This window comes from Cetorhinus maximus, chromosome 6, assembly GCF_964194155.1.
Source record: "Cetorhinus maximus chromosome 6, sCetMax3.hap1.1, whole genome shotgun sequence".
In the NCBI taxonomy this organism is placed as follows: domain Eukaryota; kingdom Metazoa; phylum Chordata; class Chondrichthyes; order Lamniformes; family Cetorhinidae; genus Cetorhinus; species Cetorhinus maximus.
In genome coordinates, this window is record NC_135884.1 from 146,311,870 (window position 1) to 146,600,227 (window position 288,358).

Sequence of the window (288,358 nt, forward strand, 5' to 3'; positions counted from 1 at the left end):
CAATAATGTAACGCAGTGCCCCTTTAGCCCCTGAGGGCAAGGTCCTGTACAGATATACAACCCTATTACTGAACCGCAGGAAGCAATAGTTTACCCTGAAGGTTCAACATTGTGAACCGCCCCGATCATTTGTTATTGAAGGATGGGGAGATGAAATACTTGAGGCGTGATGTTCAGTGGGCTTTCTGAAGGAAAGACTCTCATAGATCTGTAGTGGAAATGGAGTACATATGGCTCCTGCTGTCTCAGATTGGGGAATATGCCGCAGCTGTTCTTTTTTATGTGTGTCTCATTAATCAACAACCTTGTCTAATGTCCTGTCTTTTCAGTGAAAAATGTTGCATGCTATTATGTCTGAATATACAATGATGAGCAGTTTTCTGTGATCGCTTTCGTTGGCATAATAGGCATCGAGAGGATGGGGGTCCCTTTTTGCATTAACTTACAAGTTAGATAAGCAAATTGTTTGAATCTAACACTTTTGCAAGAGCAAGCCTTTTGGTTGTCACATGTCATACTGTTGGGGTTTCCTTTACCCACATCAGCACTTTCCTCTCTGGTTATCAGTGGCAAGTGATTGATTGGCTCTGTGGGCTTTATTCGACTGGATGACTTATTTCCCATGTAAGCTAAGCTTCATCCTCGCTTGCACACTGCTCCTCTCCCAGGCCCAGTTAAATGCCATTGTTCCTGCAGGCAGCAACCACAACCACAACTTGCCTTTAACACATCAAACCATAGGCGCTTTAAGGGAGCAAAAGTTGACTCTAAGAAACTACGATGCTCATGACCGACTTAATTGTACTTTAAGTGAAATTTGTATTTGAGGTTTGTGAAAGCTATTTGACCCAGGAGGGCATCAATGGTTCAGGTAAAAGGCAAAGGGTGGGATTTTTCCAGTCTCACCAGCGGCGGACACCGTGTCAGGTAGGTCCGGAAAATTCGGAACGCAGCCAAACTTCAGATTCCTGCCGGCTTAAAAGTGGATTGCAATCTTCAGCTCCCAACTTTCCCGGCAGGTTGGTTTGCCCGCCCCCCCCCACCCCACCACCACCCATGTTGGGAACTGCGTTTGCATGGTTTCGCATCTCATGAATGCTCATTAAAAACCCAGCCTGCCAGAATCACGCCACCCCCACCCAACTCCCCCCCAACCCCCTCCCCACCCCCCACTCTAAATCAAATGACCGCACTGGCGGCTAATTAGAGCGGCGTGACTCACGACCGGACATAACTGACATGGACCCTGCAAACTGCATTTCACTCGCGACTGTGAGTTTTGTGCCCGCAGAGCTTGCCTACTTTTCACTGCTCTCTGCCCACGGCTGCCCCGACTCCATGCCAAGGCATGGGTGATGAACGGAAGTGGGAGCAGAAGTTGGAGGTAGCCCTGGGACAGTGAGCACCCTATAATCGGGGCCAGAAAGCAAACGCAGTCCTGGGGCTTTGTGCACCATGCTACAAGGCTGTGCCTACAGGCACGCATGTCCTGGTCCCAGTCCAGGGAGGGGGAACGGCCTGTCTGTCCTGTGTCAGTTGTGCACAGCATGGTGCGCAGGGCACGGTCAGTCCCTCACACATTTCGGTCCTGGGCATTGGTGGCATTGAATTGGGCTGCAGATGGCACAGCCAAGGGGGTGGCATCTACAGCCTGTAAATGGGGAACTGATAACAAAGAGGGGGACACTCAATGGTCTCATGGGGATGGTCTCAGTAAGCCACTGTAGATAGGGCCTCAAGATAGGAAGGGGTCAGGTCAACATGGAGCATCAGGATATCAACAGAAAACGGTTTGGGGGAGGACAGGGCTACCTACAAGAATTACGAGGGACTCTGAGAATAGAAGGGGTGGCAGGAGAATGATCAGAGGGAGGGAAACTTGCACGTGATGCTCTTCCAGGGCAATAGGAGGGACTCGGATGGTGACGGGGGATGGTTGAATGCTGGTCTCATAGTAGAAGCAGAGCAACACCATTTCGACAGCCAATGGTATGGCGCAGTCGAAGAATAGCCTCAGAAAAAATCTGGGGGTGGGGGATGTCTGAGGGCTTGTGGGAGGAGTTGACTACTGCACTTTTGTGCTGATTGAAGGGGCACCCTAATAATTATCGCTTCAGGACATGGAGAGCTTGGATCAACTGAGATATGTTAGGGAGACTCAAATATCAGTTGAAGGGTTTGGGCACCTTAACTCATGGTACACGTTCATGCAAGAATCCATTATGGCTTGGGGCCAAATGTTGATTGGGTTTGAATAACCATTTCTCCCTCTCATAGGAATGCACAGAGGTCAGAAGGATCCAACTGTAAAGGGGCACAGCTTTTTTTTTTTACTCATTCTTGGGATGTGGGCCTCGCTGGCTAGGCCAGCATTTATTGCCCTTCTTCAGAGGGCATTTAAGAGTCAACCATACTGCAGTGGGTCTGGAGTCATATGTAGGCCAGGTAAGGACAGCAGATTTCCTTCCCTAAAGGACTTTAGAGAAGCAGATGGGTTTTAACAACAATGGTTTCATATTCATCATTAGACTTTAATCCCAGATTTTTATTGAATTCATCTGCTGTGATGGGATTTGAACCCAGGTCCCCAGAGCTTTGCCCTGGGGCTCTGAATTACCAATCTAGTGACAATACCACTACTCCACCGCCTCCCTAGACATGCCTCTGTTCAATTTTTCCACAGATGTGAGGAGGAGTGCAGAATGAAGGCAGCAGGCAATGCTGACTTTTTCATGGCTCTCATGCAACTGAGGAGGAGCAGAAGGGCCCATCGCTGTCAGGCAGGGCAAAGGGAAGAGCCTCACCCTGAGGAACATGGGCTAGTGGGGCCCCATGAAGACCCAGAAGCTGAGGCAAAGAGACCAATTCCACAGGGGCATTTTGCGTGACCCAGGGTGTACTGAAGACACCTCTCATACTTGCAGATGAGTGACAAACGGTGCCACAGCCGCCTTTGCTTGTCAAGGGATGTGGTGGCTCACATCTGCCAAATTCTTCAGGAGGATCTGACGACGCATGGAGGCCATCCATTGCCAGTGGCTCTGAAGGTGACCACCACACTCAGCTTCTTTGCGAGTGGCTTGATCCAGGGCTCCACTGTGGAATATCACAATCCTCCGCTTATAAATCTATCCGAGCGGCTATCAAAGCCCCATTCAGTGAGGCACACAATTACATCCAGTTCCCCCAGGCTGCCAGAGCAGTGGGGGTTTTCAGCAATCTCCAGCTTCCCATAGGTGCCATTGGCTGCACACACATGGCTTTAAGAGCTTCCTGGCAGCATCCACTACCATTCATCAACAGAAAAGGCTTCCGCTGTCTCAACGCTCAGTTGATCTGTAACCACCAAAAGCAGATTATGCAGGTTTGTGCGAAGTACCCGTGGGAGCTCGCACGACTCATATACCTTGAGTCACTCGCATGTGCCACAGATTTTCAAAGGCCCTCAGTGCATTCGGGGTTGGCTCACCGTAACAAAGACTTACCCAAAAATGACGTGGCTAATGACGCCCATCTGGCAATCATAAAGTCTCTAAGAGGAGGAATACAAAGCGGCTCATTCTGCAACGCTCTCCTATGGGCATGGCTCCGCCGCAAAGCAGCTCACGGAAGGTGGAAGGTGGAAGGTCACCGTTCATGGCTGGGGTCTGCTTCGGGGCATCAGGGTCTTGGCCATGGGTTGCTATGGATGATCGTTGAGGGGATGGAGAGGAAGGTCTAGGCTTGATTGGGAGAGGAAGGTGTAGCGTTTGGTGTTGAGGTTGGAAGGAGGGGAACAATGGTTTCGAGGTGAGTGAGGGTGTGAAGAGGGGAACCATGGTGTTGGGGATGGTGAGGTTGAGAGGGGGGAGCCATGGTGTCAGGGGTGTGAGGTTTGCTGGGGGGAGGGAGTACATGGGAAGAGGGTGTAATGGGAAAAACATGGCAATTGTGGAGGTAGGTGAAAGAGGGGGGAAGGTGTAAGGGAAGGAGATCAGAGGGGGGAAGGAGTTTGGAGTGGGGCAGGAGTCCAGGGTGGGGGAAGGACTCCGGTTGGGAGGAAGGAGTCCAGGGCGGGAATAGGAAAGAAGCCTGGGTTGGGCGGAAGGGTTAAGGTGGAGGAAGGGTTAAAGGGAGGGGGTTATCCAGGTAAATGTGCAAGAGGGGGATCTGTGGATTCAATGACTGCCTCCTAGGGAGCGAAATGAGGGTGGGCATGGTAGGGGGGAATGGTGAGTATGAGAGAAGGTAGAGTGAGCCGGGAGGGTGAGGGTGCAATGGTAGTGCCAGAAGGAATGACGAGGGTGGTTGGTGGGGATTTGAAGGCAATCACAGACCCGAGGGTGGGAAGGAAGAGGTCAATGTGGATGGGTGTGGGATTCTCAGGAAGATACGGAACATGTACATTCACCTGAACACCCTGAAAAGAAAGAGTTCTAGTTGGTAGGTGATGGTGGGGATGTGGAACGTGATGCCGGGGTGTCAACAGTGATGGGGGAAAGGACATGGGTGTCTGCAAGAGGGGAAAGGGCAGGAGAACTGAAAATATACTTAACAGCTACCATGCTACCATGCTTGTGAGATCGAAAGTGAGCGGAGACTCGTGTTGGATTGGCACAGGTGCTGCATGGGAGTGTGATCAGTGCATAGGCGGAGATGCAGGTCAGGCTCAGATGGACAACAGAAAGGGAACCCCAGCAGTCAGCTTTGAAAATGCTCGGGACAGTGAGATGAGTGTGATGGAGGAAGGCTGCGTGTGCATGGGAGAAATACATGCACGTGGCTCCAAAAGACCCTGCCACATGCACACTTCTCTCTCCAGAATCACTCATGGTCCAGCTGCGTGCAGGGGGAGGACTCGCGAAACCTGTAAATGAAGCTGAAAGACACCATTACCCACTATTCAGTGAAAGTGAATATATTTTCAGATTATAAAGTGACAAAATGTGCTCACCCATGCAACCACTCATGATCAAAATTTCTTAACTTTTCTAGGCCTACAACTTCTTCCAGGTGCTGCCCTGACATCCGCAGCAGGGGTGGAGACAGCCTGTGCAATGGTTGGCCCTGTTGCCTCTGATGATTTCGGCATGGGTCCTCTGGAGATCTGAGGCTTTGAGCGTCGGGGCTTGCTTTGGCGGTCCTCCTGTGGGTCAGCTGCTCCCGCTGCGAGGACAAGGTTGAGGGGGGTCACAGGCAAAGGGGGCTTGGAGGGAGAAGACAGCCTCTGAGATTCCTGAGTGGATGACCCAGGAGCATGTAGCTGGCACTCGTCCTCCCTTCGGGTGCCCGAGGACCCTGGCCTGACTCCTTGAGGGGAGGTAGCACTTGGCAGGACGTCGATGTGCCCTGTTTCCCTCCCACTTTGCCACTGCAGAAATTCATGGCTACTGCGATAGAGTGCAGGTCTGCGCGTACCTCCACGTTCTGCTGGACCAGGGTCTCCATGGCGTCCGCCATCCTTCCCACAGAGACCTCCAAACATGCACATGTGGACACCACTTCATCAGAGAGCAGGCGGATGCACTCCTGCAACTCACATGCCACTCTGTTAAGGGCTTCCAACAGCTCTGTTTGATGCTCCCCCACCTTCTACTGACTCTCCACTCTGAGATGGAAGGTCAAATCCAGAGGCTCGTCACCTGACTCGGACCTCCTGCTGTGGACACGTGTCCATGCGGTGAACACCAGATTGTGAACCTGAGCCTGCTCTAGATCTAGGTCCCACTGAGGTGAGCATCTTTGTGCTGGTGGAGGGTGTGGGTAAGCGCTGTGACAGGTCTTCCAGGCTGCTTATTTCCAGCTCTTCGATGAAGGAGGTGTCCTCTTGGCTGGAGGTGTGGACCTGGATGGAGCTGAGGGACTGGCTGGCTGAGGGTGTCGGCAGAGCTCCCTGTGAACCAAAGTAGAGATAATTAGTGCATGACAGCAGAGTCAAAAACAGGAGCGAAAGCACTCACAGTTGCATTGAGGGAGAGATGATGTGGTACAGGATCCTCACTTGGGTATTCGCCACCGACCTCACCAGTCAGCACGATGGCACGCTCCTCAAAGTGAATGAGGAGGCTAATGTGGGCCACTCTATCCTCGGTCTTGGACCTCTCTCTGCTGCTGTGAGCCAGCTTCTCCTGCATGAAAACAGATGGAGAGAATGTGAGCAGGACACATGGCGCTGCGTGGGATGTTTGTGTGGTGAGCAGAGCCATGGACAGGATGAGGACGTGAGTTTGATGGAGATGTGAGGGTATGTGCGAGAGTTAGTGGTGCTGTCCCTTGAGGTGTGAGATCAGTTTGTGAGTTGAGAGTGATGAGAAGAGTGACTTACCCTGGTGGATCAGCTGAGACCATTCAGCCTCTTTCTGCACTTGATGGCTGTCCTCTTTTGCAGGGCATCGGTGCTGACCACTGCCTCCTCCCACATAGGATTTGTAGCCTTGCTTGCTTGCCTTCACCCAGAGCAGGGGTGGGGGGAGCAGAGGACTTCACAGAAGGCATTCACCGCCTCTAGTAGGCGCTGCTAAATCTGGGGGCAGCCATGACTTTGCAGCAGCTTCTTATCCTTTGAAGGGTGCTAGCCCTTTTCAGGGGCGGCCTTTAAATATGGTGCCCGGTTTACTGAAGTCCTGAGGTGATGGCATGATGGGTGAACCAGTGGCCACTGCCAGTGAAACAACATGTTTCCTGGGAATCCATGATGGATGAGATGGGATTGGAACAACACGACATGAAAAGCCACCATTGTTTGAATTTGTTTATGGGATGTGGGCATCACTGCCTAGGCCAGCATTTATTGCCCAACCCTAATTTCCCTTGTTCAGAGGGCATTTTTAAGAGTCAGTCACATTGCTGTGGGTCTGGAGTCACATGTAGGCCAGACCAGGTAAGAACAGCAGATTTCACTTCCCTAAAGGGCATTAGTGATCCAGATAGGTTTTTATAGCAATTGGCATGGTTTCATGGTCATCATTAAACTTTTAATTCTAGATTTTTATTGGATTCAAATTTCACCATCTGCCATGATGGGATTTGAACCCAGAGCATTACCCTGGGTCTCTGGAATACCAATCCAGTGATAATGCCATTATGCCACCATCTCCCCACAGCCTGTTGGTAAAACATCTTTTTTCCCTCCTGCTCCCACACTTAGTGCAAATCTGGAACAATTCCACCCTTTGTCTCCAAAGTGGAAAATTCCACCCAATCTGTTTTTAGGCCGTTGTCAGTCTGTTTTATGTTACAGATAAACAGGATCACTGGTCTGTGATGGAGAATAATGTTCTCAGCCTAAAAATGTGCGTAGCAAGAGGTCCAAAGGTCATAAAATCAGGTTGAAACTAATAACCAGACTAAAAAGCTGTGTTGCTTAATGAATAATTTTCGATAAGTACACAAAAAAGCTGGTGATGTATCTGTCCTGAAGAGCATGTATAACTCCTTGTATTGTATTTGTGAAAAATGGGTGTATTGCTAATGGGTACGTTGTATTGTCAACTGGATTCCTACCAAAGCTTGTAAAGACATTAGTTGGGCTTTGAATGACCATAAGACCATAAGACATAGGAGCAGAAATTAGGCCATTCGGCCCATCGAGTCTGCTCCGCCATTCAATCATGGCTGATAAGTTTCTCAACCCCATTCTCCTGCCTTCTCCCCGTAACCTTTGATCTCCTTACCAATCAAGAACCTATCTATCTCGGTTTTAAATACACTCAATGACCTGGCCTCCACAGCCTTCTGTGGCAATGAATTCCATACATTCACCACTCTCTGGCTAAAGAAGTTTCTCCTCATCTCTGTTCTAAAAGGTCTTCCCTTTACTCTGAGGCAGTGCCCTCGGGTCCTAGTCTCTCCTACTAATGGAAACATCTTCCCCACGTCCACTCTATCCAGGCCTTTCAGTATTCTGTAAGTTTCAATCAGATCCCCCCTCATCCTTCTAAACTCCATCGAGTATAGACCCAGAGTCCTCAAACATTCCTCATGTGGTAAGCCTCTCATTCCTGGGATCGTTCTCGTGAACCTCCTCTGGACCCTCTCCAAGGCCAGCACATCCTTCCTGAGATACGGGGCCCAAAATTGCTCACAATATTCTAAATGTGGTCTGACCAGAGCCTTATAAAGCCTCAGCAGCACATCCCTGCTTTTATATTCTAGTCCTCTCGAAATAAATGCCAACATTGCATTTGCCTTCCTAACTACCGACTCAACCTGCAAGTTAACCTTAAGAGAATCCTGGAATAGGACTCCCAAGTCTCTTTGCTCTCCAGATTTCTGAATTCTCTCCCCATTTAGAAAATAGTCTATGCCTCTATTCTTCCTACCAAAGTACATGACCTCACACTTCCTCACGTTGTATTCCATCTGCCACTTCTTTGCCCATTCTCCTAACCTGTCCAAATCCTTCTGCAGCCTCCCCGCCTCCTCAATACTACCTATCTTTCTACCTATCTTTGTATCACCTGCAAACTTAGCCAGGATGCCCTCAGTTCCTTCATCTAGATCATTAATGTATAGAGTGAAAAGTTGTGGTCCCAACACTGACCCCTGCGGAACTACACTAGTCACCGGCTGCCACCCTGAGAAGGACCCCCTTATCCCCACTCTCTGCCTCCTGCCAGACAGCCAATCTTCTATCCATGCTAGTACCTTGCCTCTAACACCATGGGCTCTTATCTTACTGAGCAGCCTCCTGTGCGGCACCTTGTCAAAGGCCTTCTGGAAGTCCAACTAGATAACATCCATTGGCTCTCCTTTGTCTAACCTACTCGTTACCTCCTCAAAGAATTCTAACAGATTTGTCAGGCATGACCTCCCCTTGATGAAACCATGCTGACTTTGCCCGATTTTATCATGCACTTCCAAGTATTCTGAAATCTTATCCTTAATAATGGACTCTAAAATCTTACCAACGACTGAGGTCAGGCTAATCGGCCCGTAATTTCCCGTCTTTTGCCTCACTCCCTTCTTAAACAGAGGGGTTACATTAGCGATTTTCCAGTCCTCTGGGACCCTCCCTCACTCCAGTGATGCCTGAAAGATCACCACTAACGCCTGCACTATCTCTTCAGCTATCTCCTTCAGAACTCTGGGGTGTAATCCATCTGGTCCAGGTGATTTATCCACCTTCAGACCTTTCAGTTTTCCTAGCACCTTCTCCTTGGTAATGGCCACCATACTCAACTCTGCCCCCCGACTCTCTTGAACTTTGGGGATGTTACTCGTGTCTTCCACTGTGAAGACTGACGCAAAGTACCTATTCAGTTCCTCCGCCATTTCTTTGTTCCCCACTACTACTTCTCCAGCGTCATTTTCCAGTGGCCCAATCTCCACTTTTGCCTCTCTCTTACCCTTTATATATCTAAAAAAAACTCTTGCAATCTTCTTTTATATTACTGGCTAGTTTACCCTCATATTTAATCTTCTCCCTCCTTATTTCTTTTTTAGTTCTCCTCTGTTGGTCTTTGTAGGCTTCCCAATCCCCTGGTTTCCCACTGCTCTTCGCCGCATTGTATGCTTTCTCTTTAGCTTTTATGCAGTCCCTGACTTCCCTTGTCAGCCATGGTTGCCTCGTCCTCCCTTTAGTATGCTTCTTCTTCCTAGGGATGAATTTTTGCTGTGCCTCCCAAATTACTCCCAGAAACTCCTGCCATTGCTGTTCCACTGTCTTTCCAGCTAGGCTCATATCCCAGTCAATTCTGGCCAGCTCCTCCCTCATGCCTCTGTAGTTGCCTTTATTCAACTGTAATACCGTTACATCTGATTCCAGCTTTTTCCTCTCAAATTGCTGGGTAAATTCTATCATATTATGGTCACTTCCTCCTAAGGGTTCCTTCACCTGAAGCTCCTTTATCAAATCTGCCTCATTACACATCACTAAATCTAGAATTGCCTGTTCCCTAGTGGGCTCCACCACAAGCTGCTCCAAAAAGCCATCTCGTAGACATTCCACAAATTCCTTTTCTTGGGATCCACTACCAACCTGATTTTCCCAGTCTACCTGCAAATTGAAATCCCCCATGATCACTGTAACCTTGCCTTTCTTACATGCCTTTTTTATCTCCTGGTGTATCTTGTGCCCCACATCCTGACCACTGTTCAGAGGCCTGTACATAACTCCCATTATGGTTTTTTCACCTTTGCGGTTTCTCAACTCTACCCACACAGATTCTACATCATCTGACCCTATGCCATTTCTTGCTATCGATTTAATTTCATTTCTTACTAACAAAGCAACCCCACCCCCTCTGCCAATGTTGTCTCATATCTTCTCTTAATTATTATATCTGAACAGTTAGGTAACCTAGCAAGAGTGGAGGGTTACGTCTTACACCTTGAACCATATAAGGAGATATCAGGACAGATGACTATAACAGCGTCCTAAAGAAGGAGAGAGGTGAAGAGCTTTAAAAGGCTTAGGGCCCGAGTAGCTAAAGGAACGGCCTTCACTGGCAGAGTGATGAAAATCAGAGATGTGAGAGGGGTCAGAATTGGAGTAGTGTACAGATGGCAAAGTGTTGTAGAGTTGGAGGAGGTGGCAGAGATGTGGCATGGAGGTGGGAGGAAATGGGTATGATGCAGGAGACCATGGAGGGATTTGAAAACAAGGATGAGAGTTTTAAAACTGAGGCATCGCTGGGCCGAAAGCCAATGTACGACACGGAGCACAGGAATGATAGCTTGGCGGGACTTGATGTGAATTAAAATGTGAAAGCAGAGATTTGAATTGCATTCTACTGAGCTACTACCTGTTGAGTGACACATGTCTTCTGTGTGCCCTGCAGTCCTGGTCCGCTTTCTCCAGCCTTCTGGTGCTACATCTGGCGATGGCTGCTATGCCAGTGCTTTTGGGCAATTAACTCTCAAAAGTTGCACATTCTGGGATGGCTAAATGCCTGCTTCATTCTGTCAAAGGCTCTTTTCAGTTCAAAAGCCGCAGGTTCAAGCTCACTTTAGACTTGACATGGAAATCTATGTTGACATTTCAGTGTGATGCTGAGGGAGAGCAGCATTGCCTGAGGTACCATGTTTCAGTTAAGATATTTTTTATTATTATTTGTTCTTAGGATGTGTGCATCGCTGGCTGGGCCAGCATTTATTGCCCATCCCATGTTGTCCTTGAGAAGGTGGTTGTGAGCCACCTTCTTGAACCGCTGCAGTCCATGTGGTGTGGTTACACCCACAGTGCTGTTAGGAAGGGAGTTCCAGGATTTTGACCCAGCGACAGGGAAGGAATGACAATATAGCTCCAACTCAGGATGGTGTGTGACTTGGAGGGGAACTTGCAGGTGGTGGCGTTCCCAGGTGTCTGCTGCCCTTATCCTTCTAGGTGGTAGGGGTCGCAGGCTTGGAAGATGCTGCCAAAGGAGCCTTGGTGAGTTGTTGCAGTGCATCTTGTAGATGGTGCACACTGCTGCTACTGTGCAAAGGTGATGAAGGTTGTGAATGTTAAAGGTGGTGGATAAGGTGCTTGATCAAGCGGGCTGCTTTGTCCTGGATGGTGTCAAGCTTCTTGAGTATTTTTGGAGCTGAAGCACACTTGGGCAGAAATAGAGGATTTTATAGTGATGGTAAGAAAAGAGCAAGAAGATACTCTGGCGTTCTGACAGATAGTTCCCTCTACATCAACAGCATCAAAATAAATGAACTTTTCATTTGAAGAGCAAAGATAGGCACTAACTTAACAACTTTCTCCAGTGCTGATGAAAGGTCGCGACCTGAAAGGTTCGATCTATTTTCATTCCTCTCGGGCTGGTTCCCAACCTGCTGAGCATTTCCAGCATCTGAAGGAATTTAACTTTGACCTTTTCATTCATTCATTTGTTGTTTGTAGGATCTTGCTGTGCAAAAAATAGCAGCTGCATTTACACTTTCAGAAGGAACTTGTTGATGGTGAAGCACTTTGGCATGTCCCAAGGACACAAATACAGAGCACTGCACACATTTCTTACAAAAAAACTTTAATGAGTACAAAAGGGACTTTCCTCCTCACTTCCTATGAAGTGTTTTACTTGGCAGCCATTGCTCAGTCGGTCACCTCTGAGTCAGGCGATCGGGGGTTCAAGTCTCATTACAGAGACATGAGAACAAAAACCCAAGCTGACATTCCACGGACTACTGAGAGAGCACCGAATTCTCGGGGGTGCCATCTTTTGGAGGAGACATCAAACCATAGCTCTTGCTGTCTGCCACCTCAAGTGAGTGTAAAAGATCCATTGGAACTACTTCAAAGAGGAACATTCTCCTGGTGGCCTGACCAATATTTAACCTCATAGCCAACATCACAGGTCATTATCACATTGCTGTTTGTGGGAGCTTGCTGTGTGAATTGGTTGCCACGTTTCCTGCATTACAACAGTGGCTCATGTTCTGAAGTACTGCATTGGCTGGAAAGTGCTTTTTGGAAGTCCTCGGATCATGAAAGATTCTATAGAAATACATAGATAAAAGCAAAATACTGCGGATGCTGGAAATTTAGAACAAAAACAAAAATACCTGGAAAAACTCAGCAGGTCCGACAGCATCTGCGGAGAGGGATACAGTTGACGTTTCGAGCCGGTATGACTCTTCATCAGAACTAAGGCATACAGAAATGAGATGAAATATAAGCTGGTAGAGGGGTTGGTGGGACAGGTAGAGCTCGATAGGGGGCCAGTGATAGGTGGAGGCCAAGAAGGGATTGCCAAAGATGTCATAGACAATAGGACAAAGGGGTGTTGACGGTGGTGATATTGTCTAAAGGATGTGCTAATGGGGACATTAAGGGTGGAAAGCAGGACGAGCAAGTGGCAGATGGCCCTAGTGGGGGTGGGGTGGGGAGAAGGGATCGAAATGAGCTAAAAGGTGGAGATTAAACTATAGATCGAAATAAATATAAAATAGGAGGGAAAAGAAAAATATATTTGTAATCTCTAGTTTAATCTCCACTTTTTAGCCCATTTCCATCCCTTCCCCCCACCCCACCCCCACTAGGGCCATCTGCCACTTGCTCGTCCTGCTTTCTACCCTTAATGGCCCCATTAGCACATCCTTTAGATAATATCACCACCGTCAACACCCCTTTGTCCTTTTGTCTATGACATCTTTGGCAATCTCTTCTTGGCCTCCACCTATCACTGGCCCCCTATCGAGCTCTACCTGTCCCACCCAGCCCTTTACCAGCTTATATTTCATCTAATTTCTATATGTCTTAGTTCTGATGAAGGGTCATAGGGACTCGAAACATCAACTGTATCCCTCTCCGCAGATTCTGTCAGACCTGCCGAGTTTTTCCAGGTATTTTTGTTTTTGCTATAGAAATACATGTTTGCTTTATGTCCTTTTCCTGAAAGACTGAGCAACAATTAACACTGTTACCTTTCACATAAATTCCACAATTCTTTTGCTTTCTCGGTCCAGATTTTTTTGTCATTTGATTGTTTCTTTATTTTTTTTTTCCTGAGTGTTGTGTGAATGGTTCCATTTTCCATTATTTTCTCTTATGGTTGACTACACTCCGAATCTGTGCCGCTGCCTTCATGCTCTCCTGAGACAGCCAATTTCTTTCAGAAATTATCTGATTTTTGCACTGGTCATTCAATTTCTTGTTAGCTTACCAAATTCACATGCATTTAATTCAGTTCCATATTGATCAATGCTTTTTCTGTGGACGTATGAGAAATAGCATACACCCAATTCATTTAAAGGTACAAAATGCTGCCCATATTCTGTGTCATTCACCCATCACCGCTGTGCCACTGACTTACATTAGTCCTCGTTCCAAAAACACCTCAATTTTAAAGTTCTCATTGTTGTCTTCAAATCCCTCCATGATCTTACCCCAGCCTACCTTTGAAAAAACTCCCTCCAACCCTACAACTCACCAAGTTCTCCTCCAATTTTGGCTTCTTCCGCACCCCCGATTTGGGGAGGTGGCTGTGTGGTGGTAATGTCGCTGGACTAGTAATCCAGAGCCCCATGATAATGCTCTGGGAACACGGGTTCAAATCCCACCATGGCAGCTGATGGAATTTAAATTCAATTAATAAATCTGGAATAAAGCTAATCTTAGTAATGGTGACCATGAGACTATCTGGAAACCCACCTGGTTCCCTTGAGGGAAGGAAATCTGCCATCATTGCCCAGTCTGGCCTACATATGACTACAGACCTATTAGCAATGTAGTTGACTCTTAACTGCCCTCTGAAATGGCCGAGTAAGCCACTCAGTTCAAGGGTATTTAGGGATCAGCAACATTGCCTTGTCAGCGATGCCCACATCCCATGAAAGAATAAGGAGAAAAAAACTTTGGATATCTGACTGTAGGTTAATGATCTGGAGCATTAACTATGTTTCTCTGTCCACAGATGCTACCTGACCTTCTCTGTGTTTCTGGCATTTTCTCTTTTTATTCCCAGTTTTAATCACTCCACTATCGGCGGCTGTATCTTCAGCTTCCACAGCCCTCAGCTCTGGAATTCCGTCCCTACATCTCTCTGCCACTCTTTCCTCCTTTAAGACATACAAACATATGAAAATATGACGGAAGCAGAAATAGGCCATTCGGTCCATCGAGCCTGCTCCGCCATTTTATAAGATCATGGCTGATCTGTTTGTGTTTCGAGTTCCACATTCCCATCTACCCCGAAAACCTTTGATTCCCTTGCCTAACAAGAATCCATCTACCTCCACCTTAAAAATATTCAATGACCCCGCCTCCACTGCCTTCTGAGGCAGAGTTCCAAGTTCGCACAACCCTCTGAGAGAAAACATTTCTCCTCAACTTTGTCCTAAAAGGGCAATCCCTAATTTTAAAACAGTGCCCCTTAGTTCTGTATTCACTCACAAGAGGAAACAACCTTTCCACATCCACCTTTGTCAATACTTCAATCAAGTCCCCCTCACTCTGGAAACAAGCCCAGTCTGTCAAACCTTTCCTCACAAGATAACCCACTCACTCCAGGATTCCAAGACCCCCCCTTAAAAGCTACATCTATGACCAAGCTGTTGGTCACCTGGCCTAATATCTCCTGTTGTCACTCGGTGTCAAATTGTGATTGATTATACTCCTGTGATGCGCCTCAAGACATTTTACTAACTTAAAAGCAGGCTATATAAATGAAAATTATTGTTGTGTCTCTCCAATGAATACACCGATATATCCAGCATGAGATTCTTGCCTTTCTAAAAGATGATTGTTTCTAAATCCTCTGTTATAATTTTCAATAATACGTAAAAAGGGAATTTTAATTGCTCTTTTTTTACAAACTAAATTCATCCTAGGAGCTGCTAGAATAACTTCACACTGATGTTTAGAATTTGCTGACAGATTTTCAATCTCATTGGGGTGCAGTGTGGATATGTCACTGGTCTGCTACGCCAGAGAATGGACATTCCAATCTCACAATGATAATTCGAGAAATTTAAAATCAGTTTTAAAAAATCTGGAAATAAGTAGCTCACATCAGTGTAAAGTGACTATGAAGCTGTCAGGTTGCCATTAAAATGGTTCACAAATGCTCTATACAGGAAGCAAATCTTCCCTCTATACCCAGTCTGGCCTACATTTGACTCCAGAGCCATAACAAAGTACCTGACACTTAATTGCCTCTTGTTACGATCCCAGCTGCTGTTTATACTGCTCAGACTTCAAAGTGAAATCTGGCTTGATAGATCCTACCCTTTCTTTAAGAAACTGTGGAGGAAAGTTACTGACCAAATTCACGGGAGTCTCTCAAAGAGTAATGTATTTACCAAACAAGAAAAATTAACTGTATTACACCAGACAAAAAGGTTGGAAAGAATCTGAACACAAACACAAGAAGGTGCTTCAAATTCACACCATTCCTTTACCCCTACAATATCTTTACACGCACACTTAGATCAGTGAAGAGTTACCACCAGCTTGATACAAAGGCTTCTCGGTTGGGACTGCCACAGTGGCAATTCTTTTTTTATTCGTTCATGGGATGTGGGCTTCGCTGGCTGGGCCAGCATTTATTGCCCATCCCTAATTGCCCTTGAGAAGGTGGTGGTGAGCTGCCTTCTTGAACCACTGCAGAACCACATGGTGTAGGCACATCTACAGTACTGTTAGGGAGGGAGTTTCAGGATTTTGACCCAGTGACAGTGAAGGAACGGCGATATATTTCTAAGTCAGGATGCTGAGTGACTTGGAGGGGAACTTCCAGATGGTGGTGTTCCCATTTATCAGCTGCCCTTGTCCTTCTAGATGGTAGTGGTTGTGGGTTTGGAAGGTGCCGTCAAAGGAGCCTTGGTGAGTTTCTGCAGTGCGCCTTGTAGATGGTACACACTGCTGCTGCTGTGCATTGGTGATGGAGGGAGTGAATATTTGTGAATGTGGAGCCAGTCAAGCAGGCTGCTTTGTTCTGGATGGTGTCAAGGTTCTTGAGTGTTGTTGGAGCTGCACTCATCCAGGCAATTGGGCAATATTCCATCACACTCCTGATTTATGCCTTGTAGATGGTGGACAGGCTTTGGGAAGTCAAGAGATAAGTTACTCACCACATGATTCCTAGCCTCTGATCTTGTCTTGTAGCCAAAGCATTTATATGATTAGTCCAATTCAGTTTCTGGTCAATGGTAATCCCTAGGATATTGATAGTGGGGGATTCAGTGATGGTAATGCCATTGAACATCAAGGGGTTAGATTCCCTCTTGTTGGAGATGGTCAATGCCTGTCACTTGTGTGGTGCGAATGGTACTTGCTGCTTGTCAGCCCAAGCCTGGGTATTGTCCATGTCTTGGACATGAACTGCTTCAGTACCTGAGGAGTCACGAATGGGGCTGAACATTGAGCAATCATCAGCGAACATCCCCACTTCTGACTTTCTGATGGAAGGAAGGTCTTTGATAAAGCAGCTGAAGATGGTTGGGGCTTAGGACACTACCCTGAGGAACTCCTGCAGTGATGTGCTGGAGCTGAGATGACTGACCTCCAACAACCACAACCATTTTCCTTTTGTGCAAATGCCGCTCGATAGCACTGTTGATGACCTCTTCCATTACTTTACTGATGATCAAGAATAGACTGATGGGGCGGTAATTGGTCGGGTTGGATTTGTCCTGATTTTTGTGTACAGGACATTGTACACAATTTTCCACATAGCCGGGTAGATGCCAGTATTGTAATTGTACTGGAACAGCTTGGCTCGGGGCGCAGCAAGTTCTGGAGCACAAGTCTTCAGTACTATTGCCGGAATATTGTCAGGGTCCATAGCCTTGGCACTAGCCAATGCCTTCAGCTGTTTCTTGATACCACGTGGAGTGAATCAAATCGCCTGAAGACTGGTATCTGTGATGCTGGGGACCTCCAGAGCAGACTGAGATGAATCATCCACTCAGCACTTCTGGCTGAAGACTGTAGCAAATCCTTATCTTTTGCACTGATGTGCTGGGCTTCCCTATTGTTGAGGATGGGGATATTTGTGCAGCCTTCACCCCCAGTGAGTTGTTTTATTGTCCACCACCATGCACACCTGGATGTGGCAGGACTGCAGAGCTTAGATCGGATCCGTTGTTTGTGGGATCGCTTAGCTCTGTCTATCACCTGCTGTTTGGCATGCATGTAGTCCTGTGTTCTAGCTTCCCAAGGTTGACACCTAATTTTTAGGTATGCACTTTTCATTGAACTAGGGTTTATCCCCTGGCTCGATGGTAATGGTAGATGCGGTCCATGAGGTTACAGATTGTGCTACTGATGCCTTGAGTTGCTAGATCTGTATCCCATTTAGCATGGTGGTAGTACCACACAACATGATGGAGGGTATCCTTAATGGAAGGCAGGATTTCATCTCTGCAAGGACTGTGTGGCAGGGAGATACCGTTATGGACAGGTGCATCTTCAGCAGGCAGATTGGTGAGGATGAGGATGAATATGTTTTTCCCTCTTGTTCGTTCCCTCACCGCCTGCTGTGGACCTAGTCTAGCAGCTATATCCTTTAGGACTTGGCCAGCTCAGTCAGTAGTAGTTCTATGAAGCCACTCTTGGTGATGGACATTGAAGTCTCCCACCCTGAGTACATTCTGCACCCTTGCCGCCCTCAGTGTTTCCTCCAAGTGGTGTTCAACATGGGGGAAGCACTGATTCATCAGCTGAGGGAGGGTAATAACCAGCAGGAGGTTTCCTTGCCCATTTTTGGGCTGATGCCATGAGACTTCATGGGTTCTGGAGTCAATGTTGAGGACTCCAAGGACAGCTCCCTCCCGACTGTATACCACTGTGCCTCCATCTCTGCTGGGTCTGTCCTGTTGGTGGGATTCAAACCCAGGTCCCCAAAACGTTACCCTGGGTCTCTGGATTACTAGTCCAGTGACAATACCACTACGCTATCGCATCCCCGTGAAATCCTGAGCAATCACTGGATGCTTTTCACCCAACTCATATCACTCCCTGAAACACCCAAACCACAATCCAAACTCACTGCTTCCTCAACTGCAATGCAAACAAGTTATTTCCTTAAATTCAGTCTTCCAGTAGCACCTCTGCTAAACTGATCACTTTACTGAGTTCCATAACTGACTATTCTGTCAATTACTGTCCCCAATAGCTTTGTGGTCTTTTTTATCAGAGATCTTAGAATTCCTGTTCCCTCTCCCTGGCACACAATGGACCCTCTCCCCTGTCTTTACTCTGTGTCTGTGTCATTTGACCACTGTCGCTGGACAACAGTGATGTTTTTTCCTACTTTGTGTTTTTCTCCCCACAATCACTAAACTTTTAACCCATCGCTTTAACTTCAGGAGTTGTAAAACCTCATTAAAAATGTATACATACAAACAAACCAAAAAGACCTGACTTCTCGGTCAGGAGTCTATCCAGGCTCCCAGACGCCAAGGTTCACAAACAACTGACATGTAACTGAAACTATTGTATCTTTCTCGACACACAAATATATATATTCAACTTAAAAATTATACATTGTTCATAACATTCTGAGACGATCTAGCAAGCTACTCACTTCCTGTCACCCGAAGGCAGCTTACATCCCGCCTCCCCACCTTCTCAGGGCAACTAAGGTTGGGCAATAAAGGCCAGTCTTGGCAGCAATGCCCACAACTGCAGGATGAATTTTTTTTACAGTAGCATGACAGCTTGGTCGTGTTAAAAATTTTAAAACAAAGAACTGAAGGAAGAATATTATCACGCTGGGTTTTGGAAATCTTTATTGCAAACCACGTAGGAGCACATAGGATAAATTAGACAGACAAAGAGGCATACTAAAAGGCATGGGAAGCCAGCAGGAAAGCACAACTAATGCAGGAGGGTCTTATGAGGAATAAAAGCATTGACTCAGACTTGCTGGCTCATTGCTCTACTACAATATTTATGACTCAGTGACTTTAGCCTCTTATCTTGGTGCACAAGGCTATTTTTTTTTACTTACTGTGACTCTGCTTTCAGGATATTTTTCTCTTCCCTTACCATCCAATCACTCTTGGTATCATGCAATGTTCTGATTTAGAAGTGTTTTGAAGATCGTTGGAAGACAAAACTCGTTGAAAAAAAGGAATGAATTGATTAATATATAAAACATTGAATTCGGTAGCTCACCCTTTGCTCATGCAACTACATCTTGTAGATAAAAGCAAAAAACTGCGGATGCTGAAAATCCAAAACAAAAATAAAAATAAAAATGCCTGGAAAAACTCAGCAGGTATGGCAGCATCTGCGGAGAGGAACATAGTTAACATTTTGAGTCCGTACAACTCTTCAACAGAACATACGGACTCGAAACGTTAACTGTGTTCCTCTCCGCAGATGCTGCCAGACCTGCTGAGTTTTTCCAGGTATTTTTATTTTTATTTTTGTTTTACATCTTGTAGATGCCTGGCATATTTAGCCCAGGTTAAACCAGTTGGTTGAACACTATATTGTCAGGTTCTGATTGTGGAGGGATTGTTTCAAAATTACGGGCTCAAAATGTGATGAAACATTGTCACTTGTTGAACTAAGGGAATGTCTATAAATCTTCAAACCTTGGTTAGGTCGCACTTAGATTGCTATGTGCAGTTCTGATCGCCACTGAAGAGCATGCAAAACTTGTAAGGGTGGCACCAGATATGGGTGGGTAGACATGTCAGGAAAGGATTAACAGGCTGGGTCTCCCTTCCCTTGAACAAAGATGGCTGAGAGGTGACTTCATGGAGGTCTTTGAAATTATGAAAGGTTTTGATAGAGTGGATGGAGACAGAACATCCTGGGTTTTATGCAGCCTGTAGTCGTGAGAACCATGGTGGTCAGGCCCAGAGAATCATGGGAGAGGCCCCATCCCAGTCTCCCTGCAGTGGGAAAACCTTCCCTGGTTAAGTCGGAGGGTGGAAGGGACTGCCGCGGGATTCTCAGCCAGCGACAGCATCCAGTCAATTAGGCTCATTGATGAGCCACTTGACACCCATTCCCCCTGAGCCCATCGCAATTTAGTGACGCCCAAGGGATTAAATGGAGGCCACACACGTCTTCTGTGTCCTCGAAAGGCAGCCCCAGTGAAACCTCCTGGAGGGCGCCCCTCGCTATTTGGCACCCTGTGCCCGATCAATGGACCCAGTATTGGGTGGGGTGGGGGGGGGAGGGCACTGAAAGCTAACCCCTACCCTTGCCTTTGAGAACCCTCCCCTCCCCCAACCTCCTTCCCACCTTCACTCACCTGTGGCCTGGGTCTTTCCCAGATCCTGGGCCTCAGGTGTGTGCAGTGCTGCCAGCAGCCACTGCTCCCACTGGGCACTGGCAGCAATGACTAGTTGCCAGCCTTTGATTGGCTGACAGCTCTTTGCTGGCAGGACATCCGCCTCCAGGGACCTCAATTGCAGGGAAGGTTCGACGACAGCCAATCAAGTGTCTGAAGGTCACTCGATTCCCTCAGGCCTCCCCCATGAATTTGAAGGGGGTTCCCCACCGGCTCTCTGATTGGTGTGTGAGACCCCCTGTCGGCCTGACAAAATCCAGGCCAATGTTTCCTCTGGTGGAGAAGAGCATAATTAGAGGCCATCAATATAAGGTAATCATCAAGAAATCTAATAGGGAATTCAGAAGAAACTTCTTCACTCAAACAACGTTGAGAATGTGCAACTCACTACTGCAGAGGTGGTTGAAGTGAATAGTTTACATGCATTTAAGAGAAAACTAGACAAGCATTTGACAGAGATGGGAACAGGGAGATATGATGGCAGATTTAGATGAGAAAAGATGAGAGGAGGCTCCAGTGGAGCATTGTTATGGCACAGCCGATGATAAATGCTGAGCTGCTCAAACCCTAAAGGGAAACTTGAAACAGCTGCTATAACTGTTTTGCAATTTGTATTAAGTTCGAGACGCGTGCCTTGAAGTCAGTAGTGATAAGATCAGTAAGGCTTATAGGTTTCTTACAAAACAAAATTAAACCTTTATTAATAGAAGAAATTATTTTAAGCACACACATAGGAATTTTGCCTGGCGGGGGCGGGCAGGGGGCGGTCGGGAAGCTGACCACTGCTGGCGATCGGCACTGCACCGCACCGCGATTTTACGCGGGAGGGCCAATTAAGGCCCACCCAGCGTGGAACGCGAGCAGCAGCGCTCAGCGGTGCCTGTGCAGGTGGGGAGAGGAGGCCGAACGGGCCTAGCGCACATTTCGGGCATGCACGCGAAAGAGTGCTTCAATCTCCCTGAGACAGCTCCGTGCCTCAGGGAGATGAAGCGCTGTTTAAAAAAAAATAAAGAAAATAAAAATGTCATAAAACATGTCCCCTCATGTCACTCTTTCACATGAGCAGGGACATGTTTTTAATTCAAGTGTTAAATTTTTTTTAAAATTTGCTTTATGAAACCTCATCCCGCCCATGAATGTCCTAAAAATGCAAAGGCCGCTTGGTTTTCTCGCCCGCCCGTCAACTGTTAGGTTGAATGGGCAGTGAAAAATTTAGGACAATTGTTTACTTAATGTCCTTAACAGGCCTTTTCATTGTCAGCAGGCGCGTTTCGGCTCCAGCGCGCACCTGCCGACCTATCGCGAGACTGTGCGTTGACATCGGCATGCTCAGCCGACGTCAACGCGCTTTATTTCATGCTCGGGCGTGTCGGGTGGGTGTCCGCACGCCAAGCGTAATTTTCTGCCCATAGATCTCTAAATTACTATTATTATAACTTCTAAATCCCCTAGTTAATCTAACTCCCAGTTACACTTTTGTTAAGGCAACAGTAAGACACATAGATTTTAAGAGACTCCAGGCAAAGAAAAACAATGCCCTGAACAATCCAATTCGAAATGAGTTTTCTCAACTTCAGTTCCTTGCAGACAGCAGCTTGAGGATTAGATGCTGGAGGTTTTTTCACACTTGTTTTGGATCTTAGAATGCCTACCCTTACACACTGCCTTCTCTCCTTTATACAAATTTTCCCCTTTGAATGCAAATACCTCTCTAATAGTAAAAAATCTATCATCGTACTGATTTTACCAGTAATCTTTGGAAAAAATAAATACACTGTTGCTTAGCTTCTCCTGGCTAGGTGAAACATTTCACCCCTACTTTGAATTCAAGCTAGTCTAGTTTATTTAAAATGCAAATGTTCCCTTTACACCTATGTTTACCTACTTAACATTTCAAACCTAGTTTATCTTCTGTTACATCAAAGCCTTCAGACGAGCTGCCTTTAATTCCATTAAGTCACACACACATACACACACATACACACACACACACAGACATAGACACAGACCCCACTAATACTTTACAATAAATTCCAATAACATTATGAAAATTATTATATCTTCCTGACAAGCATAAACACTGGCATGGACTGGTAGGGCTGAATGGCCTGTTTCTGTGCTGTATAACCTATGTAATCATCGTCTTGTGACTCCTAATGGAAAGCATGTTTGTGTTTGTGTGGGCATACATGCGTGTTTGTGCATGTATATGCATGTGTGTGTGCATGTATATGCATGTGTGTGTGCATGTGTGTGTTTGTGTGAGCGTACAACTAAGTGTGTGGGTGTTTGTGTGTCTGAATGCGAGTACGCACATGTGCGTGTGCGCAATTCTGTACAGTCAGACTCTCCTTAATCAAATAGTCCCCCAGTTAAAATGATGAACGGGTTTGATAGAGAAGACACAGAAATTATATTTCCATTTCTCAGGGAGACCAAATCTAGGGGCCATAAAAATAAGTCCAGAAGGGAATTCAAGATGCACTTTTTTACTCAGTGGTTAAAATGTGGAACTTTCCACCAGATGGAGTAGTTTTTCTTTATTCATTCGTGGGATCTGGGTGTCACTGACTGATCCAGTATTTATTGCCCATCCCTAATTGTCCTTAAGAAGGTGATGGTGAGCTGCCTTCTTGAACTGCTGCAGTCCATGTGGTGTAGGTACACCCACAGTGTTGTTAGGGAAAGAGTGCCAGGATTTTAACTCAGCAACAGTGAAGGAATAGCAATATAGTTCTAAATCAGGATGGTGAGTGGCTTGGAGGAGAGCCTACAGTTGATGGTATTCCCATCTATCTGCTGCCCTTGCCCTTCTAGATGGTAGCAGTCGTGGGTTTGGAAGATGCTGTTTAAAGGGCCCTGCTGTGTTCCTGCAGTGCATCTTGTAGATGGTACACACTGCTGCCACTGTGTGTCGGTGGTGGAGGGAGTGAATGTTTGTGGATGGGGTGCCAATCAAGCGGGCTGCTTTGTCCTGGATGGTGTCAAACTTCTTAAATGTATTGGAGTTGCACCCATCCAGGCAAGTGGAGGGTATTCCATCACACTCCTGACTTGTGCCTTGTAGGTGGTGGAGAGTCTTTGGGGGAGTCAAGAAGTGAGTTACTCGCCGCAGGGTTCCTAACCTCTGACCAGCTCTTGTAGCCAAAGTATTTGTATGGCTAGTCCAGGTCATTTGAGGTAAATAGCATAGATGTATTTAAGGGGAAACCAGAAAATAAATGAGGGAGAAAGGAATAGAAGGTTACGCTGATGATGTAACGTGGTAATGAAGCAGAGTGGGTGGTGGGTTCTTTTGTGGGGTAGAAACACCAACATAGAACTACTGGGCTGAGCAGCCTTTTTCTTTGCTGTTTAATTCTATCACCCAGATTTTTCAGTCAGTAGTGAAAGAACGAATCTCTCTGTTCAATAAGCTGACAGCTAGCCCCAGATTTTTTTGCAGACTTTTGAGTGGCAAATAGCTGTCATCGGGCGTGTAATCCAGTGTGGTGTCCTGTGTGAGCAGGGAAAGAAGTAGCATACCCCTTCAACCAATGAAATTGAAGAATCCTCACCAGGGTTCACAGGCTGGAATTTTCCATCGCTACCGCAGCTGCTTCCCCTGTGACGGGGCCAGAGAGCCATTGAAATCTCCATTCACATCGGCGGGACCGGAAGATCCCGCTAGCGTGAGGGGCTGGAAAATTCCGACGCAGACGTGTAAATTAGGTGTACTTAATGTAAAGTCAAGTACATCATATGACATAAAGAGGGGGGAAAGAAAGATGAGCTAAGAGAGAGAGAGAGACAGGAGAGACAGAAAGAAAATCTCCAACGCCAATTAAACTCTGAAAGAATGAGACTCCATACTTGTAAAGTTAAATTTTCTGTTTCAGATTGTTTGGTTGGCAATAATTCTGAGTCATCGCACCATTAAAAAAATCACTTATACATAAATAAACACACTCTAACATTTTCTGGCATGTTTAGTGGGTGAGTACAGCAACTTTGTACCTTTAGATGGATTTGAATGCCGAGTCTATCAGCAACATACCATTACACCACAGCCTGTGGAGGCTCGGGTAGCTCAGAGTGCAACATCTGAATTTTTGCAATAATGTGTGCATGTGCAAACTCTGGAAGTTGCTGTCTGACTTTTATCATAACAGAGAGCGCTGACAGCCTCACTATTATTCTCATGCAAAATATGTAAAAGTTCTATGCAATAAATGTTAGATAATTCCAACTGAAAATATCCATTTAAGCATTTTGTCACAGGTAAATACAGAGTACTGAAGGCTTATTGTTAGAGGAGCACTTCATTTGCTCGACAATTGTCAGATGACAGGAGTTGAAACTAAGCCAGCAGTAGATGCCTGTAATAATCATAGGAGCAAATAACACACAACAGGCTCCTAAACCAGGATCTTCATTGTTTATTCTCTTGGTTTTTGTTCTGCATAAAATGAGTTGTCACCACTCAATCTGCTTTTCTTGAATGAGTATAGGTTTAAACTGCCTCTATAGTTCAGTGATCCAAGATCTCTCATCCCCTTATGGTATTGTACCTTTCACATTCCCTTTATATCGTTCCACACTAGAGTGACCAAAATTTCACTTGATACTCCAAGCATAGCCTGCACCATTACTTTCTATTGTATCACAGTCAAGACCTTGAAGATTATTCTATGGTTCTACCCATGCACCCAACATGTTGTTAACTCTTTAATCGCCAATATAACACATGATGATGCCAGGATTGAGATCATTTCAATCCAGTGCCTAGTTGACAACTGTCCAACACCCAGAAATAGATCATGCTTGCAAATGGAATTGATATGCTCTACAAAGTAGTCATGCAGGCAGTAAGTGGTATTTGATTTCCTCAATCCCAATGTAATAAGGCAAACACAAAGGGAGTGAATAAGATAACAACCACATGCAATGATATAGCATCTTAAAAACAATAAAACATCCCATGATGCCACACAGGAGTGACTATCAAACAATATTTGACATCAAGACACAGAAGCAGATTGCGTATTAGGACAGGGAATGGTAGCATAGTAGTAATGTTACTGGACTAGTAATCCAAAGGCTTGAATTAACACTCTGAACAAGTGTTCAAATCCCACCACAGTAGCTAGTGGAATTTAAATTCAACTAATTAATAAATCTGGAATAAGAAACTATCTCAGATCATAAAACCACCAGATTGTTGTAAAACCCATCTGGCTCACTAATGCTCTTCAGGGAAGGATATTCTGCCTTCCTCACCCAGTCTTCCCTACACATGACTCCAGACCCACAGCAATGTGGTTGGTTCTTAGCTGCCCTCTGAAGTGGCCCAGCAAGCTATTCAGTTGTATCAAGCTGCAACAGAAGATTGTAAAAACAATAAAACCTCAGCCTTGACTAAGGCATCGGAAATGACAAAGGCACATCCTGCTCAGCTGATAAACATCCGCTGATGATTGCAAAGTGTGTACCATATGTGACTCCTCAGATACTGAAGCAGTCTGTGTCTGCATGTGGCAAGATCTGGACAACATTCAGGCTTAGGCTGATAAGTGGCAAGTAACATGCATGCCACACAAAAGCCAGACATTGATCATCTCCAACAAGAGAGAGCCTAATCATCTCCTCTTGACATTCAACATTACCATCAGTGAATCCTCCACCATCAACATCAAGGGATCACCATTGACCATAAAATTAATTGGACCAGCCATAGAAATACTGTGGCTACAAGAGCAGGTCAGAGGACGGGAATTCTGTGGTGAATAACTCACCTTCTGACTCCCCAAAGCCTGTCCACTATCTACAAGACACAAGTCAGGAGTATGATGGAATACTCCCCACTTGCCTGAATGAGTGAAGGTCCAACAACACTCAATGAACTTGCCACCATCCAGGCAAAGCAGCCCTCTTGATTGGCACCCTGTCCACCACCTTAAACGTTCACTCCCTCCACCATTGGTGGACAGTGGCAGCAATATATACCTTCTACAAGGGGCACTGCAGCAACGTGCAAAGGCTCCTTCAACAGCACCTTCCAAACTTGTGACCTCTACCACCTAGAAGAAAAAAGGCAGCAGGCAAATGGGAACACCACCACCTTCGTGTTCCACTCCAAGTCAGACACCATCCTGACTTGGAAATATATCGCTATTCCTTCACCGTCTCTGGGTTAAAATCCCGGTACTCTCTCCCTAACAGAACTGTGGATGTGCCTACACCAGGTGGACTGCAGAATTTCAAGAGGCAGCTCACCACCACCTTCTCAAAGACAATTAGGGATGGACATTAAATATTGGACTCACCAGCGATGCTCATATATCATGAATTAATTTTTTAAACGTTGGCAAAAGCTTCACCAGAGAATTAGGAATTAAGGAACATCTTAACAAAGGCAGGAGAGGTGGAGGTATTGGATCAATTTTCCAATGGGTGGGTTAGTTTAAAAATTACCCCATTTGGAAAAGTACATGAGGGTGGGGGCTGCACTATTGTATGGGAAGCTTTTTCCAAGTCTGACAGCAAGTTATACATCTTCCCTCCCATGTGTCAGTCCTATAATAGAAGTCTCTGGCCTTGTTTATCCAGGTCTGATGTAGGATCTTGACCCCAATATTAATCTAGTCCATTTTTATTTTTTGGATACTGATGGACATTTTGTACATTTTCAACAGTTTGCTGCTTTCAATAACATCCCTCATCTAGAGGGAGCGAAGGCTATTGAAATGCAGGAAGTAGATAAAGGCAAAGTGCTGCAGATGCTGGAAATCTGAAACAAAAACAAAAAATGCTGGAAAAGCTCAGCAGGTCTGACAGCATCTGTGGAGAGACAGAGTTAACGTTTCAAGTCCGTATGACTCTTCTTCATAGTATTTCAGACTCATACGGACTTGAAACGTTAACTCTGTCTTTCTCTCCACAGATGCTGTCAGACCTGCTGAGTTTTTCCAGCATTTTTTGTTTTTGTGTTAGGAAGTAGCCTTAATGGGTTTTACACTTAGTTAACTATCGGGTGCAAACATGTTTCCCGCTGCACTTTATTAACTATAAAATCACTCACTTCACATTCTTTTTAAGGCTAGCATTGTGAAGTTAATTTTATGATTCCCAAGCAAGGTTTCCAATAACAATGGACAAAACGAGTTGACTCAATCTATCTTAGTAAAGTACATCACACAAAATTTTACTTGGGAGGTTGAGCAACAACACAATGGGCAGAGTTTTCCCAGATTTGCACTAAGTGTGGTAGTAGGCAGGTAAAAGACCGCTTTACCTGTCGGCCGCGATGGCGGGTTTTCACGCCGTACCATCTCAAACCCGCTACGTTATTTATGCACTCCAGGGAAACATGCCATTTCCATGGTGGGCGGGCTCCTCATTCACCCTCCCGCCATCACCCTGCCGTTGCATCACGCTGGCCGCCATGTTTAAAAGGCATACCGTTCATCGCTACCAGCTCACCGCCGCTGCCCAGGAGACTTGGCCAGCAAAGGAAAAAAGAACGCAGCCCCTCCTCCACCCTGGTTTAATGACAGGTCCCTCGAGCGACTGGTGGATACCGTGGAGGACCGCCGGGATGTCCCGTACCCCCGCTCTGGCCACAGGATGGGCAGCAATGTGACCAGTCCGGCTTGGGAGGCGGTAGCAATGGTGATCAGCGCCAACGCCCTTCAGAAGAGGACAAGCCACCCAGTGCCGCAAGAGGATGAATGATCGCCTCTGTTCTGCCAAGGTAAGTCACTCGTTTCATCACTCTCAACTCACACACTCACAAACCCAGGACACATCCACAGAGCCCTCACTCAATGCCAGTTCAAGGGACATCACCATTCACTCCCTCACACACACCTTCATTGTCTCAATCTGTCCATGGGACCACTCACCACATGCACAGACCAGGCACATTTATCATCTGGCCCGGCAGGCATCCTGTTTACACTTTCTCCATCTCTATCCATGCAGGGTAAGCTGGCGCACAACAAGAGGGAGAGGTCGCAAGACCAGTAACGGAATGCCCGAAATCAAGGTCCCCACGGATTTTGAAAGCAGAGCCATCCAGCTGGCCAGCGATGATCTGGACCAGTCCTGTGCTGATGGTGAGGTCGGCACCGCTCTACCAAGTGAGGCTCCAGCAGTGCAAACATCCATCAGACAACCATTGCAGTGAGTGATGTGTCCTCTTTCTCGGGCCAGTGCCGTGCACTAATTATCTCTCCTTGCTTTCGCAGGCACGTCTGCCAAATCTTGAGTACAATAATTGCTTACAAAAGTGCTCCTTAAAACCAGCTTGTCTCCTATCTTGATTTCTCCTTATGTGGCTCAACGTCCAATTGAGAATTCTCCTGTAAAATGCCTGGGGCGGAACCAAATGTTAAAAGCACTATTGAAATGCAAATTGTTGTTGTTGATTTACAGCTCTTCTCCCTCCCCAATTAAAAGTTTGCCAAACATGCTTTGATGAATAAATGTCCTTTTAATGCAATTTGCATGTAGTTTCTTTTAGATTTTGGTGTCTTATCGCTGCTCAAGTGCTTGGATTTCTCCGCCATCTTCAATCCTTGTCACAAACACCATCAATCATCAGGGAAGGCCTGAAGCGTGTCTGAAATTCACTTCGCAATTCATTCCAAAATAAACTTCGCACGTTAGCACCTTCCCTGTTTGTGACATCCGCTATACGAACATACGAATTAGGAGCAGTAGGCCACTCGGCCCCTCGAGCCTGCTCTCCCATTCAATAAGACCACGGTTAACCTGAAATAAAAACACAAGCATGATAGAAAAACTCAGCAGGTACGGCAACATCTGTGGAGAGAGAAACAAGAGTTAATGTTCCGAGTCCGCATGACCCTTCTTCAGAGCTAAAGAGAAGTGGAAATGTGGTGGATTTTATACCGTTAAGGAGTGGGTGGAGCAAAATAGATGGCCGGTCATATATGGCCAACCCCTTATTCTGAGACTGTGACATCTATGCTAGACTCCCCAGCATAAGCAAGCATCCTCCCAACATCTAGCCTGTCAAGCCTCCTGAGAAATTAACATGTTTCAATTAGATAACCTCTTAATTCTTCCAAACTCCAGTGAATATAGGCCTAGTCTACTCAATCTCTCCACATAGGACAAACCTCAGGAATAAATCTAGTGAACCTACATTACATTCTGCCTAGGGCAAGCATATCCTTCCTTAGGTGAAGGAGACCAGAACTATATAAAGTGCTCCAGGTGTGCCCTCAGCATACCCTTCAATAATTGAGCACAAGATGTGTCCTAAGGCGCAGTAAATGTGAAAAGCAGAAATCTCACCTACAGCTGCTGTCCGAAAAAATAGGGATAGAGCTTCCCATCTGAAATTGTTGAACTCAGTACAAAAACAGAATTAGCTGGAAAAACTCAGCAGGTCTGGCAGCATCGGTGGAGAAGAAATCAGTTAACGTTTCGAGTTTTCATGACCCTTCAGCAGTACTGAGTATAGTTAGGAGAAAGGTGAAATATAAGCTGGTCTAAGGTGGGGGGGTGGGGGGAGAGAGAAGTTGAGGGTGTGGTGAACTCAGTGTTGAGTCTAGAAAGCTGTGAAGTATTTAGCCAAAAGATGAGTGCTGTTCCTCAAATTTACATTGAGTTTCATTTGCACTCTGCAGGAATTAAGGGCAGCAAGGTCCAGAGTGGGAATGGAGGGGGGGATTAAAAAGGCAGATGACTGGGAGCTTGGTGGGTGGTGGTGGGGTGGGGGGGGGGGGGGGGGGGGTGCGCAGTAAGGCGGGGGGTGGTGGGGGGGGGTGCAGTAAGGGGGGGTGGGGTGGGGGTGGTGTTTCGCTTGTTGACTGAAAGGAGTGTTCGGCAAAAACAAGCACAGGTTCAACTCCCCAGTGTAGAGTGGCCCACATTGTGCACAGCGAATGCAGTATACAAAATTGAAAGGAATACAAGGAAATTGCTGTTTCACTGGAAGTAGCGCTTAAGGCCTTGGATGGTGAGAATGGAGAAGATAAAAGGGCAGGTGTTGCATCTCCTGCCCTTCCATGGAAAGGTGCCGTGGCAAGAGGAGTGGGTGTTCGGTGTGATTGAGGAGTGGACCAGGGTGTGGCAAAGGTCTCTTTGGAATGCTGAAAGGTGAGGGCAGGGGTAGATATGTTTGACGGTCGTATTAGGTGGAGGTGGTGAAAATGGCAGAGGATAATGTTTGGAAGGTGAGGAGGAATCCTATCATGGTTCAGGGAGTGAGTCGAAGACGCGAGAACAGATGAGGGAAATGGAATTGAACTGATTGAGGACCCTGTTAACCACAGTGTTGGGAGGAGTCATTGGCTCAGGGAAAAGGAAGCCATATTGGACGTACTGGTATGAAAGGTGCCAGCGTCAGAAGTGATGCAGTGGAGACAGAGAAACTGCAAAAATGGATAGTGGGTGTAGGGAATAGTAGCCAAGTGGATTAAAGTGAATGTTGGCTGATAGCCTATACCCAGGGGCTGAGAAGAGTCAGAGATGGAAAGGTTTAAATTGGAAGCAATGTTTATGACATTTTCCAGTTCTGGCCAAGAGTGAAAATGGGACACATACAGTCATCAGTGTACTGGAAAAAGAGATGAGGGAGGGGGCCTGAGCAGGAGTGTTTAGTCACACAGTATTTGGTTCAGAGGTGTTCCAGCTGTCATAGAATGGTTATAGCACAGAAGGAGGCCATTCAGCCAAGCATGTTCATGCTGGCTCTCTAAAAGAGCTAGATCCACTCCCCTGCCTTTGCCCTGTAGTCCTGAAAATGTTTTCTCTTAATTATCCCAATTCCCTTTTGAAAACCATGACTGAACCTGCCTCCACCACATTCTCAGGCAGTGTGTTCCAGGTCCTAAACACTCACTGCCTAAAAGAACCTTTTCCTCACATCTCCATTGCTTCATTTGCCAATCACTTTAAATCTGTGCCCTCTGGTTCTCGGCCCTTCCACCAATGGGAACAGTTTCTCCCTATCTACTCTGTCCAGGCCCCTCGTGATTTTGAACACTTCGATCAAATCTCCTCTCAACCTTTGCTTCTCTAAGGAGGACAACTCCAGATTCTCCAATCCATCTACATAACTAAAATCCCTTGTCCTTGGAACCATTCTCGTGGTCTATCACTATCCCCCTCACAGTTTACAATACCTCCAATTTTTATGATACCAGGGGACAGAATCTTCTGCCCTCTCTCGTGGCGTGTTTGGAGTTGGGGAGGGCAGGATGGTGGTGGATGAGGACCCCAACCCCCTTTCTGCCTCCACCCCAATTAAATCCATGGCCAGGAAGGCCCATTGATGGCCTTCCTGCCCTGCCACCAATTGAAGCCCATAAGTGGGCAAAAAAATGGCCCCATGGTGCTACTATTAACCCAGTGGTGGGGTGGTCTGTTGCCACTTGGGGAGGGCGACAAGCAAACCTGTGTCAGTTCTATGTGGTCTCCTAGGGTGGAGGTGGGGGGGTGCGAATGGTGGGGTGGGGGTCCGTCATTCAAAGGCACTCAGCGCCTGATCAAGCGGCTTGATACTGGGAAGGGTGGGGAGAAGCCATTGAGATCTACAACTCTGCCCTTGCAGCCAACCCCTCTCCCCGACGACCCCCACCCTGTGAATCCCCTCCCGTCTTTACTTACTTCTGGCCTTGGTTGCTCCACGAGTCTGGGCCTCCAGTGGGTGTTATTCCAGCAGCAGCCACCACCTTGCCGATGGTGCTGCTGAGCAAAAGAGCTGTGGAGCTCAGATTGGCTGGCAGCTTTCGGTTGGCAGGGGTCCTGATCCTGCGGAAGACCCGCTGCTGGTCTCTCAACTGCCTAACTTGACTTGTGATTGAACAGGTCGTCTGCAAAGGAGGCAATGCGGGTCTCCACCTCCATCGCTTCCGCAAGATTCCATCCCTGGCGTGGGACAGGCTTAATAGAATCGCAAAATTATTACAGTGTGGATGGAGGCCATTCAGCCCATCATGTCTACACCAGCTCTCTGAACACTTTAACTTAGTGCCAATCTTCTGCCTTTTCCCTGTAACGCTGCACATTGTTTCGATTTAAATAATCATCCAATGCCCTCTGGAATGCCTTCATTGAACCTGCCTCCAAAATTCTTCCATAATAGACCCTCAAGTCTTTTCCTGCACTCCAGTCCTTGAATGATTGCATTGCTCTTCTGAATAATTAAATAAACACTTGACGAGAGATCAATTGCTAATGGTTTTTTTAATTTTTTTTAACTTTTATGTAAACATTGTTTGATAGGCACAAAATAACAAAAGCACTAATGCAACCAATGCAACAAGTAAACAAATCGAGATCTCCATTTACATTATTCATGCTTTTGAGCTGATAAATAGGCCTATGCATTTTTCTTTTCCTCAGTAAGGCAAGTTCAGAAGCAGTTCCTGTCACTTGTACTGGTGAAAGATGCATGTCTTGAATACTTAACGTTGACTTATCGAATGGCCGCTGGTCAGTGATGTATATCGGAATAAATACAGGCACTAACAGGTTAACAGAACCATGCACAAGAAATCAATAGAAAGAGAGAAAAAAAACATATTTGAATGGTACATGGAGACATACTGAAAATTGCAATAAATCTGCAGAAGGAGGACTGTGCCCACTTTAAAAACAAGAAGAAGCAGAACACTATGAATCTCTTTTTCAAATGATCTTAACACAGAATGTTGGGCATAATACTGCACTGAAAAGGATATGGCACTTTAGCAGTTCAGGTCACTAAGATTCAAACAGCTTGTAGCTTGGCTGACTGCAGACAGACACAAATACGCACAGTACGACAGCATTTGTTCACTTGCGCACTGGGGAGATCTCCTCAAATCGTTCTTTGCTCCAGCGACTAACAAAAAGAAAATTCAAACACGTAGGTTTTTTTTTCTCTCTTTACTCTCCCCTTGCTGTGGCAGTTATTGGATGAAGGGCATGCGCTCCTTGTTCCCGTTGTCTCCCTCGTGATCTTCCTCTTCCTCGCCCGCTTCACTGGTCTCCGTGCTGTCATTCGCCATCTGGAAGCAATGAAGAGATTGATGACTCCATGCGCAGTACAGTTTTGACGCGTTACAGATGAGAGCAATTACCACAATTATGGGTGTGGGTGTGTGCATACATATTTACATACCGATCGAGGTGAGAGGTGATTCTCAATAATTATTGTGAGTGGGGCCAACCTTGGCCTCTGACCCCAGCTAGTAACAAAATATGGAGCTATCCATACTCTGTGTCACCGCTGCGATATCAACACAGATAAATGTGAGACTGGACATTTTGGTAGGAAAAATAGGGAGGTCACTTATTATTTGGAAGTTGTGAGTCCAGGTGGGGTAGGGGAGCAAAGGGTTCTTGGAGTATAAATACAGCAATCACTAAAAGTTATGTCACAGATTAACAGGACCATATATATATATATATATATATATATATATAATAAAACAAGCACTAGCTTTATTTCCAGAGGGATAGAATAGGAAAGCAGGCAAAACATGCTGAGCCTGCATCTTGGTTAGACCATATTCAGAATACTGTGTGCAGTTCTGGTCACCACATTACAAAAAGGATATGGAGGCACTGGAGAGGGCGCAGAGATAATTTACAAGGATAATACCAGAAACGTGTGGGTGTACATATCAGGAAAGTATTGGCAAGCTGGGGTTCTTTACTTTTGCAAAAAGAAGGCTGAGGGGGGGTGACCTAACAGAGATTTTTAAAACTATGAGAGGTTATGATAGAGTGGATACAGAGAGAAGGTTCTGGATTTTCATGGGGCAGAATTTTGCGTTCGGTGTGCGGGCACGTGCTCAACACGCCCGAGCGTATTATGACGCATGATTATGTCGGGCATGCGTCCTGATGTCATCGCGCACTCACACGATATTTTGTTTGGCGGGCGCGTGCCAGAGTTGGCTGTGCGCCGCCGATAATTAAAAGGCCTATTAAGGCCATTAACAAGCTAATTAAAATCAAATTAATGCTGCCCGTCCAACCTTATGGTTGGCGGGCAGGCTAAAAGATCAAGTGGCCTTTACATTTTTTTAGGAAACCTCATCCACGGGCGGGATGAGGTTTCCTAAAGCAAATAAACATTAACTAAAAACTTTATTTTTGAATTAAAAACATGTCCCAGCTAGAGTCACATGAGAGGACATGTTTTTAAAAATTTTTAGTGTCTTTAGTCATTTTTTTAAAAGGCCGCTTCAATCTCCCTGAGGCAGCTCTGCACCTCAGGAAGATTGAAGCGCTCTTCCGCGCGCATGCGTGAACTGTGCGCCAGGCCCGCTCTCGCTCCTCCCCCCCGCCCGCACAGGTAGCGCTGAGCGCTGAGCGCTGCCACTCGTGATCCACGCAGGGGGGGCCTTAATTGGACTGCCTGCGTGAAATCGCGGAGTGGAGCTTCCCGACTGCCCCCGCCTGCTCTTGCCCCACCCGACGAGGGGAAAATTCTGGCCATGGAGTCAAGGGGGAGTCCGTGGAGGGTTGAAGATGGCGGCCGGGACCCGGCTCTGGAAGCCCCGCCCCCCCATCCTCGACATTTACAATATAGACAGTTATGTGAAAAGGGGCATGGCATAAATTGCACATGTGGCAGTTACAAACAAGCCGGCCATTTACTGAGGCAGGGCAAAACAAGAAGTCGTGATTTTCACCCTGAAAACTTCCAGAACTCGGAGTGTGTGTTACATGACATGGCGCTAGAGACGTGAACAGATCTGAAGGACAGAGGTAAAGGGTTCTAAGCTTTATACAGTGCAGCTGCAATGCTGAACCTCCCTCTGAGATAGAGACTGGTGTGTACCCTCAGAGTAGAGGGGTTGGGGTGGGGGTGACCATAGGCTCATCCATGTGGGCTCCAGCTCATTACCCCCTTGTCTCGCCAGCCAAGAGGGTGACAGTACAGACTGCCAGTCTCGCTGGGTTAGGAGTGTGTAGTCTACAAAGAAGGGAAGTTTGCTGAAACGGGCACAGCACATGTGCCACTTTGAGAAAAGGCTAGAGTATGAGGTGGCAGAGATCCCAGGCAGACCAGCAGGAAGGAGGAGGGTGAGATATTACCCTGAAGGAAGGGTCTACAGGAACAGGTTCAGCTTCCTGGACACGAAGGAGAGGCATTGTAGGCAAAGGCTTAGGATGACTCGGGATACAGTAAGAGAAAATTTCTGCCAAGTTGGAGGCAGACCTTGTGCTCGAAAAACTGGTGCGCTCACCCTTCCAATAGCAGTCAAAGGCACAAAGGCCCTCAACTTTTATGCAGCTGGATCCTTCCAGGGCTCTCCTGCAGATCTCTGCGGCATCTCACAGGTGCATCGCAGCAGTCACCGATGCCCTCTTTGCCAGGGGAGGGGAGCCCATTAAGTTCCCTACAGATGTGGAGCCTCAGAGCCAAAGAACATTGGGGTTGGTATCAATAGCTGGCTTTTCACAAGTGCACGGTGTAATAGGTTATTCACATATCGTCATCAAAGCACCATCACAGGAAGCACACAGATATATAAATAGAAAGTCTTTTTACTCCATTAAAATCCAGCTTGTGTGCAGCCACAATAAGGTTTTCCCCCATGTCTGTGCAAGATTCCCTGGAAGCTACCACGACTCATTACATCCTGAGGGAGTCCAACCTGCCACACCTTTCTGAGCCGATGCCCCAAGTCCATAGCTGGCTACTGGGCGAGAAAGGTTACCCATTGAAGAGGTGGCTGCTTACTCCATTTACTCCATTGGAAACGATGCCAGAACAGCATTATAACACCAGTCATCATCAGACCAGGGCAACCACTGAGCAGGCTACTGGCATTTAATAAAATGTGTTTCCAGTGTCTAGGCTGCTCAGGAGGGGGACTGAAATACTCACCTGCAAGGGTATCAAGAACAGTGGATGCCTGCTGCATAATATGGCGCAGCGGAGGGGTCTACACAGGTAGGATCTAGAGCCTGGTGAAGAAGACCAGTCATCAGGGGAATAGAGGGAGGAGGCGCCATTTACCTCTGGCAGAGATGGAACCACGGAAGAGGAGGGTGAGGAGGGGGATATTAGTGGAAATGTCGAGGGGCCTGCCCAGGTACCCAGGGTTGGCTCTGTCATGATGTCAACAGTGAGGACCTAATACAGAGACGCTTCTCATAAGCAACACTGAGGAAATAGATGCATCATCTGAAGCATTAGGCTGTCAAGCCAGAGATATATAAGAGCCCTTGAGACCGTAGGTGCCTCACCTCTTCCTGGAGATGCCCATTCCCCGACAGGAAAGAAAATCTGTAACTGTCCTTGAGACTCTCTGGTACCACAATGACTGAAGTCTTCACCAGATTAAGTCTGCATCCAGCTGCATTGAGGGATTGACCTAGAGGTAACAGGGTACCTTGTGACAGAGGGGCTGGCAGGTGTACTTTGCATGCTGTGAAATGCAGGGCATTCAAGTCACCAACAGACTATCCAAAGCCTGGCCCTTATGTCAAGAGTGCACCTGGGCAGTGTCAGGTGAGGCTCAGCACATGATGATGTGATTGATGGGCCAACGCTTGAAATCAGGATTATGCAACATAACTTAACATTCGTGCCACACAAGTGCCAGACAATGTGAGAATCTAACCATCTCCTCTTGATATTCAATGGCATTACCATCGCTGAATCCCCCACTATCAACATCCTGGGGGTTACCATTGACCGAAAACCGAACTGGACTAGCCATAAATACTATGGCTACAAGAGCAGGTCACAGGCTGGGAATTCTGGGGACAGTAACTCACCTCCTGACTCCCCAAAGCCTGTCCACCATCTGCATGACACAAGTCAGGAGTGTGATGGAATACTCCACACTTGCCTGGATAAGTGCAGCTCCAACAACACTTAAGAAGCTTAACACATCCAGGACAAAGCAGCCCCCTTGATGGGCACCCCATTCACCATGTTCAACATTCACTCCCTCCACCACTGACGCACAGTAGCAGCAGTGTGTACCATCTACAAGATGCTCTGTTGCAACTCACCAAAGCTCCTTCAACAGCACCTTCCAAACCCACAACCTCTACCACCTAGGAGGCCAAGGGCAGCTGATGTATGGGGACACCACCATCTGCAAGAGCATTCCAGGCCACACACCATGGAGACTTCGAGCAAAAATGCTGTTGTTGGGTCAAAGTCCTTGAGCTCCATTCCTGAATGCATGTGGGTGTACCTACATCAATGGACTGCAGCGGCTCCTGAAGGGGTCTCACCACCATTACCTTCTCAACAGCAGTTAGGAATGGTCATCAAATGCTAACTTAGGCAGTGGTGCACACAGCCCATGGTTGGCTATTATCAGCAGTGAAAGTGTTACAGAGGCCCTGACTTAACAATGATGGGTTTGCATGGACATACCCTCCACATCCATCAGGTGACTGAGGGATGGATTTCTGGCTCCAATCTTCACTGGTGCTGTAGGAACATGTAGATTTATGTTATTGCATGCACCATTCAACAATTATGGACTGATACATCAATCATTCGATATCTATGGTGTATTTACAAACATTGGGAAAGGCACATCAGAGAGATATAACACCACATGGGAACCTGTTAGTGACCGAGTCGCTGCAGTGCCCTCCGCTCAGGAACACTCCTACTTGGTGGCCCCCTCTGGTTGTCTCGGAGGTAGAGGCAGGCTGCTCACTTGTCTGTCTGCAAGGACTGGCATACCACTGCAGTGGCATGAGACTGCAGGATCTGCAATTCTGCAGGGGCAGCCATTGTCACTGGAGCATGTACTACAGATGAGGGCTCTAGTGGAGGGGTTGAAGAGGCCATGGAAGATCAGTGTGCAGAACTGCTCACAGCGCCCTCATCCTCCTCTGCAACCTTCTCAGTTCCGGATTGGTTTTCTGGTGGGTTGGGTGAGGTGGCCTGCAGGGGCACAGCAGCCATCCATCCCATCATCGATTGTGCCACCATCAAGAAGGTCCTGTTATGGGTACGCAGCTCCTCATGTATTCCATGGATTTCACTGCTGAAACTCTGAACTGACTGCTCCAGGCTACTGAATAAGCCTTGTTCCCTTTGCAGGGATTCATGCAGCTCTTACATCCACTTGGAGTGATACTGCATGTGGCTCGATATGAGATGGATAGTCTGTCATGGCAGCAGCCCATGACAGCTCATGCGGTCAAGCCCCTGACACAAGGTTGAACCCATCACCGCGATGGACTCCTCTAATCGCAGTGCATGAGCGTACATTGCCTCTGGGAAATCTGCCAAATGTCCGCACACTTGGTGTTGCTGATCCAAATGATGCTCCCATATAAGGTCACTCCTGAGGCCGAAGCTCAATGCCAACAGAGGGATCATCGTCACTGCCTTCCCTTCTCTGTCACCTCCTCCCACACTCTGGATTGGTGTCCTTCCCCATGAGCAACCAACTCTAAACGTGCTAGTATCTGTGCAGGTGGATTGTGAGCTGGTTAGGTAGGACTGTGCTTCCTTGGATATCTCTTCCTCCTCCGTCTCCTAATGCCTGAGAGGTGTTCCAGCTCTGGGAGTTCTGTGTGCAACAATGGGATCTATAGGAGACACGACAGGATATAATTAGTGTAATCTTTGATCAGTGCGAGAGGGCATGTAGTTACAGGAGAATATCAGAAACCATATGAGCTGCACCATTGACCCGACACCATTGTTTCATGCTCTACCATGCGCCAGCTGCTCATTGTGTCAAGTCCACGTCCCTGTGTTGAATAACTATCACCCCAACTATTGAAGCCATGCTGTAATGAGCCAATAAAGCCACCTTTAGTGTCTGTAACAGTGAATCACCATCTCCAATACCGGCCTGAGAGGGCACATGTGCAGCTTGCATGGCCCTCCCCTCTACTGCACGAATCACTCTCAGCTTCACACTCACACCCAACCCCCGCTGTTCCGGCCAACTCCTTTGCAATTTGTGTTCTCTTCTCCTGCAAGTAATCCATAAAGGTAAGCTTAAGGACATTGACCCCTGCATCCAAGTACCAGCCTAATCTATTTGGGAGTGTGTCAAAACGGGCATTCCTTTGCTTGGTCAAATAAGAGTGCCATGTCCATTCAGACATCCTTGGCAATGGGGAAACAGAGGGTGATTGTGTCCCATCTGAGGTCTCATTCACATGGCACCCAAAGTGGACAGAAATGTCTGCTTCAGTAAAACAACTCACCTTGCCTGAGCACAGCAGCTCCTGGACCTGCCTGTGGCAGCGTGCCCAAGATCTTTGCTATTCACCTGATGCGCTCACTGCCCCTGCTGTTGCTTGCCAGGCTCCCTTTGTTACAGCAGGAGGGTTCTTTTTACCCGCTGGGTACAGTTTTTCCCTCCAGCCTTCAACTTCCTGCACCAGGTTCTCCGATTGCTGGTTGCAGAACCTGGGTGTATTTAATCCATGAGATGCGCTCACGGCACTCCTCAGGGACATTCTGCATTCACAATGAATAAAGCACATGGATGAACCAGGATTCTTGCTGTATCTATTCATAAATTGGTGCACGATTACCAGCTGCAGCAGGACATCTTCCTGAAAGTTCCACTGTACGAACGCCAGTATCCAAGCAGCCTATCCACCCATTGCTGGAGGATCCAGGGCAATCCTGAACAGTTGGCAGCCCTTGTTGGGTGCACTGTGCTTGTGCGTGAGCACCCCAAAATGGCGCGGTGTGCTCTGAAGTTTATGGGGCCCCGCTGGATTTCTCCCTTTGAGCCACAAGGGCCAGCGCAGACAGTGCTGATGTGACGGTTGTGGGCAAGGCAATTTTGGGTGCCACACTCGAAATTATGAGATGTAAAGGACATGTGGCAGAGCATGAGGGATCTGCGTGTAGGGTCCTGAGACCAGCCCCTGAGTTACCATGCTCATTTCACTTACGGCACAGCGTTGTGACCTGCTGAAGCTGCAAAGATGCAGACATTTGCATGGATGTGGAGGAACATTGGCGACAGTGAATGGCTGCTGTGTGGACACTCCTTACACATTTCCATCGGCCAGGCTTCACAATCTAAAGTTCCCTATGGAAGGTCACCTCCTACAACATTTTTTACTTTCACTCACCTGACAGCTTCCGAAGTGTTTTCCCCACAGAGCCTTGTGGACCCTTGACAATTTCCTTCCTCTCGCAGTGACTGTGTTCCCAGCCGGCATTTTATATAGGGCTTGAGTAGTGTGAAGCCCGCTTCCTAGTTCACATGTCGCCTCTGCCTAAGGCGTGTTTCTGAGATCGTCCGTCCCAACCGCTGCCAGCACCTGCTCCCCCCCAGCAAAGAAGATCGGGCCTCTGGAGCCATTTTTTTCCCCCCCGAGGCCTGCGTGTGAAGCCAGGGATTTTCCCGACTCCCACTACCCGCCTCGAGGATGAAAATCCAGGCCAATGTTTCCTCTTGTGCGGAAGAGCATAACCAGAAGCCATCAGTATAAATAGTCACCAGGAAATCCAATACGTAATTCAGAAGAAACTTCTACACCCAAAGAGTGTTCGGAATGTGGAACTCGCTTCTGGGTTCTTTTCCTAATTCCATTAAAATCTGTGTCCTCTGATTCCCGATTCTCCTGCCATTGGACAGTTTACCATTTCCCCACGATCTCCCTTGTTTTGTATCAGTGCTGCTTTCTGTCATGAGCCTTTGACCAGGAATATGTCCTATAATCTTTAGCTTATAGCTGACAAAGAGACATGCTGTCTAGGCTTTTTGTCTTGCACTCATCGCGAACATGCCTTGACCAATCAGAGTCGACTTGCCTGGTTTGAAATTTGAACCAAAAGCTTGACCGTTTACTGTTCGTGGTCATCCAATCCTGGAGCGGGACTTGGACCCGGAGCTTCTGGTTCAGAGACAGGGAGTCTATCCACTGTGCTTCAAGACCTCCTTTTGTGACCTCTTACTCATGCCCACTTTTGTTGTTTCCCCATTGCTGGCTGCCTGGCCATGCCTTCAGCTGCCTGATCCCCAACCCCCGGGCATTCCCTCCCTAAGCCCCTCCTCCTCCTCTCTCCCTCATCTCTTTTAAGACACTCCTTAAAACCTGCAACTTCACAAAACCTTCGGTCATCTGTCCTAATATCTCTTTATTTTGTTTATTCATTTACAGGGTGTGGGTGTCGCTGGCTAGGCCAGCATTTATTGCCCATCCCTAGTTGCCCTTGAGAAGGTGGCGATGAGCTGCCTTCTTGAACCGCTGCAGTCCATGTGGTGTAGGTATACACACAGTGCTGTTAGGGAGGGAGTTCCAGGATTTTGACCCAGCGACACTGAATGAAAGACAATATATTTCCAAGTCAGGATGGTGAGTTGCTTGGAGGGGAACTTCCAGATGGTGGTGTTCCCATCTATCAGCTGCCCTTGTCCTTCTGGATGGTAGCGGTTGTGGGTTCAGAAGGTGCTTCCTAAGGAGCCTTAGTGAATTCCTGCAGTGCATCTTGTAGATGGTACACACTGCTGCCACTGTGCGTCAGTGATGGAGGGTGTGAATGTTTGTGGAAGGGGTGCCAATCAAGCAGGTTGATTTGTCTTGGATGGTGTCAAGTTTCTTGAGTGTTGTTGGAGCTGCACTCATCCAGGCAAGTGGGGAGTATTCCATCGCACTCCTGACTTGTGCCTTGTAGATGGTGGACAGGCTTTGGGGAGTCAGGAGGTGAGTTATTTGCTGCAGGATTCCTAGCCTCTGACCTCTAATGTTTTTTGATAATGGTCCTTGAAGTGCTTTGGGGCAGCTTACTACTTTAAAAGGCACTACATGAAATGCAAGTTGTTATAAAAATAAATCTAATGGGAAGCTGGATGTATCAGTGAAACATCTTCTACAATTGTCATATTGTCTTGCCATAAATTGCTATTAGTACCTGGCAGGAACGTAGTCACACATGTCATTTACTGTGCTAACATCCCAACATATCAGAGCCCAATAGATTGGCTTTAGCTATCTATAACTCTAGGTCCCAAGCTGTTTGAAAAATGCTGATGCTCAATTGCTAATTCTAGTTACCACGGCACCAGCTGCTATTGTGAGCCACATCATCTGGTCATCCTGTGAGCCAGGCAGCTATCGTCTTCTGGCTCTTCAGCATTGTTGAAATGAACTGTAACAGGTAACACATGGAAACTTAAGATTGATCAATGAGGCACTTAAGCCCCGGGAGCTATTGACTTTATTTGGTTTCAATTTACCACTGATATTCCAACAGCTGGACCTGGTTCCCATGCAGTCAGTCAGGATATGCATAGGAATTGCTAGATGTTAGAAAGGATGATACCCAACTAGTTCACCTCTACTGTCCAAGTATGAATAATCATGCAATTAATCTCAATCAATTGGTTTTAATAGGCCCAGGCACGAGGAAAGGCACAAAGTCCAATGGTGGAGAGCTTTGGGAACCATCAGGTTTTCAATCATCTGCTCATCCCAGACATGCTACACTTACCTCACTGTGTAAAGTTCACTTGAAGCTATAGTGCAAAAAAATGGTGGAAGTTTGAAAGAAAGATATTATTTGTTGAAGAGCATTCAAATCCAGCTTTTATTTCAATACAATCTAGATTCATGGTTTTCACTAGAGAACAGGTGACCGAGGGGAAATTTTACTGAAGCATTCATCATTCTTACCGGCACAGATAAACTGAACCATGAACATGTTTGATTTAATCTCAAAATTCTACAAAAAAAAAATCCCGCTCCAGAGATGTGACATAATTCAGGCGGACATTTCAGAGGGGACGACCTTTGGTTGAAACATCAAATTGAGGCCCTGTCCACCCTCTCAGGCGGACATAAAAGATCCCTTGGCGAAATTTTAAAGAATAACAGGTGAGCCTTCTCCAGTTCCCGATCAATATTTATCGCTCAAACATCATCATTATGTCGTTGTTTGTTGTTTTTTGGACCTTGTTGAGCGTAAATTGGTTGCCACGTCCTCCGTCAAAGTGGCTACACATTACTAGAACTACATTGGCTGTAATGTTCTTTGGAACATCCTGAGGTTGTGAAAGGTGCTATATAAATGCAATTCTCTCTTTTCAGATTCAGTATAGTCCAGGTTAAAGCATTTAACCACTGAACTTTCTTTTTAAACAGTCAATTAATTTCCAATGTTTTTTTTTGCACACTTGGCTCTTTTACCTCTTTTATAAAAGGATTCATGTTTGGTGCTCATTTTGATAAACTGACTGAGAGCTAACCAAAACATTAGAGTCCACTTGTCAGATAGTTCTCCAACCCTACAGCTTTCTCCATCTGTAATCAAGAGCTTGTGTTTCCTTCTGCTCAAAAGATTTTATTTCCGGGGGGGGCACTGAAATCACTGGGGACCTGGGCAGCAACTTCAATTCTTCAGAAGGGGCATTTTAACCCTCTGCACGTAGGTGCCTTCTTAAACGAAAAGGGAAAGCTCATTTTTATTGACTGTGAGCAGAGCTAGGCCAGTTTACATTTCTACATATTAATATATTAATCATCGATAATAGCCTCAGCGCTAGTCACTTTCAGGTTTAGCTGGAGCACAGATATTATTTCAAAATCAATATAAAAAATTCATAAGATAATGACGGCTAGGAAGGGAAATGAAAGTCTGAAAAGCTGGAGGCTCCAGATAGGATTATATGAAGTAAGCGTTGTGAGTGACAGGTGAAGGCGCCCTGCCAAGTATGCAGGCTTCATGTACAATAAGGATGGGAAGGATTTATAATGAAACTTGTGAGCTAATGATCTCACATTTTGGTTGGCAGAGCTTGTTAGAAATAAAAAGCCAAGAGTTACAAGAGTTAAACGAAAAGGGAAAACTCATTTTCATTGACTGTGAGCAGAGCTAGGCCAGTTTACATTTCTACATATTAATATATTAATCATTGATAATAGCCTCAGCGCTAGTCCAGGAAACTCTTGTACCAGGAAACATTGGAAATACACAGCACCCGAAGGCACTTCACAGGAACGTAATCAGAAAAAAATGACACTGAGCTAAAGAGAGAGATGCTAGGACAGGTAACTAAAAGGCTGGAAAAACTCAGCAGGTCTGACAGCGTCTGTGAAGAGAAAGACAGAGTTAACGTTTCGAGTCCGTATGATTCTTCTTCAGAACTAAACAGAAGTATAAATGCGGTGAAATATATACTGTTTATGGGGGGTGGAACAGGTGAAGCTGGGTAGAGGGCCAGTGATAGGTGGAGGGAAAGGAGAGATTGCAAAAGATGTCATAAACAGAAGGTCAAAGGGGTGTTGATGGTGGTGATACTGGCTAAAGGAGGTGCTCATGGTGACATTAAGAGTAGAAAGCAGGATGAGCAAGTGACAGATGGCCCTAGTGGGGCTGGGGTGGGGGGAGGGGATGGTGTGGGAGAAAAGATCGAAATAGGATAAAAGGTGAGGATAAAACAATGAATGGAAATAAATTTTAAAAATAATAATAAAAATAGGTGGGAAAAATATATAGATAAAAAAATTTAAAAATAAATATTTTTAAAAAGGGGATCAAAAAGGGGTGAGGATGGAGGAGAGAGTTCATGATCTGAAGTTGTTGAACTCAATATTCAGTCCGGAAGGCTGTAAAGTGCCTAGTCGGAAGATGAGGTGCTGTTCCTCCAGTTTGCGTTGAGCTTCACTGGAATAATGCAGCAAGCCAAGGACGGACATGTGGGCATGAGAGCAGGGTGGAGTGTTGAAATGGCAAGCGACAGGGAGGTCTGGGTCATGCTTGCGGACAGACCGAAGGTGTTTCACAAAGTGGTCACCCAGTCTGCGTTTGGTCTCTCCAATGTAGAGGAAACCGCATTGGGAGCAATGAATGCAGTAGACTAAATTGAGGGAAGTGCAAGTGAAATGCTGCTTTACTTGAAAGGAGTGTTTGGGCCCTTGGACGGTGAGGAGTGGGGAAGTGAAGGGGCAGGTGTTGCACCTTCTGCGGTTGCATGGGAAGGTGCCATGGGAGGGGGTTGAGGTGTTGTGGGTGATGGAGGAGTGGACCAAGGTGTCCTGGAGGGAATGGTCCATACAGAATGCTGATGGGGGGTGGGGGGATCAGGGGCGGCGGGGGGAAGGGAAGATGTCTTTGCTGGTGGCATCATGCTGGAGTTGGCGGGAATGGCGGAGGATGATCCTTTGAATGCGGAGGCTGGTGGGGTGAAAAGTGAGGACAAGCGGAGGGCCAGCGGGTGAGGGGGGGGTGCGGGGGGGAGGTGGTGAAGGGAAGATGTGAAGGGCACTTTACAGCCTTCCGGACTGAATATTGAGTTCAACAACTTCAGACCATGAACCCTCTCCTCCATCCTCACCCCTTTTTGATCCCCTTTTTAAAAATATTTATTTTTAAATTTTTATATATATATTTTTCCCACCTATTTTTATTATTATTTTTAAAATTTATTCCTTATTTTATCCCCATCTTTTAGCCTATTTCGATATTTTTTTCCCCACATCGTCCCCTCCCCCCACCCCAGCCCCACTAGGGCCATCTGTTTACTTGCTCATCCTGCTTTCTACTCTTAATGTCACCATTAGCACCTCCTTTAGCCAGTATCACCACCATTAACACCCCTTCGACCTTCTGTCTATGACATCTTTTGCAATCTCTCCTTTGCCTCCACCTATCACTGGCCTTCTATCCAGCTTCACCTGCCCCACCCTCCCTTAAACAATATACACTTCACGACATTTTTACTTCTGTTTAGTTCTGAAGAAGAGTCATACGGACTCGAAACGTCAGCTCTGTCTTTCTCTCCACAGATGCTGTCAGGCCTGCTGAGTTTTTCCAGCAATTTTTGCTTTTGTTTCAGATTTCCAGCATCCGCAGTATTTTGCTTTTAACTAAAAGACTGGTCAAATTACGCAGTGTCTTAAAGGAGGACAGAGAAGTCGAGGTTTAGGAACAGAATTCTTAAGTTTAAGCCTAAACAGCTGAAGTCATGGCTACCCTAAATGCTCATTATATTTTGAATCCTTAGAGTAGAGAGAGAGCAAAAGAGCAAGAAAAGAGAAAAAAATTAAAGGAAAGTTAGAGGAATAAAGGAATAAAGATAGGCTGACAACGAGAAACAGAAAAAGAGAGAGGAGAAAGGGATGGTCAAGACTGAGGACTGCCACAAATTACAAGAATACGACTAGATTGTAGAATGGGCAAATAATTGCCAAAATAGGTTGGGCAGATAAATGTGAGATACAAGCAAAATATTAGGTCACATTATTAAAATAAGAATCCAATTGGGGAGCAAAATGGAGTACAAATAGACAAATCACTCAAAGTAGTGGAACAGGTTAAAAAGGCCATTAAAAAGCAAACCAAGCAGTAGGGTTCTTTTCTAGAGGGATACAATTGAAAAGGCAGGAAGTAATGCTGAATTTGTATTGAATCTTGGGCTACACTGGGAGTACTGTGTACAATTCTGGTTGCCCTATCATAAAAAGGATAAAGAGGCACTAGAGAGTGTGCAAAAGATATTTACAAGGATGTTACCAGAAATGCGAGGACATACCTATTAGGAGAGAATGAACAGGTTGGCTTTTTTTCCTCTTGGAAAGAAAAGGCTGAGGGGTGACCTAATGCAGTTCTTTTAAATTAAGAAAGGTTTCGATAGAGTTGATATGGAAAGAATGTTTCCTCTTGTGGGACAGAGCATAACTAGAAGTCATGAATGTAGGATGGTCACCAAGGATTCCAATAGAGAATTCAGAAGAAACTATTTCATCCAAACAGCGGTGAGAATGTGGAACTTGCTACTACAGGGAGCGGTTGAAGTGAATAGTGAGGTGCATTTCAGGGGAAGCTAGAGAAGCACATGAGGGAGAAGGGAATTGAGGGTTACAATGATAGTTCGATGAAGAAAAATAGGAGGAGGCTTGAGTGGAGCATAAATGCCTGCAAGGCGTGGTTGGGTTGTATGCCCAGATTTTCTACTGTTTATTTTATGTAGTTCTAAGTGAAAAAGAAAGGAAAAGGCAGCAAGGAAGGAAAGGCACAGAGACATTTCCCCATACTCACCTGTACTGGATTTAATATTGCCAACAGTGGTTGAGTGTGTACCTAGAGATTTCATCACATAACCCCCCCAACTCAAATAACCTGCCCCCTACAGTCACACCATTGGTTCATCTCCAGCCACCCTGACTATTCAAGGCCGACTGGAGATGGCTCTTGCTTACCCAACTGGTGTGTTCGTCAAACAGACTTCCCCTGTTCCCTCCCCCCGCCACACTCAATCGCTAATGTTTTTATAATTACCTAATGAAGGCTGTCATGAAATCATTATTTTTTTGTCCCTGTGTGTTTTGTAAGCTAGCGCCTGTGGAGACTGTAACATTCAGGGCACAGGATATTCCTATACTCATTATATTTCATCCTGCCTAGTAACGAGGGTGGGACTCTCTTGGAGTGCTTTAATAGGTCAGCCAGATGAGTTCAAAGGTCAGTGAAGATCAGTTCAAGGGTCAGTCAGTTTTAGTCAGAGAGAGAGAGAGTCAGGAGCAGGAGAAGAAGCTCTATGCAGCAAAAGTGCTGTTGTTAGCTCTGAAGAGCTAGGTTGGCAGGCTACAGGTAGTGAGGGCTCGGGAGAAGCCCTGGAGAGCTGAAAAGCCAGTGAAAGGGTGGTGACTCTGTGCTGTGGGCCGTTGGGGCAAAGGTAACACTTTGCAGCAGGTGGTGTCCTGCTCGGTCTGGCTGAAGAGCTGGAGTTTTGTCCCTGAGTTGGTGCTGGAGTGCAGGCTCGGGAATCCGGGGGAACGTAGTCTTGAGAGATGAGGTTGAAACTCTCGGAGGTGAGCAATTTTAAGGCAGTCTGAGTCGGGGCGACTTTAAGGGAATTCAGAGACTTGATCTTCAAAAGTGAAAATTTGGAATCCCTCATGAGGGAGACAGAGTTTTAATGAGATTGTGTAGCTCACAGTGGATACTGATGTCTGGGTGGGTTGCGGAGAAATCTGTGGGATCTATCTTAGTCACATTTGCCATTTATTGTGCAGTGTGGAGTGTTTGACCACAATTTTCCTGTTAGTTCCCTTGTACCTCATGTTGATTGTGAATGTTAGAGTATAAGATAGATATTGTAAATTGTTTTGCTTCTCTGACTGTGTATAGTAAAGCTTATTTTGTTTGTTTAAAAAATGTGAAATCTTGTGCCTTTATTCTCTTAGTAAATACCTTGGACCTCAAACTTTGTCTACTTTAAACAAAAAATTACTGGTCCCTAACCAGATTGTGCCAAAGATTTGGGGGTCTGGTCCAGGACTGTAATAAGATATTCAAAGAAAATGAAAATAAAACTCAATTTATTTCAATACTCCTGGAGTTTTTCTCCGGGGTTGCTTGTGGCACCATCCTGGAGATTAATCTCCAATTCCTGGAGACTCCACAGCGTTCCTGAAGGGTTGGAAACCCTAGTTGAATCCAACCAAGATCACAGAGGTGAACAGGCTATTCCACAACAGCATTCAAACCTTTAACTGCCCAGGGATCTTCACTGAAGAACTCCAGATATTACTGACACGCTAACATTTTTCTACAGGCTTCATTATCTAATGAGCTTTCAGTCGGAGACTCCATTTTTTATCAACAGTGGAACTAATCATTTCCACCAGCAACATGAACCCAGAACACACACATTGATTTTTCTCCTGGGCATCATAACTTCTGGCATATTTCCTTCCATATTTCATGGGCCTGGACTCACTTACCAAGGGAGTTGGGGATTTTTCAACATCCAGTATAAGTTTTCCTATGTTCCCTCTGTCATGGATTCTCTGCATGGCTTCCTTCACCTGCAAATAATAGACAGAGACATGAGTTCCTTTAGGAAGAGAGCCTAAATGAATCCTTAGGAATAGCAGACCTATAATGATTCTTGAATATAAATTCCAGGTCAGTAACAAGCAAATCCTACGACCTGCTCAATATTTACGTAATGGGTGGACATTTCCAGATCATTAATGTTCCATAATACAGAAGTAGTCCATATGTATCCTTGGTTTCCATGAAGGTCACATCGCTACATTATCAATTCAGAAAAAAAAAAATCCCATCAATGAAAACTTATGCAACATTACATAGCAGAGAAACAGGCCATTCAGTCCAACCAGACCATGATGGTGGTTATGCACTATTTGAGCCTTCTCCAATCTTTTTTCATCTAAATCTATCATCATAGCCCTTAATTTCCTTCTCCCTCATATACTTATCGAGCTTCCTCTTAAATGCAGCCAAACTATTTGCTTCAAACAATTCCCTGTGGTATTGAGTTCCACACTCTCACCACTCTTTGGGTAAAGAGTTTCTGGTAAAGAATCAGATGTCTGACCATCTGTTTCTGTTGAAACAGTTCCCAGATGGGTTAATTATCAATGCTTGGCTGAGTTTCAAGACTCACTAATGGATTAGCTCAGTGGGGGTCCGTTTTTACAGGTGGAAGTGGGGTGTTTGCTTTGCTTGATTAACACTGTTATGAGATTATACCAAGCTATTCTTTCTGTGATCTCTCTTGTCAGTGTCTGTATGTTTGTCTGGACAAGATTAAGAGGTGTGAAGTGGGTAAAGCTGCTGTTACTGATATTATAATGGCACTGTTTGATTAACACATTCCTAGGTTTGTAGCTAAAGTAATTTATTTTCAAAGCAGATTTAGAAATGTGTTTTTTTTTTGTTCAGCACTTCCACACATGTCATTGGTAATATATGTCTCATTGGTTCTGTACATAGTGCATACTGGATAAGTGGGCATGGAAGGGCCATGGAGTGCATCAAGGTGGCATGGTGGACATAGAAGGGACATGAAACGGGTATGCATAAGACCTTTCAAACTTACCTTTTCAAAGATTCCAGAACCCAGGCTAAGGTTCTCAACTTCCCCCGAGCAGACATGAACAATGAGTCATCGAGAAGCAAGTCTGCCGTAACGAAAATTGGAGGGAGGGGGTTGGCTATGAGATGCCTACCCCCATTGGAGCCAGGCAGGTTGGGAGCGCATGGTGCAGGCTTACTATCCGCACCCTGAGCCTGCAACGATGAAAATATGCAGTGCTAGAAACAGGGCTAGGACTGCTGCATCTGCATCCCTTCCACCATTTTTTCCTTTGGCCCGCCTCCATTCTGACACGGATGGTGGCCTGAAATTCAGGCCCATATATCAAGACCAAGCATATACTTGATGAGGGAGAGAAATTGCTGGGCTACAGGGGAATGGGACTAACTGGATAGCACTTTCAAAAAGCTGGAATGCACAAAACAGGCTGATTGGCCTCCTTCTGTGCTGTGTGATTTGATTCAATATTTGTCAGTTTTCACTTTGCCAATGCCCTCCTATTTCCCTCACCACAACTCGATGTAAAGTACTACTTCAGCTGAAAACTGAGGAAGCAGGGATTAGGTCAGTTTGAAGGGGATGAAAAGCAGCAATGGAAGCCCACATCAGCTATTATTAAAAATAACTCAAAACCTTAAATGAGCAAATTCCTTTCAGAAGCCAGGTTTCACCATTCTGATGAGGACAGCTAGATCGCTACCATGTGTAATGTAGGAATCGCTATAAATGTATACCAATGCCCTTTTTAACTTTTGACCAGAAACTGATCTGGACTAACCATGTAAATACTGTGGCTACAAGAGCAGGTCAGAAGCTAGGAGTCCTGCGATGAGTAACTCACTTCTTGACTCCCCAAAGCTTGTTCACCTACAAGGCTCAAGTCAGGAGTGTGATGGAATACTCTCCACTTGCCTGGATGAGTGCAGCTGCAACAACACTCAAGAAGCTTGACACCATCCAGGACAAAGCAGCCTGCTTGATTAGCACATTATCCACAAACATTCACACCCTCTACCACTGATGCATTGTGGTAGCAGTGTGCACCATCTACAAGATGCACGACAGAAACTCACCAAGGTTCCTTAGGCAGCACCTTCCGAACCCACCACCACTATCATCTAGAAGGACAAGGGTAGCAGATAGATGGGAACACCACCACCCGGAAGTTCCCCTCCAAGTCACTCACCATTCTGACTTGGAAATATATCACTGTTCCTTCACTGTCGCTGGGTCAAAATCCTGGAACTCCCTCCCTAACAGCACTGTGGATGTGCCTACACACAGGGGCTGCAGCGGTTCAAGAAGGCAGCTCACTACCACCTTCTCAAGGGCAATTAGGGCAACTGGAGTGAGGCAGTGGCATCGTGGTATTGTTACTGGACTGGTATTCCAGAGTCCCAGTGTAACGCCCTGGGTCTATGGTAATGCACGGCAGATGGTGAAATTTGAGTTCAATAAAAATCTGGACTTAAAAGTCTGAAACCATTATCGATTGTTGTAAAAGCCCATCTGGTTCACTAATGCCCTTTAGGGAAGGAAATCTGCTGTCCTTACCTGGTCTGGCCTACCTGTGGCCCCAGGCATACAGCAAATACAATTAGGGATGGGCAATAAATGCTGGCCTAGCCAGCAACGCCCACATCCCGTAAATGAATAGTGAAAAAAAAACATTTTTTAGCTGTGTGCAGCCTGATCATTTGAATGCAAGGTACCTTTAAATTGTTTTCTGCATGCCATGCAGGTGCCATATCTTAAAGGGGACAACATGGGTGGTAATTCTTGGTTGTTGCACAGTCCCATGCAGAGCTGGCTAGGAACTTGCTGCTTCGTTGCAGCGTAATTTTAACTAAACTGACCAGATGGGGTGAGGGGTTGGATTGTCACCGTCCTTAATATTATTCTCCATTGCACTTGACCCTATCAGCTTCTTGATGGATAGGTTGGGTTAAAATTTTCGCATTTAAAATTTCTCTCCTCCGGTGGGTCACCATGAAGGTGATCAATTGTCCGATTTTTGAACAATTCGGGTTTACTTTTTTTTGAACCAGGTAGCAACATTCTGGGATAAGTTTTCATCTTCAGTACAATGGATAGACAACCTGTTCAGCCAGAATCCACCCATGCCTCGAAGGTGAAAATGTACTGAATCCCTCCACCTGTTTCATTATGATTTCCCAGGCTGCGACCTGGGATTGTTTGACCTCTCAGAGAATCAAGGGATCTGGTGAGCGGCAGGGAAAGCGGCGTTGAAGGCCCAAGAGCATGTACCATCATACTGAAAGGCAGAGCTGGATTGACCGCCCATATACTCCTGCTCCTATTTCTCGTGTTGTGCTCCATTGCAGAGACTGGTCTGGTTCCACTTTACCTTCACCATGGGAACCGGAGAGTTCCCCTTACTTTACCCGTTCGAAGTCTCACACTTGCATGCCATTTGGTTTTTGGCAGGCACGGCCTCGGCTGCCTGATTTTGCCATTAGTCGCAGCCTGTCGAGATCATTAATGAAAGAGCGGGGACCTCACTTTACAGTAAGGCAGTATCCCCCTCAAGTGATGAGCTCGTTGCAGAGGTTTCACTACCATGTGCAACCAAACAGGCAAGGTGGGCTGGATGGCCTTCTTCTGCGCTGCATCATTCACATGATGATAATGATCATTCATAAGACCATGAGGAGCAATTTTAGATTTACCACTACAATTGTACAATCTTCAAAAAACTGCCCTACCGTCCAGGTCTGTCAAAATTGCATTTAGTTTATACTGCCTCTCAACATCCGTCCTTCCAAAATGCATTTTATCTTTCTCTATACTGAGTGTATTCTTGCGTAGATCTGTTTATCTCCCCATTCCGTCAAGGACTTCTTGACGTCTGGTACTATTCTCCACTGCTTACTGATCTCTGTGCCATCTGCAAACTTTGAAATGATGCCCCTATGCCCAAGTCTAGGTCATTAATATATATCAAAAAGAGCAGTGCTTCTAATACCAACCTCTGTATACATACTCCACTGTAAAAAGTGCAAAATTCACAACAAAATAAGTAATTGTGCTATAACTGCAGTTGGGTATGAGGTTCCTGGTCCGTGTGATGATGAGTGCAGGAAGTCTCAAGAGAAAGTTCAAGGATGCCACTTGTAGTAATTATGGTGTTATTTAGTGTGTAATGTACCTTTAAGAATAATACATGTTAAGGAAGATCACATGATCTGTAGTAACCAATAGGAGAGTAGCGTGGGCTACCTCAGGCAGTCAGTGTAGAGTTAGAGTTGGAGTTGAAAGCAAACGTGTAGTTGCTGCTGAGTACATTGTAAATAAACTTAATGTTCCCACCCAAGAAGTGTCTGCAGATCAACTCTATCATTAACAGTATAACTCGGCCACCCTACAACAAACTGGCGATGAGGATAAAACAGGATTGAACAGAAGAAATCAAATAAGAAAGAAATCAGCACTGTACCTTGCCCAGTGATTGTAAGTAGCAATCTCTGTTAGAATTGAAGAAGTTATCCCCTCTCAAAATGCCACAATTTGGGAGAATTGTTCCCTTTGAACAAGGCACAAACAATTGGTCTCAATACACAGAATGCCTCACATTCTTTTTCCAAGCAAATGAGATTATGGGGGAAGAGAAGAGGTAAGCGATCCTGTTGAGTACTAGTGGGAGCAAAACCTACAGTTTGATTCAAAGTTTGACAGCACCCAGTGCCCCAGATATAAAGAATTTCGATGAATTGGTGGACCTCGTGAAGGGTCATTTTCAACGAAAACCCTCAGTCACAATGCAGAGGTTCAGATTTAATTCGTGCATTAGAGACCCAGGTGAGACAATTACATGCTACATGGCAAATTTGAAGCAGCTAACGGAACATTGTGAGTTCAGTACGGCTCTGAATGGCATGCTCGGAGATCGTTTAGTATGTGGCATGAAAGAGGACACTATTCAGAAAAGATTATTGTCCGAAGTGAATCTGGATTTCAAGAAGGCGCTAGACATAACGCTGGCCATGGAAAGTGCAGGTTCCATTATGGAAGCCAGTTGGCAAAGCTACCCTTGATGGTGGTAGCAGGTGAAGGGCCGAGCTCCTGGGCGAAATTGGTTAAAGGATATTAAGTTAGAATTGGCTGAAATTTTCCAGTTGAGAGCAAATGGACTACCAGAGCTACTTAGAAAGTACACCACTGTCTTTAAGGACAAACTGGGGAAAATCCAGGCCCTGCAGGCCAAGGTTCAAGTGGATCTGGAAGCAACCCCTCGCTTCATGAAGGCGAGTCCAGCCATATGGCCTGCGAGAAAAGGTCAATATTGAACTGAACAGACTAGAGAAACTGGGCGTTATACAACCTGTTCACTTCTCAGAATGGGCAGCGCACATAGTCCCCGTCCTTAAACCTGACCAAAGCATCCGAATTTGTGGAGACTACAAACTGACAGTTAATAAAGTAGCTAAGCTAGATGGGCACCCCATTCCCAAAACCGAAGACCTGTATGCCAAGCTGGCAGGAGGGACAATGTACACAAAGCTTGACATGAGTCATGCTTATCAGCAACTAGAGTTGCATAATTCCTACCAGGAATTTGTGACAATTAATACCCACAAAGGGTTTTTACCAATATACACGATTGCCTTTCAATGTCTCCTCAGCTTGTGCCATCTTTCAGAGAACAATGGAAAGCTTCCTGCAGGGACTGCCCCAGGTTGCAGTCTATTTAGATGATGTACTGGTGACAGGATTCACTGAAAAAGAGCATTTGGCAAACTTAGAAGAAATCTTAAAACGTTTCTTGCAGGCTGGAGCGCTTTTAAAAAAAAAGAAAAGTGCACGTTCCAAGCGAGGAAGGTAATCTATTTGGGTCACCAGGTAGATTCACAGGGCCTCCACCCAGTTGAGGAGGAAGTGAGAGCCATAGGAGAGGCACCTGTGCCAAAGAACACCTCAGAGCTCAAATCATTCCGAGGAATGATCAACTATTATGGGCGATTCTTATCCAATTTGTCTACAGTGCTGGCCCTCTGCATTATCTATTCAAAAAGAACCAACATTGGTCTTGGGAGGCACCCCAGAAAGGAGCTTTCATAAAGGTGAAACACTCGTCCAATCTATTAGTGCATTATGGCCAGACGAAAGAATTGGTGCTGACGTGTGATGCATCTCCCTACGGAGAGGGAGCAATACTCTCTCATCAGATGCACAACAGCACGGACTGGCCAATAGGTTACTTATCAAGAACGCTCACCACAATGGAAAGGGGATACTCGCAGATGGAAAAAGAAGGCCTATCCATCATCTTTGGTGTCAAGAATTTTAATCAGTACGTACACGGCCGCCATTGCTAGGATTGTTTAGTGAGGACAAGGGTTTACCACCAATAGTCTCAGCAAGAATACAATGATGGGCTTTAATTCTGGCAGCAGATGAATACATTTTCATACATAGGCCTGGCAATCAAATCGCAAACGCTGATGCCCTTGGTCATTTGCCTTAAAGAAAATGATGATGAGCACATCCCAGTTCCACAGGAACTTGTTTTACTGTTAAATTTCTTAGACTCCTTAGATGCCGGTATGTGCTCGACAGATCTGAGACTGGACAACTCGGGACCCAGTCCTATCTCAAGTATGGGAACAAGTGCTGCATGCTTGGTCGCAGGAGCCCGTATCTGATGAAATGAAACCGTACTTCAACAGAAGACATGAAATAACCAGCCAGGATGCCATCTTATTGTGGGGAACATGAGTGATAGTTCCTCCAAAGGGAAGGGAAGCCACTTTTAATTAAATTAATGTGCCCATCCAGGAATTTCCCGAATGAAGACCATAGCATGCAGCTATCTATGGTGGCCTGGGATGGATGGTGAAATAGAGAGTTTAGTAAAGCACTGTGTGCAATGTCAGCAACTGCAACAGTTGCCAGTGACAGTTCCATTACACCCATGGGAGTGGCCAGGTAGACCCTGGGTGTGGTTACACATTGACTATGGTGGACCTTTCTGGGGAACAATGTTTCTGCTCATTGTCAATGCCCATTCAAAATTGTTGGACATATATGAGGTGAAGTCACCAACGTCAGCCACTACAATTGAGAAACTACGTCAAGAGTTTTGCCATTCACAGACTACCAGAAGTAGTTGTTTCTGATAATGGCATGGAATTTATGAGTGCTGAGTTTGAATGGTTTATCAGCCTCAACGTTATCACTCATGTGAAAACTGCACCGTACCCACCCTTCCTCAAACCGACTGGCCGAAAGTGTGGTTCAAACGTTCAAGGTAGGCATGAGAAAACTGATAATTCCTTGGCAACCAAGCTAGCACGCATCTTTTTCATTACAGGACTACCCCTCACACAACAACAGGTGTCGCACCTGCAGAGTTAATGTTGAAACACCGTCTCAGGGTGAGGTTGAGCTTAATGGTGCCGAATTTAGAGGGGAAGGTGGTAAGGAGTCAGGGAAACCAGAAAATTAGATACGCCTGGCATAGTCACGAGAGGAAATTTCCCGTGGGAGAGCCAGTATATGTGAAGAACTTTGGGGAAGGACCAAAGTGGTTACCGGGTGAAATAAGTGCAGTGACTGGACCTCTATCTTACTACGTGCAGGTGGAAGGCCGGATCATTCATAAACATGTGGACCATTTAAGGAAGAGAGAGAGAAATCACCAAGATTTGGTTCCACCAGTGACCATGACCAGGTCTGCGTTTCCTGTTGAGGATACTCAACCCAGGACAGACATGTCTGATGTTCCTGTAAGAGTTGAGGATACAGAAATGCAAGGGCCCACTGAAGCACCTGATGTTCAGGCAACTCCGGAAAAGGAGGTTCCTGACAAGGAATCTGAGGTTGTGGAGCTGCGATGTTCCACACATACCAGGAAATCACCTGAAAGACTGAACTCGTAAATTCCTTACCCAGTGTAAATATTATGTCTTGAAAAATATATACTCGTAAATATATGTATAACCAAGTTAAAGGAGGAGGAATGTAGTAATTATGGTTTTATTTAGTGTGTAATGTACCTTTAAGAATAATACTTGTTAAGGAAGATCACATGATCTGTAGTAACCAGTAGGAGAGTAGCGTGGGCTACCTCAGGCAGTCAGTGCAGAGCTAGAGTTGGAGTTGAAACCACACATGTCGTTGCTGCTGAGTATATTGTAAATAAACTTAATGGGTAGAATTTTCCCCCCGTCGGGGGGGAAGTGCAGGAGCGGGCGCGAGCAAGCACGCCTCTGATCGGCGCCCCCACGCTGCCATTTTAAGTGGGCGGGCCAATTAAGGCCCGCACAGTGTGACATCTGCCAGGAAACGCTATGCGCTCCCAATGCGGGCAGGTGAGTGGAGGGGATTCCTCAGGGATGTGCTGCCTCAGGGAGATCGGCTCAGAATTAAAACTTTTATTAAACATGTTAAAAAAAATTCTCTGACATGTCCCCACTCATGTGACACTGTCACATGAGTGGGGACGTGTCCATCACTTTAACTCGAACCATTATTAAATATTTAAAAGCCCTCATGAAACCTCATCCCGCTCCATGGATGAGGTTTCGTGCTTTTCCTGAAGTCCGCCAGGGCCTCCGGCCTGCCCGCCAACCTTAAGGTTGGACGGGCAGCCCTGTCAATGACCTAAATTGTTTTATTAATGGCCTCAATGGTCCGTTGACAGATCGGCGAGCGCACAGCTGACTGGGCTGCGCCCCCGCTGACCTGGAAATGGAAATGACGCAGGGTGACATCGGGAGTTCCTCCCAGCGTCATTTTACCCATCGGCGAGCGGGCCCCACCCCCATTCGCCGACCTAAAGATCTTGCCCAACGTTTCCACCCAAGAAGTGTCTGCAGATCAACTCGATCGTTAATAGCACAACTCGGCCACCCTACAACACCACTACTTGGAAATCATTACTAATGCAAAAATCTCCTTGTTTTGTTCCTGGCATCTGTGGGTGTGTGTGTGTGTTTGCCGATAATGTCCTACTTAATATTCAGGCAAAGGGTTTAATTAGCGAGCAATGTGACTGTACAAGATTAAATGAAGTTGGGATGGTCTTTGATTAATTCATTAATTATGAGGCTCTAATTCAGCATCTAATTATCTCAGCTCTAGACAGAACAGAAACACATTCAAATGGGTGGCTAAGAAACCTGTTTACTTCACCTTCAATTAAGCAAATTGTTGTGGTACCCAGTGCGTGCTAAATACAACACAAGGCTCCATTAACCTGGACAATTGGCCTACTGTTCCCAAGCTGTAATTAGGGAATGTTCTGGATGTGACCGCCTTAAGTTGCTAGACTATGAAATATTATTGCAAGAAGAAAATTTGATATGTAAATGAGGGCCTATGCAAAGGGATGGCAAGAAGAGTGAACTACAGTGATCTCTGCAGCTAATCAATTCTCACATGGGGTGTGAAGCATTATTCAGCCCAGTCCTGTCGAATTTTGCCAAGGAAGGTAACTATTGCATCAGGAACCCTCAGTCTTCCCTTCCGTCTAAAACCTGAAGGTTTTTAGAACCTAAATTTGGCGTGGCCTAGCTGCTGTGACTTATCTTTCTGTCCTACATCACAGTTAATGTTCCTTTAAATGGAGTTAGAGAGGTTAAGTGAAGTTTTTTTTTAATATAACAGAGAAGTGTTTGGACATGAACGGCCCATCAAAAAACAGAGGCAGGAGGCTTGATGGATTTTTTTTAAAGGGAAGTTTGAAACGTTCAAGGAAAGTGAAGAGGAACAGGAACTGAATTCTTTCACTGTGATGTAGGACAGAAAAATAAGTAACAGCAGCTAGGCCACGCCAAATTTAGGTTATAAAAACCTTCAGGTTTTAGACGGAAGGGAAGACTGAGGGTTCCTGATGCAATAGTTACCTTCCTTGGCAAAACTCGACAGGACTGGACTGGATGATGCTTCACACCCCTGTGGGAATTGATTAACTGCAGAGATCACTGTAGTTCTCTCTTCTTGCCCTCCCTTTGCATAGGCCTGCAGAGCCTACAGATATGTGATGGGCCAAATGGACTCCTTGTGTATTTAAAATTCTACAATTTGACTGGGCATGTTGGCTGGACTGGGGTAAGTGAATATTGGAAAAATCGGACTGGTTGGAGCACGCACCTGCAACACCCAGACCCACTTTTCACCCATTAATCTAAAGAGACAGAAAATCGACAGGTTCCTTGATATCTATAAACTCTAAAGCCACCCAATGCTCCACGATTCACTGTGTCAGCGCGTGATGTGCACTTGTGGGCAAACTCAGGGAAATCTCCCCAAATGAACATTGAAAAGTAGTGACACAAAATAATTAATTTGTAAATCTTTGCATTGCAGTTCAGTTAAATCACTCACACAGCAATTTAATCCACACAGGGACACGCGACAGTTAACTTAGTGTGGCTGGATTTCTAAAACGTGCTAAAATCGAGGTAAAACTTGGTGGGTATTGCTGAGCAGGGTGAAGGGCAAAGACCAATGGGCAGGATTCGGCAGCCAAGCCAAAAGTCCATTGACTTTCGGTGCAACCAGAAGATCCCGGTCACGATGGGGTCAGAAAATCCTGGCCCCATAGTGTAGGACACCCCCGAGTTGAGAAACGTAAGAGAGGAGCAAAAATTAGGTAAATGAATTCAAGGACTGATCTGACGATCCAAAGTTTGACCTGACCTGGTCAGGAGAGGGTGAACACTAGGAGGGAGGGAGATTGGGAGTTCCAAAGCTTTGAGGTTAAACAAGGTGTTAAAGGTAGGAGTCAGTGAGAACATAGATAGGAGGTAGAAATATGTCTTTGCAGCTCAGAGGGAACAACAGAAGAAGATTCAGAGAAATACCAACAATAAGTACATAAGAAATAGAAGCAGGAGTAGACCATTCAGCCCCTCGAGTCTGCTTTACCATTCAATACGATCATGGCTGATCTCTCGCGTGAACTCCAATTTCTTGCCTGCTCTCCATATCCCTTGATTCCCTGAGAGGCCAAAAATCTGTCTGTCTCAGCAGTAAACATGCTCAACGATGGAGCATCCACAACCCTCCAAGATTCACTGTTCATCGAGTGAAGAAATTTCTCCTCATCTCTGTCCTAAATAATAGACCCCTTAGCCTGAGACTCTGCCCCTGAAAAGAAGCCTCAGTATCTATACTACCAAGCCCCTTCAGAATCGTGCATGACTCAATGGGATCACCTCTCGTCTTCCAAACTCCAAAGAATATGGACTCAGCCTCTCATCATAAGGCACCTCCCACATTCCAAGATACAATTGAGCAAATATTCACTGTACCACCTGCAAAGCAAGTATATCCTTCCTTCCTCAGGTACGGACACCAAAACTGCACACAGTGCTCAAACAACAACAAAAACCACAATTTAAATTTATATAGCACCTTTTAAGTAATGAAACATCCCAAGGTGCTTCACAGGAACAAAATGTGACACCAAGCTACACAGATCAGATGACCCCAAAGCTTGGTCAAAGAGGTAGGTTTTAAGAAACGTCTTAAGGGAAGAAAACGAGATGGAGTGATGGAGAGGTTCAGGGAGGGTTTTCCTGAGCTCAGGGCCTAGGCAGCTGAAAGCGTGGCAAGCAATGATGGAGGAATTAAAATCAGGGATGGTTAAGAGGCCAGAATTAGAACAACAGAGATATCTTGGAGGGTTCTTGGGGTGGAAGAGATTACAGAGATAAAGAAAGGCGAGGCCATGGAGGGATTTGAAAACAAGGATGAGAATTTTAAAGTCAAGACATTGCTTGACAGGGAGCCAGCAAGCACAGGGGGAAATAGGGGATTGGGAGCTGTTGGTCTTTATTGCAAAGGAATTGGAGTACAAGAATAAAGAAGCCTTGCTACAAGTGTACAGGGTTTTGATGAGGCCACATCTGGAATAGTGTGTGCAGTTTTGGTCTCCACATTTAAGAAAGGAAAAACTGGAGATGCTACAGCGAAGGTTCACTAGATTGGTCCCTGGGATGAGAAGGTTGTCCTATGAACATATGAATTAGAAGCAGGAGTAGGCCAATCGGCCCCTCGAGCCCTCTCTGTCATTTTGGAAGATTATGGATGATCTGATTGTAACCTCCCACCTACTCCCAATGACCTTCCACCCCTTCTTATCAAGAATCTTTCTACCTCTGCCTTTAAAAATATTCAAAGACTCTGCTCCCACTGCATTTTGAGGAAGAGTTCCAAAGACCCACGACCCTCTGAGAGAAAAAAATTCTCATCTCTGATTTAAATGAGCGACCCCTTATTTTTAAACAGTGATCCACAGTTCTAGATTCTCCCACAAAAGGAAACATCCTCTCCACATCCATCCTGTCAAGACCCCTCAGAAACTTAATGGTTTCAATCAGTTGTTACTCTTCTAAACTCCAGTGGATACAAGCCTAGCTTGTCCAACCTTTCCTCATAAGACATATAATCGTAAGATGGGAGGCTAAGTCAATTGGCTTATATTCTCTAGAGTTTAGAAGAATGAGAGGTGATCTCATTGGAACCCACACAATTCCGAAGTGGCTTGATAGGGTGGACCTTAAGGGATTGTTTCCACTGGTTGTGGAGTCTGAAACATGGGGGAACAGTCTCAAGATAAAGGGTCAATCATTTAAGGCTGAGATGAGGAGAAATTACTTCACTCAAAGAGTTGTGAATCTTTGTAATTCTCCACTCCACAGGTTGTGGATACTGCATCATTGAATACATTTAAGGCTGGGATAGACAGATTTTTGATGTCTCAGGGAATTAAGGGAAATTGGGAGCAGGTGGGAAAATGGGGCTGAAGCCCAAGATCACCCATGATCATATTGAACGGTGGAACGATGGGCCACATGGTCTACTCCTGCTCCCATTTCTTTTGTTATTATGTCTTGCTGTGAGTTAAGGACGGGCTGCAGAGTTTTGGATGACCTCAGGTTTATGGAGGGTAGAATGTGGTAGCCTAGCCAGAAGTGTTCAAGTCTGAAGGTAACCATAAGGTGTCTGTCCCTGTCACAGTACTGAAACAGCTCTTATCAAAGTCACAAATTATATTGCATATGTGATGGTGACAAAAGTAAACTTACCCTCCTCTCCTGACCATTCTGCAGCCTTTGACATAGTTCACCACACCATCCTCCTGCAATGCCTCTCCATTGTTGTCCAGCTGGGTGAAACTGCTCACATCTGGTTCCATTCTTATCTGTCTAATCGTAGTCAGAGAATCACTTGCAATGTTTTGTTTACCAGCTCCTGCACCATTACTTCTGGTGTCCCTCAAGGATCCATTCTTGGCCTCCTTGTCTTTTTCATCTACCTGCTGCCCCTTGGCAACATCACCCAAAAGCACAGGGTAGTGTATATACACTGACCACATCCAGCCCTAACTCACCACCACCTCACCCGACTCCTCCACTGTTGCTAAATTATCAGGCTGCTTATCCGACATCCAGTTCTGGATGGGCAGAAATTTCGTCCAGTTGAACATTGGGAAGTCTGAAATCATTATTTCAGTCCCCACTCCAAACTCCATTCCCTAAGTACCAGTTCCATCCCTCTCAGTGACAACAGTCTGGGATTAAACCAGTCTGCTCACAACTTTCGTGTCACATTGATCCGAAAATAAGCTTCTGACCTCATACTCATGCCATCACTAAGACTGCCTATTTCCACCTCCCTAACAGTGCACGTTTCGGTCCTACCGCAGCTGATCTGCTGCTGAAACCTTCATTCAACCTTCGTATAGTTCCCTGGCCAAAGTTCAGATCATAATGAGCCACACGTTTGGACACCAAGAAAACTCCCCAGTTCACTCAGCCATGGCTCGATTATCAGCACTTTCACCTCGAGTCAGAAAGCTGTGGGTTCAAACCACAAAAAAAAATTTGCCTGATGGAGGTTGTGGCGGCGATTGAAGGTGTAGTCCCACCACAGCCCTATATAATTGTAGCAAGATTTCTTTACTCACCTACTCCAATTCCATTATAATAAAGACCAATATGCCATTTGCCTTTCTGATTGCTTGTTGCGTCTGCATGTTAACTTGCTGTGTTCCTTGGATGAGTGCACTCAAGTATTTCTGAACATTAGCATTGAAAAGTTTCAGCCCTTTTAAAAACATTCTGCTTTTCTATGACTACCCAAGTGAATAACCTGACACTTCCCTACAACATAATTAGAATGATAAATTAAAGAACCTAGCAAAGTTACAATGAGAATAGAGAGAGATTAGAGACTAGAGGTAGGAAGCAGCTTCAGCAATGAAGGATATATTGGATAAAAGCAAAATACTGCGGATGCTGGAAATCTGAAACAAAAGCAGAAAAAACTGGAAAAACTCAGCAGGTCTAAGAGCATCTGTGGAGAGAAAAAAACAGACTTAACATTTCAACTCCATATGACTCTTCTTCAGAGCTAAAGAGAAGTAAAAGTGTGATGAAATTTGTATTGTTTAAGGGGGGGGGTGGAACAGGTGAAGCAGGATAGAAGGCCAGCGATAGGTGGGGGCAAAGGAGTTATTGACAAAAGGACAAAGGAGGTGTTAATGGCAGTGGTAAGGGCTAAAGGAGGTGCTGATAGTGGCTTTAAGGTAAGAAGGCAGAATGTGATAATAGCAGAACAAGGTTTTGGAAAGTGGCATCATCGGAAAAGATTTCAAAATGGCGTTTCTGACATGTTTTCCTTTTTTCTTAAGCGAGGTTTCTCACCCACTGTGTTTGAGAGCCCTCAACTGTGCCCGACCCATCTCCTAGCGCCTCTGCCCTCACAACCTCCATTCCCTCCCAGAGCCATGATAGAGTCCCACTTGTCCTCACTTTTCACCACACCAGCCTCCACATTCAAAGGATCATCTTCCACCATTCCCGCCAACTCCAGCATGATGCCACCACCAAAGACATCTTCCCCTCACACCACCGCCCCCTCCACCCCCCCGTCAGCATTCTGTATGGACTATTCCCTCAGGGACACCCTGGTCCATTCCTTCATTGCCCCCAACACCTCATCCCCCTCCCACGGCACCTTCCTATGCAATCGCAGAAGGTGTAACACCTGCCCCTTTACCTTCTCCCTCCTCACCGTCCAAGGGCCCAAACACTCCTTTCAGGTGAAGCAGCATTTCACTTGCAACTCCTTCAATTTAGTCTACTGCATTCGCTGCTCCCAATGCGGTCTCCAATACATTGGAGAGACCAAATACAGACTGGGTGACAGCTCTGCGGAACACCTTCGGTCTGTCCGCAAGCATTACCCGGACTTTCCTGTCGCTTGCCATTTCAACACACCGCCCTGCTCTCATGCCCACATGTCCATCCTTGGCCTGCTGCAATGTTCCAGTGAAGCTCAACACAAACTGGAGGAACAGCACCTCACCTTCCGATTAGGCACTTTACAGCCTTCCAGACTTAACATTGAATTCAACAACTTCAGACCATGAACTCTCTCTTCTATCCTCACCACATTTTTACCCCCTTTTTTCAAAATTCATTTTTATTTTTTATCCACTTATTTTTATTTGTTTTCATTTTTATTCATTGTTTTATCCCCACCTTTTGTCGTATTTTTGATCTTTTTCCCCACCAATGTCCCCTCCCCCCACCCCGCCCCACAAGGGCCATCTGTCCCTTGTTCATGTTGTTCTTTTCAGAGTGTTTACCCTTGTCCTGCTACTTTCACATTCTGTTTTCTTACCTTAATGTGACTATCAGCACCACATTTAGCCCTTACCACTGCCATTAACACCCCCTTTGTCCTTTTGTCCATGACATCTTTGTCAATCTCTCCTTTGCCCCCACCTATCTCTGGCCTTTTATCCAGCTTCACCCCCTTTAAACAGCACAAATTTCATCACAATTTTACTTCTCTTTTGCTCTGAAGAAGAGCCATACAGACTCGAAACGTTAACTCTGTTTTTCTCTCCACAGGTGCCATTAGATCTGCCAAGGGTATATCGGAGTCCCCTATGAATGTACTATGAGAACTAATGAACAGCTGCTTATTCTATATATATTATTCATAAGAACTTAAGAAATAGGAGCAGGAGTAGGCCCCTCAAGCCTGCTTTGCCATTCAACAAGATCATGGTTAATTGGTACCAGACCTCAACTCTTCTTTCGTGCCAGCTCCTCATAGCCCTCAACTCCCTGAGATTTCAAAAATCTATCTACCCCCTCTTTAAATACTTTCAGTGATCTAGCCTCCGCAACTCTCTGGGGTAGAGAATTCCAGACATTCACTACCCTCTGAGAGAAGAAATTCCTTCACAGTTCAGTTCTAAATGAGTGTCCCCTTATTCTGTAACTATGTCCCCTATGATTCCCCCACCAGTGGAAACATCTTCTCAACATCTACCCTCAGAATCTTGTACATTTCAATAAGATCACCTCTCATTCTTCTAAACTCTAATGAATAAAGGCCTAACCTGTTTAGCTGTTCTTCATAAGTCAACCCCTTCATCCCAGGAATCAGCCCAGTGAATCTCTTTTGAACTGCCTCCAATGCCAGCATATCCTTTCTTAAATATGCGAACCAAAACTGTACACAGTACTCCAGAAGCGGCCTCACCAACAATATCCTGTACAGTTGGAGCAAGTTGCACTCTCCCTATACTGGGTGACTACCACTCACCAATTCGTCAGTTCAGTTTTGCCAGGCTGGACAAAGCACTGCTGTAGCTCATAAATAATGAGCTTGAATTTCCAACAGGAGCTCTATCAACCAAGTCCACACCGACCCCACCATAACATCGACAGCGGAAACACTGGAGAAATGGTGTAATCTCTGTTTATATCAATTCTCCAGGGTTTCTGTGGATCTTCCACCAAAGTTACAGCATACAATCAGGAGAACCCCTGAGCAAATTCTCTCCTTAACCCATTTGTCCCACTACCTTCAATCCCAAGTTGTTTAGTTCTCTGCTGTGGTTGAATCTTACTGGCAGCTCAATGCTTTTCCCTACCCTGCTGTCTGACTTTTTATTTATGGAGCATTTTGTTCCCAAGGTAGGACTGAAGATGAGGTAAAATAGAACAGATAAGGCTTGGGGGTCAACTGGAAGCTTTAAGTGGGAGCTGGATGCATTTGTGTTGAGAAAGTGGATTGAAGGCTTTAATGGTATGAACAACATCCCTTGATTTTTTTTGATGGGGAACTGGTGGAGGGAAATCAATGTCCCTTAAAGGCAGAGATGCACTCACAACACAGCAATAAAAAGACCAGCAGTACTTGGTGTTATTCGCTGTGGGAGGAACATTGAGCAGAAGTTTTATGCTCTTATTTGAGTCGCATCCTGGATCTTTAACCTCTACCTGAACCAACAGACTAAACCACAGATAAACATCACCTCTAAAAACTCAGTCCTCTTTCAGTCCTGCACTGGAGAACCAGCCAAGGACTGATGTAGCGTTTGAAATCACAACCTTCTGATGTGGAGGCAAAAATGTTCCATTTTGAGCTAAGCTGACACGTGACAGGCCACTAATGGTCTTTAGGCCGTATTTATGAGTGTTATTGTGGGAGCCAACAAATCATCACACAATTCCTTTATTCTATTTGCTTCTTAAAAAATACAATATCAGAATTAGCTTGGCTGCATACTAAGTGAATATTTCTCTTCCATCCAGAGGAACTCCACCATTCTGCTAATCTTGTAAATGATGCCAAACTTCTTAAATCCACATTCCTTTATAGGTCTCTCAGGCAACACAATTCTGAGTGTTATGTTTTGCTTCAGGCAATTATAGATGAAAGAATCACTGATAGAAGTACATTCAGCAAATTAAATTGCTGTTGGCACAGCACTGAATACTTGCTTTGCATCTCCACTTGTGTTGCTAAGGATCTTCACAGCATGTGGACAGCTAAGGATGTATTTTTGGGTTTTTTCAGTTATGCAAATACAGCCTGGTTGTAAGGAAATCCGCATGACCAGAGAAAAAAATATAGCTATCATCCTGTTTTTCCAAGAGTGATTTCAGTCATTTTCACTTAACAAATGTCGCTAACTGGATTGTTCCTTTCTGTAGTTTGCAGCGATGTAAATTGCTGCCTACTTCACCTTGAGGCCAATCATGTCATGAAATGTTGCGCCCAGGAGAACAGAAAGACTTGCACTTCTATTGTCCCCTTCATGACTTCGGGGCGTACCAACGTGCTTTTACACTCAATGAAGTACTTCTGAAGTGTCGTCGCTTGTAATATAGGAAACATGTTCGCCAATCTCCATGCAGCAAACTCCCAAAAGCAGCAGTGTGATATTGACCAGATAAATCTGTTTTTGTGATTTTGATTGAGGGATAAATATTGGCTTAGGGCACCAAGGATAACTCTCTTGCTCTTCTTTGAAATAGTGACATGGGATCTTTTATGACTACTTGAAAGGGCGAACGGGGCCTCGGTTTGACCGACAGGCCAGTTGCATTAATATCACCTCTGACAGCTTCAGCTTTTTTGTTACTGTTGTCTCTTTTGATGGTGCAGCAACTATTCCTATTTTTGATTATCTTACCTAATGTCACCTTTTGTAACGTGGAATCAAATTCTTATTTGATTCATTTCATTTGACGATGCTCCCGTGAAACCACTTGGGATGTTTTGCTACATTGAAAGCACAATATCACTGCTGCTCTTAAATAAGCCTCTGGTGCCCAAGCTTCACCGCCCCCAGGCCAGGAGGGGCCATTTTAGACTTCGTCCTGGTCCACTGGGGTGGCATGAGCATTAGTAATAGGACACTAGCAGAAGCAGTGACGTAAGGAACATTGGCAATACCGCTATCTCTCCACAGAGTGTGCCAGGCTAACAGCCACCTCCTGTTTCCAGAACCTTCTCCCTCTGTGGCCAGGGTCCTCCCTGCTCCTCCCCACCCAGCTCCGCCTCAGGAATCTACCTCACTGGAGACTGAAAGGTAGAGGAGTGCTGCTGGTAGCACTAATTCAGCATGTGCTCTGGGCAATCCAAATAAGCAAGCAGGCAGTGCATTCTATTTTATCCATCAGCAGGGCAATGAATGCTATTTGCAAGTTTTTCATAGGTGACTCCTTTTCATTATGGGTAAAGCAAGCAAATTTTTTATCTATGTATATTTTTTATCCTTTTTCTCCTACCCTACCCCCCCGCACAGAGCCATCTGTCACATGTTACTACGATATGGTTTCACGGAACGCAGATCCTTGTTCGGCTTTCGGCTATCTTACCTTTATGCCGCAATCAGCACCTTCTTTAGTCTTTAACGCTACCATTAACGCTCCTTTTGTCTTGTGTCCATGACACAATCTCTCCTCAGCTCCCACCCATCCCTGACCTTCTATTTTGCTCCACTTGCTCCGCCTCCTTCTTAAACGGTATGAAATCCGTCACATTTCTACTTCTCTTTCGCTCTGAAGAAGAGTCATACAGACTCGAAACGTTAACTCTGTTTCCCTCTCCACAGATCTGCTGTTTTTCCAGCATTTTCTGCTTTTATACGTTGCATATATATATGTTGGCCTTTATTGCAAGGGGATTGGAGTATAAAAGTAAGAAAGCCTTGCTGTAATCATCCAGGGTTTTCACACCCGGAGTACTGTGTACAATTTTGGTCTCCTGTTTTTAAGAAGGATAGAGGCGGTGCAACAAAGATTGATTCCTGGGATGAGAGGGTTAGCCTATGAGGAGACATTTCGTAGAATGGGCCTTTACGCCATGAAGTTTTGAAGAATAAGAAGTGATCTCATTGAAACATATAAAATTCTTAAAGGGATTGACGGGGCTGTGGATGCTTACTCACTGAGGATGTTTCAGGTTGCAATCGATGTTTGGATACAAAAGGAAGCAGGAGGTATGGAGATAGGGCGGGAAAGGGAATTTGAGGTTGAGGATTAGCCGTGATCTTACTGAATGGCGGAGCAGGCTGCAGGGACTGAATGGCCCACTCCTGCTCCGAGTTCTCGTGCCCTTATTATGAATGCTTCTCAATTCATTAATCTCTGGTGATATGCTGGGAGCAGGAGGCAGGGTTGCTGCTAGGACTGAACCAAGACACTTTGGAGCAACACCCCCTCAAAGGCCTCACAAGGTAGGAAATTCCCAGATACCCGCATCCAGCAGATTCCTGCCTACCTTCCCGCCAAACCTTAAATCCACTGGCCAGAGATAGTGCTGCCTCTAATTCTCCTGCCTGAGGCTCAGGCTACTGTCTCCCCCGTAGGAGAGAGGCACCAGCAGAAGAGAAAAAAGGGAACGTGAAAAAAAAAAGGAAGGGAAAATTGAAGAAGACAGAGAAGCGACGGGGAAGAGAGGCAGAGTGCCAGAAGAGATGGAAAGGAAAACAGAAGTAAGGAGAAGGGATAGTGATGGAGGAAAGACAGAAGTGACTGAGAAGGGGAAAGAGTGAGAGAAAGAGAGAGAGAGAGAACTGTCAGAGAAAGTTAAAAAAAAATCAGAAGTTAAGTGGGGAGAGGGAGAAAGAGAAAGAATGAGACACTGAAAGAGGGCAGAAGAAACAAAAGGCAGATTTAGTTTGGTTTCCATGGCTTTTATGATAATTTCCATGCCTTCTGACATTGTTACTACGGCTAATCCATGAACCACCTGAATATTTATCAGAATAAATGAAGGCTCCAGGATGTAGAGTTTGCTTTTTGTTGCCCTCGGCACTGGAGGCTGGGAGGTGAGATAAGGCTACAGGACGACAGAGGAACTGAAGATAACAGATTCCTGAGGAACATGGTACAGAAGCAATGCAGGAATCTCGCTGGCTCTCCAGCCTCAGTGTGCGTCACAATCAGAAACTCACGACCAGGCCAGAATGACACCTCAGTTCTTATTTTCACAGACAGCTCTCTCAGTAGTACAGTGTAAATGGGGTAAGCATAATGTAAGAGAGGTCAGTTGTAGCCATCAGGTATGCTGTAGAGCTGGGTGGATCTTTAGCATCTTTTCAGCGTTGACTGACAGAGCCCATATCCACACCTAAAAAAATCAGAGCAGGACAATGCTTTCCCAAGTAGCACATGAAGGTCTAAAGGCCTTTCTTTAGGTAGCTGCTGGAGGTGCCTGATAAATGGTCCGACCCAATTTTGGGTTTGCATGTTAGTTCTGGGGTTGCAGAACATTCATTCGTAAACTGGGCCTCAATGCATCTGACTTACACCCAGAAATTGGATGCAATAAGGTCTGATTCTACGCCAAGCAACCCCAATCCAACTTTCATCCAGTGGGAAGATGACACCATAGTGAGGGTCAGCCTTTGTTCCTAGCACGGGACCCTGTCAATATTTTTCAAAACCATGTGCCAGATCATCATGACCGAAAAGGTTATCATCAAAGCTCGATTTCACCATAAGTAACTCAATTCCCTAACAAAGAAACAAAAATTAAGTTTTTGCTTAAATGACTATTGGAACCAGAAAGAATTTAACTTCAGTCCCAATAAGAGGAAGTCAAATGAAGATGCATTTCAGTGTAATATGCTTCACACAGCAAGATCTCCCCTGAAGTGACATTTCACTGGACAAGAGCAGCATGGTGAATCAGAGCATTATAGCCTTATTTTCGACTTGAGCTTCCAGCTAACTAGTCCTCCTGCTCTGTGCCTTGTTGATTTTGGCCTCGTGTTGTTTTTTGATGTGAACAACAGAAGGTTTGCCATACTCTCTCTTTATAACAGGCAGTAAACGACCGACATGGGGTACAATTAAAGGGAGAAGTATTGAAGGGTTTGGATTTATGTGATACCTTCTAATTTAACTGTAAGTATATTTAGCTTCAAGAAATTTGGATGCCTGCTTCACAATAGCATAATCTGATGCAAACCAACCCAAATAATGATTTCGCTTCAAACAGCAGCGGTAATCATCCCAGTAATTTCAGCATTTTCAATCTGCCTCAGGCGCTCTACATCACTGCGATCGACAAGTGGAACTCCTACTATCCTGATAGGGCAGTAAGTTTGAATCTTTGCGGGTTGAGCGAGTGAAATTCTTGCGTTGGTACACTTCTCAAGGGAAGGCCTGCATGGCCGGAAGAAGGACCTGGAGGCCACCACTGGGGTCCAGAAGGAACAGTCCCCGACACTCAGGAAGTAGTCCCGAGGGAAGTCGGGAGGTAAGTCAGGGGAGAGGTTGGGAAATGCCAGGACAGGGGAGGCTCAAAGTGCTGTCACTGTCCCCGAGGAACACTGAGTAAAACAGACTTATATTGTCTGGAGCTTAGAACAATGAGAAGTGAACTCATCGAAATGTATAATATTTCTTAAGAGGATTCAGGGGCTGTTTCCCCTGGATAGAGACAGTGGAACTTGGGGTCACAGCCTCAAGATAAGGGATTGGCTATTTAACACTGAGCTGAGAAATTTGTCCACTCAGAGGGTTCTCCTCCTTCACACTGTGGATGCTCAAAGACCACATTTAAAACAGAATTTTTTAGGCACTTGGGATAACCAAGGGTTATGGGGATAGGATAGGAAGGTAAAGTGGTGGTCAAAGATCAGCCATGAAGTTACTGAATGGCAGAGTAGCCTACTCCTATTTCTTTTCTTATCATATCCCTGCTCCTCCTCCCCAACAAGGAAATGAAAATAACCCCATAAAATGAACCTACCTGTCTGCGGAGAGGTCAGGTTCCTTTTCTTGACATTTTGGGTAAGCAGGAATAGCGTGATGGCCTTCCCAAGCCGGGCTCGGGTCAAAATTACAGTTAGACTGCACCCCCACCCCCCCGCCAACAATTTAACACGATATGTATATTTAACGAAGAACCACACTACCAATTTACCTGCTCAAAGCAGCAAGTTAAAATGACAAGCCACAGGAAGGCAGAGAGATTGGAGGGTGGAGAGGGGTCGGGGTGGTGAATTGTAATGGATCTTACTTGCCAACAGGTAGGCGCTGATTCCAGTTTTTCATATTCCCGGCTTCCAGGAGTCTCGCTTGTCTTCTTTTTATTTAATGTATGCTGTCTTTTTTTATATATTCATTCATGAGATGTGGGCCAGCATTTATTGCCCATCCCTAGTTGCCCTTGAGAAGGTGGTGGTGAGCTTCCTTCTTCAACCGCTGCAGTCCATGTGGTGTAGGTACACCCACAGTGCTATTAGGGAGGGAGTTGCAGGATTTTGACCCAGCGACAGTGAAGGAATGGCGATATATTTCCAAGTCAGGATGATGAGTGACTTGGAGGAGGACTTCCAGGTGGTGGTGTTCCCATCTATCTGCTACCCTTGTCCTTCTAGGTGGTAGTGGTCGTGGGTTTGGAAGGTGCTGTCAAAGGAGCCTTGGTGAATTCCTGCATTGCATGGTACACACTGCTGCTATTTTGCATTGGTGTGGAGGGAGTGAATGTTTGTGGATGTGGTGCCAATCAAGCAGGCTGATTTGTCCTGGAGGGTGTCAAGCTTTTTGAGTGCTGTGGGAGTTATACTCATCCAGGCAAGTGGGGAGTATTCCATCATACTCATGACTCGTGCCTTGAAGATGGTGGACCAGCTTTGGGGAGTCAGGAGGTGAGTTACTCATCGCAGCACTCCTAGCCTCTGACCTGCTATTGTAGCAACAGTACATATATGGCTAGGCCAGTTCAGTTTCTGGTCAATGGTAACCACCAAGATGTTGCTAGTGGGGGATTCAGTGGTGGTAATGCCATTTAACGTCAAGGGGCGATGGTTAAATTCTCTCTTGTTGGAAATGGTCACTTGTGTGGCGCGAATGTTACTTGCCACTTGTCAGCCCAAGCCTGGTCTTGCTGCATTTGGATATGGACTGCTTCAGTATCTGAGGAGTCGTGAATGGTGCTGAACATTGTGCAATCATCAGCGAACAACAAACATTCCCACTTCGGACCTTATGATGGAAGGAAGGTCATTGATGAAGCAACTGAAGATGGTTGGGCTTATGACACTACCCTGAGGAACTCCTGCAGTGATGCCCTGGAGCTGAGATGATTGACCTCCAATAACCACAACCATCTTCTTTTGTGCTAGGTATGACTCCAACCAGTGGAGATTTTTCCCCCTGATTCCCATTGACTCCAGTTTTGCTAAGGCTCCTTGATACCACACTCAGTGTGTCTTGATGTCAAGGGCAGTCACTCGCACCTCACCTCTGGAGTTCAGCTCTTTTGTCCATGTTTGAACCAAAGCTGTAATGAGGTTAGGAGCTGAGTGGCCCTGTTGGAACCCAAACTGGGCATCAGTGAGCAGGTTATTGCTAAGCAAGTGCTGCTTGATTGCATTGTTGATGTGTCCCTCCGTTACTTTACTGATGATGGAGAGTAGACTGATGGGCAGTAATTGGCCAGGTTGGATTTTTCCAGCTTTTTGTGTACAGGACATACCTGGGCAATTTTCCACATAGCCGGGTAGATGCCAGTGTTGTAGCTGTACTGGAACAGCTTGGCTAGGGGTGTGGCAAGTTCTGGAGCACAAGTCTTCAGTACTATTGTCAGAATATTGTCAGGGTCCATAGCCTTTGCATTATCTAGTGCCTTCAGCCGTTTCTTGATATCATGTGGAGTGAATTAAATTGGCTGAAGACTGGCATCTGTGATGCTGGGGAGCTCTGGAGGGGACCGAGATGGATCATCCACTCAGCACTTCTGGCTGAAGATTGTAGCAAATGCTTCAGCCTTATGTGCTGCACTATGTGCTGGGCTCCCACATTATTGAGGATGGGAATATTTGTGGAGTCTCCTCCGCCAGTGAGTTTTTTTTTAATTCGTTCATGAAATATGGGCATCGCTGGCTAGGCCATCGCTAATTGCCCTTGTTCAGAGGGCATTTTAAGAGTCAACCAAATTGCTGTGGGTCTGGAGTCACATGTAGGCCAGACCAGGCAAGGACAGCAGATTTCCTTCCCTAAAGGACATTAGTGAATCAGATGGGTTTTTGTGACAATCGGCAATGGTTTCATCCTCAGACTGTTTAATTTCAGATTTTTATTGGATTCACATTTCACCATCTGTCAGAATGGGATTCATACCCGGGTGCCCAGAGATTTACCCTGGGGCTCTGGAATACTAGTCCAGTGATAATACCACGATGCCACTGCCTCCTCTAGTTGTTTAATTGTTCACCGCCATTCACGGCTGGATGTGGCAGGACTGCAGTGCTTAGACCTGATCTGTTGGTTATGGGATCACTTAGCAAGTAGTCCTGTGTTATAGTATCGTCAGATTGACACACACATTTTTAGGTGTGCCTGGTGCTGCTCCTGGCATACCCTCCTGCAATCTTCATTGAACCAGAATTGATCCCCTGGCTTGATGGTAATGGTAGAGTGGGGGATATGCTGGGCCATGTGGTTACAGATTATGTTCGAGTACAATTCTGCTGCTGCTGATGGCCCACAGCACCTCATGGATGCCCAGTCTTGACCTACTAGATCTGTTCAAAATCTATCCCATTTAGCACGGTGGTAATGCCACACAACACAATGGAGGGTATCCTCAATGTGAAGGTGGGACTTCATCTGCACAATGACTGTGCCGTGGTCACTCCTACTGATACCGTCATGAACAGATGCATCTGCGGTAGGTAGGTTGGTGAGGATGAGGTCAAGTATGTTTTTCCCTCTTGTTGGTTCCCTCACCACCTGCCACAGACCCAGTCTAGCAGCTATGTTATTTGGGACTCAGCCAGCTCGGTTAGTAGTGGTGCTACTGAGCCACTCTTAGTGATGGACATTGAAGTCCTCCACCCAGAGCACATTCTGTGCCCTTGTCACCCTCAGTGCTTCCTCCAAGTGGTGTTCAACATGGAGGAGCACTGATTCATTAGCTGAGGGAGGGCGGTACGTGGTAATCAGCAGGAGGTTTCCTTGCCCATGTTTGACCTGATGCCATGAGACTTCATAGGGTCCAGGGCCGATGTTGACGTCTCCCAGGGCTTCTCCCTCTCGCCTGTACACCACTGTGCCGCCACCTCTGCTGGGCCTGCCCTGCCACTGGGACAGGAGATACTGCAGAGATGAGTAAAACTTTGCTTTGAGAGCCAGGCTGGCCATGTGACTGGGCGCCGGGCAAAAAGCAGATCCAAATAATGTCATGTAATGGTGGGGCTTGATTTTCACTTGCCCATGAGGGTGAGGTCAGGTGTGGGCAATCTTTGAAGATAGCACTCCCGAATGGCCTGTCACTGTCCTGACGCCTCCAATCATGGCTGCTATCTGCCTTTGAGGATTGTACATTGGAGCCAGCTCCCGCCTCCTGGCAGAGCTTGGCACCAGCCCAAACAAGGCCTCTACACTTCACAATGGCATCGCATGAACAACGCAAACGTAGCACGAAGTCAGCACCAGAAAATTATCCGGTTGCTGGGTTCCCAAACCCCGGGTTGAAAACCAAGCTCTAGGTGCTGGCGCTAAGTTGGACAAGGGCTTCCACCGCCCCCATGCTCTTTGGTCATTTACAGACTCCAGCTACTCCCACCGCCTCCTCCATAAATATCAAAGCCCTTGTTTTTGCAGATCACAGTAAGTATTCACTTAACGTTGTAACTGCATTCCTGAAATGTGTGACTTTAAGTGAAACGATGTTAAGCGAATCAGATTTTCCCATTAGAACCAACGTAAAAACTGTAGTTAGTTTCTGAATGATCTTTCTCCTCAGAACAAAAACATTAAAACATTAAATGTAAGTTGAAGTACAGTGCATTGCTAAATTCCTATATTCGTAAATTAGATAACTTATAAAAAAATATTAAAAATATAAAAATATGCTCTTTCTACTTACCTCCCATTCACTGGCCCTCATGCACCCTGACTCACCTGGTTGCTGACTGACCTTCCCGCTCCCAGCCTCTCCCACTCACCGTATCCCACTCCCGAACCCTTGCTGTGAGCGAGGGCTTGGTGGATGAGTGGTGAGAGGTCAGAAGAGTAGCTTCAGAGTGAGAGCAGCTTCAAGTTGCAGGGGCTAAGCCACAAGCTGGAGGAAGGGCGAAAGTGAGGGTCGACCAGGGACCTGGAGAGTCAGTCAGAGGGTGGGAGGGCTGTGAGCGGGAGAGGCCGATGCAAGATGGCACTGATTGGGTCATGCAACCCTACCTCACCACCCAGCGCGAAGCAACATCAAAATGAAACTCCCGAGGCTAAACACAAAAACCCACCCTGTTAACTGACCGACTTTAAATCAGAATGACTTAAAATGGGGCAATGTCAAGCGAGGACTCTTCAAGCGAGTAGTTTTCAATTTAGTCCCGCCACCATCGCCTCTTCAAGTGATCAGGGTTTGAACGGTTGGGATAAGACTGAGTAATTCTGGGCACCACACCTTAGGAAAGATGGAATGGCCTTGGAGGAATTGTATAGTGGATTTACCAGAATAATGCCTGGGCTTCAATGGGTAAGCTACGAGGAGAGATTAAGCACATCCTTGTACACCTTGGAGTTTGGAAAGTTAAGGGGTGATTTGATCCAAGTTTTCAAGATATTATGGAGAACCAATAGGGCAGATTGGGAGAAACTATTTCCAGGACTAACGGGAATAGTCAAAGAATTAGCGCCTGACCTTTCAAGAGTGAAATGAGGAAGCATTTCTACTGACAAAGGGCGGTAGAAGTTTGGAACTCTTATCCATGAATCGCAGTTGATGCTAGATCAATTGTTAATTTTAGACCGAGCTTGGTAGATTTTTGTTAAACAGGTGGGATATGGGGCAATGGCTGGTATATGGACTTAGGTCACAGATCTCTCATGATCTCATTTGATGGAAGAACAGGCTTGAGGGGCTAAATGGCCTTCTCCAATTCTGATTTCTCCTGAACAGCTTTGTCATGGTTGACATTAGAGTCCCTTTAGAATCCTAAAAATATATCACCTCTCCACCTTCCCTTTACTAATGAGACATGTACAATTTATATAATTACACAGCAGCATAACATAGGGCCAGCCCGATTTTCATTGCCTTGCAATCAAATTTGGGGGAGGTTTTCCTTGGTTTGTGGTGCACTGGACACTCTGCAGTGCAAGAAATGTCAGGAGATCTTGCGGGTTTGGACTTCATGCCCGATCGTCTTTCCATTTATTTAAATTGTAGAAAATAGCACAGGTTTCTTCACAGTGCTCCTGCGCACAGAGTCAAAAAAAATCTCCCTTTAAATTTAAACACACATCGTAGGCAAATCCACCAAGGACCCATGTTACTGGTGTCGCTACAGTCAAAAGGATTGGGAGGGAGATCAGCAACTGCAACTTACATTTATGTACCTTTAACGTAGTAAAAATGTCCAAGGAGTGTTATGAAACAAAATTCGAGGCACATAAGGAGAAGCGAAGACAAGTAGCCAAAAACGTAGTCAAAGAGGCAGGTTTTAAAAAGCATCTTGAAGGAGTACAGGGTGATGGAGAGGCTTGGGGAGCAAATTCCAGATCTTGGGGCCTAGGCAGCTGAAGGCATGTCTGCCAATGGTGGGATAAAGCACATGAGGGACATGCTGGAGGCCAGAAATGGAAGAGGGTAGAGATCCCAGAGGGTTGCGTGGCTGGTGAAATATCTGGAAATCAAATTGAGCAGGGGAGAAGGGGGTATATGGTCCAACTCATGAAAGAAAACACTGGGGACAGGAAAGACATGTCCCTCTCATGCCATCCCTTCTCCCTCACATCCCCACCCATCCAACCTCCCTCAGTCTATGACAGAAGTTGTGCACCTGCAGCCACTGTGTCTCAGTAATAGAAAATAAACAGTCAAGTCCTGTTGTCCTTAAAAGTTTGTGACATTGTCCCCAAATCTTTTAAATGGAACTAGCAATGTTCCAATGCTCTGAATTATGAGAGGTATCATGTACTGGGGTGAGTGGGGAGAAGGCCTATAAGGTAAAAGGACAAAAGCATGACATTTCATTCAATCACCCAAGAACAAAAAATAATTAATATGTTAATTTTAATTAATATGTTAATTTTAATTAGTGATAGGGTTAGATGAAATAGGGTGTGAGGAGGCTCGTGTGGAGCATAAACTCTGACATGGATCTGTTAGACCAAGTGGCCTGTTTCGGTGTTGTAAATTCTGTGTTAACTTTTCACGAAATAGGACACAAACCAGGAAATAAATAGAAACTCAGTGATCTTCCAATTGGTGATCAGAATTTACACAGGGACAGTTGGTATCTCTGTGTTAGAAAGGTGCGCAATGGCCACTTCAATCTATGTCAGAGAAATCTCAGGTGCCGTGGAAACAGTAGTCATGGAACCGCTGTGATGCTAGTGCACTGAGCTCATCTGTGTGCAAAAGAAGAACATTAAACTGTAAAGGTAGACTTTTTAAATCGGCCTGAATTTTGAGATCATTCACAATCACAAACAAAAACTCACATAAAATTAATTTTAAAATCAAAGCCTTGGGCTTGAATTTGGGCTCTCTCTAAATCTCTCCATCTCTCCTCCTATCTTCCTTCCTTTAAGCCTCTCTTTCTTTCTTTGACCAAGATTTACATCTCCTCTCCGAATACCTCCTTCATTAGTTGAGTGTTATTGTCTGTTTATGATTTTGTGAAGCACACTAAGGGTATTTTTCTAGTGAAAGGTGCTTTATAAATGCAAGTGTTGTTGTTGGAAACTAGAGTTGTAACCAAATTAGTAAAAGGTGTTGGCAAAACCACCAAATATTTCCTTACATTTTCTTCCTCTTCTGTTATGAAGGTATTGGCTCCCATTGGGGGATGGTTCAATAATCTATTCTTTACGTATGAGACTTGGGCTGGATTTTCCATCTGGGGCCAGGAACCTGATGTCGGGAAAACCTCTGGGTCCCAACCCTGCACTGCATCGGATGTAGACAAGTGCCAAACCAATTACTGGCCAGAGGGCACGCTTGCTGCCCAATTCAGGATGGTGGGTGAGCTCCTGAGACTGGGTGGTCAGTAGGAGGCCGTCCAGCACTGAGGGAGCAGTGGCCCCACTGACTGAGGTGGGAGCTGTAGATGTAGGTGTAGGTATGTAAGAGAGATAGAGAGAGGGGGGATTCCATCTTGAAGGGCCCTTTGAACACCTTTCAAGGATAGAAAAATGAAAAGAGGCTACGGTTGCTAGACCCACCCCATGCAATGGGAGCCCCCCCTCCCAACCCAGTGGAATGGAAGAACCCCTCTCCCCCGTACCCCACCGCACCACCCCTCCTCCCCACCCAACACACACAACAGAGTGGCCTGCAGCCACAACTGTGGCCATCTTGGGTTTGCTGCTGAGAGGCCATCTCCTCTCAATGTTCGTGCTTTGGACACCACAAGGGACCTGCCTGTTGATTGGAAAAGACAGTCAGCACAGGAGAGGGGCCTCATTGTCTTCATTGGCCACCTGCTGCTTGTAGTTAGGTAACCATTCCTCCCCGATCCAGCTTTTTCAAAAATGGCTCAGGTGTGGAACCGTGCTGGCAAACCAGCACGCTGGCCGGCAACGGGGAACTCTGGACCTGCCTTGTCTCCGATCCTGTCCCCAATCAAGCTTCAAAATTGAGTCCTTGATTGTTAGCTGGTAGCATTCTCACCTCTGAGTCTGAAAACTGCGGGTTCAAGTCCCACTCCAGAGACCTATGCACAACATTTCGGCTGACACTCTTGTGCAGTCCTGAGGGAATGCTGCACTGTCAGAGGTGCCACCTTTCAAAGGAGACCATAAACTAAGGCTCTGTGTGGACACAAACAATCCCATGGCATTATTTAAATGAAACACAGAGTAATTATCCCCAGCATCCTCATGTAGCTTCCCTAAGCCAGATAGTCTGCTCATTGTCATATCGCTGTGTGTGGAGTTCGCTGTGTGCAAATTGGCTTTCACATTTCCAGCACTGCAACAGTGAGTACCCTTCAAAAGGACTTCATTGGCTATAAAGAACTTTAGTACATTGTAAGGTTGTGTAAGGTGCTAAAGAAGTGCAAGTGTTTTCTTTTTGTTCAGCAGTAAGTGGTATCTGTCTTCTTTACACGTAGACTTTGAAAACAGGAGTTACTGGACCGTGATCAGGAATTCGTTCAGAATCCTTCTGCCTTTCCCAGGATTGTTAAGCAATCCCAATTGCCAGAGTAGCTGAGATCAGCCAGCTTATTTTGGAGTAGGGCATGAACCAAGAACTGTGTGTAAGTTTTAATTCGAGGTGAAGGACAAAGTGCTTCATTATCGGCCTTGCCAAGGGCTGGGGAAAGCGAGGGTTTCTGCTCCTGACCACTGTACAGCAAGAGACAGTTAAGGATCGGATTATACTGGATCTGTTTAATGTCTAACAAGCCTCTCTAGGCTCACACATAAAAAGTAGCCAATTGAGTGAGCTGCCAAGAGTTGCAAATGCCTATTCAATTTTACCCCCTCATCAATCATCTCCCAAAACTTGGTGTTTAGCTGGTTGTGAAACAGAATAAAGAGTTACTGACTGTTCCTGACTCTCCAAGGCAAGAAGAAAATGGACTGTAAAACTCACAGAGCCAGCGGATAGTCTTGTAAGTAACTGAACACCATGAGATGATGGTGCATGCCAAGTAAAGAACTCCCAGGAGTGATAAATGTCGCTCACAAGTAGATGGCAAGCATTCAACTATGAAAAAATTTTATTCACTTTGCAACCAAACGGAATAAAAATTGAACGATTAGCTGGAACTCAAATTCTCTTTATCAAATACGAATTGCCATTGTGTAGCATTTCCCTTCCGGCAAAAGTGAGGGCGAGATGAATGTGAGTTGAAACTCTGGGTGCGATTGCTGTGTTATGGTGATGAAGGAGAGCTGGAAGGCAAAGAACTGGAGTGATTGATGAGGCCTCACAAACTCATCGTGTCGCTCCTGACCGCTGAGCACCAGTGACCTCTGCTGAAGGAACACACAGGTCCTTGGGTCGAACTGCAGAATCTGCAAACAGAGCACGTTATTCCTCTCCTGAAGCAACAAAAACACCTCGTAGCCTAGCAACCACAAACGCTGTGCTGCTGACGTTACATCCAGCCAGCTAGTCTGAAGCTGTGAAGTGTTGGGATGTCACACTGTGTACGGCTGATCATGAGGGAGGTGGGAAGATATTGCCGAAAACTAAAATATTTAACGAGGATTTTTTTTTCAAGAAAAGCTCACAAAAAAGAATTGGCTTCATTTCCTCTCACTTTTCTCTCCTCATCTCCTCTTCTCTCACTGTCGCTGGGTCAAAATCCTGGAACTCTCTCCCTAACAGCAGTGTAGGTGTACCTACACCACATGGACTGCAGCAGTTCAAGAAGGCAGCTCACTGCCACCTTCTCAAGGGCAATTAGGGATGGGCAATAAATGATGGCCCAGTCAGCAAAAGCCACATCCCGCGGAATGAATGAAAAAAAAAGTAGGGTTGCCAACCCTTCAGGATTAATCCTGGAGTCTTCAGCAATCCAGGTTAATCTCCTGTGTGAAGAATCTAGGAGGAAAAGCATTGGGGCATTAAGAAAGGTTGTGCACTTTAGCAACTTTCCTTTGCACACTTTGTTTATTGCTCATGGGAGTATTGACAAAGGGGAAGGAAAGGTTGTTTGAGTGGGTGAGATGGTTGTCATGTGATGAAATCTCCAGGAAAGTGTCTGACCAGAGTTGGCAACCCAGTCAACTAAAGGTTCTGGATTTTTGTTTGTGAATAGCTCCATTTGCATGATCTTTCCTCCAGTGCCTCTACCAAGTAGCCATCCTTCATGTGTGGGCCCACTTGAGTGTTAGGCTTCACTTGATGCCCACACTTATGACCCTTCCAACACTGAGTAATTGAATGCTCAGGACCAGGAAGCAAGGGGTAGTGTTTTGCTCCCCTTCCTAACTCAGGGAGCCTATGGGCAACTGTAGCCACCCAATCTCACCAGCCTGAGAAGGTACAACTGAGAAGGCACAAAGTGCCACTGTATGTGCTAGCATAGTGGTAATGTTACTGCACTACTGAGCCAGAGGCGTGGACTAATTCTCAAGCAGAGCTGAGTTCAAATCCCACCACGGCAGTGGGTGGGGGGAATTCGAATTCAGCTAATTACTAAACCTGGAATAAAATGCTAGTCTCATTAATAATCACCATGAAACTACCAGATTGTCATAAAAAAAGCCCACTTGCCATCCTTACCCGGTCTGGCCTACATGTGACACCAGGTCCGCAGCAATATGGTCAACTCCTAACTGCCCTCTGAAATCACTTAGCAAACCACTTAGTTGTATTAAGCTGCTACAGGTAAAAAAGCACTGTGGGTGTACCTACACCATGTGGGCTGCTGAAGTTCAAGAAGGCAGCTCACCAACACCTTAAGGGCAATTAAGGATGGACAATAAATATTGACTTTGCCAGCAACACTCACAACCCAAAACCAAATATAAAAAAAGTCCTGGGTCACAAAATCACTGGTGAGTCATCAGCATCCACCTTTGCTCCTTCAAGTTGGAAGTTATATAAAATGTTATTAAATTCACTGACCAACACAGCATAAATACGTTCCACATAATATTGTCATTTATTAACCATATGACAGATAATTGAAGTCACAGCTGGTTCTGCTACAGACACTGCAAAGATTAAAGGCTCTGATTTTCTTTGTTGTTATTTTTACCTCCGAGCTTCATCACCTCAGTAGATGTTCTCCTTAATTACAACAATGGCTGCAAAATACTTAAGCTGTAGCTGGCTCTCCTTTAGAAAGTGACATTAAAGCGAGGCCTTGTCTGTCCTGTCAGGTAAATGCAAACTCTTGAAGGTCCTCCTTAAATGTACTTTGCCGAGTCTTCTTTGACCGCAGTGGTGGTCTTCTTCGGTCTGGTGGTGTCCATTTTACCGCCACTCTGGTGGGGTGTACGTGCAGCAGGTGAAATATATGTTCCTCTAGCCTCAGTCGTCTCTCCATCACGATGTCTCGCAGGCACCCCTGACCAGTTCTCTGTAGCGCTTCTTCGTTGGTGATGCTGCCTCTCCATGTGATGCCCAGGATCTTACATAGGCAGCGTCATTCACCAGCGCTGTCTGCTGCTGCTACTCAAAGTGTGCGAGATAAAGACAAACTGTACCTACTGGTACAGGAAGAGTAATTCCCTCAATATTTTGCCTTGCTTCCAACTTCAGGAACCACACCCACTTCTGTTAACCTGCCATCCTTGTGGTCACTTCAAATGAGACAATTCAGGGCTGTTATAGCTGAATTCTAGATAATAACACTGTAACCTCTCCAGTCCAAAAATCTATTGTTCAGAAACACCAGTTGTCCGGAAGTTTTGTGAGCAGACCCAAGCAACTATCGAACTCACCTCTTGACTGTTCGGGCAATAGTTTGGCAGCGGAAACATTGATGATATAGTATTTGGGAAAAATAAAAAAAAATTTATTTCAGTTTTATAATGTTTTATAACTGTTTATTTCAAAATCCAGAAATGACTTTTTAAAAATTCATTCATGGGACTTGGGCATCACTGGCTGGGCCAGCATTTATTGTTGCCCCTAATTGGCCTTGAGAAGGTGGTGGTGAGCTGCCTTTTTGAACCCCTGCAGTCCCTGTGGTGTAGGTACACCCACAGTGCTGTTAGGAAGGGAGTTCCAGGATTTTGATCCAGGGACAGTGAAGGAACAGCAATATAGTTCTGAGTCAGGATGGTGAGTGACTTGGAGGGGAACTTCCAGGTGGAGGTGTTCCCATGCATCTACTGCCCTTGTCCTTCTAGGTGGTAGAGATTGTGGATTTGGAAGGTGCTGTTTAATGAACCTTGATGCATTACTGCAGTGCATCTGTAGGTGGTTCACACTGCTGCCACTGTGCCTCGGTGATGGAGAGAGTGAATGTTTATTGTGGAGTATGTGGTGCCAATCAAGCAGGCTGCTCCGTCCTGGATGGTGTCAAGCTTCTTGAGTGTTGCTGGAGTTGCACTCATCCAGGCAATGGAGAGTATTCCATTACATCCTTGACTTGTGCCTTGCAGCTGGTGGACAAGCTTTGGGGAGTCAGGAGGTGAGTTACTCACCATATAATTCCCAGACTCTGGCTTACTCTTGTACCCACAGTATTTATAAGGCTGATCCAGTTCAGTTTCTGGTTAATGGTAACCCCAGAATGCAGATAGTGGGGGATTCAGTGATGGTAATGCCTTTGGATGTCAAGGGCAGATGATTAGATTCTCTCTTGTTGAAAATGGTAATTTCCTGACACTTGTGTGGCTCATATGTTACTTGCCACTTGTCAGCCCAAGCCTGGATATTGTCCAGGTCTTGCTGCGTATGGACATGGACTGCTTCAGCATCTGAGGAGTCAAGAATGGTGTTGAACATTGTGCAATCATCAGCGAACATCCCCACTTCTGATGGAGTGAAGGCCATTGATGAAACAGTCAAAGATGGTTGGGTCAAGAACACTACCCTGAGGAATTCCTCCAGTGATATTTCAGCCTGAAATGATTGTCCTCCAACAACCACAACCATCGTCCTTTGTGCTAGGTATGACTCCAACCAGAGGAGAGTTTTCCCCCTGATTCCCACTGACTTCAGTTTTGCTGGGGCTCCTTGATGCCACCCTCGGCCAAACGTGGTCTTGATGTCAAGGGCAGTCACTCTCACCTCACCTGGGGAGTTCAGCTCTTTTGTCCATGTTTGGAGCAAGCATTCCGACTAGAGAAGTTACAGTGTATTTTGCCATGAGTTACCTTACCATTGAGAGCCCAGCTGAAAGGCTGTCTCTTTTTTCTTCTATTTCTATCCTGGTTTCTAGCCTATTTCTTTCTTTTTAGCGATCTTTCAGGCAGCAGGGAGAGAGAGAGTAAGGATTTCATCTCATCAGTCAGGCTTGAATATGAACAAGGAGTAAAAACAAAATTTTCCCAGCTGTGCCACCCCGTTCCCCCGATGGGTTTGCCTTCTCAGTATCAAGACTTCTGTGATAAAGAGGGGAAATAAACGGCTAGACAAGAGACAATTGTGTTGACCTTCCATATTTCAATTTGGCAGCCTGCTGGGAATTCACCATGACCTTTCCAATGCAAGTTAGGACGTCCAACAAGAGGCTAGCATTTTGGCCCCATCTCCAACTGTTCCTGCACTGACAGGGTTTGAAACTTTACAGAGCCAATGCCGTTGTATTCTCACAGTTCGACATACTGTTCTGTATTCTTTGATGCTTGGTTTTAAATTCGGTCCCGGAATCAGGAAAGGTGAAATGAACACAGGAAATGCAGGAAGGGCACAGCAGGTCCCCAACAAAGATCTCACAACTCAAAGTCTTTAAATCATCTTTCTTCCTTTATCAGGTACTGACAGACCTGCTGTGTGTTTTCAGCTTTTTAAGCATTTATTTCAAAGTTCTGGCTGTTTGCAGTTCTCCTTTCACCCCCACTGGGAGATGAAGGTCACAGCTCAGGGACGAGTGCTAAACATTACAGGAAAAAAACACTTCCTGAAGTCTCTACCTAGTTTAAGGGTGAGACTGTGGCACAGAATTAATTCTGTCGCCACTGTTCTATGTGGACTCTGCAGTGAATTGTATATCATAGTTATAAGCAATATGCACCCTCAAAAAAAATTACAACACATTTAAGAACATTATCCTCCTTGCAACTGTAATGTTTCAGAAACTAAAGTGTTTTTTTTTAATTCATTTATGGGATCTGGGCGTCACTGGCTAGGCCAGCATTTATTGCCTGTCCCTAATTGTCCTTGAGCTGCCTTCTTGAGCCACTGCAGTCCATGTGATCTATTCATACAATTAGAGCCCACAATTTTTCATTGGTGTAACGTCACACAAATTTCGATGTGCGTGGTACGATTTCTATGGGGCGCTGCAATTTCCCGATGGTTATATTCCAGTTTATGAATGCATTCCAGCATTAACATATCTACACAGGTAAATGTAGCCATGCTTTGCAAGGATTCTCAGTTAGCCATAACATCAGCTTCCCCTCATACACCTGTCATAAAACATGACACCCTTCCCATATGGTTTCGTTATCTTTCTGTATTCCTATAAGTTTGTAATCTACAATTCACTATTATGTCTCGATGATTTTGGAATTAATCATTTTTTCCACTATCGTAGAAAGGATTGCCCTAGTCTAAGCATAGTGCCGACAACACAAACCCTCGCTCTTCTGATGCCAGGTTACTTGGTCCCCTCTAACTTTTAGAATTAATTCTCAAGATGTGACTGTCCCTGCCAAAATCTGCATTTATTCTCCATGCTTACATCTCCCATCTCCCCCTAAGCCCCTTTTCAGCATTCCATAGGGACCGTTCCCTCTGTGACATCCTGGTCCACTCCTCCATCACCCCCAACTCCTCAGCCTGCTGCATTGTTCCAGTGAAGCCCAACGCAAACTGGAGGAACAGCACCTCATCTTCCGATTAGGCACTTTACAGCCTTCCGGACTTAACATTGAGTTCAACAACTTCAGACCATGAACTCTCTCCTCCATCTTGACACCCTATTTTAATCAATTACCCCCCCCCCCCAACCCCCAGTACAGGGCCACCTCTCACTTGTTTCTATGCTTTGCTTTCACAGAGCATTGACCCTTGTTCTGCTATTAACACATTCTGCTATCTTACCTTTATGCCACTATCAGCACCTTCTTTAGTCTTTAACACTACTATTAACACTCACTTTGTCTTGTGTTCATGACATCTTTGTCAATCTCTCCTCTGCTCCCACCTATCCCTGATCTTCTATTTTGCTCCACCCCTTCTTAAACAGTATAAAATCCATCACATTTCTACTCCTCTTTGGCTCTGAAGAAGAGTCGTACGGGCTTGAAAAGTTAACTCTGTTTCTCTCCGCAGATGCTGCTAGACCTGCTGAGTTCTTCTAGCATTTTCTGTTTTTATTTCAGATTTCCAGCAGCCGCAGTATTTTGCTTTACTCTCCATCCTTAGCTGCAGAGTAACTGGATGACCTTGCCTGGCGATATCAGAGAGCAGTTGAGAGTGAACCACGTTGGCGTGGGACTGCAGTCATGTATAGGGTCAGACTGGGTAAGGGCAGCAGGCTTCCTTCACTGAATTGGCACTAATTTCAGTTAGGTTTATACAGCAACCCAGCATTCAGAGTTACCTTTACTTATGCCAGCTTTTTATCTCCGTATTTAAATTGAATTCAGTTCTTCAAACTGCCAAGACGCGATTTGAACTCAGGACCAGCCCACAGGGTTACTATTTCAGCAACGTAAACAAGAAAGACTTGCATTTATATTGCACCTTTCACCTCTCCAGGAGATCTCAGAGTGGTTTACGGCCAAGTAAGCACTTTTGAAGTTGTTGTAGGGTGGCCGAGTTGCAATGTTGATGATAGAGTTGATCTGCAGACATTTCTTGGGTGGAAACATTAAGTTTATTTACAATATTTTCAGCAACAACTACATGTGTGCTTTCAACTCCAACTCTAGCTCTACACTGACTGCTGAGGTAGCCCACACTACTCTCCCATTGGTTACTACAGATCATGTGATCCTGCCTAACAAGTATTATTCGTAAAAGTACATTACACACTAAATAAAACTATAATTGCTACAGAAGTATAGTCACTTTGGAATGTAGGAAATGCAACAGCCAGTTTGCATGCAGGAAGTTCTTACATGCAGCAATGTGATCATGACCAGATAACTTTCCTGCTATTCTTCAAAATAGTACCAGCAGATCTTTTAGGTCCACCTGGACCTGAGATATGTCTCATCTGATAGACAGTACCTCCAACCATCTAGCACTCCCTCAGTACTACACTGGAGTGTCAGCCCAAATTTTTGTGCTCAAGTCCTGGAGTAGGGCTTGAACCCAGAACTTTCCTGGCTCACAAATAAGAATGCTACTAACTGAGCCACACCTAACACTATTGTATCCTCAGCTTCTTGGTCAAGGTTACCCTTTTAGTCACTGGAATTTTCTACCTAAATGGCTTCACATCACAGTATTGCTACCTCATACCTTCTCTTCGGCCGTTTCCTCTTCCTTGACCCAAATTCCCAAAAATCTCTCCTTCCCTTCTTCCTGCTTTCTGCACATTTTGTCTCCTGTGTCAAGTGTCACTGTGGCTTAATGTATTTCGCAAAAGAGCAGGGGAGCTAACCCCGGTGTCCTGTTCAATATTTATCCCTCAGTTAGCATGAGAAAAAACAGGTTATCTACTCATTATTACTATGCTGTTTGTGGGAGTTTGCTGTGTGAAAATTGGTTGTTTTGCTTTCTACATTACAGCAGTGACTACAAGCTAGATTATACGCTAAGGGCAAGCTAACTGCACCCCAGCGTAGATGTCAGGGGCGAGCCCACCTCTGTTTAGCCAGCTCTCCCCCGCTTTAATTTTTCGGGCGATAGCTCTTTAATCAGTATGAGACGGTACTTCCATCCATCTCCAAGAGGAGGTCCCGTCTCATAGAGTTGCCAGCCAACTGGAGGTGAGCAGCCCTGCACACAGCAATGCACATCACTTACTTACATGAATATTTACTAAGACATTTAAAAAGTCTTAATCTTTTAGGCTGTTCCCTCTCTCCAGTCTTTCGGTATCCATTGGCTCCAAGAGCACTGGACACTGATCACTGACCCGGCAGTTTTGTTTTCTGGGGTTGATGCCCGGAAGATGTTCCCAGGATAGGCTGATGTTGACTTGCTTCCAAAAGTACCTCCTCACAAGTACTCACCGGGCAGAATTTTACATCCCGAGGTGGGTGGGCAAGCGCCCGACCTGATTGGGCGTAAAATCGCACAAGACGACGTCGGGCGAGCGCCCTGACGTCATCGCGCACTCGCGCGATATTTCGCTTGGTGGGCGTGCCCGGAAGTCGGAAGCTCACCCCACCGACAATTAAGGGGACAATTAAGCCCATTAATGGCTCAACTGACTACGATTTGTTTTGTTACCTGTCCAACCTTACATTTGGCAGACGGGCGAATCGGCCAGGCGGCCTTTGCATTTCTCGTCAAACCTCATCCAAGGGCGGGATGAAACTTCCGTGATGAAATAAAAAATAAATACATTTCTGCGGACAGCATTTTTATCAGCTATATTTTCAGGCGATTTATTATGACGCACGGGCACTTTTTTTCCCCAGCTTTTAAAAGCTTTATTTTAGCTTTTTCGCAGGTTCGCAGCTCCCTGAGTCAGCTGTCTGCCTTCAGCGAGCTTTCTCGCAGCGCTTACCCGCGCCCGCAGAAACGTCATCGCCCGCCCTCTTCTCCCAGCCACACCCCAGCAGTGCTGAGCGTTTCAGTGTGTGTTTCATGCTGGCCGGTCGTTAATTAGCCAGCCAGTGTGAAATCGCGCTCGGGCCTGCAGTCCGTTTCCTGACCACTCCCTGATCGTGTGCACCCGCTAAAGGTAAAATTCAGGCCACTGAGTTTGCCCAACTGCCAAGTTCCTGTGTTGCTTTAATGGAGATACGTTTCACCTCAGTGATGGCCGGTTACATGGATATTGGAGCAATAATCCACTCTTTCATTCAAAATAGTTTAACTACTTATCTCATTCCTCTTCTTTAATGTTGGACATAGCCAAATTCTTTATTTAGCTTTATACCATATGTCAAGTCTTACTGGGGAGGTGATGGCGTAGTGGTATTGTTGCTGGGCCAGAGACCCAGGGTAATGCTCTGGGGACCATGGTTTGAATCCCACCATGGTAAATGGTGGAGTTTGAATTCAATAAAAATCTGGAATTGAAATGAAACCCTTGTTGATTGATGTAAAAACCCATCTGGTTCACTAATGCCCTTTAGGGAAGGAAATCTGCTGTCATTGCCTGGTCTGGCCTTCATGTGACTCAAGACCCCACAGCAATGTGCTTGACTCTTAAATGCCCTCTGAAGAAGGGCAATTAGGGATGGGCAATAAATGCTGGCCTAGCCAGAGGTTCCCACATCCCATGAATGAATTTTAAAAAAAACACTGGTGGTGCTGTAATATTGCCCCTGGAACCATCTTTGTCAAAATGGTGAGAGGTGCTCAGTTGGCCCTTTGGGAAGCAGCACCGATCCTTTCCATACCCTGTGCTTGTCCACACAGCTGGCACACAACAATCTTATTGATCCCTTTAAAAGATAAGCAGCCTTAAACAAAGAAATAGCTTTACCTCCCATGTTCTCAGACCGACCATGATGTTGAGACAACATGTTTCAATGGAAAAAACAGAGAGGTAGATTGGACAAGGGTTTGTCAGACAGCAGGCCTGGGAGTATTCCAGGTCATCTAATTAGACTTGAGCTCAAAGGCATTTGTGGGAACAGAAGGAGGCCATTCAGCCCATGGAATCTATGCCAGCTCTCCGTGCAGCAATCCTGTCAGTTCCATTTTGCCATTGCTTCACTTGGTAAGTCAAATGTTAAAGCAAGGAAGCTCATTAGGAAGAAAGTTCCATTTGTACTGTGACTCTGAGCCATTTTGATGACCAGAAAATTCAAGATTTCAGCGAACAACTGTTAATGTTAATTTCCTCATAAAGATGGGGAAAACATTTCAGGAATATAGGTTGATATGTCACAGAAAGATGCGCCCATGCTGGCTCTTTGGTCGAGCCACCCAATTGGTCCCCCTGCCCTGCTCTTGTTCTCCAGCCTTGTTGGCAGGGCATAAAATATGAAGAGCCCAACAGCGACATAAAATAACATTAAACCACTAGTCAATCTAAATGTTAATGGTCATTGAGTTAATTGTAAAGTGACTTGCTTAAAGTCATCTTCAATTTGAGTTAGAGAGACCAAGGAGAATCCAAAGTGTCTCAGTGAAAAACAGCACCAAGGTTAGACTGAGTGGGAATAATAAGGTCAATCAAAGGGTAATTAAGGTGAAATTCATTTAACTGAAATTTGACAAAGCCCATTATTCTCCATCAATGAAATTTCATTCTCAGAAAGGCCCTGTGTTCCCAAGACCTCATTAGTGGGTCATTAATTGCAGAGAAATACAGTCAGTCTTCTGTGTTTTGTTAAACAAGGAAGGTTGTTTTTTTGAAAAGCCAAAGAAATAAAAAAAATTAAGATTGCCGGGTAAGGAGAGACTGATTGAGGTGCAGAATTCCAAACTTCAAGATCGTGGGAAAAAAAGTTAGTTAAATGGGAGGAGATACAGGAAATTTTGGTCTTAACATCATGATGATGCAGAGAAAGGGATAGAAAGTGAGAACATAAGGAAAGACTGGGGGTTTTATGGAGCCCGAAAGAGCGGGAAAAGCGTGGCGTGCTTAAAAGTGGCTCAATTAGGCGGGATGCAAAATCTCGGTGTCCTAACAGCGGTTTGAGATGCAGAGATACAGTCAGCGGTGTGTTTGCGGTGCATTGAGCCTCACACCAGCCTGTGGTGGGCTTGCACTTGTGATACATTTTCATGCCATGTACACTCTTTAGCATAAATTGTTTTTAATTACATGCTACCTTGGAAGGGCCAATAAGATGGTGATAATGTCAATGGGCTAGTAATCCAGAGGTCCAGGATAATGCTCTGGGGACAAGGGTTCAAATCCCACCACTGGTGGAATTTAATTTCAAGTAACAAATCTAGAACTAAAAGCTAGTCTCAGTGACGGTGACCATGGAACTATTATCGATTGCCATAAAATCCCACCCGGTTCATGAATGCCCTTTAGGGAAGGAAATCTGCCGATCTTACCTGGCCTGGCCTACATGTGACTCCAGGCCCACAACAAATGGTTGACTCTTAAATGCTCTGAGATGGCCTAGCAAGCAGCTCAGTATCAGACCGCTACAAAGTCAAAAAGGAATGAAACCGGATGGACCACCTGGCATCGATCTAGGCACCAGAAATGACAACGGCAAACCAAGCCCTGTCGACCCTGCAGAATCCTCCTCACTAACATCTGGGGGCTTGTGTCAAAACTGGGACAGCTGTCTTACAAACAAGCCAAGCAACAGCCTGACGTAGACATGCTCATGGAATCATACCCCACAGACAATGTCCCAGATACCACCATTACCATCCCAGAGGTGGCAGCATAAAGTTGGGAGGGAGTTGCCCTGGGAGTCCTCAACATTGACTCCAGACCTCATGAAGCCTCATGGCATTCTCCTCCAAATGGAGGACTATGTGCCTCTTGGAAGAATCTCTGAGAGTGGCACGGGCACAGAATGCACTCTGGGTGGAGAATTCAATGTCCATCAACAAGAGTGGCTCAGTCGCACCACTACTGACCGAGCTGGCTGAGTGCGAAAGGACATAGCTGCTAGACTGGGTCTGCATGAGGTGGTGAAGGTACCAGCAAGAGGGAAAAACATACTTGACCTTGTTTTCACCAATCCATCTACTGCAGATGCAACTGTCCACAACAGTATTGGAAAGCGTGACCACCACACAGTCCTTGTGGAGAAAAAAATCCCATCTTCACATTGAGGATACCCTCCATCTTGTGGTGTGGCACTACCACTGTGCTAAATGGGATAGATTTCAAACAGATCTAGCAATTCAAAACTGGGCACCCATGAGGTGCTGTTGGACCATCAGCAGCAGCAGAATTGTATAGAAACACAATCTGTAACTTCATGGCCCAGCATATCCCTCACTCTACCATTACCATCAAGCCAGGGGATCAACCCTGGTTCAATGAAGAGTGCAGGAGGACGTGCCAGGAGCAGCACTAGGCATACCTAAAAATGAGGTGTCAACCTGGTGAAGCTGTAACACTGGACTATTTGTGTGCTAAACAGCGGAAGCAGCAAGTGATAGACAGAGCTAAGCAAGTCCACAACCAATGGATCAGATCTAAGCTCTGCAGTCCTGCCACATCCAGTCATAAACGGTGATGGACAATTAAAAAACTCACTAGAGGAGGAGGCTCCACAAATATCCCCAGCACATCAGTGCAAAAGACAAGGCTGAAGCACTTGCAACCATCTTCAGGTGGAAGTGCTGAGTGGATGATCCATCACAACCTCCCCCTGAGCTCCCCAGCATCACAGATATCAGTCTTCAGCCAATTCGATTCAAGAAGACACTGGATACTGAAAAGGCTATGGGCCCTGATAACATTCCAGCAATAGTAGTGAAGACTTGTGCTCCAGTAGCCACGTCCTAAACCAAGTTGTTCCAGCGCATTACAACACTGGCACCTACCCGGCAATATGGAAACTTTCCCAGGTATGTCCTGTACTCAAAACGCAGAACAAATCCACCCCAGCCAATATTACTGCCCCATCAGTCTACTCTCGATCATCAGCAAAGTGATGGAAGGGGTCATCAACAGGGTTATCAAGCAGCACTTACTCAGCAATAACCTGCTCACTGATGCCTAGTTTGGGTTCCACCAGGGCCACTCAGCTCCTGACCTCATTATAAACTTGGTCCAAACACGGACAAAAGAGCTGAACTCGAGATGAGGTGAGAGTGACTGCCCTTGACATCAAGGCAGCATTTGACCAAATGTAGCATTAAGGAGCCCTAGCAAAACTTAAGTCAATGGGAATCAGGGGAAAAACTCTCCTTTAGTTTGAGTCATACCTAGCACAAAGGAAGATGGCTGCAGTTATTGGAGGTCAATCTTCTCAGGACCGGGACATCACTGCAGGAGTTCTTCAGGGTAGTTTCCTCGGCCCAACCATCTTCAGCTGCTTCATCAAAGGCCTTCCTTCCATCATAAAGTCAGGAGTGGGGATGTTTGCTGATGATTGCACAATGTTCGGCACCATTCACGACTCCTCAGAACTGAAGCAGTCCCGTGTCCATATGCAGCAAGACCTGGTCAATATCCAGGCTTGGGCTGACAAGTGGCAAGTAAAATTCACACCACACAAGTGCCAGGCAATGACCATCTCCAACAAGAGAGAGTCTAACCATCGCCCCTTGACATTCAATGGCATTAACATTGCTGAATCCTCCATTATGGGTTACCATTGACCAGAAACTGAACAGGACCAGTCATATAAATACTGTGGCTACAAGAGCAGGTCAGAGGCTGGGAATTCTGCAGAGAGTAACTCACCTCCTGATCCCCAAAGCTTGTCCACTAACTACAAGGTCAGGAGTGTGATGGAATACACTCCGTTTGCCTGCATGAGTGAAGCTCCAAAAGCACTCAGCTCGACACCATTCAGGACAAAGCAGCCCATTTGATTGGCATCCCATCCATCACCTTAAACATTCACTTCCTCCAATGCACAGTGGCAGCAGTGTGTACCATCTACAAGATGCACAGCAATTCACCGAGGCTTCTTTGGCAGCACCTTCCAAACCTGCAACTTCTATCATCTAGAAGGACAAAGGCAGAAAATGCAGGGGAATACCACCATCTGCAAGTTCCCCTCCAGGCCATTCACCATCATGACTTGGAACTATTTCGCTGTTCCTTCGCTGTCGCTGGGTCAAAATCCTGGAACTCCCTCTCTAGCAGCACTGTGGGTATATCTACACCACAGGGACTGCAGCGGTTCAAGAAGGCTGCTCACCACCACCTTCTCAAGGGCAACTATGGATGGGTAATAAATGCTGGCCTAGCCAGCAACATGAGAATCTCATGGCACCTGGTTCACGTTTGTTTAAAGGTGGCATGCACCAGTCGAGTTTGTGCAGTTGTGTGTAAGGTCAGCAGTTTTCCTTGTTTAACTCTACAGCATAAGAGAGGGGAGCAGGAGAATGGCAGCTTGCAGGAGGCTTGGGACCAGTAAGGAGGAGTCAGTAATGGGGGAGAGGGGTGGTGTGGAATGTGGGCAGGGCATGAGGAAGTGAAGTGGGCAGGGCCTGGTATCCTGGATGTGATAGGAGTAGGGGTGGTGGGAACAGTCAGTCAAGGTAAGAAAATGAGGGGCCTAAATGGCGGAGTCTGTCCAAATGTCTGTCCATCTCACGGTGTTGGCTGGCAGAGCCCTCGCAGGGCTTTGAAAAAACTTACATTTCAGTTATCTCCGCTGACAGTAATCTCGGACCATGTCCCTTACAATGGGGGGGCCAGCTGAGCTTTCCAATTTAGCCATGTCTCACAGAGTACAACTCTGGACGCTAACATGAACGTTCAAAAAAAGAGTGAACAAGGAAACACAACATTGTTTCTTCCACAATGAAGGAAACACCCCTAACTCCCCTGTAGCCATCACTGAGTGCCAACCACGGGGCGTGCCGGTACAGTTAACGCTCTGACTAAGCCAGTCTCAACAAATAATTCCAATGCACATATGAATAAAATGAAACCAATGTAACGTGAAATATTTACAAATGAAATTTAATTCTGAAAAACACCTTTGTGTTCTCAAGCCTTATGATAATGGACAATGGAGTTGGGCAGCAGTGTTTTGGCTGTGATGGAGAGCCTCCCTGTTTGACCAGGGGGCTATTTTATAGCCCGCCCGTGGCTCCAGCATCGTCAGCTGACAGCTGGTTTCACCAATGAGAAGCTTCCCCGGCCGAGTGACCGTTCACGCCTGCTGGGCTCGCCGCCTCCACTTCAAATTTTAATGGTAAAAGCGGGAGAAAGGAAGAGAGCGGAGGTTTCGCATGCTTCCGGCTATGCCGTCAGGAATCACACGCTGTTGAAAAATTCCCGTCCCGCAGAGCGCCTTTCAGCGCATGTCTCTAAGTACTTTACAACCATCGAATTCTAGTAACTCTATTGTAATGTAGGAATTACAGAAGCCAATTTGCACACAGCAAGGGCCCACAGACAATAAGGTGCTAATGACTGGGGAATCTGTTTTTAGATGCTGGTTGACGGATGAACGTTGGCCAGGGCACCGCGGAAAACTCCCCACGAATCCTTCGAAATAATGCCATGGGGTCTTTTACAAGCACCTCAGAGGCAGACAGGATTTGTCGGCATCTCCAACACCGCAGCACTTCTTTGGTGCTGCCCTCGATTGCCGGTTTAGATTTTGTGCTTAAATCCCTAGAGCGGGATCGCGAGTCTACGACCATCTGACTCAAAGATGAAAGTCCTACCAACTGTGTCACAGCTGACACTGTGGTTGCTAACAAAATGTAAAGAAAGGTTGTGACAAGACAGAGAAAAAGAAAGAGAGTGAGCTGACAGAATATAATTTATCAAATAACAAGCTTCTGCTGTGTGAGTCAACACACTGAGTAATATTTTATAATGTTTTTTAAATTTATCCCTCTGTGCACAGGGGAAGATTGAAAGCTGCGATACCAGGATTGCGTCAGCATTTTACTCAGGATGGCGTCAATTACAGGAGCTTGTCAGTGAATGCTAATTTTTGACATCCTAGCCGCTGATGAAAATTTATTAACTCAGTGAGATTTAACAGTGTTCTCAAAGAGAAACGTAGAATTTATTAATATATAAATCTTGTAACTGGCCCAGAGTGTTCTCTATGCAGTTGAAAGCCTATTCATATATCTGGGATGAAATTGGGCTGTGTAATTTTAGTGGGATTAGATTAAGCATTATTTGTGTGAATATGAAGATTAATATTATCATTATTAGTATTGATATTAGTAAGCACACTGAAAGTGACACATTTGGACAGTGTTTCTTCGAACATGACCTAGCTCATGATAAGAGGGTGGCCATTTTTGCTTAATCAGGAGTTCTCCCACCAAGACTTAAACGATTAAACAGCTGATGATGTCAGGACATCTGTAGATTGCTACAAATACCCTTAAATGGATGGGACAGAGAAAGACAAAGGGACCAAGAGATAAACACAGGTCCCCTCTCTGACTGTTCATCTGTGAACTCAGTTAGAAAGTGTGCATGTGTGTGTGTGTGTTTGTACGTGTTTGTACAGCTCTGTGATACCCACCCCAGGACTGAATAGTTCACCAATACTAACTTTCCACAACAAAACATCCTCTTGAATAAAGGATCATGACATGTGGGGTCCGTACCAGCTTTGTCAGGGTGGCCTGGAAGGAAGGCTGGCTGCATTGATGCAATTTTTGCTTATGAATTTAAAATCAGTTTACAAAGGACTGACTTTCTCAGAGATAAAGGGGACAGGCAGTGGTGTAGTGGTAACATCACTAGACTAATAATCCAGAGACCCAGGTGAATGCTCTGGGGATGTGGGTTCAAATCCCACCATGATAGTTGGTGGAATTTAAATTCAATTACTTAAAAAAAAAATCTGTAATTGAAAGCTAGTTTCAGTAATGGTGATCACAGCAACTATTACTGATCATTGTTAAAAAAAAACAGCACACTAAGGAAATCTGCCTGGTCTGGTGACTCCTGACCCACAGCAATGTGGTTGACTCTTCACTGTGCTCTGAAATGGCCTAGCAAGTTGCTCAGTTCACAGGCAATTAGGGATGGTCAACAAACGCTGACTCTGTCAGTGATGCCCACATCCCATGAAAGAATAAAGGAAAAAAAAAATCTGACTCAACTGTTGATTAAAACATGTAGTTGGAATACCTAATTCAACAATCATCAAAAATTCTCATGACTCTTCTGTGGAACTCATATTGGACACAAAACATTAACTCTCTCTCTCTCCACAGATGCTGCCAGACGTGCTGAGTTTTTCCAGCACTTTGTTTTTATTTCAGATCTCCAACATCTGCAATATTTTGCTTTTATTATTCATTTCCAAACAATTTTATTGCATGTGTTGTGATAAAAATATATATCGTCTAGGAAGCATATGTAAATATTCTTGTTTACTCCTAGATATTTATCATCAAAAGTTAATAGACATGTTGCTGAAATTACTGACATTGACAGTAAAGATGTGAGGTTTATCCAGAGCCTATAGTGGGATCAAATGGTGAGCATCAGACTGGAAGACAGACATTCAGAGAGGTTTCAAGTCAAGAGAGGAGTACAACAAATCTGTGTACTGTCACCAAAATGATTCAATCTGTATACAGAACAAATATTCAGAGAATTAGAGGTATTTCCAGATGTAAGGAGCGGAGAACATAACAAACTTGCAGTATGCTAATGACTCAGCGCTACTTGCAGAATCAGAAAGGGCCCTACAAAATATCATCGATAAAGTCAAATATAGAAGTTTAGAATGTGGATTGATATGAACACCAACAAGACAAACACAATGGGACATTTAGAGAAACTAGAAATGAGAATTGAAGAGTGGATGGTGTCACACTGGAACAAGTAGATACGTTTGTCTATTTGGAACAAATGATAACAGAAGATGGCAGATGTGATGCAGAAGTTAGAAGAAGGATAGAGATAGACCAGAAGTAATTTTGTGAAGACGATGGATGTGTTAACAAGAAAAGTCGTTCTTGTACCAAGGAAAAAATATCATAAGATGCTACATTCTATCCATTTTCCTGTAGGCCTCAGAAACCTGGGCCAGGATTTTTAGGATGACAGGGTTTCCCTTCCCACCATCCGAGGAGTTGGCAGAGAACACATCCCCACCAACACCTCCTGCCCTGCCTGCAGCCCTTTAACGCTCCAACAACTGTTAATTGGCTGGATGCGGGACTTCCGCACTTACTTGGGAAGAAGTCCCACCACAGAGAGGTACCAGCCAATCTGATTGGCCGGCAGCTCTCTAGTCTCTGCAACACCAGAAGCTGCGGTGGACCAGACTGGGGCTGCAAACAGTCTCCAGAGCCCAAGTCCCAGGGGTCCATGACCAGGTAAGTTTTGGGGGGTCTCAGGGAGGGGAGGGGAGATGAGGCCCAGGGGGATGGGCAGAGGGTGGTGGGGGTGTTGGTGAAGAAGCCAGAGGGGGAGGAGGGAGCACTGGAAGGGCCAGGCCTTTATCGGGGGGTGCCTGGCGTTAAAAGGCAGCTGATGGAGGTGCCCCCCTTCCCACCCCTAAACTCTGAAATTCTCTATGCAGTGGCGTAGTGGTATTGTCACTGGACTAGTAACCCAGGGACCCAGGGTAATGCTCTGGGGCCCTGGGTTTGAATCCCACCACGGCAGATTTGAATCCAACAAAAATCTGGAATTAAAAGTCTGATGATGACCATGGCTGGGCAATTGTTGATTGTTGTAAAAACCCATCTGGTTCACTAATGCCAATTAGTAGAGGAAATCTGCCGTCCTTACCTGGTCTGCCCTATACGTGACTCCAGGCCCACAGCAATGTGGTTGACTCTTAAGTGCCCTCTGAGCAAGGGCAATTAGGGATGGGCAATAAATGCTGGGCCAGCCAGAGACACCCACATCCCATGAACGAATAAAAAAAAAAATCTCTTCCTTTGCCTTCCCTCCTCTGGCATGCACTTTAAATTCTTATCTCTTGGACCAAGTCTTTGGTCACCTGCTTTGGGGTGCTTTACTATGTAAAAGGCACTATATAAATACAAGTTGTTGTTGTTGTTGTTGTCCTCCTCCGTCCTGAGAATGTATTCAATCCACCATTCCGAAAAAACGGAGAATGCATATGAGAGTGCGCGCAATATCACACAGCATCCAATGCACAATGCCAGCTCTTATTGTCACAATCTCTGGATCATGCTATTATCTGTCTAGACATCGAGGAGTGTGGGAAGTGAAGGCACTCTCCAGATCATAGGAAATGTGAGGCCAAATCACAGGAGTGACAGACGATACTGAGCATGAGAGAATATCTACCGTGGAAAAACATCAGGAGGAGAAAAATAACTTCAGAATTATGTTTCTGCCGAGCTTTCGCAAGCCACTTTGCGAGCAGTGAGTGCAGACATCAGGGCCGATTTTAACTGTTTCTCCTTTATCAGGTAGCAGGCGGTTCCCTGTTTTGCCTCCACCTGATTTTCCTGACTCAACAGCCCACTGCAACCCAATGAGAACAATTACACTTGACAACTGCCCCATTGGGATTCAGTCTGATTTAGGGAGTATTAAGGGCAGATCAGTTTTACTTACTTTTTCTTTTGCCAGTGGTTAGAATCATTGATTTAGCATGTTGTCAGACTGAGAAGATAGTTGCAGCTACATGAGAAGCTTCTACATCTGTGAAAGTTGTTGGTTATTTCATCAGCAAAGTAGCCATTCTGGACTCTAATTAAAGTCCAAGGAAAAAGTGAAATGGCTGAGGAGTCAAGGCCCAGCATATTCACGCTGGCCCCAGTTTTAGATCATTCCAAGGAGTTGTCCATGCTATTTCTTGAGCCTTTCCACCATCCAAGATCATGGCTGATCTCTCTTAACTGCATCCACATGCCTGGGCTCCAGGTCCCTTAATACCCTTGTCTGGAAAAATCTATCGAGCTCAGATTTTAAATTATTAATTGAAATGGCATCGATTACTTTTGTGGGAAAGAGTTCCACACTTTTACCATCTATTTCATGAAGTAGTGCTTCCTAATATCTCTCTTGAATGGCCTGGCTCTAATTTAAAGTTATGTCCCCTTATGCCAAACTCTCCCAAGAGTGGAAAATGTTTACTTCTCTCTACCCTATCAATTCCTCTCAAAATCCTAAATACCTCATTCAATTCATCCCTTAACCTTCCATATTCCAGGGAATACAAGCTTAGTTTATGTAATATCTCCTCATACTCTAACCCTTGGAGCCCTGGGTACATTTTGGGGAAGTTGTGGTTGTGCCTCTTCCAAGGTCAATACATCCTAAGGTGCGGTGCCGAGTATTGCACACAATATCACAAGTGTGGTCTAACCAAGGCTGAGTGTAACTGCAGCAAAGCTTCCTACCCTTTATATTCTAGTCCTGTAGTTATACTCACTAGTCCTGTTTTTTTTTGTTGCACCTATTACATTTTAGTGATCTGTACACATACCCCTAAATCTCAACAAAAACTTATATTTGCATAGCTCCTTAAACACAATGAAAGGTGTTGCTGAAAAAAGACATTTTGTCGAAGCTTTTTGTCTTGCACTCATCAGGACAATCGCAAGTATACCAATGTCAGGGGAAGCAACAACTTTTTACTGTATAAGAGAGTGCTAATTGGTCGGCAAGTGGACTCTGATTGGTAGAGGCATTGCCATGGAGAATGCGCCCGTTAATGGTGACTGACAGTTAACTGCCAAACCTTGTTTGAAATTTAAACCAGGCAGCTTGACACTGTCTGGTCAAGGCATTGTCCTGAGGAATGAACAAGCGAAAGGCTAGCACTTATTTTGTTTAGCTGACAACCAATTTAAGGTTGTCAGTTGGGATCACACCATGACACATTTGCACATACTGGAAGCTACACATATTAGTACACAGGGCCCTGTTGCTTGCAGACACAAAGAACATGTATACACATTGCGCCTATTTCAGCTAAACAAAATAAGTGATAGCCATTCGCTGGTTCATTCCTCAGGGCAATGCCTTGACCAGAGTCAAGCTGCTTGGTTTAAATTTCATTCAAGGCTTGGCAGTTGCCTGTCAGTCATCATTGACTGGTGCATTATCCATGGCAATGCCTCTACCAATCAGAGTCCACTTGTCAACCAATTAGCACTCTCTTCTCATACAGTATAAAGTTGTTGCTTCCCCTGACATTAGTATTCTTGCGATTGTCCTGATGAGTGCAAGACGAAAAGCTTTGACAAAATGTCTTTTTTCAGCAATACTCAAGTCCTGTGCTACCAAACATCTATAATGAAAGGTCCCAAGGCGCTTCACAGGAGCATTATAAAACAAAGTATGACACCGAGCCACTTAAGGAGATATTATTTGGTCAAGGAGTTAAGTTTGAAGGAATGTCTTATAAGGAGGAATGCGAGGCAGAGAGGAGGAGAGGTGTCGGAAGGGAATTCCAAAGCTTGGGGGCTAACCAACTGAATCTCTTTGGACTTTCACTGTTCACACATTTTTACCATTTACATTAGATTTGGATCTTTCCTTTTTATAGCCCGAAAGCAATGACCTGTGCTGAAATCCATCCGCTTTGCTTTTGTCCGCTCACTTTAGGTATCAATGTCTCTGTGCATTTTTACACTCCCATCTTACTTATCATCAATCTTGTGTCATCGGCAAATTTGGATATAGAGCTCCCTCTGCGTTATCTATACCATTAACAAATATAGTGAATAGTTGAGGCCTCAGCACAGATTCTTATGAGCGTCATGCATCGCTTCCACCCAATTCGAGTAAAAAGAAACCTAGCATCTATGTAGTGCCTTTCACAGCATTCCAAGCATTTACAGCCAATAATTTTGAAGTGGTATCATTGTTGTGGAAATGCAGCAGCCAATTTGCGCACAGCATGCCCTCAAAAACTGCAATGTGATAATGACCTGATAATCTGTTTTTGTGATGTTGACTGAGGGGTAATTTTTTTTTCTTTATTCTTTCATGCAATGTCGGCATCGCTGGCAAGGCCAGCATTTGTTGCCCATCACTAATTTCCCTTGAACTGAGTGACTTGCTTGGCCATTTCAAAGGGCAGTTAAGAGTCAACCACATTATTGTGGGTCCGGAGTCACATGTAGGCCAGAACCAAGTAAGGATGGCAGGTTCCCTTCCCTAAAGTACATTAGTGAACCAGATGGGTTTTTACAACAATCAATGATAGCTGCCATGGTCACCATTACTGAGACTAGGTTTATATTCCAGATTTATTAATTGAATTTAAATTCCACCAGTTGCGGTGCTGGGATTTGAGCCTATGTCCCCAGGGTGTTAGCCTGGGCCTCTGGATTACTAGTTCAGTGGCACTCCCAAAGGGAGGCCTGTGATAGGACCACTGCTATTCTTCAAAATAGTGCTGTAGGGTATTTTATCTCCACCTTAAAGAGAGCCTGGTTTCATTCTCATACAAAAGTGCAGCACCTCCAAAAGTGCAGCACACCCTCAGTACTGCGCAGAAACATCAGTCTAGATTTTTGTGCTCAGGTCTCAGGAGTGGAACTTGAACCTACAACCTTCTGACTCAGATGGGAGAGTGCTAATGACTGAACCACTTGATCTCAACTCTGATGATCGTGGGGGTGGGGGAGGGGAGGTGGGTCACTGTGAGTTCCACTACTCCAGACATACCCTCAACAAAAACAACCAAGATTCAGTCAACTTACTGCTCCAGCAAAGGAGTTGGATAAATGGCTGTCATGCTGGCGGTGATCTTTCAGGTTAGATATTAACGCAGAACTCTGTATGTCTGTTCAATCAGGTATAAAAGATCCAATACCATTGTTTAGGGTGCGGCGCCTTGGACAACATTCCTCCCTCAACCAGCAACACCAAAAGAAAAACTTATTAACTGGTTATTCATCTAATTTGCTATTTGTGGGACCTTAAGGTGCACAAATTGGCTCTGACATTTGAATGCAAAACAACAGTAACAGCATTTAAAAAGTAATTTAGTGACTGTACAGTATTACAGAATGTCCTGAGGTGCCGACTCAAATATTCCTCCTCACTTGTGTGTCAGCCCCGGGTCAGTGGTAGGGTTCTCACCTCTGAGGTAGAAGGAGAGGGAACAACATAACCTAGGCTAACACTCCAGGTGCTGCACTGTCAGAGGTATCACCTTTGTGATGAGATGTTATACCAATGCCCCATCTGCCCTCTTAAGTGATTCTAAAAGATCCTGTGGCACTATTTCAAAGAAGAGCGGGGCAGTTATCCCTGGTCATAGGCCTGAAACGGTGAACCCTGTTTCTCTCCACGGATGCTGCCTGACTTGGTGAGGATTTCCAGCATTTCCTCTTTTTATTTTGGATTTCCAGCATCTTCAGTATTTCACTTTTGTGTCTGGGTTATTCAGATTTCCTGGGCCAATACTTATTCCTCAATCAACATCGCAAAAAGAGGTAATCTGGTCATTATCACATTACTGTCTGTAGGAGTTTGGTATGCACAAAACTGGTTTCTACTTTTTCAACATTACAACAGTAACTGCACTTCAAATAGACTTCACTTGCTGTCAAGGGTTTTATGGCACCCATAGGATATGAAAGGCACCAAATAAATGCAAGTGCTTCTTTCTTTCCTACTCTTTTCTACCTTGATTGTGTCCTGTGCTATGTTCCTGAGTCTTTCACCTAAATTTGTCAACAGAACAAATTCATGAAACAATTTCTATAATTTAGGAACATAGGAACAGGGGTAGGCCATTCAGCCCATCAGGCTTGCTCTGCAATTCAATTAAATCACGGCTGACCATCTACCTCAACTTTCCTGTATTATCCCCATATCCCTTGATGTCATTAGTCTCCAGAAATCTATCAATTTCTGTCTTGAACATACTTAATGATTGAGCTTCCACAGTCCCTGGGATAGAGAATTCTAAAGGTTCACCACCCTCTGAGTGAAGAAATTCCTCCTCATCTCAGTCTTAAATGGCCTACTCCTTATTCTAAGATTATGCCCCCTGGTTTTGGACTCACTTGCCAGGGGAAATATCTTATCTACATCCACCTTGTCACGCCCTGTAATTTGTAAGTTTCAGTAAGGTCACCCTCATTCTTCGAAACTCTAGGAAACACAGTCTGCTCAAGCTCTCCTCATAAGGTAATCCCACCATCCCAGGGATTAATCTGATGAGCCTCCATTGCACTCCCTCTATGGCAATGGGATAAGGTGGCCAAAACTGTGCATAATACTCCAGGTGAGGTCTCACCAACGCTCTATATAACTACAAGAAGACATATTTACTCCTGTACGCAAATACACTCGCGATGAAGGGCAACATACCGTGTGTCTTCCTAATTGCTTGCTGCACCAGCATGCTAGATTTTGGTGACTCATGGACAAGGATACCAAGGTCTCTTTGGACACTGGCACTCCCCAACCTCTCGCCATTTAAGAAATTATCTGCCTTTCGTTTTTTTTATATCAAAGTGAATAACTTCATATTTATTCATATTATATTCCATTTGCCATGTTCTAGCCCATTCACTTAGCCTGTCCAAGTCCTCTTGAAGCCTCCTTGCATCCTCCACACAACTCACATTCCGACCCAATTTGGTAACATCAGCAAAGCTGGAAATATTACAATGGGACCCCACATCAAAATCATTTATATAGATTGTGAACAGCTGTGGAGCTGGCACTGACCCTTACAGTACCCGACTAGTAACAGCCTGCCATCCTGAGAATGATCCATTTATTCCTACTCTTTTTCTGTCTGTTAACCAATTCTCAATCATAACTAGTACGTTTCTCCCAACCTCATGCTATCTAATTTTATTTACTAACCTCCTGTGTGGAACCTTATCAAAAGCCTTCTGAAATTCCAAATACACCACATCTACTGGTTCTCCTTTATCTATGCTACAAATAACATCATCAAAAAACCCCAACAAGTTTGTCAAACATGATTTTCCTTTCATAAATCCATGTTGACTCGGCCCAATGTTATCATACTTTTCTAAATGTCCAGTTATCACACCCTTTCTATTAGATTCTAACATTTTCTCTACTACTGACGTCAAACTAACAGGTCTGTAGTTCTCCATTTTTGTGCTCCCCCCCCTTCTTAAATGGTGAGGTTACATTTGTTAATTTCCAGTTCACAGGGACCTTTCCAGAATCTATGGAATTTCGAAAGATAACCAGCAATGCATCCACTATCTCTCAATCCACCTCCTTTAACACTCTGGCATGAAACTCATTTGGTCCAGGGGATTTATCAACCTTCAACCCAATTAGCTTTTCAAGTACTACCTCTTTACTAATACTAATTTCTTTTAGTTCCTCAGTTTTGTAAGTTGGGAGATTTTCTGTATCTTCTTCCGTGAAGGCAGACACAAAGTAATTATTTAGTTTCTCCGCCATTTCCCTATTCTCTATTATTCTCCTGCCCCACCTGTAATGGGCCCACATTTGTCCTAGCTAATCATTTCCTTTTCACATACCTTAAAAAAATCTTTTACAGCCTGCTTTTATGTTCCTTGCTAGTTTACATTCATGTTCTCTTTCCCTTTTTTAATCAGATTCTTGGTCCTCCTTTGCTGGGGTCTAAATTGCTCCCAATCCTCAGGCTTACCACTTTTTCTGGCATCCTTATATGCCACTTCCTTTGATCTAATGCAATCTTTAACTTCTTTCATTAACCATGGTTGATCTACCTTACCCTTTGGGTAAACTGGGTAAATTTAAAGCTGCTCGTATGAACGAATTGATTCTCCTGATGTCAGATGGTTTTGTATTTAATAACCACTGTAATGTTAATTGCTGATCTCTTTGTCATGAATGTAAAATAATGGTAATTCCAATTTGTGCAGTCAGGGAGTTTATAATTTTTTTCAGTGTTATGACAATTACCAATGGAATCTGAGCGCATCAACTTAGCAAAATTTTATCCATGCTGTGTTTTTAGGCAAAGAATACAGCAATTTTTTCAAAGTGCTGCTACACATCATATGATCATATAGTGTCAACATGGTTTCACAAAAGGGAAATCGTGCTTGACAAATTTGTTAGTGCTTTCTCAAGATACAACTAGCAGGGCTAAGTAGAGGTAGTATACTTGGATTTCCAAAAGGGTTTCGATAAGGTGCCACATAAAAGGTTATTGCATAAGACCATAAGATGTAGGAGCAGAAGTAGACTATTCGGCCCATTGAGTCTGTTCAGCCATTCAATGAGATCATAACTGATCTGATAATCCTCAATTCCACTTTCCTGCCTTTTCCCCATAACTCTTGATTCCCTTACTGATTAAAACTCTGTCTATATCAGCCTTGAACATACTTAATGACCCAGCCTCTACAGCCCTCTGCAGTAGAGAATTCCACAAAATAATAACCCTCTGAGAGAAGAAATTCCATGTCATCGCCGTCTTAAATGGGCGATCCCTTACTCTGAGATTATGCCCTCTGGTCCTAGGCTCTCCTACAAGGGAAAACAACCTCTCAGTGTCTACCCAGTAAAGCCCCCTAAGAATCTTATATGTTTCAATAAGGTCGACTCTAATTCTTCTAAACTGCAATGAGTACATGTCCAACCTACTCAACCTCTCCTCATAAAATAATCCTTCCATACCCAAGATCAACCTAGTGAACCCTCTCTGGATATGCATCCAATCCCAGTATATCTTTCCTTAGATAAGGGGACCAAAACAGTACACAGTATTCTACGTGTGGTCTAACTAGTGCCTTGTATAGTTTCAGCAAGGCTTCCCTATTTTTATTCTCCATTTCCTTTGAAATAAAGGCCAACATTCCATTTGCCTTCCCTATTACCTGCTGAACTTGTATGCTAGCTTTTTGGGATTCATGCACGAGGACCCCCAAATGTGCTGCAACTTTCTTCAGTCTTTCTCCATTTAAATAATATTCAGCTTCTCTATTCTCCTTGCCAAAGTGCATAACCTCACATTTTCCCACATTATATTCCATCTTCCAAGTTTTTGCCCATTCACTTAACCCGTCTATATCCCTCTGTAGACTCTTTGTGTTATCCTCACCACTTGCCTTCCCACCTATTTTTGTGTCATCCGCAAACTTGGCGATAGTACATTCACTTCCCTCATCCAAGTCATTAATATATATTGTAAATAATTGTGACCCCCAGCACTGAACCCTGCACCACTCCACTAGTTACAGGTTGTCATCCTGAAAATGCCCCCCTTATCCCAACCCTCTGTCTTCTATTCGTTAGCCAATCCTCTATCCACATTAATATACTACCCCCAACACCATGGGCTCTTATCTTATTAAGTAGCCTTACGTGCAGCACCTTATCGAACGCCTTTTGGAAATCCAAATATATTACATCTACTGGTTCCCCATTTTCTATCCTGCTTGTTACCTCCTCAAAGAACTCTAATAAATTTGTCAGGCATGATTTCCCCTTCATAAAGCAATGCTGACTCTGCTTGACTTTATTATGTATCTCTAAGTGCTCTGCCATTACATCCTTTATAATAGACTGCAACATTTTTCCAATGACGGATGTTAAGCTAACTGGCCTATAGTTACCTGTTTTTTTGTCTCCCTCCCTTTTTGAATAAGGGAGTTACATTGGCAGTTTTCCAATCCTCTGGGACTTTTCCAGAATCTAAGGATTCTTGGAAGATTACTACCAGTGCATCCACTATCTGTGTAGCTATGTGCTTTAATATCCTAGGATGCAACCCATCAGGTCCAGGGGACTTTAACCCCAATTATATTTTCCCTAGTACTTTTTCTCTAGTGATAGTTACTGTATTTATTTCCTCCCGCCCCCCCCACCTTTTGCCCCTGATTATTTGGTTTTTTGGAATGCCATTAGTGTCTTCTACCGTGAAGGCTGATGTAAAATATTTATCCAACTCCTTTGCCATTTCCTGGCTTCCCATTATTATTTCCCCAGCCTCATTTGCTAAAGTGCCTCTGTACACTTTGACTTCTCTCTTCCTTTTTATATATTTAAAAAAGCTCTTACTGTCTGTTTTTATATTACCTGCTAGTTTCACCCTGGGAAAAAGCTTCTGACTATCTACTCTATCCATGCCACTCATAATTTTGTAAGTGGCATGGACAGAGTAGATAGTCAGAAGCTTTTTCCCAGGGTAGAAGAGTCAATTACTAGGGGACATAGATTTAAGGTGAGAGGAGAAAAACTATAAAGGTGATGTGCGGGGCAAGTTTTTTACGCAGAGGGTAGTGAGTGTCTGGAATTCGCTGACAGAGGAGGTGGTGGAAGCAGGTACGATAGTGGTGTTTAAGAGGCAGCTTGACAAATACATGAATAGGATGGGAATAGAGGGATATGGACCCCGGAAGTGCAAAATGTTTTAGTTGACGGGCTATATGATCGGTGCAGGCTTGGAGGGCCGAAGGGCCTGTTCCTGTGCTGTACTTTTCTTTGTTCTTTGTTCTTAGTTAACCTTCAAAGTTTATTTCCTCCCTCTTTATTATTTTTTTGGTCATCCTTTGTTGGTTTTTAAAGCTTTCCCAATCTTCTGACTTACCACTAATCTTTGCCACATTGTATGTTTTTTCTTTCAATTTGATACTATCCCTAATTCCTTGGTTAACCATGGTTAGTTTATCCCCTTCCTACAATCCTTCTTCCTCACTGGGATATATCTTTGTTTGAGTCATGAACTATTTTCTTAAACATATGCCATTATTCATCAACTGCCTTTTCTTCTAAACTCCTTTCCCAGTCCACTCCAGCCAACTCTGCCCTCATTCCTTTGTAATTACCCTTATTTAAGTTTAGCACAACTGTTTCCGACCCAAGTTTCTCACTCTCAAACTGAATGCTAAATTCTACCATGTTATGGTCACTGTTTCTTCGAGGATCTTTTACTCTGAGACCATTTATTGAACTTACCTCATTACACATTACCAGATCCAAAACAGCCTGATCCCTGATTGGATCCACAATGTATTGTTCTAGGAAACTGTCCCGAATATATTCTATGAATTCTAACTCTGCCAATTTGATTTTCCCAATCTACATGAAGATTAAAGTCATCCATGATTAATGTCCTGCCTTTTTTACATGCCCTCATTATCTCCTGATTTATTCTCTGTCCAAAAGTATAGCTACTGTTAGGGGGCCTATTGACTACTCCCACCAGTGTCTTCTTCCCATTGTTATTTCTTACCTCCACCTATGTGGATTCTACATCTCTCAATCCAAGATCATTTCTTGCTATTGTACTTATTCCATCTCATACTAACAAAGCTACCCCACTACCTTCCTGCCTGTCCTTTCGAAAAGTCATATACCCTTGAATATTTAGTTCCCAGCTTTGATCTCCTTGTAATCATGTCTCTGTAATGGCTATAAGATCATACCTATTAACCTCTATTTGTGCCGTTAATTCATTTATTTTGTTCCAAAAACTATGTGCATATAAGTAAAGAGCCATTAATTTAGCCTATTTACATTTGCTTGTACACTCTGTCCCTTCCTGTCCCACTCTGGATAACATGACCTAAATAGCTGCCCTGCAATGCTGCCATATCCTTTTGCTTTGTAAGCCTACATATCCCCTCTCCAGATCCTTCCCCTCCTTGATTTAGTTTAAAGCCCTCTCTACAGCCCACTTATTTGATTTGCCAGGACACTGGTTCCAGCATAGTTCAAGTGAAGCCTGTCCCTCTGGAAAAGCTGCTTTCTATCCCAGTACTGGTGCCAGTGCCCCATGAGCTGAAACCCATCCCTCCCACACCATCTTTGAGCCACACAGTTAACTCCTTGACTTTATTTACCCAATGCCAGTTTGCCTGTGGCTCCTGAGATTATTGCCTTGGAGGTTCTGCTTTTTAATTTAGCTCCTAACTGTTAAAATTCTTTCAACAGAATCTCCTTTCTAGTTCTATCAACGTCGTTGTTACCAACATGGATGACAACAACTGGATCCCTCCCCTCCCACTCCAAGTTCCTCTCCAGCCCTGAGGAGATGTCCTTAATCCTGGTCCCAGGCAGGTAACACAGCCTTCAGAACTCACACTCACGGCTGCAAAGAACAATATCTATCCTCCTAATTATATAGTCCCCTACAACTACTACATTCCCATATCCTCCCCCCACTTGAATGGCTCCCTGTACCATGGTGCCATGGTCATTTTGCTCATCCTCCCTGCAGTCCCCGCTCTCGTCCACACAGCTTGCAAGAACCTCATAACTGTTGGACAAATGTAGAGTCCGAGGCTCCTCGACTGCTATCCCCTGGGTCCCCTTACCTGCCTCACCTGCAGATCACAGACCAAATTTGAATTACTTAATCTGAGTTGCGTGACTGCCTCCTGGAACAAAATGCCTAAGTAATTTTCTCTGATGCGGTGCAATATCTGCAGCTCGGACTCCAGCTCCTCAGCTTGGATCCAAAGTTCCTCGAGCTGCAAACACTTACCACAGATGTGTTCACTCTGAATCACCTTGGTGTCCAGCAAACCCCACATGCTGCAGCAGCAACACAACACCCATCCTGCCATCACTTTCTTCTTTCATTTAATTAATTACTCTGTATCCCTGCTCTTTACACTGTACTGTAATTAATTTTTTAAACCAGTATCAATCTTATACTTGACAAGCTATTTTTAACAAAAAGAGAGAAAAAAAGGCTAGAGACCTAGACACAAACTTACTTTTACTTTAAAGACGAGAAATACTCACCAATTCTATTCACCAATCAGCTACTTTCCCTGTACTCACGTCACGGTGTGGTTCGTAACGTCACTGCGTGAGATAATGATAGTGAGGGATTCAATGGCATTACCATCACTGGATCTCCCACTATCAATACCCTGGGGGTTACCATTGACCAGAAACTGAACTGGACTAGCCATATAAATACTGTGGCTACAAGACAAGGTCAGGGGCTAGGAATCCTGTGGCAAGTAACCCATCTCCTGACTCCCCAGTGCCTGACCACCATCTATGAGGCACAAGTCAGGAGTGTGATGGAATACTCTCCACTTGCCTGGATGGGTGCAGCTCCCACAACACTCAAGAAACTTGACACTGTCCAGGACAAAGCAGCCCACTTGATTGGCACCACATCTACAAATATTCACTTCCTCCACCCCCGATGCACATTGGCAGCAGTGTGTACCATCTACAAGATGCATTGCAGGAATTCACCAAGGACCCTTAGAAAGCACCTTCCAAACACACGACCACTACCATCTAGAAAGACAAGGGCAGCAGATAGATGGGAACTCTACCACCTGGAAGTTCCCCTCCAAATCACTCACCATCCTGACTTGGAAATATATCACTGTTCCTTCACTGTCACTGGGTCAAAATCCTGGAACTCCCTTCCTAACAGCACTGACCGACCACTTGTGCAGGAAGCGCCATCAGCTGCAGCTACTTGAGCTCCAAGTTTCAGAGCTTGAGCAACAGCTGGAGGCACTGAGGTGCATCCGCGAGGCTGAGAGTTTCATGGATAGCACGTTTCTAGATGTAGTCACCCCACAGCTTACGGAAGTGCAGACAGAGAGGGAATAGGTGACCATCAGTCGGAAGAAAGGTGTCAGGCAGGTAATCAGGAAATCCCCAGGGTGCATCTCGTTCGAGAACCGTTTTTCTGTGTTCGAAAACAGTGAGAGTGACGGTTCCTCAGGGGAGTGCGGCCACGCTCATGGCACTGTGAGTGGCTCAGCTGCACAGTGGGGGAGGAAAAAGAGGGAAAGAGCAATCATGGTAGGAGATTCGATAGTAAGGAGAAAAGGCAGATGTTTCTGTGGCCGTAGATGTGACTCCAGGATGGTATGTTGCCTCCCTGGAGCCAGGGTCAAAGATGTTACTAAACGGCTGCAGGGAATTCTAAAGGGGGAGGGCAAACACACAGAGATCATGGTACATATTGGTACAAATGACACAGGTAGAAAGAGGGATGAGGTCCTGCAAGCAGAATTTAGGGAGCTCGGAAGAAGATTAAAAAACGGGACCGCAAAGGTAGTAATCTCTGGATTACTTCCGGTGCCACGCGCTAGTGAGAATAGAAATAGGAGGTTAGTCCAGATGAATGCGTGGCTGGAGAGATGGTGCAGGAGGGAGGGCTTTAGATTTCTGGGACATTGGGACTGTTTCTAGGGGTGGTGGGACCTGTACAAGGCGTACGGGTTGCACCTGAACCGGAATGGGACCAACATCCTTGCGGGTAGGTTTGCTTGTGCTGTTGGAGAGGGTTTAACCTAACTTGGCAGGGGAATGGGATACTGAGAGGAGGTTCAGCAGGGGGAGATGCATAGCCAAAATTAGAAGAGAGAGCAAGTGAGTCTGGAAGGCATAGAAATTATAGGCCAGTTAGGGCACAAGGGAGTTTGGCAAGGTTGGATGGTATTTATTTTAATGCAAGGAGTCTGATGAATAAGGCAGATGAGTTGAGGGCACAAATTGACAAATGGAAGTATGATGTCATTGCTGTCACAGAGACATGGTTGAGAGAGGGGCAGGATTGGCAGCTCAATATTCCAGGATATAGGGTCTTCAGGCTAGACAGGGAAGGAGGTAAAAGAGGAGGGGGTATCACAATATTGATCAAGGAATCAATTACAGCAGCAAGGAGGGATGACATCTTAGAAGTCTCCTCAAATGAAGTCATATGGGTAGAACTGAAAAACAAAAAAGGAGCAATCACATTGCTGGGAGTGTACTATAGACCCCCAAAGAGCCAGAGAGAAATAGAAGAGCAGATATGTAGGTAAATTTCAGAGAAGTGTAAAAATAGTAGGGTAGAAATAATGGGGGATTTCAACTTCCCCAACGTTAACTGGGTTAGTCATAGTGTGATAGGGTAAGAGGAAGTGGAATTCTTAAAATGCATCCAGGAGAGCTTTTTAAGCCAGAACGTAGAAGGTCCTACAAGAGAGGGGGCCATCCTGGACTTAATTTTAGGGAATGAAGCCGGGCAAGTGGTAGAGGTATCAACGGGGGAGTATTTTGCAGATAGTGATCATAACTCCGGTAGATTCAAGGTTGTTATGGAAAAGGACAAGGATGGGCCAGAAATTAGAGTTCTAAATTGGATTTTAATAAGATCAGATATGATTTGGCCTGAGTGGAATGGGAGCAGCTACTTTTAGGTAGATCTGCGTCAGAGCAGTGGGACTCATTCAAGAAGGAAATAGCAAGAGTACAGGGCCGACATATTCCAGTAAAGACAAAGGGTGGGACCAACAAATCCAGAGAACCCTGGATGTCGAGGGATATACAGGATTGGATAAAGAGAACAAGGGAAGGTTATGGCAGATACCGAGGGCTCAAAACAGCTGAAGCCCTAGAGAGGTATAGAATGTGTAGGGGTCGGGGCGGGGCGGGGCGGGGGGGGAGTTAAAAAGAAAATTAGGAGAGCAATAAAGGGCATGAAAGAACTTTGGCAGGTAAAATAAAGAAAAATACAAAGTTATTTTACAAGTACATTATGAGTGAGAGGATAACTAGGGAAAGAGTAAGGCCCATTAAGGACCATAGTGTTAATGTGTGTGTGGAGCCGGAAGACATAGGTAGGGTTCTAAATGAATGCTTTGTGTCGGTGTTCACAAGTGAACGGGACGACGTGGGTATGGAAATCAGGCAGAAGGACTGTGGTATAATTAAAGAAATTAGCATAGAAAGGGAGGAGGTTCTAACTGGTCTGGCAGGCTTAAAAGTAGATAAATCTCCAGGCCCGGGTGAAGTGTATCCCAGGCTGCTGAGTGAGGCAAGGGAGGAGATAGCAGGGGGGCTGACAATAATTTTCAATACCTCTCCGGCCACAGGAGAGGTGCCAGAGGACTGGAGAATAGCCAATGTGGTACCGTTATTCAAGAAGGGAGAAAGAATAAACCAGGGAACTACAGGCCAGTCAGTCTAACCTCAGTGGTGGGGAAACTATTGGAAGCAATCCTGAGGGACAGAATTAATCTACACTTGGAGAGGCAGGGATTAATCAAGGACAGTCAGCATGGTTTTGTTAAGGGGAGGTCACGTCTGACCAATTTGATTGAATTTTTCGAAGAGGTGACCAGGTGTGTAGATGAGGGCAATGCATTTGATGTAGTCTACTTGGACTTCAGCAAGGCTTTTGATAAGGTCCCACATGGGAGACTGATAATGAAGGTAAGAGCCCATGGGATCCAACGCAATTTGGAAAATTGGATCCAGAATTGGCTGAGTGGCAGGAAGCAGAGGGTGATGGTCGAGGGGTGTTTTTGTGACTGGATGCCTGTGTCCAGTGGGGTTCCACAGGGATCGGTGTTGGGCCCCTTGCTGTTTGTGGTATATATAAATGATTTTGACTTGAATGTATGAAGGTTGATCAGTAAGTTCGTGGATGACACGAAAATTGGTGGGGTGGTAAATAGTGAGGAGGATAGCCTTAGATTACAGGAGTGTGTAGATGGGCTGGTCAGATGGGCCGATCAGTGGCAAATGGAATTTAATCCGGATAAGTGTGAGGTGACGCACTTGGGCAGGACAAACAAGGCACAGGAATACACGATGAATGGTGGGACCCTGGGAAGTACCGAGGATCAGAGGGACCTTGGTGTGCATGTCCACCGGTCCCTTAAGGTAGCAGGACAGGTAGATAAAGTGGTTAAGAAGAAATATGCCTTTATTAGCCGAGGCATAGAATATAAGAGGAGAGATTATGCTGGAACAGTTTAAAATGCTGGTTAGGCCACAGCCAGAGTATTGTGTACAGTTCTGGAATCCGCATTATAGGAAGGGTATGATTGCACTAGAGAGAGTGCAGAGGACATTTACCAGGATATTGCCTGGGCTGCAGAGCTTTAGTTATGAGGAGAGATTGGATAGACTGGGGTTATTTTCCCTGGAGCAGAGGAGATTGACGGGGGACATGATTGAGGTGAATAAAATTATGAGGGGCATAGATAGGGTAGACAGGAACTTTTCCCCTTGGTGGAGGGATCAATAACCAGGAGGCATAGATTTAAGGTAAGGGGCAGGAGGTTTAGAGGGGATGTGAGGAAGATTTTTTTTACCCAGAGGGTGGTGGGGGATCTGGAACTCACTGCCTGAAAGGGTGGTAGAGGCCGAAACCCTCATCGCATTTAAGAAGTATTTGGATGTGCACTTGCGATGCCATGGCCTACAAGACTATGGGTCTAATGTTGGAAAATGGGATTAGAATAGTTAGGCACTTGTTTGACCGGCACAGGCTCAATGGGCCGAAGGGCCTTTTTCTGTGCTGTAGATCTCTATGACTCTATGACTGAGCACAGTGGGTGTACCTACACCACACGGACTGCAGCAGTTCAAAAAGGCTGCTCACCACCACCTTCTCAAGGGCAACTAGGGATGGGCAATAAATGCTGGCCCAGCCAGTGAAGCCCACATCCCATGAATGAATGAATAAATAAATAACAAAGAAAGAAACAAACAAACAAACAAATAAGGGGTCACCAAGTTGGGCGTGACATATTAGCATAGATGGAAGATTAATTAACGGACAGGAAGCATTCAGATGGGATAAATAGGCCATTTTCAAGTTGACAGGCTGTAGCTCGTGGAGTGCCACAGGTATCAGTGTTGAGGCCTCAGCTATGTAAAATTTATATTAAAGATTTATATTGGGCAAAGAGTTTGAGAGTAAGTACCCAAGTTCCCCGACTTCAGAGAAATATAGACGGGTTAAGTAATTGGGCAACAGGTGGCAGATAGACTATAATGCGGGTAAGTATGAGGTTATTCATTTTGATAATCAGAATAGAAAAGCAGAATATCTTTAAAAGGCATGAAACTTTTAAACGGCGATGGTCAGAGAAATTGGGGTGCATTCTTACAAGAAGCACAAAAAGTTAGCATTCAGGTACAGCAATCAATTAGGATGGCAATTGACATGTTGGACTTTAGGAGAACTGGAGTACAAGAACAAGGAAGTCTTGCTCCAGTTGTACAGGGTTTTGGTGAGACCACACCTGGAGTACTGCTTACAGCTTTGGTCTTCATATCTAAGGAAGGATATACTCGCATTGTAGGCAGTACAGCAAAGGTGCACCAGATTGTTCCTTGGGATGACAGGGTTGTCCTACGATGAGAGGCTGAGTAAATTGGCCTGCACACTGAGTTTGGAAGAATGAGGGACGGACTCATTGCAACGTGCAAGATTCTGAAAGGTCTTAACAGGCTATATGTTGAGAGGTTGTTTTCTCTGGCTGGGGAATCTAGAACATGGGCACATAATCTCAGTATAAGGAGCCAATCATTTAGGACTGAGATGAGGAGAGATTTCTTCTCTCAGAGGTCTGTGAATCTTTGGAATTCACAACCCCAGTGGGCTGTGGATGGTCCATTGCTGAATATGGTTAAGGCTGGGATAGCCAGGTTTTTAATCTCCCAAGGATTCGAGGGCCTAGGGGAGCAGGCAGGAAAATGGAATGAGGCAAAACATGAGCCATGATTGAACTGAATGGTGGAGCAGGCTCAAGGGGCTATATGGTCTATTCCTGTTCCTAACTCGTTTGTTTTTACACCGGAGCTAGACGACTCATTTCCTTATGAACATGGATTTAGGATAGTCATATTGAAGAATATCAATGTTAAATTCAATCTGATTGGAGCTTAGGCTGAAAATTTAACTGTGAATCATTGAGACTAATTAACATGTGCTTAAAACGTAAGGGTGATTCAGGATGACTCACATGGAGAGCATCTGTGAGCACACAACAATGATTCAATATATATTCCAGATATTAACTGGATGGAAAAATCAGAAGCTGCACATTCAGTTTTCCAATTTTTTAAAATTCATTCGTGGGATGTGGGTGTCACTGGCTGGGCCAACATTTATTGCCCACCCCTAATTTCCCTGGAGAATATGCTTGCTAGGCCATTTAAGAATCAACCACATTGATGTGGGTCTGAAGTCACAGGTAAGGACAACAGATTTTCTTCCCTAAAGGGGACCAGGTGGGTTTTTACAACAGTTTCATGGTCATCATTAGACTTTTAATTGCAGAATTTTTATTGAATTCAAATTTCATTGAACCCAAGTCCCCAGAGCATTACCCTGGGCCTCGGGAGTGCTCATCCAGTGACAACACCACCACCTCCCCATGAAAATAGGCTCCCTAAAGACATCACTCCTGTCAGCTGTGCATCAGTGGGTAGCACTCTCAGGTTTAAGGTTGTGGTTTCAAGCCCCGCCCCAGGGACTTGAAGACAAATCTAGGTCGGCTCTCCCCCAGTACTGAGGGAGTCCTGCACTGCCAGGGGTGCTGTCTTTCAGGTGTGACCTTAAACTCGACTGCCCTAGCTCTCAGGTGGATATAAAAGATCTGAATTTGAAGAAATCTCCCCACTATCCTGGTCAACATTAATCTTCAGTCAACACCTAAAATAGATTACCTGGTCGTTCTCTCATTACTGCTTGTAGGAGCTTGCTGTGCACAAATTGGCTGCCGTGTTTCCTACAACAGTGACTACTTTTCAAAAAGTACTTCATTGGCTGTAAAACATAATGGGATGTTCTGAGGTTGTGAAAGATACTATTTAAACGCAAGTCTTTATTTCTTATCCGAAAGTCAGATAATGGAGTTGCTCTGCAGTCGTCCATCCCCCAATTTGTAGCAGACCCAAATCGCCGCAATAACATCGAAAGCACGCGCAGGGAGCAACTGCTTCTCCTACATGTTAACATTTGCACCAGAATCTCATCACGGAGATAATTACATTTTAATGAGGTGCAAACAGCTATCTGCAGATCCTTGAAGGCCTGATGTTGCAGGAAAGCAGCAGAGCCTTTTTAAATGGGTAAAGTGAAAGACAGGTACTTATTGACATGCCCAAAATAGCCAGCATGCTTAATATGTTATTAGCAACACCGCTGTCATTGACCCCCATGGTAACGGCGAATGGTTGGTGCCATTTTCCCATCGTAGTGAGCTGCCTGCGATAAACAGGGGTTGAATTGTATATATGTAGCTATATATGTAATTATAACTGTATAACAGATGGGGAACTACATATGTCAAATAACCATCCAAAAATCCACTCACTTTGTCAAGTGTCAGCTGTCATTTAGTGGTTAGCAGTTCTGCCTCTCGAGTCAGAAGGTCGTGGGTTCAAGTCTCTAGAGCTCAAACACAAAACTCAAGGTTGGCATCTCAGTTCAATGTGGAGGGAGTGCTGCACTGTCAGAGGTGCCATCTTTAAGATGAGACATCAAACTGAAGCCCCATCTGCCCTTTCAGGTGGATATAAATGATCCCTTGGAACTATTTTGAAGGAGAGCCAGGGAGTTATAACCAGTGTCCAGACCAATATTTATCCCTCAATCGACATCACAAAGGAACAGGTTATCTGGTCATTATCACACTGCTGTTTGTGGGGGGTTGTGCAAACAGGCTGTCCTACTTCCAAAATCACAACAGTGACTCCACTTCATAAGTAGTTGGTTGGCTGTAAAGCACATTGGGATACCCTGAGGTCGGGAAAGGCACCATTTGATAGGAGATGATGGCACAGTGGTATTGTCACTGGGCAAGTAATCCTAGTGACTCTGGGCTGAGGCTATGGGTCAGGGGTTCAATTCCCACCATGTCAGCTGGTAGAATTTAAATTCAATTAATTTAAAAAATCTGTCATTAAAGGTGACATTCAGTCATGGCGACTATAAAACTATCACTGACTGTTGCAAAAACTGATCTGGTTCATTAATGTCCTTAAGGGAAGGAAATCTGCTCTCCTTACCTGGTCTGGCCTACATGTGACTTGAGACCCACAACAATGTGGTTGACTCTTAACTGCCCTCTGAAATGGCCTAGCAAGCTGCTCAGTTCAAGGGCAATTAGGGATGGGCAACAAATGCTGGCGATGCCCACAACCCATGAAAGAATTAAAAATAACGCAAGTCTTTCTAAATTGTGCCCTAATCTCTGTGGGCCTCTACGTAAAGAATGTGGTCAATAACCTTATTCCAACAGGAGGGCTACATAGGAGCAGCAATTTTTCCCTATTTTTATGGGCTGAATCTTCCGGTCGGTGTGCAGGGGAGGGCCCAACGGGCCAATGCGTAAAATGATGCGCAGCGATGTTGGGCGTGCGTCCCGACGTCATCGTGCGCCATCGTGATATTTCGTTCCAGCGCGCCCGCCGAAATATCAACGGCCTATTAAGACCATTAAGAAAGTAATTAAGCTAGTTAAGAACTCTGCCCGTCCAACCTTAAGGCTAGCGGTGGGGGGGGCAGCCGAAAAGCCCAAGCGGCCTTCACATTTTTCAGGAAACCTCAACCACGGGCGGGATGAGGTTTCCCGAAGCTTTTATACAATCAATAAATTAATTTTCCCACCTTCACAAACATGTCCCAGCTCATCTGACACTGTCACTTGAGGGGACATGTTTAAATCAATTTTCACATCATCTATTAAAATGTTTTACTCTCTATTCAATCTCCCTGAGGCAGCTCCATGCCTTAGGGAGATTGCTGCACTCTTTCGTGCATGCGAACGAGCGCAGGCCCCGACTCTCCCTCCTCCCATTGCCCGCACAGATAGCGCTGATCGCTACCGGCTGCGCATTACGCTGGGCGGGCCTTAATCGTCACGCCCATGTAAAATGGCACAGGGCAGACGATCGCGGGCGGCGATTGGCTCCACGCCCGCCCTTGCCTGGTCCTGCCCAGCCCGCCCGCCTTAGGAAAAATCCAGGCCTATGTTCATCAATGTACGGAATGTTTGGACTATGGAATGGGATTGCTTCTGTTACAACCACCAGTAATGTAAGATCTACAAAGTGCACCACAGCAACGTAACAAGATGACTTCAACAGCACCTTCCAATTGACAGTGGAGAAGGAAAAATGCAGCAGATGCCTGGGACCACCATCAACTAAAGTTCTCGTTCAAGTCACAGACCATCCTGTCTCGGGCAACGAGACATAACCTTAAAATCAAAGCCAGGCCATTCAGGAGAGAAGTGAGCAAACACTTCACACAAAACAAGTGTGAAATTCTCACCCACAAAGCACAGTAGATGCTAGCTCAATTAATCACGTCAAATCGAAGATAGATTTTTGCCAGGCAAGACTATGAAAGGGTACGGAGACAAGGCAGGTGGATGGAGTTCAGTTGCAGATCAGCCAAGATCCCACTAAAGGGCAGCATAGGCTGGAGGGGTGGAATCCCCTATTCCCATTGCTATGTTTCTACGTGGACATATATCACCATCCCTTCATCATAACTTGGTTGAATGCTTGGATTTACCAGTGTAACATCAGCACACAAGGGCAAGCGATTGAAGGCAAAGATGCACCAGCAACTTCTCAAGGAAAGCCTTGAGGTGCCAGTGAATACATTGTCCACATTCCAAAGACAAAGCTTTTATATAAGTAGATTTTATTGAAGGAGGTTGGCATTTTTGCACATTAATTATCTGAAACAGGTATTTGTTGTCATTAAATCTTTGACATGAAGATTCCATTCTCTGGGTGTTAAATTGAAAGTGGGTTTGCATAATTTAATTCTCATTTGCTAAGTAAGGTATGAGGTATAAATGTTCTTCAAATTAAATTAGCTACTTGCCCTTATGATGAGCTAGTCCGTTCCAGGGTAGATGAAAAAGATCAAAGATTAAATCCCTGCAAAGTGCTGAAATTAGTTGACTTCAGCCAGGCAGGGGATATCAATGTCATTCTCCATCACTTCCCTTCCCCCCACCCACCCCCATACCTCCCTCCCTCACCCATTCCCCCCGCCCATCAGCGTGCAGATAAGAAAAATGTTGACAAGCAATTTTATTTTTATTCTTTGGAGGGATGTGGGCATTGTTGGCAAAGCCCGTATTTGTTGCCCATCCTTAATTGCCCTTGAAGTGAGTGGTTTGCTCGGCCATTTCAGGCGGCAAACCACATTGCCGTGGGTCTGAAGTCAAATGTAGGCCATGCCAGGTAAGATGGCAGATTTCCTTCCCTAAAGGTCATTAGTGAACCAGGTGGGTTTTTATGACAATTGGTGATAGTCCCATGGTCACCATTACTGAAATTAGCTTTCAATTCCAGATTTTTTTACTTAAATTTAATCTCACTAATTACCACCTTGGGATTTCAACCTTTGTCCCCCAAAGCATTAGCCCGGGCCTCTGGATTACTAGTCCAGTGACAGTATCACTAGGCTACCGTCTATCCTGTTTGTTTGTCTACCCCTGCAGCCTGCTTCCCCCACCACCACTTGTGTGGATAATGTGCAAAGGCAGAATAAAGGTTTTCATGGTGCCTCCCATAGCCAAATAGCTCACCAACATTAATGAAAAGATATGCTTATAAGAGTCAGCAATTTCAATGCCTGAGGTTGGTCACGTGTGTGTTGGGAGGGGCAAGGGGAAGCAGTGCAAAAACTATACCAGGAACAACTTCACATTTCTCTTTGAATACATCTGTGGGTAAACAGACAACACTTCCACAGTGTTTTAACCTTCTATGATTCCAAAAGAATCTCCAGAGTAGACACTTGGTGGTCAGACAAAAGTCCAAGAGCCTTCCGTGACAGCAGTTAGCATGAAGCAATTTTCCATTTTCTGCATCTGGAGCTATGAGATTGATCATCTTTCCTGACAGGTTCTCAGTGATATAACATTCATCTCAGGGAGAAGGTCTATCCAGCACCATTTCTGTGACATGCTCTGTATGTTCAACTTCAGCTACCTGGAACTGTTTTCACAATTTAACAACAGGAAGATGTCATTCGAGTTTATGAATTTTCATCATAACCTGTGATTATCTCATTTCATCCCTTGATCTTTACTTAAGTACCCTAAGGTGAAGAGTTGATTATTGGATAGTAGGCTAAATATTATCTGTGCATCTAGTGGAAAGCTAATTATGAGCCAAACCACAGGAAATCTATTGGTACTTGAAACAAATATAGAGCATTGGAGAATTAAGGATCTTGTTTCTTTTTAATTTATTTATTTATGGGATGTGAGTGTTGCTGGCTAGGCCAGCATTTATTACCCATCCCTAATTACCCTTGAAAAGATGGTGATGAGCCACCTTCTTGAACCTTTGCAATCTGTGCAGTGGAGGTACACCCACAGTGCTCTTAGGTGGAATGTTCCAGAACTTTGACAAAGTGACAGTGAAGGAACAGCGATATATTTCCAAGTCAACATGGTGTGCCTCATGACAGCAAAAATGAGATGGGTTGTTAACCAGTCAAGATCTGTTTTGCTTAATTGTTCCCACCTTCAAATTGAATAGGAAGAGTTTGAAATTAAATTTGCAAGCCTTTGAGAAAATGCAGGGAATGGGGCTAATTGGAAACTCTTTTCATGAGCCAACACAAACATGGTGAACTAAATGGTCACCTTCTGTGCTGTATCACTATTATTTTACAAAAGAGCCTGGAGGCAAGATAAGAATTTTCCATTTACACAGGATATCCCAATGCATGTCATGGTCAACAAACAGCCTTCAGGGTACAGTAACAGCTGTTATATAGGCAAAGGCAGCTGTCAAATTGGACCCATTGGGTGACACAGCCACAAATGAGACTAATCGAGTTAATCTGAGACAATACACTTTGTGAGAAGATGGTAGAGGCAGATTCAGTAGTAACTTTCAAAATTGGAACTGAATATAGGAACTTGGATACATATTTTAAAAGGAAAAGCATTGCAGAGCTCTGCGGAAAGAGCGAGCGGGTATTATGAATTGAAGAGCTCTTTCAAAGAGCTGGTACAGACACATTGGACTGAATGTTCTCCTCCTAGGCTGTAATATCCTATGAAGATTGTTAGCAAGAACTCCCTGTACCTCTTCAAATATAACTATGCAATATTTAACATCTACCTGAACAGGCAGAGAAAATGGGAAGGAAAAGAAAGTGGTGGAAAGGGCGACAGGGCAAAAAAGATAAGAACTTTGCATTTATATAGCGCATTTAAAGACATCCCAAAGTGCATAAGCAGCAATGGTCACTTTTGTAATGTGGGATACAAAGCTGCCAGTTTACACACAGCGAGCTTGTCATGAGGTGTGATAATTTGCATAATATTTTTCTGGCTTAGTGCAAAAGTGGGTTTATGGCGGGGTTGCGTTGTTCTGTCTTGTGTATGTGATTTAATCACAGCTTAGGGCCAAGCAGACTGCAGGTTGAAGTTATCAAAAGAAGTAAGGTGTAGAAGTGTCTTTAATATGTTAATGAGTAAACATGGTTGGGGTCTTAGCATGTAAGGTGCAAAGGGAATTTTGTATTTGTCGATAGATGAAGGGGGATTTGGTTTTCAAAGGGATCTCAGTCTGTTTACAAACAGCCAGACAAGCAAGTTAAGGAATATGTTTATTTTCCTCAACGGTTATTGACAATATATAGTGGCAACATGAAAAAATTTATATTATGAGAGAGGTAAAGTTCCAAAGACATATGGGAATAATGGAATTTACATTGAAAGGGGAGAAACATGCATAAAGGAGAATGAGGCTATGTGTCAGGGAAGGCATTGTAAGATCTAACAGAAGTGTGAGAAGCCTCTGGTATTTGTGCAATAAGCCCCTGCTGTCTACAGAAACCAAAGCTGGGAAAAGCCACTTTGAATTCCACTGTTCAGGGTATTGTGTTGAATTGCTGGATCTGTTTAAAATATTTTATTTTAAACCGTTGCCTTTAAGGGGTTGTAACTGGAAGCCAGATTAATTAGGGACTTTAGGAGTTATTATAGTAGTAATTTGTAGACCTATGTGTGGGCTTGAAATCTTTTCCTTTGTTAATAAATGTTCAATTTAGGTTTTTTTAAAAAATCTCTTAAGTCTTGGCGGACTTAATTCTTCTGAATTCAGGGCACATATCTCGAAATAACTACAGATTGCAAAACCATTGTGATAGCGTGATCAAGTTTCCCTTGTGGGATTGATCCAACTGGCACACATCATCTGCTGCATCATAACACAAGGTCAAGAAACAAACAATTTGATCATCTGTTTTTGTGATGTTGATTGAGGAATAAATGTTGGGCAGGATAACAGGGAGAACTCCCCGGTTCTTCTAACAGTGCACTGGAATCTTTTAGAGCAAGCAGAATAAATGTTTAGTTTTAATGAAATAGATCTAATAGTGTTTTTGAGATATTGAAGTAGCTTTATTACTGTGAGATTTGTATTTATTTCAATACAGCCAGTGCACAGCGATCAATGGACTGGGCTTCAAGTTCCACAGTGGCAGGTTACGAAAGTGAATTCAATAAATATGATCATTTGAGGGCCAGCACCATCGAATGACATTGGAAGCTGTTGGATTCTGCTTAGGAAATGAACTGGTTCACTACTGTTCTTCAGGGAAGGGAACCCGTCATCCCTGACCCACTCTGCCCCATATCTGACTCCAGCCTCAAAGTCTACATGGCCCTCGGGTCAACGAGGAACTGGCAGTCAATCTTGCCTTGAAAGCAAATAAAAAAGACACCGTTACTGAAGTGAAATCACGGTAAACCACTGGCCCAGCAATACAGAAACCTACCCTATGGCTTACCCTAAAGATTAATGAAATTATGGCATCTCACAATAAACTGTTGTTTGTCTCATTGTTCTAACTGCAGGGATATATAGTGCGATTGTAGTGTGTTGCCCAACTGAAAGCTTCTGATTGCACCATCAACCAAGCAAAGTACAAGTGATTCACAAGCTCACTGGGTATCTAAGACTATAGATTTAGTTATAAGAATTCAAGTTATGATTTTACATAATTGCTTATTTCCAAAGCGGTACGTGTAAATAAACTACAGATCCTGGCCTGTTCTGTGCTTTCAGAACTCTTGAGTGTATTTACACTGACACCATGCTGTTTGAAGTTGACAATTTTGGGGTTTTTTTTAAATCATTGGATGTGGGCATCATTGGCTAGGCCAGCAGTTATTGCCCTTGTTCAGAGGGCATTTAAGAGTCAACCACATTACTGTGCACCTGTAGTCACACATAGGCTAAGCCAGGTAAGGACAGCAGATTTCCTTCCCTAAAGAATATTAGTGAACCAGATGGGTTTTTACAACAATGGACAATATCATTATTAGACTTTTAATTCCAGATTTTTTTTGTTGAATTCAAACTCCACCATCTGCCATGGTAGGATTAGATCTCTGGTCCCCAGAACATTACCCCAGGCTCTTAACTACTAGCCCAGCAACAGTACCACTACACCATTGCATTATTAGTACATCAGGGAGATAGGAATGGAAGGATATGTTGATAGGATGAGGCAGCGCACATGGAGCATAAACATTGGGCTTGACAGGGTTGGCCTGAATGGCCTGTTCCTGCGCTGTAAACTCTATGTAATTCTAAGTCATGGCAGGGATAAGGGTAGATCGTAGCGTCATGGGAGATGTACTTTTGGTTACAAGAACATGAAACTGGAAGTGGAAATTCTTACTGGGAAATAGTGTCATCATTGTTATGAATTACCTTTTTTCAGCAGTTGAAGTGATTAAGTAATCTGGTTTAAAGTAAGAAAAAAGAAGCTTGTTATTTTCCTCAGCTTCAGGAAATTGCCATAATTCCTTTCTGATAATCCAGTTGATCAATCAAGGTCTTCCAGAGTATAATTTTCTTTTGCACAATGCTCACATCAGTGCCAAATTGAGGAAAGTGCTTACATGACAAGTTTGTGCCTGCAAATTAGTACCGAAAGTTCATTTCCACAGATTGCATTAAATCCTTGGGTAATAGTAAGGCTGGATAGATAGCAGTGAGAGAATCCTTGGGTAACAGTAAGGCTGAATAGATAGCAGTGAGAGAGTCCTTGGGTAACAGTAAGGCTGAATAGATAGCAGTGAGAGAGTCCTTGGGTAACAGTAAGGCTGGATAGATAGCAGTGAGAGGGTCCTTGGGTAACAGTAAGGCTGGATAGATAGCAGTAAGAGAGTCCTTGGGTAACAGTAAGGCTGGATAGATAGCAGTGAGAGATTCTGGGACAGTAAGGCTGGATAGATAGCAGTGAGAGATTCTGGGACAGTAAGGCTGGATAGATAGCAGTGAGAGAATCCTTGGGTAACAGTAAGGCTGGATAGATAGCAGTGAGAGATTCTGGGACAGTGAGGCTGGATAGATAGCAGTGAGAGAATCCTTGGGTAACAGTAAGGCTGGATAGATAGCAGTGAGAGAGCCCTTGGGTAACAGTAAGGCTGGATAGATAGCAGTGAGGGAGTCCTTGGGTAACAGTAAGGCTGGATAGATAGCAGTGAGAGATTCTGGGACAGTAAGGCTGGATAGATAGCAGAGAGAGATTCTGGGAATCCAGTGGCATCAATTAATACATCAAGTTAGATTCAGGCCTCAATTTTCGCTCCTGGGTCGGGAACACAGAGTCGGGAGGGATTCCCAGCACCGCAAACCCGATTCCTGAAATACTGCCCCGTAAGTTCCAATTTTCATTCCGGAGGTGGTGCTGTGTCATGGCAGCCATGCCCGCTGACTCTGGAAACAGTTCGGAGGCAGCACAGGGGCTGCAGGGTGAGGAGGCGGGCTAAGCAAGAGGCCAGCTTTAAAAAACAAGAAGCCAAAAGACAGCCCTCTAACCCTCGCCCCCTCATACTCCCCCACCCCCTCCCCACATTCCCCATGTCCCATCTATGCCAACTCATGCCTCCTCATGCCCTCCTCCACCACACCTCATGGCCCCTCATACTCTCCAAACTAAACTATGCCCCTCCACCCAGCACCCTCAGCTCTTTATAGTTCCTATGCCAACTTAACTCATGCCAACCTATGCCCCCACCCACTAACCCTTTCTCTTACATCCTCCATGCCAATTCACCCAGTATCCACCATGAACAGACCTCAGGACCCATGCTGAGAGGAAAAAAATAGAGTGTCTATTGATTAATTCTCTATTTAAAAAACTCTCATTGATAAAACCCATTCGCGATATTTAAATTTCTTCAAACACTCAATCTCTTATAACAACAAGCATTTGTATTCATAGTCCCCTTTCAATGACTTTATAAGCACTTGGATCTGTCAAGCAAACTGTGAAGTGACAGGCACCCCACTGTGATAATGGGGGGTTGTGAAATCAGTCACAGCATCAGTTCATCCAAAACTCCACTGCCTTTAACTCGCTGCAAGTACTGTTCACCAAACACCCACTGGGTAAATAAGGGTCTCCTGAATTTCCTAATAGACTTATCAATCGCTACCTTATATTTAAGAACTCCAAATTTGGTCTCACCCACAAGTGAAACGTCTTTTCCATATATACTCCAACAAACACTTGCTGTCAGGTTGACGTTCAGTGGGGTGCTCATTACAGAAAGGGGTGGTCCTCACCAGAAGTCTTTTATATAGTAAGAGGTCAGAAACTCTGATTTTCTGCCATCTGGATTGAGCTCAAACCCATTATTATCCATCACTCAGTGGCGGGAATGCTAGCACCGAGCTCGGGTTCACTCCTACAAGCCCACTGAGTAATACAAAACTTATCACCTGATTTTTGGGTCTTACTCATCAAGAGTTAACGTTGGTTCTGATGAAGGCTAGCTACGGTTTTAGCTGGGTTTGTGTAATGGACACAATGAGGGGAACATACTTACCTACTGTCTTTCGGATGAGACTTTAAACCAAGGCCCTCATCAGTTCATTGAGGCCTTTGCTCTGTCTCACAAGGAGAAAATTCCTAAATGATTCCAAGGGGAAGCAGTAGCATAGTGGTATTGTCACTGGCCTAGTATTCCAGTGTACACTCTAGAGACCTGGGTTCAAATCCCATCATAGCAGATGGTGAAATGTGAATCCAATAAAAATCTAGAATGATAACCATGAAAGCCAACATCCATCTGATTCATTAATGCCCTTCAGAGAAGGAAATTTGCTGCCTTTACCTGGTCTGGCTACATGTGACGATGAATAAGGAAAAATACTTTTAAAAGGATGTAATGACAGTCCAGGGATTGTGGAGTGACTTCTGGTAGAAGTGGGAATGGCAGGCTAGTCATAAATTGGCTTACCAATATTATTTCCCCACACCCCAACCCCCCTCCATGTTATTTAGTCCCCACATTCCATGTTATCTTGTCTTCATAAGCAATGTTATCTAGGCTGCACTGTTAAATGTTATACTGACTTGGTGGAAAAGGTGAACTCCTCAGCTCCTGTATTCATCTCACTGCATTGGAAGTTGCCAAGACTGGAGCCCAGGAACCTCCTTAACAGGGGCTACGTATCAGCAAGCAGAAGGAGATTTTCACACAGTCCACTCACAAACCACCTAGCAGTTTATTCACCAAGGCAGAGGAATTTGCCACCTCTTATTTTCACACATCTTTTGCAACAAGATACTTAAGCTGGAGCGATCCTTGGTCCAAATGATAGCTCGGGGTATATATAAATATGTTTTGGCCAGTAGCATGCAATGGTGATAGCAAGTTGGCAGGCTAATTAACACCACGCCTGATGGAGGGGAAAAAATCGGGCAGTGTGAAACAGGCAGCTATCGCTGTTCCAGTTTCACTTTACCATCCGAGACAAGTTTACACTCAAATATTCCTCACTGCATAAGTTTGTTGTTTTGTTTGTTATACTAACGTGTTCACTCCTCTGACAGCTCAGTGGACACATGCATCAATAAGGGCGATACCAAGGTATACAAGTTCCCTTGTCATTAGTTCTTAGTCAGGGCAACAGTGCTGGGGGCTACAATTAGCTTGGCTGTCCCTGGGATATCTTGGGCAAAACATGGGCCAGCATTTCTGCTCATTCTAACTATCCAGTTATCTTGCCAGAGATGCAGTGGGCAACAGTGGGCAACAACTGAGAACAAGATTTGGAATTTCATAAAGCTACAGCACAGAAACAGGCCTTTTGGCCTAGCTGGTATGTGCCGTTGATTATGCTCTACCCCTTCCACCCTAATTCATCACACCCTATCAGCATATCCTTCTATTCCTTTGCCCCTCACGTGTTCATTTAGCTTCCACTTAACCACAACCACCTCAACCACTTCATGTGGTAGCAAGTCCTATGTTGTCAGTTCTTTCAGTAAAGACGTTTCTCCTGAATTCCTTATTGGTCATAGAAGTGACTATGGCCCCTAGCTTTGGATTCTCCCGCAAGACAAAACGTCTACCCTATCAAACCCCTTCAGGCCACTTCTCAGCCTTCACGATCCTAGACAACAGAGCCCAAAGACAGAATCAAGTAGCTCTGCAAACACCCATTGTTGTATCAATGGCATCCAAACATTTTCTGTTCATTGGCCGTTAAGGCATGTAACAAGAAGTCTCGATGCTACAAAGACGACAGGAAATGGACTGCACTGAATGTAATTTGTGCTTCACATGCTGCAATCTTTCGTATAGGCTATACTGATCTCAGGTGAATTGTGGTGAAAAAAATAACACAACTGGGTGGAAACACATTCCCAACATGTCTAAGTCCATAGGCCCATTAATTTGCATGAATCTTAAATTACTGGTACAAACAGATTCTGAGCTGCTGATTGAGGATTTATCCACCAATGTGCCCACTGCGCAGCCCTTTTCAAACTTGCAGGCCCACACAATTCCAACAATGGAAATGCAAGTGCAAGTAACACAGATGGTTTGGGTTGCAATGGTTGAAGTTCTACAGCCAAAGGCTCAATGTGATCTGCAGTCTGGACACTTACATTCTACTCTCACACAGGGATGTTTAATTAGGAATACAACAGCACTCCATGAAACCACACTGTTGCCACAGGGTTCCCAACTCTCCAAGTTTAAACTGGAGTCTCCAGTAATTGAAGATTAATCTCTGGGACAAAGCGGCGAGCAACCCCAGGGAAAACCATAGGGGCACGAAAGAATTCATTTACTTTTTATCTCATTTTCCTTGAACATTTTCCACGATTAGTTATAAAAATAGCCAAGAATCATTCAGTCGGGTAACGAAGTGTCTGCTCACCCTCTCTCTCTCTCTCTCTGTTGTGGCGACATACAAACATAGCAATTCAGAGCAGGAGTCGGCCATTCGGCCCCTCGGGCTGCTCCAACATTTGGTAAGATCATGGCTGGTCTACTTTCCTATCAAGGACGCTCAGATCCCTCTGCACTGCAGAGTTCTGCGACTTTTTTCATTCAGATAACACTGTTCTTCGTGCCAACGTGGGCAAGTTCACATTTTCCCACGTTATACCTCATCTGCCAATTTTTTTGCCCACTCACTTGACCGAGGTGCATCCCCTTGGAGGTTCCTGGGCCGGAATTTTCCAGCCTCCCCCGCCCCCCGCGGCGGGGCCGACGAGCCACTGGAACCTCCGTTCACATCGGCGGGACCGGAAGATCCCGCGCGGCGTGAGGGGCTCAGTAGTAAGCCTATCAGCAGCAAACAGGCTGTGGCTGGAACGAGCTGCCCCCTGCAGAAATCTCCAAACTCACTGACCCGTTTTTCCGGAGTTTTCGCAATGGATCCGGGAGCCACAGGCGGCCCACGGGCCATGGGACAGACAGCCTGGTGCCAGGCCTTTGGCCACCTCCCGCTGCAGCACATTACAATTTAATAGATTACATGCACATGTACAGTCACTGGAGGTGTGTGGGCATTTTTCTCATGGTTGAAGGAAATGCTGGGAGAACCCCCCCTGCTCTATTTTGAATGGTAACGTTAGATCTTGCAGCTCCAGCCAGGCAGGCAGTTGGGGCCTTGGTTTAACATCTCATCAGGCGGCACTTCTGACAGTGCAGCACTCCCTCAGTAATGCGCAACAGTGTCAGCCCTGGCCCCACAGCGGGGCTTGTACACACCCCCTTCTGACTCAGAGGTAAGACTGTTAATAACTAATCCGAGCTGATAATTGCATGGCGTATGTAAATGAGATGGAAGTTATTCAGTAAACATTGTAGCAAAATGACAAAAATACTTAATTAGCAGATCGTATTAGACAGCTCGCCCCTTAGGCTGTTCATAATAGGCAGAGCACTCAACCAGCCTGTGCTTGCAAAACTTGGAACATAATCTCTAAAGTCAGATGTGACTCTGCGATTGGACAGCACTTGCTAAACAATCCTAAGTGTGCTAAGAATTACACTAACAACCAATTTAAGATTATCAGTCGGGCTCACAATGTGACTCACTTGCACTTGCTAGAAACCACATATATTTATACGCGGGATAAAAGCAAAAAACTGCAGATGCTGGAAATCCAAAACAAAATTAAAAATACCTGGAAAAACTCAGCAGGTCTGACAGCATCTGTAGAGAGGAACACAGTTAACGTTTCGAGTCCGTATGACTCTTCACCAGAACTAAGTAAAAATAGAAAAGAGGTGAAATATAAGCTGGTTTAAGGGTGGGGGGGGAGGGCGGGGGGACAGGTAGAGCTGGATAGAGGGCCAGTGATAGGTGGAGATAACCAAAAGATGTCATAGACAAAAGGACAAAGAGGTGTTGAAGGTGGTGATATTATCTAAGGAATGTTATAATAGGTGACATTAAGGGTAGAAAGCAGGACAAGCAAGGTACAGATAGCCCAGGTGGGGGTGGGGTGGGGAGGGGAGGGGTGGGGGAAGGGATCAAAATAGGCTAAAAGGTAGAGATAAAACAATGGATGGAAATACATTTTAAAAATAATGGAAATAGGTGGGAAAAGAAAAATCTATATAAATTATTGGAAAAAAGGGGGGTGGGGATGGAGGCGAGAGTTCATAATCTAAAATTGTTGAACTCAATATTCAGTCTGGAAGGCTGTAAAGTGCCTAGTTGGAAGATGAGGTGCTGTTCCTCCAGTTTGCATTGAACTTCACTGGAACATTGCAGCAGGCCAAGGACGGACATGTGGGCATGAGAACAGGGTGGTGTGTTGAAATGACAAACGACAGGGAGGTCTGGGTCATGCTTGCGGACAGACCGAAGGAACATGCACAGGGACCTGCCCTCTGAAGGCAAAAGGAACATGTCCAGGCCTTGAGGCATTTTTGAATTAAACAAAAGTGTGTGGGTCAATCATTCTCTGGCGCATTCTCCATGGCAACGCCTCGACCTGCCAACCAATCAGCGCCATTTTCTTATGCGGTATAAATTGTTGCTCCCTTTGAAATTTGCCATTCTTGTTTCTGTCTTGATGAGTGCGAGACAAAAATCTTCGACAGCATGTCTCCTTTTTCAGCAATACTCATATTCTGTACTACCAAACGACGATTAAAATAATGAATACAGGCATTTATTATGAGAGAATCTGCAGATAAGGAAACTGGTTCAGCGCGAGGGTTCATTCCTGTTAATATGCCTCGTGACATATAAGGGGAGTGCACAGAAACTGCTCAAGTTTTCAAAGGGGTCAATATAACAGTCCACTTACTACCACTGCCGACCTGGTTCCAGCATTATTCTGATCCACATCTGTAAACTCATTTATTGAAATCTTTGAGGTCTGTATTCAACCTCAAGTGCAGTATTTCAAATTCCCCTGATGCATTTCAAATTTCCCTGATGCCGGTAATGCACTGGGTACAGCTGATTGACTCCTCTCCCCACACCGTGAGGCATTAGCAGTCGCTTGCAAACAAAATCTCAAGTCTGTTTAAATTAAGTAAATTCTGCTCATTTTTGTCATTTCAATAGGTTGCAAGTTTATAAGAAATGTGCCAATCAGCTGATTTGCGCAGGGTTCACAGAAAGCTTGATCCCAGCTCAATTCTAATTCAAGCATAACAAGCCTTGGCAAAATGCTTGATACAGTAATGAGGAGACTGCATTGTTGATGCATTTGCTGGCGACTTCAAGCAGCCATTTCTTTTGGTCCCCCGACTAATTAAATGCAAGAAATGGCTTGTTTCTCTACTGCGCCTTTCACAACCTCAGTACTTCATTGAAGTACCTTTGAAGAGCTCCTGCAGCGTAGGAAGTCTGGCAGCTAAATTGAACACAGTAAAGTCCCACAAACAGTCATGAGGTGACCAGCTCATCTTTAGTTTCCTTTGGTGATCTTGGCTGAGGGATAAACATTGGCCAAAACACCGGGCATAATTCCCCAGCTCTTTTTTGAAATAGTGACCGTGTGATAATTTAGGCGGGGTTTCCCGGTCCCGACATTGCCGCAGCCAAGACGGAAAAACCTGGAGAGCCATTAAAAGTCAAGGGCTCTCCAAATTTTCCCATCCTGCCCGCAATGATGCCCATCAGCGTACGGCTGGAAAATCCCAGCCTTTATGTCCATCAGCAAGCTCAGGGGGGGCCTCAATTTAACATTTCACCCAAGAAACAAAATTTAGCCAAAGATTTGAGTATTTGACCTGACAGCATTTTACTTTAGCCATCGAGGAAGCTGCTGTGATCCACGTAAATCTAAGACCTGGTTAATCCTCCATTTTTGTTCAACGAGAGTTGCAATCAAGGCCATGGCTTTCCGATGATGCGACGGGTATTTGTCTCATTGCTGAGCCAATCAGGTCACACTGACGATGGAGTGGTTCTAGAACATTCTCCTCTCCTGACTGGACTGCAGTGTGGTGTTGCTACTGGGAGAGGGCTACTTGCGGATTTAGGCCTCCTTATTGCTTGCTTAAGAGGTAGAAAGAGAGAGAGAGACAGAGAGAGAGGCCCCAATATTAATGGGGAAGTGGGGCAGTGAATCCTGATGGTGCAAGGAAAACACAGCAAGGGGAGGAAATGTGGAAGTCCTCCCGATCTTAATGGCAAGGCCTTATTTAACTGCTCCGACTCTCCGCTAAGACCTCAATCTGTCAGTTTGGGGCAGTTAAAATCAGGGCCAGAATTACAAAAGTGTTTGCACTCTCTTCAGGAGAGACCATCTGGGCTGTGGACAGGCAGAAAATGAGAAGATCGACGCATTTTTGCTTTTAATTAAACTTTCAGTTGAAGTCCTGTCAAAAATACCAGTGACCCCCTTTTCTTCTAGAAGGTTTTTCACCAGAATCTCCGAAAGCAAAATCCTCCAGTTCAGCAAAGAGGATTAACGAGAGGGTTTTAAACTCATTATCCATTATGCCTGCGTGCTGATTAAATGGCTGAGTACGGGTTTGACTGATCTAAAATGAGAAGGTCACTTATTCTATCTTTGCTAATAGGACAGAAATGAAGGTGGAAGGAAAACTAAAACTAAATTATTTCTATAATACCTCAATGCTGTTTTGATAGGGTGGATAAGGAGAAACCCTTTCTGCTAGTAGGAGGGTTGATAACCAGAGAAAAGATTTAAGATAATAAGTAAAAAAACACCAGCGGGGAGATGTGGAGAATTTTTTTTTTTACACAAGCAAGCTGTTATGCAATAGAAACAGATTAAATAGTAACTCACAAAAGGGTACTGGATATATAAATGTAGAACAGAACTTGAATATTGCAGAAAAAAGAGACATGTCAGAGCTTTTCACCTTGCACTTATCAGGACACTTGAAAGAATACCAATATAAGGAGAAAAGAACAATTTATACTGTCCGAGAAGAGAGTGCTGATTGGTTGGCAAGTGGACTCTGATTGGTAGAGGTGTTGCCATGGAGAATGCACCAGTGATGGTGACTGACAGTTAACTTTTTAATTAAACAACATAAGTGACAGCCATTCACCGACTTATTCCTTAGGGCCATGCCTTGACCAATCAGGGTCAAGCTGCCTGGTTCAAATTTCAAACAATGCTTGGCAGTTAACTGTCAGTCACCATCACTGGTGCATTCTCCATGGAAACACCTCTATCAGAGTCCATTTGTCAACCAATCAGCGCTCTCATCCAATACAGTATAAATTGTTGTTTTCCCCTTATATTAGTATTCTTGCAGTGTCCTGATGAGTGCAAGACAAAAAGCTTCAACAAGTCTCTTTTTTCAGCAATACTCAACTGGACATGTACTTAAAAAGGAAAAATTTTCAGGGCTACGGGTAAAGAGCAAGGAGTGGGGCCATCTGAATAGCTCTTTCAAAGGGCTGATACAGGGATGATGGGCTGAAATGCATGCTTCTTTATGTAAGATCCGATCATATTTACTGCATGTGCAAGTTGCCTTGAGGGTACACATTCTAAGGCTAGGGCAGTAATAGAACTTTGTCAGCCGTTTATATTTGACTCCCATAGAACAATATCAAAACAACCATTTATATTGAATTCACCAAACCTGGAAAATTATATTTTTGCTGCAAGTTAGTGCTTTAGGAAATTTAAGGTGGTCTTTCAGTGTGTTTTGACACCAATTGTTACGTCCTGGGTGCACTTACCTCGACCTTTTGGGACAGCAGTCTGTCAAAGGTCGATAGGGTGGACAGGGCCGATAAGTGAAGGTCAGTGACCTCCCCATCTGTTGGGGAGAAAAAGTATTTGGAGCACGAGGGACACTGACAGAGGTCTGGGGACAGGCCTGGTTATCAACTTAGCTGGGGAAGGTTGTGTGCTCAAAAAACAAAATATCCATAAAACCAGTGCAGGACAGGAAAGGGGACATGAGGTAAAACCACTGAATGAAACCATCAAGGCCAAAGGAGTGAACTTACTCAAGGCTTCTGCTATCGTGCTGTCATTGGAGTTTACCCCACTTCGTATGCACAAATACTTTGCCACTCGTAAACGTTGCTCAACCGAGGTCATCTAACTTAGCACAACCTGAACATAACAGCTGGACGGAACTGATCTCTTGGACCCAGTTCTGCATTGGGCAGTTCAATTATCAAGTGAGAACCAAAGGGCGGGGTGGAGGCCAAAATGTATTTTCCTGGCCAGAAGAAACAGGCCGGGTAAAGCAGACAGTAACAAGCTGCCGAACTGGGTCCAGAACAGTAGAACCAGAGAACAGGATCTGCACTTCAAGGAGAGAAAATGCAATATTAATCTGTGAGAACATTATTTCAAGTAAGGGAGTGCTCAATTTGTGGAACAAGCTCCCTAGAGAGACTGTGAAATCACTGTGTATTGATTCATTCAAATTGGGCAGTTTTCTTTCAGAAAATAATATTTTGCAAAGCAGTAGATGGATACAGATGGTAAGTGTAATATGCTTGGGAGAAGCAGGTGACTTTGATCCTATAGTTCCCAAATCTCTCCACCACTTGGGCTTTCCTCATGTTTTATCTATGTCTGTTGTAAACTAATTGATAGTGATTGATCGCTGTGATTAGTTAACAACTCCATTATCATTGTACCATGCGGCAACCAAGATGGTAGAAACTCTTTTGAGTTATCAACAGTCACAGGTTGCAACTCTGTCGAGTACAATCACAGTTCTTGGTTTCCGGGAGTGGGACATGAACCCACAACCCTCTGATTCAAAGGCGAGGGTGCTATGAACTGAGCCACAGCTGACACCTCCACCAAGATGGTAGAAGGTGAACTAGATGGACCTTGGTCTTCCTTTGTCTTGCAATTCCTACATTACTATCTCAGCAGAAGTTCAGTGGAAGGCCCACATATGCACATAAGCACGGTTTCCACCAGAGTTATAAGGGTGGAGTAAGAGAAGCCATGAGGCAACTCATCCCATCTAATACAGCCGAAGTAATACGCATGTAATAAAGGAACATCTGTAATTATGGGTGACTTTAATTATGCATATAGATTGGGCAAATCAAATTAGTAACAATGCTGTAGAGGAGGAATTCCTGGAGTGTATACGGGATGTTTTTATGGACTAATACATTGAGGAACCAACGAGAGAACAGGCCATCCTCAACTGGGTATTGTGTAATGAGAAAGGAATAATTAGCAATCTAGTTGTGCGAGTCCCCTTGGGGATGAGCGACCATAATATGATAGAATTCTTCATCAAGATAGAGAGTGACGTTGTTGATTCTGAGACTTGGGTCCTGAATCTTAATAAAGGAAACTACGATGGTATGAGGCGCGAGTTGGCTAGGATGGGTTGGGAAACATTACTTAAAGGGATGATGGTGGATAGGCAATAGCAAACATTCAAAGAGCGCATGGGTGAACTGGAACAATTGTTTATACCTGTCTGGCGCAAAAGTAAAACAGGAAAGGTGGCCAAACCATGTCTTACAAGGGAAATTAGAGATAGCATTAGATGCAAGGAAGAGGCATACAAATTGGCCAGAAAAAACAACAGACCCGAGGATTGGGAGCAGTTTAGAATTCAGCAAAGGAGGACCAAGGGATTGATTAAGAAAGGGAAAATAGAGTACAAGAGTAAGCTTGCAGTGAACATAAAAACTGACTGTAAAAGTTTCTATAGGTATGTGAAGACAAAAAGATTGGTGAAGACAAATGTAGGTCCTTTACAGTCAGAAATAGGGGAATTTATTATGGGGAACAAAGAAATGGCTGATCAACTAAATACATACTTTGGTTCTGTCTTCACAAAGGAGGGCACAAATAACATACCAGAAATGTTAGGGAACACAGGGTTTGGTGAGAGGGAGGAACTGAAAGAAATCAGTATTAGTAGGGAAATGGCATCGAGGAAATTGATGGGATTGAAGGCCGATAAATCCCCGGGGCCTGATAATCTACATCCCAGAGTACTTAAGGAAGTGGCCCTAGAAATAATTGATGCATTGGTGGTCATCTCCCGAGATTCTATAGACTCTGGAACAGTTCACACAGATTGGAGGGTAGCTAATGTAACCCCACTATTTAAAAAGGGAGGCAGAGAGAAAACAGGAAATTATAGACCAATCAGCCTGACATCAGTAGTAGGGAAAATTCTAGAGTCCATTATAAAAGATTTAATAGCTGAGCACGTGGAAAACAGTGGCAGAATCGGACAGAGTCAGCATGGATTTATGAAAGGGAAATCATGCTTGACAAATTTACTGGAGTTTTTCGAGGATGTATCTAGTAGAGTTGATGAGGGGGAGCCAGTGGATGTGGTTTATTTGGACTTTCAGAAGACTTTCGACAAAGTCCCACATAAGAGATTGGCGTGTAAAATTAAAGCGCATGGGATTGGGCATAGTGTATTGAAAACTGGTTGGCAGACAGGAAACAAAGAGTAGCAATAAACGGGTCTTTTTCCGAATGGCAGGCAGTGACTAGTGGGGTACTGCAGGGATCGGTGCTGGGACCCAGTTATTCACAATATATATTAATGATTTAGATGAGGGAATTAAATGTAATATCTCCAAATTTGCAGATGACACAAAGCTGGGTGAGAGGGTGAGCTGTGAGGAGGATGCAGAGATGCTTCAGTGTGATTTGGACAAGCTGAGTGAGTGGGCAAATGCATGGCAGATGCAGTATAATGTGGATAAATGTGAGGTTATCCATTTTGGTAGCAAAAACAGGAAGGCAGACTATTATCCGAATGGCTATAAATTGAGAGAGGGGAATGTGCAACAAGATCTAGGTGTCCTTGTACACCAGTCGCTGAAGGTAAGCATGCAGGTGTAGCAGACGGTAAAGAAGGCAAATGGTATGTTGGCCTTCATAGCCAGAGGATTCGAGTACAGGAACAGGGATGTCTTGCTGCAATTGTACAGGGCCTTGGTGAGACCACACCTGAAATATTGTGTGCAGTTTTGGTCTCCTTATCTGAGGAAGGATGTACTTGCTACGGAGGGAGTGCAGCGAAGGTTTACCCGGCTAATTCCTGGGATGGCGGGACTGACATATGAGGAGAGGTTGAGTCGATTAGGATTATATTCGCTGGAGTTCAGAAGAAAGTTCCAACATATAACAATGCAGTGTCGACTGTAGCTCAGTAGGGAGCACACTCACCTGAGTCACAAGGTTGCAAGGTTGAGTCCACTCGGACAGGATTTTGAGTTGTGAGTTGGGACCCCGACTTCAGGGTCAAAGGAAGGTCACGACCCCTCACCGTGTGGGAAAGTCACCTGGGAGTGATTTTCTCCGAATTGGTCAATTAGTGACAGGAGGGCGGGGCTGGCCATCCAGTTGAGGTCTCCATGTGGGCCAATAAGAGGTCCTCCTGCACTAAGGAAACCACAGCCTGCAGTTAATGTGAGAGAGGGTGTCTCCATCCTCTCTCTCTCTCTCTCCCCAAATTTTTAAACTCAGTAGCCAGGCCGGCGTGACGAAGGGGAAACCGCATCTGAGGCCAGGCAGACGAGGAGGGACTGCCTGGAGTCTGCCGCCAGATTCCAGGCTGCTGGCCTAGTCCCCGGAGCCTTGGGGGAACCCGGAGGCCAACTAGAAAATTCCAATCAGCCACTGTCAATAGCCCTTAGTTGACCTTTAATACCTCTGGTTGCAGCTTCCAGGAAACATCCCGGAGGTGGAGCGGTGCAGGCAAATCAGCACGCTGGCCGGAAGTGCAAATGTTCATGCCTGCTTGTCTCAATGTTTACCCCTGTTGGGCTCTAAAAATCCTGCCCTTGAACACAAAATCTAGGCTAACACTCCCAGTACCGAGGGACTGCCGCACAGCTGGAGGTGCCATCTTTCGGATGAGATATTAAAGCAGGACCCTGTCTGCCCTCTCAGGTGGGCATTAAAAATCTAGTGCACTATTTTGAAGAAGAGCAGGGGGGTTATGCCCAGTGCCTGAACCAATAGCCCTCAACCAACAGCACCAAAGCAGCTTGCCTGGTCATGGCCACATCGCTGACTGTGGGAGCTTGCAATGCTCAAATTGCTGCCGTGTTTCCCATTGTCCAACCGCTCTTCAAAAAAGTACTTCTTCAGCTTCAAGTGCTTCAGAACATCCTGAGATCATGAATGCTACTGGTCTTTACTTCTCCTTTAACTAACCATGTTCTATTTGGCGCAGTTGCACAATGGCTTAATCATCAATGCCTTCGAATGGCCTGATTGGTCACTTGGAGCACTCTAATTAATTACTGAATGCCCCCTTGTCACACCGAAACTATAGGTGCAGAATACTGCTTTGGGGTGTCACACTGTAATGATCCTGTCACAGAACTCACCACCTAACAACTTGCACTATACTGCGCCATTAACATTGCAAAAATACCAAGGCTCCGCACAGGAGCGTAATCTAACAGAATTTGACAAAAGCTTACAATGAGTAATGCCATGGGAGACTGGCTGTACATTTTAGAAAAAATACATAAAGTGGAAGAATAAGCAGAAAGAAAGCTCCAATCTTATAAATAATAGCTTTGGAAAATGCCTTTGTTCTCAACGTCTCCGCCACTGGTTTACTTTCACAATAGCTGATATCCAAGCTAAATATTCATGAATTGTGACCTGGCCTTTTAGTGCTGTCTCAGCTTCCTTGTCTGTCCTTGTCTCTCCATATTCTAGTGAAAGGACATCCATGAACTTTAAATGTTGAACTTTATAACGATGTAGAGCAACCATGTCTCCCCTAATCAGGGTCTGGCTGTGAGCTGTGTCGCTCTTATTACATTCTTTTAAACATCCACTAACTCCTAATCCACTTGCATTAGAAGAAAAACGATTGCTGATTGTTTCCATTGGAAGTGGAAGGTGCAGAAAGGGAGAGGGGGGAGAGATTTTGCTGCATTTATTTGGATTGCACCAATTGCTGCCATTTGGGTATTTATTCCTTCTCAGAATTCCAGCAACGATCTGACACTAACAGCATCCCACCACCTGAGGGAAAAATACTTTCTTTAGTTTAGAAATGGAATTGGAGTGAGGCGGACACGTGGGAGCAGCTGGGAGGCAAGGTCATTAGAAACGGGAGCAGTGTAGGCCATTCAGCCATCAACCCTACTCTGCCGTTCGCTAAGGTCATGGCTAATCCGATTGTGGCCTTCAATCTGCTTTCCTGCCTGCCCCCCACAACCCTTAAACTCTCTTATCGATTAAAAATCTGTTGAATTCAACCCTGAATACATTCAATGACCCAGTCTCAACTGCCCTTCTTGGAAGAGAATTCAAAGTCTAACTACCCTCTGAGAGAGGAAATTCATCCTCATCTCCGTTTTTAAAATGTGCCCCCTACTTCTGGATTCCCCCATGAGAGGAAACACGCTCCCAGCATCTATTCGGTCAAGTCCTCTCAGAATCTTAAGTTTCAACAAATTCACTTCCCATTTCTCTAAACTCCAATGAGTATAGGTGTAACCTGATCAATCTTTCCTCAAAGCACAACCTCTTCGTCCCAGAAATCAGCCAGGTGAACCTTCTCTGAACTGTGTCCAATGCAAGTATATCCCTCCTTAAGTAAGGAGAGCAAAACTGTACACAGTATCACCAATGTCCTGTACAGCTGTAGGAGGACTTCCCTACTTTTTCACTCCATACCACTTGCAATAAAGGCCAACATTCCACTTGCGTTCTTACTTACTTGCTGTACCTGCATGCTAACCTCTTTGTGATTCATGTACAAGGACACCCAGGTCCCTCTGTACTGCGGCATTCCGCAGTTTCTCTCCATTTAAATAATAATCTGCTTTTCTATTCTTCCTGCCATTTCCTCACATTTTCCCACATTATACTCCAGCTGGCAATTTTTTGCCCCCTCACCTAACCTATCTATATCTCTTTGAAGACTCTTTGTGTCTTCCTCGCAACTTGCTTTCCTACCTATCTTTGGTGATCAGCAAATCTGGTGACTAAACAATCTGTCCCTTCATCCAAGTCACTAATATAGATCGTAAATAGCTGAAGCACCAACACTGATCCCAGCGGCACTCCATTAATTACAGTTTGTCAACCTGGAAATGGCCCATTTAACCCAACTTTCTGTTTCCTGTTAGTTAGCCAATCCTTTATCCACGCTAATACATCACTCCCAACACCATGAACTCTTATGTTATGAGGTAACCTTTTATGTGGCACCTTATCGTATGCCTTTTGGAAATCCAAATACATTACATCTGCTGGTTCCCCTTTGTCCACACTGCTTGTTGCATACTCAAAGAATGCTGAGAAATTTGTCAAACACAACTTCCCTTTCACAAAACAATATTGATTCTACCTGATTGTATTATGATTTTCTAAATGTCCTACTACTGCCTCCTTAATAATGGATTCTATCATTTTCCCACTGACAGTTGTTAGACTAACTGGCTTTGGTTTCCTGCTTTCTGTTTCCCTCCTTTCTTGTATAGGAACGTAGAAAATAGGAGCAGGAGTAAGCCATTCGGCCCCTTGAGCCTGCTCCGCCATTCAATATAATCATGGTTGATCCTCTATCACAACACCATACTCCCACTCTCTCCCCATACTCCTTGATGCCTTTAGTGTCTCAGTGTTGTTACATTTGTGATCTTCCACTCAGCTGAGGTCTTTCTGGAACCGAGGTAATTTTGGAAGATTACAACCAATGTTTCCACTACCTCTGCCACCACTTCCTTTAAGACTCTAGGATGTAGGCCATCAGGTCCAGGGAACTCGTCAGCCTTTAGTCCCATCAGCTTTCCCAGTACTTTTTCTCTAGAGTTCATGACTGTTTTACGTTCCCCTCTCCCTTCTGCCTCTTGATTTTCTACTATTCTTGGGAAGTTTTCTGTGCCTTCTACTGTGAAGATAGATACAAAATACTTGTTAAAAGTCTCTGCCATATCCTTGTTTCCAATTATCAGTTCCCCAGTCCCACCCTCTAAGGGGCCAATGCTTACTTTAGGGGATTTCTCAGATTTCACCAATCAGATACTGAGATTGTACCCTGGGCCATCCTTTCCCCCAACCCCATGCATCACCCTCCCCTCCCTGCACCCACCCCACTGCCTCCCTCAATAGACACATTGGAATGTCCAAACCAATACCACACTTCATTTTACTGGGAAATGAACACAAAAAATTCCAGCGATTTGCCCTAAATCTCAGCTCTACTTCTGACCACAATATAAGCATCTATTACCTTAAGCAGCAGTGATAGACAATGGCCTGGTCTACATAAATTCCTGAGTAATAGCACCAAATCTTTGCCAACATATTTAGAATGTCCTTACCAGGACTTGCCTCAATGCACAGCCCCCTGTCATCGAAAAAAGACAATTACAAGTCGCTTGTCGAGATCAATGATGAATATTATGAATGTTTAAAATCCCAGGACTGATTCTATCGGAGTCCATTAGTCACTGTTGCCTGCAGCTCAAATATAAATTCCATTTATAATAACCTCTGTCTTCTACTGTAACATCGATCCAATTAATACGTTCACCCTTAACCCCATAATTCTTCATCCCTGTCTTAAGTCTTTTGTGAGGAGCTTGACAAAGGCTTATGAGTCAAAATATACAAATGAATAAAATTTCTTCGAATTAACTATTTATCATCAAAACCTTCCAATAAATATGGTTGCCGTGATCTTTCCTTCACGAGCTGAAGTTTTCTCCCATATTACATTCAGTTTTGATGGATGATGTTAAATTGTTCCTTTTTTTGAGAAAAGAATCATTGATTGATATCACACTAACTGGCAAATAATTCTAAGTTCATACGTCTCTCCTTTCTTGATGTTTAGCATTGCGATACCAGTTCTTCAGTGATTTGTTGGAAATATAGCCATTGTTCAATGAAAAAAGACCAAGGTCATCTCGATTGCCTTCTACCATCTTGTCACAATGATAATGGAGTTTCTGACTGACTGACCACATCCATCGATCGTTATCAATTACTCTACAACGCACCCATTTCGAGAGAAAAAACTCCATCGTTACTTCACTTTGAAAATCTGGAAATAGTGGCCAGCTTTGTGCTGATCAAGGTGGCAGGTGCCCGGGCCAGGATTGGAATGGTTTTCACCTTCTGCACCCAGTGTCTGCATCCTACAGACAACTGGCAAAAGAACCAGAGACAAGATTTTTTTTTAATAATGCAGCAAGTTGAAACGACCTGGAATGCACTGCCTGAAAGGGTGGTGGAAGCAGAATCAACTGTAAAGGGGAAATGGATATGTATCTGAAGGGGTAAAAAGCCAGCGGCCAGGGAGGTGGGGGAGGGGGAGCTGTGGAGGGCGCAAAAACAGACAGTAACGTACCTGCGTCCATTATATACCCTGTGGGTCCAACCTAAGTTCGTGGAGAGGGAAGTCAGGCTAAGCGTATAACGATGATGACCGATCCTGTTTTGAACTTTACCCCTGTCGGGTTTACAACACAAAAGGAGACCATTCAGCTCATCATGCCTGTCCCAGCTCTCTGAAAGAGCTAGCCTTTTAGCCCCATTCCTCTGCCCATTCTCCACACCATCGTCCATCATTGATATTCAACCCTTTAATTCCTGCTATCTTTTATGGATTCTGCTTCATCACTCTCCTCACATCCTGACAACACTCTGCTATTTCTTCTGACCTGTCCCTTCAATCGTCTGCTCTTGATCTTAAATTCATTGCAGCTCACCAATCTGCTCTTCCATGTTTATTTCACATTTCCATTTCACTAATCTGAACTGCCCACGTAGTAAAAATAGCAACAGAATGTCAATTAGCAATGATTTAATGGGAAATTACGTTCTCTTATTCCCACTAGGAAGTAGGGTAGAAAGACACGGAGTACTATAAAAAAAAAACTCATTTTATTTCTTCCAAATAACTATGGTTGTTTCTTCCTGTGCTCACTAAGTTGCAGAGGGCTGGTGGGCAGGATGTGAAACATTCTCCCATTTTGGTACCAAGTGTCAGCGCCAAATTCTCCCACATCATGGACTAACACAGGGCAATCCTTCCGCAGAGCCAGGCAAAGACAATGGGTTGAACTGTTGGTATGTGCTGTAAACCTCAATGGTTCCAACAAGAGATCTTTAAACCCACCCCACCCCCGCCACTCCATCCCCATAAATGCAGAGAAGCACCAGCGGTGTGCGGCACTGCAATGCTTTTAGTTCCCACGTCACCCATCCTCGTGACCTTCCTGAACTGTGGTCAATTACGCAGTGTCCATTTACTTAGGGTCAGTGGGGCTGTCAGCAAGAGGCAGCTTCCACTCCATCAGACTGGTTCACCTTTGACCCTTCTCTCATCTTGGCCCCTGAACTAAAAGATGACCTAGCATGTGGAAGTGGCATGCCTGTTAATCTCAATTTACTGGCTAGCCTGTCAGCTATTTCAACAAAGGATTTTGCTTTCAGATTTTACAGAATGTGGGCATCACTGGCTCGGCCAACGTTTTAATTGCCCATCCCTATTTACCTTGAGAAGGTGGTGGTGAGCCGCCTTCTTGAACCACTGCAGTCCCTGTGGTGTGTAGATACACCCACAGTGCTGTTAGGGAGAGAGTTCCAGGATTTTGACCCAGCGACGGTGAAGGAACGGCGATACAGTTCCACTTCAGGATGGTGAGTGGCTTGGAGGGGAACTTGCAGGTTCGAGTATTGAACTCTGAGGAGGATGGTGCAGAACTTCAAAAGGACATGGACAAGTTGGTGGAATAGGCGGGCAGGTGACAGGTGAAATTTAATGCAGAGAAGCCTGAAGTGATTCATTTTAGTGGAGAGACAATATAAAATAAAAGGCACAATTCTAAAGGGGATGCAGAAGCAGGGGGACCTGGGTGTATGTGTGTACAAATCATTGAAGGTGACAGGACGGGTTGAGAGGGCAGTTAATAAAGCATACAACATCCTGGGTTTTATTAACAGGGGCACAGAGTACAAGAGCAAGGAAGCTATGTTAAACCGATATAAAACACTGGTTCAGCCTCAACTGGAGTACTGTAGCCAATTCTGGGCACCACACTTCAGAAAGGATGTGAAGAGAGAAGAGAGGGAGTGCAGAAAAGATTCACAAGAATGTCCCCAGGGATGAGAAACGCAGTTAAGTAGATAAATTGGAGAAGTTGGGGTCGTTTTCCTTGAAAAGGAGGTTGAGAGGAGATTTGACAGAGGTATTCAAAATCATGAGGGTCTGGACAGAGTAGATAGGGAGAAACTGTTCCCATTGATAGAAGGATCAAAATCTAGAGGGCACAGATTTAAAGTATTTTATAAAAGAAACAATGGCAACATGAGGAGAAACTTTTTTACGCAGCAAGCGGTTAGGATCTGGAATGCGCTGCCTGAGAGTGTGGTGGAGACAGGTTCAATTGAGGCATTCAAGAAAGAATTGGATTGTTATCTGGAAAAATAGAATGTACAGGGTTACAGGGACAAGGCAGGGAAATGAGTCTAGGTGAGCTGCTCCTTCAGAGAGCTAGCACAGATATAATGGGCCAAATGGCCTTCTATAGTACTGTAGCGATTCTATGATTGCTACCAATGTTCCCGTGCAGCATAAGAACATAAGAACTAGGAGCAGGAGTAGGCAATTCAGCCCCTCGAGCCTGCCCTGCCATTCATTACGATCATGGCTGATCTCATTTTGGCCTCAACTCCAATTTCCCGCCCTCTCCCCATAACCTTTCAACCCGTTACTAATTAAAAATCTGTCTATCTCCTCCTTAACTTTATTCAGCGTCCCGGCATCCACTGCACTCTGAGGTAGTGAATTCCACAGATTCACGACCCTTTGAGAAAAGTAATTCCTCCTCATCTCTGATTTAAATCTACCACCCCTTAGCCTAAAACTATGGCCTCTCGTTCTAGCAATTTGGGATATGCCGCACACTGAAATAAACAGGCCAATCACAACTTTATCAGTTAGTGTTTATGCCTAAAATACTGTACCTAAGCAAAGGGCACCAATAGGGTGAGGGGAGACAGTAAGAAAGAACAAAAGAACTAAAGAATAAAAGAAATAAAGGAAGATTTGCATTTAAGCAGCATTTCCCATGACTGTGGGGTGTCTCAAAGAAATACTTCTGAAATGTAGTCACTGTTGCAATGTAGGAAACGTGGCAACAAATTCGCACACGGCAAGCTCCCACAAACAGAAATGTGACAATGATCAGGTAATCTGTTTTTGCATTGTTGATTGAGGGAAAAAATATTGGCCAGGACACTCCCTTCATCTTCTTCAAAATAGTGCCATGGGATCTTTCACATCCACCCAAGAAGGCGGATGGGGCCTCGATTTAACATTTCATCCAAAGGACTGCACCTCCAACCGTGCAGCACTCCCTCAGTACGACAATGTGATGTCAGCCTTGACTTTTGTGCTTAAGCCCCGGAGTGGGGCTTGAACCTGGAACCTTGCAACTTAGAAACAAGAGTACTATCCTCAGAGTCACAGCTAACACACACAGAAAAATAGGTTTACCTTTAATGCTTCATGTAAGTTTGGTCAGCTTTTTAAGTGTATTACACTGTAATGTAAAGTCTCCATGGACAAAATGTAGTGCCCAGTGCAAAAATTCACTGCAAAATTCAGGGAGAACATTAATTATTACCCAAAAAACACGCCTCTGCCCTTTTCTTCAAATAAATACTTGCACAGATTACAGGGCAAGCAGACCACAATTGGCAATGTATTAATCGGAACTTCCATCATTTTAAGGAGGGTGCCATTACCTCTCAGATTAATTGGTGATAGTCCTTACTTCACATTGTGGTTGGGGTAGGCCCAGAGATGCTGTGGCAATTCTCTGCTGTTAGGCTAACCAGGGCCTGAATCTTCTAGTCTCTGGATCGTCGGAGACTGGACGTACGACTGAAGATGCGCGTCGGGACCGTGTGGATGTTCTGACACACGGACCTCCGTGGGAATTGCCTGTGAAGTTTCGACTTCCAATGAGCAATTCCCCTGCTCCCCAAGACCCCTCCACGAATGTCTCCCCAGGACCCCTTCCACGAATGTCTCCCCGGGACCCTCCGCGAATGTCTCCCCGGGACCCTCTGCGAATGTCTCCCCGGGACCCTCCGCGAATGTCTCCCCGGGACCCTCCGCGAATGTCTCCCCGGGACCCTCCGCGAATGTCTCCCCGGGACCCTCCGCGAATGTCTCCCCGGGACCCTCCACGAATGTCTCCCCGGGACCCTCCGCGAATGTCACCCCGGGACCCTCCGCGAATGTCTGCCCGGGACCCTCCGCCAATGTCTCCCCGGGAGCCTCCGCCAATGTCTCCTGCTTTGAACCTGAGTCACAGACATCGGACAGTTCTGTGGGACTTAACTGGATACTTACCCAGGAAATGTTAAACAGAGTAAAACCTTTCTAACTCCTAGGTAACTACAGAACTAACCCTACAATTACCCTCCCATCACCCCATCGACCCGACCCAACTAGCTGCATCCACACAACTACTCCCTTGATCACCTGGTAACAACGCCTGACCACCCGACTACCCTCCTGCCCCTGACGTTCCAGCTACCCACTGACCCTAACCCAGCGATTACTCCCCCAACCACGCAACTACCCCCTAACCCGACTACCCCCTGACCACCCAACTACACTCAACTCAACTACCCCACCGACCTCCCCAACCCGACCCGGCTACACCACAACCTCCCAACTACCCCCTCATCCACCCCCTCAGCCTGACCCGACTACCGTCCCGAACTGACCAACCCCTGACCACCTGCTCACTCCCAGGCCCAATTACCACCTCACCCACCTATCACCTGGCTCATCTGTCACATCAGCCATCTCCCACCTCATCCACCCTACCCATATCACCCCCTACCCACTTATCCCCTTCCCACCATACCCAACTATCCACTTACCCCCGACCTACCTCACCTACCATACCCACCCCACCCATTTACTCACTCACCTTTACCCATTCACTTCTATCAAACTAGGCCTTTAAACTTGCCATATGACAAGTATGTAGCAAAGGAGGTTTGGGGATGGGATGCAATACAATCCGGGTTTATGGAAATTGTCCTCACAGTCAGCATAACTATTCAAAGGGTCAAACTGGAGCAATTGGTTTCGAACGATAAGTTCCTTCTGGTTCCTACCTGACTGAACCAATTGTACCTTACATTTTACATCAATGCTATTGGGAGCCACTTTGAAGTGTCACTCATGCTGAAGGTAGATAAATGGTACAAGACCACCTCAATGCATATTTGACTTTACACTGACTACAGTATAACTGTGACTTGTGTGAAGAAAATTTTGAAACATCCTCAGACTACTCAACTGAACAAATTAAGAACTTCTGAAACATCATTTCTATTCTTCCTAATGTTAGTGAACAGCCCACTTTGCCATTGGATTACAATGAAAATGCAAGTTGTTGTTGTAAACTTCAACACTTAACTGTTTTTTCAACACATTGGTATGCAAAGCTCAATTGCAAACACTCTTGCAAAAATTTCCATTGCCTTGACCAGAGAGAAGAGCGCAGCTGATAGTATAACTTAGGGTCTGTCCGATTCCGCCCCCCCTCCTTCCCATCCTCACTCAAATCCAATATATAGTAGGTATAAACAGCACTAATTCCATAAGCTATCCTGGGGAGACAGGCTACTCTAGATTTAAACTGATCTAATACTTTTCTGTCAGAAACGTGGCCTGATTTTTCTTGTTAATTAAGGGTCCACAAGTAACCTCCAAATTGCTTGTCATGATAAATAAAGTTCCAAACAGCAGGCTGCAAATCTCAAGAAATAGACTTGCACCTCTCCATTATCCTTGCTATGGATGAAACCGGGGTTAATTTTAAATCTCTAGCACATTTTTCCAACCTTTTGGAATGGGGTGGGGTTGGGGTGGGGGGGCACATTTCCATTTTTTTCTCACTCACTCAAGGGGCCAATGAGCGAATTTTAGAAAGATAAGGTTTGGCACAACATTAAACATGAATTTAAAAAACAGTTGAGGCAAATGTCAAAACAATAAATTTTGAATAAAAATTGAATTAAGTTGAATTAAAAATAGAGTAATTAATAAAGATAACCGTTAGAATGCGAAAGGGTCAGAGTGCAGGTGTCCAGCTCACTCCCAGTCTCAGGGTGCTAATTCTCTCGCTCTCTCACTCTCTCTCATTCTCACTCTTTCCCTCTCGCGCACGTACACACTCTCCCGAGTGCGCGCACGCTCTCTCTCGCGCGCACACGCTCTCTCTCACGCACACACGCTCTCTCTCACGCACACACGCTCTCTCTCACGCACACACACTCTCGCGCACACACACACTCGCACACACACACACTCTCGCACACACACACTCTCGCACACACACACACTCTCGCACACACACACTCTCTCGCACACACACACACTCTCTCGCACACACACACACTCTCTCGCACACACCCACACTCTCTCGCACACACCCACACTCGCGCACACACACACACTCTCGCACACACACACACTCTCGCACACACACACACTCTCACACACACACATACTCTCGCGCACACCCACACTCTCTCACACACACACTCTCTCACACACACACACTCTCTCACACACACACACTCTCTCACACACACACACACTCTCACACACACACACACTCTCACACACACATACTCTCGCACACACCCACACTCTCTCACACACACACACTCTCTCACACACACACACTCTCTCACACACACACACTCTCTCACACACCCACACTCTCGCACACACCCACACTCTCTCACACACACACTCTCTCACACACACACACTCTCTCACACACACACACACTCTCGCACACACACACACACACACTCTCGCACACACACACACACATCGCCCCTCACAGCCATCCTTTTCCCCCCAACCTTCACCACCACACGGGCTCCATCGCTAGCCCCTCTCTCCTCCCAGGTCCTGGCAGTGTCCCCCTCACCCCCGAGGCCCCAGCAGCACTTCTCCACCACTCCCCCATCGACCTCCGCCTCACCCCTAGGCAGAGTACTGACCGTACTTAACCAGTCTGCACTTGTAAAACTCAAGAGCATAGTGTCCAACATTAGGTGTAATTCCACGATTGGATTGCACTTACTGAACAATACCGAGTATGCTAAGATTATACTAACAACCAATTTAAGATTATCAGTCCGACTCACAATGTAGCCGTCTTACGCTTGCTAGAGTTACATATATTCATACTCAGGGCCCTGCCCTCTATAGACAGAAGGGATATGTTCAGGCATTGTGCATTTTTTAAATTAAACAAAAGCTTGGAAGACAACTGTTCCTTATTGCATTCCCCATGGCAACTCCTCGACCAATCAAATTCAACTTGCATTTTTTGAATTTAATCAAAAGCTTGGGGGATAACTGTTCCCTGGTGCAATCTCCATGGCAATGCCACAACTAATCAGAGTCCACTTGCCAAACAATCAGTACCCTTTTTTTCCTCATGCAATATAAATAGTTGTTTCTTTTGAAATTTGGTATTCTTGTGTCTGTCCTGGTGAGTACAAGACAAAAGGTTTTGACAGCATGTCTCTTTTTTTGGCAATACTGATGTTCTTGATTTGTCATCTCAAATTGTCCCCACCACTCCATCACAGGGTGCCTGTAAACACCAATACATCAGCCTAAACTCAGAGTACCCAACTGGATTCCAACTTGTTGTTCTTCCAACTAAGTGCATAAAGAAAAAGAAAAGAAACAAAAAGATTTCCACTTATACAGCAGCTCTCTTGTGCACAGTCAGCTTTAGCTCAGTTAGTAGCATCATCACCTCTGATTCAGCGGTTATACAGCACAGAAACAGGCCCTTCAACCCATCGTGCGGCGGGTCCATGTACCCCCTGCAGGCCTTGAGCACACAATCTGGGTTAACTCTCTGGTGGAATACTGAGGGAATGCTGCACTGTCAGCGATGCTGTCTTTCTGGTGAGGTGTTAAATGAAGGTCCGGTCTGTCCTGCCTGGTGGGCTTAAAATAGCCAATGACAGCATTTCGAAGAAGAGCAGGGAAATGAGGAGATGATGGTGTAGTGGTATTGTTGCTGGACTAGTAATCCAGAGATCCAGGGTAATGCCCTGAGGACCTGGGTTCAAATCCTGCCATAGCAGATGGTGGAATTTGAATCCAATAAAAATCTGGGATTTAAAACTCTAATGATGACCATGAAATGATTGTTGTACAAACCCATCTGGTTCACTAATCCCCTTCAGGGAAGGAAATCTGCTGTCCTTACCTTACCTGGCCTATGTGTGACTCCACACCTACAGCAATGTGGTTGACTCTTAAGTGCCCTCTAAACAAGGGCAATTAGGGTTGGGCAATAAATGCTGGCCTAGCCAGTGACACCCACATCCAATGAATAAAAAAAAGCTCTTCCTTTATCTCTCAACCGACATTTGGAAAAAAAGTTTATCTTAATATTATTATATTGCTGTTTGAGTTGGCTGTGCACAAATTTCCTACATAACAGCAGTGATGACACTTCATTGGCTGCAAAGTGTTCTGCTATAGAAATGCAAGTCCCAATGTTTCACAGCACTTTACATTAAATTAATTACTTCCCAAGTGCGCTGTTATGTTGAAAAAAAAACACAGCAAGATCCCACAAATACCAATTTATGTGAATGCCCAGACAGTGGTTTTTGGTGATGCTTGAAGAAGAACCTTTTTTTTCTTTTTTGAATACTGGGGTGTTTTCTATTCAGGCAAAAGTCTTAAATGCCTCATCTGAAAGGCAGGACCATTGATAATACATCAGTCCCTCAGCTTGGCTCACGCACCCCCCCTCCCCCACCCACCCCCGTATCTAGGAGCAGCTTTTGGTTTTAAACTTAATGCTTGCCTGGGATCATTGCATTGTTGTCATCAACAGTTCAGATGACCGTCTGTATGTTATTAAAAACCTTGCACAGGGCTCACAATCCCTGTTCACCAAGACCTTAGATCTTATTGTCATGATTTTTCATTTGACAACTTCCAGCATTGTAAATTGGTGGATCAACACCTACCATTCAATCTTGCTCAAAGCTCCAGCAAGTTCACCCCAACCTACAGTCGTTTAAATAATGTCAGTAAATGTATCATATAACTTCAACCAATAACTTAGTGTTCCAAATTGCTATACTTTAGAAATTCCTTGAATACTGGGAGTTCACAGTGTCAACCTAGGCTAGAAATATGATTACATGCTTTCCTCCATTCTACAAGAGGTGTCAATGTGATGAAGCTTAGATTTGTTTTATACTCTATACAGCAGTGTTGTCCTTCTCAGTCAGGACAGTAGGTCAGTCTAGCCCACAGAACTATCTAATCAATGATATTTCTTGGTAGGCACACTGGGATATATATTCACCGTGGACCAATTGAAAGAAAGAAAACCTTGTGGAGTGTAAAATGGGCTGCCAATTCTTTATCATCCCTATTGCGCTATTGCCAATTTATACCCCCCGGTGTGTTAGAGCACGGGTCAGGATTCGGGAAGGGTGTGTGGAAGGGGGTCACCCGCAGTTTGCTGGTTAGCTTCACACTCCAGCTGAGATTTCACCAAACCTTTCCCCGTCCTTTACCAGGATGGGCTGAGACTGAGAGGGGAAGATGGGAACGGAGGTGGTGGAGCCCCGAAAACGGTGACACCAGGAGGTGTGTCAAGGCACCAGTTTCGGCGCTAGTAATGATCACCAGTGTGGGGGAAGGGCAGGACAGGAATCCTGTTCTCCCTCCAATTGGGGACAATTAAGGCAGATTAAGAGCTCATTTAAAGCCCGTAAGCTTCTGGTTTTTTGAAGTGCCAGACAGGTTACCCGTGGCATCAGCAAATGACCAGCTGAAGGCAGGCAGCTATACAATGGAGAGCCAGTCACACCTGCTCCGGGCATCATCCCAGCCCCATAAGAGGAACATACGAACATACAAATTAGGAGTAGGAGTAGGTCACTCAGCCCCGCAGGCCCCCTCCGCTATTCAATAAGATCATGACTGATCTAACTTTAACTTCAACTTCACATTCCTGCCAACCCCCGATAACCTTTCACTCCCTTACTTATCAAGAGTCAATCTACTTCTACCTTAAAGATATTCAAGGACACTGCCTTAACCAGAGTTTGAGGAAGAGAATTCAAAAGTCTCACAATCATCTGAAAGACAAAATTTTGCCTCATCTCCATATTAAATGGGCGACCCCTTATTTTTAAACAGTGACCCCTAGTTCTAGATTCTCCCTCAAGAGGAAATATCCTTTCCACATCCACCCAGTCAAGTCCCCTCAGGATCTTATATGTTTCTATTAAGTCGCCTCTTACTCTTCAAAATTCCAGCAGATACACACCTAGACTGTCCAGCCTTTCCTCATAAGAAAACCCGTCCATTCCAGTTATTAATCTAGTTAACATTCTCTGAACTGCCTCCAACGCATTTACATCTTTCCTTAAAGAAGGAGACCAATACTGTACACAGTTCTCCAGATGCGGCGTCATCAATGCCCTGTATAGCATAACCTCGATAATCTTGTATTCAATTCCCCTTGCAATAAACAATAACATCCTATTAGCTTTGCTAATTACTTGCTGCACCTGTATACCAAACTTCTGTGATTCATGCAGTATGGACACCCAGGTCCCTCTGCTTCTCAAAACTGCAATCTCTCAGCTTTTAGATAATATGCTTCTTTTTTATTTTTCTTGCCACTCTTTTCTTGCAACCTCACATTTTCCTACATTATACTCAATTTGCCAGGTCTTTGCCCACTCACCTAACCCATCTATATCCTTTTGTACTTTCTCTATGTCCTTTTCACAACTTCCTTTCCTATCTGTCTTTATGTCATCAGCAAATTTAGCAACCATACCTTCAGTCCCTTCATCCAAATCATTTACATAACTTATAAAGAGTTGAGGCCCCAGCACTGATACCTGTGGCACACCACATCTTGCCAGCCAGAAAGTGACCCATATATGCCTACTCTCTGTTTCCTGTTAGCTAGCCAATCTTCTATCCATGCCAATACGTCACCCACTACACCATGCGCTTTTATTTTCCGCAATACCCTTTGATGTGGCACCTTGTCAAAATCTGAAAACCTCAGTACACCCACTGGTTTCCCTTTATCCACAGCACATGGTACTTCTTCAAAGAACCTAAACAAATTGGTTAAACATGATTTCTCTTTCACAAAATCATGTGATTACCGTGACTGTATCTAAGTGCCCTGGTATGACGTCTTTAATATTAGCTTCTAACATTTGTTTCCCTATGACAGATGTTAGGCTAACTGGCCTATAGTTTCCTGCTTTCTGCCTCCCTCCCTTTTTGAATAAAGGATTTACATTAGCTATTTTCCAATCTAATGGGGCCTTCCCCGAATCTAGTGAATTTACTTAACTATCTCACTAGACATTTCTTTCAAGACCTTAGGATGAAGTCCATCAGGTCCCGGGTACTTGACAGCCCACAGCTCCAACATTTTGCTAAGTACCGCTTCCCTGGCGATTGTAATCTTCTTGAGTTCCTCCGTCCCTTCCAATTCCTGACTTAGAGCTACTTCTGGGATGTTATTTGTGGCAAAGGGCGAACTGGGCAATTGGCACCGCAAAGGTGGCAGGGAGAGTGGGTGCTCAGCATCAGGAATTTGAATAGGTTGCATCCCCCTGGTATCAAGGGGGCAAAAGAGCAATGAGCAAGGCTGCCAAGGACAATTGAGTGGCCACCTGTACAGAAGGAAGGCTCCAGTTGGCAACAGAGGACAACTATCAGATTTTGGGCCCTGTGCCAATGAGGGGCAACATCCTTTACAGGAATGGCATCAGGAGGGCATGGGAAAAGAAAGAAGGGCAGAAAGATAATGGAGGCCAAACTCTCACCAAGGGATCAACTGCCAAAGATGGAGCTGAGTGGAGATGCCTGAGAACCAGTGTCACAGGAAACTGTGGCTCTCTGGGCAGATGGTCACAGTGATCTGTGCCCTTGTCGCCGAAGACCTCACAGCTTGCTGCACTGGTCGCTATGCCCTGCCAGTGGCTGTCAAAAGTTACTGTGACCTTGAACTTCTTGACCCCTAGCTCCTTCCAAGGATCAGCTCCGGACCTTAGTGGCATCTCAAAAATGGCTGCACTCCACTGCATCTTGCTAGGTACTGACCTCCTCGTTGCCAGAGCTGGACAGCACATTCATTTATTGGTAGGCAAGGCCTCACTGCAAAAGGTGGCAGTGGGTTTTGCCTCCGTCCTTTTGCCACCCTCCTTTTCCAGTTTCCTAAAACAATATGTTGTAGATCCAACCAGGGATCAGGCTATTTTGGATCTGGCAATGTGTAATGATGTAGGCTTAATAAATGAGCTCAGAATAGAAGAACCCCTAGGAAACAGTGGCCATAATATGGTGGAATTTAGCATTCAGCTTGAGAGTGAGGAACAACTGTGCTAAACTTAAATAAGGGTAATTACAAAGGAATGAGGGCAGAGTTGGCTGGAGTGGATTAGGAAAGGAATTTAGCAGAAAAGACAGTTGATGAACAATGGCAGGTGTTTAAGAAAATAGTTCATGACTCACAACAAAGATATATCCCAGTGAGGAAGAAGGATTCTAGGAAGGGGATAAACCAACCATGGTTAACCAAGGAAGTTAAGGATAGTATCAAATTGAAAGAAAAAAACATACAATGTGGCCAAGATTAGTGGTAAGCCAGAGGGTTGGGAAAGTTTTAAAAACCAACAAAGGATGACCAAAAAAAGAGGGAGGAATTAAACTTTGAGGGTAAGCTAGCAAGTAATATAAAACAGCTTTTTTAAATATATAAAAAACAAAGAGAGAGGCCAAAGTGAACATAGGCCGCTTGGAGAATGAGGCTGGGGAAATAATTATGGGGAACCAGGAAGTTGCAGAGGAGTTGGATAAATAGTTTGCATCAGATAGAAGACACTAATAGCATCCAAAAATTACTAAATAATCAAGGGGCAAAAGATGGGGAGGAAATAAATACAATAACCATCACTAGAGAAAAAGTGCTAGGGAACTAATGGGGGATAAAGGCCGATAAGTCCTCTAGACCTGATGGGTTGCATCCTAGGATATTAAAGGAAGTAGCTACACAGATAGTGAATGCACGGGTAGTAATCTTCCAAAAATCCTTAGATTCTGGGAAAGTCCCAGAAGATTGGAAAACTGTCAATGTAACACCCTTATTCAAAAAGGGAGGGTGACAAAAAACAGATAACTATAGGCCAGTTAGCTTATTGTCATTGGGAAAATGTTACAGTCTATTAAAAAGGATGTAATAGCAGAGCATTTAGAAATGCATAATGTAATCAAGCAGAGTCAGCATGGCTTCATGAAGGGGAAATCATGCCTGACAAATTTATTAGAATTCTTTGAGGTGGTAACAAGTAGGATAGATAAAGGGAAATCAACAGTTGTAATATATTTGGATTTCCAAAAGGCATTCGATAAGGTACCGCACATAAGGCTACTTAATAAGAGTCCATGGTGTTGGGGGTAGCACATTAGCATGTACTATGGATTGGCTAACTAATAGAAGACACAGATTTGGGATAAGGGGGCATTTTCAGGATGTCAACCTGTAACTAGTGGAGTGCCACAGGGATCAGTGCTGAGGCCACAATTATTTACAATATACATAATGACTTGGATGAGGGAAGTGACTGTACTATCGCCAAGTTTGCGAATGACACAAAAATAGGTGGGAGGGTAAGTGGTGAGGATGACACAAAGAGTCTATAGAGGGATATAGACTGGCTAAGTGAGTGGGAAAAAACTTGGAAGATGGAATATAATGTGGGAAAATGTGAGATTATGCACTTTGGCAGGAAGAATAGAGAAGCTGAATATTATTTAAATGGAGAAATACTGCAGAAAGCTGCAGCACAGAGGGATCTGGGGGTTCTCATGCATGAATCACAAAAAGCTAACATACAAGTTCAGCAGGTAATAGGGAAGTCTTGCTAAAACTATACAAGGCACTAGTTAGACCATACCTAGAATACTGTGAACAGTTTTGGTCCCCTTATCTAAGGAAAGATATATTGGCATTGGAGGCAGTCCAGAGAAGGTTCAAGCAAAATACTGTGGATGCTGGAAATCTGAAACAAAAACAAAAACTGCTGGAAAAACTCAGCAGGTCTGACAGCATCTATGGAGAGAAAGACAGAGTTAACGTTTCAAGTCTGTTTGACTTCAGAACCAGAGAAAGTTCACTAGGTTGATCCCGGGTATGGAGGGATTTTCTTATGAGGAGAGGTTTGAGTAGGTTGGGCCTGTACTCATTGGAGTTTAGAAGAATGATAGATGACCTTTTTGAAACATGTAAGATTTTTAAGGGGCTTGACAGGGTAGATACTGAGAGGTTGTTCTCCCTTGTGGGAGAGTCTAGGACCAGAGGGCATAATCTCAGAGTAAGGGATCCCCACTTAAAACAGAGATGAGGAAAACATTTCTTCTCTCAGAGGGTAGTGAATCTGTGGAATTCTTTACCACAGAGGGCTGTAGAGGCTGTGTCGTTAAGTATATTCAAGGCTGAGTTAGATTTTTAATCAGTAAGGGAATCAAGGGTTATGGGGAAAGTGGAGTTGAGGATTATCAGATCAGCCATGATCTCACTGAATGGTGGAGCAGATTCGATGGGCTGAATGGCCTGCTTCTGTTCCTACGTCTTATGGTCTTATTGCTGGAATCCCCCAGGCGCAGGACATAATTGCTTGGACCCATGCGGTCATCAAGGCATTCAGTGATTAGCTGATGCGATCCATCAACGGGAAAAGTTTCTACACTCTCAATATCCAACTGGTCTGTGACCACAACAAGAACTTCCTCCATGTGTGCGCTCATAGCCCTGGCAGCAGCCATGTCTCCTTCATCCTCTGCCAGTCCACACTGCCTCAGATCTTCACTCCAACCCCCCAAAGTGCATGGATGGATCCTAGGGGAGGATCCTTGAAGGGATGGCTACTGATGCCTTCAGGAGAGCTCTAGGCCGAAGCACATAGACAATACAACCAATGCCACCTGCTCAGCAGGACAGCCACTGAACCAGCCGTCATGTCTCTAAAGGTGCGATTCAAATGCTTGGACCAGTTGGGTGATCCCCTCCAATACCCTCCTGCAAGAATGTCTCAGGCATTGTGGTGGTCTGCTGTGCTCTCCATTGCTCTCCAGAGAGGTGTGGACCTTGAGGATGGCGAGGCTTTGGAAAGTGACAGTTCATCAGGGGAGGAACAGGAGCAGGAGGTAAGAAAGGAGAAGGAGGAAAAGGAGGAGGAGGAAGAGGAGGCGGTGGGAGGTAATATTGAACAGAGAGGTGACGCTGCTGCATGAAGTGCTGGCTTCTTCCTGCCACTCTCTAGAAGGGGACCTCCCTCCTCTCCCTCGTGACCTCCAGCATTGGATCCAGGTCAGCATCGATGAAGTGAGGGGCAGCCAGGCCTCTGGCTCCCCTGTGACATCTTGCCTCCCTCCGGTGAAGTAGAATGCTTTGGTACAATCAGAAAATCTTTCTCTCAGGATAACCAGAGGCCTAAGTGATGGCTGTCACGGGTATCTAAATGAGTCTCACACTTCATCTGACCTAATTCCATTCCCACCCCACTGGCTCTAAGTAGACAGACACCTGTCTCCATATCAATTAAGGCCTCAACCCCATGAAAATCTGAACTTTAACCCATTTATTACTGAAGGCAGGTTTCCAATTCCAATACAGAACTGCCTCCTGTTTCCCACCTACATGGGAAAATTTAGCCTTGAGATTCAAACAGAGTAGATAATCAAAAAAATCAAACACTATTGTTACGAGGTCACCCCCAAAGCGACAGATGGAAAAATACAAAAGCACTGAACTCCATCTCTTGAACATTTTCTCAAAACAAAGGTGAACAGTCATTTGGAAGCACAGAGCTGAAAAAAGAGAGAGGTTGAAGCTTTTTGTCTTACACTCTCTTCACATACAGTATAAATTGTTGTTTCCCTCTTACATTGGTATTCTTGCGAAGTGTCCTGATGAGTGCAAGACAAAAAGCTTCGACATGTCCCTTTTTTCAGCAATACGAAAGTGATCGCGAAATAGGAACAGCCATTTTGTACTCCCTTTGGTGGTTTCTCTCAAACTGTCAACTGCAAGAGTTAACCTCTCCCCATAATGAGGGAACATGAAAAAACCAGGATCATTCAGATTCTACCACGACTTATATACAAGGATGTGAACCCAAAGCTTCCCATTATTCCATGTCTTGATGCCTGTAATAAACATAAATATTTACAATTTCCCAGCTGGTCGGCAAGGCAGCTTTAACACAATACACCAGCTTCATCATTGATTCCCATGCATTAAGGTGAAACTAAGTCAATTGGTGGCATTGAAGCAGTCACACCTGGTATTTTTTTCTATATAAGTTAAATATTTCTAATCGTTTTACTGGAAGCACCAAAATGAGCAGCAAGGCGGACATTGATGAGGGAAAGTATATCAGTTACCCCACAAAACACAACAGGAAATTGTTGACATGTTTGGGCAAACGTGAGGTATGATTATCTTTTTTTCTTTCCAGCAATATTCACGTTGTGCACTACTTATACACCGCGAGTTATAGGACATTAAATAAAACAGAAACCCAGCCTTAATTCAACTCACTGACATACACGGCTTACCACTGAACCCATCTTCAGGCGGTGAGGCTCAATCCTCAGGGAGAAGCACAAAAGCGGCCTGACTCCCAGCACTAAACACGTTAAACATCAACGCACGTCACAAACCAACACGAACCTTGTTTGCCGCAATACCTGTTTATTTTCTTTCCTCGCATTAAAGAAATAAGGGTGATAATCCAGTGCAGTTTTGTTTTTGAAGTAAAATTTTAACAACAGTCATAATAAGTAACCGTGCGGAAGGAAAAAGCTCACAGTGCAGCAATAATTCAATACACTTACATTTGGGAGAGAAAGCGAAAGAAAGGAAAAGAGAAATAGGAAGAAGAAGAAAAAGGAAAGAGAAAAAAACCCTCCCCAACCCCCCAAAAAGTAAATAATAAGAAAATCAACAACAATCATAGGTCAGACATAGTTTCACCTGATATAATATATACAACGTAACTAGGGTCAATTACATGAAAGTAGAGAGCTGTAATTCCTCAAAGTAATCTAAGAAAGGTTATGTAGCCAAGCTACATAAAGTCCATCAGCTCTTATGGTGTTACTTCATTTTCTGAAGTTTAAGATTCTGCATAAGATCACGTCTCCAATTAGTAAAAGGAAGCGGGATAGACTGTTTCCAATTTAATAGAATAATACGTCTAGCCAATCATGTTGTAAAGGTGAGTGCATCAGTCTGAATTTGTGTAAGAGGGAAGCCATTTGGTTCCACTCCAAAGAGTGCTGTAATAGGAGAGGGTTCAGTATTGCTACTGAAAATATGTGAGAGTGATCTAAAAATGTTTGTCCAAAACAAAGCCAATTTAGGACCCGACCAGCACATATGAATTAGAGGGGTTGGGGCGGTGTGGCATTTATCACAAAACAAAAATAAAAATACCTGGAAAAACTCAGCAGCATCTGCGGAGAGGAGCACAGTTAACGTTTCGAGTCCGTATGACTCTTCAACAGAACTCAGTAAAAATAGAAAAGAGGTGAAATATTTTCTTTTCTATTTTTACTTGGTTCTGTTGAAGAGTCATACGGACTCGAGACGTTAACTGTGTTCCTCTCCGCCGATGCTGCCAGACCTGCTGAGTTTTTCCAAGTATTTTTATTTTTGTTTTGGGTTTCCAGCATCCGCAGTTTTTTTGCTTTTATCTTGGCATTTGTCACAGGTTGGGTCAAAATTTGGATGAATCTAAGATAATTTCACCTTGGGTAGATGGATACGATGTAAGATTTTAAATTGCAGCAACCCAGGTCTTACACATACAGTTGAGGAATGTACACGAGAGAGAATAGACATCCAGTTATCTTCTGATAAGTCTGAGTCAAAATCTTGCTCCCAAAGAGTTTTTAAAGTAGAAAGTGAAGGGCAGCGTGGTGAAAAAATTAGAGAATACAATTTGGAAATTAACCCCCTAACGAAAGGATTTAATTCTAACATAATATCTATCGGTGATTTAGGGGGCAATAAAGGAAACTGGGGGATTTGTTTTGCACGCAAAACCTCTGACTTGTAAATGGCGAAAGCAGTGTGTGTAGGGCAGATCATATTTCCGAGAGAGAGTCAAAAGAAGCAAAAAATATTATCAACGTATAAGTTAGCAAGGGCTTTGGCGCCTCTCACACACCAGGCTTGAAAGGCAGAATCTCCTAATGAAGGCGGAAATAAATGGTTTGCATTAATAGGGCTCTGTAAAGAGAGAGATTGCAGCACAAAGTGTGTTCTGAACTGGGTCCAAATCTTAAGTGACTGCCTAACAATAGGGGTTGAAGAAAAGTGACTGGTTGAGAAAGGAATGGAGGAGCACAACAGAGCACAACAGAGATGTGGATTGACAGGAGGCTGCCTCCAATTGCACCCACGCCCAACTAGCCAAGTCCGAATGAAGCCAAAAAGAAATATTACAGATATTAGCAGACCAGTAATAAAACTGAAAATTTGGTAGTGCCAAACCACCTAAATGCGTGGGACTTTGTAGAAAAACTTTATGGGCAGAATTTTCTGCCTGTCGGGCGGCAATTAAGGCCCGCCCAGCGTGACGTCCGGCGGGAAGCGCTATGCATTTCCTGCGCGGGCGGGGGAGATTCCCCAAAAGCGAGAGTGCGCTCTTTCGTGCACGTATATGAAAGAGCGCACATCTCCCCGAGGCTGACACTTTTAAAAATATTAAAAATAGAGAAAAAAAAAATTCCTTAACATGTCCCCCTCATGTGACAATGTCACATGAGATGGGACATGTTCATAATTTACATAATAACTTTATTAAAATGTTTAAAATCCTGCATGAAACCTCATCCCGCCGCTGGATGAGGTTTCATGTCTTATCTATTTGCCGCCGGGGCTCCTGGCCTGCCCACCAATCTTAAGGTTGGATGGGCAGGTCCTTCCATTGTTTAATTGACCCTGTCAATGGCCTCAATTGGCCATTGACAGGTCGGCGGGCGGACAGCTGATTTTGCTGCGCCCCCGCCTTCCTGAAAATTTAAATGGGGCGTGGTGATGTCGGGGGTTCCGCCCCACATCATCCCACGTCATTTTACGCGTTGGCGAGCGGGCCCCGCCCCCTGCTCACCGACGGCAAAATTCTGCCCTATGAATTCTGGGTGTTTTCTTATTCCAGATAAAGGAAAAAGATAATTGGTCTATTGCAACAAAAAGAGCACTTGGGGATAAACAATGGAATGCAGTGAAATAAGTACAGAAATTTTCATCTCTACCAAATTTATACGACCAACTAAAACAAAAGACCACCCTGCTAAGTCCTGCTCTGTACATTTCGACCAAGGGTGAAAGTTGAGCTTAAAAAGGTCTCCAAGGGATCGAGTAACTAAAATTCCTAATTATTTAAAACTACTTACTAAGACCTGGCAGGGGAGGGTAGAAAGAAGGTAACTCTTTGCAATAGAGTTAATCGGAAAAATTTCACTCTGATGTAAATTAATTTTAAAACCTGAAATGTGACCAAATCACTCAAGAATGGAGAAAATATGTGGGAGAGCTGAGGCTGGATCAGAGATGTAATGGAGCAGGTCATCAGCATATCAGGAGAGTTTCTGCTCCACAGGTCCGGAGTGAAATTGCCAGGGTACAGCCCTGTCTAGTACCTTGATGGAGGTGAAGGAGTTTAGAATGGATATTATTTGTATGTACTGAAGTAACCGGTGAGGAATACAACAGTTATATCTATTTTATAGAAATGGGTCCAATCCAAATTTTTGATGGGTGAAGTAAAGATCCCATTCCATTCTATCAAAAGCCTTTTCTGCATCCATCGTTATAAGAACCTCAGGGAGAGGAGTAGCTAATGTGTATAAATAATATTGAAAATAACCCTCAGGCCTGAATTTTTCAGGCGATGGGCGGGTTCAACGGGAGCAGTCGCGGAGCTGATCGCCGCACGCGATCGGCTCCGCGCCGCCATTTTACATGAGACGGGACATTTTTTTTATATTTATGAAATTTTTCAAATTTATTTAATAAAAGCTTCGGGGGAACTCCGTCTCGCTCGTGGAAGAGGTTTCCTAAAAAAAAAGCAAAGGCCGCTTGGCCTTTTCGCCTTGACGATCACTTCAATTACTTTCTTAATGGCCTTAATAAGCCGTTTACATATTGGTGGGTGCGCAGCCAACTCTGGTGCGCACCCGCCAAACGAAACATCGCAACTTCAGCGCGATGACGTCGGGACGCATGCCGGACGTCATCGCGCATCATCTTACGCGTGGGTGTGTCGGGCCCGGCCCCTGGGCGCCGAGTGAAAAATCTTGCCCTTAAATTTAAGAAGGATTGCCCGCCCTGTTATAAAACCTGTCCGGTCTGGAGAGATAACAGATGGAAGGACAGGTTCAGGACGGTGGTTAAAGCCTTAGCTTTAACAAATATCTTGACACCCGCATTTAAACGGAAACCAGTACAGTTTTAATATTACAGCTGAAAACGGGCTTATCACAAAAAAATGCATTTTTTATAAGTGTCTTGTCCACTAGCTGTGAGTAACCAGAATTTAAATTGCTGAAAATCACTTCAAAAAATCACACAACTATTAGGCTCTTATTAGTGTGCACTAGTCCGTTTCTTCAGAAATCAAACATTTCTTAATATGTAAAAATCTCTAAAACATAGCTCTTAGTGCCTTTGTGCCAAGAAGAGCTGAATTCGAAGAGTTCACCTGTCTCAAACAGGTGAAATCTACAGAAACATGGCATCCTCATTATCATCATCTGTTTCGCACGCAGATTTGGTTTCCAATAGAGTACGATGTTTTTAAACCAATATTAAATAGCGTGTAGAGTCGACTTAGGTTCAACCTAACTTGCGTCGTAAAATTTTGCCATCCTTTACGCTGGGTACGGCTAATTTCAGGGAAACTGCACTGGCTGGCAGAAACACTGGGGCAAGCTGTTGCTATCAATGTAAGGTATTGAACTCACTATCAATTTATAAGGTTTGATAGTTCTGTACACAGAACCAGTCCTGTAGTTCACCATTCTAACGCACGATCTAACCAGGACCTTACCTCCTCCAGAGCCCATAATGAATCTACCAAAGGTTTGATCTTCTTCTGGTTGTACAGCGATACAAGCTTATCCATCACTGCTTTCACCTGGGCACCCCGGCCTTGTTTGAAGAGGAGGTTAAGCAGTGAAAATCCAGCAATGACTTTGTTCTCTTCGTAGAGTTTTATGGGGTTCACCTTCTCAACCTGCCACCACTGTAAAAAGGAAACAAATTGTCCAGTCTCATTAAACTGGTTTTGAATCATTCTTCTGCCTACATCTGAATCATTTGAGTAATAGGTACAACATGTACTATGATTTAATGACTTACAGGTGCAACATGGCTACGATCTAATGAGCTACAAGCACAACAGGGCTTTGAATTAATGACTTACAAGTACAACATGGGCGATGATTTAATGAACCCAGTTTATTAGGCTAAATAAAAGAAGAAGCAACATTTTTTTATGGCATCGTGTGTTTATTTCGAAGATGAGCTTCAACGCTGAGATTTTAAAATTTTTGCTAAGCGAATTAGGTGACAAAATAAGAGTGTGAGTTTATCATGGTGTAATTCGTCAGAGTACATTTGCTGTATGAAGTAAATTTAGCCTTGAGTCTTGTATATTCAAGCATCAAGTTACACAGGTATAGCACGGAAATATACCATTTGGCCCAACAATTTAATGTTGGTATTTATACCCCTCACAAGCCTCCTCCCATCCTACTTTATCTCACTCTATCAGCATAACCATTATTCCTTTATCCCTAACATGCTTATCTATCTTCCCCTTAAATGAATCTAAATTATTTGCCTCAAGTAGACAGATGATCGCATCTTAATGCAGTAAATAATATATAGTCCACACTCACTTTCTGTATACAAAATCTCACTTCCAGTTGCCATATTTTTGGCACACTTTTTGTGTCAACTTTTTTCCAAAATATAATGAAAGCTGCCTGTTCTACTTCCCTCCTTCACAAATTGATTCATGTTTTTCAACTTAAATGCGAATGGTAAAATAAAATCAAGGTAAATATGTAAAAATATGACAGGGTGCATGGCTTTAAAATGGAGATGTCTGCACATCCTATTATACCCATCCTCTAGCCTACTCGTCCAGGAGACCATACACTTGGTCTTAACTAGTGAACATGTATAAATGAATACTTGGTTATACAGTATGTGAATATTGCTGAAAAGAGAGGCAAGTTGGGAAGAAGGTGGGGGAATGGCACTAGGCATATTGCTCACTTGGAGCGCCAGCACAAACACGAACGGCCAAATGGACTCCTTCTGTGCTGTAAAAATTCTGTGATACTGTGATGTTGCCAAAGTTTTTCATCTTGCACTCATCAGGACAAATGCAAGAATACCAAATTTCAAACAATCACAACAATTTATATAACTGGAGGAAATGGTGCTGATTGGTTGGCAAGTTAACCCTGATTGGCCGAGGTACTGCCATGGAGGAAGCAATGGGGATCCACAGGCTCCCCAAGCTTCCGGGTGATTCAAAAAAAGTTTGAACATATTCCTTTAGTTTGCAAAGAACAGGTCCATGCGTATGAATGTATGTTGCTTCTAGCAAGCGTAAATGAGCCATATTATGAACTTGACTAATTAACTTAAATTGGTTGCTCGTGTAGCTACTAGCGCACTCAGGATTTTTCAACAAGTGCTGCCCAATCGGGAAATCACATCTAACAGTAAACATTTTGTTTTGGGTTTTGCAAGCGCGGGCTGGTGAGTGGGGTCTGTACTCAGCCTATTAAGAACAACCATGTGGAACATAACGGAATAAACTAGTTGGACCAAATGGCCTGTTTCTGTGCTGTAAAATGCTTCAGGATATAGGGAGCACAAGTAAAATATTTTATTATTTAATAAAATTATGATTGTATTTGTTTTTGTTGTTTAGATTAATTTTACAAAAATACAAGACACTCTCGATACTTCAATTTTCTTACTGTAACGTTAGTAAAGTTTTCAGGGTCACTGTATGTAAGTTGATAACTGGTGAACACCAGTTGTCCCAAGGGAGAGAGGAGCTCCCCAATATCTTCCAGCAGTTTAAGATTAAAGCTAGGAGCTTCTTTGGGTCTTTTGGTGCGAGAAACGATCTTTGGTTCAAGCAGACCACCAGCTGGAAGTTAAATGCCTCGTTTCACAGCACAGCAGAATAAGAAAACATTAAAGGTAGGCGAGTTAGCAATTTGTTGCTCTATTGTCAAAAAAAAACAATGGCACAAAACAAAGCACAGACATAAATGTATGATCCACAGCAAGCTAATATACAACTTACTACTTAATTATTATTATTTTTTTACTTACTGACTTGGCAAAGCTGAAGAAGCTTTTTGTTTCTCCGGTAACCATGTTTGATGAGCCTAGAAGTTGGTGAATACATGGTTGTAATGCTTGCAAGGAACGAATATTCTTTCATATTAATGCAATGACACAAACCACTGATTATTTAACTTTTGTGCTTCTCAAACATACTCAGTCTCTTTAAGCACTGGATGGGTGTGAAACCCGCACTTACCGTACAGAATGTAGGTTCCGAGCGGTTTCAAGAGGCCGAGGCCCTTCCCAGTGTTTTCACCACACAGGCAATCCAGGACAATGTCAACTCCGTCAGGGGAGATTCTGCAGTTAGAATGAAAAATTGACCTTACTACAGAACCTATCTATAGGCAGAGGAATTACGTTGAATTTACTGCACAGTAACAGGCCATTCGCACCAATACCAGTGTTTGTGCTCCACACATGCCCCCTCCCACTCTACGTCATCCAAGCATATCATCATACCCTCCTATTCGTTTCTCCCCCAAGTTGTTAGCTAGTTAATTCTTAAATGCATCCATGCTGTTTGCCTCAACAGCGCAATGTGGTAGCAAGCTTCACATGCTCACCACTCTCTGGCAAACAGGTTTCTCCTGAATTACTTATTGGATTTAATAGTGACTGTCCTATAGTTGTGAGTCGCTCACAAGATTGAAGTGATCCAAAGATGTGCTGCATGATTCTGTATGCATCAGTATGGGAAATACATCAGTGTCACATCCTCTGGTTCACGAGTGCCCTTTAGGGAAGGAAATCTGCCATCCTTACCCAGTCTGGCCTACATGTGACTCCGGACCCGCAGCAGTGTGGCTGACTCTTAACTGCCCTCTGCAATGGCCTAGCAAGCCACTCAGTTCAAGGGCAATTAGGGATGGGCAACAAATGGTTGGCTTGTCAGCAATGCCCACATCCCATGAAAAAATATAGAAAAAAAATAGAAAGAAAGAACTTCCATTTATACAGCGCTTTATACAACCTCAGGACATCCCAAAGCTCTTAATAACCAATGGAGTACTTCTGAAGTGTAGTCACTGTTGTAACATAGGAAATATAGCAGCCAATTTACACACAGAAAACTCTCACAAGCATATATGTGATCATGACCATATTTTTGGTGAATTTGCCTGAGGGATAAATATTTGCCAGGACACCAGGGAGAACTTCCCTGCAAAATAGTGCAATGGGATTTTTTATATCCACAGTAGATGACAAATGGGGCATTGGTTTAACATATCAGAAAGTCAGCACCTCCAACAGTGATGCACTTGCTCATACACTGGGCATGCCAGCTAGATTCTCAAGTCTCTGGTGTGGGATTTGTACCTATTAACTTCTGACTCAGTGACAAGACTGCTACCTCTGAACCACAGCTGACACTGATATCAAACTTGGGATAAAAAAAACAGAAAATCCTAGAAATATTCAATAAATCTAGCCACATCTGTGAGAAGTGAAACAGACCTAACGTTTTAGGTTTGTCACAGATCTTCTACCTCAACTCCACCTTCCCACACTATCCCCATATCCTTTAATTCCCTAAGTGCCCAAAAATCTATCAACCTCTGTCTTAAATATATCCAGTAACTGAGCATCTACAGATCTCCAAGGTAGAGAATTCCAAAAGTTCATAACCCTTTGAGTGAAGAAATTCCTCCTCATCTCAGCCCTAAATGGTCGATTTATTATTCTGAGATTATGACCACATGTTCTAGAATCCCCAGCCAGGGAAAACATTTTGTGGGTCTGCAGGTCTCTTCTTTGCTCTTTTCCTCTTTAGTTCTTTATCGTTTAAGGAGATCCATTGGGAGTGCACTTTGGAAATTAGGATTAAGCTATATTTCTGGCCAGACCAGAGAGTGTTTAATCCACATGCAACCCACACTGAAGCTGACCTGCAAGTATTTGATCTCTGATTGGGGCTCTGAAGAAGAGTCATATGCAACTCGAAACATTAACTCTGTTTCTCTCTCCGCAGATGCTGTTAGACCTGCTGAGTTTTTCCAGCATTTTCTGTTTTTGTTTCAGATTTCCAGCATCCGTAGTATTTTGCTTTTATGCAAGTATTTGATGTTAACACTGGAATTAAAAAGTGAAAACCTCTTTCTCTTCACCTGGCCTGACGTTTAACACGGTAAGCACAAGAAACCCACATTTTAAAAAAAGTAGTTAGGGACTGTGATTCAATCATGGTCATGTTGCTGATGCAACATTGTCAGATTTAATTTTTGACTAAATTATAAATTATCACAACATGAGTTCCAATTAATTGCTAACAATGCAAGCAAAGTACAATACTGGGCTTGTAACCAGGGACTGAGAAAGCTTTATGTTTAAAGTACAGTGAAGTCTATGTATGGTCCTGAGGACTCGAATATCGCAGCCATAACAATGGCTTCTCAATGTCTACACTGACAAAGTTTATTGCAAGCCAAAACCCTGAAGGGCATGGTATCTGAATAAAAATGCCACCTTGTGAGGCTTTACACCCTCAGATATTGCTTGCCCTGTTAACAGGAGGAGATGGTGGCACAGTTTTTTTTTTATTCATTCATGGGAGGTGGGCATCACTGACTAGGCCAGTATTTATTACCCATCCCTAGTTGCCCCTAGTTCAGAGGGCATTTTTAAGAGTTAACCACTTTGCTGCAGGTCTGAGTCACATGTAGGCCAGACCAGGTAGGGACAGTAGATTTCCTTCCCTAAAGGGCATCAGTGAACCAGATGGGTTTTTACAACAATGGTCATCATTAGACTTTTATTTCCAGATTTTTTTTTAAAAAGAACTCCACCATACCAGGGTTCGAACCCAGGTCCCCAGAGCATTACTACTGGTCCAGCAACAATACCACTACGCCATCACCTCCCCAATAGTGGTGATATCACTGCAATAGCTAATGCTCTAGTGACATGGGTTCAAATCCCACCAAGGCAGCTGGTGGAATTTAAATTCAATTAATAAAGTTTGGAATTGAAAGCTAGTCTCAGTAACGGTGACTATGACAACGATCACTAATTGTTGCACAAACCCATCTGGTTCACTAACCTGTAGGGAAGGAAATGTGCCGTCCTTACCTGGTCTGGCCTACATGTCACTCCAAACCCACAGCAATGTGGTTGACTCCTAACTGCCCTCTGAAATGGCCTAGGAAGCCACTCAGTTCAAGGGGAATTAGGGATGGGCAACCAATGGTGGCCCTGCCAGCGAAGCCCACATCCCATGAAAGAATGAAGAAAAAAAGCCATGAGGCCTTTATTCCTGCAAATGCTCTCCTTAGTGTTGATGAAGCTGTTCCAAAACACTGATTTTCCTCATTCGCTCCTGGGATGTGAGCATGTCTCAAAAGCCTGACTTTACTGATCTCCCCTAGTTGTCCTGAGAAGGTGGTATAGGGCCTTTGTTTACCCTCTGTAACACTTTATCACCACATGCTCCGAGTATGATTTTGTTAATAATATCGGATCCTCTAAATCACCATGAGAAATGCTGTGTAGATCTGCTCATAAAATATTTAAAGTCTTGCAAATACAGGAATTTCCTGCAAGTATAACATTTATTTTCAGTGATACTTCTTCCATCGTGCTTTTTTGTCAGGCATTTTTTGTTACACTAAAGTAATTCTATAAATATTACAAATCTCTGATTAAGTCATCTATTTTTGGTCTCTAAAGGAGATGGTACTATTACCAAGGAACATAAGAGCAGGAGTAGGCCATTCAGCCCCTCAAACTTGTTCCACCATTCAATAAGGTCATTGCTGATCTGCATCACGCGTTGGCTCCATATCCAGGAGAGCTGGGGGACGTAATGGGGGGGGGTAACGGGGAAGTAACGAGTGAGGGGGAAAGCCAGAGGGGATGGGGTAAGGGGATGAGAACGGAAACAAAGGAGATATGTGGAGGATGAAGCGATAGGGAGATGAGTAATGGGGAAAGGACTTTGAAGGGACAGGGGTGCAATGATAGCAGGACAGGAGGGGACATCAGGTTGAGGGGGGAAGAGACTGGAGATGATATTGGGAGGGGTGGAGCAAAACAGGCAGGAGCTGAAGAAAGAGGGGAGGGCAGCAGTCTAGAGTAAGTGGAAGGGAGAGGATAGGTAAGTGAGTGGTTGGAAAAAATAACAGGACAAAGCAGGATGGGATGAAATGTTGACGGAGAGGTAAGGCAGGAGTTAAGAGAAGATGACTTTACTATGGAAGAAAGATGGAGGTGATCCTGTGGTCAAATGGGTAGCATACCTCCATCTGAGACAAAACCTCTGGATTTGAGTCCCACTCCAGGACTTGATGGCCAAGAAAGGTGCATTCATAACCTGCCAAACAGCTCTGAACAAGAGTCATACGAACTCTAAACATTAACTCTGTTTTTCTCTCCACAGATGCTGTTAGACCTGCTGAATTTTTTCAGAATTTCCTGTTTCTGTGGTTGATTATCAGCCTGTAAATCCTTCCAATGCACCTATGGCAGACTGTTAAGAGTGGGAGAGTCTTTTGGTCAGCCATGCTTGATGTGGAGTGGTGCCCCTCACGCTATAGCCTCTGGCAAGAGGCTAGTGACCTGTTTCAAGAAAATCTAGCTTTGGAAACAGGCATAAGCATGTGATTTGTTTGCCTCATGAGTCGTTAGAAAAGGAATTGGAAAGCTTCTAAGGTTAAGAAGATGGAAACCTGGATAACATAGACTGAGGTAGGAATTTTCATCAAATGTCGAACACAGGCACTTGTGTTACAAATGTTTCGGTTAAGCTGTGTATTCATGCATAGAAGGCCATAGAATGATGAATCAATCAGACCTTGATTAACTATGATGTAAAGCTCTGGCCTCCCGACTCATTTGACAGTGAGCTTCTATCAGTATAAGCACTAGGACGGGAATGAGGCGGGAAAACAAAAACAGTAGAGAACGCAAGAGGAAAGAAGGGAAAAAGAGGAGAAAGGAAGGAGAGGGGAGATATAGGTGAAAGTAAAGAAGGCAGAAGGGAACCAGGAAGGAAGGAAAAGAAGGGAGCGAGGGAATGGAGAGAGGAGGTATTAAAGAAAAGAGTGATAAAATGTTGAGAAAACTTTATGCTGTCAGACTTTTAATTTCCTGTCTTGTCTCGTTTAGGTAAATCTGTGACCTGATTGGCTGGTAGAGAATCTACACTAAATTTGAAACTAAAACATTGTTAAACTAATTAAACCAAATAAATTAATCACTTAATTAATAAGCAGAGGGTATCTAGACCCGAATCAGGGAATTACTGTTGTTAGAATTTAGCATTTATAGTAGAAATCTAGCCCTAGGGAACATATAGTTAATAAGGAGTCAATAAGCAGTTATTAGATTTAAATTAATTTATTAAATAGTTCTAGAAATGGTAGTTGCTGGGGTGAAGTGCTTCACCTGTGGGATGTGGGAAATCTGTGATGCTTCAAGTATCCTGGACAACTACATCTGCAGGAAGTGTCCCCAATTGCAGCTCCTCACAGACTGCATGGATCGGTTGGAGCAGCAGTTGGATGCACTTAGGAGCATTCAGGTGGCGGAAAGCGTCATTGACAGGAGTTTTGAAGACGTGGTCACGCCCAAGGTACAGACAGTTAGATGGTGTGGCTGTCCCCCTCTCTAACAGGTATACCATTTTGGATACTGTTGGAGGGGATGGCCTATCAGGGGAAAACAACAGCTGTAGCCAGAGCAGTGGCACCACGGCTGTCTCTGTTGTTCAGCAAGGGGGGGTCAAAGCACAGAAGAGCAATTGTCATAGGGGACTCTATAGTCAGGGGCTCAGATAGACGCTTCTGTGGTCGTGAAAGAGACACCAGGATGGTATGTTGCCTCCCCGGTGCCACGGTCCAGGATGTCTCTGATCAGGTATGGGACATTCTGAAGGGGGAGGGAGAACAGCCAGAGGTCGTGGTGCACATTGGTACTAACGACATAGGCAGGAAGAGTGACGAGGTCCTGCAGCGGGAGTTCAGGGAGTTAGGCAGAAAGTTAAAAAACAGGACCTCTAGGGTTGTAATCTCAGGATTACTCCCTGTGCCACGTGCCAGTGAGGCTAGAAATAGGAAGATAGTGCAGCTGAACACGTGGCTGAACAGATGGTGTAGGAGGGAGGGTTTCCGATATCTGGATCAGTGGGATCTCTTCCGGGGCAGGTGGGACCTGTACAAGAAGGACGGGTTGCATCTAAACTGGAGGGGTACCAATATCCCGGCTGCGAGGTTTGCTAGTGTCACTCGGGAGGGTTTAAACTAGTATGGCAGGGGGGTGTGAGCCAGAGCAATAGGTCAGCAGGTGAAATAAATGACTGGGAACCAGTGAATATGGCCAGTAGGACTAAGAGGAAGGGCAGGCAGGAAGAAATTACTGAACACAGACTGGGGTCTGAAATGCATTTGTTTCAATGTGAGAAGTATAACAGGCAAGGCAGATGAGCTTAGAACTTGGATTAGTACTTGGGACTATGATGTTATTGCTATTACAGAGACTTGGTTGAAGGATGGACAGGATTGGCAGATAAACGTTCCAGGATTTAAATGTTTCAGGCAGGATAGAGAGGAATGTAGAAGAGGTGGGGGAGTTGCACTACTGGTTAAGGGGAATATCACAGCTGTACGACACAGGGGGACACCTCGGAGGGCTCACGCAGCGAGGCAATATGGGTAGAGCTCTGGAATAGGAAGGGTGCAGTCACAATGTTGGGGGTTTACTATAGGCCTCCCAATTGCTGGCGGGAGATTGAGGAACAGTTATGTAGGCAGATTTTGGAAAGATGTAAAAGCAACAGGGTTGTTGTGGTGGGTGATTTTAACTTTCCCTATATTGACTGGGAATCACTTAGTGCTAGGGGTTTGGATGGTGCAGAATTTGTAAGGTGCATCCAGGAGGGCTTCCTGAGACAATATGTAGATAATCCAACTAGGGAACGGGCAAGGCTGGACCTGGTATTAAGGAATGAACCCGGCCAGGTGGTCGAAGTTTCAGTAGGGGAGCATTTTGGGAAAAGTGACTATAATTCAGTAAGTTTCAAGGTACTGGTGGATAAGGATAACAGGAGTCCTCGGGTTAAGGTGCTTAATTGGGGGAAGGCTAATTATAACAATATTAGGCAAGAACTGAGGAATCTAGACTGGAGGCGGATGTTTGAGGGCAAATCAACAACTGACATATGGGGGGCTTTCAAACGTCAGTTGATAAGAATTCAGGACCGGCATGTTCCTGCTAGGATGAAGGATAAGCATGGCAAGTTTCAGGAACCTTGGATAACAAAGGATATTGTGAGATTAGTCAAAAAGTAAAGGGAAACATTCATTAGGGCTAGAAGGCTGGGAACAGATGAAGCCCATGGAGAATATAAAGTAGGAAGAAACTTAAGCAAGGAGTTAGGAGGGCTAAAAGGGGTCATGAAAAGTCACTGGCAACCAGGATTAAGGAAAATCCCAAGGCTTTTTATACAAATGTAAAAAGCAAGAGGGTAGCCAAGGAAAGGGTAGGCCCACTCAGGGACAGAGGTGGGAATCTGTGTGTGGAGCCAGAAGAAATGGGAGAGATACTAAATGAATACTTCTCATCAGTATTCACCAAAGAGAAGGACTTAGCAGTCGATTTGTCTAGGGAAGAGTGTGTAGATAGCCTGGATCATGTTGAGATCAAAAAAGAGGTGTTAGGCGTCTTGAAGAATATTAAGGTGGATAAGTCCCCAGGGCCAGATGGGATCTACCTTAGAGTACTGAGGGAGGCAAGGGAGGAGATTGCTGGGGCCTTGACAGAAACCTTTGTATCCTCACTGGCTACGGGTGAGGTCCCAGAGGACTGGAGAATGGCCAATGTTGTTCCATTGTTTAAGAAGGGTAGCAGGGATAATCCAGGAAATTACAGGCCGGTGAGCCTTACGTCAGTGGTAGGGAAATTATTGGAGAAGATTCTTCGTGACAGGATTTACTACCATTTGGAAGCAAATGGGCGTATTAGTGAGAGGCAGCATGGTTTTGTGAAGGGGAGGTCGTGTCTCACTAACTTGATCAAGTTTTTCGAGGAAGTGACAAAGATGATCGATGATGGAAGGGCAGTGGATGTTATCTACATGGATTTCAGTAAGGCCTTTGACAAGGTCCCTCATGGCAGACTGGTACAGAAGGTAAAGTCGCACGGGATCAGAGGTGAGCTGGCAAGATGGATACAGAATTGGCTTGGTCATAGAAGACAGAGGGTAGCAGTGGAAGGGTGCTTTTCTGAATGGAGAGCTGTGACTAGTGGTGTTCCGCAGGGATCAGTGCTGGGACTTTTGCTGTTTGTAGCATACACAAATGATTTGGAGGAAAATGTAACTGGGCTAATTAGTAAGTTTGCAGACGACACTAAGGTTGGAGGAGTTGCAGATAGTGAAGAGGATTGTCAAAGGATACAACAGGATATAGATCGGTTGGACACTTGGGCGGAGAAATGGCAGATGGAGTTTAATCCGGACAAATGCGAGGCAATGCATTTTGGAAGGTCTAACACAGGCAGGAATTATACAGTAAATGGCAGAACCCTTAAGTGCATTGACGGGCAGAGGGATCTGGGTGTACAGGTCCACAGATCACTGAAAGTGGCAATGCAGGTGGATAAGGTAGTCAGGAAGGCATATGGCATGCTTGCCTTCATTGACAGGGGTATTGAGTATAAAAGCTGGGAAGTCATGCTGCAGCTGTATAGAACATTGGTTAGGCCACACTTGGAATATTGCGTGCAATTCTGGTCGCCACATTACCAGAAGGATATAGAGGCATTGGAGAGGGTGCAGAGGAGGTTTACCAGGATGCTGCCTGGTCTGGAGGTTATTAGCTATAAGGAGAGGTTGGAGAAACTCGGATTGTTCTCACTAGAGCGATGGAGATTGAGGGGCGACTTGATAGAAGTTTACAAAATTATGAGTGGCATGGACAGAGTAGATAGTCAGAAGCTTTTTCCCAGTGTGGAAGAGTCAATTACTAGGGGACATGGATTTAAGGTGAAAGGAGAAAACTATAGAGGAGATGTGCGGGGCAAGTTTTTTTACGCAGAGGGTAGTGAGTGTCTGGAATTCGCTGCCAGAGGAGGTGGTGGGAGCAGGTACGATAGTGGTGTTTAAGAGGCAGCTTGACAAATACATGAATAGGATGGGAATAGAGGGATACGGACCCCGGAAGCGCAAAATGTTTTAGTTGACAGGCAATATGATCGGCGCAGGCTTGGAAGGCCAAAGAGCCTGTTCCTGTGCTGTACTTTTCTTTGTTCTTTCTTCGTCCTTATTAAAACAGCCACAAGACAACTCAATAGCAGTTTGAATGATTTTGGCAAACTCAATTAGCAGGAAATGTTGATGTCTTCCACTGTTTGGTACCCAGAGATAGCCTGAAGAATTTCCATGATGATTATGTTCTGAATCAATGATCCAGCTTCTCTTTTTCATGTACTACTAGGGCAGCACAATGCTTATAAAGTGACATTCCTGAATGAACACAAGTTAATGTCCAACTTGAGACCAGTTTTATGCTGTGAGCAGAGAACTGTTTTGAAATTGTTTTAATTTGTTCCAGCGAAGAATCTTAAAGGACATCAGAGCAAATTAACCTATCTGTCTTGACTGGAGTTAAAGCCAAGATCCCTGAGGTGAAGGAATATTGCAGCACCCAACCCCGCAACATTTGTTTCCCTGATTGCTGTTGAGTGAATTTTATTTATCTTTGTTCTTTCACATCAGTCCTAAGCGAACATACGGTGTTCTTAAAGCAACATATCCTTCAATCTGGAAAAACACAGCAGGTCTAATCCATGGAGCATCCGTGGAGAGAAAAACAGGGTTAATGTTTCAGATTTCCAGTGTCCGCAGTAATTTGCTTATATCCTTCAATCTGTTTGTTTGATTTTGGAAGATTTGTGTTTGTGCCTTAGCTATTCAAGGAGATGCTTCATTCTTTGCTCATGATTTGGGTAGTGAGATTTAGGTCAGGATTCTCATTTATGAGGCATGTCATGAAAGTATAACAATTCTCATAATATTATTGTGAGTTATTGTAAAAATAGCATAATAGTAGGGTTTAGATAGTTTCTCTAATGCGTGTGGGTGGGGGGGATTTAATTGAATTGGAGACAACTGGTCTGGAGGCTTTGACTCATCAAAAGAAGCTAGGTTTGAAATGCTGAATACGTAAACATGACTGAAGTCTTAGAATGTAAGGTGAGGAGAATTTGCATTTTTAGATTTTCAAAGAAGCTAGGCTAAGCAGTATGTTTATTTTTCCCAAAGGTTACTGACGATATTTAACACCTTGAAAGATTTAAATAATAAGAAAGGTACAGTCCCAAATACATATGGGAACAATGGAATTTACATTAAAAGGGAGAAACATGTATAAAGGAGAATGAGGCTCTGTGTTAGGGAAGGCATTGTAAAATCTAACAGAAGTGTGGGAAGCCTCTAGTATTTGTGCATTAAGCCCCTGCTGTCTACAGAAACCAAAGCTGGGAAAAGGCACTTTGAATTCTACTGTCCAGGGTATTGCGTTGACTTGCCTGGATCTGTTTAAAATCTATTTGTTTTTAATGTTGCCTTAATTGGGGGTGTAACTGGAAGCCAGATTAATTAGGGTTTTAGGAGTTATTATAATAGTAATTTGTAGACCAATGTATGCACTTGAAATCTTTTCTTTTGTTAATAAACGTTTATTTTAGTTTTCTAAAAAAAACTGAAGTCTTCATGGACTAATTACTTCTGGATTCAGGGCACGCACCTCAAAATAAATACAAATTGCAAAACCGTTGTGTTAGCGAGATCGAGTTTCCCTCATGGATTCGATCCAGCTGGCACACATCATCTGCCACATCATAACAGATGAAGCTAGAGTAGTGCTGGAAACTTCTGTCAGCACCTCTAAATCCAACACAACTATGACCCATTTCTCTGAGACAGGGCTCATCAGAAAGGTCAGTTTCCCAGCAACATCCAGCAAGAGTTAGCCAAAGATATTGCCATTTCAGAAGAGTAGGTGTAGGATAGGGGAGAATATTAGAGGCAATGTCCCATCAAAAGCCTTGTCTGAGGCCACAGCGTTTGGCAGTTCGATGTTGGATACCAGACTGGAGGTTACCAGGACTTCTCCCTAATGCCCCAGTCTGGAGCCTATCACCATCTGTGTTCCAGAGAATGGCAGTAACTCAGGAACAGGCATCTCCCCCTGACTGCCATTGACCCATGCCAGATGGAGGAGGAGTGGTCAGTGTGGGTGGGGGAAGGGAACTGCAAGCCAGGCTGTGAGGGCAGCTAGTGACCTCACCATCCTACATTTTCCTGGAATCTCCACTATGATCCCACCCTATTTTACATTACTAAGTTCCCCTGAGGGGTGATCTGATGGAGCTCTTCAAGATTATAAAAGCATTTGATGGAGTTGAGGTAGAGAAGATGTTTCCACCAGAACAAAACTAGGCACCATGAAGATGATAGTCGCTAATCTAATAGGGAATTCAGGACAAACTTCTTTACCCCTAGCGATGAGAATGTGGAACTCACTACCATAAGCAGGACAGTAAACTTTGTTATCTGGCACTCTACCAACCAGAATTCTCCACTAACCCGAATTTCTGATGGTTCCCCTAATACTAAGCATCGCTTTACCAAGCGGAAGCAATTACAAAATTACCTGGAACCTGTACCTGTATACTGTATTATTTTACACTTTAATTTATGTTTTAATGTATTGTTGAAGATTGGAAGTAAAAACAATACTAGAATACTAGATTGATAGGAGATTTACTCGATTGACACCTGGAATGAATGGGCCATCTAATGGGGAAAGGTTAGATAGGCTGAGCTTGTTTCCACTGGAGTTTAGAAGAGTGAGGGGTGATTTGATTGAAGTATATAAGATCCTGAACGGCCTTTACAAGGGGAACGTGGAAAAGATGTTTCCTCTTGTGAGTGAGTCCAGAACTAGGGTGCACTGTTTTAAAATTAGGGGTCGCCCTTTTAGGACAGAGATGAGGGAAATTTTTTTCTCTCAGAGGGTTGTGCGAGTTTGGAACTCTCTGCCTCAGAAGGTGGTGGTGGTGGGGTCACTGAATATTTTTAAGGCAGAGGCAGATAGATTCTTGTTCGACAAGGGAATCAAAGGTTATCGGGGGTAGATGGGAATTGAAACTTGAAACACAAACAGATCAGCCATGATCTTATTGAACCTCCACCTTAAAAATATTCAATGACCCCCCTCCACCGCCTTCTGAGGCAGAGAGTTCCAAAGTCGCTCAACCCTCCGAGAGAAAAAATTTCTCCTCATCTCTGTCCTGAAAGGGCGACCCCTAATTTTAAAACAGTGCCCTCTAGTCCTGGACTCATGAAAAACAGGAAACATCCTTTCGATGTCCACCTTGATGAATGAAAGAACACCTTTCATTCTTCGCAATTCTAGAGAATACAGGCCCAGTTTCCTCAATCTCTCCTCGTAAGACAATCCTGCCATCCCAGGGATTAGTCTGGTGAACCTCCATTGCACTCCCTCCATGGCAAGTATATCCTTCCTTAGATAAGGGGACCAAAACTATGCACAATACTCCAGGTGAGGTCTCACCAAGGCTCTATATAACTGCAGCAAGACACCCTCACTCCTGCATTCAAATCCCCTCGAGTTGAAGGCCAACATACTATTTGTCTTCCTAATTCCTTGTTGTACCTTTTAGTGACTCACGAACAAAGACACCCAGGCCACTTTGGACTTCAACACTTTCCAAAATCTCACCATTTAATTAATACTTTGAAATTCTGTTTTTTTCCACCAAAGTCGATAATTTCACATTATTCACATTATATCCCATCTGCCACATTCTTGCCCACTCACTTAACCTGTCCAAGTTCCCTTGAAGCCTCCTTGCAGTCTCCTCACAACTTAAATTCCCACCTGGTTTTGTGTCATCAGTACTGATCCTTTTATTACCCCAGTAGTAACAACCTGCCATCTTGAAAATGGTCCGTTTATTCCTACTCTTATGACTGTTAACCAATTCTCAATTCATACCAGTATATTAGCCCCAATCTCGTTTACTAACCTCCTGTGTGGGACCTAATCAAAAACCTTCTGAAGATCCAAATACACCACATTCACTGGTTCTCCTTTACCTATGCAACAGGTAACATCCTCAAAAAAACTCCAATAGGTTTGTCAAACTTGATTTCCCTTTCATAAATCCATGCTGACTCTGCCCAATCATATCATTATTTTCCAAGCATATAGTTATCAAAACCTTTATAATAGATTCTATCATTTTTCCTACTACTGACATCAAACTAACAGGTCTGTAGTTCTATGCTTTCTCTCTGCCCTTCTTAAATAGTGGGGTTACATTTGCTGCTTTCCAGTCTGCAGGAACCTTTCTAGAATCTATAGAATTTTGAAAGGTAGCCACCAGTGCATCCAATATCTCTCTAGCCACCTCCTTTCATCTGGGATGAAGCTCATCCGGTCCAGGGGATTTATCAACCTTCAATCCAATTAATTTTTCAAGTACTACTTCTTTATTAATACTCTTTTCTTTCAGTTCCCCATTTTCACAATCCCCTTGGTTCCCCAGTACTTCTGGGAGATTTTCTGTATCCTCCTCCATGAAGGCAAATCCAAAATAATTTAGGTTTCTCCACTATTTCCCTGTCCTCACTTACAAATTCTCCTGTCCCCACCTGTAATGGACCCACATTTGTCCTTGCTAATCTTTTCCTTTTATTACCTCACTGGTAACAACCTGCCATCTTGAAAATGACCCATTTATTCCTACTCTCTGGTTTCTGACTGTTAACCAATTCTCAATTCAGGGGGCTTTCTGTCAGTGCTGGCCTGCACCCACATTGACATCAGTGCCCACCTTCCTCCTGCCCCCACCCCAGCAGCTCTGAGCTTCTCAGTGTGCGCCAGTGTTACTGGGGATATGAAACCACACAACTAGGCCTCAACACGTCAACCAAAGCATTAAAACAAAACAGCCCTGATGAAGGGTTAACTACTGCATTCCTGTTGCCAATTGTGCATTTGTTTGGGCGCCAATTCCATCCTTCTCTCCAATCTGCGTGTCACCTTGAATCAGACGTTTTTGCAACCTTGATGCCAAGCTCAGCTTCCAAACCCATATTCCCTCTGTCACAAAGGCCTTCCTCTACCTCCCTAGATAACCGACACTATCCTTGCCTCAGCCTGTCTTCTGACAAAAACTCATTCACCCTTTGTCAAGATCAGGCTCAATTATTCCAATAATCTCCTGTCTGTTCCAAACTCTCCAACATCATTAACTCATTTGCTCATCCATAACTCTCCTGTTTGTATAATAGCCTGAAACATTTGGCTCGCTCGTCACCCCTACAGTCACTGGCTACATTTGTTCCCTGTACGCCGATGCCTTAAATTTAAAATTCTCATCTTCACGTTTAAGTCGTTTCATGGCCTCATCCAACACTATCTCTGTCACCTCCTTCAGCTTTACTGCCCACTGAGATCTCTTTTTGCCTCCAACTTGGGCCTTATTGTGTGCATTCCAGGCTCCCTTTCCTCCACCGTTAGTGGTCAGGCTTTTAGCTATCTAGGCCCCATGGTCTGGAGTTCCCTCCTTAAAACTTGGGCCACATTTTTTTTTTTTACTCACCCACTCTTTGTTTTGGTGTTGACCTGTGTCTGATTACACTTCAGGGAAATGCCTGGGGACTTTGTTCCAGATTATAGGCGCAATAGAAGTTCAGGTTATTGTTGCTGCTATTGTTGAGATTCTTGTTGAAACTTCCCAAAGTTTCGCAAGTAGACAAAAAATAAACTGGAAGCCAGCGATTGTTTGAAATGGGTGGAGTATATTTCAGATTTCCAGCCTTCACTGTGTATCTTTTCACCTCAACCTGACTTGCAGATTCCCTTTTATTCATTCTTAAGATGTGGGTATCCCAACTAGGCCAGCATTTGTTGCCCATCCCTAATTGCCTGGCTTGCTAGACCATTTCAGAAGACAGAGTCACATGTCGGCCAGACAAGGTAAGCAAAGCGGGTTTCCTTCCCTAAAGGTTATGTGATATTTTACAACAATCAATTAAAACTGTCATGTTCTGGCTTTCAATTCCTAGGTTTATGAACTGAATTACAAATTCCGCTCGCTGCCATGGTCAGGATTTGATGCCCCAGAGCATTAGCCTTGGTTTCTGGATTACTAGTCCAGTGTCATTACCACTACTCCACTGTCTCCCCGCTTCCTTTACTCACTCCCTCTTCCATCTCTCCCCCATCACTTTTCTCACTCTTTCATTTATCGACTGTCTCATCCTTGCTGTAACATTTTTCTTTATTTTCTCTGCCAGTTGCATCTTCAGTCTGTGAAGCTCTTGGATTCCCCTAGTTCTACTTCTTATGAATACAAACAAATACATTTTGCGTGCCTGAGAACCTGTATGAGGAATTTCACGTTTCTGGCATTTTACAGTTTCACCTCAAAGACTTTGGCATACCTTCTCCATCCAAATGCAAAGAAAATAACATTTTCTTCAAAATAATTGAGTGCAAAACATGACACACACACACACACACACACACAAATATGATGAGTGACTGGATGATGTCACTGTTGAGGTGCGTAGGTTGATGCAAGTCAGCAAATCACCCAGGGAAGCCATCTGTTGCAATGTTTGTATGAACAAGTTATTCAGGGCTTGTTTTGATGTGACCTCCTTTAATCAATTACAGAATCGCAAATCCTTTAGTGCAGAAGGTGGCCATTCAGCCCATCGAGGCTGCACTGGCTCTCTGAAAGAGCATTCTAGTCCCACTCCCCTGCCTTTATCCCCGTAACCTCGCACATTCTTTCTTTTCAGATAGCAATCCAATTCCCTTTTGAATACCTCGATCTAAACTGCCTCCACCACCCTCTCAGGTAGTTCATTCTAGATTCAAATGCCCTCTTCTGTACTCTCTCCAAGGCCTTCACATCCTTCCTCAAGTATGGTGCCCAGAACTGGACGCAGTGCTCCAGATGAGGCCTAACTCGTGTCTAATGCAAGTTCAACTTGTATGAGGAATTTGGGGGAGGCAATGGCGTAGTGGTGTTGTCACTGGTATAGTAATCCAGAGACCCAGGATAATACTCTGGGGACCTGGGTTTGAATCCTGCCATGGCAGATGGTGGAATCTGAATTCAATAAAAACCTGGAATTAAAAGTCTAATGATGAGCAAACCACTGCTGATTGTTGTAAAGACCCATCTGACTTCACAAGCCTGCTGTCCTTACCTGGTCTGGCCTATGTGTGAGTCCAGACCCACGGCAATGTGGTTGGGTCTTAAATGCCCTCTGAACAAGGGGAATTAGGGATGGGCAATAAACGCTGGCCTAGCCAGCAATGCCCACATCCCATGAGTGAATTAATGAAAAAAATGACCTCCTTACTCTTGCACTCAATGCCCCTACTAATAAAGTCGATTTTTTTTCCCCCACTCTCAGGATTGCTTTTATCTTCAACATAGTTACAGTGTTCCCATCAGGATTTAATTTTACTTTTGATCCTTAAAAGGTGGCTTCCCTCATGACTGAAACCATGATGAGAGTCTTCTTATTTTACTGAAAGGCCCGGTATTGCAAGGGGAATAATGGTGATGTTAATAATGCTGACTGTCATAACGAGGTAAACTGAACAACAAGTTCTTGTGTCTGTTGAAATCCAGACGTTACTGTCGGAGATACCTTGCTCCTCCACAGGGTGGGATGTTACAATCCTCGGCCAATCCGCTCATCATCGAAATGAATACAATGGAATGGATTTGCTTTGCTTTGTTTGCCCACCTTTTCCACACTAAAAACAGCCGAAGAAGTTTGGGGCATTTTTAATTAGGAAGGAAAATCGGGCGGGACGTATAAACGGAGACTTATCCACAACTGTCAACTTCCCACCACCATCGAAAATCTGCTCCTGGCTTTGGACCTGAAGGACATGCCCCACTCTCCAGCAAGTGCCAATCCTTTACCTCAATGAGCACAAAAGCCCATCCCTAAATTACTATTCATAAAGAGTTTAAAGGTAGGAAATAAAAGCCTGGTACTCTTCATCAGTTTGCATCCCTCCATAAAATGGTGTTAAAATTTAAACATTTATATGGGTTAACTCATAGAATTACACAGAATATATGGTACAGGAACAGACCATTCAGCCCAACCAGTCCATGTTCATCTTTATGCTCCACTCGAACCTTCTCCAATTCTTCCTCAGCTATCAGCATAACTCACTATTCCCGTTTCCCTCATATACTTGCCTAGCCTCTCCTTGAACGCCCAATCAAACTTTACATTCACTGAGGTAAGAATATAAGCCCCAGATGAAGAACCATTGAGGCCAGTGTGGACCTCCTCGATTCAATTCTCCCTTTGCCCATATCGTTGTCTGAAGGGCCTGACTCACGACTGAGTACAGTTCACCCGCTGACCACAAGCTTACAGTTCAGTGCCATGGGTCACCACCCAACATGGAGGAGAGTCTTGTGGGCTCCGAAAGTCCCTTGAGTGGTGTCCTCGGGAGCCCCTTGCTCCTGGCCGGGCCACCCATTGCGGCAAGTTCAACGGGAGGTGCCAGGCAAAGTGTGGTGCAAAAGATCTCAACGGCAGAACAGGCGAAGGAAGACTGGCTGCCTCACTGGCTGTGAAGGAGGGAGAAGGCAGCAGCAGCAGGGTGGTCCCAGTCATCGCTGTTCGACACATCACCGAAATCTGATCACCAACCCGTCAAGATCACGTGGGCAATGATGGTGCTCCGACATCCCCACATTAAACAAAATCACACACAGGCTTCTACCAGGGTCCAGTAGCTGATTCCTGTGCCAGTGAAGGACTGGGTGATGGGGACAGGGCTGTGAACCTGGCAAATACCCAGTTAAGAATCTGCACACAGGTGACAGATGCAGGAAGGTTGTCGGACACCTGTGTCGGACAGAGGTGTCTTTGGGCAGCAGCATCTGTGCCTGGGCAGTTCCTCAGCCAGGTTGACCACTTCCTCATGTTTGAGGCTGAGCATTGAGTGTCTGTAAGCTATTTGAATGTGGAAGGCATCACAGCCCAGCTCAACCCAACATCTGCATGCGCAGCCTTCGCAAACAGTGAGGGAAAGGAGCTAGTGGTTGGGAGTGAAAGCAGATCGGAGTGGTGGGGGTTGGCGGGGGGGGCATTGGGGAGGGGGGACAGGGTGGGCCGGGGGGTTGGGGGTGGGGGGAGGCAGTGGGGGTGCTTTCATTGGATTGTGATCTGGAATAGAAAGTCCAATTAATAGTTCCCCTTTCTCGGCTAAAGGCTGTGATACACCTTATTACAGCCTCAGGTGCCATCCCAGATGGGACCAGCCAGCTGAGCATTGACCAAGGATTGAACCTGCACTGTTCCTGGTCTTTATATACCTCTACACTGCACTCTTTACCCACACAGCCTATCAGGGCAGCTCTCCCCAATAATACCAGTCTTGGGTGTTGAGGATTGGCCTCCAGGCTTTTCAAGCTCCTTACCTTGATCTGTCTTACCTTTTCACATCCTGCACATAATCAGCATTCCTGTCGATGAGATGAGTGATGGAATCCTTGATAGCTTCGTGCTTAAAGGAGGAGGCGGTCCCAAACACGGTCACGTCTGGAATAGTGGAGCAGAGCTGGGCGACGGCTTGACCCTGTAGCAATCAGATTCAAATCATATTTTAGTTTGAACATCTGACAGTGGTTTGGCAAGCAGATGTACAGACACTTCAAAAAACATGTTTTCACTCCTGGTGAGGAGTTCATTTGGTGCCACACACACGTGCCACAAGATTAACAACAGGAGGTAGTTTTAGCGTTAATCTGTGCCCAGTTGCTACAACTCACCTGGGGTCCTGCTCTTTGCCTGGACCAGAAATAAAATGACCCTGGGTGGGGGTCTTGTTAGGATCTCTATCCAGTGACTTCTGCTGGGAAATGTGTTTATGTAACTTGAGTGCAAAATCTAAGCAGTTCAGTACTGAGGGAGTGCTGCGCTGTCAAAGGTGCCGTCTTTCAGATGAGGTGTTAAATGGAAGCTCTCTCAGGTGGATATAGAAGGATCCACATCCCAAGGGTAGAGGGAGTTCTCCCCAGTGTTTTGGCCAATATTTATCCCTCACCCGGCACCTAGAAACAGACCATTTAATCATCATCCCACTGCTGTTTCTGGGATATTGGTATGGCCAAGTTGGCTGCCAGATTTCCCTACTTGACAACAGCAACTAAAATTCAAAAGCGGCTTCACTTACTGCATTGCCATGCCAGCTTCACCCAGATAATGGTAATGTGGCTGGTGCCAGTCGGAAAAGCACCTTTGTGCTTTTTGAAGAGAGATGTTTAATATTGATTTTCTGTTTCTGGCCTCATAAACACGTTATGCAGAGGTAACAAGTTCTGATCCTCGTACAAAACATTAGCCCACCTTTTGTTCTTTCAGATGTTGACTGATCTGTCAAGCATTTGCAGCTTTTTAGAAAAAAAATCTATTTTTACTTTCTGATTCCAGCATTCATGTTTCTTTGTTTTATCCTGAACATGCTTTATTGTTCTGATCCAACCAGGGCCAATTATTTTCACTGCAGAGAAAATGTTCAATTACTTGAAAAGGTCAGTCTCTCTGTATCCTCAGAGCCAAATATATACATCAAAGTAAAACCAAATCAAAGACATTTCAGTTTGTAGAAAGAAATATTAGCATATTGATGTTCTGTGCAAATGTAAGTAATTTTTTTTTTTCAGCATCATTAAGGCCCATCATCGCATGGAATTAAATCTAGTCTACAGCACAGAAACAGGCTCAAGTGATCTTTGCCAGTGTTTATGCTCCACATGAGCCCCCTCTCACTCTTTGTCATCTAACCCTATCAGATCACATTATCTGCTCCAGTAGCTGAAGTCTCCCCACAACTTCGACACTGTGGAACTCCTCACCACCCTCAGAATCATAGCATTGTTATAGCACAAAAGGAGGCCATTTGGACCACCACGTATATACCGGCTCTCTGAATGAGCAATGCACCCAGTGCCATACCCCTGCCTCCTCCCCGTACATTCTTCCTTTTCAGATAACAATCCGATTCCCTTCTGAATGCTTCAGTTGAATCCTCCTGCACCACACATTCTGGCAGTGCATTCCAAGATCTTAACCACTCGCTGCATGAAAAAGTTTTTCCTCATCTCGCCACTGCCTCTTTTGCCAATTAACTTATATCTGTGCTTTCTCGTTTTTGATCCTTCCACCAATGGGACAGTTTCTTCCTATCTACTCTGTCCAAACCCTTCATGATTTCGAAAGCCTCTAAGTCTCCTCTCAGCCTTCTGTCCACCAAAGAAAACAGTCCCAGCTTCTCCAATATATTTACATAAATTAAGTTCCTCGCCCCGGAACCATTCTCCTGAATCTTTTCTGCACTCTAACGCCTTCACATATTTCTTAATATCATCATTCCTCCCTTTTCCAACCAACCTAACACTATTTCCTAAAACAAGTTCAGCCATTGCTTAGCTTAACTTTCTGACAGGTTTCATTCTCTTGCCGACTCAGGGTCCTGTGTGAATGGCAGCAATCCTACACTTCTGGCTCATTAATAGAAAAGGTTAAGCACAAAGTGTGTTTTGCCCAATCTTTCTGCAGTTACTGGGCCAGAATTTGCCATCATGAATAATAATCACATTCAAGCATTCGCCCTTACTTAAGCGCAAATGGCGCAGCAACTTGAAGCAGGGGCAGATGTGCAGCTAAAACCAGATTCCAAAACGAGTTAGCTTTGTGAAAACAGCATCTTGCTGCCTGCCTCTCCACTGAATGGTGTGACATTGCTGTATTTACATGGTAGCAAGGAAATAAAGGCACCACAGGTAATTAGGCCTAGTACTTAGTAGCATAAGTACCCTTTTAATAAGTGTTAACTATTGCCACCGAAAGTTAACCATCATAAGTGTGGAGTCTCATTCCTTCAGATTTTAATTGGTGTTGGAGATTCAAGGTATTGGAATATTTAAATTGCAAAAGAAAACTTGTTTTCTATTTCCTTTCCATCTCTCTCTCTCTCTCCCTCTTTCCCTTCATCCAATCTTTCTTTCCTTCTCTTTATTTCTTTCTCTGCCGCTGATCTGCTACCGAATTCACCGACTGTGTTATACACTTCCTTCTCGGTGCTTGCGCTGGTTAGTGCTCAAATCTTCAATCTGATTGGTTACAGTTACTTGCCCTGTTCATTCGGGTCTCAAATGTCCCGTTGCCCTTGTTTTGTGACCTTATCAGTTCCCATCTTCAGCAATTTGCAGCACAAAACATCATTGTGATAAAATAGAAAAGAGCAGGCCTAACTGACAGTAGATACTCTTTACTGCCATACTAAAACAATTTATGACCCATTCAATCAGAATTATGAGCGAGTCTGATAAAGTAGATAGGAAAAAGCTGTTTCCACTGGCGGGAGGGTCAGTAACCAAAGAATACTGATTTAAAATAATTGGCAATAAATCTTGGAGAGGAACACTTTTTTGATTCAGCGAGATATACTATTGTGATCTGTGTCAGGGAGATATAATAATATTATTGGAATTTATTGTAAAAGAGTGGTATCTGTGTCTGTGTCTGTCTGTGTGTGTGTGAGACACTTAATTGCATCAAAGGAAGCTGGTCTGAAGGCTTTGATGAATTAGAAGATAAGATAAGTTTGAAACGTTAAGTAGGCAAACATGGGGAAAGTTTAGAATGTAAGGTGTAAAAGAACAATAGCATTTTTAAATAAACCAGACTACATTGTTTTCAAAGGAGGGGGGTAATGTGTCACCCAGCCAGGTGAAGTTCAGAAACAGTGTGTTTATTTTCCCAAAGATCACTGGTAAAATTGGTACTATGATAAATTTTTATGATGGGGGAAGTAAAGTCCAAAGACATAGTGAAACAATGGGAACTTGCACTCAAAGGGGAAAATATGTATAAAAGAGAGAAAGCTGTGTGTAAAGGCAGGAATTTTAAGATCTAACAAGTGTGAAAAGCCTTCAGCATCTACTCCTCAAGCTGATTTAGAAGTTATTATAGTAGTAATTTGTAGACATATGTATGTACTTAAAATAATTTCTCTTATTAATAAATGTTTAATCTAGTTTTGTATAAAAAAAAAACCCTATAAGGCTTGATGGTCTTATTACTACTTAATTCAAAGCCTGCATCTCGAAACATACAAATTGCAAAATTGGTTGCGGTAGTTGTTTCAAGTTTCCCTCTGGGATTTGAACAATTCAGCATTTACCATCGGCTGTGCCATAAAATAGTTGGAGGCTATTTGCGGGATATATTTGAAGTTCCTTGATTGGGTTGGAGTTGGTGAATCTTAAGGTCACAAGTATGAGAAGCACTTTGATTCAGGAGTTGGTGTGAGGTTTCTTTGAAGTGGTGAAACTGCAAAATGGCTTTGGCAGTCGCTCAGACTTGTCTGAGAGTTGAAGTTATAAATTTGGCTGGTTTACAAAAGATAATTGATGTTAAATTAATGGAATTGGCAGATAACATACAATTGGGGTTACCTGCAGGGGATAAGAGAGCAGATATAATTGAAGGTATAACACAGCATTTAAAGCTGGAAGTGATACCTGACACTAGTGAATCACAACTGGAGGTAGTGAGACTTCAGTTAGAAATGAAGAGGCTTAAATTTGAACAAGCGAAGGAACTGAGAAAACCTGAATTGGAGGCAAACAGAAGGGGGAAATGAAAAAAACTGGAACTAGAGGCAGCAGAAAAAGGGGAAAAGAGATTATTTCAAACAAAAAGGAAATGTGAAAACTTGATCTCCAGAGGGAAATGTTAGCAATGGAAGAGAGAATGAAGAAAAGAGACAGAGAGTATTGGTTTAAAAAGCTGGATTTTGAAAAGGAGATATCAGATACTGAGAAGAGTTCTGATGATGAAAAAACCTTTAACCAAAAACACAGTGCTGAGATGTTTAAATTTGTACAAACTCTTCCAAATTTGAGGAAAGAGATGTGGAAGCATTCTTCATTTCATTTGAGAAGACAGCTAAACAAATGAAATGGCCACAGGAAAACTGGACATTGTTGTTATAATCCAGGTTGGTGGGTAGAGCCCATGAGGTTTCCGCTTTACTATCAGAAGAAATGTCGGTGAACTATGGTGTGGTAAGAAAGGCTATTTTGAGTGCATATGATTTGGTGCCTGAGGCACACAGGCAGAAATTTAGGAATATGAGAAAACAGCCTGGGCAAACTTATATTGAGTTTGAGAGAGTAAAACAAAGTAATTTTGACCAGTGGATACGGGCATTAAAGATAGAGATGACATATACAGCTCTTAGAGAGGTAATTCTTTTGGAAAAATTTAAAGATTCAATTCCTTCGGTAGTGAGAACTCATGTGGAGGAACAGAGGGTTCAAACGCTAAGACAAGCAGCAGAGATGGCTGATGATTATGAGTTAGTTCATAGGGCTAAATTCCTATCTGTCACCCTTTTAAATCAGAAAGAATAGAAAGTGGGAAGGTGAAAGGAAGGTGGGTAGTTAGGAAAGAGGAGTAGCTGGAAATTCCCAGGAACTCTTTTTCTCAGGCTAAAAAGGAAGATGCTGATGGCAGAAGTGACATTTGAAAATTGGGGTGTTTTCATTGTAATAAAGTTGGGCATATGAAATTCTATATACTGGATGTTGCAGGGAAAATCTGTTTGAATTATAGGGGTGTAGAAAAGTTCTGGAAGTAAAACTACCATGGGTTCAGAGGTTCAGACACAGGAAAAACCAGTGGTTTGCGTACAGGTGAAACAGGGAGAATTAGTAATAGGGAAAGAAGTGGGAATGTGTTCACAATTTACCCATGAGAATTCGGAGGAGCAGGTTGCAAAAATGTTTTAAGATTTTGTGTGTGAAGGGAAAGTCTTTCCATGTGTACAGGGTACAGTAGGTAATGATGTTGAATTTTTAAGAGACACGGGGGCTAATTAATCCTTAATATTGTGGGATAGTGAAATTTGATGCTCAGGGGGAGTATTGCAGGAAAAGGTGATAGTAAGTGGAGTTCATGAAGAAGCTAAGCCTATTAAATTGTGGAAGGCAAATTTAAATAGTAAGTGGAAAACAGGTGAAGTGATTGTTGGAGTAGTGGGGAAATTGCCCATTGCAGGGGTTCAATTTATTCCAAGTAATGATATAGCTGGATCACAGATGTAGGAGATGCCTATGGTAGTTGAGCAGCCTGTAGAAGTGCTTTCAACAAAAGTGTTGCAGAGGGAGCACCCTGGATTGTTTCCAGATTGTGTGATAATGAGATCAAAGGCTCATAAGCTGAAACAAGAAGAACAGGAAGTTCAAAGGCAGGGAGTAGGTGTGGAATTCCAATTATCTGACACTATGTTTGATAAGGTTGTTCAGGATGAAAGACTAGAAGACAATTCAGCTGAAGTGTTTAACTTAAGGAGGTTAGTGGCATTACAGAAAAAAGATTTGCAAATAAAACATTTATATCAGATAGCTTAATCAGAAATTCAGAGGCAAGATGTATTCCAGAATGTTATTACCTTAACGGTAATGTCTAATGAGAAAATGGAGGCCTGATCATGTTCCAGCAAGTGAAAGCTGGAGGGAGGTGCATCAGATTGTACTACTATTTGAATCTCAGAAAAGAGATTCTGAGGATAGCTCATGAAGTTCCAATGGGTGGACTTTTAGGAATTAGAAAGACACAGGTGAAGATACAAAAACATTTTTATCGGCCTGGGTTGCATGGGAATATGGTGAAATTCTGTAGAACATGTCACACGTGTCAGGTGATAGGGAAACCAAAAGCTGTGATTAAGCCGGCACCTTTAATTCCAATTCTAGCATTTGAAGAACCTTTTACTAGGGTCCCGATTGATTGTGTAGGACCCCTCCCTAAGATGAAAAGTTGAAATCAGTACTTACTGACAACAATGGATCTGTCTACCAGGTTTCCTGAAGCAATACCACCTTTGAGTAATATTACAACAAAGAAAATTGTGGAAGAGTTAAATAAATGTTTTACAAGATATGGATTACCTAAAGAAATACAATCAGATAAAAGGTCAAATTTCATGTCACAGCTGTTTAAGGAAATAAGTAACAGTTTGGGAATAAAACAATTGAAGTCAACAGCTTATCATCCTGAGTCACAAGAGGCTTGGGAAAGATGGCATCAAACTCTAAAAACTATAATGAGAGTATACAGTCAGAATTATCCACAGGATTGGGATAGGGGAATTCCACTATTGTTCTTTGCTTCTAGGGACGATCCTAATGCATTGACTGGTTTTAGTCCTTTCAAACTAGTCTATGGTCATGAGGTAAAGCGACTCCTGATATTGATTCATGAGAAATTGGTGGGTCAAAATTCAGAAGCTACTCTCCTGGATTATGTATCAAATTTCAGAGAGATTGGACAGAGCATGCAAGTTGGCTAGGGAACATTGAAAGTTATCACAGCAAATGATGAAAGTGAAAGCAGAGAGGAAAGCTACAGCTCGTAGTTTTGGTGCTGGGGAGAAAGTATTAGTTCTGTTACCAGTACTGGGTGACTCATTGAAGGAAAGGTTTAGTGGGCATTACAGGATCAAAAAGAAGCCGAGTGAAGTGAATTATTTCATAAATACTCCAGACAGAAGAAAGAAGCAGAGGGTGTATCATGTAAACATGCTTAAAAAGTACTTTGACAGGGGACCAAAAGGAGGTGGTAGACAATAAGAAAGAAGTAGGAATGTAGGATTCTGAAATTAATTTTCCTCTAATCAAACTGGATTATGTCTGACTCCGCGTCATTTACATTTTCAGGTCGGCGTGCGTGAAGCTGAGTCGGCTGCGCGCCCGCCGACCTGTCAACAGCCACTTAAGGCTACAAATAAAGTAATTGAGGTAATCAATGGATCTGCCCGTCCAACCTTAAGGTTGGCGGGCAGACCAGGAGCCCCAGCGGGCTTCTGAAAAAACATGAAACCTCATCCATGGGCGGGATGAGGTTTCATGAGAGATTTTATATGTTTACAAAATGCTGAAATAAAAGAAATTTACATGTCCCAGCTCATATGACAGTGTCACATGAGGGGACATGTCAGGATTTTTTTTTTCCACACTTCTAAAAATTTTTGAAACTTCCAGCGATCTCCCTGAGGCAGCACTTAGCCTCAGCGGGATCTGTGCCTTCTTTCATGCGCATGCGCAAAAGAGCACACTCCTGGCTCAGGGTATCCCTCCCCTCCCGCCCACACAGGGAGCACACAGCACTTCTGAACATATGTCACGCTGGGCGGGCTTTAATTGGCCCGCCCATGTAAAATGGCGGCAGGCCCCCCCCCCACCCTCCCCAAGCGGGGGCACCGATCGGGAACCAGCCCGCCCACCCGCAACCGCTCCCACACATCCCACCCAACGGGGGGAAAATGTTGCCCTATGTGTCTTACTGTTGCCTTAACAGAGGTGTATCTGGAAGTCAGATTAATTAGGGGATTGAGAAGTTATTATAGTAGTAATCTGCAGACATATGTATGCGCTTAAAATCATTTCTCTTATTAATAAATGTTTAATTTAGTTTTGTAAAAACCTATAAGGCGCAGTTGTCTCATTACTACTGAATTCAAAGCCCGCATCTCGAAACATAAAAATTGCAAAAATAGTTGTGGCAGTTGTCTCAAGTTTCCCTCTGGGATTTGAACAAATCAGCATTTACCATCGGCTGTGCCATCACATCAGGAACGCATGGCCTAAAAGGCTGATGGAAGCAAATTTAGAAGAAATATTTGCATTTATGTAAATGTGAAATAGGGGAAGTCAGTTATTCATTCATTTGAGCCTGCTCCACCATTCAATAAGATCATGGTTGATCTGTTTATGTTTCAAGTTCCATGTTTCCATCTACCCCCGATAACCTTTGTTTCCCTTGCCTAACAAGGATCTATCTACCTTTGCCTTAAAAATATTCAATGACCCCGCCTCCATCACCTTCTGAGGCAGAGAGTTTCAAAGTCGCACAACCCTCTGAGAGAAAAAAATTTATCCTCATCTCTGTCCTATAACGGCAACCCCTAATTTTAAAACAGTGCCCCCTAGTTCTGGACTCACCCACAGGAGGAAACATCCTTTCGACGTCCACCATGTCAAGGCCATTCAGGATCTTATATACTTCAATCAAGTCACCCCTCACTCTTCTAGACTGCAATGGAAATAAGCTCGGCCTGTCCAAACTTTCCTCTACAACCCATTCATTCCAGGTATCAATCTAGTAAACCTCTTCTGAACTGCCTCCAATGCATTTACATCCTTCCTTAAATAAGGAGACTAAAACTGCACACAGTATTCGAGACGTGGTCTCACCAATGCCCTGTATAACTAAAGCATAACAATCTGGTGAAGAGTCATATGGATTCGAAACATTAACTGTTTTCCTCTCCACCGATGCTGTCAGACCTGCTGAGTTTTTCCAGGTATTTTTGTTTTTGATCCTTACTTGTATGTTCAATTTCTCTCGTAATAAAGGATAGCATTCCATTAGCCTTCTTAATTACTTGCTGTACCTGCATTCTAATTTTTTGTGACTCATGCATAAGAACACCTAGGTACCTCTGCAACTTGGAATTCTGCAGTTGTTCTTTGTTTACATAATACTCTACTTTTTTATTCTTCCTGCTAAAGTGAACAACCTCACAATTTGCCACATTATACTCCATCTGCCAGTATTTTGCTCACTCACTCAACTTATCTACCATCCATCTGTAAACTCCTTACGTCTTCTTCACAACTTTCTTACCTATCTTTATGTCTGCAAATTTAACTACTTTACCTTTGTTCCCTTCATCTAAGTCATTGATGTAAATTCTACAGCACAAACCTCTGCGGTACTCCATTCGTCACATCTTACCAATCAGACAAAGATCCATTTATGCATACTTTTTGTTTCCTGCCAGCCAGCCAATCTTCTATCCATGCTAATTTGTTACCCCCTACACCATGAACTTTTATTTTCCACAATAACCTTTGATGTGGCACCTTACCAAATGCTTTCTGGAAATCCAAGTACAGTACATCTGCAGGCTCCCCTCTATCCATTGCACATATTGCCCCTTTAAAGAATTCTAATAGATTGGTGAAACATGATTTCCCTTTCATAAAACCATGCTGACTCTTGCCGATCACCTTGAACTTTTCTAAGTGCCCAGCTATAACCTCTTTTATGATCGACTCTAACACCTTCCCCATGACAGACATCAAGTAACTGGCCTATAGTTTCCTGTTCTCGGCCCTTCTTGAATACAGGGGTTATATTTGCTACCCTCCAGTCTGATGGAACCCTTCCAGAATCTAGGGGATTTTGGAAAATTAAGACCAAAGCATCTCATTGGCTACCTCTTTTAAGAACCTAGGATAGTCCATCTGGACCCGGAGACTCGTCAGTCCGCAGCTCCATCAGTTTGCTCAGTGCTGCTTCCTTAGTGATTGTAATTTTACCAAGTTCTTCTCTCCCCTCCGCCTCCCAATTTACAGCTATTACTGGAAAGTTTTGTGTATCCTCTACAGTGAAGACAGAAGCAAAATATTTGTTCATTTCATCTGCCATTTCTTTATTATCTACTATGAACTCCCCATTCTCACCCTCAAGAGGACTCACTCTACTTTTTTTTAAAGATACCTATAGAAGCTCTTGCTATCCGTTTTTAAATTTCTAGCCAGCTTGCTCTCACACTCTAATTTCTTTCTCCTGACTAACCTTTTAGTCACTCTCTGCTCTTCTTTATATTCTGACCAATCATCTGACCTGCCACTCATCTTTGCGCAGTTATATGCTTCTTCTTTAAGTCTGATGCTTTCCCTAACTTCTTTCGGTAACCATGGATGGTGGGTCCTCCATTTAGAATTTTTCTTTATAGTAGGAATACACTTATCTTGTGTATTCTGAAATATCCCCTTAAATGTCTGCCACTGCATCTTTATTGAACTATCTCCTAGCCTAGTATCCCAGTTCACTTCAGCTAGCTCAGCTTTCATGTCCACATAGTTGCCCTTATTTAAGTTTAAAATACTAGTCTTAGACCCACTCTTCTCCCTTTCAAACTGGGTGTAAAATTCAATCATATTGTGGTCACTACTAACTATGGGTGCCTTTACTCTGAGGTCATTCATTAATCCTGTCACATTAAACAATTCAAGTCTAATACAACCTGCTCTCTGGTTGGTTCAAGGAAGTGTTGCTCTAAGAAACTATCTTGAAAGCATTCTATAAACTCTTCATCTAGGCTACTACTGCCCATCAGATTTTTCCAGTTCATATGTAGATTATTGCCGTCCCTTTATCACAAGCGCACAATTTTTCTTCTTACTTACCTTGTCTTACATTGTGGTTACTGTTAGGGGGCCTGTAGACAACTCCCACTGGTGACTTTTCATGACCACCAGTGGGCTCAAAGTGCTTTACAGCCAATGAAATACTCTCGAAGTGTAGTTACTGTTGTAATTTTTTAATATTCTTTCATGGGATGTAGGCATCACTGACAAAGCCAGCATTTGTAGCCCATCCCTAATTACCCTTGAACTGAGTGGCTTGCAAGGCCATTTCTGAGGGCAGTTAAGAGTCAACCACATTGCTATGGGTCTGGAGTCACATGTAGGCCAGACCAGGTAAGGATGGCAGGTTTCCTTCCCTAAGGGACATTAGTGAACCAGATGAGTTTTTACAACAATCACCCTTGCTGACACTAACTTTTAATTCCAGATTTATTAATTGATCAATTATTATTTGCCTGGGTGGGATTTGAACCCGCGTACCCCAAAGCAACAGCCTGAGTTTCTGGGTTACTAGCCCAGTGACATTATCATTACACCACCATCTTCCCCATAATGCAGTAAATGCTACAGCAATTTGCACACAGCAAGGTCCCACAAACAGCAATGTGATAATGACCAGCTAATCTGTTTTCCTGATATTGGTTGAGGGATAAATAATGCCCAGGACATCAAGGGTAACTCCCCTGCTCTTCATTAAAATACTGCACTGGGATCTTTTACATCCACCTAAGCAGGCCTCAGTTTAACACCTCATTCAAAAGACGGGGCTGCACTCCCTCAGATAGTTGTGCTCAAGTCCTGGAGTGACTTGAACCCAAAACCTTGTAAGTCAACAGCAGGAGTGCTACCAACTTACCCATAGCTGACACTACCCAACATGGCTGAATGTATAAAAACAAAAAGCTAAAAGCTACTGCGGATGCTGGAAATCCAAAACAAAAACAGAATTACCTGGAAAAACTCAGCAGGTCTGGCAGCATCGGTGGAGAAGAAATCAGTTGACATTTCGAGTCCTCACGACCCTTCGGCAGAACTGAGTATAGTTAGGAGAGAGGTGAAATATAAGCTGGTCTAAGATGGGGGGCGGGGGGAGAGAGAAGTTGAGGGTGGGGTGATTGTGGGGATAAGCAAGCAGTGATAGGAAAGCAATGAAGGTGAGCAGGGCAGAAGAGAATGTATACTTGAAGGGGGAAAAAACTGCTGCATGTGAGGAATGAGCAGAGGGCAGTGGAATGAATTGGATAGCTCCTTCAAAGAGCTGGCACAGGTATGATGGGCCGAAAGGCATCCTCCTGTGCTGTTCCATTCTATAATCCTATGAATTCAGCCTTTGAATGAAATTGCTTCATATACTTTGGCTCTAAAGTCCAAAAGGTTCCATTTTCATGATGGGTTATTCCCCAAAGAGTAAATGATGCTTTGAATGAGTGGCAATATTACTGCTCATTATTTATGTTCATGGTCCATCTTTTTGTTCCCATCGCCTCAAGATAACCAAACTGTAAAAGCCTAAATGACCCTAATACCCTGGTGGATCAGGTAAGTAGCCTTGGTTTAAAGCGCTGTAAAAGAAAATGTAAGGCACCAGCATCTTTGCTCTGTGCTTGAAGTTAAGCCCAAACACCAATGCATTTGATTCTCTCACACTTGTCTGATGGCACTAGTTAATATTGCAGTGTAAATCCTTGTCTGAACTATTTTCTTTTATTCATTCACAAGGTGTGGGTGCCGCTGGCAAGGGCAGCACTTATTGCCCACCCATAATTGCAATAGAGAAGTTGGCTGTGAGCCACCTTCTTGAATACAACTGAGTGATTTGTTCGACCTTTTCAGAGGGAAGTGAAGAGTCAACCACATTGCTGTAAGGTCCGGATGGCAGATTTCCTTCCCTCAAGACATTAGTGAACCACATGTTCGGGTTTTTTTTTTGATGAAATGGTGGTTTTATGGTCATCACCACTGATGCTAACTTTTTTTTCCCTTAATCTTTCATGGGGTGTGGGTGTTGCTGACAAGGCCAGCATTTGTTGCCCATTTATAATTGCCCTTGAACTGAGTGGCTTGCTAGGCCATTTCAGGGAGCAATTAAGCGTCAAGCACATTGCTGAAGGTCTAGAATCACACGTAGGCCAGGCAGGGTAAGGATGGCAGATTTCCTTCCCTAAGAGAAGCCATTAGTGAACCAGATGGGTTTTTATGACAATTGACAATGGTTCCATGGTCATCATTACTGAGACTAGCTTTCAATTATATAGTTATTAATGGAGTTTAAATTCCACCAGCTGCTGTGGTAGGGTTTGAACCATTGATGGCTCCAGAGCATTAGTCTGGGCCTCTGGTTTGCCAGCCCAGTGACATTACCACTCTTCCACCATCTCGTTAGCAATTGTATTCCAGATGTATTTAATTAATTGAATTTAAATTCTCCAACTGATGTGGCAGGATTTGAACTCTTGTCTCCAGATCACTAGTTCAGTGACATCATCAGCATACCACAATGCCCTCTACGCAAATTACGCACGTTAGCTTTTTTTTGCATAGCCTTACAGCATTTTTAGCATTTGTCTTCATGTTTAGCAGACAGGAATCAATGCAAACACTTTAGCAAGTGCACTAAATGTAGGCCACAGCGGGTATTAAACCCAACAACATTTTATCATCAAGTTTCAGGTCCAAACACCACCTACTGCTTACTGTAACCAATGCAATGACACTGGAATTTTTTTTATTCATTCACAGGAGGTGGATGTTGCTGGCTAGGCCAGCATTTACTGCCCATCCCTAATTGCCCTTGAGAAGGTGGTGGTGAGCTGCCTTCCTGAACAGCTACAGTCCGTGTGGTGTAGGTACATCCACAGTGCTGTTAGGGAGGAGGTTCCAGAATTTTCACCTAGCAACAATGAAGGAACAGCGATATATTTGTGGGTTAACCACAAACCAAGTGAAGACAGCAACCATCTTTACATTAGAAGATCAGATTCAAACTTCTGGTTTAGTTTTACTGCAGCTATCATTTTTACACCAGTCAGGGAAAGGCAGTATATATGAACATATGAAATGGAAGCAGAAGTAGGCTATCTAGCCCTTCAAGCCTGCTCTGCCATTCAATAAGATCATGGTTGATCTGTTTGTGTTCTGAATTCCACATTCCCATCCAAACCTTTGATTCCATTCCCTAACAAGAATCTATCTACCTCTGCCGTATAAATATTCACTGACCCGGCCTCTAATGCCTTCAGAGGCAGATAGCTCCAAAGTCGCGCAACCCTCAGAAAAAAATTCTCCTCATCTCTGTCCTAAAAAGGCGACCCCTAATTTTAAAACAGTGCCCCTTAGTTCTGAAGTCACCCACAAGAGGAAACATCCTTTCCACGTCCACCTTGTCGACACCATTCAGGATCTTATATAGTTCAATCAAGTCACCAGATAGATGTGCAGCTCCCGTCCCCAGCACTGGAATTCCAATGAAATCTTCACTGGATATATCGACATAAACATCTCCTTGTAAATTATTGCTAAAACAAAGACGTTCCGGGAGTCTCATTCAGGCACTTTTTAAACACTGTTCGATTTGTACTTTTATACTTACTATTGTGAAGCCAAATTGGTTGAAATGATTCCTATGAGACTATCCCAGACGGGGGAACTGGCACCAGGGTCATTGCTGGGTCAAAATCCCGGAAATCCCTCCCTCACACCCAACCAACCACCGCAGCTCAAGAAGAAGGCTCACCAGCTTCTCAAGGGGCAATGAAGTGATAGCCAATAATTCACCAGCAATGCTCACTTCCTGAGAATTATTGATTAAAAGCAAAGGGACGGCTGCAAAACTGAATTTTACCAGTATATTAGGGGGCCCACAAAATCGCGGGGGGAGGCACACGGGGGGAACGGGGGAAGTGCCCGTCACCTTCCTATTGCCATGTCATTTTACCGGCAGCTGGTAAGGTCAGTAAAGCTGGTACAGTCATCTTGCCAAGAAGTCAATTGAACCACCTAAGAGGTCAATTAAAGGCATCTTCCCACTGCCGCTGGTATTTTACTAGGTGCCATGGCAGCCTCTCTGAGGGCTTGTGGAGGTGAGGGGGGTGGGGGGGTGGGCAGAGGAGCTCTGAATTGGGCACCCTGTGAACCATGCAGGAGCCCCCTGGTAGCAATAGCTGCCCCCACGGCAACACCCTCAACACCCTCACCAACCATCCGCCTCCCCCCAGCCCCACCCCCTGACCAGTACCTCAACCGGGCTTGCCTGAGTGGCCCCACCGCACCCCCCCACCTCAAATCCACTCACCTTGTTGCAAGGGTGGCTTCCATCGCAGCTTCGTGGCAGCTGAATGCAATCCCAGCAGTGGCCACCATTCCCGGTGGCACTGCTGAGCCTGAATAGCTGCCAGCCCCCCCAGTTAGCCAGCAGCTCTTGAAGGTGGGTTCTCATCCTTCAAAGGGACAGGAGCCCCAGCGGCAACTAATTTGTTGCCGACTGGGCCAAAAAAGAACAGCTGGGGGTTCCCACAAGCAGCCGAGGTGGGGTTGCCCCAGATTTGCAGCCCAACAATCGGGGCCCCTGCCACCCTGACTAAATCCATACAATTTAGCCAGAGGAGAATGGAGAAGTGGGAGAGAAAAGTAAGAAGCTGGATGAAATACAGAAGAAAAGAGAGATGATAGCTATCGAAACCTGGCAGCTTTCAACGATTCACTTTTGAAATTGTTCAGTTTGTGTTTACCCGACAAAATTGAGGCATTTGGTCCCTGTGCGTCAGTAGATTCGACAGCGACAGTTGCAGAGACTGAACTGGCTGAAAACAAAACCCATGAAAGAAGAACTGGATCAATTGTCGAAACGCGGGGCAGGATTTTGTTTCTGTCAGGCGGACGGGCGCCCCGACCCGATCGGGCGCAAAACCATGCGCGATGACGTCGGGTGAACCATCCCAATGCCATCGCTCACTCTCACAATCTGTCGGTCAGCGGGAGTGTGCGCGGGTCAGCACTGCGTCCGCTGACCATTAAGAGGCCTATTAAGGCCCTGTAGCTACTAATTAATTTGTATTTTTTGCTTTCCCGCTTAACCGTTCAGTTGGTGCTGGCGGGCGAACAGGCCAGGCGGCCTTCGCATTTTTTATGAAACCACATCCACGGGCGGGACGAGGTTTCCGACGGCAAATTTTTAAAAAGCGGGAAAAAATTCCTATTTCATTTCAACTATGTCCCTCTTCATGTGACTGAGTCGCAAGTGGAGACATGTTTCTATCATCTTTTAACTCTTTATTTTTGTTGCCCCCAATTCTTCAGCTCCCTGAGGCGGCTTTGTGCCCTCGAGGAGCTTTCAACGTGCACTTGCGCAGACTTCCGCGCTCGCCCTCCTCTCGCCCCCACCCCCACCCCACTTCAGCAGCGCTGAGCATTGCAGCTCGCGCCTCACGCTGGCTGGCCGTTAATTGGCGGCCGGGGGCTGGTGCGAGCGGTGGGCCTTTTCCCGGCTGCTCCTAGACCCGCCCCCACCCCCCCGACGAACAGAAAACCCTGGCCATGGGATTCATTGCTTTAGCAATTTTGTTTTTTGCTAAATCTAGCAAGAAATCTGGCTTATGAGCAGGCAATTAAATAAATATCTTGCACTTTATGTGAGTCCCTTGATAATTTTCCTATATTATACATACTCCATTGCTTAATTTGATTCCATCATTGTCTTGATGCAGGCTCATCACAATTTTACAGACTTGTGGTGATCCAGGCTCTGCAGCTATTAGCCCAGGTTATTTGGCCCAATGCTACAGTTTCTAGTAGATGCAATTATGTTTCTGACTCATTCTTCGGGGAAAGAAGCCTGTTCCCACTACCCAGCTTGGCTCTCCTTGAACATATCATCTGACCTGCCTCTCTCAGCTCATTCCCTGCCCTCTCTCTTGCTACTCATATCTGGCACTTCTCTCTTTTTAACCTCATTCATTGGACTCTCTCTCTCTCAAACCTCATACCCTCGTCTCTATCTCTCTCTCTAACCATATATCCCCTTTTGTGTGTCATTGTGTTTGTGTGTGTGTGTGTGTATATGTGTTTGTATATATGATTGTATTTGTGTGTGTCTTTTTCTTCAACCTCTTCCCCTGCCTCTCTCTCTCTCACTCTGTCTCTAATCTCTTTCCTTGATCTCTCTCTCAGCTCATCCCCTGTCCCTCTCTGAACATATCACCTATCCTCCCTCTTCTGACTCATTCTTCCTCAGTCTCATTTTTCTTTCTCTCTATCTCATTTCCTGAACCTCTCTCCCAATTCATATCATGATCCTCTCTTTCTATCTGACTTCTCAACCTGACATTTCTCTCAATCCTCACCCTTGCTTTTTGTCTCAATTCCTCTCCAACCTCGCCCTTCTATTCTCCTCCTGCTCCCCTTCAGCTCATCCCCTAACCCTTGCTCTCTTTCTCTCTCAAAAGTCATTCGTTCTCTCCCTCCGTTAGAAGGATTTCCGATGTCAATCCCCAGTCTATGCTGGGCTAGCTGTTCTCAACCAAGGCAGGGTGGGGGAGACTGTAGCATTGTGGTATATCACTGGACGAGTAATCCAGAGGCCCAGGTAAATGTTCGGGGAGACATGGATTCATGTTCTTACCACAGCAGCTGGTGAAATTTAAATTCAATTAATAAATTTGGAATATAAAGCTTGTTCTGGTTTTATTTCAGCATCCATATGGCTTCCCAGCTCAGAGAAGAGGGGGCAAGGAGAGAAAACTGGTTAAAATGAAGGAATATCTCAGCCGGCAGAACCAAATAACACTTCCTCCTACCTCCCCCTGGACCATGACCCCACCACTGAACATCAAGCCATTGTTTCCTGGACTGTCACTGACCTCATCTCCTCTGGAGATCTTCCTTCCACAGCTTCCAACCTCATAGTTTCCCAAACTCGGACGGCCTGCTTCTACCTCCTACCCAAAATCCACAAACAGGACTGTCCCGGCAGACCGATCGTGTCAGCCTGTTCCTGCCCCACGGAACTCATTTCTTGCTATCTTGACACCATTCTCTCTCCCCTTGTCCAGTCCCTTCTCACCTACATCCGTGATTCCTCTGACACCCTACATCATATCAACAATTTCCAGTTCCCTGGCCCCAACCGCCTCCTCTTGACCATGGACGTCCAATCCCTCTACACCTCCATCCCCCACCGGGATGGTCTGAGGGCTCTCCGCTTCTTCCTCGAACAGAGGCCTGAACAATCCCCATCCACCACTACTCTCCTCCATCTGGCTGAACTTGTTCTCACACTGAACAATTTCTCCTTAAACTCCTCTCACTTCTTCCAAATAAAAGGTGTGGCTATGGGTACCCGCATGGGCCCCAGTTATGCCTGTCTCTTTATGGGGTATGTGGAATATTCCTTGTTCCAGTTCTACTCCGGCCCCCTCCCACAACTCTTTCTCCGGTACATCGATGATTGCTTCGGTGCTGCTTCATGCTCTCGTCAGGACCTGGAAAAATTTATTAATTTTGCTTCCAATTTCCATCCCTCCATCATTTTCACATGGTCCATCTCTGACACTTCCCTTCCCTTCCTTGACCTCTCTGTCTCAATTTCTGGTGATAGACTGTCCACCAATATTCATTACAAGCCGACCAACTCCCACAGCTACCTTGACTCCAGTTCCTCACACCCCGCTTCCTGTAAGGACTCCATCCCATTCTCTCAGTTCCTTCGCCTCTGTCGCATCTGTTCTGATGATGCCACTCTCAAAAACAGTTCCCCTGACATGTCTTCCTTCTTCCTTAACCGAGGTTTTCCACCCACGGTGGTTGACAGGGCCCTCAACCGTGTCCGGCCCATCTCCCGCGCATCCGCCCTCACACCTTCCTCTCCCTCCCAGAACTATGATAGGGTCCCCCTTGTCCCCACTTATCACCCCACCAGCCTCCGCATTCAAAGGATCATCCTCCGCCATTTCCGCCAACTCCAGCATGATGCCACCACCAAACACATCTTCCCTTCACCCCACCGGCGACATTCCGCAGGGATTGTTCCCTCCGGGACACCCTGATGGAGGTCCACTCCTCCATCACCCCCCACACCTCAACCCCCTCCCATGGTACCTTCCCATGCAACCGCAGAAGGTGCAACACCTGCCCCTTTACTTTCCCTCTCCTCATCGTCCAAGGGCCCAAACACCCCTTTCAAGTGAAGCAGCATTTCATTTGCACTTCCCTCAATTTAGTCTACTGCATTTGTTGCTCCCAATGCAGTTTCATCTACATTGGAGAGACCAAACGCAGACTGGGTGATCGCTTTGCAGAACACCTTCAGTCTGTCCGCAAGCATGACCCAGACCTCCCTGTCACTTGCCATTTCAACACTCCACCCTGCTCTCATGCCCACATGTCCGTCCTTGGCTTGCTGCATTGTTCCAGTGAAGCTCAACGCAAACTGGAGGAACAGCACCTCAACTTCTGACTAGGCACTTTACAGCCTTCCGGACTGAATATTGAGTTCAACAATTTTAGGTCATGAACTCTCTCCTCCATCCCCACCCCCTTTCCGATCCCCCTCTTTTTTTCTCCAATAATTTATATAGATTTTTCTTTTCCCACCTATTTCCATTATTTTTAAATGTATTTCCATCCATTGTTTTATCTCTACCTTTTAGACTATTTCGATCCCTTCCCCCCACCCCACCCCCACTAGGGCTATCTGTACCTTGCTTGTCCTGCTTTCTACCTTTAATTAGCACATTCCTTAGATAATATCACCACCTTCAACACCTCTTTGTCCTTTTGTCTATGACATCTTTTGGCTATCTCCACCTATCACTGGCCCTCTACCCAGCTCTATCTGTCCCACCCCGCCCCCCCCCCCCACCCTTAAACCAGCTTATATTTCACCTCTTTTCTATTTTTACTTAGTTCTGTCGAAGAGTCATACGGACTCGAAACGTTAACTGTGTTCCTCTCCGCAGATGCTGCCAGGCCTGCTGAGTTTTTCCAGGTTTTGTTTCAAATAAAATTGAAGTTTCATACTCTGTGGCATTCAAGTTAAGGATCTCTGCTACTAGATGACTATTTAGACACATTATGAGTAATGAAAGGTTAGATTTGCTGTTACTGGGCACAGAGCTGCCAAGCTTTAGGGATTCAAATTTAATGAGATTATTAGGCCCCAGTCTTCTCCTTACCTCATAAAGCATTTGGAGATGTCAGCCTTTAATATGGCTTATTACATTCTTTAAGGATTTAAAATTCACCCTTGATTCTAAATACCATTACCGAAATTTTTCTCTACGGGCCAGCCAATCAGAACCCGAGATGGTGCGGATGAAATAGCAGGCCGGGTGTTAACACTGCGAACAAGGGGTTTCAGGTTGGGCCCGTTTATTCTGTTTTCATCTCCGATGATGCTACCTGGATCTGCTAAGCGTTTCCAGCATTTTCTGTTCTCAATTTTAGACTGTCAGCATCCACAATATTTTGTTTTTTGTCTTAGATGTCACATCTCTGTTGCATCCTTCAGCACTACAAGCCTCCGACATCCCTAATTCCCATACAAGTGCTCTCATCATCTGTACCGCACGTTACAAAACAACAGCAATGTGCATTTACGTAGTGCCTTCAAAGTAGTAAAACATCCCAAGGCACATCAAAATTTGACACTGAGCCACATAAAGTGGTATGAAGACGGATGGCTAACAGCTTGCTCAAAGATAAAAGCAAAATGCTGCCGACGCTGGAAATCTGAAACAAAAACGGAAAGTGCTGGAAAAACTCAGCAGGTCTAACGGCATCTGTGGAGAGGAAAAAAAGAGTTGACATTCTGAGTCCTTGTGACTCTTCTTCAGAGCCCTGAAGAGTCATAAGGACTCGAAAGGTTAACTCTTTTTTTCTCTCTCTACACAGATGCCGTTAGACCTGCTGAGTTTTCCCAGCATTTCCAGAGCTTGCTCCAAGAGGCAGGTTTTAAGGAGCATCCTAGAGGAAGACAGAAAGGTAGAAATCCGAGTGCGACCTTTGCCCTTTGGAGTTCACCTGTCCAATTTTAACGCAGCATGCCTTCATTTAAATTACCGGATTAAAACAAGTTTCTCGTGGATTTATCGCAAGAGTCCTCGATTGCACCAACGCCTATAAAAATGTTAGCCTGATTTCAAACTTCCAATGCGGTATGCATACAAAATTCAATGGTCTGTATGATGGAGCTGGTGAGCGACGCTAATACTCTCTGGTAATGAAGAAACTGCAGTATCAGTATCAAAACAGTATCATAGAATGCAAACAACCCTCCAACAACCCCACAGAGGAAAGGCCATTTGGTCCAATGTGTCCATGCCAGTTCTCTGCTAGACTAACTCAGCTAGACCCACTCCCCTGTAGTCCTGTAAGTTTATTTTTTTCAATTCTGATTATTATACAATTCTGTTTTGAAAGCGACAATTGAATCTGCCTCCACCACTCTCAGACAGCGTATTCTGGATCCTCAACACTCTCTGCCTAATTTTTAACTTATTCTTTCATGGAAGCGGGCATCACTGAGCACAGCACAGCAATTATCCATAATCACCCTCCCTTGAAATGAGTGGCTTGCTAGGCCATTTCAGAAGGCAACTAAGAGTCAACCACACTGCTGTGGGTCTGGAGTCACATGTCGGACAGATCGGGTAAGGATGGCAGATTTCCTTCCCTAAAGGGAGACTGGTGAACCAGATGGGGTTTTTTTTAAAATGACAATCAATGATGGTTTCATGGTCATCATTACTGAGACTAACTTTATAATTCCAGGTTTATTAATGGAGTTCCGCCAGCGGCCGAGGTGGGATTTGAACACATGTCCCCATAGCGTGAGCCTGAGCCTCTGGATTACTAGTCCAGTGACATTACCACTACACCACCATCTCCCCGTGTTTCCTTAAAAAAAAAGTGTTTTCTCGTGTCACCCTTGGTTCTTTTGTCATTTACCTTAAACTGGTGCCCTCTGGTTCTCAATCCTTCCACCAATGGGAATGCTTCTCTCTATCTACTCTATTCAGACCCCTCATGATTTTGAATATCTCTATCAAATCTCTCAACATTCTCTTCTCCAAGGAGAACAGCCCCAGCTTCTCCAATCCACCCAAGTAACTGGAATATCTTATCCCTGGAACGTGCCTCAGAAATCTTTCTGCACCTTCTCCAGTGCCTTCACATCCTAAAGTAAGGTGCCCATAAATAGGTAAAATACTCCAACTAAGGCCAAACCAAAGTTTTAAGGTTCTTAAAACCTCCTTGCCGCAATCCTTGAAAACCGTGTACCGTAATAATGTAGCGTAAAGAGGGGAAAACTGAACTAGCAGCTGCACGAGAATAAAGGGACAAGGTCCAGGAATGTAGAGCACTCAAAGCCAAACACAATGAAAAGTATAACACAAAGAGAAAAAGACAAGGAAGAGAAACAAACAATCACAGAGAAGCAGTTGGTTTTGTCAGGCCGCGTCAAAGTGAAGTGAAAACAAAGACACCAACAGAACAACAACCCATCCCGGGTGTTAAATAAGAAGTAAGTGTAATAGCTAGATAAGACAAAGTGTCTGATAGTGTGATGCTCAGCAACGGAGCTTTGCGATTGTTGTCTGTATTGTGGAAAAATGAAGGCTGAGATTTAGTTGCTAACCTGAGCTCTATATAAAATGTGAGAATATATATATTTAAACTGTGCTACCCTCCCCCAACAAAAAGCCCTGTGATGTTCAGGGTTTGCAAACACTTAAGCTCATGATTGTCTGTAATTTTATTCAAATTAGCTTGGGCTGACATGTGGCAAGTAACATTCACACCACACAAGTGCCAGACACTGACCATCTCCAAGAAGAGAGAATCTAACCATCACCCCTTGATATTCAATGGCATTACCATCGCTGAATCCCCCACTATCAACATCCAGGGGGTTACCATTGACCAGAAACTGAACTGGACTAGCCATATAAACACTGTGGCTACAAAAGCAGATCAGAGGCTGGGAATCCTGTGGTGAGTAACTCACCTCCTGACTCCCCAAAGCCTGTCCACCATCTACAAGGCACAAGTCAACAATGTGATGGAATACTCTCCATTTGCCTGGGTGAGTGCAGCTCCAACAACACTCAAGAAGCTTGACACCATCCAGGACAAAGCAGCCCATTTGATTGGCACCCCACCCACAAACATTCACTCCCTCCACCCCCAACGCATAGTGGCAGCAGTGTGTACAATCTACAAGACGCACTGCAGTAATTCACCAAGGCTCCTTTGACAGCACCTTCCAAACGCACGACCACTACCATCTAGAAGGACAAGGGCGGCAGACGCATGGGAACAGCACCACCTGGAAGTTCCCCTCCAAGCCACTCACCATCCTGACTTGGAAATATATCGCCGTTCCTTCACTGCCACTGGGTCAAATTCCTGGAACTCCCTCCCTAACAGCACTGTGGGTGTACCTACACCACAGGGACTGCAGTGATTCAAGAAGGCAGCTCACCCCCACCGTCTTGAGGGAAATTAGGGATGGGCAATAAATGCTGGCTTAGCCAGCGACACCCGCATCCCGTGAATGTATATAAAAAAAAAGATTACCACATAAGGCGCTTGATGAACTTGGACAGGATCCCATAAATGAAATGCCCATCTCATGACAGCAAAGGAATAAGGACATTTCACCCATCATATATGTGCTAGTTACTTAACTGAAGTTATTTATTCCGACTGTCATTCCCCATTTATTCTTCCCATCCTTTTACACTTCCATTTCAAATAACTTACCAATTCCCTTTCAAATGATACTATTAACTCGGCTTAGCATTATAAGGTCTTTACAAATAAATTCAATAGGAAATTCAGGAGAAAAGTCTACAAATAAAGGGTGCTAGGAAAATGGAAAGCAAGGAATAGTTACAGCAAATGAAGTAAGGAAGACTTGCATTTATATAGCGCCTTTCGTGACAAGTGGACAGCCTCCTCAGGTCCTGCCTCCGTTTCACCATTACAATTTATTTGTAAAGGGATGCAAGAGCTGCACGTCTCCTCCAATGAGGAGGTCATCAAAGGGGATAACGGTGATGAGGTCTCTAAGACAAGAATGCTGGCGATGAGGCCATCACACTGATCAGACAAGGTAAGCATGCTCGGGAGGCCCTCATAGCCACAAGAATTCATCGAGGATGATGACGAGATACAGTAAGAACAGCCCTGACATCTTCACCTTGCATCTGTGAATGTTTGACTCTGGTGTGGCTGATGGCAGTGCACATCCCCTCAGTGCTCAGGCTCAGGGAGATACAGCGGAGGCCCTAATAGTCGCTAAGTTCCAGGAGGATGATGGTGACGTGTAGTGTAGTGATCAATGGATCTTCCCATTGCCTCTGTGAATGTCTGACTCCTGTCTGGTTGAGGGCAGCTCGTTTGCACTCTGTGATCAGGGTCATATCAGAGAGATGCAGCCATGAAACTTTAAATGCACCTGCTCCTTTGTCAGTCTTCAGCACCTGAGCCCTTCAGGAGCACAGCATCACTGGTCACAGATGCTGAAGAGATGGAGGGCCAGCCCCACCTCAAAGGTGCTGACAGCACAGAGAGAGAGAATGACGGAACCTTCTTAACCTTCCTAACCCTGTCGCGACATCTTGGTGCTCCCCTGACATCCACAGCGGAGTTGGGGGCAGCCTGCTGACTGCTACACCCTGTCTGTGGTGACTTTGGCAGATGTCCTCTGGAGGGCTGAGACCAAGAGCACTTTGGGTGTTCTGCTGTGGACCAGCTGCTCCCTCTTTGGCCTGTGGAGCTGGAGCTGGAGCTGCATGATTCACTGGGAGAGGGGATTTGGATCAGCTGGACATTCCCGGGGTCTCCTGCGTGGATGGTCCCATGGTATCGAGCTGCCAGTCCTTCTCCCTCTGGGTGCCTGATGGCCCCTTGCTGACTCCTTGAGGACAAGGGGAAGCTGGACTGAGGTCGAGCTGCCCTGCACCCCTCTCACACTGACACTGTTGGAGGCCAACTATGGCATCAACGATGGAGTTCAGCCCGCGCAACAGTGCAGGACCAATGTCCTGGACCAAAGTCACCATGGCAGCCGCCATCCTACCTGTGTTGACCATGGTGCGTTGGCATGCTGGCGCTATCACCTCAGCCTGAAAGCAGGTGGACTCCTCCATTGTACTTTGCAATCTGTGGAGTACAGCAGACTTCCCTTCCTGATGTTCCCGAGCTTGCCTTTGCAGATAGAGCAACTGAGGTATGATCGAGTACAGAAGCTCTTCATCGGATATGGGCTCAGCAGATTTCTGGCCTCCAACAGTCCTCCGAGTGCCGGAAGCCTGGGAAGTCCCTGCCTCCGCCTGGTGTGGATCAGACAGTGTGATGCGCTCACCAGACTGTGACCCCGAGGCTACTCTAGAACTAGGTCCCACCGAGGAGTGTGTTTCTGTGTTGGTGGAGGGTGTGGGTGAGTGCTGTGATGGGTCTTCAATTAGGGTGTCATCAGATTCTTCTTCTGAGGTGTCTTCGGGGCTTGAGTCAAGGAGCTGACTCATGGACCCCCTCAGTTGCTTCTCAGATGTGCTCCTGCGAAAGCAAGGAGAGATAATTAGTGCATAACACGGGACTGTGGAACAGAGGAACTGACTCACAGCCTTGTTGTCTGATGGATGTTGCACTGCTGGATCTTCACTTGGTTGAGTACCGCTGACCTCACTGTCAGCAGAGGAACGGTCCAGTCAGCCAGTTGGTGACTCTATTTTCAAAGTCCAGGAGGACCTTGATGTTGGGCATTCCTCCACCAGTCTCCGTTTTGTTGTGTGCCAGCTTGTCCTGCAATGAATACAGACGGAGCGAGTGTAAGCAGAATGCCTGCCAGGCCAGATGAGAAGGATGCCTGCCATGTGTGGGTGGAGACTGGTGCCATGTGTGGGTGGAGACTGGTGCCATGTGTGGGTGGAGACTGGTGCCATGTGTGGGTGGTGACTGGTGCCATGTGTGGGTGGTGAGTGGTGCCATGTGTGGGTGGTGAGTGGTGCCATGGATGGGATGAGGACACGATCCACAGGGCAGATGAAGGTGTGTATGAGAGAGAGTGAATGGTGAGGTCCCTTGAACTGACAGTGAGTGAGATCCCTGTGGATGTGTGATGGATTTGCACGTGTGAGAGTTGAGAGTGATGAGAAGAGTGACTTACCCTGGCGGAAGGCAGATCCTCTTTCGGCACTGGGTGGCTGTACTCTTTTGTTCTCTCTTGGCGCCTCTGCCACCCCCTCCCATGCTGGATTGGTGACCTTGCTTTGAGGGTCTTCACCCAGAGCAAGGGTAGAGGGCTTCACGGCAACCTCCACGGTGTCCAGTAGGCATCCGAGGGAGGCGTCACTAATTTTTCACTTTTCCTTTCTGTCCTTTTTTACCAAACTCTCTCATAATTCGATTTTTCTTTCCCTCTCTCAATTTCATGTTCTACGCATGATTTACAACAAATTATATGCTAATTTTTTCCATTATTCGGCATTCTAATTTATACTCCCTTCTGCTGGAGCTGGGCCGCCAGTTCATCAGGTGCCCACTTGATGCAGTGAGGCTGAGGATCGGGGGGCCTGGGATGGAGAAGTCTGCAGTGGGGATTGGGGGGGTGGTGTGGGAGGGATGTGGTGGGGGAGGGGTCTAGCTGCCATTCCCTTGCTCAGCCTGGGTGATGAGTGGCCAGTGCTCTGGGTTCAGTGCGGGTGGCCGAATTCCCAGTAACTGCCTCCAGGGCCCAGGTTCCTTGTGGTCAGAATCTGGGCTGCTGTTTATCAGCCTGTCTGCATTGAGGTTCCAATCGTTACTGAAAGGCTGTATTTGGTGATTAAACATCGGAAATGCAATGGGGATAGAGAAAGACTATGATTGGAGATTAAGCATAGTATGTAGGATGTGGTAAATTCAGGTGTGTGAGTTATTTTATCAATACAAGCACTGCAACTGTGCACGGACGAGAAGTTCACCCTCTGCAGTTGCAACGTCATCAAGTACAGCCTGCGAGAACATGTACCTTTAGAAAAGTGGCCTTTTCCTTTCTTAATGTTTTGAGATAGATCAAGAGAATAGGTCATTTTATGTCTTTTGTTTCCTCTTCTTCAATTCCAGATATATTTTTGGCTTCTGGGGTACAGTCTGTCCTTACAAGCGAGTTTTCACTCCCAATATTTTCAACAGTGTTTATACTTGTCCTGATATCCAGGTTAAGTTTGACAGTATGTCCAGGTCAATAAGCGCCTTTTTAATCTAGTTTTAGCTTCTGGTACTGACCCCGTGCATCTACAGGATCCTCTGAGTCTTCGAGAAGTGGCGGAGTAACATTACGTTAGACTTTCTTTTCCTTGTCAAAATAATTCATTAAACAGTAGATTCACAAGCCAATATGTGGCATTATTACAAAATATATAATTACAGTGAGAGATAGGTGACAACATATCCTCCTCACACAAGGAAAATAAGTGACTCACAATCTCCCTGCCGAACTACATTGTAATTAATTTTAATACATTCCTTTCATTCTTACCAACTGTAGAAGTATCGGACTAGCTAGTTCATAAGCGATGGACCAATTTACTCCCAATATTGTCGAAAGCCCATTGATCATGCGGAACTCCCTGGCGAGCTCATCGGTTTCACAAGCAGAAAACTGACAATCCTGATGGGGACCGAGCAATAGGTGGCAAAGCAATTGGATGCCTGCCAGCATGGCCCCCACAAGACTTCCTCCCGGGTGGAGGTGGAAGACACACTTAAAGCCGGCAGCTGTTAGGTTGCTGCAGGGCATGCCAGCAAAGCGGAGGTGGGCTCACCACCACCCCCCATGTCACGACTTTTAAACTGGGGGCCAGGAATCCCAGCCCTATGACTCCATGAATCTATGACTCAAGTACAGAGATTTATTTTTACTTATTTATTAAGTAATTACTTTTTCGGCTTATCAAGAACTATCAGTGCCGGGGGAGGAGAATCTCCCCTCAAATCAGTCACCCAATGTCAACATGACGCACTCCCAGCTCACATACAGCACTATGCAGAATAAAACACCCTTTACCCTGCCCCCCCTCTTAACATGTGGCAATCACAACAGTAGAAGACTTCAGTGGTTCTGTCTGACGTTTCCAATTACTTTATCAGTCATCCTGTCTGAGCCAGATTGTCAATTTACTCCCAAATTATGAACTGCTTTGTGGATGGCAGCCTGTGAGGAGCTAATATAATGCTGGTCACAGCTCAATTTACATGAAAGCTTCATAACCAGTCAAGAGAAATGACAATGATGTCCCGTTAATCTGGTCTAGTTTGAACCTTGGGCTCAGTGGGAAAGGATGGCACGTTAACTGATTGCAAACCCAGACCTTCCATGTGTAGTATTTTAAATGCAAAGTCCAAAGTCTGAACCATTGACTCTTACAACACTGAAGGTGGCCATTCAGCCCTTCATACCTGTGCAGGCTCTTTGAATGGGCCATCCAATTAGACCCACTGCCCTGCTCTTTCCTTTCTCCTGTCCAAATATTTATCCAGCTCCCTTTTCAAAGTTATTCCCATCGCCCTTTCATGCAAAGAATTCCAGATCATAACAGATTACAGCGTAATCATCTCACCTCTTTTTTTTGTCAATTATTTGAAATCTGTGTCCTCTGGTTAACTGCCTCATCTGCCAGTGGAAACTGTTTCCCCTTATTTATTCAATCAAAAAATATCATTTTGAGCATCTCTATAAAATCGTCCTTAACCTTCTCTGCACAAAGGAAAACAATCCTGCTTTTCTTAGCCTCACAATTTAACTGGAACACTATCTTCCCGGAGTCATTCAGGAATGACACAGTCGGATAAACCTTCATCCTCTAGCTCTCCCAGTAAGAAAAAGCTTCACATGCTGAGAATGCTGGTCAGAATTTCAGGCCCTTTAACTAATGTATAGTGTGCACAATTTTCTAGCTATTTAAGATAGCACAGGCAAACCTAGCGATCTCCAGCATATGCTTGAATTCCTGATGCATACTCCAAGCTTGCAAGTCTCTGCCTGGAGGAACTAAAGGTGAAAAGTTGTTATTGTGAATACATTGATTTTAGGAATTCTGGAGTCCAGGTGTAAGGATATTCTCGGTGGCACTGAGTACACCCCAAGCCCGTGTGACTCGTGGTGGGTCATTTTGACTTTGACCGATTGTGTCAAATGGGTTATTTTGATTCATGTCTGTTTTACACTCCCACCAAAGTCAAAACTATAGCCATAATGCGAGTGAATAGTATCGAAAGCCAGTAGAGAACATAACCAAAGTAATGATTCGGGACCATAATTACCACTCCTCCACCAGCTGAATGCAGCAGCACCGACATTCCTTCTCGAAGGTTTGCCACTTCAAACAGCATCATGTAGGCAGTCACAAAGTTCATGGGAAAAGCTGCAGCCTCCGCAAATCCCATCTCATCTGGGACCTTGTACACAAACTCCATCGGTGTGCAGACCACTTCACCCCAGGCACTGTAATTGACAAACGCCATGACTCTGTCTCCGATCTGGAACAGATAAAAAATAATAAAACGACCAGCAGAACAGAGCTGACAGCAACCATGTTAGACTAATGTGAAACTAATATTAAATCAGGCAGAAACTAACATTGAATCAGGGGCAGGGACTCACCACAACTAACATGAGCAAAATAAAAATATATAAAATAATGGCACTAAAGAGTGACAAGTCCCCAGGACCAGATGATATCCGTCCTCCGGTTTTAAAGGAAGTAGGCGAGAATATTGTGGATAATCTTCCAAAGTATTCTCAGTTTGGAAATCATTCTTTCAGATTGGAAAATTGCACATGTCACTCTGCTATTTAAGAAAGGTGACAAAGAGAAACCAAGGAATTATGGACCAATCAGCCTAATGTCTGCAGTTGGGAAAGTACTAGAGCCCAAGAGGAATGCAATAGAATGCAAGAAAACGTTAACAAACTGTCAGAACGGACATGTAACTGGAACTTCAATATAGACATTTATGAGGTAATGCATTTTGGTAGGAAGAAAAATTCCTTGGAAAATAAATATTAAGACAGCTACAGGAATAGAGAAATCCGGGGGTATAAAAAAGCAAACATAGCACTCAGGATCACTTCGAGAGGGATAGAACTGTAAAGCAGAGAAATTACATTCAACCTGTATAGAACCTTGATTAGATACCAATTTTTTTTAATATCCTCTCATGGGATGTGGGCGCCACTGGTGAGGGCAGCATTTGCTGCCAATCCCTCATTGCCCTTGAACTGAGTGGCTTGCTCAGCCATTGCAGAGGGCAGTTAAGAATCAACCACATTATTGTGGGTCAGGAGTCACATGTAGGCCAGACTGGGTATGGACAACAGATTTCCCTCCATAAAGGGGACATTACTGAAGCAGATGGGTTTTTAACAACAATCAATGATAGGTGTCATGGTCACCATCGCTGAGACTAGTTTTATATTCCAGATTTGTTAATTGAATTTAAATTCCGCCAGCTGTTGTGGTGGGATTTGAACCCATGTCCCCAGAGCATAAACCTGGGGCCTCTGGGTTACAAGCCCAGGGACATTACCACTGCAACATCATCTCCGCTCACTTGAATCTGTCTGATCGGTCCTGGTTTCCATATTGTATGAAGGACATGGGGAATGAGGAGATTGAGGTGTGACCTCATAGAAGAATTTCAGACTATGAAATAGTTTGGTAGGGTGAATGTAGAGAACAGGTTCATTTGTGGGCACTATCATAACCAGGGGCCATAAATATAAGATAGTTGCTGATAAATAAATCCAATAGAAATTCAGGAGAAATATTTTTTTTTCATCCAGAGAGATATGGAACTCACTACCACATGGAGCAATTGAGCTGAATAGTACAGATGCATTTGAGAGGAAAATAGATAAGCATATGTGAGACAAAGGAACAGAAGAATATGCTAATAGGCTTAGGTAAAGACGCGTGTGAGGAGGCTCTTGTGGGGCATATGCATTAGTGTGGACATGATGGGCTGAATGGTCTGTTTCTCTGCTATAAATAATCTGTCATTCTGGATTCGAATAAGAACTCTTGATTCTTACTTTAATACTCATTACAATTTTTCGTTTTATTCTTGGTTGGAGGTTGGGAGGTGAGTGTACCTTTAGCTGCCTGGGCCCTTAGCGCTGGAATGCCCTCCCTAAAGGAGAGAGGGTGGCATAGCAGTATTGTCACTGGACTGGCATTCCGGAGACCCAGGGCAATGCTCTGGGGACCCATGTTTGAATCCCACCATGTCAGATGGTGAAATTAGAATTCAAAAAAGTCTGGAATTTAAACTCTGATAATGACCATTAAACCATTGCCCATTACTCAAACATTACTCAGTTCTGTTGAAGGGTCATGAGGACTCGAAACATCAACTTTTTTCTTCTCCGCCGATGCTGCCAGACCTGCTGAGTTTTTCCAGGTAATTCTGTTTTTGTATTAAACCATTGTTGATTGTTGTAAAAACCCATCTGGTTTGCTAATGTCCTTTAGGGAAGGAAAACTGCTGTATTTACCTGGTCTGGCCTACATGTGACTCCAGGCCCACAGCAAGTTGACACTTAAAATGCCCTCTGAACAAGGGCAATAAATGCTGGCCTAGCCAGCGATGCCTGTATCCAATGAATAAATTTTTTTAAAAATTAAGAAAGTCTTCTCCTGCTCTCTCTCCTGCTTCTTTAGGACACTGCATAAGACCTTCCAAACCTTTACTCAGCTGTCTTAACCGGCTGGATTTAATGTGGCGCTGGGGGTCCTTGCCCAATGGCCATCTTGCTGACAGGGTGGGGGGAGGTGAACTTGGGGGGAGTGCTGTGGGGCCCACTGAAACCTCCTGGGCTAGATGTTTGGTGTGAGACTCTCTCGCCACTGGTTAAATCCCAGTGGTAGGTGGGATGAGACCTTAAAGTGATCATGAATTGGCCACTTGAGGGCCTTAATCGGCCCTTGGGTGGGCAGGCCTCCCAATGCCTCCCCCACCACTGGTAACATTGCAGCTGGGGCAGGCGGGTAGGCAGCAGTCACAGCGGCCTAAACATGGCACTCAATTTTATGGGCACCGCCGCCTGCAAACTAGACCTAGGGAAAGGGGGTAACGGTATAAAATCCAACCCAATGTGTCCTTCTTTGGCTCAGAGTCAATTTGTACCACTCTTGTGAATGGCTTTTGGATGTGTTACTACATTAAGTTGATGTTCTTAATTTGCTCCCCAAGCAGTGAGTTGCATGTTAGGCTACATTTTTCGTACAAATATTGAGAATACTTAGTTGCTAAAGTGTGCAGCTGTGTTTCTGTAAAACATGACTGTGTGAGGAGAATTTGAAAATGATTTGACAATATTCCTGTACGTGTAATGTTTGTCTGAGGGCAGTTACATTTTTTTGATCAACCTCACCAGTTGTGGTGCTACATAGGGGTGGTCAAGACCTTCAGGTCAAACAGCCGAAGCGGGCAAGAGGTACAGTGGACTAAGGTGGGGGGAGGGTATAGAAAAGTCCCTGAGTAAAGGGACCCTCAGTGGGGCAGTACCAAGTGCCTCAGCAGGATCAGGAATGCTTACAGTGGCTTAGTGGGGGTAGGTTGGAAAAATTCCTGAATGGGGCATGAGTTTTATTGTTCCCTGGTGCATTCTCCATGGCAACACTCCTACCAATCAGACTTCACTTGCCAACCAGTCAGCACTCTCTTCTCATGCAGTATAAATTGTTGTTCCTTTTAGAATTGGTATGATTGTGATTCTGTCTTGATGAGTGCAACACAAAAAGCTTTGACAGCATGTCTCTTTTTTCAGCAATTTTTCAACAATTTTAATAGGTCTCATTCATTCCTAATCTATTTTAAAAGAATATTAAAGGCCCCCATTTTTTTTAATCACACTACAATCGGACTAACGACCCTGTGGGGCCACTTTTTCCAAAATATGACTGAGCTCTGATTTTAGGAAAATTATAGGTTGTGCCTAACTAATACTTTAATAACTAATACTTTTCAGAGTTCCAAAGCTATCATTTACTAAGGAAGCCCCAATTGCTCAAACTGTAGATTGGGCCCAATTTCTTAAAAATACCAAAGTTGCCATTTATTAAGACACGTAATAATGGACATCTGAGGATGAAGATATGAAGACAAATGGCAAGTTAGCCTTTATTGCAGGGGGTTGCAGTATAAGAATATGGACGTCTTGCTCTTGGAGAGACCTGGGTACTGTGTACAGTTTTAGTCCCCTGACCTAAGGAAAGATACACTTGCCTTACAGGGTGTGCAGTGATGGTGCACTACACTAATTCCTGGGATGCATGGGTTGAGAAGAGATTGAGTAGAGTGGGCCTATATTCCCTGGAATTTAGAAAAATGAAGGATGATTTCACTGAAATGGATAAAGTTATAGAGGACTAGCCAGGGATGCGGAGAGGCAGCTTTTCCTGGCTGGGAAGTCTAGAACCTCGGGAACAAAGTATCCAGGATAAATGGTCAGACATTTAGCACTGAGATGAGGAGAAATTGCTTCACTGAGAAGATTGCAAAACTTTGGGTTTCTCTACCCCAGAGAGTTGTAGAATCGATTGATCGATTTTGGGGCATTAAGAGAAACAAGGGATATGAGGATAGGGCAAGAAACTAGAGTTGATGTTGAAGTTCAACCATAATCTTATTGAATGATGGAGTGGGCTTAATGGGTCACACGACCTACTCCCGCTCCTATGTCAAATTCTAAAACAAGCTTACAAGGTAAGAATTCCTCTAAGTTTTAATCACCTCTGCTATTCTTCTTTGGCTAAGCATTCAGCATATAGTAGCTAGGAAGGCACATAACATTGTTTCTTTGGTGACAGCAGATGTATGTAGGTTGTTGCATAACATTACACATAAAGCTATTTCACAGCACTACTTACAGGTGTAATTCACTAAAATAAGACTGTCATATGAATACATTAATTCCTCCTTCACCAATATCAAGAAGAATTTCTAGGTTCAGTGACTGAATGGAACACCATAAAGTGTATCAAAACTACCAGTGAAAATTGAATTCCATAAAGAAGCGTCTTTATGTTAATCAGCATAAAGATGCTGTGACACCTGGAAGGATCTTTCTCCTTTCATGTTTAGGTGTCAGTTGTCAGCTGGGCAAGTCATATAGAGGAAATTCAGGTGGGAAGGGCTCACACACCCATGATGCAGCCTGTCAGTTTCCCTCAGCCCTGGCAATTATTCATACCCTAGCACAGAAGAGGCAAAGCTTTCCCCAACAATATAATCTTTGCAGGTCACCATAAAATCAAAGACTTTACAACAGGCAGCTCATTTGATCATGTAACTTTTTCTAGCTTCGTATCATTCTCACATTGCTCATACTTTTTTAGGGAGCTCTAGTAAAGAGATGTGAAGAGCCACACGACATACAAGACAGCAAGCTTTAGATAACAACACAGCTTTTGTAAATCCAAATTTCACCTAAAGGCAAAACTCTCCATGTGGCCTCCGTAATTCTGACTCAACAGCCAATTTCTTGTCTGTCACTAAATTATAATTACAGCCTGTGCGTGAGCAGAACACCAAACACCGGTGCACTGAGAAATCAGGATGGAGATTTGGGACCCAGATTGCTGGGCAGCACCAATTTTGAAAAAGGAATGGAAAAGTGGATGAGGTCAGTCAACAAGCAGGGGTTGGATGGCATTGTGCTGGAGGTTTAAATCTTACAAGGGAAAGAAAAGACTGAGGGAGGGTCAGGAATTCCACAATTTTCAGATCCTGGGAAAGAGCAATTAGAGTAAGAAATGGTGCAATGAATTTTGACAAAGGGAGGAAACATGAAGGAGGAAGAGCACATGGGAATTTCGGAGAAAGTGAGGTTACCTCAGAGGACAATGATAGCAATATTGATGGATGAGAGAGGACAATACCAACCTCAAAGCCTTTTGCATTATCTCCCAGGCCTTCCACAATCCCAGAGCACTCAAAACCAGGAACCAATGGTGTCTTTGGTGGGTTTTCTATATTTCCTTGTCGAACCATCAAGTCTATGAAATTCAAGCCACTGGAAAAGAAGAAATTATCAAGTCAGAAACGCAGCAATTGACCAAATATGAATCTCCTGTAGAGAATGATGGAATAGGTAGCTGTATATATAAATTTACCAACTTGACTAAGTTAGGTTGCAAAGTAAATGGTATAAATGCAACAAAAATCTTGCAGTGGGACATTGATAGAGTACATTAGTGGGAAAACTATGGAAAATGCAGTTCAACATGCCAATGTGCAAGGTCATGCACTTTACACGTAAGATAGATCAGGGCATTTTGCAAACAATGAGAAGTTAGGAACTGTGGATGAGCACAAAGATTTGGGAGTGCAAATACAGAAATCACTAAAAGCTAGCGGAGAGGCACAATAAGTATTGTGTTTAGTTCTGGGAGCCACACCTGAGATTGGATATACTGGCCTCAGTGGAGATTCAGCAGACTGATACCAGAACTAAACGGGTTAAAATTATGAGGACAAGTTGCAGAGACTAAGCTTGTATTCCCTTGAACATCAAAGATTAAGGGGTGACTTGATTGAGGTATTTAAAAATTATCAGATGAGTTGATAGGATGGATAAAGAAAAACTATTCCCGGTAGTGGGGACGTTCAGAATAAGGCAGCATAACCTTAAAATTAGAGCCAGGCTATTCAGGGGTAATGTCAGAAAACACTTCTTCTCACAAGAATACTTCTTCCCCAAAAAGCTGTTGAGACCAGGGGGAGTCAACAGAAAATTTCAAAATTGTAATTTATAGGCTTTTCTTAGGCAAGGGAATTGAGGATGATGCAACCAAGGTGGAAATAGGAAGTTGAGATATGATCAGCTATGATCTAATTGAATGATGGAACAGACTTAAGAGCTAAAATGCCCTCCTGCATTCCTGCGTACATGCTGCAGTGGCCGCCAATACTTTTGGGACATAGGAATTGTTAGATGAATAAATCTCAAGGTCTATCAAGCTCATCTTCTATCAATCTGGTAGTCAGGTGATTCAATCATAATGGAGTTGTTGACCAATTATATCAATCACTGTCCATCAATTGGTTTAGAACAAATCCAGACGTATGATATGAGGAAAATCCCAATGGTGGAGAACTTCGGGAACCATAGCTCCAAAATCACCCTTCCCCCCAACTACCACCATGACCAAACCCCCTTAAGCAAACTACAATACCACGTCCCAGAGACCAGTTCCCAATAGAATCGTGGTTGGAGCATAAATTGCCTCTCATAATGCTGTATGGGCTAACTGAACACTTTGTTGTGGTTCAAAGCCATTGCTTTGAAGATTTTATTATTTACTCTTTCGCAGGATGTGGGCATCGCTGGCAATTAAGGCCAACATTTGTTGTCCATCTGCCTTAACTGCCCTTAAACTGAGTGGCATTTCAGAGGGAGGTTAAGAGACAACCACGTTGCTGTGGATCTGGAGTCACATGTAGGCCAGACCAGGTAACGATGGCAGATTTCTTTCTCTAAAGAACATTAGTAAACCAGATGGGTTTTTACAACAGACAATGACAGTTGTCATGGTCACCATTAAATGGGAACACTTTTTAAAAAAATAAATATAAATCTACATTTTTTTGCATTTGCCTGCATTTCCTGTAAAAAGTTTGCAATCAAATTTGTCTATCTCAGGGTAGAATTGCACCCTTTCACCAGTGGACATGCAGCAGCATCATCACTGGTGGGAGGCCGAAATTACAGTATGATCATTTCCATGGGCACTTCCCATTATAAATGGGGGTATCAGGTTCATAAATGCCAAAATGAGGACAGAAAATACAGCTTTAAAATAAGGCTGAATTATTCCTGTACAGACTTACGCAATTATTCCTCTGAGTCTAACTCTACTCCAGGAGGGGGAAACTTGCTGATTTGTACCCCTCTTTATTCTATGCACACAGCACCAAAAAATGCCTAACATGTGTTAGCTCAACACAGGGCAGGGATTAAATCTTGGAATTTCTTGCAGTGTATCCATACCATGTGATTCATTTATCCGCTGAGCTATTGAGCGAGCAAGGAAAAATATATCCTACTATACATTCTAATGGAGGAGGGGCAACATTTTCCTGCACTTTGTGGTCGGTTTATCAGAAAATCAAGAGCGCACAGCCAGCAAATTTCCACTCAGCCACTGACTGCTTGGAAGACTCTACGGGTGGCAGGAGAGGTCTTTGATAAATAGTGCGGGATAGATCTTCCTGTTTCTGCAACTAGGCCAATTAGGGAAAAATCTATAGACTTAAGAGTTGTGCAATCTTCCCATGATGTTCCTCCATTTACTGAACCCAAAACGAAACTAATAAGCCCAGGCACAGGAACAGGAAAATGTAAGTGAAGTTTAAGCAATGATCTGGTGAATTCTTCTGTGTAACGTGATTTATTCTTTTGTGATTGACACAAGAGTGTAACTTAGCCTCAGCCAGTGGTAATTAACTCAAAGCAAATCTCTCTCACCTTAACAGAACTATCAACCCTCCCATTTACAATTACAAGACAGGCCATTGGATACAAGTAAGATTTGTAAGATAATATCACAGATAGCAATTGCTCCTGACAATTTCAGACAAGCCTTCTCAATTAGACCCCCTACTCTATAATTCGGCGGAGGTAGCCATTATACTCTGTGTACTTGCGTTGTGGTCTAAATATACTAGCTCATAAATAATAAAGTGCATTAACAGTCCCAAAAAAAAAGTAAGTTTCTGAATGTTTTGTTCCCAGTTGTTTGATGGTGCTGGCACAGGAAGCAGGCAGGTAGCTTATTTTTAATGCAGACAAGGACTCAGTCTCATCTTCAACAGTTCTGGTGTAATTAAGACTGCCTTCCTGCTGAAACAGTCAATTCCCTCCACTGCTTTACTTGACTATCCATTACCACTCCAGGAAGCACTTAGAATTGAAAATTCTTCTCCATAATTACACAAAATATGAGCTAAACAAACCATTTACTGGAGGTTTTTAGATGTCCTTCCCTAGCCGTAATGGAAGAGCCAACAATGCAAGCAACATCTTTAAGATAGGAAATGTCCCAAAACAAAAGATGATAAATACTAACAGGAAAGAATTTGGGGAGGTGAGCTCCTGTCTAAGTGGTAGATGCTGAAGTAGCTTTTGAAGGCCGATAGATAGGTAAAGGGATTTGATAAGGTAGATTCTCTCGCTCAAAAGTCTGTGGATGCTTTGCTGATTGAGAACAATAGTTTTTTTTTGGAAAGGGTACCAAGGGATATGGAGCAAAGGCAGGCCAATGGAGTTCAGGTGCAGAACAGCCATTATCTGATCGAAAAGCAGAACAGACTGGAGGGGTTGAAATGACCTACTCCTGTTCCTCATGTTCTGTAACAAGGCATTAGGATTCAGAGAGAGAATTCCATTTTATAGAGAACGAAGGGCTGAAAATACTGCCTCTAATGATACAGTGAAGGGAGCAGGAGATGTAAAGGAGGCCATGGTCAGACACAGAGGGGTGATAGGGCTGCAAGGACAGAATACAACATGCAGGCATTACCAAACAATGTATTAGGATCCTCTGCATTAAGACTCTAAGCTCAGACAGAATGATACCACACTCATACCATGGAAGCACTTTCAGTGAGATAGGATTCCACAAATAAACTGGAGCATCACTCTAAACTCACTTCTTTTTATACTTTAGGTTAAATTTGCAAACGAGTGAATGACACCAGAACAATTATGCATGTACATGACTGAGAGATTGTCCTTCCCAGCAGAAGAGAAGTGCAGACACAAATCCATGTTTCACACTCGCTGATATCCATTTTGTTTTTGTTTTTGCTTTGCCCAGGAGGCAAGACAATAAGCTAGCTTGAGCAGTAAAATGGTCATCTCCATCAATGGAATGGGTTCAGGTAAAATGGTGCAAAGTGGAATGAATTCCAAGGATCATTCATGACCCAGCTGTAAGTTGGATCTCCAAGAAACAGTCCAGGATTCAGTGGTAATTGGACACCGTCAACCAGTGACACTGGTGAGGGCATTGGTAATGAGGACAAGATTAGTTTCTACTACTGGAATGGTTTAAAAGGACCCAGAGTCTTACACCATGCTTCCAATTTTTCCTTTGGTACCCACAGAAACTCATCATCATATTTAAAGCTGTGCAAAAGAAATGACTGAGAATTCCAACTAAGTAGCCTTGCTGTGTGCCTGACATGGAGTGCATTTTCTCTCTGCAGGAATATGTTCACTTCCTGAAGGTGCAAAGCAATTAAATACAGGTTTAAACAATAGCCAAGGCCGAACGACCTCAAGTGCGTATAGTTATACTGCTAGAACGAGCTGGCAATGAAGTGCAAAGCTGACAAGTACAGAGCAATGGTAAACTCCCCAATTTCTGTGCAGCTAAGACCACTCTATATTGACACTCAGGCTACTATAGTGCTAAGTTTTATTTCATTCATTCATGGGAAAATCCTCATTTCCAGTGACAGAGCTAACTTTCCAGGTCCCATCAATGAGCCAGGCTATCATCCTAAAGTACTGTTGATTGCTTTGCTCAAATATCAGATTACCAAATCTACTACAGGGGTATCGGCCAAGTTTCTCACTCCCATTCTCAAAGTATGTCATCTTGAACTAGGGATCACTGTTTAAAAATAAGGGGTCGCTCATTTAAGAGAAAGACAGAGATGAGGAGACATTTTTCTCTCTTCCTCAAAAGGCGGTGGAAGCAGAGTCTTTGAATATTTTTAAGGCAGAGCTAGATAGATTTTTGATTAACAAGGGGTGAATGGTTATTGGGGGTAGACAGGAATGTGGAGTTGAGCTTACATTCAGATCAGCCATGATCTTATTGAATGGTGGAGCAGGCTCAAGGGGCCGAGTGGCCTACTCCTGCTCCTAATTCATATGTTGAACCCAACGCAACCTCAAAATGACTCCACTTATCCCATGCTTCTAATGAGAAGCTGTCGCTCTCATTAGAGACAGCAGAGGAACTAGGTCTAATCTCGAGGATTAGAATACAAGATGGTAGAAGTTACAGACAGCTATTCAAGGCTTTTCTTTTATTTATTCTTTCATGGGATGTGGGCATCACTAGCAGAGCTAACACTTGTTGCTCATTCTTAATTACTGGGCCATTTCAGAGGCCAGTTGCTGTGAATTTGGATTCACATGTAGGCCAGGCCAGGTAAGGATGGCAGATTTCCTCCCTAAAGGACATTAATGAACCAAATGGGCTTTTTTTTTACAACAATCAATGACAGTTGTCACGGTCATTACTGAGACTAGCTTTCAATTCCAGATTTATTAATTGAATTTAAACTCCCCCAGCTGCTATGGTGGAATTTGAACCCATGTCTGCAGAGCACTAGGCTCTTGGCACTGAACAACTAGTTCAGTGACATTACCATTACACCGCCAAATCCCCCTAGACAACACCGGGAGTACAATGAGCAGTTCTGGGCATCACACCTTAGGAAGGATATAATGGCCTTGGAGGGAGTGCAGTGTAGATTTATGCAGACTCCAAGGCTTAAATTATGAAGAGAGATCACATAATTTAGGTTTATATTCTCTGGAATGTGGCAGGTTAAGGGATGATTTGATCAAGGTTTTGAAGATATTAACTAAAAACTATTTCTGCTGGATGGAGAGTGCAGGACTAGGGGGGCATAGCCTAGAGTCAGGACTAAAGTTAGGAAACACTCCTACACACAAGGGGTGGCAGAAGTTTAGAACGCTTGGCCCAGCATCAGTTGTCATTTACAGACAAGTGTTATTTTGAAATCTGAAATCGATAAATTTCTATTCAAGGAAATAGAGTTAGGTCGCAGATCAACCATGGTCTCAATGAATGGTGAAACAGGCCTCCATTCGGGTGCATTTTCGTATTGCTCACCCTTTAATTGAAAAATTAAAAGCTAGCCTTTTTTGTTTCTAAGCTGCAATTAGAAAAACTGCCATGGATAGGCATCTTGTTTTAACGCTCAGCCAGTTGCAGATCCTGTAAAACATGTTTCCATTACTTATTGTGTCAGGGGATGGTGTTTATCTACTATAACAAATAAGATGTCCTAAGGTTAAGAGTGAAAGGAATCTAATTTTTAACATGGTGGAATGGAACCACAGACGGATATTGCCACTCGATTCTCAACACATGCATTTTTCATTGAATTAACGGCGCTTGGATCTGGGTGGCAGAGCAGAAATCATTAAAATGCTAACATCTGGAGCCAAACTACTTATTAATGTATGAATTGAATTGTAGAATGCTAGAAATACACAGCAGGCCCCATAGCAGCTGTTACAAAGAAAGGTCACCATCTTCAATGTAAAAGCCTCTTGTTAAAATCAGAACTCAGCAGAACACAGTCCTGACAGCATCTATAAAGAGAACAACTCGGAACTTTATATGGTCTTTAACGTAACAAAATGCCTCTAAGTAGTTCACCAAGGGGGAAACATAAAAAACACAGACAGCAACCTGCGGTAGGAGAAGGGTTAGGGGGAGGTGACTGAAGGCAAAGTTTAAACGCTAGGTTTTTTTAAAGTGGCTTTTGAAGCTGGGGGCGGGGTAAGATGACAAGGGGAGGTTGTTCTAGATGTTTTGGGCCTAAATGGTTGGAGGTTTTCCCCACCAAAGATGTGCTAGAGGAGGGTGAGGTTGAAAAGCAGGTTAGAAGAGGAGAAGGGGCGAGCTCAAGGTGGATGACACCAACACGTTCATTGACCTTCAAGGATACCAATAGGTCCAACGAGGCTCAAGACAGACCTTCAGTCAGAGAGGAGGAGAGTATCAGAATTGGGCTGTGAGAACGAAGAGAGATGTGATGAACATATGGTGTCAGGGACAGAGCCTGAAGAGAGAGCGTCACTGATGCTGTCAGCAGCACTGGGTCTAAGAGGGTGTCAGTTTGTGGCAAAGATCTGTTTGTAGATGATGAAACGGGAGAAAAAATGGTTCTGATGAAAGTGATAAAAGGATAGTACAAGTCTGAATTCCCTGGTCCAAAAAGTAGTGGATGCTGAGTCAATTTAAAGTGTTAAAACTAAGATTTTTGTTGGGTAAGAAAGAAAGGCCTGGATTTATATAGAGCCTTTCACATCCACCAGATGTCCCAAAGCATTTTGCAGCCAATGAGGTATTTTGGAGTGGAGTCACTGTTGTAATGCAGGAAATGCAGCAGCCAATTGCACAGCGAGCTCCCACAAACAGATAATGGCCAGATAGTGTGTTTTTAATTATATTGATTGAGGGCCGAGACACCAGGCGGACAGCTGCCCTTCTTCGAAATACTGCCACGTGATCTTGTACGCCCACCGGAGAGGATAGAAAGCCTCGTTTAACATTCCATCTGAAAGTCGGCACCTCTGACAGAGCAGCTCTCCCTCAGTGCTGATCTTTGTATCCAACCCCCCGGCCCTAAGCTTCTCCTGAAGAAGTCATATTCGACTCGAAACGTTAACTCTTTTTTTTTCTCTCCACAGATGCTGCCAGACCTGCTGAGGTTTTTCCAGCAATTTCTGTTTTTATTTCGGATTTCCAGCAACCGCAGTATTTTGCTTTTATTTCCCTCTTGTTCGCTCTTGCTCCCTACGAGGCAAATGCCAGATCTCTGCTTGGCCTAGCTTAGTACCAGAACAGGTAGGCATGTATGGAGCCTCCTGTTATACCATTACATGGCATCAGAACTCCACTGCTTTGTGATGTTAGAACGTCAACATTCTGTCGCTTCCCTTTATTTTAGACAGTGCCCTACTGTGTTTGTCATTGTCTTCAACTCCTGATGCCATAAGCTCTGGAATTCCTTCCTTAAACTTTTCCACCTCTCTTTTCTCCTTCAAGGCACTCTTTAAAACCTATCTGTTTGACCAGGCTTTTGATCATCTACCTTAATATCTCCTTACATGGCTCAGTGTCAAATTTTGTTTGATAAGGCTCCTCTGAAGCAGCCTGGGGAATTTTACTGTGTTCAAGCTGCTATGTAAATGCAAGGTGTTGTTGCTGTCATTGTGTAGCTATCCAGTTTAAAGATGGGCACAAAGAGAAATGGAAACCTTGAATTCAGTCCCCCAAAGAAGCTGCTGAGCCTGGGGCTCAATTGAAAATGTTAAAACCAATATTTTAACTCGGTAAGGGTATTAAGGGATCTGGAATCAAGTAAGGTTCAGGCGCACAGCTATCCTAACTGAATGGTGGAATAAGCTTGAGGGGAAAAGGCCTAATCCTGATCCTAATGCTCCTATAAAAGGGCATTGGGGTTCAGGGAGAGAATCTCAGATTACAGTGGGTAATATCTTAAAATTAAAGCTAGGCGGTTTGGGAGTAAAACCAGGAAGCATTTCTTCACAAAATGGGCAGTAGAAATCTGGAACTCTCTCTTATAAAAAGACTGTGGATGATGAAGCTTTCAAGACTGAAAGAGGTAGACTTTTGTTTGCTAATGTAACCAAAGGATATAGCAAAGCGGGGAATGGGAAATGAAATACAGAGCAGTCTTGATCTAATTGAATGGTAGGACAGGTTCGAGGGGCTGAATGGCCACCTCCTGTATCTATATTCCTTCCTGAGATGCTGTAGCTCCCTTCTCTATTGCAGCCAGCTCTGACTGTATGTCATACAGTCACAAGTAGAACAAACTCTTTGCTACACCTGTCACAACAGGCAAAACTTTATTTCAATGCAGAAACCTACAGAATAGAGTCCATTTGTTATTCTTAAACTGCCTTTTGTCAGACTGAATGCAATGTTCAAAATATACTAATATTACTCCTTTAAAGACAAAATACAGTGCTTAGAGCATGCAACTGCCTAATCCCCTAAACTTCAGCAATGCTGTCCCCTACCTTTTGCCCTCAGGCTAATCCATTACAGGAACAATTTAAAATAACAATGCAAAAGGCACAAGGTTGGTTCAATAGGATGTGTTATCAGAATCCAGCTATAAAGAGAGGTGAAAATTGTTTTCATTGGAGTTGAAAGGGTTACAGGATAACCTGATAGAGATCTTCAAAAATATGGAAGCTACCTAAGGGGAGATTGTAACAGATTAATTCTCCTGGTCAGGATAATGGTTCAGGGAAGGTACATAATCAAGAGGGGAAATAAAGGGGATGTTGGAATATGCTCCTTTAAACAGAGGATGGTTAAAATATGGCTCTGCCCTGCCTCCATCCATCTGCTGCTGTAATCCTCATTCATGCCTTTGTTACTTCTAGACTTCTTTCATTGCACTCCTGGCTGCTTGCCCACATTCTACCCTCTGTAAACTTGAAATCATCCAAAAGTCTGCTGCCCATGCCTTAACTCACAGCAAGTCCTGTTCCCCTCTCACCCCAGTGCTTGCTGGGCTCCTGGTCAAAACAGGGCCTTGCTTTTAAAATTCTCAATCCTTGTTTTCAAATCCCCCTGTGGCCTCGCCCCTCCCGATTTCTGTAATCTCCTCCAGCCTCACAAGCCTCTGAAAACTCTCCATTCTTCCAATTCTAGCCCCTTGCACATCCCCGGTTTTAATCACTCCATTGGCGGCTGTGCCTTAAGCAGCCAAGGCCCTAAGCTCTGGACTCCCTCCCTAAACATATCCACCTCTCTACACCTGGGACCCCCTCGCCCCAACCAATTAAACCACACCCCCCCCCCCCCCCCCCACCTCCGGTCTTTTTTTAAGGTCCTCCTTAAAACCTACCTCTGACCCTAGGGCCAGGATCTTATGGCCCCCTCCCGCTCAGTGGGATATTTCGGTCCTGCTGAACCGAATGGAGATTTAAGTGGCTCGTCACGTCCGCTGAGGGAGGGAGGGAGGGGGGGGGGGGGTGGGGGAGAGACACACCGCGGTGGGGGCGTTAAATCCCAAGTTTTTGGTCTGCAGTATTTTGTCTCTCCGCATGAATGTTGCCTGAAATTTCTGTTTTATGTCAGGTCCCCAGCAACTTATTAATTTGCTGTTGTCCAAAAGTCACGTCTGGCCTATTGATTTAGCTCCTTAATTGATTACTAGCAGCTTAAGCTGCATTTTCAGTGGCATCAGAGTGGCTGGCTAGGAAAGCCCTGTCTGGGGCGTATTTTGCTCCATGCACCAAACAGGGAATTGACTCACACCTGATCAAAAGATCCTGCATCTTGCGATCGAATACACACGCCCCATCCATCCATCTCCCCTTTCCACCCTCCATGCCACGCCTTAGGATAAAGCTCCAGACTTCCCCCCCTCCAAGTTACTCACCTGCCACTGCAGCTGTCCGGGAGGCACTTTGCATTTCTCCCAACAGCATACATTGATGCGGTTGTTAACTCCTCCCCTACCCCTGGTTCGCCACTGTTTCTTGCAACAGGTCACCTTAATGCTCCAAGAAAAAAGGAACCAGTACAGGCGGATTTGGACCAAGTTAACTTGCAACGTTGGGTGGGTGGAGGAAAAAAAAAGCAAACCCTATACATCCGAATCGAATATTGTTCACACAACCCTGGCACCGCAAAGTCACCGAATACAAACCCCCGACCGACTTTCCTCTTTCTCCTGTAACCCACCGCCCGCGTCTAAATATTTCCCTCCCGAACAGAGCTGAATGGCTTCATTGTGCCAAGTGAATGATCCAGGAGTCTGGAGAACACTGAGGCTCCGGGAGCAGCGGATCGATCTGGATCGGAATTGATAACTCCATTAGTTACCAAAGCGTATCTCACACACACACAAAAAACACACAGAATGAGAGAGAAACACTTCAACTAATTAGAAAAAAAAAAGACAGCGGCAAACGAGAATAATTAGAAACTCAAGGGTTTTACATATTAAGAAGGGGGCACGGTAAATAAAATGTCTTCTGCAGAATATGATATCCTTCCGAAAGTATACCTACTCTGCAAAAATGTTTATGATCATTTATATGTTGACGTTTAATTCTATGTACAACAATCTACATATTTATGATGTACATAATACACATTTCATTAATACACTTAGGAAAGTCGGTTTGTACAGTGCATTGCTATATTGTACATCAGGTGGATGATGCTGGAAGTCAATAAACGTACATAGTATATAGATGGCAAACGTATAGGATGCTGGCTGCCCTTCTATAAGCACATATACAGTATTTGGATGGTAAATGGAAGGGATGCTGGCTTTTTACAAGCACTGACACCGTGTGTAGATACTAATATATAGACTGGCTGTCTATAAGCATGCACACAGTATGTCGATGGTCAACGAACAGGATACTGGCTATATGCATACAGACAATATATAGATGTTAAATGTATATGATACTGTCTGTCTACAAATACATACATTATATAGATGGTAAATGTTTAGGATGTCAGCTGCTTCTAAGCACACAGGCAGTACATAGATGGTAAGTGTATAGGATAGCAGCTGCCTACAGGCACACAAACAGTATAGATGGATGCTGAATGTATAGGATGCTTGCTGTCTAGACGTTGAATGCATAAGATACTGGCTGCCTACAAGCGCACACAGTGTATAGATGGCCATTGTATAGGATGTTGTCTATCAGTAAACACACAGAATATAGATGGCAAAGTATAGGATGCTTGCTGTCTACAAGATGAAATGCAGTTACTGCAGATTAGTGTGAAAGCTGCTACTTAACCAGGCCTTGACTCGGATTTTCACCTCTCCCTCCAGGGGTTCGGGCATCGCTTTCTTCGCCACCCTCAGTTTGTTTAAACCCCCAAATCCGGAGAGGATAACGGCTCGGATCTCCTTGGTGTCCCCCAGCGCATTGCCGCGCTCCCTGGCCGCATCCTTCTCGATCATGTGCTCCGTCTCCTCGCTCTTATCCACCCCGTCGTTAGCCATGGGGAGAGTGCTGGAGATTGCCTGCACAAGAAGGAGTGATGCGAGGTGATGTGCTGGGGTAGGGTAGGGTAGGGTGGGGATGCTCAGTTGAAATGTTTGACTTGTCTCTCCAGCAGACAGTGCGAGTCCACTGCTGACTTGAGCTGCAAATGAACCGAAGCGACGGCGCTGGCGCAGACAGCCAGACTGGTCGTATTGCAGCAAGTATAATACGCGGTGGGGGGATGCGTTTATTTCTGTTGCAAACTTATTGGCGATGAGGGCACAGATCCGCAGCAGGGAGGTGTGTTCAATACCTTCCAGGTGCTGCACCACGTGAGAAAAATTCAACTGAAAATTATGTAAGTGACGAACATAGGAAACTGATGTGACTCATCTGGGAGCAATCACCCTTCTGAATTACAAAGGTGTGCAGTTTCTATTGTCATAAATTACATAATTTTCATTTAATTTAATTTATTTTATTTTTTTTGTAGTGCAGGATCTGGAAGATATCAAACACACCTCTTGCTGCGGGTCTGTGCCTTAACCTATAACCTAATTCCAGAGATTTCAAGACCACACCCTAGGCTGACACTCCCAATGCAGTAACAGAGAGAGTGCTGCACTGTTGGTGGTGCTGGTTTTTGGATGAAGCATTAAACCGAGACTCAGTCCGCTCTCTTGATGGATGTAAAAGCTCCAGTGGCATTACTTTAAAAACGCGTAGGGGAGTTATCCCCCGTGTTCCGGCCAATATTTATCCTTCACAACTCTAAAAGGATTATGTGGTCGTTGATGTATTTGCTGTTCGTGGGACCTTGCTGTGCACAGATTGGCTGCCACCTATCCTACATCACACCAAAGGCTGCATTTCAAAAGTATTTCATTGGCTGTAAAACATTCTGGTATGTCCTGGGGTTATGAAAGATGCTAAATAAATGCAAGGCTGATCTCCATATTATAAACATCATTAGAGAGGGAAGGGATGCAGAAATATTTACATGATGATGTCAGGACTGATGCATTATATGTTCATGGAAGAATGAATAGGCTGAGGCTCTTTTCTGTTGGGAAGAGAAGGCTGAGGGTTGACCTCATGGAGGTTGTTAAGATTATGAAAAGGTATAACAGGGTAAATGTAGAGAAGATGTTTCCATTGTGGGGAAAAAAACAAGACCAGAGTTCCTAAATATAAGATAATCACAAATAAATCCAAAAGAGAATTCAGAAGAAACTTCTTTACCCGAAGAATGTGGAACCTGCTACCACATGGAGTAGTTGAGGTGAATTGCATTGAGGCATTTAAAGGGAAACTGGATTAATGCACAAGGGAGAAAGGAATAGAAGGGTTAATTTTTTTATTCTTTTCATGGGATGTGGGCTTCGCTGGCTGGGCCAGCATTTATTGCCCATCCCTAATTGCTCTTGAGTTGGTGGTGGTGAGCTGCCTTCTTGAACCACTGAGGTCCATATGGTGTAGGTCCATCCATAGTGCTGTTAGGAAGGGAGTTCCAGGATATGACCCAGCGACTAAATAAAGATGAAGAGGATTGGGAAGAGGCTTGGGCAGGGCATGAACCAATTAGCCCGAGTGGCCTGTGTGCTATACATCCTATATAATTCTATATAAGTCCTTTGACATTGTAAAAGACAAAGCTCACTTACAACAAATAGCATTTTCCAAATTAATCATTGGTTAGCTCTTTATGTATAAGACATTGTTCTTCAGTTGATAGATTTGTGATAACTGGAGCAGAATACTTTAATAAGATAATAAGTCCTCCTTCTTCCTTAACCGAGGTTTTGCACCCACGGTCGTTGACAGGGCCCTCAACCATGTCCGGCCCATCTCCCGCGCATCAGCCCTCATGCCTTCTCCTCCCTCCCAGAAACATGATAGGGTCCCCCTTGTCCTCACTTATCACCCCACCAGCCTCCGCATTCAAAGGATCATCCTCCGCCATTTCCGCCAACTCCAGCATGATGCCACCACCAAACACATCTTCCCTTCAGCCCCCCTGGCGGCATTCCGTAGAGATCGTTCCCTCCGGGACACCCTGGTCCACTCCTCCATCACCCCCTACTCCTCAACCCCCACCTATGGCACCTCCCCATGCTCACGCAGAAGATGCAACACCTGCCCCTTCACTTCCTCTCTCCTCACCGTCCAAGGGCCCAAACACTCCTTTCAAGTGAAGCAGCATTTCACTTGCATAACTAACTTAGTCTACTGCATTCGTTGCTCCTAATGCGGTCTCCTCTACATTGGAGAGACCAAACGCAAACTGGGCGACCGCTTTGCAGAACACCTGCGGTCTGTCTGCAAGAAAGACCCAAACCTCCCTGTGGCTTGCCATTTTAACACTCCACCCTGCTCTCTTGCCCACATGTCTGTCCTTGGCTTGCTGCATTGTTCCAGTGAAGCCCAACGCAAACTGGAGGAACAGCACCTCATCTTCCGACTAGGCACTTTACAGCCTTCCGGGCTGAATATTGAATTCAACAACTTTAGATCTTAAACTCCCTCCCCCCATCCCCACCCCGTTTCTTCCCCCTCCCTTTTGTTTTTTTTCAATAATTTATATAGATTTTTCTTTTCCCACCTATTTCCATTATTTTTAAATCTACAACTAATACCTTGTCAGTCTTTCCACCTCACCCTCACTAGAGCTGTACCTTGAGTGTCCTGCCATCCATTCTTAATTAGCACATTTTCTTAGATAATATCAGCACCTTCAACACCTCTTTGATCCTTTTGTCTGTGACATCTTTGGATTATCTGCTCCTATCACTGCTTGCTTGTCCCTACAACCAACCCCCCCCTCCTCAACTTCTCTCTGCCCCCCCACCTTAAACCAGCTTATATTTCACCCCTCTCCTAACTATACTCAGTTCTGCTGAAGGGTCATGAGGACTCGAAACGTCAACTCTTTTCTTCTCCGCCGATGCTGCAGACCTGCTGAGTTTTTCCAGGTAATACTGTTTTTGTTTTGTTGCAGAATACTTTATCCATCCACCTATCACAGATAATTCAGAACAAGTATGTCTCAAAATTCCATATTGAATTAATGCTAGCAAATTATATCCACCCCCTTGTTTGACAAAAACCCCAATCGGGAGACATACTAAATGACCATCACTTGTTGAAATAAAATGGTGTATTCCTATAGTCTTGCAGGAGCCATAATTAACCTTGTATGTACCCAATTATATTCCAAAAGAATTCAGATGAATCAGTTAATAGATTACAGTGGTATTATTCTGGAAGTTACCTTCTGTATTTCTTTTATCTAAAAGTGTCTTTCTTCATCATCACTTTTCTTGCCTTTCGCTTTACCAATACCACTATTGTCAATGTTCCTTTGATCTTTCACTTCCATTACTCTCAAGCTTCAAATATGTTGACCTACACACACTTCTTCCACTGTCCATCTTGACCACATGTCCGTGACATCACTGAGCTCACCTATTTCCACCTCTGCAACATCACCCAACTTAATTCTCACCTCAGCTCATATGTGCTGCTGAAATTCTTAACCCTTTGTTACTTCCAGACTTTACTTTGCCTGAGCCTCCTCTAACCAGCCTCCCATCTCCCACTCTCCATAAACTTGAGCTCATCTTAAGCTCCCACCCTCCATAAAATTGAACTCTGCCGCCCATATCTTAAATCACATGTCTCATTCGCCCATCACTCCTTGTGCTCACTGACCTACATTGGCTCCTGGTTAAGCAATGCCTTGATTTTGAAACTTGCATCCTTATTTCCAAATCCCTCCAAGGCCTCACACCTCCCTATCACTGTGACCTCCTCCAGTCCTATAACCCTCAAAGATATCTATGTTCCTTCAATTTTAATAGGTCCCCATTTTAATCACTCCACCATTGGTGGCTCTACCTTCAACTACAAAGGTCCTAAGCTCTAGAATTCTCTCCCTTAAACCTCTCTACTTCTCTACCTCTGTTCCCTCCTTTAAGATGCTCCTTAAAATGGACCTCTTTGACTAGCATTTGGTCATCTGGCCTAATAACCCCTTACATTGCCTCAGTGTTAAATCACAGAATCACACAGTGCAGAAGAGGCCCTTCGGCCCATCGAGTCTGCACCGACACATTGGAAACACCTGACCTACCTACCTAATCCCATTTACCAGCACCTGGCCCATAGCCTTGAATGTTATGACATGCCAAGTGCTCATCCAGGTACCTTTTAAAGGATGTGAGGCAACCCACCTCCACCACCCTCCCAGGCAACGCATTCCAGACCATCACCACCCTCTGGGTAAAAAAGTTTTCCTCACATCCCCCCTAAACCTCCTGCCATTAATCTCGAACTTGTGTCTCCTCGTGACTAACCCTTCAACTAAGGGAACAGCTGCTCCCTATCCACCCTGTCCATGCCCCTCATAATCTTGTACACCTCGATCAGGTCGCCCCTCAGTATTCTCTGCTCCAATGAAAACAACCCAAGTCTATCCAACCTCTCTTCATAACTTGAATGATTCATCCCAGGAAACATCCTGGTAAATCTCCTCTGCACCCCCTCCAGTGCAATCACATCCTTCCTATAATGTGGCGACCAGAACTGCACACAGTACTCCAGCTGTGGCCTCACCAAGGTTCTATACAACTCCAACATGACCTCCTTACTTTTGTAATCTATGCCTCGATTGATAAAGGCAAGTGATAACCGCTCCTGTGAAGTGCCTAGAATGTTTTATTACATTAAATACACCATATAACTGCAATTTGCTGCTGTTGTAATCTAGTCTCCGTTTTCCACTTTCTACTTTACTCCTTTCCCAGAATCTCGAAACTCTGGACATTCTTACTCCCCTCAGTCTTCCCCTTTTCTTACAAACTATAAGCTGTTTAAACCCAAGTTTCTTTCATCTAATCACTGCTTCTTGATCCTCCACCCTATCACTAGCCCTACAACCCTCTGAGAACTCTGCATTACTCCAATTCTGGCTTCATGCGCACCCATCCCCCCCACCCCACCCCTGCCAGACACACACACACTCCAAATTATTTCAGTCCATTACTGAAAGTTGTGACATCAGCCGTTGAGACCCTAGGCTCTGAAATCCCCTCCCTAAACCTCTCAACCTAACCAACTCTTCCTTGAAGATACTCCTCAAAGCCTACTTTTGACCAAACTTTTGGTCACCTGTTTTAAAGGTTCTTTCTCTGACTCAGTGCCAGTTGCCTGATTGCACTTCTGTGAAGTGCCTTGGGATATTTCATTCCATTAGAGGTAACATTTAAATGATAGTTGGTGTTAATTTATCTACTCCCCTCTCCGGTGTCCTACATGGCTGACCATGGTCATTCACAGGATTTCTCAATAAAATATACTAACCGATCAATAAGTAATTTGAACAATTTTAGATATGAATTGCCTTCCAAAACTCCATATGGTTTAAATTTATTGCCTTAACTGTCATTGGATACTTAGGAATTGTTAGTTGATTATGACTAGATTAACAATAGGGCTGTTCCATTTGCCCTCAGTATCTCAGGGCCAAAGAGAAGGAAACGTGCTAAGGTTCCTTCTCCTGATTGTGAAACATTAACTCAAGTACCAGTGAGAATGTTGGGTGAGGACAGGTCTAGTCTCTGTTGCAATAACTCCACAGCCAAGCAGCCTGTTGACACCAGCCTCTGGGGCAAAGTATTGAAGAATGGACGGTACCTATGAACCCACAATCCAGAATTAGTGCATTTGAGAAGAGAGGCAGGAAATTGGGAATGTAACTCACCCTTAATATAGTCCTGTACCAATTTCTTGGACTTCAGCATTGTATATTAAAATGAATTATGGGCTTATGGGAAGGTATTTTATTCAGTCAAGTCTATCATATGTTTAGATCAAGTTACTTAAGCTGAAATACTTCTCACTTTATTTCCCTACACGGGGTTGTATAACCATTTTAATTATTCGAACTCATTTTCTTACCCTTAATGTTTCTTGTCATGTCACCTCAACTGTGTTCAGCACACAATGCGACATGAAGTGTGTTTGGGCAGTAAAATGCTACAAGAACATAATTTTTAAAAATAAATATTTATAGTCTGCCACAACCAAGTTTGCATGTGATTATTATTGATGAATATACTATTTAAAAAAGCAACTGTATTCTATACATAGCTTCTAGCAATTACCCAAAAGAGAAGAATGAACTAGTAACCTTAGTACAGAAACAACAACTTGCAATTTATATAGTGTTTTTAACATCGTCAAACATCTTAAGATGCCGTACAAATACACGAACAATGAGCAGGAGTAGGCCATTCATGTCTGCTCCGCAAATTAATAAGACCATGGCTGATGGTAACCTGAAATCTGCATCCCACCTCCCCCCGATAACCTATCACCCCTTTGCTTACCAAGAATCTATCTGCCTCTGCCTTGAAAATATTCAAAGACTCTGCTTTCACCACCTTATCAGGAAGAGAGTTCCAAAGAATCACGACCCTCTGAGTGAAAAAATTTTGCCTCATCTCTGTTTTAAATGAGCAACCCTTTAGTTTTAAACAGCGACCCCACTTCAAGATTCACCCACAAGAGGAAACATCCTCTCCACATCCACCCTGTCAAGACCCCTCAGTATTTTGTATGTTTCAATCAAGTCGCCTCTTACTCTTCTAAACTCCAGCGGGTACAAGCCTAGTCTGTTCAACCTTTCCTATTAAGACAACCCACCCATTCCAGGTATTACTCTGGTAAACCTTCTCTCTGAACTGTTTCCAATGCATTTACATCTTTCCTTAAATAAAGTGACCAATACTGTACACAGTACTCCAAATATGGTCTCACTAGTACCCTGTACAACTGAAGCTTAACCTCCCACTTTTGTATTCAATTTCCCTCACAATAAATGATAACATTCTGTTAGCTTTGCTAATTACTTGCTGTACCTGCAAACTAGCCTTTTGTGATTCATGCACTAGGACACCCAGATCCCTCTGAATCTCAGAGCTCTGCAATCTCTCGCCATTTAGATAATATGCTTCTCTTTTATTCTTCCTCCCAAAATGGACAATTTCACATTTTCCCACATTATACTCCATTTGCCAGATCTTTGCCCACTCACTTAACCTATCCCGAATGGCCTAATTTCTGCTCCTATGTCTTATGGTCTTATGGTCTATACCTTTTTGTAGCCTCCTTATGTCCTCTTCTCATCTTACTTTTCCTACCTATCTTTGTGTCATCAGTAAATTTGGCAACCATCCCTTCATCCAAGTCATTTATATAAATTGTAAACAGATGAGGTCCCAGCACTGGTCCCTGTGGCACACCACACGTTACATCTTGCCAACCCGAAAAAGACCCATTTATGCCTACTGTCTCCTTCCTGTTAGCTAGCCAATCTTCTATACATGCCAATGTGTTACCCCCTACACCATGAGCTTTTATTTTCTGCAATAACCTTTGATGTGGCACTTCATCAAATGCCTTCTGGAAATATAAGTACAGTACATCCCCTTTATCCACAGCACATGATACTTCCTCAGATATTTTGGGGTGGGGCAATTTTAAACTACGCTCCTCAGGACTGGGCGCGGAGCTAAAATAGCTGCCTTCTACTTGCTTGCTCAATTCCCGTCTGCTACCATCTTACCTGTACCCTAATTTTAGGCAGCCGAACTCTAACAAGAGGCTCATTAAGACATGCAAATTGAGATCATTAGGACCCTAATGGCATTTTAACAGCCCACTCAACTGCGTGTCCAATGTGGGCGCCTCTTCAACAGAACCTAGCAGGGAAGAACAGGAAGTCAAATAAAATGAATGAGACACTTCCTCTCCTGGGCCCAGGAAAATCATAAAAAATGTTTGGGTCTCTGTTGCCTCAGGCTCCCCAACTCTTCCCTTCCATGAAGTGTCCCTGATACACACCCCACCGACAACTAATCTTGGTGTTGACCTGCCCCAAACTGGCTGACAGCCTATTTCTGACTGCTTCAAGTTGGCAGCTGGTCGGTGGGAGCAGCAGAGTTAAAATAGCTCCCCCCAACCCCCGCGCCCCCCCCTCCCCACCCCACCACCCCCACCTCCCTTGTCCTCAGGCTAGATGATTTCTTGTTTGATACTTGCTCCCTCTCACACTGGAAACCTGCAGCCATTTGAACACTACCTCTGTTGAGAGAGAAAAGATTAAAAGTCGAACATTATTCTTTAAAATAAAACAATTGAAAAGCAGCTCATGAAAAGATTGTCAGAACATGAAAGTTCACCAGACCAGGGATGTCCAAACCTAAGCCCCAGGCGGTGGGGTCTCCGAATGTGTCCCTCAAAGTGAATTTAGGCAACTCAATCCATTTTGTGCTTTTATTCCCTTTTTGCTCGATTGAATTCTATTAAGTCTGGAAAGAACAGTTCTTATCATTGTTGCCTCAATTTGAATACAAATCAAGATAATATCAGCAACTTGAGATTTTTGCAAATTAGTGGGAACATTGACTTAAACTTACATGTAATTGCTGAGAATCCATGACATGTGGCCCACAAGACCAGAAATCTTAGACACTCCAAAGCTGGGGGTTAGATGACGAAGGGCAGGTGGAGACTCGTGTGGAACATAATCACCAGCATGAACCTGTTGGGCCAAATGGCCTGCTTATGTTACTGTAAGTATATTGCAATGCTTAGTAATACAGGACCTCCCAGACAAGGCTTAATCTTGACAGAGATTAAAGCACAGGAGGAAGGAATCTGTGGTCGGTTTCAGGAAAAATATCTGGGGAATTCCTCCCCAGCTTGAGATAATCAAGCCAGTCCCACGAGACCATGGACACACATGACACCTGCTCAGAATGATAGATCTGCCCCATTCCTGGATATGCCTCAGTCTAAACAGCAATTCTATTTTATGAAATAAGTTACAGGAATATGAAGATGTTTCTGAAGTTTATTTGATTTTGCCTTTAATGAATATGCGTGACTAAAATAAATATATCTGACCTCCTTAATTTTTAAAGCTCTAATCTGGTTCCTGCATATTATAGGGTTACAAGGAAATACTTGAAACCAGTGAAGTTTAGTCTGAAAATAGCCCATCTTTAATAAAAATAAATGACCATTTAAAATAAGCTATGACTGCTAATATTCTCTGGTAACCTGATGTTTTTGTACTGACACGTCTGTGTTTCCATAGCATCCTGGAGCTATGGGTCAGTGATAAAATAAACTAGAAAAAAAAAATTCATATGACCTGAAGTTGTTGGAATCAAGGTTATGAATTAGGTTTGATTTTTTTTTAATATAGGACAATAAGTGATTTTATCCCTTGTGCGTTTGCCTTCAAGTATTTGAAAACCAGATGCAAAACATCAGCAATATTTGCCAAATATCTTATCGGTTTAAATGATCGCATCTTTTCCCAGCTTCTAATGCACAAATGAATGTGCCGGGGTATCAATGCCCGGATTATTTTACAGCTGGTGCCATTTAGAAAATGAGATGCCTCAAATTCTTTAATTAATAAAGAAATCGTGGGTAAACACCACAGGTGGTGAAGACATAGAGATGTTTTTTCTTTAAAAAAAAATGACAATTGCTTTGAAATGGGAATGATATTTTGTCATTATTTTCACTTTTTTGACATCGAACAGTATGCAGTTTTAAGACTATGACCTTATGGGCGACTCATGATGCTGAACTGCCTCATAAATAAGATCCCTTTTTAGAATGAACTGCTGATTTTTAAATTGTTTTTTTTGCCCTGTCTTTGGTGGTTCAGTGATGCTCCTGTCTGTAAGAACAGATGCCCGTCTCCTAGTGACCAACACGCAGGAGTCTGGCAAATCAAATTATTTCTCATTTTTTGCCAAGTCAGTTTGTGAAAGCATTAAAGCAATGAGCAACACAGAGGCCATATCACCTTTAAATAGATAGACAACAGCTGGATGAAAATAGATAGGAAGATATACAAGTAGAAAATATACACGCAGACAGATGAATATGGATAGCTAAAAGGTGGATGATAGATAAACAGATAGACAGATAGGCAGACTGATGTATGGTAGATAAATACAGCTAGGTAGGCAGATGGATAGATAGGGAAGATCGATCTTTTTTTCCCGATCTGTGATGCAGAAACCATGAGGGTTTGATCGATTGGCAGTGAATTTGAGAAGACCACCTGGTTCTCTATACCATTAACTTTAATTTAAAGAAATTCAGGCAATGGTATAAAAGGGGCAGCTATTCGTTATCACCCATTTTTTGCACTTTCACAGAAGACCAATTTCACCTCCATATTATTTTTTTCAATCAGTTGCATTGCCTGTCAGTGACTGGAGCTGAATAGTTGAGAGGAGTTGCCCATCTTCAGTCTGCCTCACTCTGTAAGATGCCAAGGGCAATTGATTTAAGTGCGTGGCTAAGACTGTTTCCATGCCTACAACTTCAGCCAAATATTATTAAGCAACCCCAAGGCTTCAGTAACTCAAAATTTAAACATCAAAATCACTCCATGGTATAAAAACCATATAACTGCTCACGAAGTGTCCCTAAGTAAAAAGATATATCAAGTAATAAAGCAGTTTAAATCTAAGAATATGACAAAGCTGACTGTATTATTATAAAACCACCTGATGCCGTCAAGCGTATCCTATCATATTATTGATGGAGCAGCACACTCTGGGGTAGATCTTGACTGAGTATCATCGTGTAGAATAGGTGATTGTGAATTGGCAGCCTTTTTACATCTCCCAGGATTCTTATTCCCACTGATGGAAATAAAAGTTGTGAGAGCTGTAGAAAGGGCCACAACTTATCACAGCTGGTTTTACACTATCGCACACAGTCAGAACCTATCCCTCTGAGTGTTGCAAGTCTAAAATGGAAACCGAAAATGCTTCGGGTCAGTCAGTGCCCAAAAGTCATTACTAAGTTAAGGGTCATGGGCAAGGGTTATGGGTGAGGGCTGGTGAGGTTCATGGAGGAGACCTTGCATACAGCAAGTGGCTTATGCTAAAATGATGAGCACAAAGACTGTAATTCTTGGTTCATTGGTTTCAATGGGCAGAAGGTCATGGGCAGCTGACCTGCTATTTTCAAACAAGATGCCTGCCTAATGCATGAGGCTCCCCTGCTAACCTTTAGTTGGCCGTTATGATCAAGATTCTTCTGTGCATTGTAAAGCCTCTCCCGACCATTTTCTTTCTTGAGATTCTGACTGGCTCACCATGCATTTCCATTATTTTGAATCCTACATAAGAACATAAGAAAGAGGAGCAGGAGTGGGCATATGGCCCCTCAAGCCTGCTCCACCATTCAATATGATAATGGCTGATAGTCAATGGTGAGGGCCGATAGTTACCGGCCCTCACCCATAACCCTTGCTCAGTCAAGATCTACCCCACGGCTCTCTGGGATAAAGAGTTCCAAAGATTCTGAGTGAAGAAAATTTGTCCTCAGGTCAATGTCTGAATGCCTGACCCCTTACCCTGAAACCATGGGTATAGTTCTAGACTCATGGGCCTAAATTTTGACATGGAGGTCAAGGTGGCTTCAGAGGTGGAAATAGGAGGGCTGGGGTAATCAGATAGTTTCACATTGGTCAACACTCCAACATTGTCCCACCTCCAGATGAGTTTCCCAAGGATGGGCTGCTACGGGAATTGGTGACCCACTCCATGAAGGTGGGCAATTAAGCCAATTAGAGCTCTATTTAGGGGGGCATTTTCCCGGTGTCAAACCGGTACTCTCCCCTCCAATGCCTCAACTGAGTTCAGCGGCCATCAGTAGCTTGCAGGGAACCACCCGGTGACAGATCAAGAAGAGCCATCTGTGCCTCCTCCCATCGGCCCAACGAATGAGCTGCAAGTATGAAAAGGCCCACAGCCTTAGCCAAACCCAGTCCTGCAGAGGGGGGTTTCACCTCCACCCTGATGGCCCTAACAACTGTGGGCCCACCTTAATTTTAAAATTTCAGCAGGCCCCTGAGAGTATCTCCATTTAGAGATGTCCTTGTGCTTGTCTCTCTGCTACCCCCGATGGGGCTCCAGGAGGCTAGTTCTGCAAAACTTGTCAATAAGCCTCCTGCCCCAGGAATCCATTCGCCATCCTTAATTAGACAGCGAACGATGAGGTGGTCAACCAAGTGCCCGCCTCATGTAAAGTTGTGCCAACAAATGCATTGTCAACAAGGGTGGGCCCGGCACCCACTTATGGTCCTGGTATTCCACTCCGGATGCCCACGGGAAAATTCAGCTGGTGATTTCCCCATTTTACTGGCTACAAAGGCCTCCATAGCTACAGGATCCCAATGGCGTTGTTTTTATTTTTCTTTGTTCTTAGGATGTAAGCGTCGCTGGTTAGGCCAGTATTTATTGCTCATCCCTAATTGCCTTTGAGAAGTTGGTGGTGCGCTCCCTTCTTGATCCATTGCAGTCCCTGAGTTGAAAGTGCTCCAGCTGATTTTTGACCCAGTAACCATGAAGGAATGGCAATTTAAATCCAAAATCATGAAGTGTTTAGATATTTGTGCCAAATGCTCTGGTCTCCAGATTAATGGAGATTGGACGCACCACTGAAAATGCGCGTCGGGACCCTGTGGAAGTGTAGAGCTCCATGGGAATTACCTGGGAAATTTCGACTTCCGAGGGACAATTCCCCTGCTCCCCGGAACTCTCTGACAATGTCTCTGACTCTGATTTAGATTTGGAGGCTTTGGATAGTCCCATGGTACTCACCTGGATAGTTGCTGAGGAAATGTTGGGAGATTAAGACCTGGTCTAACATCTGGGTAACTACATAACTGGCCTTCCAATAACCTCCTCCAACCACTCAACAACCCCTTCCATGCCATACCAGACAAGCCCCCACAACACAACCCAACCTGACTACTCCCCAACCACCTGACCCGATATGACTATTCCCCCTGAAATGATTACATCCCCCAACCCGACCCAACTAACCCCCGGCCCCCGACAATCCTGACCCCTCGACTATCCCTCAGCCATTGACTACACCTCCGGCTATACTACCTAACCACCTGACAAGCCCCCAGAACTAACTGCCCTTCTCAACCACCAAATTAACCCCGACCCTTCTATCAACTCATCCACCTCACCTACCTACCACCTCACCCACTTCTCTTACCCACTTACCCAAATACCCAACTCCCCACCTACCCACCTTACCCAGCTATCCACCTACCCACCTTACCCATCTATGAACCTACCCACCCACCCACCCACCAACCCACCGACCAACCTACCCACCTTACCCACCTACCTAGCTACCCATTCACTCTCTCACCTATTGTCATGAAAGTATAATAATTCTCATAATATTATTGTGATTTATTATAAAAGTAGGTTAATAGTGGGGTTTGGAGCTGATGGAATTTAAACTCAATTAATAAATCTGGAATTAAAAGCTAGCCTCAGTAATGGTGACCAAAACACTATTGTGGTTTGTTGTTAAAACCCATCTGGTTCACTAATGTCCTTTAGGGAAGGAAATCTACCATGTGACTGCAGACCCACAGCAATGTGGTTGACTCTCAACTGCCCTCTGAAATGTCTGAGAAAGCTACTCAGTTCAAGGGTAATTGGGGATGGGCAACTAATGCCGGCTTTGCCAGCGATGCCTGCAACCCATGAAAGGTTAAAGAGAAAAAGGAGCCATGTCCCATCTTCCCCTGAATCTATTCCACTCCAACAGAGTTTCCCAAATGATGATGCTGCAGCGCGCGTTGCAGGGAAAGCTGACCCTGGAAGGAATGCAGAGCCTTGTTGAGTCAGGGGAATTTTCGAGCAAAGCAGCAATCCAACTACCCTCACCGCAGCTGGGAAGCTCCAGGCCGGGGTAAATAAAGAGAAAACGTCAACTCTTTTCTTCTCCGCCGTTTCTTCCCCCTCCCTTTTGTTTTTTCCAATAATTTATATAGATTTTTCTTTTCCCACCTATTTCCATTATTTCTAAATCTATACCTTTAATGCCTTGTCAGTCTTTCCACCCCAACCCCACTAGAGCTGTACCTTGAGTGTCCTGCCATCCATTCTTAATTAGCACATTCGTTTAGATAATATCACCACCTTCAACACCTCTTTGTTCCTTTGTCTGTGACATCTTTTGATTATCTGCTCCTATCACTGCTTGCTTGTCCCTACAACCACCCCACCCTCAACTTCTCTCCACCCCACCCCCCCCCACCTTAAACCAGCTTATATTTTTTCACCCCTCTCCTAATATTACTCAGTTCTGTTGAAGGGTCATGAGGACTCGAAACGTCAACTCTTTTCTTCTCCGCCGATGCTGCCAGACCTGCTGAGTTTTTCCAGGTAATTCTGTTTTTGTTTTAAATAAAGAGAAGCTGTTTCCAGCGGTTGAAGAGTTGATGGCCGGAGGGAACAGGTTTAAGGTGATTGACAAAAGGAGCGGAAGTGACGTGAGGAAATATCTTTTTACGCAACAAATGATTTGGATTTGGAATGCACTGGTACGGAGTGGTGGATGCAGATTGAATAGAAGCTATCAAAAGAGAATTGTAAATGTACTTGAAGGAAAAATATTATAGAGATATTGGAAAGAGTGGGGAAGTGAGACTCACTGTATTCGCCTTTGAAAGGACTGGCACAGCCTTGGTGTACTAAATGACCTCCTTTGCTATACCATTCCATGTTTCTATGGAGCCTGTATGACTCAGAAGTGAGCCTGGAAGTGATGGTGTCCCTATGCGCTTGCTGCCCTTGGCTTCCTAGCTGGTGGTGATCACAGGTTTATAAACTGCTGCCAAAGAAGCCTTGGCAAGTTGCTGTCGTCAAGAGATCTTGTTACCTCCTCTCTTTCCCCATTTTCAATTTGTCTGCAAAAGGATTTATTGACGCAACAATCTTGTGTCATATAAAATTCTCAATGCTACACAGAGACTAATAAATCAGATTGTTATTTCTCTCAAGGTTTGGGTGACATGACATAAGCTTCAAGCGATCTGCACGAGCGTTTTACGGCTGTGATTTGAATCCCGAGATTAAATGACAGCCTTCAACTGGCCCCTGTTCCATTTTTTGTAATAAACCTGTGGCCTCAGTAAAAGGAAAATTGATTTTTTTTTTGATTGTACAGTGAAAAGCTACTGAAAACTGAAAGATGCTGAGGGAAGATTTCTGAGCTCTGAAATTAACGCCTTTTTTTTTCAATTTTCCCTGAAGCATTCAGTTGAGGAAACACTGGGCCGAATCTTCTGGGGAGTGGTAATCCTGGTCAGTTTGCCACTCCACCCCTATTTGTTTACCCCGCACCGGAGCTATACATTTCTCACCTGGACTTCCAAACCAGGCCTCCTCAGAAACGCAGAGCGTACCTGAACTGGGAGTCCTTCTTTGTCGTGCAAGATGGTCGGGGGAAGTCAAGCCAAGCAGGCTTTTTACAGCACTAGCTGCCGTATTCCAGTAAGTTTAAATGCACCAAAGCCACTTTGAGTGGAAAAACCAGTTGTAGCCGGTCCGAATTTAAATGGGAATTGGAGCTGGTCCCAGTTGAGATATTCCCGGATGACCAGCTCCCATGGAGAATAGGTAGCAGCAGCACTCTTAATCCAAGCTCCCATTTTTTCTGGTGTGAGGCTCGAGTGCTGATAAATGATCCAATCAGGGAGGACATCAAATCCAGGTTCAATTCTGGCTGACACAATTCCTGGCAGGACTCACCAGGTAGCGATCAGGAATAGAAATCATGGCTGATGTCTTCAACCTACCTTCCTTATGTGCAGCAAAGCCAGGTGGCGTGACACCAATTTTTACCGAAGAATATCTTGATCACCAGCAATACCGTTCCTAATGATTTGGTCCTTGTCCTTCTAGACCTGCCGGTAGTCTTTGACACACCATCCTCTTCCAATGCCATTCCACTGTTGTCCAGTTGGGTGGGACTCCCATTAACCTGGTTCCATTCTTATTTATCTAACTGTAGCCTGAGAATCGCTATCAGTGGCTTCTCTTCCCATTCCAGCACTGTTACCTTTGATGTACCCCAAACATCTACCCTTGGGTGCATTCTATATCTCAACTACATGATGCCCTCGGTGACATCATCCAAAAACACAATGTTAGTTTCCACACGTACGCTGACAACACCCAAAGAGACCTCACCACCACCTCTCTCAATCCCTCCAAACTGTCAATCTGTTTAGCTGACATCCAGCACAGGATGAGCAGAAATTTCCTCCAATTAAATATTGGAAGGCCTGAAGCCAATATTTTCAGTTCTTGCCACTAACTCTATTCCTTTCCCTAGCAACTGCCAAAGGCCTGAACCAGATTGTTTGCAACATCGATTTTACATCTGACCCTGAGATGAGATTTCAGCTACATAGGAAGTAAGAGCCCATGAGCTCCAAGGCAAAATGGTACGTTGGATCCAACCTTGGCTGAGAGGCAGGAAGCAGAGGGTGATGGTAGAGGGATGTTTCTGTGACTGGAAGTCTGTTTCCAGTGGGGTTCTGCAGGGCTCAGTGCTGGGGCCCTTGCTGTTTGTGGTATAACATAAATGATTTGGACTTAAATGTAGGGCGTATGATCAAGAAGATCGCGGATGACACGAAAATTGGTAGGATGGTAAATAGTAAGGAGGTTTCCATCAACTGCAGGAGGATATCAATGGACTGGTCAGTTGGGCAGAGCTATAGCAAATAGAATTCAACCTGGAAAAGTATGAGGTAATGCACTTGGGGAGGGCTAACAAAGCAAGGGATTACGTTATGAATGATAGGACCCTGGAAAGTACTGAGGATCAGAGGGGCCTTGGTTTGCATATCCACAGATCCCTGAAGGTAGCAGGACAGATAGGTTAAGAAGGCATATGGGATACTTGCCTGTATTAGCCGAGGCATAGAATACAAGAGCAGGGAGGTTATGCTGGAACTGTATAAAACACTGGTTAGGCCACAACTGGAGTACTGCGTGCAGTTCTGGTCACCACATTATAGGAAGGATGTAATTGCACTGGAAAGGGTGCAGAGGAGATTTACCAGGATACTGCCTGGGCTGGAGGGTCTGAGCTATGAGGAAAGATCGGATAGGCTCAGGTTGTTTTCCTTGGAGTAGCGAAGGTTGAGAGGGAACCTGATGGAGGTGTATAAGATTATGAGGGACATAGATAAGGTGGATAGAAAAGCACTTTTTCCATTAGTAGAGGGGTCAGTAACCAGGCGGCAAAGATTTAAGGTAAGAGGTAGGAGGCTAAGAGGGGAGCTGAGGAGAAAATTTTTCACTCAGAGGGTGGTGGGAGTCTGGAGCTCACTGCCTGAAAGGGTAGTTGAGTCAGAAACTCTTGTAACATTGAAGAAGTATTTAGATATTCACTTGCATTGTCATAGCCCCCAGGGCTATGAGCCAAGCGCTGGAAAATGGGATTAGTGCAGTCAGATCTATGTTGACCGGTGTGGACAAGATGGGCCGAATGGTCTCCTTCTGTGCTGTAAACATCTATGAGCCTATAAGCCTATCTATATCCACACCATCACTAAGACCACTTGTTTCCACCTCCTTAATATCATATGCCTCTGCTCCTGCCATGCATACAATCTATAGGACACACTGCAGCAACTCATCAAGGTTTCTTTGGCAGCACCTCCCATACGAAAGACCTCAACCACCAAGAAGGACAATTATAAATGTGATGATTTATTTGGTAGGGAAAAGCTTGTATTTTATTTTATCCAATGTCCCTTTAAGGTCAAAGTGGGTTGGGGGTTAATCTGAAAGAGGGTTAATTGATTTTCTGGTTATGACATAATTAGGTTCCAAGAAATGCCCATGTGCCCTTAGGTTGCCAGTTGGGATGAACAGCTATAAAGCAAAGGGTAATTAGAAAGTTAATTGCAGTGGGGCTAGGCCAGCCAATGTTTTCTGTTTGGCAGTTCGGGACATACTGAGAATTTGTTTAAAGAGGAAACAAGCCAGGTTCTCTCTGAAGGGAACTGTTTTCTGTTTGGCAGTCTTTGAACAGATTCTGGTGTTAAAGCAGATCTCTGAAAGGAGAGCAGAGCCTTCTCAAGGACAACTAGAGATGGACAATAATGTGGGCAAATGTGAAATTTTCCATTTTGGCAGCAAGAATAAAAAAGAAGCATATCATCTAAATGGTGAGAGGTTGTGGAGCTTTGAGGTTCAGAGGGATCTGGGTGTCCTAGTGTATGAATCACAAAAGGCTAATATGCCAATACAGCAAGTAATTAGGAAAGCTAATCGAATGTTATTGCTTATTGTGAGAGGAATTGATTACGAATGTAGGGAGGTTACTGCTTGAGTTGTACAGGGCACTGGTGAGGCCACATCTGGACTACTGTGTACCTTATCGGTCGTCTTATTTAAGGAAGGATGTAAATGCATAGAAGCAGTCAGAGGAGATTTACCAGACTAATACCAGAAATGGGCGGAATGTCTTATGAGGAAAGGTTGGACAGGTTAGACTTTTACCCACTGGAATTTAGAAGAGTAAGAGACGACTTGATTGAAACTGTTAAGAACCTGAGAGGTCTTGACAGAGTGGATGTGGAGAGGATGTTTCCTCTGGTGGGAGAATCTAGAACTAGGGGTCATCGTTTAAGAATAAGAGGCCGCTCTTTTAAGGCAGAGATGAAGAGTCATTTTTTCTGAGGGTCGTGAGTCTTTGGAACTCTCTCCCTCAAAAGGCAGTGGAAGCAGAGTCTTTGAATTTTTTTTAAGACAGAGCTAGATAGATTCTTGATTAAAAAAAAGGGGTGAAAGGTTATTGGGGGTAGGCAGGTATGTGAAGTGAAGGTTACAATCAGATCAGCCATGATCTTATTGAATGGCAGAGCAGACTTGAGGAGCTGCCTACTCCTGCTACTAATTCATATGTTCAGAATAAATGTTGGCCTTCCCAGGGACACCCACAATCAAAGTAGGGATAATTTTTTTAAAACAGTCTGAACTGAAATATTAGTTACACAAATTTGAGCCAATCACTGCTGGAAAGCTGAATTCCTACAATGCAGGCATCAGACATAAAGTCAGCCACAAGCACTATCATATTTCAACAGTATATAGTATAACATAGCTAATACCGTCATCAGGTTAAGCACTGAGAATTACAATAATTATTGGTTCTTAAGAGTACTAAATACCTCAGCGGTAATATTATGCACTTAAGAACATAAATAATTATTGCAATTCAAAATTAATAAATTACAGTATCAACATAAGCATGTGTCAGAAGAAGTGAAATTAGGCACTTGACTCCTCGGTACAAATATGGGTAGTTCCAATGAATAATCAGTGTTATGTTCAATCTTTGTTAACCTCCTTTCTCTGATTTTCTTTCTCTCTCTCTTTCTCTCTCTCTCTCTCTCTCTCATTACTTCAGCTAGGCATACAGCCTAGAATGTAGAGTTATTAGGAACAACTTTGGTCTGCTGCTCAAACAGCTTTGTCAAGTTGATGTCAGTACAAAAATTGATCAAGCCAATGGGTGGAAAATTGGTATTTTCTCAGCAAGTCAGAAATGTAGAAACTATAGTATAATAATCCACCTCAAAAATAACTTTCATGGGCAGGATTTTTAGCTCAGTGTGCGGGCGCGAGCCTGACATGCACGAGTGCGAAATAGCGTGCAATAATGTAGGGTGAGTGTCCCGACGTCATCGAGCACTCGTGTGATATTTTGGGCAGCGGGCATGTGCCTGCTGACAACTAAGAGGGCTATTAAGCCCCTTAATCAATTAATTAAACTGAATTTTTCACTGCCCATCCAACCTTACGGTTGGCGGGCGGGCGAATTGGCCAGGCGGCCTTTGGATTTTTGGCAAAACCTCATCCACGGGCGGGATGAGGTTTCAAACCGTGACTAAAAAATAGCAATAAAAAATTTTAAAACTCATATTTCACATGTCCCTGTTGAAGGGTTCTCAAAATTCCCACATTTTTCATATCATCCACAAGGATATGACTTTTGGACTTTTAAACTGCTGAGTTAAGTGTAAAACCCTGCAGACAGGAGGCTGGGCCCATGAAGGCCTGAGGCTGCACATGCCCCGGCTTGTTGAGCACAGTGTGGATTGTTTTGCCTGAAACCAGACAACGAGAGGAGACAGAATATGCATTCTTCCCTTCAAAACAATCAACCCAGAGAAAGACTTCACCTCACACGAAACTGAAGCCCATCAAAATCTTGCATAAATAATCGCTACTAACTACTAAGGCTGGAAGGCACAATCAATGCAATTATGCGAACCCATCAATACTCCACACATACAATGGCTTTCAGTTCAAAACTAGTTACTAGGACAGGAAGACAATGATAAACATCATGCGAGCCCATTAAAAACAACGCGACAACAATCACCTAAAGAAGCCCACCAAAGTCAAACAAAGAACTAACCTTGATTTGGATTCCGATAAGAAATTCGAAAGACAGTATAACTGGCCCGGTCAGTCGCAAAGGGGAGGAGAGGGAAACCAGCTAGCAGGCAGTGAGCAGTTGGGAGCGGTTGAAACAGAGTTTAAGCCACAAGATCTGGAGGTTTTGCAGGCCCACAGGGAACATCATGGCGAGGAGCATGGGATGGCAGGCTCAACCGAAGACAACAAGGCCGCAACCGCAGCCCTCCACGAAGATCGACCACCCACAATCACGCCCTCCACCCAACTGAAGAACCTTCGCAGATTCCACAGACCAGGACCACGTGGGGACGGCAGGCCCCAGCGGACACAAAGAGCGTACCCCAAAACTGCAACTGGCTTACCTGGCTGGATTTCAAACTGTCAAGGAACCCTGGGCTGGTGAGCATGATCCCTGACCTCTCCTAGTTCAATTTAGTTAGGTTTTGGGGGTGGGACAAGGGTAACGGGATTAGTAGCCTGATTTTCCCTCATTATGCCGTGTGTTCCCCATTCTTAACTGTGTACTTTGTAGGTCTGTAATCCTAATGTTATAAGTTCATTTGTGACTTCAATAAACTCAGTTTTTTTCTTACACCAAAACCAGTTGTCTGCTGCACTTTGTCACAAACCCCAAATAGTCCAAGGTCTAGAACCCTGGGAGCTATTCAAACTGCTCAGAAGTCAGAGGTGAAACTGACACACACACCACCACGCCCTACACTGTTCATGTGACATAGTCACGTGTGGGGACATATTTTCCTTTTTTAAAAAAATCTTTATTCGTCATGTTAAAAATCTTCAGTTTCCTGAGACAGGTCTGTGCCCTCAGGGAGCTTTTAGGGAGCTCACTTCAGTGCTTGCTCTCCTCCCGGCCCCACCTAGGCAGCGCTGAGGTTATCAGTGCAGGTTAATGGGCCAGCCAGTGTGAAATCGCAGTCAGAGCCCGATCACGGGTAGCAGACCATTGCGCGGCTGCTCCTGGGCCTGCCCGGCACATCCGCCCGACAAGGGAAAAATCCTCCCCCATGCTTCTTACATGAGGCACAAAATATAATGTTCTGAATAAAATTTAATATTGGCTCGGATTTTGTGTAAGTGAGGCTATCAACGCTCACTGTTATAATAGAGTAAGACAGCAATTTCAAGCATAGACTCATGCGAAAATAAACATGGAAATCTGGAAGAGGTTGTTTGACTTGATCAGCACTTCCAGAGGCTTCACTACATCGACACCTCGCCAAGACTTTTGGCATTAAAAATGCATTAAGTTACAGCACTTGCCCAGTAAATACCAATAAACTCAACAAAAAAATGTTAGGGCTTGTCCATTCCAGTATAGATTTGTAACCGCAAATTAATCTTAAATTACTGCCAAACAATCTCTCTTACCCTGAAAATTCGATTTTCCTGGTTTGGAGCGTCATTCCTTCACATTTTTGTTATTGTTGGAGATTTTTTTTAAATCCAAAAGTAAAATAAATTTTATGCTTTGTTTCTGTCTCTTTTGTCACTTTCCTCTCTTAGTCACATCTTTCTTTTCCTCTCTTTATGTCATTTTCCAAACATGATTTTGCATTGAATTCTCTGTGAGGGTAATTTCAAACACAGAAGATTAGTTTGTTGGGGTTCAGTGGGATGTTAAAATTTTAATAAAACCAACCTCACTCTACTTGCAAACTGTCTGCTCCTGGGTTTAATGGAGGTGGGATGGGTGGAAGCCAAGGGGAAAGCTGCTCCGGAAGGGTGACTTGGCCATTTAAATATTATCTTGAGGTCAAGAGCCTCACTTTTAATATCTCTTGCAGATTTAACTCTGGCCAATCTGGTTTCCTGGGTCTCGGGAAACCAAGTATGTAAAAAGAAGCAAGGAATGCTTCATGGAAAAGGTAAGTGCTTGTGCTTGATAAGGCCAATCCCAAATTGTCCTTGAGAGGATGGTGGTGAGTTTAAAGCACATATCATGTAGGAACACCCACAGTGCTGTTAGAGTGAGAGTTCCAGGGTTTTTACCCAGCGATAGTGAAGGGATGGCAATATAATTCCAAATCAGGATGGAGTGCAACATGGTGGGGGGGGAACTTGCAGTTGGCAGTGTTCCCGTGCCTTTGTCCTTCTATGTGGTAGAGGTCACGAGTTTGGGAGATGCTATTGACGGAGCCTTGGTGAGTTACAACAGAATCTTTTATATGATACACATTGTTGCTACTGTGCGCTGGTGGTGGAGGGAGTGAAGTTTAAGGTGGTGGATTGGGTGCAATCAAGCAGGCTGCTTTGTCCTGGATGGTGTTGAGCTTTATAAGTATTGTTGGAGCTGCACTCATAAAGGCAAGAGTGGAGTATTTCATCACAGTCATGACTTGTGCCTTTTAGATGGTGAAAAGGCTTCAGGGAATCAGTAAATAACTTACTTGCTGCAGAATTCCCAGCCTCTAACCTGCTCCTGTGGCCATAATATTTATATGGCTGGCCCAGTTCAGTCTCTGGTGCCTCCCAGGATGCTGATGGTCAGGATTCAGTGATAGTAATGTCATTGAATGTCAGGAAGCGATGATCAGATTCTCTCTTGTGAGAGAATAGCTCATGGAATAAAAGGAACAGTAGCAACGTGGATACGACATTGGCTGAATTCAGGTTGGAGAAAGGTTTGTAGTGGAGTTCCCCAGGGGTCAGTGTTGGGACCCTTTCTCTTCCTGATTTAGATTACTGTCCTAGATCTTGGGGTACAGGGCACAATTTCAAAAATTTGCAGATGATAAGAAACTTGGAAGCATTGTGAATATTCTGATAGTGCAGATCTTCGAAAGGGGACATAGACAAGTTGACATAGACAATTTGGTGGAATGGGCAACAAGAGGCAGATGAAGTTCAATATGGAGGAGAGTGAAGTGATTCATTTAAGGCAGGAAGAACATGGAGAGACAATATAAAATAAAGATGACTATTCTAAAGGGCTGCAGGATCAAAGGAATCTGGGTGTATATGTGCATAAGCCATTGAAGGTGGCAGGACAGGTTGAGAGAGCAGTTAATAAAGCATACAGTATCCTGGGCTTTATTAATAGGGGCATAGGGTATAAGAACAAGGAGGTTGTGTTAAAACTGAATAAAGTACGGTTTTATAAGGGTGGTTCATCCTTAACTGGAGTATTGAATTCAGTTCTGGGTACCCAATTTTAGGAAAGATGTGAAGGTATCAGAAAGAGTGCTGAAAAGATTCATGAGAGGAGTTTCAGTTACGTAGATAGATGGAAGGCGTTGGGACCATTTTCCTTGGAGAAAAGAAGGTTGAAAGGAGATTTGAAAGAGATATTCAAAATCATGAGGGGCCTAGATAGAGTAGGTAGGGAAAAACTGTTCCCACTGGCGGTAGGATCAAGAACCAGAGGGTACAGATATATAGTAATTGGCAAAAGAAGCAATGTTGACATAAAGAGAAACTTTTTCACACAGCGAGTGGTAAGTTCTGGAATGCTCTGCCTGAGAGTATGGTGGAGAGGCAGGGTCAATCGAGATATTCAAGAGGCAATTAGACCGTTAACTGAAAAGAAAGAATACACAGGATACTGAGAGGTGGTGGTGGAATGGCACAAGCTGAACTGCTCATTTGAAATCCAGCACTGATGCAACATGCCCAATGGCCTCATTCTGTGGTATAACAATTCTGTGATTAGTTGGAGATGGTTATTATCTGCTACTTGTGGGGCACAAATGCCCAAACCAAAAAGCTGCCCAAGCCTTACTACGTCTGGATATGGACTGTTTCAGTATCTGAGGAGTTGCGAATATGTCAAGGGCAGTCATTCTCGCCTCACCTCTGGAACTCAGCTTTTTTGATCACATTTGGACCAAGGTCTGGGATCACGTGATCCTGGCAGAACTCAAACTGAACAGTGGTGAATGGGTTATTGGTGAGTGAGTGTCACTTGGTAGCACTGCTGATGACAAATTCCATCATTTTCCTGATGTCTGAGAGTGGACTGTTGGAGCAGTAATTGACTAGATTGGATTTACATACATACAAACATTAGAATTAGGAGCAGGTGTAGGCCACCCTGCCCCTCGAGCCTGCTCCGCCATTCAATAAGATCATGGCTGACCTGATTGTAACCTCAAACCCACAATCCCACCTACCTCCGATAACCTTTCACCCCCTTGTTAGTCAGGAATCTACTTAGCTCTGTCTTAAAAATATTCAAAGACTCTGCTTCTGCTGCCTTTTGAGGAAGAGAGTTCCAAAGACTCATGACCCTGTGAGAGAAAAAAATTCTCCTCATCTCTGTCTTAAATAAGCAACCCTTTATTTTTAAACAATGAACCCTAGTCCTAGATTCTCCCACAAGAGGAAACATCCTCTCCACATTCACTGCTTTTTGCAGACAGGGCATATCTGGGCAATTTTCTGCTTTGTCAGGTAGATGCTAGTATTGCAGCTGTATTGGAAAGCTTAATCTGATTTATCTTAATAACCTTTATTCATTGGTAATCCATGATATCATATCCATCACAATGCTCTTTGGTTGTCTATTGAAGTGAACTTATCAAGGTAGTAAGAAATTTATTGCTGAACCAGAGTATATTATCATAGATAACTTTGTGCACAAGGTTACACTTTGTCTGACATGTGGTCCGGCTTCTGAGAGTGACTTTTGTATCTCGTGAGAGCTCAGATCTTAACAGGTAATTGTTATGAGGATGTGTTTTTTAAAGATGCAATTTCTAATTTTTCTTTTTCTGACTGGATTTTAAAAAACCTTCAAACCTCTAAAGATAATGGAAACCTGCCCAGACTGCTACGGTGCACATGATTTCACATTTCACCAAATGGGATGAAAAAAAAAGACACCCAGTCCCCTGGGCAGTGAGAAAAACCATTATCCCCTATTGGCTTTGCACCATCCTGAGACTTTTCAAATGCTTCTGGATGAGACATCAAAATGCAGTTAGCTGTTCTGAAACAATAACTGCAGCAGACATGAACTAATATAATTTCTTTGGAATATACAGCCAACATGGTACTTTAAGAGTCCCTTACCAAGCAGGAGAGAGAGAGCAAAGGACAATATTGTACTGAACACAGGCTGTCTGAAGCCATGTGCCCTCTCTACCTCTCTCTCTCGGAGGTATTGTGCCTGGCAAAGTATCTGAGGAGTTGCAAATAGTACTGAACACTGCGCAATCATCAGTGAACATCCCCACTGACCTTACCACAAAGGGATGGTCATTGATAAAGCAGCTCAAGATGGCCAGGCCTAGGAACTCCTGCAACAATGGTCTGCGGCTGAGATGTTTGGCTCCCACCAACCACAATCATCTTCCTTTATGCTAGGTATGATTCCAAAAAGTGGAAAGTTTTCCCCCTGATTTCCATTGATTCCAATTTTGTTAAGGCTCCTTGATGCCACAATTGGTTAATTAAATGTTGCATTGATGTCAAGGGCAGTCATTCTCACCTCACCTCTGGAATTCAGCTTTTTTGATCACGTTTGCAAAGTAACCATCCTGAGAAGAGAAATCTATTGCAAACAGAGATCTTTTGGGAAAAATGTGGAAATCTGCTCCATACAACTACACCCAGGGAGACAACTGAACAAAACGTCTGGGAAATAGTTTCAATAAACTTATCTTGTTCTTTGTTTAACCTAAGGGAACCTGCCTGACTAGTTCTTACAGCCTAAAAGCTTAAATAGTGGGACTCTTACAGAATTGGAAAAGCACATCCTCTCTAAATTCACAAAAAAAACCCTGTTATGGTCAAACCTGGAGTGGGAGAATGGGGGAGTCATTTCACCCCTTCTCACATGGTTGTAGCACAAAAATGAAGCAGTTTTTAGTCAAAGCAGGCTAACAGCAAAATTGTACAGACAACAGAGCATTGGTGAAAAAGGGAACCAGGAGTGTGTCTCCATAACCAATGAGATTTAAGGATTGAGGAAGGACTGAGGGTGAACTCAAGGTCTAATCAGGTACAGAAAGAACAATAAAGGGTAGTGAAAGAAAGGTTCGATTGAGAGAGATCAAAAAGAGGCAGAAAGGGCAAGTAAGGAAAGAAGATTAAAATTCGACATTTTATAAATCTCCTTAAACAATTTGTCACCTGAAGGAATGAGACTTCACAATTTTGATTGTTTAATTTCTGGGCCAGAGTGTTTGATTTGCATTAACAATTATCACTTGTGTTGTTAATTGTTAGATTTAACTTTCTGTGGCGAGATTAACCAGCCATTTAATGTGCAAATGCAGAAACTTTTAAGAAGCTCATGGGAAGGGTAAGGGTGAGATGATATTTTAACAAGGCTGACAGCAACTTGTGGCAACTTACAATTCATGGGGTATCTCTCCCTCGCCACATGGTACAGATTGTTCACACAGCGTTATTTATTCTCCAAAATCTGCCCCATTGGTGATCAAATATGATACGGAAGAGGATGATAGAAATAGCATCTGTAAACCACAATAGGTGAAGATTAAATTTTATTAAGTAATAAAGCTACCTGACTTTCCTTTCTGTTTGATTACCATGAGGATCAGGGAGTCATTCCAAAGAGTTTTAATAACTTGGAAGGTTTATTTGTCATTAGTTAATTCTGCTGGGTTAAAATCATGATGCAAGAGATTGTAATATGCCCTGTGAATAGTTTTACCTTGATGGGTAGAAGGTTTTCTCATACTCCAGTGATCATCATCATCAGAAGCACAGCACAATAGCGCAGAGCTGCATTGTCAGCTTGGGTCTGTTTGTAGCACTCTAACAGGCCATGGGTCGATGCTCCTTTCAAAAGACTTGAGCACATGAACTAGGCACTGGAGAACCGAGGGAGTGCTGCACTGCCCTATGAATAAGATTATAAACTGGCATCATTGCATGAGGTGGATGTTGAGAATCCCATTGGACTATTCAAAGAGCTATGAACCTTACTGTATTGCCCTGGCCATATTTCTCCTAAAAAATACCATTTTCTTTCAATGCTGATTGTGGATCTTGCTGTGGGTAAGTTGGTTGCTGTATTTTGATTTATAACAATGTCCACTGCATTTCAAACTAATTAATGTTGATTAAAGTGCATTGACATTTTTTTTGAGGAATATGATAAGGTGCTGCAGAAATGTTGGGCTTCCTTTATTCCTTCAATGCAGCAGAGAATGAGTTGGTTATAGTTGAAGCATCTGCGTTTAGAGCTTCCTTAGTTAGGTATAGACAAAGAGTGCCAAACATTCCACAGGACACATGACCTTTTGCCACTGGTCATGGTAGTTTAATGCATGCCAGTGTCAACTGATGGGAAAATTGGGATGGTGAATTTTCTTCAGTCATCATTTTGGGGTCAGGTGGAATTTATGCAAGATGTTCCCTCAGGAAATTAAATGGCTGTAGTGGTAGGGTAGATTCTGTAGTAAGGAGTGATTCTGACCTTTACTTTCCATCCTTTACATAAGAACACAAGAATAGGAGCAGGAGTAGGCCATTTGGCCCTTAAGCCTGCTCTGCCATCCACTAAGATCATGGCTGATCTTCAAGTTCAACTTCAGTTTCCCAAAAGTGGATCAATTGGCAAACTGACCTAAATTAACTTAGGTTCACCACATGTAATTAATACATTATTTTGCTGCAGCAAGCACACAATTATGTTGTGAAACTGCACTCTTCCCCGTTGAGAATTCCAGTGGCTATATTCAATGAATCGCAAGTTGAAGACAACAAAAAATACTTTCAAGCAACGATGTGATGAATTACAAGGTGAAAATATATTAAAATAGCAGGCAATGGATCATTGGGAATATAGAGCAGAGAAGATAAGGAAGCACCTAAATGGAACAATCATGTTTCTGATGATGGATTGTCAGTAAGGATAGAAACTTATTACACTGAGCTGGTCCCAAGTTCAGCAAGGTTACTAACTGTGATGATTAATATATCTCCCTGGGCATCCATAGCCAGTGCTGTACTGCTAATGTATTTAATTTATCATGGAGCTTCCTGTCATCCTCATTCAATATTTTCCAGGAAAATACACAAAAGGAATGTGAAGATGCTGTCTTAACACAGCTACTAAATACCAAAACTAGCATCCAACAATCACACAAAACAAACAATGCTTCCCCGACTCCCAAAAGGCAGCATCCTTCACATTACAATGATTGGCGATCAAGACCCTCTTCTCATGCAGTATAAATTGTTTATTTGATTTGAGATTTGGTATTCTCGTGAATCTGTCTTGATGAGTGCAAGACAAAAAGCTTCGACAGCACGTCTCTCTTTTTCAGCAATGCTGAAACCCTCTCTAGTCAGGACTTGTGGAGGCAATGAGCATCCACTAAATTTATGCATGGCTCTGCGCTACTGAGCTCAAGCTAAACAAAACAATGGAACACCTCTTTCCTCAGCAACTGTCTCCAGCTCCAACTTATTCCACCTGAATCCCAACTGCAATTCCACTCTTCATGTTTCAGATCCACCCATGATTACAGATATCTCCGAGACATTCAACGTTCCTCAGACTGCTGTTCTCATCCCCTTCCTGAGATCCACACTCAGTGCCATGCATATACCACATGCACAGTCTTATCCTCACTCTTTAGCAGCACCGACCCTCACTATCTCAAAGCTGTCCTGCTCCACGGTTTCATTTCAACTTTTGACTCACGTGAAGTTTGAACAAAAAACTTCTCTTTCTTTCAGATGTTAAGGATCACAAGCTCCAACAACCCACGGGTACCAATGCCCCTCCAGATCTCTCTTCCCCTTCACTTCCCTCTTACCCCACCCCTTCTAATCTTACCCCTTGCCGTATATTCATGATACCCTCTGACACTGAACGATCTATCATTAGCAAAGGATTCAGTTTTATCACCTTATGCCCCCGCCTCAATGAATTTCAAGCTTGGCATAACGTTGAGTTCTTCTTCCATCACCTCTGGCACCATGACCTATTCTTTGACCAAAAGTCCTCCTTCCCACCAACTCCCTCCACCCCCCCAACACAACCTGCCCTGCTCAACGGATCCTTTCACCCATCTCCAATATTCCTTCTCCACCTGGACCCCTCCCTCTGGCCTCTTACCCACTCTTGATCTTTTCATTGAGAATGCATCGGCTGTCTCAATTTCCCTGTTCTCTTCACTCAACCTGACTCACTCTGAACTTGCTGCACTCCATCCTCACAGATCTAACACTGACATTGTTAACAAACCTGCCAGCAAAGGGGTGCGATTGTTGTCTGATGAACTTACTTCTATCTTGCAGAGGTTGAACGCCACCTCGCTAACACTTTCTCCTACCTCTGGACCATGGTACCACCGTCTAACATCAAGTCATCATTTCCAAAACAGTCACTAATCTCATCTCCACCAGTGATGTTCTCTCCAAGGCTTCTGACCTTATAGTCCCCCATTGCCGTACATCTCACTTCTACCACCTTCCCAAGATCCACAAACAGGACTATCCTGGTAGACCCCTTGTTTCAGCCTTTTCCTGCCCCACTGAACAGAATTATTCCAACCTTGACTCTATTTTCTCTCCAGTCTCCTTGTCTTGCCTCTTCCTACCTACACCTCTGACCCTGCTGATGCCCTCTGTCACTTTAACGTTTTCCAATTTCCTCACCATAAGGTCCCTTTACCATAGACATTCAATCTCTCTTCACCTCCATCCCGCACCGGGATGGTCTGAGGGCTCTCCACTTCTTCCACTGCCGATGCAGACACGATGGGCCAAATGGCCTCCTTCTGTGCTGTTAAAATGCTGAGATTCAGTGATTCCTGAAACCGAGGCCCAACCAATCCCCATCCACCACCGCCTTCCTCCGTTGTGCTGAACTTGTTCCCACTCTGAACAACTTCTCCTTCAAATTCACTCACTTACTTAAAATAAAAGGTGTTGCTATCGGTACCTGTATGGATCCGAGCTATGCCTGTCCTTTTTCAGGATACGTTGAACACTTTCTACCCAAGTCCTTCTCAGGCCCCCTCCCCCACCTCTTTTTCTGGTGACTGATGACTGTATTGGTGCTGTGTCCTGCTCTCACCCGGAATTGGAAAACTTCATCAACTTTGCTTCCAATTTAAACCCTCCTCTCAATTTCACATGGTTCATCTCCAACTCTTACCTTCCCTTCCTTGATTTTTCTGTCTCCATCCTGGTGATAGGCTATCAATTAATATTCATTATATGCCCCACAGCTACCTGGACTACACTTGTTCCCACCCTGCCTCCTGTGAGGACTCCATTCCATTCGCTGGATTCTTCTGTCTCTGTCGCTTCTGTTCTGATGATGCAACCTTCCACAACAGGCTTTTGAGATGTCTTCTTTTTTCCTCAGCCGAGCATTCTCCTCCACCATGGTTGACAGGGCCCTCGACTGTGTTTGCCACATTTCCCACACTCCTGATTTCACTCCTTCCCCTCCCTTCCAGAACCATGATAAGGTTCCCCTTGTCCTCTCCTTCCACCCCACCACCCTTCATATTCCATGGAACATTTTTTTGCTATTTTCGCCACCTTCAGCATGATGCCACCACTAAACACATCTTCCCCTCCCCTTTCAGCATTCTAAAGGCACTGTCCCCTCTGTGATATCTTGGTGCACTCCTCAGTCACCCCCAATACCCTGTCCCCTTTCCACGTAAATGCAAGGGATGTAACCCTTGCCCTTTTACCTCCTCTCTCACCGCCCAAGACCCCAAAAACTCCTTCCAGGTGAAGCAATCTAGTCTACTGTATTCGTTGCTCACAATGTGGCCTCCTCTACATTGAGGATATCAAATGTAGATTGGATGACTGCTTTGCGGAACACCTCCGTTCTGTCTGCAAGCATGACCCTGAACTTCCAGTGACTTATCATTTTAATTCTCCAACTTGCTCTCACACTGACATCTCTGTCCTTGATCTGCTGTTTTGTTTCAATCAGGCTTAATGTAAGCTTGAGGAATAGCGCCTCATCTTTCAATTAGGCTCCTGACAGCCGTCTGGACTCAACACTGAGTTTAACAATTTCAGACCGTAAACTCTGTCTCCAATTTTGTTTCCTTCTCTTTGATTGTTATAGTTTTTTTCCTTTCAGCCACCAGCACACCTGCTCTAGGCACATCTTTTGTTTCTTTGTTTCTTGTCTTGCCCCATCTCCATTCCCTTTGGCTCTGGGAGACTAACTTTTCTGTCATTGAGTCTCTCCTGTCTTCCACCCCATGAAAGACCTTCTTTTTCTCCTTGCCTCACCCACTCCTTGCGCAAACTCTATCGCTTTTCTAACTTTTCACAGTTCCGATTAAACGTCACAGACCTGAAGCATTAAGTCTGTTTCTCTCTTTACACAGATGCTGCCTATTGTTGAGTCATTTCCAGAATTTTATGTTTCTACAACAATAGAAATGGCTGCACCACAGCTTTTTTTTAATTTTTCCCTGGGACATGGGCAAGGCCTGCATTTGTTGCCCATCCCTAATTGCCCTTGAACTGAGGGGCTTGCTAGGTCATTTCAGAGGGCAGTTAAAAGTCAACCACACTGCTGTGGGTCAGGAGTCACATGTAGGCCAGTCAAGGATTTCCTTCCCTAAAGGGCATTAGTGAATCAGACAGGCTCTTAAGACAATCAATTGTAGTTGCTTGGTCGTTATTACTGAGACTATCTTTCAATTCCAGATTATTAATTAACCAAATGATTTATTAATTGAATTCAAATTTCACCAACTGCCATGGTGGGATTCAAACCCACGTCCCCAGGGTATCAGCCTGGGCCTCTGGATTACTACTCCCGTGACATTACCACGACACTACCATCTCCCCTTCATGCTTTGACTCGTACTCTTCCTACTCCTTTCTATTATAAGCCTGAAGCTGATACATTACAAACAGAAAACAAACAGAATCGGTAGACTTACCTTCCTTGTGACAATTTTCAATCAATATTTCTGCTCAACGAATTGGTTTGTGGTGTAAATGGCAGTGAAATAAAGAGCCAGGTTTTGTTTTGATCTCATGAAGACTTCTCTACATTTGCACCCAGCACCAACACTGAGAATGTTTCAATAAAAAATAGCATGCATTAGATGCAGAGTAAATCTCTTTCCACACTAAGCCATCATACACTCTCCGATGAGAAACGTTGGTTAGATGCAGAGTAAAGTTCCCGCAACTCTCTCAAAAAACATGCCTCACCCCTAATCTCACACTACTCCCTAATGCAACAGTGCATCACTGTAGTTTCACACCGTAGGACCAGGAGGAGGCCATTCAGCCCCTCAAACCCGTTCTGCCATTCAGTTAGGCCATGGCTGATCTGCACATCAACTCTATTTACCCATATTAGCTCCATTTGACACCTTTGCCCGATTAAAAAACAAACAAGCTCAGCCTCAAATGTCTGCCAGTGTCCACTCCCTTTTGGGGCAGTCCAGATTTCTACTATGTCCTGTGTGGGGAAAAGTGCTCCTTGATTTTGCACTGAAAGGCCTTGCTCTGATTTTAAGAGTATTTCCCCCGTTCTTGATTCTATTACAGAAATAGTTTCTCTCTATTTAAATGTTTGAGTCTTTTCAACCCTTTTATGGATTTTACAAGCCGTTCCTGTGGATTGGAGTAAGAATCCAATGTACTTTGTTATCATTAATGATGATAATGATAATGATAATTTCTTTACAAAGAAATTAAGTAGCATTGTGAGGAATTTCTAATGGCTAGCTTTGAAAAGAAAACTATAGATTATACCTGTGGAGCTTTACAAAGCCATTCTGTGATTAATTTTACTGCTGGCAGTGTGGCATTGACAGATAGAGGGAATCATGGCTCTATTATCCCACTGGTGAATTGGTAACTATTTGATGTTTAACTTGTGTTGTGCAGCAGCTATGGCATGCCTTTTATAATCATGTGACTTTGCCTTATTCTTTGGCTGTAGATAATTTCAGATGGATGTAAATCTTTTGAATTCTGTACCCCAGAGAATACAGAATGCTCAGTCAGTGAGTATATTCAAGACTGAGATTGCCTTGTTTTCAAATCGCCTCGTGGCCTTACCCCTCCCTATCTCTGCTGCTTCCTCCAATGCTACAATCCTCTGTGTAGTAATTATGGTGTTGTTAAATGTTGGACTGTACGTCTAAGAATAGTCCTGTGATGTAAAATCGCATGATCTGTGTAAATCAATGTGTTAGCAGCATGGGCTACCTCCACAGTCAAGTGTAGAGATAGAGATGGAATTGAAAGCATATGTGTAGTTGCTGCTGGCTGTATTGTAAATAAACCTAATGTTTCCACTTAGAAAGTTGATCTGCAGATCAACTCTATTACAAATAGGTGACAAGGACACACTACAACACTCAGATCTCTGAGCCTCTCCAATTCTGGCCTCTTGTGTACCCCTGATTTTCATCGCTCCACAATTGGCGATTGTGCCTTCAGGTGCCTGGGCACCAAGCTCTAAATCTCTCCGCATCTCTCCCCTTCTCCCCTCCTTTGAGACATTCCTTACAACCTACTAGCCTCTTGCCAACTGTCCTAATATCTCTTTATATGGCTCAGTGTCAAATATTGTCTGACAATGCTCCTTGGAATCACATTGGGCAATTTACTATGTTAAAGATTCTACATAAATGCAAGTTAAAACAAGGTGTAATCCCTACTCTTCACAGACTTTTCTTGGACAGAAGGAGGAGTCATGTAATTGAGAAGGTTTATGCACTCGATCACTATCCAGTGAGTTCTGAGGGAAAATGCATTTGTTTCAGTGGTGGGATCAGACTGGGTTCATTTTGATGGTCTCCACATACAATCGGCCTGACAACACTCACTCTCAGACTCAGTACACCAGCAAGAAAGACATAACTTGACCTCAACACTTTACAGTCAATAAAGTGTTTTTGAAGTGTAGTCACTGTTATGATATAGGAATTCCTCTCTCAAATGAGACAGCAGCCTATGGTCCTCTGGGACTGTGGCGGCTTTGATTTTCATAGGAAATGTGGGAACCAATTTGCACACAGAAAGCTCCCACAAACAGCAATGTAATAAAAAGCAGATATCTGCCTTTGTGATGTTGTCTGAGAGATAAATAGTAGTCAGAAGACTGAGGAGATGGAGCCACTATTGATGGAGAAGTGCCCTGGGATCCTTTATGTGTGCCTGAAAGAAAAGGGCCTCATCTCAAAGACAGAACCTCTGACAGTGCAACACTCCTTCAGTACAGCATTGGAGTGTCAGCTTTGATCCTTGTGCTCAGTTTCTGGAGTGGGACCTGAAGCATGTGCTCCTGACTCAGAGGTGAGAGTACTGCACACTGAGGCAATGCTGACACCACAGAGCAAGGAACCCTAGTAGAGTAGGGAGATGATCTTGCTCCCAAATCTCCACAATTAAAACCGTAGAGCCATAGAAAAGTTACGGTGCAGAAAGAGGCCATTGAGTTCTTTGTGTCTGCGCCAGCCAAAAAAAGCTCAGGCAGTGAATTCCAGACTCCCACCACCCTTTGGGTGAAAACGTTTTTCCTCATGTCCCCTCTAATCCTTCTACCAATCACCTTAAGTCTATGCCCCTGGTAATTGACCCCTCAGCTAGGGGAGACAAGTCTTTCCTGTCTACCCTATCTAGGCCCCTCATAGTTTTGTACACCTCAATTAGGTCACCCCTCAGCCTCCTCGTGTTCTAAGGAAAACAACCCCAGCCTATCCAATCTCTCCTCATAGCTGTGATTTCCAAGCCCTGGCAACAGTCTTGCAAATCTCTGCACTCTCACTTGTGCAATTATGTCCTTCCTGTCATGTGGTGACCAGAACTGTACACAAAATTCCAGCTGTGGCCTTACAGTTCCATCATTTTTTCCCTGCCTTTGTATTCAATACCTCACCCAATAAAGGAAAGCATTCCATATGCTTTCTTGACCACCTTGTCCACCTGTCCTGCCACCTTCAGGGACCTGTGGACATGCACTCCAAGGTCTCGCACTTCCTCAACCCCTCTTTGATGGATAACTATCCATTTGGAAATCAGTAAATGCAACCCAGAACAACCTGTTACCTTCCCCGATCCCTGGTGCAGTTAGCAATTCTTTAGTTCAGTCTAGTCAAGATTACAAGCTCACCATGTCATGTCATGAGCGGATGGGAATGCTGGCAAGGCTGCCCTTATTGCTTAACCTGTGGCAAAGATTATTGTAACAACTGAGTGATTATAACAACTAAGAGCCAACCATGGGGTGCAGGATATTAGACCAGAACAGGTACGAGTGGCGGGCTGTATCTCTCGAAGAGACACAGTGAACATCAACCCAGCAGCTTTCATAGTCATTCTTCCATCTGGCGCCAATCCAGAAAACAAAATGTTTACTGAACCCTTGACCTCTGGGCTGCTTGTCCAGCATCATAAAAAGCTTTGAGCTCTGAAGGAGGGTTATTCAGACTCGAAACGTTAACCCTGTTTCTTTCTCCACAGATGCTGCTAGACCTGCTGAGTTTTTCCAGCATTTTCTGTTTCTGTTTCATAAAGATTACACCACTCTTACCTGAATTCAGTGGAGCAATGAGCAGGAGCAAAGGTTTGGTATGACAGCCATCCTATTGATTCAATGTTTTCTGAGGCCATTTTATGAACATTTTGAAAAGCTTGAGTGAAACCATTCTGGATAATACCCAGGGCTACACTATCACATGCTGGAAGCAATACATTTTCAGACCCCTGGTGGCTACATCTAGAAAAATGTTTTCGATGAGATTCACAGACATTGTCATATTGGCATCTTATTAGAAAAACTATCTTGTACCATCCGTTACATTTTCCTTTTATCCTTGTAGCTGTGTGATAACACAGACTGGTGGAAAATAGAATGCTTTAACAATAGCAACTTGCATTTATATAGTGCCATTAACGTACTAAAGTGACCCAAGGTGCTTCATAGGAGCATTGTTGTTATGATTTCCAGTTGAGGTTACCCCTGGACAAGCCTGATCCCAGGGAGGAACCCAACCTGATAGCTCTTAACTTTTGTTTGTTTATTTAAATACGTGGAGAGTAGCTACTGAACAGAGTCACAGGAGTCAGCTGGTGAACTTTTTACAAAACAATAAAATGTTTATTCAACAGGAAAAGGTGAACTATATTACAATATTGTTAAAGGATTTGTTAAAGGAAGATAGTGCCGCACAAATTTGATTGAATTCTTTGAGGGAGTGACAAGGAGGGTTGATGAAGGTAGTGCAGTGGATGTTGTGTACATGGATTTTAGCAAGGCATTTGACAAGGTCCCACATGGCAGATTGGTCAGGAAAGTAAAAGCCCATGGGATTCAGGGTAATGTGGCAAACTGGATAAAAGGTTGGCTTTGTAATAGGAAACAAAGGGTAATGGTCGATGGATGCCCATGCGAATGGAAAGTTGTCTCAAGTGGTGTTCCACAGGGCTCGGTGTTGGGACACTTGCTGTTTGTGTTATATATTAACGATTTGGACGTGAATGTGGGGGGCATGATTGGGAAATTTGCAGATGACACAAAGATTGGCCGAGTAGGGGATAGTGTAGAGGATAGCCATAATCTCCAAAATGATATAGATGAGTTGGTGGAGTGGGCGGTAAAGTGGCAGATGAATTTTAACATAGGGAAATGTGAGGTCATACATTTAGGGAAGTCAAACAGTTACAGGGATTACACAATAAATGGGAATATACTAAGAGGGGTAGACAAAGTGAGAGATCTTGGTGTCCAAGTACACAGGTCCCTGAAGACAGCAGTTCAAGTGGACAAGGTTGTAACAAAGGTATATGGAATGCTCTCCCTCATTGGCAGAGGTACAGAATATAAAAGTAAGGATATAATGTTGGAATTGTATAAAACACTGGTGAGGCCACAACTGGGGTATTGTGTGCAGTCCTGGTAACCACATTATAGGAAGGATGTAATAGCTCTGGAGAGAGTGCAGAGGAGGTTTACAAGAATGTTGCCAGGGTTAGAAAAGTGTAGCTATGAGGAGAGATTGGATAGGCTGGGCTTATTTTCCTTAGAACAAAGAAGGCTGAGAGGTGACTTGATTGAGGTGTACAAAATTATGAGGGGAATAGATAGAGTGGACAGGATAAAATTGTTTCCCTTGATGGAGAATTCTAGAACCAGGGGACATAGATTCAAGATAAGCGGCAGAAGGTGTAGGGGGACATGAGGAAGAACTTTTTTACGCAGTGGGTAGTGGGTGTCTGGAATTCGCTGCCCAAGTTGGTGGTAGAGGCAAAAACTCTAAACTCTTTTAAAAAGTACCTGGATCTGCACCTAAAGTGCTGTAAACTGCAGGGCTATGGGCCGGGTGCAGGAAGATGGGATTAGAAAGGGCACCTGGGTGTCCTCGGGCTGGCATGGACAAGATGGGCCAAATGGCTTCCTTCTGTGCTGTAACTTTTCTATGGTTCTATGTTCTAATATGCCTTCACCCACACCTACACCTTTACATATTTATACAGATTTGTAAGGATAACACAAGTCACAAAAGCTATCTTATACTTTAATGTACACAGTAAATATCCAGTCCATGTAAACCTATGGCACCCTGTGGTCAGACACACCACACTCTGACCTCAAGTAACAGATGCCACCTCAACCAGATGCTATGGATCTCTCCCCAACTCCCCCAAAACGCTTGTCACACCCTGAGCCAACCAGTCTTACTGAATTCTGTCCTTCACACGAGGGTTTCCAATCTCCACTCTCCAAGGCCTCGACTTGAAATCTTCTCTCAAACTGATGCTTTCTCTCAGATGCCTTCTGCAAGGGTTCACCTCCAGGGTTTTGAACTCTCTCTCTGATGTTCCTCTTCCCTGGGACACCACATGCATTCAAGCTGTCTTCCATGCACTCTCTTTCACCAACTCAGTCTTAACAGTACACCACTGCTTCACATGCCCATAGCAAAGAATTACAGACCTTGAATTGTCCCTTTGAACCTTCTTGCTTCTTGCAAGCTGTTCTTACTTTAAATCTGAAGGTTGGAGTCTTTCCTACTGCCCCTCACTCTTAACTTCACTTAACAGGTCCTTTTCCCAAGTTTCCTGTCCTTCCTTTGACTACAAGGTCTCCTTTGGACTTTCCCCTCTTCCACTGTCCTGGACTTTTGGAGTTTTTCTTCACTTGGGACCTTTTTGTTCTTTTGAGATATCTGCAGTTCCCACTCCCAGTGTCCAGTCTCTCTAGGGTCCTACTTCAACTGAAATTAAAACTGCTGTTTATTTAGTTTTGTCTGTATGTCTGTGGGAGGAACCTGCCTATCTGCCACCACTATTGCTTGGCAACAGCACTATTCTTTCTACTCTTGTATGTTAACTTATACTTTATAGAGGTCGTAAACTTCTCATTAGAAATGCAAGCAGCCTTTTAAAGTGAAACTAAAACTCCATTTGACCTTTCTTAACACACAGATACAGAAATACAGAAACTTAAACTTTAAAGTTAAAATTCATTCCTAACACCCACAAATACAAATATAACTTACTTAATCTACCTCTATTTTCTAACAATTATCAAACACAAATTGACACCAATGCACATAATGAGAAATTAGGGCAGATGACCATAGCTTGGTCAAAGAGCTAGGTTTTAGAAAGTGGCTTAAAGGAAGAGAGGGAGGTGGAGAGGTGGCAAAGCTTAGGAGGTGAATTCCAGTGCTTAGAGCTTTGGCCGCCAATGATGGAATGGTTAATGTTGGTAGTGTTCAAGAGGTTAGATTTGGTAGAGCACAGATATCCAGATGGGTTGTAGGGCTGGAGGAGATTACAGAGATATGGAAAAGCAAGGCCACGGAGGGATTCCAAAACAAGCATGAGAATTTTAAAATCAGGGTGCTGCTTAATCGGGATTCAATGTACGTCAGCAAGCATAAGGTGGGGTGGAGTGATCTTTGAATGGGACTTATTGCAAGTTAGGGTAGGGGCAAAAGTGTTTTGGATGAGCTCAAGTTTACAGCAGGTAAAACATGGGAGACCTGCCAGGAGTGCACTAGGATAGTTAAGTCTGGAGGCCACGAAGGCAGGAATGATGGAGTCGGGCCATGTGAAGGAGGTGGGAATATGTGGTCTTAGTGACCGCACAGGTACGTGGTCAGAGTCTCAGCTCAGTGCCAAATATGACACTAAGTTTGCAAATAGTCTGGATCAGCCTGACACAGCTCCAGGGAGTTGGTGGCTAGCGAGCTGAGTGTGTGTTGGAGACGAAAGACAATGGCTTCAGTCTTCCCAGTATTTACTTGGAGCAACTTTCTGCGTATACAGTACTGGATGTTGAACAAACACTCAGGCAATCAATGGAGGTGTCTCCTCCTTCTCATCCCTTCCTAACAGCACAGTGGGTGTACCTGCACCACTTGGACTACAGCGGTTCAAGAAGGCAACCCACCACCACCTTCTCAAGGCCAATGAGGGATGAGCAACAAATTCCAGGCTTACCAGCGATGCACACATCAAGTGAAAGAATTTTTAAAAAGGTGTCGAGGGAGGTGAAGGCGAGGTAAAGTTGGGTGTCGTCAGAGTATATGTGGAAGCCAAGCTGTGCTTTTGGATGATGTCGCTCAGGGGCAGCATGTAATTGAGGAATAGGATAAGGAAAATCTAAAGCCTCTTGCGATGTTATTTCCTAAACCTCAAAAGTAATTCATTTACTATAAAGTGTTTTTGCAGGTCCTAAAGTCTTGAAAGGCCCTATACAAATGCAATTTTTCTCTTATGGGAATACTAATATTGGACATAAATGTTATATGAAACAAAAATCAATAAAGTTTGATTTTGTTGATACAATTTTCTTCCCCATGTTCAGGTTCGGTGCTCCTGTGATTTTTTTTTTTCAGACTTTGATCCATTCAACAATTTGACAGCCTTGTCCGAGCTGAAACACTCAGTTTCATGAAGGTTTTATCGGTTTCCTAGGGACAATTAATGGATGTGTTCTTTTAAAATTTATTTGGAAGCTTTCCATGCCATTTTCACCCACCCCTTTTCCCTTAATAATATCTCACCTCAGCAAAATAAACCAGAGGGATACGCTCACCTCATTTATGAAGACGTTAAAGTCTTATGTCTGCCATGCAAAACAACGCAATTTACTGTGTATTCCAAATAAACAAACAAGACAACAAATATTTTAACTTCCAGAATTCACCCCTTATATGAAAAATTAATCTCGTGATTCAGCGTTCCACTCAAGCATCTGACGGACTTCATAATCATATCACAATACAACTTGATTTAATCCTTTTTGGAAATATATAATTTTTAGCTCCCTGCCTTATGATTAATTACTATGTGTTATTAATAAAGTCACTACAATATTTGCCTTGTGATTCTGACATTGCTATTTTCCGTGTCGATTTGGATACATGTGCCGTGTGTGTTAATGTGTGTACGAGGGTGTGTTAGTGGGGCGGGTGCATGTGTTGTTCAGCGTCTATGTTAACGTCTATGGATGGAATTTTATGGCCCCTTCACGGCTGGAGTGGGGTCGGGGCCTTAAAATGCGGCGAGACGCTCAAAGTTCCACTGGGCAGAATTTTGGGCTTGTCGAGCGGGCGTACCCCCGACCCGACAAGCGTAAAATGACGGGCGATGACGTTAGGCGAGCGTCCCGACGTCATCGCGGTCGGTGGGCACGCGTGGGAGTTGACAGCGCACCCACCAGCAATTAAGCGGCTTATTAAGGCCCTCAGTGAACTAATGTATTGAAATTTTTCACTGCCCGTCCAACCTTTTGGTCGGCCGGTGGGCGGAAAGGCCAAGCTGCCTTTGCATTTTTGGCAAAACCTCATCCACGGGCAGGATGAGCTTAGGACCAGCGTTTAAAAAAAATTTAAAACTTTCCAAACTCATCTCTAACATGTCCCTGCTCATGTGACAGAGTCACACGAGGGGACATGTTTTTAACACTTCTAATTTCTTTATATTTTATTTAAAAAATCTGCAGCTCCCTGAGGCAGCTCTGAGCCTCAGGGGGCTTTTACTGCAAGCACCCGTGTGCATGTGCGAACGTTCCGCGCTCCTCCCGCCCCCCCCACCCCGGAAACGTTGAGCTGCCGCGCAACTGTCACACTGGCTGGCCGTTAATTGGCTGGCCAGCCAGCGTGAAACCGCGGTTGGGGCCCGATCACGGGCGGTGGTCCATTTCACAGCCGCTCCCACTCGCCCCCCACCCCCTGCCAAGCCTGCCCAACGATCGGAAAATCCTGGCCATTGACATCGGCGGGATCGTAAAATCCCTCTGGTGTAAAATTCCACCCTATGTGTGTGTGTGTGTGTTAATGTGAAGTGGGGTTGGGTTTGTTTCAGACAATGCAGAGTGACAAGCTCCATGTAAGAATCTAAGAACATTAGAAAAATGATAGGAATAGGCCATTCAGCCCTTTGTGCCTGTTCTGCCATTGAATAAGATCATGGCTGATCTTTTAGCTCAACTCCACCCTCCCAGGCCATCCCCATCGCCCTTCATTCCCAAAAGCATCCAAAAATCTATTGATCTCTGTCTTGAATGTACTCAATGACTGAGCCCCAATTGGGCGGTGAATTCCCAAGATTTATAACCCTTTGGGTGAAGAAATTTCTCCTTGGTTCAGTCCTAAATGACGGACTGTGTATTCTGAGAGTTTGCTCCCTCGTTCCTGGTGGTACAGCCAGGAGAAGCAGCCTCCCAGCGTCTACCCTGCCAAGACAAAACTGAGCTGAGGTGGAACAAAAAAAAAGAGACATAAAATGTGATTGCGGTTTAATGAAAGCCTGTGGGAGTCGGGAGGGTGACTCCAATGTGCTCACTCCAACTACAAGGAAGAGCATTGAACCAAGTATTCACCATAACCTGAGAGTTTTATACATCTGCAGTATTACAGTTTTAGATTTTGATGAGTTCCCATCCATTTCCAGCCTTGAATCCAACGAGAAAAGACAAGTGGAGGGTAGGCGACACAATGGGTTGATTGTCACTCCCAGGTGGGAAAGCAGCCTCCTGAGTGTCAGCTTGGTTGGGAGCAGTAACAAGAAGCTTGGACCCAGTTTTAAGATCCAGCCCTCAGTTGCATACTGTTTGCTAAAGTGATGTGCACAATATCTGGAATGGTCTTATTGGATTCCAACCACCTTTGGGGATTGGGGAACTTTTAAGACCAAAATACTGGCTTTGCTCTGAGTAGCTTTGGATTTAGTCACTTGAGGCCCTGAGCATGGGCAAGATGTTTTCCCCTGGTTGGTCAGGGGACATAATTTCAAAATAAGGGGGAAGCCACTTCGGACCGAGATAGAATTTTTTTTTACTCAGAGGGTTGCGAATGTTTGGAATTTTCTACCCCAGAGAGCTTTGGAGCTCAATCATTGAGTACGTTTAAAGCTAGGATTGACAGATTTCTAAATATCAATGATATAAAGAGATATGGGGATATTGTGGGGAAAAAGGCATTGAGGTGGGTGATCAGCCATGATCATATTGAGTGGCGGAACAGACTCAATGGGCTGAATGGCCCACTCCTGCTCCTATGCTCCTATGTAATTATGCTCTTTTTATACGTTCCACATACCTACTTTCAGATCTATAAAATCAGCCATAACTCGCTTGATTGGAATGAATGGAAACAGTCTGTATTATAATCCCAATTGCAGCCTGATTTTTTTTTTGTATGGCAGGAATTTGATTGCATTTTCTAAGCAAATGCATGTATTTCCACTCTTGTGTTAAAAGTAAAAAGTTAAATTTTCATAGATGTAAAATGAACTTCTGAAGTTCCACACCGAGTGTAGCAGTGTAAACGAAATAAAATGATGCAACATTTACAACTCTACATATACACCTGCAACTTATTGAGGTAGTAAAGAAAATACATCAAGAGGAGCTTAAATTAGAAACAGGAGCCCGAACAGAAATGAAGTAGTATATGTATATAGAGCTATACACATACATATCAGCTAACTGTGTGGGTACCAATGTCAATAAATGGACAGTTATTTAAAGAAAAGGCTATGGTTTTCCCCCCTCTGGAACCTGAGTTTAGATTTACCCCATTCTGATGGGATGAAAATCTTCTCTGTAGGCAGATTGTATGGATCCAATGTCCAATTAGCTTGGGCTGCCTGAATCCAGCTTCTAATACCCACACAGCACAAAACCTCCCCTGTCTCATCACTGATTAGGTATAAGTTTAAACCCCTTCGTCGGCCTCACCCCTCCCTATCTCTGTTATCCCATTCCAAAGATGAGATTTTCGGCCCCGCCCATCCCCAGGATCGTCCAGTCCTGCCAAAAGTCAATGGATTTTTGGCTGGGCCGCAGCATCCCCTGCAGTGGATTCCCCAACAGTGGGGCTGGAAAATCCCGGACCAGGGCTACTAACTCTCAGCAAACTCTCAGTTCGTTTGACTTGGACATCTTGTGCATTCCTGTCCAACAAACCTTGGCTCACCATTGGTGTTAGGCCATACATTCCAGAAAAGGTTAGGAAAGTAGCTGAGTGACAGGAGACAGTGAATAGGGGTAATGAGGGATAATGGGCAGATGCTCCAATTGGCAGGATGTGATCAGTGGTGTCCCTTAAGCGTCTGTGTTGGAATGTCAGCTATTCACTGTACTTGCTATGAACTTTTTATTATCAGCTTAGATGACGGGATGGAAAACCACAAATCCAAATTTGCGAAGCAGCTTTGTAAGTAACTTAGATGGAAACACCAAATTACAAAGATAGATTTAGTGAATGGGCAAAACTTTGGAAAAACCCATCCATCAAGGACATGGGAACATAGGACACAGGATTAAGTCATTTATCTCCCCAAAACAATTCCTGCTATACAATAAGAACATGGCTGATCTGCGATCTAACTCCAAAATCTGGCCTTTGCCCCACATTCCTTAAGACCTTTCGCTAAAAAAAAAACCGATCAATCTCAGGTTTAGAATGAATGATCTAGCATCAATTGCAGTTTATGGAAGAGAGTTCCAAAATTCTACCACACTTTGTGTGAAGGAGCATTTCCTAATTTCACCCCTGAAAGGTCTGGCTCTAATTTTTAGACTGTGTCCCCTAATCCTATATTCCCCAATCACTGGAAATAGTTTCTCTCCAGCTACCCTATTTGTTCCCCTCCATGTCTTGAAAATGGTGTTCAAATCACTCCTTAACCTTTTAAATTCCATGAAATACAACCATAATTTGTACAATCTCTCCTCATACTTTAATTCTTGAAGTCCAGGTATCATTCTGGTAAATCTACACTCCATCCAAGTTCAATAGATCTTGCCTAAGGTGTGGTGCCCAGAAATGCTCACCATACTCCAGGTGTGGTCTAAACAAGGCTTCGTCATCTGAAGCATGACTCATATCCCTTTTGTAATCTAATCCTCCTAGATCCTGTGCTGTATATGTATCATGCTATATAAAGGCCCGCATTCCATTAGCATTATTGATTATTTTCTGTACCTGTTCATGACAGTTTAATGATCTCTATACCTGGACTCTCGAGTCATTTTAGACCTCCACCATTTCTAGCTTTTTATCATTTTCACTCCCTCCACCGTCGACGCAGCAGTGTAGCAGCAGTGTGTACCATCTACAAGGTGAGCTGCAAGGACTCACCAAAGCTCCTGAGGCAGCATCTTCCAAACCCATGACCGCTACCATCTAGAAGGACAAGGGCAGAAAACACATGGGAACGCCACCACCTGCAATTTCCCCTCCAAGCCACATATCATCCTGACTTGGAAATATATTGCCGTTCCTTCACTGTCGCTGAGTCAAAATCTTGGAAGTCCCTCCCTAACCGCAGTGTGGGTGTATCCACACCACGTGGACTGCAGCGGTTCAAGTAGGCAGCTCACCACCACCTTCTCAAGGGCAATTAGGGATGGGCAATAAATGCTGGGCCAGCCAGCAGCGTTCACACCCCATGAATGAAATTTTAAAATTATGAAGTACTCTGTTCTCATCCTTATTAGGCTCAAACTGATGACCTCATACCTGCCTACACTGAAACATATTTACCAAAGCTTTTCCTATTCACGTAAGGGGAGGTGATGGCGTAGTAGTATTGTCACTGGACTAGTAATCCAGAGACCCAGGGTAATTCTCTGGGGACCTGGGTTCAAATCCTGCCACAGCAGATGGTGTAATTTGAATTCAGTAAAAAATCTGGAATTTAAAGTCTAATGATGAAACCATTGTTGTAATAAACCCATTTGGTTCACTAATGTCCTTTAGGGAAGGAAATCTGTCATCCTTACCTTAACATGTAGATGTTACTCCAGACCCACAGCAATGTGGTTGACTCTTAAATGTCCCTCTGGGCCTAGCAAGCCACTCAGTTGTATCAAACTACTACAAAGACTCCAAAAAAGGAATGAAACCAAACGGACCACATGGCATCGATCTAGGCACCGGAAACAACAACAGGGCAATCTCAGCCCTGTCGACCCTGCAAAGTCCTCCTTACTAACATCTGGGGGCTAGTGCCAAAATTGGGAGAGCTGTCTCACAGACTAGTCAAGCAACAGCCTGACATAGTCTTCCTCATGGAATCATACCTGACAGACAGTGTCCCAGACACCACCTTCACCATCCCTGGGTATGTCCTGGCACACCGGCAGGTCAGACCCAGCAGAGGTGGCGGCACAGTGGTATACAGTCGGGAGAGAGTTGCCCTGGGAGTCCTCAACATTGACTCCGGACCCCATGAAGTCTCATGACATCAGTTCAAACATGGGCAAGGAAACCTCCTGCTGATTACCACGTACCACCCTCCCTCAGATGATGAATCAGTGCTCCTCCATGTTGAACACCACTTGGAGGAAGCACTGAGGGTGGCAAGGGCACAGAATGTACTCTGGGTGGGGGACTTCAATGTCCATCACCAAGAGTGGCTCAGTAGCACCACTACTGACCGAGCTGGCTGAGTCCTAAATGACATAGCTGCTAGACTGGGTCTGTGGCAGGTGGTGAGAGAGCCAACAAGAGGGAAAAACATAATTGACCTCATCCTCACCAATCTGCCTGCCGCAGATGCATCTGTCCATGACAGTTTCGGTAGGAGTGACTACCACACAGTCATTGTGGAGACAAAATCCCGCCTTCACCTTCAGGATACTCTCCATTGTGTTGTGTGGCACTACCACTGTGCTAAATGGGATAGATTTTAAACAGATCGAGCAACTCAAGACTGGGCATCCATGAGGCGCTGTGGGCCATCAGCAGCAGCAGAATTGTACTCGAACACAATCTGTAACCTCATGGCCTGGCATATCCCCCACTCTGGCATTACCATCAAGCTAGGGGATCAACCCTGGTTCAATGAAGAATGCAGGAGGGCATGCCAGGAGCAGCACCAGGCATACCTAACAATGAGGTGTCAACCTGGTGAAACTATAACACAGGACTACTTGCGTGCCAAACAGCAAGTGATAGACAGAGCTAAGCAATGCCTCAACGAATGGATCAGATCCATGCTCTGCAGTCCTGCCATATCTAGTCGTGAATGGTGGTGGACAATTAAATAACTCACTGGAGGAGGAGGCTCCACAAATATCCCCATCCTCAATGATGGAGGAGCCCAGTGCATCAGTGCAAAAGATAATGCTGAAGCATTTGCTACAGTCTTCAGCCAGAAGTGCCAAGTGGATGATCCATCTCGGCCTCCTCCAGAGGTCCCCAGCATCATAGATGCCAGTCTTCAGCCAATTCGATTCACTCCACCTGATATCAAGAAACGGCTGAAGGCACTGGATACTACAAAGGCTATGGGTCCTGACAATATTCCGGCAATAGAACTGAAGACTTGTGCTCCAGAACTTGCCGCGCCCCTAGTCCAAACTGTTCCATTACACCTACAACACTGGCATCTACCCGGCTATGTGAGAAATTGCCCAGGTATGTCTTGTACACAAAAAGCAGGTCAAATCCAACCCGGCCAATTACCGCCCCATCATTCTACTCTCAATCATCAGTAAAGTAATGGAAGGAGTCATCAACAGTGCTATCAAGCAGCACTTGCTTAGCAGTAACCTGCTCACTGATGCCCAGTTTGGGCTCTGCCAGGGCCGCTCAGCTCCTGACCTCATTACAGCCTTGATTCAAACATGGACAAAAGAGCTGAACTCCCAAGGTGAGGTGAGAGTGACTGCCCTTGACATCAAGGGAGCATTTGAATGAGTGTGGCATCAAAGAGTCCTAGCAAAACTGGAGTCAATGGGAATCAGGGGGAAAACTCTCCTAGGTTGCATACCTAGCACAAAGGAAGATGATTGTGGTTGTTGGAGGTCAGTCATCTCAGCTGCAGGACATCATTGCAGGAGCTCCCCAGGGTAGTGTCCTCGGCCCAACCATCTTCAGCTGCTTCATCAACAACCTTCCTTCCATCATAAGGTCAGAAGTGGGGATGTTCACTGATGATTGCACAATATTCAGCTCCATTTGCGACTCCTCAGATACTGAAGCAGTCCATGTCCAAATGCAGCAAGACCTGGACAATATCCAGGCTTGGACTGACAAGTGGCATGTAATATTCGCACCACATAAGTGTCAGGCAATGACCATCTCCAACAAGAGAGAATCCAACCATCGCCCCTTGATGTTCAATGGCATCACCATCACTGAATCCCCCACTATCAACACCCAGGAGATTACCATTGACCAGAAACTGAATTGGACCAGCCATATAAATACTGTGGCTACAACAGCAGGTCAGAGGCTAGGAATCGTGCGATGAGTAACTCACCTCCTGACTCTCCAAAGCCTGTCCATCATCTACAAGGCACAAGTCAGGAGTGTGATGGAATACTCCCCACTTGCCTGGATGAGTGCAGTTCCTATAACACTGAAGAAGCTGGACACAGTCCAGAACAAAACAGCCCACTTGATTGACACCACATCCACAAACATTTACTCCCTCCACCACTGACACACAGTAGCAGCAGTGCGTACCATCTACAAGATGCGCTGCAGGAACTCACCAAAGCTCCTTCCTCAGCACCTTCCAAACCCATGACCTCTACCATCTAGAAGGACAAGGGCAGCAGATAGATGGGAACACCACCACCTGGAGTTTCCCCTCCAAGTCACTCACTATCCTGACTTGGAAATAAATCGCTGTTCCTTCACTATCGCTGGGTCAAAATCCTGGAACTCGCTCCCTAACAGCACTGTGGGTGTACCTACACCACATGGACTGCAGCAGTTCAAGAAGGCAGCTCACCACCACCTTCTCAAGGGCAACTAGGGATGGGCAATAATTGCTGGCCCAGCCAGCGATGCCCACATCCCATGAATGGATAAAAATAATCTATCAACATCTTTGTAATTTGGTGCTTACTGTTTACATTACTTACAAAGCTGCTTTGTGTCATTGGCAAATTTGGATTTGTGGCTTTCTATCCCATCATCTAAGCCAATAATAAATACGGTGAATAGTTGACGTTTGAACACAGATGGTCCTGGGATACCATTCGTCACATTCTGCCGATTAGAATACCTGGCCATTATCCTTACTCTCTGTCTCCTGTCATTCAGCCACTTTCTTAACCAGCTCGAGAATTTCCCCTCAATTCCATGAGATTCAACTTTAGCTAAAAATCTCTTATGAGGGCTTTATCAAATGCCTTCTGGAGGTCCAGATAAATAACATCCATGTACATTCCCCTGTCCACTATTTGAGCCACCTCTTGAAAAAATGGAGTCAGGTTCATCAAGTACAACCTACCCTTCACAAATCCTATCCTCTGTCTTCTCTCTCCCACTAAGACCTCTTTTAAAAGCTGCATCTTTTAATCCCACGCTCCTAATATCTCTTTCTTTTGCTCAGTGCCCATTTTTGTCTCAATATACTTCTCTGAATCACCTTGGAATGTTCTTCTACATCAAAGTTGTGAGATAAATGCAACATTCTGTCATTGTTACAGGTTGTCAGTGTAACTCAGAAAGATCACTGGAATGACTCATGAATGTTCCTTTCAGCTGAGTTGTTTTTATGAAAGCAAAGTAGAGGAAGCTTTTTTCTGTATCTGTGTAAATCTATATTTTGTTTTATTCATATGGCTGGGGAAGCAATTATAGTTTGATGTTGAGGTTAACAATCCCATTCAACACCTTCAGCTAGTGCAGTGTGAATGGTTCAGTATGTGGATGATGGATTTAAAAAAAAATTCATTCATGGGATGTGGGCTTTGTTGGTTGGGCCAGCATTTATTGCCCATCCCTAGTTGCCCTTGGGAAGCTGGTGGTGAGCTGCCTTCTTGAACCGCTGCAGTCCATGTGGTGTAGGTACACCCACAGTGCTGTTAGGAAGGGAGCTCCAGGATTTTGACCCAGCGACAGTGAAGGACCGGCCGATATATTTCGAAGTCAGGATGGTGAGTGGCTTGGAGGGGAACTTCCAGGCAGTGGTGTTCCCATCTATCTGCTGCCCTTGTCCTTTTAGGTGGTAGTGGTCGTGGGTTTGGAAGGTGCTGTCGAAGGAGCCTTGGTGAATTTCTGCAGTGCATCTTGTAGATAGTACACACTGCTGCTACTGTGCGTCGGTGGCAGAGGGAGCGAATGTTTGTGGATGTGGTGCCAATTAAGTAGGCTGCTTTGTCATGGTTGGTGTCAAGCTTCTTGAGTGTTGTGGGAGCTGCGCTCATCCAGGCAAGTGGGGAGTATTCCATCACACTCCTGACTTGTGCCTTGTAGATGGTGGACAGGCTTTGGGGAGTCAGGAGGTGAGTTACTCGCCGCAGGATTCCTAGCCTCTGAACTGCTCTTGTAGCCACAGTGTTTATATGGCTAGTCCAGTTCAGTTTCTGTTTAATGGTAACCTCCAGGATGTTGATGGTCTGAATTGGACGGCCACAGTCACAATTTAAGCTCTTCCTCGTGTTCCACTTGTGCAGCAAGTGGCCACATCTTGCCTGCCCTGTCCTCAAGCAGTCAAGTGTTGTCCACATTTTCCATGGAAGGTCGAAACCTGGGACTTCATCACTTGGGTCAGTCACCAGACTGTGGTTGGTGATGTTTGCGATCACCAAGGAGGTGTGCCATCGAGAGGTGGGGCTGCAGGGTATGAAGTGTATTCCAGTGGAGGGCTACGGGATTCCGAATGGGTGCGTGGGATATTTTTTGAGATCCTGTGTTGGTCGGAATGCTTCATTAGCTGTCAGCTGATGGTGCTCTACGAGGAGGATATTTTCCTTCTGGACATCAGGGGCGGGGTTCGATTTGTGATGGCACAGGAAGTTTTCGAGCTGTGTTCGATTCAACAACCCCAGAAATAATCCTCATGGCTTCCCGGGAGGGAGACAGCAACCTTCACATGACCCTCCGGTTAAAGTAAGTTTTCCAGCCTGAAAACCTGTAAAATAATGCTGTCAGGAAGGTGACTGAACCCCAGCCACCGGGCTCCTGACCCAAGCAGTATAAAGACACAGTATATAAGTTGAATGTATATATATACATATATATATATGCTTCATGATTTGTAATCTGAAAGCCTGGATTAATGATTTTGAAGACATAGGAGTGAATTTTTAGCTAGGTGGGTGGGCGCACGCCCGACCCGACCCAACGTAAAATGACGCACGATGACATTGGGCGAATATCCCGACATCGTCACACGCTCACGTGATATACCGGTCAGCGGGCACATGTCGGAGTCGGCAGCACGCCCGCCGACAATTAAAAGGCCTATTGAGGTCATTAAAGTATTAATTGAAAGAATTTTTTCACTGCCCATCCAACCTTACGGTGGGCGGGGCAGGCAAAAAGGCCTAGCGGCCTTTGCATTTTTTTAGGAAACCTCATCCACGGGCGGGATGAGGTTTCCAACAGCAAATAAAAATAAAATAAACATTTTTTTTAAGTTCATTTATAACATGCTCCTGCTCATGTGACAGACAGAGTCACATGAAGGGACATGTTTTATAACATTTTTAAAATCTTTATTTTTGACGTTTGAAAGGCTTAACATATGAGGAACGTTTGAGGACTCTGGGTCTATACTCGATGGAGTTTAGAAGGATGAGGGGGGATCTGATTGAAACTTACAGAATACTGAAAGGCCTGGATAGAGTGGACGTGGGGAAGATGTTTCCATTAGTAGGAGAGACTAGGACCCGAGGGCACAGCCTCAGAGTAAAGGGAAGACCTTTTAGAACAGAGATGAGGAGAAACTTCTTTAGCCAGAGAGTGGTGAATCTATGGAATTCATTGCCACAGAAGGCTGTGGAGGCCAGGTCATTGAGTGTATTTAAGACCGAGATAGATAGGTTCTTGATTGATAAGGGGATCAAAGGTTACGGGGAGAAGGCGGGAGAATGGGGTTGAGAAACTTATCAGCCATGATTGAATGGCGGAGCAGACTCGATGGGCCGATTGGCCTAATTTCTGCTCCTATGTCTTACGGTCTTTTAAATTGTTCATTTCCCTGAGGCAGCTCTGTGCCTCAGGGAGCTCTTGTCGTGCGCACCTGTGCACGTGCGTGAGGTTGGCGCTTGCCGTCCTCCCCCTCCGCCTATGCAGGCAGCGCTGCTGCTCGCGTTTCATGCTCGGTGGGCCTTAATTGGCCTGCTAGCGTGAAATCACGGTCTGGCCCCGATGGCAGGTGGCGGGCAGCTTTCCAACCCCTCCCTCCGGCCCCGCACCGAGCCAGCCCGATTAAGGAAAAAATCCTCCTCATAAAGTTCAAATCCTACCACAGCACCTGGGAAATTTAAATTCAGCTAATTAAATAAAACTGGAATAAAAAGCCAGTATCAGTAAGGATGTTATGCTTCAGTTATACAGGGCATTGGTGAGACCACGTCTCGAATACTGTGTGCAGTTTTAGTCTCCTTATTTAAGGAAGGATGTAAATGCGATGGAGGTGGTTCAGAGGAGGTTTACTAGATTGATACCTGGAATAAGTGGGTTGTCTTATGAGGAAAGGTTGGACAGACTGGGCTTGTTTCCACTGATGCTTAGAAGAGTGAGGGGTGACTTGATTGAAGTATGTAAGATACTGAATGGTCTTGACAAGATGGACTTAGAAAGGATGTTTCCTCTTGTAGGTGAGTCCAGAACTAGGGGACATGGTTTTAAAATTAGGGGTTGACCTTACAGGACAGAGACGAGGAGAATTTTTTTCTCTCAGAGGGTTGTGCGACTTTGAAACTCTCTGCCTCAGAAGGTGGTGGAGGCGGGGTCACTGAATATTTTTAAGGCAGAGGTAGGTAGATTCTTGTTAGGCAAGGGAATCAAAGGTTATCGGGGGGTAGATGGGAATGTGGAACTCGAAACATAAGCAGATCAGCCATGGTGGAGCAGGTTTGAGGGGCCGAATGGCCTACATCTGCTCCTATTTCGTAAGATACCAGATTGTCGCAAAAACCCATCTGGCTCACCAAATCCCTTTAAGTAACTACATGGTTCTGTCCTTCCCTGGCCTGGCCTATATATGACTCCAGGCTCACTGTGGTGGTATGACTCTTAACTACCCTCTGAAATGCCAACTCAGTTGGTAAGAAGGTAGCTCACCACCATTCTCAAGGGCAAAAAATGCTGGCTTCGTTACCACATCCTGTGCGAGTTTAAAAAAAAAATATGCACTTCCTGTCACCTTTGCGCTGTCACTCTGTAAGTGAGGCTGTTCCCTCCAAATCTGCTGAGCGCTTACAGCATCTGCAGCTTTTTTTGCTATTTTTCACTTGACACTGACAACTGGAAATTTCTTATCCCACAAATGGCAGTCAATGCGCGAAATGAATTTCCAGTTAGACCGCGTGAAAGGGAAATCTCTGAGATCATTTAAGAAAGGATCAGGGTTTTAAAAAGATTGAGAAAGTTAGGATCTCCCTGGATGAGCGTGGGCTGAATAGCCTTTCCCATCTGTAATTACCTTGTGCATTTGAGAATTCACGACGATCAAAAAAAAAAGTACTAGTTTATTAAAAGATTTCCAACAGCAGAAAGCAGCGAGGAGGATATTTGTAACTGACAAGTGCAAGAAAAAGACTTGTCTCAGCTTTAGACCTTAAAAAGATCAAATGTGGTATGGTTTAAGTAAATCCCTGCAGAACAGCCTCAGTTAGCAGACAGACCTTGCATAGGATGGTCAGACTAAAAATATAACAACTTCCTGATTCACACATCCAGTCTCCGTAAGGTATATTGGCCAGTAAATCCTGATGCAGCAGATGGCTCAGCATCTCTCTGTGTCTCATTGTAGTTAACGCCCCACTGAAAGACATTTTATACAGTTTCTGTCTCTTCAAGTTTAATGAAGACTTTTCAGACATTATCTCTTTCCATTGTTGCGATCACACTGAAAATAAGTTAAATTTTCAACACAAGGTGCAAATGAATAACAAATGCTGAGGGGGACGTGCTTATTGATGGACTGATGATTTATGGCTTTATTTATTAACAAGGCGCTAGCACTACAGTTTTGATTCTATACACAAAACTATTCCAAACATGATTTACAATATGCTGGCATCCAATGAGCTTCCAATACAAATAGGTTTCTAATTTTCAGACCCAGTTTGTATTAATCGATGACAGAACATCATGTTCCGCCTGCACTGGGATGGATTCGAGTCCTGGTATAATTTACCAGGCAGCACTTTGTATTACATCAGCCTGTTAAAAGCAACAGTCTTTCTCCCAAAAGCCGATCTCCCGAGAACTGACCAACAGCTCCCCAAAAATAAGCTGACTGCTCAAAAATAGCGCCGCACTTCAGCATTTCCCATTTTAATTTCACTATTATTTCTCACATCGGCCTATAGCGCACAGTTACACAATGTGTTGTGGTACACCGGCTTGTTGTAGCTTATATCCAACAGTTCATTCAAAACTGTGGCAAAAAAAAAAAAAATGGGGACCCCCTCTCACTTTTTGAAGGCTATCGTGTGCAGAGTAAAGGGTTAACATCAGAAGCATGTGTGACGCTGATGTAATAATGATGTCAGGTCACATGACTGAGAAGGAAGAGAGGTCAGAAGGAGGAGAAGCTCCAAACTCACGCAGAGGTCCAAATGTGTAAATAATTGCTGTAATTAAAGAGTAATGGTTTCGAGAAATTACAGACTCGAGCAGCATGCTTTGGGAGAGTAGGCAATTCCCAAATCCCTAGTCTAGACTCTGACCACACAACAAAATATCATGGACCTTTTACGTCCTGCTGCTGAATATGATTGGTAAACTGTTCTCTAATTGCTTACATGGCTGTCACTGTGATACCCTTCTCCTTCAACACCAGTTCATGCTGGGAAGTTCCTTCTCTCCCCTCCATCCCCAGTTAATTCTTGGACTCTCCTCTGTCCCCAGACAAAGCTCCTTCTCTCCCATCTTGATCTTTTGGTCCTGTACTTGTGAAAGAGCAAAGGTCAAAATATATGGTGATAATGCAAGAATATCAAATTAAAAAAGTTATTTCCCTGTAAACTCACAGAAAAATATAATTTATTTTTAACAAAAGTCAAAAAACAGCTTTCAAAAGACTTGAATTCACCTATAAAATATATACACGCTAAAAAATGGCTTCATGTCTAGTTTTCGCTTACACCAGCACATAAAGCATACAATCCAGGCCTGGGTAACTAAAACTACAAAGGAAAACTTTAGGCTCAATTCTTGTTCTCTCATTTGAAAGCATCCTATGACCAAAGGGAAACATTGAGCAGTATGACCACTACCTAGGCCTCGCCTTTCAAAGACAGGTCAGGCCATGAGTTAATGGAATTGAGAAATTACATCAATTATAACAAGTGGTCTTTTCCCCCAGTGTGGAAAATTAATGGGGACGGCCTTGTTACGATTAAAGAAACACCTCTCTAGGTGAGAAATTAATTGTACAGCCTCAAAGTTTACTATAAGTATCTAAAGACAATTCAGGAAGATTGAGATTTGTTTCACAATCTGAACGAGTCTCACTTGAGGATTAAGGTAACCTTACTTTAATATTTGATGAACTTCACCTGCCACCTATCTGCCCACTCCACCAATGTGTCAATGCCCTTTTGAAGTTCTACACTGTCCTCCTCACAGTTTACAATTCTCCCAAGTTTTGTGTCGTCCGCAAACCTTGAAATTGTCCCCTGCACACCAAGATCTTAAAATATTACCTCCATAACAATTAAAGCTTAAACTTGGATTCTCTATTGCTACTTTCTCTTTACCTCGATCAATTTGTTGTGATTTTTGTTTTCCACCAAAACATTGAATTGTTTATTTGGTTCCTTTTAAAAATTCATTCATGGGATGCGGAGGTCGCTGGCTAGGCCAGCATTTATTGCCCAGCCCTAATTATCCTTGTTCAGAGAGCATTTAAGAGTCAACCACATTGCTGTGGGTCTGGAGTCACATGTAGGCCAGGCCAGGTGAGAACAGCAGATTTCCTTCCCCAAAAGACATTAGTGAACCAGATGGACTTTTACGACAATCAGCTATGGTTTCATCCTCAGACTGTTTAATTCCAGATTTTTATTGAATTTAAATTACACCATCAGCTGCAATGAGATTTGAACCATTGTCCCCAGGGTCTCTGGAATACTAGTCAGTGACAATACCACTATG

The 288,358-nt window shown here is 44.3% G+C and overlaps 1 protein-coding gene across 2 annotated transcripts; it reads right to left on the reverse strand.

The window, feature by feature from the left end:
* Positions 1-32,844: 32,844 nt before the first annotated feature.
* On the reverse strand, positions 32,845-232,680 carry vat1l (vesicle amine transport 1-like). 2 transcript variants are annotated; one of them, XM_078544638.1, is made up of 9 exons: positions 232,309-232,680; positions 220,605-220,734; positions 214,980-215,195; positions 185,880-186,022; positions 167,560-167,663; positions 167,349-167,404; positions 165,034-165,228; positions 49,302-49,385; positions 32,845-33,667 (listed from the first exon to the last, which is right to left on the reverse strand). In XM_078544638.1, exons 1-9 carry the CDS (start codon positions 232,515-232,517, stop codon positions 33,569-33,571), a joined length of 1,236 nt encoding a protein of 411 aa, XP_078400764.1. In that variant the 5' UTR covers positions 232,518-232,680; the 3' UTR covers positions 32,845-33,568. The 2 variants fall into 2 exon arrangements, with proteins under 2 accessions (XP_078400764.1, XP_078400763.1); XM_078544637.1 differs by lacking the exon at positions 232,309-232,680 and adding an exon at positions 230,922-231,009.
* Between the last annotated feature and the right edge of the window lie 55,678 nt (positions 232,681-288,358).

Bases quoted from the DNA above. Each gene is read 5' to 3' on its own strand.
- vat1l (XM_078544638.1), bottom strand. From the start codon at position 232,517: ATGGCTAACGACGGGGTGGATAAGAGCGAGGAGACGGAGCACATGATC. The intron at 49,386-165,033 runs GTAAGGTCCTGG...TATTATTTGCAG, and splicing joins CATTATGGGCTCTGGAGGAG to GTGAAGGAAGCCATGCAGAG. The intron at 33,668-49,301 runs GTAAGTGAGTCC...CATTGCTTCCAG, and splicing joins AAAAATCCCCAACTCCCTTG to ATGGCGAATGACAGCACGGA.